This window comes from Peromyscus maniculatus, chromosome 21 (genome assembly GCF_049852395.1).
Source record: "Peromyscus maniculatus bairdii isolate BWxNUB_F1_BW_parent chromosome 21, HU_Pman_BW_mat_3.1, whole genome shotgun sequence".
NCBI classification, from domain to species: Eukaryota; Metazoa; Chordata; class Mammalia; order Rodentia; family Cricetidae; genus Peromyscus; species Peromyscus maniculatus.
In genome coordinates, this window is record NC_134872.1 from 11871152 (window position 1) to 12159509 (window position 288358).

The following is a 288358-nucleotide window of genomic DNA, read 5'->3' on the forward strand; positions in this document are numbered from 1 at the left end:
TTTGTCTCCCCTCACTTGTTTCCTACCACATGGCAATCTCTGTTCAATGTTGCCTGGTGTCCATTGTCTAAGAGGTTGTTCATATACTTTGTCCAGATTTCTGCTTGCTTAATGAGAGAGTAAATCTGGACCCAATTATTCCGTTATGGCTATTAGTGGAAGTCACAGTTTTAGTTTAACTACAGACATTTTTGTCTTGCCAGTTTTGAAAGATAATTTCGTGGAATAAAGAATTCTCAGTTGGAAGTTATTTTCTCCCAGACTTTTGAAAATACTATTTCATGATTTTCTGTGTTGCTGTTTAACTGGCACTTAATTGCTATTTAATTAAATCACCTTTGATTTTTCTCTCTAGCTGCTTTTAGACTCTCTTTGTCTTTGAAAAATTTCCAGTTTTGCTTAGATATATCCAGGTGTGGCTTGTTTGTTTCCTCTTCATGGATTCATTGAAGCTTTAGGATCTGACTGACACATGGGCCTTTTTTTTCTTCCTCCAGCTCTTCACCACATCCCATCTGCTTTCTCATTCCGATTCATCCCAGCCAACCTCACAGATCCTCGACCCACTGAGTCCTATCTCTGACACAAGGCGTTTCTCAGCTCCATCCCTCTTTGCTACGGACTGGTGGCTTCTTCAACTGTGCTGGTCATTGTTTGAGTATGAAATATTCCCCCACAAGTTCATGAGTTTGAATACTTGGTTCTCAGCGGCTGGCACTGTTCTGGGAGGCTGTGGGAACTTTAGGAGGTGGGTGGTGTGGGTCAAAGGGATGCAGGCTCTATGGGGTACCCCAACCTTGGTTCTGGCTGAGCAGTCCGGCCTCTGACTAACAACACTATGACGTAACCAGCTACTTTACTGTCCTACAGCCACAACCTGCTCTGGCTGCCCTCCTTCCCCTGCCAGGATGGACAGTAAGCTCTCCACTCTGAGATGAAATAAACCGCCTCTCCCGTAGATTGTTTCTGTCAGGTATTCTGTCGTAGAATGGAGACAGTGACTGATGCACATCAAGTTCAGATTTCATGTGCATCTGTGTAGCTGTGTAGAATTTGTTGCTAACCTATTCCATTGGTTTCAAGTCCATCCATTCTTTCCATAGTCCTGATTCTGAGCTTGTATCTGCCTCCTTGGTTTTGATGGGATGGTCTTATATCTATCTACTTTTAGTTCCCTTCTTTCCTTCTTTCTTTCTTTCTTTCTTTCTTTCTTTCTTTCTTTCTTTCTTTCTTTCTTTCTTTCTTTTTTTCTTTCTTCCTTTCTTTCTCTCTTTCTTTCTTCCTTCCTTCCTTCCTTCCTTCCTTTCTTTTTTCTTTTTCTTTTTCTTTTTCTTTTTTTTTTTCGAGACAGGGTTTCTCTGTGTAGCTTTGGAGCCTGTCCTGGATCTCGCTCTGTAGGCCAGGCTGGCCTTGAACTCACAGAGATCCACCTGGCTCTGCCTCTCGAGTGCTGGGATTAAAGGCGTGTGCCACCACCACCCGGCCCCTTATTTCTTTTAGACAGAGTCTCGTGCATCCTTTCTGGCCTTGTCCCTGTTGTGTAGCAGCTGGCATAAGCCATCATACTCCATTAATGTGGTACCGAGGGTCCAACCCAAGGATTTCTTCCATGTTAGGTGGGCACTCTACCAACTGAGCTACATCCCCAGCCCAATACCTTCTCTTGTTTATTAAGCATCTTTCCAGAGGGCACTGGCAGCTTAGGGCCACACTGTGCCACGTTCTGTCTTGGGTTTCTGCAAGGTAGTGACTCATGCCTCATGCTGGCTGTTAGAGCAGGCTCTTTCTGTTTTTAACTTTTCCTGACCACTCAGCTGCCTCCAAAGTAAAAGTTTCCTCTGAAGGTACAGTCCTTTCAGTCCAAGTGTCTCTACTCAAGGTCCCTGTGGGTTCCAGGCTCATTGCTGTCTTTTAAAATCAGGGGGCTTGTTCCCAAGAGTCTTTGTACCCCTGAACTCAGTTGCTGTAGGTGTTCTGGGACCCCACAGATTTCTTTCCTCACAGTTCCTCAGTCATGCATTAGACACTCGGAACAGCTTGTCTGCCATGATGATTCAGGAATTCTCTGTTGGAATGGCTTGTCTAAGAATCAACTTGCCAATGGAAAAACAGATTTTTTTTCTGAGAATGTCCTTGCCTCCAATGTCCCCTTGTGGGGAAGATGTAGAGAGATGTTCTGTCCTGGAGAAGGTAACTAGGGAGTTGCTAGGGGTGAGGCGGGTCCTGGACCTCTGTAACATTATTGCTCTTTGTCCCTTTCTCATGTTCGACAGTGGAACTCCAGAGGCAAGGTAGTATTGGGGTTGGAGTCCAGACCCATCAAGAGGCTATGTGCTCTGCCTGCTTTCTGATGAGGGGCAGAGCTGGAGGGGAGTGGATCCTGCCATGCCTTCTACTAGACCTTAGGTCAGACCTGGGCTCCAGATGCTACAATTTGCAGCTTGGCGCCATCTTTTGTGCACCTCACCCTATCCTGGGCCCCACAGGCTGCAGCCATACCCAGGATGTTGCATTCCGGGGTTCTGGGACAAAACCCATTTCCCTCTTCCCATTGGGGGAATCTTCCCCAGGTGTCCACTTGAGCCCAGGTGTCCAGTCCCCCTAACCTTTGTCGTTGTGACCTTCCTGTCTCTGCCTAATTATTCTTCCAGCTACATAAGCCCATAGCGGCGTCTGCTGCAAATACGCATGCTCAGAGTGTCTGCTGCAAATACGCATGCTCAGAGCCCTGCTCTGTTCTCATTCTCTAGAAAGCAGTGTTGGGAGCTGATCCATGTGCTTCTATGCAGGGATGTCACAGGCCTCACCAAAGGGAAGGCAAGCTCTGGTCAGAGTGGGCCTAGGGGCTGTCCCCACCACCATGAGGTTGTTGTACGTGGTGATCTTTGCCACCAGGATCTGATTCTTGTCCTGTCTGTCCTTGCTATGTTCAACTTCATGTTCTGCCAGTTACTAAGCAAGGTTTTTCGAGTTTTCTTTTCTTTTTTCTTTCTTTCTTTCTTCCTTCCTTCCTTCCTTCCTTCCTTCCTTCCTTCCTTCCTTCCTTCCTTCCTTCCTTCCTTCCTTCCTTCCTTCCTTCCTTCCTTCCTTCCTTCCTTCCTTCCTTCCTTTCTTTCTTTCTTTCTTTCTTTCTTTCTTTCTTTTTGTTTTGTTTTTGTTTTTTCGAGACAGGGTTTCTCTGCGTAGCTTTGAGCCTTTCCTGGAGCTCACTTGGTAGCCCAGGCTGGCCTCGAACTCACAGAGATCCGCCTGGCTTTGCCTCCCGAGTGCTGGGATTAAAGGCGTGCGCCACCACCGCCCGGCGGTTTTCTATGAAACTATAAATGCACCTCTCCCCTTCAGATTTTGTAACTTCATTTTCTGTATTTTGACACGACTACGGGCAAACTGGACTCAGCTGTGCTTTTCTGTAGAGCAGCCATCCTAGTGGACCAAGACCGCCCCCACCCCCCATCTCCCTGGCCCTGCTTCCCACCTGTGTGATGCACCCGTGTTCTGCCCTGCTCTCTGTTCACACCTCTTGCTCGCACCTTTTCATCAGGACATATGTCCTGTCCAACACGGTCTCACAATCCTCACCTTTTAGCTGAAACACGGTTCTTTAGCATTTTAATTAACTACATGGCTTAACCTCATAGCCCTGCTATCTGTTTTTCCCACATGTCCTCTCTTCTTTGTTTTTTTTTTTTTTTTAATTGATTACTCTTATTCCATGTTTATCCTCTTGGATCTGGCCAGTTATAACTCATGATTCTCCTGGTGGTTACCCTTGGGATTGGGTAGGAATGGCTTTAGTTTGGTGTAAATTACTCCTGTCATCTCAGGCCAGATCCCCAAGGACTGTGGACTCATCAGAGGCGCTTTCCAAACCTACCCTCGCGCGTGCGCTAGTGTTCTCACGTGTTTTAATTTTGCTGTCCCCTCTGGGGTTTGCTCTGGCTTGCCTCTCTACCATCCCTGCATCACCTCCCTTCCTCACCCCAAAGCCTACTTCTGGGACTCCCTTCCCCCTTCAGAGTGCGATCTCGCTGATGACACAGTGGTCTCTTCACAGCTGCTTCTCCCTCACCTCTTTTGTTAATTTTTGTCTTGTAGTCCTTGGCATTCCCTCCCTCCCTCCCTCTCCCCCTCCCTCCTTCCTTTCTTTTCTCCCCTCCCTCTCTCCCTTTTCCCCTTCCTCCTTCCCTTCCTGCCTCTCCTTCTCCTGCTTTCTCTCTCTCTTCTGTGATACTGGAGATTAAAAACAGGGTTTCACAAATGCTAGGCAACACCCTATGATTGTGCTATGTTCTCAGCCTTCTTTTTTTATTAAGAAAACAAAACAAAAACTTTTGAGCTATCAAGACCTGTGTTCGATCCCTGGTACTCACATAGTAGAAGGAGAGAACGGACCCCTGTAAGTTGTCCTTTGTCTTTTACAGGAATGGCATGGTGTGTGTGTGTGTGTGTGTGTGTGTGTGTGTGTGTGTGTGTGTGTGTACTTTAATGATTGGTGTGTGGGTGTAATGTGTTTGCACATGTGATCCACTGTGTTTCTAACGACTCCTGTTTTCTGTCCGGATACCTTGGCCAAGCACACAGGATACCACTGGGCATTGGCTTAGCCCCTAGATATGTTCTAGAGACTTCTGCACAGTGTGGATGGAAAGGAGTGGGCTGGGCAGATGCTGGCTGTGGTGGGTGACATTTCCATTGTCCTCTCCAGGGGACTGACTCTCACAGTGACAACACACTCTGTTGGCCTCTCCTCGAGCCAGATGTACCTAGAGAGAACCAATAAGCTCCCATTTGGGAGGTGCTGAAGCTGCCTGCTGAGCCTGGAATGTGCTGCAGACCCAGGGAGGAACCTGTCCTGCATCTTGACAATGTTGCAGCAGAACCCTGTGGCCAAGGGTCAGCTCTTCAGACAGACCCTCTGCATTGTCCTTCTCCACTGCACAAACATTTATTTAATTTAAAGTTTTTTAAGGCAATGCTTCAAAAAACGCAAAAGCCCAGAAGCAGGCTTCTGCTTGGCAAGACAGATCATACTAATTTGAGTGGAAGCTGTGCATCCTGCTCTCCAAAGGGGCAGCAGACAGCTGACAAGGACACGCTGTGCATTTCCATCCCGTTCTGAGAGTGCTCTCAGGTCTCTGGGGGAGAAGGACCCATGAAATATTCAGAACATAAGTGAATAAAATATATAGGACCTAGACATGGGTGAGGGCAAGCTCTGGGTCCCATGAAGCCTCTGAGGCAGAGAATGTGCTGGAAGGGATAACCAAGCTTTCTGTTCCTTCCTGGAACATTTATGAGGTAAACTAGGTGCGGAGTACAAGAGATGTATTTTGGTGGGCTGCTGTTTTGAGGATGCCAGGGGAGGGGTACTGGATGGAGACACCATGCTTACCAGCACCACACCACATAGCTCTGGACCCTTTTCACCATGTCCCCATGTCATGATGACAGATCCAAGTATCAGCCACCTTCAGCCCATGTGCAGTGCGAACAGCCAGGGAGGCTAAAACTTAGGCAGCTCAGAGTCTCCTGTAGAGTGTGTATATCTGCATTTTCCAGGACGACATCAAACTGTTGCTTGTCCTCACAGCTACTTCCACCATTTGTAGTATTCCATAGAGGGAAAAAATCCAACAAGGAGAAGACAAATATATTTTTGGAAAATAGTGCAGCATGTTTTTCTGTTCCTTTAATGAATGCTGTTTTTGCCAGTGAGCACACATTCCCACAAGAAAGTCTGACATACAATGTGAGATGCCCATCTTACTCATGGACAAGGGCAGCATTTTATAAAAAAAAAAAAAAAGCAAAGCCCAGGGAGCTGAATGGGGCTTCCAGGTAGAGCAAAAACCTATTGATGGTATTACCTGCTTGCTCCATGGGGCAACAGAGCTGATTCTATACCTAGAAACTCAAGGCATCTATATGAGTAGGATGCTGCCTCCTTCCAGGTTTGCCCTCACATTTCAAGAGGTCATGTCCTTTCTGGATTCAGACATCTTCTTCCATGGTGTCCCTTCTTTTCTTCAGGCCATCTAACAGCTATGTCACCAAGTCCCAGCCTGCCATACCAATATGGGGCATCTACCACATTCACCTGTGTCTGAAGAGCATCTCCTGGTCAACATCGGATACAGAAGAGCATCTCTTGGTCAACATCGGATGCAGAAGAGCATCTCCTGGTCAATATCAGATACAGAAGAGCATCTCTTGGTCAACATCAGATACAGAAGAGCATCTCTTGGTCAACATCGGATGCAGAAGAGCATCTCTTGGTCAATATCAGATGCAGGGTGAATCCTAGAGCTGTTCACTTGGTGGAAGGAGCTGGTAACTGGAGGATGTGGCTTTGCTTGAAATCCTGTCACCCTCCACTTCTAGGTCCCCATTCTTCATTGAGTTTGCCCCAGCCCCAGCTGAGTCCTTGTCCCCTCAAAGTGATCTCCATCACTTACAGCATTAAAAAAACATGGCGGGGAAGACAAGTGTATTTTGGAAAATAGTGCGGCACGATTTTTGTGGTGAGAGCTCTATGATAAACACTGTATGAGAGGAAGAGGATGACCACCTTTTATCTTCCTCAGACCTCACAAAGATTCAAAGATGCAAACATGGCCATCTTTATCCAGTCACATGTGTAACTGCCTTAGGAAATGACTCAAAAATCTTGACCAAGTCATTGCCAGGGCAAGACAGGCTGGGTTAATAGCCTTGAGGACCTTGATACTTTCCCAGAGACAGAAATAGCTGAAGAGGATGCAGGCTTTTTTTTTTTTTTTTTTTTTAACTCATGAGCCCTAGCTGTCCACCCCCCCACCCCCCCCCACCCCCCCACCCCCGCCACCTCTGTTTTTTTGAGACAGGGTTTCTCTGTGTAGTTTTGGTGCCTGTCCTGGATCTCGCTCTGTAGACCAAGCTGGCCTCGAACTCAGAGATCTGCCTGGCTCTGCCTCCTGAGTGCTGGGATTAAAGGCATGTACCACCACCGCCCGGCTGCTCTCACATCTCTTTTGGACTCCAAAGTTGATCTGACCTTCCCTCAGGAGCTATCAAGATTTGCAGGTTAGGGGCTGAAGAGATGGTTCAGTGGTTAAAAATCACGTGCTGCTCTTATAGAAGACCTGAGTTTGACTCCCAGTACTCAAATCTGTGTCTCATAAAGGCCTGTAATTCTAGCTCCATGGGCATCTAATACCTTTGGCCTCTATGGGCACCCATATGTACATGCACAAGCCCACACACAGACCCTCACATACACATACTAGAATAAGCTGGGCGTGGTAGCAAATACCTTTAATCCCAAGCATTTGGGAGGCAGGGACAGGTAGATCTTTGTGAGTTTGAGGCCAGCCTGATCTACAGAGTGGGTTCTATGACAGCCAGGAACATACAGTGAGACACTGCCTCAAAAATAAAAATAAATCTTAAAATGAAACATCTGCAGTTTTGTGAGGCAAGGACTCCGTGGTGAGGACCTGGCAGAGAGTGGGCCGAACCAGAAGTATGTCCTGGGTCTGCTACATCCATACCTGTCCTAACGTCCAACTATTTCGGGCACTGTAACTGCCTGAGAGAAATTACACCATGGTTCATAAAAAAGGACTTGTTCAAGAATGTTCTTAGCAACTTCATTCATAGTAGTCCAGAACTGAAAAAACACCCAAAGGTTCATTGAAAAGTGAGCAGGTAACAATGATTGAGAGGTATATGACAAGGTAAGATGAACAGTATTGATGTAGGCAATATACAATGAATTTCAGAATAATCACCTCTGGGTCCAAAAGAGGTCAGGTAGAATGTGATTCTGTGTACATAAACACTAAGTGCTCAAATGTCCACAGTGGCAGAAGCACATGGTGTCCATCTTTGGACACCAGAGGACAAAAAGGAGGGCCACCAGGGACCGGAGGAAACTTGGGATGATGGGCATCTTCCTTATCTGCATTGTGAACATAGTTTCATAGGTCAAAGGCTAACACATTGTAAAGTTCAGCTATGTGCAGTTCCTATGTGTCACTTCTGCCTTGGGAAAGCAGGGAGGAAAAACACCCCAAACAAGCCAGAGTAAACATAATCCATTTGAATGTACTTATTTAAACATTTATTTATTTTGAGACAGCCTCACTATGTGTCTTGTGCCTGGGTTTGGAAGACTGCCTGTTTGTTTTTAAATCATAGTGTAATTTACAAGCAGGAAAATGCATGTGTGCATGCGTGGATACATACATACAGCATGGGGATGTCAACACTCTGTACCATGCTCTACTGCTGCAAATGGCATCTGCCCTTCTTCCTTCATCAGGCAGTTGCCCCTCCCCATTGACGAGACCTCATTTCTACTTCCAGCTTCAAGCTTTCTTGACGTCACATGGAGAGTGTGTTCTCTTGGGTTTGACCCTCTTTCATCTACTCTGATCTCTGAGTATCGTGTGTGGCCGGCCTACTTATACCTGAGATGGTTAAGTCGTCTCTTGCACTGTGGATGCACTCGACTCAAGTGTCCATGCTCCTGTTGCCGAATGCTGGCACTGTCCAGGTTCCTAATATTTGAACGAGACTGCCGTGAATAATACTGCCAAGGCTTTTAGTGGGCAGAAGCACATGCCTCTTTGGGGGCAGGGTTACCTAGAAGTAGAATTGCCAAGCATGGGGGGTGGAAATAATGTCAAGCTTTGTTGAACACTCTCAAAATGTTTTATGTAGTGTCTGTGCCATTTACACTGCCGCTGGCAGGGTGTGAGTTCTCACTGCTGCACATCTCTGCCTGCACTTGTCGGTTTGTAGTTTTAGTTATCCAGGACGGTGAGCAGCATTTTCTCCTGTGGCTCGATTTGTGTTTATCAGGTAAGTAACAATGTTTGCGGTGTGACTTATATATGATCATTGACTGTCAGGTCCAATGTTGTGCCCCCGCCCCCCACAAACGGCAGTGCTGGTGATGTTGCCTAAGTGTTTACTTGGAAAACCGATCTCTTAAGGTGGTTTCTGTTCAGTCTGGACCATCTACATCAGCTCAGATCCACTGTTGTATAAAATTGCTTGCTTTTCTGCCATTTTGCTCTTCTCTCTGTGCCCCCCCCAGAGATAACCTTGACAGTTTGATCCCCAATAAATCTCTTTCTACCCATGGAGTGGTCTCTGTATGTCAGCACTTGTTTTGGCCATGTGGGTTTGCTCTGGTGAAGTTGGCCAGCTTTATTGGGTTGTCTTTTTCTTGTCTGGATGTAAGTTCTTTTTCTTACAAATATCCCATCAATGTCTTCACCAGGCCAGGGTTTGCGATTACATTTTCTCAATGGTGTCTTCTGATAAGCAGTTTTTCATCTTGATGCAATCCTATTTGTTCGTTTTGATTTTACTGTTAGTATCATTTTTATCCTGCCTGATGAATCCCACCAATGCCAAGGTCAAAAATCACTTTCGGAGCTTCCTCTGGAGGCTCTGTAACGTATTTGTCTCCTCTCTAGCTCTTCCCATTTACGGTTGACTCCACATCAGTCTTTGTGTGGCGAGCATTAAGGGCTGTGGTTCCTCCTCCCTCCCGACGGCAACTGTTGCAGCACCTTGGACAGAGACCACTTTCTCCATCCTGGCGTCTGTGACTGTCCCGGTCTCACAGATTAGCTATATTCTACAGAGCCGGGATCAAGCGCCGAGCACTTTTTTTTTTTTCCAGCGTTGATACAAAACCACAGTTCTCATCTCAAAGAGGATAAAGAGATAGCTTACTCTGAAGCCAAAGTTGAGTGACCATGGCACAAGGTTACCCCAACTTTCATGTTCCAATATGATAACAATCTGATGGAGTTTTTTTCAGTAACAACAAAGAAAGTCATAAATCAAAACAGATGTGGTGGTGCATGCCTTCAATTCCAGCACTTGGAAGGTAGAGGTCTTTGTGAGTTCTAGGCCAGTCAGGGATACATAGTGGGATCCTGTCTCAAGAAAAAGCAAGTCATAAATCAAGGCAGTTTTTAACAACAGTGGTGGGAATGCCAGCAGAGCTGGGAAGCCTCAGCCATTAGACCTCAGAGGTTGCCCAATGGCACTCTCCTCCCTTTGATTGGTGGAGAATAGGGCTTTGTTAATTGTTAAGTTAATACAGTCCAAAAGATTTGCCTGTTTGTTAGTCACAGGATGTTAGGTCGGACTGGAGAGATGGGCCAGTGGTTAAGAGCACTGACTACTTCTTGAGAAGACCCAGGTTCAATTCCCAGTACTCACGTGGCAACTTACAACTGTAACTCCAAGATCTGATGCCCTCACACAGACATACAAGCAGGCAAAGTACCAATGCACAGGATGTTAGGTCACACACAGAGGTGGACAAGGAATGGCTATTAAGGGGGCTACTGATAGCCCAAAATAAATTTTAATTAGATTCTGGACCAGCAACATTCCAACCTCTTCACAATCATTAAAGTTAAAACAGTTAAACAGCTTTGCAGAAAGTTCAGTGGAAAACGATGGGCCTTCTTTCTGGGAACTTCTGTTTACCCCAGTTCACTTTTTTTTTTTCTTTTTTTTTAAACCACAAACAGAATGGATATTTTTAAATGTTTTCTTTCCCTATCTATTGAGTAGGTCATGTGATTTTTTTTTTCTCCTTTATTTGTCATTTGGTGATGATACATCCACTGTTCTGTGTGCTCAGCACTCAGTGGGTTTCCATGCAGGTTCTGTGGGGAACTCTGACCTAGGGTGTCATCAGCATGCTTGTCCCCATCTGTTTTCTGGCTGAGCATACATAGAAGGCATTTGCTCTTCCTTAAAGGTGACAGTTATCAAGTCACCAACCAGGCTAGACATGAAGATCCCACATCTGAAATACACACTGGAACTTCCAAGGTTCTGGTATCTATCTGCCAGTTTTGGTGGTCTTGGTGAATGTGTCCATTTCATCTGGTACCAAACTTCCTGAATCTTCTTGTGGTCAACTAATGACCAAAGAACCTTTAGGGATGCTCGACCCTCAGGGCTGACAGCTGGAATAACTGTTTCCTTTCCTTGTTTCTTCCTCTGCCGATATTATGAATCATTTAGGAGAACCCAGCTTGGATTTGGTTGATTCTCCGACCCTTTCCACGTGTGTTGGACTCTATTGTTTCTTTCTGCTCCCTCTTAGCTGAATGTTCTGAGGCTATTGAGATACCCCCCCCCAATTCTCTTCCTCTTTCTGTCCTGCTTATGTTCCAGTTGAAGAAGCCAGAGCAGAAGGAAGCCTCCAGATGGACTTACAAGTATAGCGCTGCTTCTTGCCATGCACCCCATTGATGTCAGAAGCAGGTGTAGAGACATCACCAGGAAGGATGGGGTGGGGTCATTCACAGCGACTGCAGCTGCCGCTTTGGATCATGAGGAAAATCCGCTGTCTGTGTGGGCTAGGTGATACCGCACCTCTCCTCAGATAGTGACTAGCCATGGCTATATCCCACAGAGAGCACCAAGCTGTAAATATAGTGGCGACTCCCACTTACCTCAGCTTGACAGGTCCTGTTTCCTAAGACCTTCCAGGGTGAAGCAGGAGGCTTATATATCATGTGTCTTTAAAACACTAGTACTTCTTTTTCCTGTAGACAGAGTTTCTCTGTGTAGCCTTGGCTGTCCTGGAACTCACAGAGGTCCACCTGCCTCTGCCTCCTGAGTGCTGGGATTAAAGGGGAACTACCACCCCTGGCTAAAACTCCAGTACTTCTGGGGACTGGCTGCATGATAGCATGTCGAGGGCAGGCTGTGGGCTGCTCACATACCTGTGAGTTTCCCAAAGTATTTCGAAGAGGAGCAGAGAGAGTCTTCCTTCCTTCCTCTGGGTACCATTTGGTGGTAGTGTGAGATCACCTCTGAAGGCGTGGGAGACTAGAGGTCCACTCCTGAGTATATGGAATAGGGTAGGGCCTCCAGATAGAGACAGCAGATAAAGTCTTTTCCCATATCTACCCTTCTGCCTGAGGAAGTAGTCTGCCCGTGCAAGTTCCATATGCAGACAGGAGGGTAACAGGGTCACAACCACAGAGCATCCCGCCTGTAGAGGTAATTGAGATCCCACAGTACCAAGGTCTGGGGATATGCTCATTTCAACAGCAGTGGTCTATCTGGGGTCTTACCAGGGTGTTTATGGAGCACTTACTTTCTGTTTTTTATAGCATGTTATTCACCTCTTGAACAAGCACCTTCAGAAAGCTAAGAGAAGTCTAGCAGGTAGAAGATGGAATTAAAGAGAGGCACAAGAGGTAGGGAGCAAGCCAGACCCTTATCTTGCCAGGAGGAGCAGACTAGGGAGTCCTGTAGCTGGGCTCCTTCTCTACTTGGTCCTTTGGCGTGACCTGGGGAGGTTGTTTATGACCTTGGGATGTTTAATCGTCAACTCGACAGAATCGACAGTCGCCTATGAGACAGGCTTCTGGGCATGCCTGTGTAGATGATCTTAATTGAGTTAATTGAGGTGGGAAGACCCACCCAGCTGTGGGTGGGCCATTCCCTGGCTGGGAGCCCAGACTGTATGAGAGGAGAAAGGGAGCTGAACAGTAGCACGCCTTCATTAATTCACCGGCCGTAGCAGCTGCTTCAAACCCCTGCAGCCTCGTCTCCCCCCCGACTCCCCCCCCCCCCCCCCGTGATGGACTGTACACTTGGACTGTGAGGCAAACCTCCCCCCCCCACCCCAGTTGCCTTTGCCAGCGTGTTTTGCCACAGCAACAGAAAAGTAACTGAGGCAGACTTGAAGCAAAACAATGCAGCTCTGTCTGTAAGGTGTGCATTGTCTCTCAGAGAATCAGGCCTTGGCCTCAACCAGGTGGTGTCGGGGCCCTGGGGTCATCAGCTCCATGGTGCAGATGAGTTGCTTCCTTTTTTAACTTCCCACATATGCAGGTCACTTGGAGGGGTACTGATTTTCCACGACTTAGGAAAGAAATATCTTTGCTTTGTCAAATCACTCTTGGGGCAGAGTATGTGCCGGGCAGCTTAAAGGGGAAAAAAAAAAATAAGCTTAAGCCAACTAGTTGGGTTTCAAGTGACAGGCAGCAAGAAGAGCAATGTTTTATGTTTCCAGGATTGAGGGCTTTAATCCAAAGCCCTACTCTTGCTGAGACATAAACTCCCAGGAAGGATCAATCACGTCATCCTCATCAAACTCAGTCACAGATTTTCCCCCCTTGAACATTTTAATTCCAGTTTTGTCCTGAGATGAGTGTCACTTTGTTATCGCACATAACACACAGGGTGGCGGGGGGGGGGGGGGGGGGGGCTGGTTCTCAGGCTCTCATGACTGAGGCACTTGAAGGCCCATCCTGCAATGAGGTCATGGACATCACAGGATTCATGCTGTCGTGCTTTCTGAGCTGCTAATCCCAGGCTTATGGGGACCTGTCCCGGCTTTGGACTGCATAAGACTCTGCTTCTACCATGCATTAAAGGAACAGGGACGTAGTAGTGTCGCTTTCATTGCTGCTGCTTCTGCCTTTAAGTAAAATGTAGCTCGATACCTCCCTCACGGCCGTGTGCTGGACAACGCTCTTGGCAATGACCAGCTTACCTTGCAATGAACAAAGGTCTGAGGGAGGGGCATAATAGCCTGGCAGCCTCCACTTAGAAATTAAGGTTGCAGTTCTAGATTCATTCATTTGTTGCTGTGAGAAAACACTCTGACAAAAACCAACTTGGGGAAGAAAAGGGTTTATTTCAGCGTACTCCTTCAGTCCCCTTCCACCTTTGAGGGAAGTCAGGCAGGAAAACTCAAGGTAGGAACCATGGAGGAATGCTGCTTACTGGCTTGCTCTGCCTGCACAAGATCTTGCCAGCATGGCGGTATAGACGAGTGGTTTTACACAGTGGTTCAGACCCCAGAGAGCCCAGGAGAGACAGAGTGGCAAATACTGTCCTTTCTAGCCCAACTCAGGGTCTGGGGGGGGGGTCACCTATCACATGCTTTGAGAGGGGCCAGTCGTGAAAGTCCAGGGGAACGGCTTCAGTCTTGTGTCTTCAAGAGCAAGCAGCAAGTTCTGCAGGAACATATGGCAGAAACATTGCACGTGCACTTGTATAACACAAACTGTTACATCGGCTTCTCCATGCTTTCTTTTCTTCACCTCCACCATGGTTAGGGTGATGGGCTGACTGCGGGTGAATGTGGTTCACTGTGGGGCATTCAAGCAGTTCTGCCTGGTGAGAACAGAGTATACAGGTGGTGGCTACTGTATGCCGGGTATTAGTTGTTCAGGGCTGTTCATTTGACCCTCTTGTTAGCCCCCAACCCAGACTTTTCTCACTCCTGTTTTGTAGTTAGGGGTTCAAGGCAGGGGGTTTGCTTCACGGACACATCAAGAGAATAAGTGGATATTGTCATCTATAAATCCTTCCAGCTACACTTGTTTTATATGTCTCCAATTTTCCGTTTGTTTGTTTGTTTGTTTGTTTGTTTGTTTTTTAACTCTTAATACCTTTTCTTGGGCTGGAGAGATGGTCCAGCAGCTAAGAACACTGACTGCTGTTCCAGATGACCCAGCTTCAATTCCTGGTACCCACATGGCAGCTCACAATTGTCTGTAATTCCAGTTCCAGGAGGTCTGACACCCATGGCAAAACACCAATGCACATAAAATAAATAAATTAACAAAACCTTTTCAGTGCTGGGGGTTATAGGTGGGTGCTAGAGTTCATACCTAGCATACAAAAGACTATTAAATTCAATCTCCAGCAAAACGCATTCATGTTGCACACACATATTCTCTCTGTCTCTGTTTCTCTGTCTCTGTCTCTCTCTCTCTCTCACACACACACAAGCATATACAAACATGCATGGAAGTTAATTTTTTTTAGCCTGTGGTCTTTAAAAATTTTTTTGGTCAGCTAGCCTATCATGTAAATTGATTTCCTCAGATATATGTGATCTATTTAACTGGAAATACTAAGCACAATGTAAAACATACTCAAACTCAAAAGGGTTGAGATAAAATGAATAGTTCAAAAACTTCTACCTATTTTCCAAAAAAAAAAAAAAAGCATTGTGCATGCAATTTAACACAATTACTAATTTAAAGTTACTAATTTAAAATTAGTAATTATGGTACTATTTTAGGAGGCTAGTGTGAATGAATATGCTCTATTATTTTAAACACCTCGGTTTAGAGTCTTGTGAAACTGTGATTCCAAGGGTCTCATCTAAGACTCTTGTTTCAATAGCTGGCTGTCAGAGCTAAAAAGAACATCTTGGAAAAATATGCAAATTGAAATTTAAAAAGTGTGTTGCTGGCTGTACTTACAAAAATCATGGTATTCTTTGCTCAGACCATCCATCAATTATGCAAAGGCTTTTGGTGAAATTGGGCTGGTAAATTTCCATTTTCCCCGACATCACTGTCCTAGCATGCTAACTGGAAAGCAAACGTTGGTATATTTTTTTAAAAACTATCACAAAACTCACGGAAACCTTTTATTTGGAAGAGGTTTATTTGTTTATTTATTTCTGCACATTGGAAAACTGTTTCCACATCTTAAAATGAACGGGTATGGCCGTTGTTTGTTATAGGACACAGGTTTAACAGATTTTTAGAAACAAGGTCACTGTGCTGACATTCAACACAGTTCCGGATGTCTGTTTTCACAGTGCTGTTGTGGACAGATTGCGTATAAGATCTCTGAAGTTCTGGTGGCATTGCTCACTCAGGAAGACAGGAATGCTGGAGCATGTTCCTGCTCCACCTTTGGATGTAGCATTCGAGTAAATGGTGAGGAGGAATGATAGCCTCGGTGTGTGCTACAGTCCAGGGGCTCTGTGCACCCATGCTCAAGTGCCTGTGTTGTGTGTGTCTTCTAAAGTAGCCTGTCCACTTTGTGAGAGACAGTTAACCCTCATCATCTAACATCCATACCCAGAACACCTGTCCCTGGGCCCATGAGAGTCCTCTCAGGGCTCCTCAGTCCCAACCCTGTCTCTCTTTTACATCTCAAGTCATTGGGGCCAAACCAGTATCTCCACCTAGATTTCATATGTTGCCTTGGAGATCCTAGCCTGAGTCCCTGGACAAAGACCTGGAGTTCCCTGCCAACTTTGCTAGCATACTGTCCAAAAGACTGGGTGGCCCTTTCCCAGGCCTGTGGCTGGCTGGAGGTGGGCTGTTTCTGGGGAATGGTGGAGAGACCTGGCCGGGCAGGTCATCCCCTTAGGAGAGGACAGGGCTGGCATGTGAAGTGGGGGGAGATCTGGATCATCTTCAGGGAGGGATAGTCTGTACCCCTAAGGGAGTGGACACAGGCCCGCTTCTCCACAGTAAGGACGTCTAGTTAGCTACAACCATTGGGCTCTCAGGCAGAGGCTGAGGATAACTGCAGCGAGAGGTCCTGGGAAGTCGGCCTGCAGCCCAGCCTCTACAATCATATTTCTGCTTCTCCCTTGGATTCTCGATACCAGTCACATCCTTCATAGGAAAGTGCCCATGGCTGTTCACACCATACAGTCTGAATCGATTTATACAGGGGATTCATCACACCGCCCTTTGTGTGTTGTGGCAGTTTTGCATTGCTTGGACAAAACACCTGATGCAATCAACGTGAAAGGAGGAATGTTGGGGCTAGGGTGATGGCGAACTCAGCGGAGTGCTTGCCTGCTGCAAGGACGAGGACTTGAGTTCAGATCCCCAGTGCCTATGTGAAAACCTTGGTGTGACAGTGTATGTCGGTGATCCCCTTGGTTGGGAAATGGGCACGGGAGGATCCCTGGACCTCAGTGGCCAGCCAGTCTGTCTGCATTGGTGACTTCCCAGGTTCAGTGAGAGATCTGTCTCAAACATAAGGTGGAGGGTGGCTGGAGAGATGTCTCAGTGGTTAAGAGCATAGCTGCTCTTCCAGAAGAGTCCCAGGTTCCAGTTCCAGCACCCACATGGAGGCTCACAACTGTTTTTAACTCCAGCTCCAGGGAATCTGACTCCCTCTTCTGGCCTCTGTGGGTAGTGGGCATGCTTGTGATGTAGGCAAAACACCCATTACACATAAAATAAAATAAAATAAAATAAAATAAAATAAAATAAAATAAAATAAAATAAAATAAAATAAAATAAAATAAAATAAAATAAAAATTAGGAAACAAATAAGGAGGGGTGGTTCAAAGGGGAAAGGCATTGGCTTTGCAAGTCTGGCAATCTGAATTTGATCCTCAGAACCAACACAAAGGTGGAAGGAGAGACCTGGTTCCACAAACTTGTCCTTGGACCTCCACAGGCACACTGTGGCACATGTGCCCCATAAATTATGCATATACACACAGTACATTCATTAAATTAAAAAATAATAAGATTGAGAGGGATTGATGAAGTCGCCTGGCGTCAACTTCTGTTGTCTACGCGCGTATACACATGAAACTGCACATGGTCACAGACCCTTGGACACGTACGTACGTACACTATGTCATAGTAAGCTCACTCGCTGCTGCTTCCGGCACCACATCTTTCTCTGGGCCTCAGCTTTTTCTCCGTGGGTTGTGTACCTTTCAGGAGTCACTTCAAAGATGGTCTATAACCCTCTTTCAGCCTTCGTCTTCTAATGGTCGTTTAACTGGGCCTGTGGCAGGGGCTGCTACCTTTCCAGCTGTCCAACTATTGGGTACCTTGCTCCTCTCGTGGCTTTGCTTGTCGACTTGTTCAGCACAGCCTCTGCCGTTCTTCGGTTCTCCCTGTTCTCTTCTGCTTCTGTATGCTTCCAGCTCAGGCCACATTTCTAAAAGTAGATAGGCAGAAGAAAAGGATAAAGCTTTTTATTGGGCCTAATGCAACAGTGTCAAGTGAGGCAGCATAGGAAATATTTCCCAGTGCATTCAGTCAGTGAGCTTGAGTAGCCTGCTTCTATAGACTGGGATATCTGGACCTATCACAATTGTTGGCTCTGAGCTGAGTGCAACCTTGTCTCTTAGTGCTCATCATAGGCTTGTGTTTGAACCAATCATCATCTTGCTTTTTGGCACCAATCACAGTCATGGATGCTTTTGTTTTTGGCCAGTCACAGCCTGGCCTTTAACAGTTGTAGCGGTCTCTCTGCCAGACCACCGGGGCGAAGTTCTCCCATTTGTTAAGGTAGAAACGCTTGCAGAATTATGTAAGGCTGTGGTAGCAAAAGGTTTAGTATAAATTGTTTCCGACAGCCCTGGGGGAGGCCATGCCTTTAGTTGCTGGGGCAATCAGCTGTGGTTGTTGTATAGTCGTGTCAGGGAATCTGTGAAGTGTTCAAGGTGGCTGGTGCTGGGATCTGGGGCGGTCTGACTGGCTGTGAGACTGCTCATGGTTGTTGCTCATGAGAAAAAGGGAGAGGCCAATAGCTGCTAATTATGGAATCAAATTGCCCATCTCCATTGTCTTTGCTTATTTACGGGAAAATGAATATCCGAAGGAATGTTTATGCCATCAACATTGAAAGTGATTTTTTTCTTTCTTTCTGAGACATGGTCTCACTGTGTAGCCTTGGCTGGCCAGGAGCTTGCTATGTAGATCAAGCTGGTCTTGAACTCACAGAGATCCACCTGGCTTTGCCTGGCTTGGATTAAAAGTGTGTGCCGCCATGGCTACTAATCTCGGTAGATTTTCACAGCGTTTTCACAATGCTTTGCACCTTCTCAGGGCACTGGGGAGTGGCAGGTCTCCCTTCTCTATCTGAACAGCAGAGCAGCTAGTGCCGCGGCAGCTTTTTCTGGGACCTGTCAGCTGAGGCAGAGGGGTTGGAGTTTCAGAGGAGTAGAAGTTGCTGAGGATACAGACTGGCCTGGGCCGTGTGTGTGTGTATGTGTGTGTGTGTGTGTGTGTGTGTGTGTGTGTGTGTGTGTGGTCAGTGCCAGCACCTGATGGGGCTTGCCTCCAGGAACTCATCCTCAGTGAGGAAAGCCTCTGCGTCCCAGGTTCTTAACAGTTGTTGGTACTGAGACCTGGGAATGTGAAGCTGGAGAAGATGCCTCTTCCTTTGCTACTTGTCCCTTTAGGAGCTGATCAGGGGCCAGCGGCAGAGTGGACAAGAGAGGCTGTAAGACAGGTTCCTTATGGTCTAGTGCTGCCCAGGTCTTTGTTGGCGTAGTACAAGTGTAATGAGCAGGGACACTCTCTGTGTGAGGGACCGGGGTTGGGCAAGGGTGGGTGGGGTGGTGGTGTCACATGGCTTCCATTTCGGATATGGAGGAGGGAGCTTACCCTTGTCACATGTGTGCTCTTCAAAGTCTGACCTGGAGAGGCAGTGAGGGAACCTAGGGGTGTCTATCCAGGAAGGGAACCAGGGCGAGATTCTGTAGACCTCGGGATGATCTGCTTTGTTGCCTAGCCTTGTTGATGGGTTTCAAACAAGTTCCTATTGGCTAGGCCAGGATCATAAAGGCATGGACTTGATAGATCCAGGATCACTGTGGAGGGAGTTGTGATGGGAAGAGAAAGGACTCAAAGAGTCTTTTGTGAGAAAGGGAAGGCCCCTAGGCTCCCAGTGTGTGTTCCTTCCCAAGTGGAGCATTCTTCCTGCTTTTAGCTTTTACCCTTTAATAGTATATTTTCCATCATTCATATTGTTGAATTTTCACCTTAAAACATTTCCCAGAGATCTTTGATTACAGGGAAGTAGAATGCACATACATTTATTTACTCTACTGAGAAAACTGGTGAAGTCTTGGTGAGGTTGGACCCCTTCCCTCCCAGCTTCTATTACAGGAATTGTCTAAATAGTACCACCGCTTAAAATCCTCTGTGGATATTAGAGATGATCACGTCGATGGAAGCTTAAGGTGGCCCTAATTTTAAAAAGCGGCAAAATGAAAGTGAAAGTCCATTTTCGACCTTAATGGTATGCAGGTAAACCAAGGGCTGGGTGCTTGCCCTCATCGGTCTGCTCGGCCTCTGCTCAGGATCTGGTGTCTGAAAGCCTTGCCTCTCCCTTCTAGTATCTTTCTAATTACCTAGTGGAGGTTTGGCGGGAGGATGGTGGGTGCCACGGGGCTCATGACTAAAACGAAGAGTGGTTCTAATTTTAGTCTTAATGGCGCCAGTAGAGGCACAGAGAAGGGGAGGGGTGTTTGGCCGCCATTGCGCTGAAAGTCTTCCCGAAATAAAGCCCCGCTGACCCTGGTGCTCTGTTGCCATGTGACGTGAGCGAAGACGCAGCTTTTCTTTTGTTTACACAAACACATTAGAAACCTTGCTTATAAAAATGGTGAAGCTGGAGCTGCTTGACTTCAAGTAAGGAGGGGTCTAAGGCTCCTAGGACATGGAAGTGGCTAGTCTCTCTCTCTCTCTCTCTCCCTCTCCCTCTCCCTCTCCCCCCCTCTCTCCTTCCCCTCTTTTCCCCTCTCTCTCCAGCAGTGATGCAGACTCCAGGGTCTAAGAAGTCTCGGTTTCAGAGGTACCAACCACTCCAAGGCAGGCTGCTGACTCACTTGCCTTTTGATATGAGTGCCGAGAGCCGGAAGACAGCAAGCGCTCTGGTCTCCTGGGGACAGTGGGACTCAGGTCCTTTTCCGCAATCAGATATTGGAAGCCCTACAACAGCCACCAATGGGCTGGTACATATGGTCCTCCTGCACGTGTCCACTTTCCCCCCCTCCTTTTAGGGTTTCCTGCTTGGCTGAACCCAAGTTACTGACCCTGAGATTCTTTCCTTGTCTGTAGAAGAAACATCCATCAATGCTGACATTTCCCACTGCACAGCTATCGGCAGTCGGCAGATCAGTCCTGGTCTCTGGTCCTTGTGCTCACCCAGGTCTTTTAGGACCAGGGCCGGAGTTCTAGAGGAAGGTGTGCCTAGGTGAAAGGTGAACCATAGCCTTCTCAGGATGCACAAACCACGAACTCCCACAGAACATGATTCTGGGAAATGTCTAGGGGCCAGGGAGGCTGGAGACGCAAGTTACACCAGCTGCAAAGGAAGACTGTGGATGTGACAGCTGGAGACCCTCTGTCTTTTCCCCGGAGGCCTTCTGGGTGAATGTGGTTCCAATTCACGCTGCCCTCCACAGCTCTGCCGCCCCAGCTGGGGGTTCCTCGGTGAGGCTGCCCATAGCTCTGCGGGTCTCTGCAGCATTCCAACCCCAGTCACAAAGGACAGGATTCTGTCAAGTGGGGCAGCATATGGTTGCTGCATGTGGCTGTTGCCTCTTACACGGGGCAGTGAGGCAAGTTAGCAACCCTTTAATTGCCCCATCCACTAACAATCAGATTCAAGACCAACCAGGTAAGTTAGGTGAAGTGTATTCATTACGTTAGGATCCTGCTGTCTGCCAGTCATGATGGTGATGAAGATGATGGTGAGGACGATGTTGATGATTGCAGTTCCCTAACAGGGTATCCAATGATTTTCCCCTACACCACCCTGGCTCCCAGAGTTCCCTAGAGCAGCCTGCTTAGCTCAGGCAGCATTTTCTGAGAGAGCACAGCAGCTGTCCTGGTGCAGGGAAGGAGTTAGCAGCAGAAACAGCTAGCGATGTGGCCCGCAGCAAGAGGGGCTTTAGATGCAGAGCTTCTCTGGTTTTCCACTAGGTAGAGTGTATACTCCCGTTCTCCACCTCGTGCCAAGGGCCGTTCTGATGGGCAGGTGGGTCCTAGCTCCAGGAAGGCTCAGCAAGGAAGTGGAGTCCGGCTGACGGTCAACAGAGGCCACTCGGGGTCCTGCCCCATGCTCTCTGTCCCTCTGCTCTCTGCCTACCCGAAGGGGAGGGGCTGCAGCTGTAGAGTTGGTGTGGGCTTGGGCTGCGTTCCACCAGGGCGGAGGGCGGGGGGAGGGGGAGGCCTGCGCCTCGCAGAGCATTTGACATTAATTACCATCGTGACTGCTTTCTGTGTGTAACTATTTTCCCGGCACTTTGAGCCATCTAATGTGGAGCTAAAGGGGGCCTCCACCCCCACCCCTCCAGATGTCCCAGCCTCTGGAAACTGTGGCCTCCCAGCTCTCTGGTGGCAGGGATGTGTGCAACAATCTGGAGGGCCAAGTGCTCAGAGACTTCCTAGGGCTTGGTCTGACATCACAGCAAGCAGAGGATAATTACAAGGTTCCTTCGCTCCCCACTCTCCACACCCCAACAAGACACCATGGAGTTATTTATAAATGCAAGCCCCTGGGTGCACTTCTCCCGGGAAGGACCACGCTGACAGCGCACTGGTGGTGCTAATGGAAGACAGGAAGCATGCGTTTGGAGGGATGCAAGGATGTGTGGAGGGAGGGGCGATGATGGGTCAGCAGCTGCCGCAGCCCGGGGCGGGGCTGCCTGCCCCGGGCTCTCAAAGATCTGCTGGGATATGGGACGGAGAAGCCTGTTCGATTGTCTTTTGTGTCAAGGGTGGGGCCCTGAGATGAACTGCTTTTTCTCTTCCCAGGGTTGGCAGGAACTGGAAATAATTGAAAGTTGTTAGGGTCCAACAAGCTGCCTTGAAAACACTATCATTACTCTCCTAATGACTAAGTGTGTCTTCCAGGAGGAGATGTAGGCAGCTGAACCCCCCCCCCCCCCCCCCCCCCCCGGCTCCTGGAGAGCGGAGTAGGAGGCTGGCAACCTGTAATCTGGAGAAGGGGGGGGGGTACTTTGGCAGAGTCATTTCAGTTCCAGCCTCCGGAGCCTCTACGCAGAGCCTAGGAGGCTAATGGCCGGAGCACGCTGGTCCTGTGGACACTTTGGACCTTGGTCTAAGTCCCTGATCAGGTCTGGCTTCTTGTGGGAGGGCTGGTCTCACTCCGCTGTGTTCATCCTCCAGGGAGATCCTCATCTCGGTGATTCCCAGCATGCTGCCCGAGGTACTCTCCTCCAAACCTCTGACCTCTTCTCCACCACAGAGCACGCTTCCCTCTCCCAAGCCCAGGGTTAATGTACAGTAATGCACAATATTGCTGTCCACATGCCCGCTCGCTTCCCCCAGGTAGGAGCCCATCCATAGTCCTTCCCAGAATCCCTTCTTTGTATAGATTCATGGTTTGCTGCAGCTGGACTTAGCCTCTGGGTAGGACTCTGCACAGCCTCCTCTTGCCCACACCCAGGCCCTTTCTTTTGAATCTCACAGGTGATATTTGAAGACAAATAAGCATGCACCCCTTTGTGTCCCACCTACCCCCCAATGGACCACTGTGTATGTCTGATGTGGGGTTCAGAACTTTTTCCTCAGAGTGGATTCCAGGACATCATCCCTGTATGACTCTGGACATTCCCAAGGGCCACATGGTTACTGTGACAGGCTCCAGACCTACAAGGTCTTCCCGACTCTACAAAAGAGGTCATAATTGTAACAGGTGGAGGGTTGACAGCTCTGTGTAGACTCTTTTGCATGTATAATATATCATTATTGCCACCAAAGTGAATCGTTGGTGGGTTTGAGGCCTCAGGGCTTAAATGAGAGTTTTTGTCATTTCAGTGAGAATCTCACCCTCACCCACTTCTCTTCTCACCCACCTGTTCATCGGATAACAAAGAAGTAACCCTGTTTCCCAGGGATGCTTCCTGCATGTCTGGTGGGAAATCTGAGGATCCCTCTCCCCATCTGTGAAAGGCAAAGCTTGGTCCCTGAGTCAGAAGAGGCCTTTCTCTGGCTGGTCCAGGTTGCTGGAGAAAGGCCTTAGGAAGCCTGGGCATCTAGGCACTGGTGCAAGGCAGGGTCCCAGTACTCCCAGCTTGTACCAGTGCTGGGATGACACTATGGCTTGGTGCCTTCGCGTCATGTTGTGCAGAAAGGAATTTCAAGTGTAAGCTGATGAGAGTACAATCAGATGAAAGATAGTTTAGTCTGATGAAAACGATAGTTAGTAGAAACGAAACAGAGCAAGACATCTCCCGAGAGAGGTGCACAAAAGATGATGAGGATGATAATAATAATATAATAAACAAAGTGATATGTTTTCCAACAGCCGCCACCGCCAGTTCTTCCGTCTGCCTTCAGCCTGGAGTCATTTGTGCATAGATGTGCAGGCCCAGCACATGAGAGAACCTGGACGCAAGTTCTGCAGTCTGGGTTGCGTAGGCTAGCCAAGACTCCCGTGAAGAGGGGCAACCCACGAAGGGCTGCTGGTCAACAGATCAGGCCCGCATGGTCGCTAAAGGACCGCGGGTCCAACCGACCGCCCCAGGATACCAGAGCGCGAGACTGGGTGTCCGCAGTCCCCCGCGCGGGCACCTGCAGGCGAGCGCAGGCGAGGGGCAGGCCGCGCGCAGCCATCTCACGTCTGCGTCTCCACTCCCTTCCCTCTAGCCTTCCGGAGGCCCCGCCCCAGGCCCCGCCCCCGCCCTGCCCCCGCCCCCAACCAGTTGACTAGCCTTCCCAGAGGCCCCGCCCCTTTCCAGCCCCCGAGTGGGGCCCCGCCCCACCCTAACCGCCCTTCGACGCTAAACGGCTTCCAGCCGGAGAGCTTCCCGCGCTCGGATTGGCCGTGCTGGTCACCGTCCCGCAGTTCGATAGGATCCCGGCGCCCGCTTTCTCAGGCCCTGCCCTCGGGCGGGGGCGGGGCCAGAGCCGGCGGGCTGCGCGGGAGTGGTTGGCTGCGCGGAGGGGGCGGGTCCTCGCCGCGCGCAGTGCTCGGGCCAGAGCTCGAGGCGCTGCTTACCGTCGCCTGAGCCAGGAGACGCCGCGGCCGCCGCTCGGTCGCCTCGGGCTTCGCGTCGCGCCGACTCTGCCTCCTCTGCCCCACCCGATCGGCAGCACCGGCTCCGCCTGGCCCGCGGCCTCGCTGTCCGTGGCAGGGCAGGTGAGTGAGTGGCGGCCGGTTGAAGTCGCGGCGGCGGCGGCGGCGGCGGCGGCGGTGGTGGTGGTGGTGGTGGGGGTGTCCAGCGCGGGGGGTTAGCCCGCACGCCGCGTCCCAGGCCAGCCTCGGAGACCCCGCGAAAGGCCGGAGGACTGGAAGTTCGCCGTCAGAAAACTTCATCCGAGCTGGCGTGTTGGGGGTCCTCGGGGGTGGGTTGAAGTTGGCGATCTCAGGACTAGGGCCGGGACCCCAGGTTGAGGCGAGGTTTCCCAGGCTGAGGGCAGAGGTCCCAGGGTAGGGGTACCAGGCTGAGGGCGAGGGTCCCAGGATGGAAGTCCGAGGCTAAGGGTGGGGATCTCAGGACTGAGGGCAAGGGGTTCCAGGACTGAGGGCAGGGATCTCCGGGCTGAAGGTTGAGGCTCCAGGGCTGAGTGCGAGGTTCCAGGCTTAAGGCAGGAGATCCCAGGCTTGAGGCGGGGGTACCAGGCTGAGCAAGGGGATGGGGTTCCCAGACTGAGAGAGAGAGGGGGACGGTGTTGAGGGTCAGGCTTCCCAGTAGAGTGGTTCTTAGTGGCCCTTGGGCGTGGAGCCGGGGCCAGAGCAGGGTCCTAGTTAGAAGTTTCCAGCAAGGGGCTCCATTTCCGGCCCTGCGTGGTCGTGCCTGAGGGTTCAGGCAAGGCCCAGGGTCCTTGTGAAAGTCTGATGGTAACTGGCCCTTGCCCATGTTGGGGAGCCACTCAGGAGAACCCAGGCCTCTCCACTCCCTCCCCAAATTCAGAAGTTGTCAGTGGGCACATAAGTCAGCAGGCTTTTGGGTCAGCGTGCAATGGCTGTGATCTCACTGAGACTTGCAAAGCTTGGACGGATGTCTTGTGATTGAGATGAACAGGGGTAAAAAAAAAAAAAAAAGGAAACTCAGAGGATGGATGTGGGGCGAGGCCGGGGCGCGGCCTCTTCTCTCCCCTCCACTGCGGTCTCCTGTCTCTATTTTTTTTTTCTCTCGGCTCTCCTTCTGCGCCATCCATTAGAGCCAGGACAGGTAGAACTGACTGATGCTGGTTCCTCTTTGTGATCACTGCATTTTCTTTTTTTTGGGAAAGAGGTGCTCTTAGACCTGTTTCTTATTGCTCCCCTAAGAGTTTTGTTTAATGAAAGGGTTTAGTTGTGTAGTTTCCCTCCTTACTCTGCATTATGTTGTTTGTGTGGGAAATTTGTCAGTTAATGGAAGTTGGGTCCCAGGATTGGTTATTTTCCTTATACTTTTCTTTACGGCACCATGGACTTTCAAGTCTTGTTAGCTTTATGTGAGCCAATGGCACTATTGAGGAGGATTTTTAGTGGGTGCTGCACCAAAAGGAATCCTGGGTGCCAGGGCCTTGGAGAAAGACCTTTGGAGGCCAGATTGAATAGCTAGCATACACACTTTTCTGTGACACAGCCCTCCCGAAACTTATGAGGCAAACTTGTGCCCCATTTCTCTTCTTTGGACTTAATTGTGATTTAGGTGCCAGACTCTAGACACTGCAGGGTGTGTCTATACCGAGAACTGACTCTCAGGCCTCACACCAAGGACAGTTCATTATCTAACATCCGATATGCCCATTTTCTTCCCGAGCGGAGCGTGGACAGATGAGTGCTCCCTGGAAATGGCTGGAGCATCAGAGGGCCTAGAGGAGCTTGGCATGGTGTCTTGAGACATGAGGTCCTCCAGCGAGCTGGGTCTTCTAGCTACGAGTTCAGATGTTGTTCAGCTGAGGGCTTCCTTTTCCAACCATGATGCTTTCACTTGTGCTGTGGTTAATACAGCGCACACTCGGTGCACATGAGTTTATATAACTTCATGCACACAGTTAGAGCTTAATATCATAGAGCTTTGAAAAAATGTTTCCAGGATGGTGGGATGGCTTAGCATGTGCCTTGCAAGCCGGATGGTCTGAGTTCAGTCCCTGTAACCTATGGTGGAAGGAGCAAACCGATTCCTGAAAGTTGTCCTCTGACCACTGCAGGAGCACTGTGGCATGTATGTGTGCACATGCGTGGGCATGTGTGCACAGAAAACAGTAAAATAAGTTTGTTAGAAATAGGGTCTTTATAAGTGAAAAGATTGGACATTCTGAAATTCTGAATGGAATTCAGAGCTGGTGTTGCCTACAAATGCTCATTTGTAGGTAAAAGAACGTTCACACAGGATTATGATACATTTTCACAACTTTTTATAAGAAAAAAGCATGCAACATAAAACATATGACGCATGATTACATTTTGTAATTTTTGAGTCAAAATCTTGTTCTGTATCCCAAGTTCCAAGCATGTCATTGTGAGACAGTGTTATCATCTGCAAAGTTTACACACTCAATAACCTCACAACTGAGTTACAAAGTAATTGCTGACAATATTATAATATTTTTAAACTTACAATATTATTTTGAGCCTCATTTATGGCTATTCTTGGCCTCATGTGGCCACTGGGATACAGGTTAGACATGCCTGGAACTTGAGGTCTTCCTACCTCAGCCTTCCAAATGATGAGATTAGGCATGTATCACCTAGTGTTAGCTGTTTTGACGAGGCTGTCCTTTCAGCCTTGTTGGATACCAGACAGCATGCTGCATGTGTAAATAGTAAAAGTCCCATCAGGCCCTTGAAATAGTTCATACAGTTGAGGTTGGATTCTGTATAAGTTTCATTGAGTTCTGGAACTTTCTAATGTGTTGGGGCAAAGTCATTTCTGTTTGAACAGAAACCTCCAGAGCTTTATTGTAAAGGAGATAACTGGAGCAGATTTAGTATAGACGTATATTGTGTACCTACTTGGTGAAGGAGTATGGTGCTTTGGAATATAATAAAAATACCTGCTCACACATTGAATTTGCCTCCTCCTAAGCATTTGCTGAAATGTTGTAGGTTTTGGGGCGTCTCTAAGCCTTTACAGCAAGGACTCCCACTGGCAAGTTGTGGATTCACTGTCCATGGTACTGAATCAGTATTCTCCCTCACCTCCCCAGTTTTCCTTCAAACTTTCATTTCAATGAGAGTGTGTTTTTGGAATTATATTAAAAATCATTTCAGAATTCATATTATTAAAAATGGACAGGCTATCTTTGTTGAACTTTAATGAGAGATGCTTTTAAAACAAATCATATCTCCCCTTTGAAAAGATAGTTATTTTTCTTTTTCTCCCCCGGTGGGTAGTTTTCTGGATATGGACATCAAGTAATGAACACGGAAATTAAACAAGTGTCTGTTTTCTTAAAAACTACCATCAAACAAAAAGAGCCCTTGATTGCAGTATGTGCAGGTATCTGTTTACAGGGCAGCTTGTCCCTACACAGTGCCTCTTGTAACACCCTCACACTTCTCAGCCTTCCCTGGAGAGAGGCTGAGAATGTGAGTTTTGGTGATTGTCAGGCATTCATTTCGTGTTGGAGCAATGTCTACTTTTATGTGTATAATTCTGAGGAATGTAAATCATTTCAGATAAAGTCTTTATTTCTCTTGTGGGTAATTTTGTTGGTTACTTTAGAATTGTTTCATAGCTTAGCAATACAAAATGATATGTGTTACTTGTATAAATTCTTTCACATGGCAGTGTGTTGTACATCAAGCTGAGTGGATAGCTTTGTTTTTTGGAATAATTACTTGAACTAGTTGTCTGGCCTAAGTTTCTCATGGCATTTCTTTTGTGGAGGGAACTTCAAGGGATGCTTCCTCTTTTTTCATCCAGGTTTCAGGAGTATTCTGAGATACTTAAAACAAGGACTCTTTCTTGCTGAATCTTGTGTTGTGATCTGGGAGCTCGTGTGTGTGTGTGTGTGTGTGTGTGTGTGTGTGTGTGTGTGTGTGTGTAACAGAGTTCTTGTCCTAGAAAGGCTCACCATTTGTACTGAGGAAGAGCATGTAAACAGATGGTTGCAAGTGGCTACCCTGTGATGCGGCTGGGATGCACAACCTGCTGAGTGTGCTGAGGGATGATAAACTGAGAGTATCAGAAAGCTTCATAGAGGAAGTAGCCTTTGGGCTAAGCCCTAAAGGATACGTTGTAAATGTCTGGGCACAGATGAAATAAGTTGATTAGAAATAGATGAGAAAGTTAGTGTAACTGGAAAATAGGATGTTGATATGGAAGCGGTAGGTTTCATGTATGGGTATTACCAAGTAGTTGGGACTCTGTTGGGATATGGGGGGTGAATTGGAGAGGGGTTGTGTGGTGAGTAGAATGATGGCTTCCTGACAATATGCCCTCATCCCCAGAGCCTGTGATATGTTATGTTGCTTGGCAGGGGAATTAGGTAGCAGATAGAAAAAGGTTGCTCATCAATTGGTGTTCAAATAGGGAGGTGATCCTGGGTTGTCTGGGCAGGCTCACAATGATCACAAGCATCCTTAAAGTTGGGAGAGGGAGACAGAAGAGTCAGTGTTAGAGTGATGTGAGGTGAGGGTTTTAGATGCCATCTCTAGCTTTGAAGACAAAAACAGGACATGCCAAGGGATGTAGCAGCCTCTGAAGAAGGCAAGGGAAGGGTCTCAGAAAGGAGCTCAGTCCTTGATTTTAGTTCAGTGGGACTCATATCTGTCTGATGTCCTCGAACTGTTGGGTAGCAAAGGGCAGTGTTTTAAGCTCATATGTTTGTGGGAATCCTTGGTAGCCAAATTAGGAAATTGATGCAGCTTGGGACTTGGCTTTATGTCTTCTTAGCTAGGAAGTTTCAGGTGGTAGTTACCTAGTCAGATTGGCCTTAGAAGATGAGGTGATCCCTACTGTTTGTGAGTTTGCCCCAGGTAAATACAGGAAAAATACAGGATTTTGATGTATTTCCAGACAAGATGGGTATCTGATACAGTCTGATCTGATCCCTATTCCACTTCCTGTCTCCCTCTAGCAGCTTGCTCAGCCTCTGCTTCTGCTGGTGGCCATGTTCCACTGGCTTACGTTTGCACTGTGCTAGGCACCCAAGGGAGTGTGTACCCCGTGAATACTGCTGAGATTGTGAACCACAGTCTCCTTGTTTTTGTCAATTACTTTCCAAAAACATCATGAATTCTTTACCCTTTAGATATTTTGTTGTCAATAAGGTAGGTAGGACTCTTTCACTGTTCTAATGTGCATTTTCTTGATTACTGGTGAGGCTGAGGATTTTTGCTACCCCATCTCCCACTTTTGACTACTTGGATTTTCTTTCGTATAAGTTGTAATCTTATGTTGTTCATCTATTTATGTCTGGTTTGTATCCTGGATGTACCTTTTTCGAAGTTCTTTATAACATTTCTGATTCTTCTTTTGTCCTATTCCTCCTTCTTAAAAAAATATTGCTTTGATGAATAGATATTTAATTCTAATGTGGTCAAGTTCATCAGTCTTTCTTTATTATTGGGTTATTGGGTCTTATTTGAGAAATTTGTGTAACTTTAAGGCCATAAGACAGTCTTTTAAAAAAAAGTTCAAATATTTGGCCCTTATATTTTACTTGGAATTCATTTATGTATGGATTCTGAGGTAGAGATTTGCTTTTAGAATTTTTTCAAGTGCCTAACTAATTGTTCCATTACCATTTATTAGCACCCATTCCCAGTGATCTACAGTGCTACTTTTGAAACACTGGATTTCTCACATGGTGTGGGTGAATTTTCTGTTTCATTTTTCTTTTGTTTTTGTTTTTTGAGATAGGGTTTCTCTGTGTAGCCCTGGCTGTCCTGGAACTTGCTCTGTAGACCAGGCTGGCCTTAATTCAGAGATTCACCTGCCTCTCCCTCTGGAGCGCTGGGATTAAAGGCATGAACCACTATGCCTGGCCTTTTTTTGTGGTATGTTTCTACATAATGATAAATTCTATCTTTATAATCCTTAAATATTTTATTTTTTGTTTTATTTACTTCATATGAAATACTAGGTGAAGTTCCTAGAAATTGGATAAGATTATCCTTATATTGCTTTTCACTTTAGGAATAATTCTGTTAGAGCTTTAATTGTGAACTTTGCTTTTGTATTTTAGTAGATTCCTTTTATTAGGTTGTAGATTGTCTTATTTACTAGTAGGTTAATGAAAGCTTTTTAAAAAAAGTCAACTGGGCATGATGATAGATACCTGTAATCCTAGCACCCAGGAGACTGAGACAGGAGGATTTTGAGTTTGAGGCCAGCCTGGACTACATAGTGAGACCCTGTGTCAGAAAGACTAGAAATACATTTTGATTTTTATTAAATGTTTCAAATATACTTATTTAGAAAATTTTGTGGTTTTTCTTCTTTGCACTTACATTGAAATAAAAGTTTACATCTTTAAATTTTAAGCTATCATCAATTTCCTGGGATATACTTTCTTTGTCCTGATATATTACATTAAACTATATTATTGGAATTATACTAATATTTCATTTAGGATCATCGTACATATTCATAAGGGAATACTGGTCAGTGATGAGCTTCTTCTGCATTGCCTGTTTTCAGATTTAGTTCAGGCTGGTGCTTCACCCTCCCTGGAACAGTTTTTGAAAGGGAATATACTTTGTTCTCTGGAAGTTGGTAGAATTACCTTTTTTGCATGTCTTGCTATGTAGTCGAGATTGGACTTAAACTCAAAATCTCTCTGCCTCAGCATCCCAAATGCTGGATAAGTTTTCAGCAGCACACCTGTGTCAAAATTTCTCAGAGGTTCTGGGTCTATTCCATGTAGAACCTGGAGGTTTTGGATGGTCAATGGGAAGGGCTACTAGTATATCTGCTCACATCTAATGGGCCAGTGAGTGGAATTTTTCATGTCTCACAAGTATAGGAAACCTGAACCCTGGTAAACATTAGTAATGTTCACTGTACTGAAAAGACTCAAGGATGTTGGTATTGTAGAGGGCATCCAAACCCTTAATGTGTTGCCCTCCAGGTCTTGCCCATAGGCATCTCAGGTTTGTTGGTTATAAGAGACCAATTAGAATGTGAAGTTAGACCTCCTCTGTGGTTTGTGGTTTTTGTGAAGAACCATGTGGATTAGTCAGCTTTGCATCAAGAGGTATGCCCAGCGTGATGAACTCCTTATGCAGTAAAGAGAGGTTTATTTTGGTTCACAGTTTTGGATGTTTAATCCCAAGAAGAGGTGGTCTCTTGGATTTGGACCTGTGGTAAGTATATCATGGTGTTAGCACTTGCCACATCAAGCTAGTGCTCATGTCTTCCAGCTGAGAATCAGAGACCCTGTTCGCAATGCACTATTTGGGCTTAACCACCACAGCACCTCCTGGTACCATCACCCTGGGGACTAAAATTTTACATTTGGATCTTCAGGGAATACTGTTCTTTCCCTTTGTAAAACTTGTCCTGGGCATACTGCATTTCTTTAGAGAAAAGTGTCCCTTTCTCTTTCCCTGTATCTGTATCTTAACCTTCCTTCAAGGTGAGTACACCTTTTGCGCTCCTGTTACAGTTCTGTGTTTGCTCTGACCCTTAGTGAGCTCTTGCTTTTCCTCTTACAGTACTGCCCTGCCTTTGCTGTGCACATAGCTTTGGGACTCTTTTCTTCGTGGTCAGTTGATCAGAGAGCTTCAGATCCCAGCACATACTTCCCTCTTTTGCCTGGGCTTTTTGCAAGAAGCTGGATGTAGTTAAGGAGGGCCACTCACCTCCAAAAGAAAAAACAAACTCCTTTTAGGTGAATGTGGTTCCTGTCCCTTTTTCTAGACCACAGAATATGGCCAAGGTGACAGGGTATCCCTTCCGTGTTGTCATGGAAGACCATTTGTTGGGGATTTGATTTATCAGTTCCCTTTTTGACTTGATGAAGGAGGTAGGAATGCTAGAAATGCGTTAGAGCCTCCTGGAGGCGAGGGTGGTCTCAGAACAAATAGAAGCAGGGAAAACTTAGTCTTAGTTCAGGGAAACAAATCTGTTAATTGCTTAAACAGACTCCCCACCCCAGCACAAATACCAGTTACATGCTCAGCTGAGAGAGCAGCCTGACCAGCACCTTGACTGTGGCCTTGTGAGTCCCTAAGCATGAGGGTTGGTCAGGTAAGCCTGCTTAGGTTCTTGACGCACAAAGATTGTGAGATTATAGGGTATAATGTTTGAGCGTCTAAATTTGTCATAGCCTGTACAGCCATAGAGAACTAACTTGCAGAAGTCTGCTGACCCCACCAGTTAGCCTCACTATAAATACATTTGGATTGCTAAAGAGTCAATCTATTGGAGGTAGTTTATATTAAATTTAAAAAACAGTTTCCTACCTATAAACTAATACAAATGCTTTGCACAGAAAAATTGAAGCAAGAAGAAAACTAGAGATAATTGTCAAAAGATATCCAACACCTTTGCCCCCCCCTCTGTGTGTGTGTGTGTGTGTGTGTGTGTGTGTGTGTGTGTGTGTGTGTGTGTGTATGTGTGGTGTATGATATGCCAGGCATATCTTAAAGTTGTGATTCGTTCCATAACATAGTCCATAAATAATTTTTTTTCCTTTAGGACTAGAATTGTATCTTAGTGGTAGAATGTATGTTTAGCATTCATGAGATCATGTGTTCATGTTCCCACGCCAAACAAACAAATGAGTAAATAAATTTGCTTCTAAATCATGAGAACTTCCACCCTTTTTATGGATAATCTTCTGAAATATGGTTATAGATTGCTACATGCTATTCTAGTAGATACCCCAGTTTATTGAACTACTTTCTTATGACTGAAAATTTGTTTTACTTTATGTAGTATTTAAGCTTTGGTAAATATTCTATACAAAATTGTCATGTATTGATGAATACTTTTGAAGGATAAGTTTCAGAAGGTCAAACCTTGTAAATGTTTTTAAACCTTTTGATACCTTACTATCTAGCTTACAACATTTCCAAAAAATGTTTGTTTCTACAACTCACCAGGTTGGAATAGGACAGAAGTATTGATTTTTTGAGCATTTAGGTTCCTGTTTTCTTAACCCTGTTTGCAAAGTGCTTTTAAATTATTCATGAAAGTACAATATAGATTCTATTTATAGATGTGTGTATATGAGACACTCCCTTAATATTTTGAGGGAAAGCATACCATTTTCATCACTTCCTTGTCTTTGTAAATCTTTTTATATTCCTAGCTGCCAGTTGTTTTCAGCCATTTGAATAGAGACACTGAAGTCACAGAAGGTGTTGTGGGCTTGCATTACTCAGACAAAATGGCTGTTCTGAGCTACCTTTGTTCTTCTTCCGGTTTATTGACTAGTTGACCTCATGAAGAGGGAGATCAGCAGAATATTAACTACTAAAAATAGTTTCATAATCTTAAAGTATGTTTGTTTAGAAAATGTTCAAAATAAAGAACAGCATCAAAAGCAAAATAAAAAAATCTGAATAATCTTACCACTGTAGAAGCATAACTGTTATGCCATCTTGTTCTTAGGATGTATGGTTAGATTCTGATGACTCAAATTTTCTTTGTGAGATTTGTGCATCCAAGCTGTGAGTGAAACTAGATTCCAGTTTTTCTTTCTTGTAGCTGTTCCTTTTCTAATCTGAGATGTACGCTTAATTAATCCATAGTTTTTTTTCTAGTTATGTGATTAAGGTGATATATTTCCTAGTAGATAATACTTCCACTGTATCTTACAGAGTTTGATTTGTTTTCATATATTTTATAATCTTCACTATGATTTTTCCTTTGACTAATAGGTAATTCAAAAAACTATTGAGACATTTTAGACACGTGTATATTTTCTTATTGTTTTCCACCATAGTTACATTGTTCAAAGGTCTTACTTTTAGCCAGGCAGTGGTGGTGCATGCCCTTAGTCCCAGCACTTAGGAGGCAGAGGCAGGTGGATCTCTGAGTTCGAGGCCAGCCTGGTCTACATAGTGAGTTCCAGGACAACAAGGACTACACAGAGAAACTCTGTCTTGAAAAACCAAAACCAAACAAATGAACAAAAACAAAAACCTCAAAAAACAAAAAACAAAAACCCCTTACTTTCTATGAGTTTAATCCTTTGAAATTTTCTGATATGCTTTTTGAAAGACATTCTGTGTATTTGAAAAAATTAAGTTCAAAGTGCTACACATTCTGTTTAGCTAAGTTGTAAACATATTCATCATAGCTGTTTTCTTATTAGTTTAAGTCTGGTTGTTGTATCTGTTACCAAGATGATTTCATTATCATTATGGATGGCCTTATTTCTCTATGTAGAGTTGTTACTTATATATATTTGAGGCCATATTATTAGGAGCATGCAAATTTAAAATTGGTTTGTCCGTTTATGTTTGAGATGGAGTCTTATGAAGTCCAGGCTGGCCTTAACCCATCCTGACCCTTCTGCTCTACCTCCCAGGTGCTGAAATTGTCAGCACACTTAGCACACTTGGTCTTCTTGATGATCTGCTTTTACTGTCTTGCTCATCTTTGGTCCAGTGTTTGCCTTTATGGAGGGTGTGCTTTATGTTCATGTAGCCAGACTTGGTCATTTTGGTCTCATCTCATATCTACAAAACATCTTTGTTGATGCTCTGAGACTTTAAATATCTCTCTTGGAAGGAAGGAGTTTGCTAGATTTTTTTTCATCTAATTTGACAATTTTTATCTTTTTCTTGGAACATTCAGTTTATGTACCTTAAATGTAATTATTGAAATATTTGAATTTGAATCCACAGTCCTGTGTATTTATCTTGTCTAACATTTCGGTGTTGATTTTCCTCCCATTTAGAATTGATATTGTGATTTTGAAAAACATCATTTAGTTTCCCCCACCCTCTCCCATATACTGGAAAGTCTGTTCTATTTTTCTTTCTTTTAGCAGTTATCATGATTAAATAGTGTGTTATAGACTATCCGGATAATGTAATACCCTTTACCTCTTTTTAAACCTTTTATTCATCTTTGCTTATTCTCTGCTCCTCATTGTTCTTTGGCATGTCTCACCTCCTTCTGGGACTGTTTCCTTTGTGCTGAAAGAGACCGCTACATATGTTCTCAGTTCAGGTCAGCTGCTGTTAGAGACTTGAGATTTGTTTTCTCCTAAACATATTTTTATTTCACCTTTTTCCAAATGATCAAACATTTTAGGTATAACAGAATTCTTCCCTTTAACTTTTACAATTCTGTAGTTTTGGCATATTTACAGTGTATTCAGCCACCACCATCCCACAATTCTGGAATCTTTTCATCATCTTTAAGAAAACCGGGTGTGGTGGCACACTCCTTTAATTCTAGCACTCAGGAAGCAGAGGCTAGTGGATCTCTGAGTTTGAGGTCAGCTTGGTGTACAGGACAGCCAGGGCTACACAGAGAAAGCCTGTCTCCAACAACAACAACAACAACAGCCCCTCATGTGCATTAATAGTATCTTTTTGTTCTTTTCTCTCCTGTCGTTGGCGCCTTTTAGTTTATGTCTCTAAGGATGTGACTCTTGGAGACATTTTGTCCGAATGGAATCGTATGACATGTGGCCTTCTGTGCCTGTTTTATTTACTGTAGGATTTTTAAGCTTCTTCCGTGTCGTAGTGTTTCATTCCTTTTTTATAGTTTAGGCATTTTATGTGTCCAGTTTCCACTTGGTGGACATTTGAATTTTTCTTTTGTTTTTTCTGTTCTGAGCCATGTATTATGACTATTTATGTAAAAGTTTTTTTCTTAGTTTTTTGGGTTTATACCTGGGAGTAGAGTTGCTGAGTCAGCTCGTTGTTTAGTTTTTTGATGAGTTGTAAAGTGTTTTTTTTTTTTTAAATGCTACACCATTTTACATTCCCCTCAGCAGTATATGAGGTTCTCCATATCCACTTTAACCTTTTTTATTTTCCAGATGCAGTGAAAACAATTCACCCTAATGTCTACCCCAGATACAGTGAAAACTGTTTACTCTAATGTCTACCCCAGGTGCAGTGAAAACTAGTCATTCTAATGTCTACTCCAGATACAGTGAAAACTAGTCATTCTAATGTCTACCCCAGATGCAGTGAAAACTAGTCATTCTAATGTCTACCCCAGATACAGTGAAAACTAGTCATTCTAATGTCTACCCCAGATGCAGTGAAAACTAGTCATTCTAATGTCTACCCCAGATACAGTGAAAATTAGTCATTCTAATGTCTACTCCAGATACAGCGACCCTGCTAAATTCCTACATTTACCCGTTTTAAAATGTATTTTTCTTCTTATTGTTGCATTATAGTTCTCTCTACTAGTACCTTATCAGATGTATGTCCTGCAGGTACATAATTACATCATTTCCTTCACTTTCCTCCCTCTATCCCTACCCATGTTCTTCCTTGTCTCTCTGTCAAATTACTAGCTTCTTTTTCTTATTGTGTGTATATATATAGACACACACACACACACACACACACACACACACACACGTGTGTATGCATATGTACAAATACATAACCTGATGAGCCTATTTTTATTGTTTGTGTATATATGATTTCAAGGCTTACCACTTAGTATTGAATAACCAATTATAGGGCATGTCTCCAGGAGAGGCTATTTCTCTCTCTCTCAGCAGTCATTAACTGACTGTAGTTCTTTGTCCAAGGGTGGGACTCCATGAGATTGTCCTCCTTCTGAGTTAGTGTTATCTATTGACATTGCCATTGTTTAGGTCCCATTTAGGCAGCCATTTCTAGGAGACATAGTTCACAGCAGACTTCTTGGTCCTCTGGCTCCTACAATCTTTTCACCCCCTATTATTCTGCAATGTTCCCTGAACTTGGGTACTGAAGTTGTGTTGAAGATGTAACCGTTGGGGCTGGGTTCCCCACATCTGATGATCTCTGCATTGTGTCCAGTTGGGGTTTTCTGTAATGATCTCTATTTTCTGTAAAGAGATCTCTTTGCTGTAAAGAGAAGCTTGTTTGTTTGTTTGTTTGTTTGTTTCTGAGACAGGGTTTCTCTGTGTTGCCCTGGCTGTCCTGGAACTCATTCTGTAGACCAGGCTGGCCTCAAACTTAGAGATTTGCCTGTCTCTGCCTTCCCAGTGTTGTGACTAAGGGCATGCACCACTACCTCCCAGCTGAGATGCTTCTTTGATGAGGAATGAGAACTGTAGATGAGAGAGAACATGCAGTGTTTGTCTTTCTGGGTCTGATTACCTCCCTCAGTAGAATCTTTTCAAGTTCCACCAACTTAACCTGCAAATTCCATGATTTTCTTTTCCTTTACAGCTGAATAGTATTCTGTTGTCTATATGTAGTGCATTTTCATTATTATTGTGACTAGGGCAGCAAGAATGTTGCTGAGTTAGTATTTGTGGAGTAGGTGTGGAGTCCTTTAGGCATATACCAAAGAGTGGTATAGCTCGGTCTTATAGCACATTTATTTCTTGAGGATTCTCCATACTGATTTCCAAAATGGCCACATGAGTTTGTGGTCCTACCAACAGAGAATGAAGGGTCTCTTTTTCCCACATCTTTACCAGAATTTGTCATTTGTTTTGTTAATCTTAGCCATTATAAGTGGATGGGATAAAATCTCAAAGTTGTTTTAATTTACATTTCTTTAATTGCTAAGGATGATAAACACCTTTTCAGGTATTTCTTAGTCATTTTTATTTCTTCTATTGAGAGCACTCTGTTCAGATCCTAGCCCATTTAAAAAAAAAAGTTATATAGTATATTCAGATTACATTTCCCCCTCCTCTAACTTTTCCTAGCCCATTTAGATTTTATTTTATTTTTATTTATTTTTAAATTTTTCTTTTTATTTATTCTTTGTGTCTTTTGCACCATGCATCTCCATTCCATTCATTTCCTTGTCCCTTTGTATCCGCCCTCTGCCCTTGCAACCTCCCTGCTGTGGGATGTCTTTCTGTATGCTGTGAATATGTGTGGCCCCCATTGGCTAATAAATAAAGCTGCATTGGCCTATGGCAGGGTGGGATGGAGCCAGGTGGGAAAATCCAAGAGAGATAGTGAGGGGAGAAAGGAGAGTGGTGGGGAGACACCAAACTGCCGTCCAAGGAGCAACATGTAATGGGACGCAGGTAAGCCACAGGACATGTGGTGATACATGGATTAATAGTTATGGGTTGAGTTAAGTTATAAGAGCTAGCTAGCAAAAAGCCTCTGAGTGATTATTTTATAAGTGGCTGCAAGACTGCAGGGCTGAGTGGGACTGGAGAAACTTACAGCTACACCTTCCCACAAAATAAAATAAATAAAATTTAAGAGAAAAAAAAGGAAGAAAAGAAACAAAAACAAACAAAAAATGTAAAGGAAAAGTCAATCTTGTCATGGAAGCTGCAGTGTGACACAGTGAGTCACACAGTAAACTCCTTTATCCATGTATCTTTACTTGCAAGAGTTCATTGCAAAGAGTCATTGGTTAGGTTGGAGACCTCTGGTTTCTGCTACACATCGATGCTGGGCCCTCTCTGGAACTCCTCTCGGTTATCCTGTTGTTAACCTGTGTCATGGAGATCCTGTAGCTTTGGGTCTGCCCGACAGGTCCCTTCACATGCTCCAACAGATCACAGATGGGGTGGATGTTGGGGTGGGCCAACACATAACCCTGGTTCTGGGCCTGGGTAGCTGCAGGGTTGATTAGCCTGCCATCTCTCCCCTGTCCTCACCACCAGCATGAGCTCTGCATTGCCCTGGCTCATTCACCCCTTGCAGCGATGAGCAAGTGGTGGGGCCGGTTTTCCTGCTTTCACATCCTTAGGGTCTGTTCTCCCACACCTACACCTTCAGGGCCAGCTCTACTGTGTTGCCCAGGTGTGGTGTAGGGGTCACTCACCTGAGTGCTGCACCTGGTGAGGGGCAGGGCCAGCTTTCCAGCTCTTAGGACCTCAGGGCCAGTTCTCCCACCTGCCTCAGGCATTGATGGGTGGGGTTGGGGGTTGGGGAGGGCATCCCCCGCCCCCATGCGGTCACATGACAGATGAGTAGTAGGGACAGCTCTCCCTTGCTCACAACTTCAGGGCAGGCTCATTCACACCTCCACCAACAGGACTGGTTCTGTTGTGCTGCCCAGGCAAGGTACAGGGCCTGTTCTCCCGAGTGTTGCAGCTGGTGGGGGGCAGGGGCAGCTCGCACTCTTCTGTGCTTCTGACCTCAGGGTCATCCCTCCTGCCTGCCTCAGTTGTTGAAGTGGGGAGGGCATAGGGCGTCTCTACCCTGCCCATGCCACCATATGGCAGATGAGGGGTGGGACCAGGTCTTTTTCCGTGTTCACATACTCAGGGTGGTGTCCCCCCTGCCCCATCAATGGGTCAGCTCTACTGTGCTGCCCAGGCGAGGTGCAGGATCAATTTTCCTGAGTGTTGCTGCGGGTCCGGGGGAGGGTCAGCTCCCTTACCCACCACAGGTGGCAGAGGTAAGGGATGTCATTCCCTTGCCCTCACCACCACAAAGCAGATGAGGGGGGCTTGGCCAGCTATCCCATTCTCACACCCTCAGCCTAGCCCATTTTTTAAACTGGGTCATTTTTTTTTCTTGGCTTTTTGTTGTTTGGGTTTTTGTATATTCTGAATACGAACCCTCTGTCACGTGGATAGCTGGCAAGGATTCTGTCCCACACTGTGGGCTTCCTTTTTACTTAGTTGACTGTTCCTTAGCAGGATAGAAAGTTTTTAGTTGTATGAAGTTTCGCCTGTAAGTTGTTGGCCTTAGTTGCTAAGCAAATAGAGGCATATTTGGAAAGTCCTTTCCTATACCTGTATCTTCTAGGATACAGCCTATGTTGTCTTATAGCAGTTTTAGCATTTCAGGTTTCAAATTGAAGTCTTTGATCCACTTGGATCAAATTTTTGTGCAGGGTGATAGAGATGGATCTAATTTCATTCTTTTGCATGTGTACATCCAGTTTTCCCATCCACATTTTCCTCCAGCTGAAATGGTATTTTCCTGATAGTGTCTTTTGATCCACAAAGTGTTTTAACTTTGGTGAAATTCAGTTTGCCTGTTTGTTTCTTTTGTTACATATGCTTTGCAACTTTCTTAGCATTCCTCAGGACCTGCATTCGCTTTCTAGAACTCTAAGAGAACAAACAAAAATACATAATGTTTAGTCCCAGGCCATAATGATTAAACGACTGACCAGCCAATCTAGAAGACAACGTTTAATCCCAGGTATTAATGACTATATCTCTGTTTTATTCTGAGACTCCTCCAGCCTCTCCCCCATTCACTGTGTGCCCAAGTTAGTCTCAAAACTCATGACACTTCGGTCTCAGCCTCTGGAGTAACTGAAGTTACATGTATGTACGATATCCTGCCTATTTTCAGTTACTTTTTATAGGTGATGTGGAGAGGAGTTTAAGTTCCTTGTTCTACAGATGGCTATCTAATTGAATATAGTGTCTGGTATCATTTGTTGAAAAGACTATTGGATAATAAATAAAACTGTTTTGGCTTATGGCAAGAAAGCTTACAGCCAGGCAAGAAAGCAGAGATACAGAGAGAAGGACAGAGTCGGAGGAGACTTGAGCCTGGCGCCGCCCAAGGAGCAACAAGATGTCAGCAGACTGGTAACGCCACGGCCACGTGGCAACATATAGATTTATAGAAATGGGTTAATTGAAGATGAAAGAGATAGCTAGCAAGAAGCTGAAGCCATAGGCCATACAGTTTGTAATTAATATAAGCCTCTGAGTGATTATTTTATAAGCGGCTGTGGGACCGAAGGTGGGAGAGATTCATCTGGACTGCTAGGCAAGGCAGGGCTGGAGAAATTTCCGTCTACATTTGGCATACAATAGTCTTAGCCCTTTTGTAAAAAAAAAAAAAAAGTCAGTTGACTCTAAAATTGAGTTTATTTCTGGACTTTTAATTCTACTCCATTGATCTATATGCCCATATATTTTATATTTATGATAGTTCACAGGTGGATCAAACACCCCAGTTTAAAACCTGAAGTGCTAAAATGGTTAGAAGGAAACATAGGCAGTATTCTATAAGATTAGTTATAGGAAAGGACTTCCCTTTACATTTCTTTTTTTTGCATGCTTAAGCATGCAAAATAAGCAAGTTTTCTACTATTGAGCTATATTCCTCATCCTCTTTTTAGTTTTTTTTTTTTTATTTTTTATTTTGAGACAAGTTTGTCCACTAAGTTGTCCAGTTTGGCCTTGAACTCACCCTGTCGATCAGGCAGGTCTTGAACTTGTAAACCTCCTGCTTCAGGTTCTCAAGTAGCTGGAATTAGAAATCCGTACTACCAAGCCTGGCTCACACAGCCTTGGTTACTGTAGTTTTAACATGGGAACGTGAGTTCTCTGTGTGTTCCTAAGATTGTTTGGAGTCTGGGGACTCAGTGCAGTTGGTAGACTGCTTGCCTGTATTGCATGAAGCTTTGGGTTCAGTCCCCCTTGTGTAAAAAGATGGTAGTGTCCACCTGTAATTCCAGTACTTGGGAAGTAGAGGCAGGAGGGTCAGGAGTTCAAGGTTATCTTCAGATGTATAGCAAGTCAGAAGCCAGCCTGGGCTACAGGAGACCTTGTTTCAAAAAACAAAGACAAAAACAAACAAAACCAATGAAAGATTGTTTCTGTTCTGTTTCCTTTACATTTCCCATGATTTTTAGGATTAGTTTATGAAGTTCTAAAAAAAAAAAAAAAGGGGGGGGGCGGAATGGGCTGGAATTTTATGAAGATTGTACTGAGTCTGAAGAGGGTTTGGAGGGGGCCACAGTTTTGAGCTGGTTATATGCTGTAAGCCTGATTCCCTAGTGTGTTGGTGACGCTGCGGGATGGTGGGCTCTCTAAGAGTTAGGGACTAGCAGCAGGTAATTAGGTCTGTCAGTGGGGTTAATACTTTTTATTCTAGCTAGGATCACTTTTTCAGAGGAAGTGCTGAAAAGGCAAGTCATTATGAGAGCCGCTGACACCTCTGAGTCGCCTTCCTCCTCTCACATGTGCCCTTTCTACACGCGACAGCTGCCTTTGTTCTTCTCTTCCATACCTGGGATGGGGGATGGGGGTGGGAGGGAGACGTGGGGGTGTGGGGGCGGGGCATAGCCAGCATGCGGGCTTCATGCTGGTTGGAGTTTGTAGATACCAGAATCATGAGTCAAAGAAGCTCTTTATAAGTTACTCAACATCAGGTATTTTTTTTAATAGCAGCACAAAATACGCTAAGAGCTGGGTATGGTGGCTCAGGCCTTTAATCCCAGCACTCAGGAGGCAGAAACAGGCAGATATCTATGAGTTTGGGACTGGCCTGGTCTACAGAGTGAGTTCCGGGCCAGCCAAGTATATAAAAATGAGACCCCGTCTCAAAAAAATAAAAAAGACTAAAACATGGATTATTGCCGTCTTAACAATATTATATTTTCTATTACATGTGCAAGGGATTTATCAGTTGCAATAACTTTTGGTGGTTTTCTGATGACTTTCTGTCCTTAATATGATTTCTTTTGTCATTTAAACATATTTAAAATAAATTATTTAAGACTTTTTTATCTTATAGGTCCAATATTGAGTCCCCCTTGGAAGCAATCCTTGTTGTGTGATTCCCCCCATATATATGAGCTGTGTTTTCTTGTCAGTGTCATAATTTGTTGAAAATTCTCTTTCTCTCGCTTGGGAAGGACTTCATGTAGCCTAGACTGGCCTCAAACTTGATTTTTACCCAAGGATGATCTTGAATTCCTAATCTCCGTTTCCACTTGTCAAATGGGATTATAGACATGTACCGTCATGCCTGGCCGAAAACTCTACTTTTAAAGTAATATAATATAGCAACTCCAAAAATTGGATTCTTTTTCCTTCCCAAATGTGTTGCTGTTGTAGCTACTTGATTATAGTTGTTTCGATTTGCTTAGTGACTTTTCTGCTGTAAAGTCTATGTTTTTTGACATATGTCTCAACTTTCACCTGCCAGTGTATAACCTGGCTTTAGCCCTCGCTTCCCGATTGTGTATCATCTCCAAGTCAGCTCTGTATGAGTGCTTAGACCTGACCAGGCAAGCCTCAGTTCTTTTCTGGGCATCCATAGAACCTTGAACTCTGATGGATATGACCCTATAGCTTCCTAGGAATACATCAGGGTTCTTCAAAACCATTCCTCTGCTTTCCTTGTAAGCTTTGGGGGTTATTTTTAGGTTATTATTTGTTCAAACTGCTGTCCAGTGTCTTAGGTAGTCACAGAAGCAAACAGTGGAGGCTGGTGGTTTTGATAGAAGCATGTGGAGACAGTGCTTGGTGCCCTGGGTGAGTTCTGAGTTAGTGAAATGAAGGCAGCCTTGTAAGCGCATTCTATGAGCTGTGTCAGCTGATGCTCTTCTGGGAAAAGGGCGTCGCAGCTGTCCTCTCAGTAGTGGTTTTGAGGCTGTTGGGTTTTTGAGACTGCTGTCTCAAAATATAGGAGTGGAGATAATAGGAAAAAGGCAAGTTATAACACTAGATATTCGGCCGGGCGGTGGTGGCGCACGCCTTTAATCCCAGCACTCGGGAGGCAGAGGCAGGCGGATCTCTGTGAGTTCGAGGCCAGCCTGGTCTCCAAAGCGAGTTCCAGGAAAGGCGCAAAGCTACACAGAGAAACCCTGTCTCGAAAAAACCAAAAAAAAAAAAAAAAAAAACAAAACACTAGATATTCATGGACACTCAACTCTTTTTCTTTACCAGACTCTTCTCAGTTTATGACAAGCTTTTGGTCAATTTTTGAGACTCCTGAAAAACGTGCTCCAGTTTTTTGCCAGTTTTCACTGCTTTCGTGAAGGAGGAATTTGGGGTGTGCTTTTTTGCTCTTTTCACAAATATCACCCTCACACATTTGGTCTTAATGTCCCCCCTATATATTGAATTTAATGTTGATGTTGTTTTCTTCCATCACGTTGGAGATAACTGTTCAAAGTATCTGATTTTTCTTGTTCCTGGTCAGCAGTCAGTGGTCAGTGTAATTTCTCTACTTGTAATCTGTGTGTCTTCAGTGCCATTAAAGGGTTTTCTCCCTGCCCTTATGTTTCTGTAGTTTCATGTAGTTCGACACACAGCTGCCTGAGATGTACTGTTCTGGTATACGAGGCATGGTATCCCTCATAAATCTGGAAGTTTTGCTGCCACAATTGTCAGATGTTACTTCTTGGCTGTCTTTTCTTTCCTTTCCTTCCGGGACTACAGTTAAGTGTGTAGTAGATGTCATGTCATGTATTTTCATGATTTTGACTTCAGACACTTTGGTTTCAATATTTTCTTTTGGCCTAATTTTCAGTCCTTCTGCTAGTGTTTTAAAACTCACCTATGATTTTGTAATGTTTCAGTTTTAGATTAAAAAAATTAAACCTATGCTACTTGCTAATAGTTTCTAATGACAAGTTTTTTGCTTTTAATAATAGCACATATAGTTATTTCTTTAAAACTTTTTTATATTTATTTATGCATGTATATGTGTCTTTATGAGTGTATGTGCACATGTATATGTGGGTACATGCCCTTGTGCATGTATGGAGGCCAGAAGAGAATGGGGGAACCCTCGGATCTAGAGTCACAGGTATTTACAGAACATCAGACTTGTTACAGGTGCTGGGATCTGAACTTTGGTCCCCAGTACTCTTAGTTGCTGAGCTAGCTCTCTAGTCCAAATACATTTTGTTTCTGTCGTTGTCAAGCATCTATAACACACGATGACCATTCACAGCATATTAGAACTTTATTTTATTTTACATTTTCATTATTTTAAAACTATTTATTTATTTAATGTGTATGTGTGTGCCTAAGGTTATGTATGTGCACCATGTGCATGTAAGAGCCTGCAGAGATCAGAGAGGGTATCAGATCCTCTGGAACTAGAGTTACAGGTGGTTATGAGCCACCATGTGACTGCTAGGAATCAAACTCAGGTCCTCTGTGAGGACACTAACCATTCCTAGTCACTACGCCATCTCTCCAGCCTTTTTGTTTTATTTTTAGTTACATGTATGTGATGTGTATGGGTTAGTGCAAATGAGTGCAGATGCCTGCAGAAGCCAGAGGTGTCAGCTACCCTGGAGCTGGGGTTACAGGCAGTTTTGAGCTGCCCAAGGTGGGTACTGGGACTTGAACTCAGATCCTCTGCAGGAGTTTTGAGCACTCAGGTTCTGGGCCATCTCCCCAGCTCCTTGAACATACACTTTAATGTACAGTTATGTGACATTAATCGCATTCCTCCTGTTGTACAGGCATCTGTCTCCAGAAGCACCTTCATTGTCCAACACCGGAACTCTGAACCAGTTAACCATAACTTCCTTATTTCAACTCCTAAGGTCACCATTCTACTTTATAGCTCTGTGAATGTGACTGTTCTAGGTATCTCCTATAGGTGAAATCATATAGTATTGTCCTTTTGTGACCGTCTTACTCATCTATTCATAGTTGATCCATGTTGTAGTGTGTGTCCACATTTCACTTCTGTTAAAGGCTGGATAATATCCTACTCTCTAATGTCTTAGGGCTTCTATTGCTGTGATACAACGCCATGATCGTAAACAACTTGGAAAGGAGAAGGTTTATTTCTACTTACAATTCTCAGGTCATACTCCATTGCTGAGGAAGTCAGGACAGGAACTCAAACAGGAAGGAACCTGGAGGCAGGAGCTGATGCAGAGGCCATGGAGGACTGCTGCTTATTGGCTTGCTCAGCCTGCTGCCTTCATAGCACCTGGGATCACCAGCCTCTGGGTGGTACCACCCACCATAGGCTATGCCCTCCCCCATCAATCACTAAGAAAATGCACTACAGTCTTGTCCATGGGCCAAGCTGGTGGGAGCATTTTCTCAATTGAGGTTCCCTCTTCCAAAACTATAGCTTGTATTAAGTTGACATAAAACTAGCCATCATATAATTGTGTATATTACATTTTATTTGTCCATTTGCCCCTTGACACACTTAAGTTGTGTCTACCTTTTGACTATAGTGAATAATGCCATCCACATAGATCTATGAAAATCTGAATTTTGCTTTTACAAATGTCATTTGAGTACATACTCCAAAGCATAAGTTCTTATTTGTCCATAAGTTTACCAACATCTGTTATTTTCTGTTTCCCCCCCTCGTATTAGCCATTATTATGAGTGAAGGGGGTTTCTTTTTGAGATTTTGATTTGCATTACTATAATTTGTAATGCTGACTAACTTTTCATGTGCTTGTTACCCATTAGTATATCTTCTGAAATGTTTATTCAGATCTTTTCGTATTGTTTAATTGGGTTATTTGCATTTTTATTATTGAGGACATATTGGATAATTCTAACTTCTGTATCTTTATGGCTCTGCTTGAGTATGTGTATTGGCTATTGTTTTTCCTTCATGGTGTCTCATTTCCTTATGTATGCTAGACACTGTATTTGTAGAATTACTTGGAGGAATAATTGCGATCCATGATAACTGTTGTACTTGTTTTCATTGAGTACCTCCATAGTTCTTTAGTCTTTTTTAAAATGTATTTTTTATTTCATATGCATTGATGTTTTGCCTGTCTGTCTGTCTGTCTGTCTGTCTGTGTGACTGTGTCGGGTCCCTTGGAACTGGAGTTACAGACAGTTGTGAGCTGCCATGAGGGTGCTGGGAATTGAATCTGGGTCTATCTGGAAGAGCAATCAGTACTCTTAAGTACTGAGCCATCTCTCCAGACCCCAGTTCTTTAGTCTTAATGAAGACACCTCCATTCACTCCTGTGGCCAAGCAGATAAGCAGAATAAAGCTGTGGTGCCTGGGAGGGCTAGCTTGCTTCTCAGGACTTCTTTGGGATTCAAACCAAAACGGGAGGTGATTTTTCAGTGTATGATCCATGGCAGGCAGGGGTTGGGGGGAGAGCCTCTTGTGAGCTTGTCTGTGTGGCCCGCTGAGCTGTCTCTTTAGCCGAGTGTTTGTCATGGGCCTTGCTGTTCAGAACAATTGCAGTCTTGCATCTCACTTTTAGGGCCGGGGTGACTTTTCCCACTTGGTGAGGCCTGTGTTTCAGAACTGTATCTGAATGCTTTTCTGCCTTTCTCAAATTGGCCAGTTTTTGCCTAAGCTTGACTCTGTGTGATGGCTCAATTGAACAATGTGGCTGACAGCCTTGTAGATAGGATGTCATTCCCCTTTCTTCTGTCCCTGCTCTGGGGGCTGGATTTGTACATGGTCTGCCTCCGGGTGACTGGGGTGACACTGTCATCAATACTTTGTGGTATCTAAAGCAGTTCTTCCTCATTCTTGCTGCCTGACAATGGGCTTTGTTCTGGTACCTCTTCTCTTCAAAGAATCTGTTTCTGTCTTAATTTGTGTCTCTTGTAATATGTACTTAATGATAGAAAAGTTTTAAAAGGGAGGGATTTCTCATTTAAGCTCTTTCTTTGGAAATTATTTGACCCATTTTCTATTTTGTTGTGTCTCTCTACTGCCTGGAAATGAAGCTGTACATTTTTGGCAGTTTTCTGGGCAGATATTACAAAGGCATGGTAGTCTGTCTTTTTTATTTTTAACCATATCCACATGGGAAAAAAACCAAGCCTTTTCTGATATTACAAGAAAAAGAACCAGATATGCTGCACTTTTTTTTTTTTGAATAAGGCAAAGGTAAATAAGGTAAATGAACTTAATGAAGAAAGCAGTTTTGAATCCAGCTTGTAGTAATGTAGACACTTTGGAGTAGATATTCCTTTTTGTTCAAGGGAGCTGGTCCCTGGGCCGCCTTCCCTGAGTATGTTTCTGTTCTGAAGAAAGGCAGATGGAATTGCCTGGCCTGTGCTTCTCCTGGGGCCATTATGGAAGCAACGTGAGATGACTGATGTGCAAACATGTTCAATAGTAAAAGCTTTCTGGGTAGAGAAGCCATTATTATTTTTATCCTGAAGTACTTTTAGGGGATTAATAATTTATTTAGCTCACTAAGTTCGTCCTATGAGGCTGACTATTCCTATTGTCTGGTGCCTGAGCCAGTCCTGGGGATTGGCAGTGTTGCAGAGGGAGGGAGTCTTACAAGCCAGCCCCCCTGGATTTTACTGAATTGTGCTGTATTAGTCAGCTTTGCGTTGGTAATATTCCTGTGACCTTTCAGTTATAAGCTGAAAATGGAGGTTTTTTTTTTTTGTTTTTTTTTTTTTGATGATAGTTTTGGAGATGACGCAAATCTGGTTGCATCATAGCTTTAGGCTTGTGATGAAGCTGCACAGCGTGGTAGGAGGTCGTGGTACAGCAAACCACTTAAGCTGGGTGGTGGTGGCACATGCCTTTAATCCTAGTATTTGGGAGGCAGAGGCATGCAGATCTCTGTGAGTTCGAGGTCAGCCAGGGCTACACAGAGAAACCCTGTCTTGAAAAACCAAAAAGAAAGCAAAGTGCTTAAATTGGGGTCATGAAGGAGAGAGGAACTGAGAGATCCAGGTGAGGGCATGCCCTAATGACCTAAAGATGTTCCACCTCTTTCAGTTCTGTTGTCCTGGGGACCAAGTTTTCAATGGTATGGACACACAGACCATATTTACACCATAGGAGTCATTTCATTTTTCTCTTTCTTCCCTCCTCTCTTTTTTTTAACCCCCCCCCCTTTAAGAGACATGGTCTCATTCTGTAGCTGAGGCTGGTTTAGAACTCATAGTAAGCCTTCTACCTCAGTGCTGGGTTTACAGGTATGAGTCATCATGTCCAGTGCAACCATATTTCTTAATCTTATTAATGTCTTCCATAATCTCTTTTTATTAAAGGGTTGCTAAATTGTCTGATTTTTTTTAAAACAAGGTCTCCCTTTATAGGACAGGTTGGCCTTGGATTCATCAGCCTCTGCCTCAGTCTCCTGAGTGCTGGAATTTTAGGTACCAACCCCAGTTTCACTGAACTATCTTGTTAAGCATCTCATTAATCAAACCGATAATAATGAAGTAAATTACTTTACCTACTGAGAAACTATTCGTCATAAAGTTCATATTTTTGTAGGTCTCTCTTTAGGAAGCTTAAAGTTTTGGATTAATGGGATTTTCAAAAATAGACCATGTAGCACTCTCATCACCAGTATGGAGGCTTACATTGAGGAAGATGTAATAGACTGCCTAATATATGGGTGTTACAATGGGATCTGTCCCTTGATTCTCCCAGTAGCCTATATAGCCTATCTTGCACTGGCTTTTCCCCCTACTTCTATATCATAGCTAAGGTATACATGCCCTATAAACAGTTGAGTGTCATCAAGGGGACTCTTCTGTGCAGTACCCACTATATAAGATCTGGACTGGAATACTGAGCTGAAAGGGAGCTTACTAGTCACTACTGAACAGAGGACTAAATGCAGCTCAGAGAGGACAGTGATTTCAGATGTATCAATAGGATGAGACTCTGGTTTATGAATGCTTGCTAAAGACTGGGCTTTGAGCTGGGCATGCTAGAAATGTTGAGGAAGCCTGTAATGCTAGCGCTAGGATTTACCCATCTTATAGCTGTTATATATACAGTCATCTGGCTTATGATATGTTGCCCTCAGGATACTTGGAAACTTTTCAGGGGACTTGTAGGGTTTAAACCTTATTTAGTAGGACCCTTTCCTTGTTGGATTTGTGTTTATGGTTTAAAATTGGTGGTAGGGGCTTCAACACAGACCAAGACCATAGGAACAGACTCTATTGGCAGTCAAAGTGTTCTTTACCTACTGTGTACACTTCAAAAGATTGTACTATTAAGAATGCCCTTGGTAAATTTAAAATTAAGAATTTATTTAAATTTAAACCCAAGAACACTCCTATGGTTTAAGTGTATTTTTTTCTTCCAGAGGTTCATATGTTGGAGACTTGATCTTTAGTTTGGCATTGTAGAAGTGCTGGGACTTTTAAGAGGTAGAGCCTAGTGACAGGTCCTTACGTTGTTGAGGACATGCCCTTGAAAGTAAATCATAAGGTAACCCCTGTGAGACTCTGAACCTGTTCTTGTTAGAGTGAGTTATTATGAAAGTCTGAGGCTGGCCCATGAGCTGCCCTCTGGCTCTGCATCTGGTGTGGTGATTTCTCTTACATATGCTCCTGCTGACACGATATCATTCCTGTTAGGCTGTGACCATAGTCCAAACTTGTCCAAATGGGCCATCTGATTTTGAACTTCCAGCTCCCAAAGATTGGAATCAAGCAAACCTTTTTCATTATGAAGCTGTCCAACTTTGGGTATTGTATTGTAATAATGAAAATATATACTTAAATTATTATTAATTCTTTAGACTCTCATACAATGGTTTTGATCATATTTACCCTTGTGGTGGTTTAAAAGAAAATGGCCCCCAAAGGGATTGGCACTATTAGGAAGTGTGGCCTTTTTGGGTTAAATGTGGTCTTGTTGGAGGAAGTGTGTCACTGTGGGGTGGGCTTTAAGGTCTCTTTTCTCAAGCTTCATCAGTGTGACAGTCAGTTGACTTCCTGTTGCTTACGCGTTATAACTCTTGGATACTCCAGCACCATATCTGCCTGCATGCTGCCATGCTCCCCATCTTGATGATAATAGATGCTCTTCATAGCAATAGGAAATCTAACTAAGACAGTTCTCCCCCACATCTACTCCCACCATCCATCTTTCCCAACTTCCTTAAAAATTTTGAAATAACCTGTTGAATCCAGTTTGTGTTGTCAATATACTCCTGGTCATGGGGCCATCCACTGGAGTATAGTCAGCCCACCAGGGGCCATACCCTTAAGGAAAATTGACTCTCCCTCTCCCAGAAGTCACCAACTGTTAATAGGCCCTTAGTTAGGGGATGGGGACTTGTGAAACTTCCCTTTCCATGTTACAAAGTTGGCTGGATTGATCTTGTGCAGATGACCCTAGCTGCTCTGAATTCATAAATGCATCAGTCCTGACATATCTAGATGACCTTGTTTTGGTCCTTGCTGTGGTCCTCCTAGGTCCCTGGCTCTTATAATCCTTCTGCCCTCCTTCCCACCATAGTCCCTGATTTTGTGTGTGTGTGTGTGTGTGTGTGTGTGTGTGTGTGTGTGTGTGAGAGAGAGAGAGAGAGAGAGAGAGAGAGAGAGAGAGAGAGAGAGAGAGAGATTCTCTTTTGTGGTTGATCACTTCACAGATACTTCTTTGTACTTGGGCCATTTGTGAGATTTTCATTAACTATTGTCTACTGTACAAGGAAACTTCTTTGATAAGATCTGAGGGCTTCACTGATCGGTGGGTAGAGATACAAATTTAGAGGGGAGTCTGGTAGTGTGTCCATTTAGCAGAATGATAGTAGGTTCACCTCTGTGAACTCCCCAACCATGAGTTCTTGGCCAGTTTTATAGCACCAAGCATGTGTTTTCTTCTAGGAGTAGGCCTTAAATACAAACAGGAAGTGGCTGGTTACACCCATAACATTGGTGCCACCATTGCACCCATGGGAATACTATCTTGCCATGTCTGTCATGATTGTAATTCACATGATTCACAAATGTAAGCATTTGTGACTGTTGATGACTTTTTCTTCCTAGAAACCTACATAGCACCTTCAGTACTATGAAAGCTAGCCAGCAGGGAGGAAGCTTCTGGTTAATACCAACTTGATTTCTCTATATCCTGTGACTAATCTGTGTGGTGTCTTCAACAACAGGGTCTTACCATCAAGTGCTGGTGGGTAGAGCAATGACAGTAGCCTGTAGTTTTTTTTTTTTTTTTTTTGGAGGGGGTGGTCTCCAAGACACCTCTGACTAACAATTTTTTTTTTTTTTTTTTTTTTTTTGGTTTTTCGAGACAGGGTTTCTCTGTGTAGCTTTGCGCCTTTCCTGGGACTCACTTGGTAGCCCAGGCTGGCCTCGAACTCACAGAGATCCGCCTGCCTCTGCCTCCCGAGTGCTGGGATTAAAGGCGTGCGCCACCACCGCCCGGCTTCTGACTAACAACTTGAAGGGAGGTGAGGTATCCAATACCTCTCTGGTACAGGACTTTTTATTTGTCTATCTATGGCTTCTGTGTAGGGTAACTTCAAGTAGACTTGTTTAAAATGTGTGTGTGTGTGTGTGTGTGTGTGTGTGTGTGTGTGTGTGTGTGTATACACTATATGTATCTTTTAAAATAGTATGCTCTGTGTTTGGTTAGTTTTATGTCAACTTAACCTGGCTAGAATCATTTGGGAAGAGGGATTGAGAAACTGCCTCCATAAGATTGGCCTGTAAGCAAGCCTGAGGGGCATTTTCTTAATTAGTGGTTGATATGGCAGTGCTCAGCCCATTGTGAATGTGCCTTCTCTGGGTTGGTGGTCCTGAGTTATATAGTAAAGCAGGCTGAGCAAACCAGTAAGGAGTAGTCCTCCATAGCCTCTGCATCAGCTTCTGTCTCCAGATTTCTCCCCTGAGTTCCTGCCCTGGCTTCCTTTGATGATGGACTGTGATGTAGAACTGTAAGGTGAAATAGACCCTTTCCTCCCTGAGTTGCATTTGGTCATGGTGTTTTAACACAGCACTAGAAACCCTAACTAAGACAGCTTTCCATATGGCTCTTTCAAACATCCTTAGTGTTATATATATATTTTTAATATTGTTGGCATATTATGGAATTGGAATTTGCATAATGTGCTTCTGTAGGTGGAAGCACAAAGGCTCTTTTGAGGGAAAATGTTTGTGCCTTTGTTGGATAGGAAATTAAGCAACGTTCTCCCATGCAGAGCTATTTTTCTTTGAGAAAAAAACAAAACAAAACATAAAACAACTGGCAAACTGTGGTTACTCCAACTTGTGATTTTGGCAGACAGTCTGGAAATTAAATAAGTGAACCTGCTACTTCAAAGGAAAAACTGCCTGTTTTTGTTGCAAATGATAAAATTTGTGGCTTCAGGTAAGTTAGAATTTTAGTGAACTTGTATCTACTATGGTTGGTTTGAACCATATGGTTGTGACTCACAAATGTGAATTTGGGATGCTGTGTAATGAAATATGTTGTTAACTTAGGAGATATGTGCCATTCAGTGAAATCATATTTGTCATTAAAAGACTACATAGAGGCAAAATGGTTGTTCGTAGAGCAAGGTTAGTAGATAGTACTACACAGTAGTCTTCAAAATTGATTGGTAGAGTTTCAGATTCCACAGTGCAGCTAACTTGTAAGAAGACTACTGGTCCAGTTTTAATGTTCTATCAAACAAGAATGATTTGTTATGCTGCTTGAATTCTCTGTGTGTTCCACCACGAGTCTGGTGTTCTGCCACGAGGCTGGATTTCCTTCACATACTTTACCCCAAACAGGAGAGCCTTTCAGACTGAACCCAGAGGCACAGGTGCCCAGGAGGCTGCTGTCTGCTGAGCTTGGTTTTAACATTTCTCCTAAAAAATTTACCTTTGCTGTTAATTTTTATTATTATGTAATGAGTTCATGATTGATTATAAGTGAATTAGTGCATAAATAATTTGAAAACCTCTGCGTTAATTTCTAGTAATGTAAGTATCAGTGGATAGACCCTTCCTCAGGAAGTTAGAGGTCTGGCAATGCCGTGTAGTGGGTGAAGGTGCTGGATGAGCCTGGTGATCTGTCCGAGTTCAGTCCCCAGGACATCCGTGGTGGGAGGAGAGAACTGAGTCCCACAAGCTGTCCTTTGGCTTTCACATGCTCACTGTGGGATTGGCCTCACTGTGCTGCCTGGGTTGTTTTTCTCTCTTTCTTTTTTCTTTTAAAACTTGACACAGGCTAGAATCATCTGTGAGAAAGGAAACTCAGCTGAGAAAATGCCTCCCATTTTCTGTAGGCAGGCTGTAGGCAGACCTGTTGGGCATTTTCTTAATTAGTGGTTGATGTGGGAGGGCCCAGTCAGTTGTGGGTGGTGCTGTCCCTGGGCTGGTTGTCCTGGGTTCTATAAGAAAGCAGGCCAAGGAGGCCCTGAGGAGCAAGCTAGTAAGCATCAAAAGAGAACTCACTAGTAGTCTAGGGCCTAGATATTCTGGAACCTGAGGAGAGAGTACTGTCCCCACACTGTCACCTCACCTGATTCTGGGTGCAAGTGAAGACTGAGTTGTTTGTGGTTTTAGGTGAGTGACTATTGTGAATGGCAATTGTCTGAGGGATTCATTTAAGTATAATTACTGTAAATAATTGTAGAAGATGATGTCAGAAGTTTGTCTGTCTGTCTATCTATTTGGTTTTTTTGACACAGTGTTTCTTTGTGTAACAGCCCTGGCAGTCCTGGAACTCGCTTTGTGACCTCAAATTCACAAAGATCCACCTGCCTCTGCCTCCTAGTGCTGGGATTAAAGGCGTGCACCACCACTGCCCGGCTCAGAATTTATTTTTGAGGCAGTGGGCCCTACAAATGATTCCACTCTGGCAGAGGTCTAATCCCAATGACTTTGTTATCCAGCCACATTTATTAGCGTGTGGGCTGTAGATGTTTCTGCCTGGAGGAGAGGCGCATAGATACCGTGGATGGCCTTTCTGCTCCAAAGAGAATTTTGTTGAGTTCTTTAGGAAACAAAGTTGCTAGCACAAGCTTCAGTAAACCGAAAAGCTGCAGAAGAAGAGTGAAGACGAGGAAGGGATAGGGGTGTTGGGGCTGGCCTCTGCTGGCCTCCGCGGCCTCTGAAGCTGCTCTGGACTCCGCAGCTGCTCTGCGCGAGGGCTCTGAGTAGGAGAGAATGGCCAGGTGTCCTTAATGACTGCTGCAACCTGGCGGGCTAGACACCCCCCCCCCCCCGACAGGAGTTAGTTACCGTTGTCTGCCTGTTGTTAGGAAGCATGGCCAAATGCCTTGCACTTACTGGTGCGTGTAGGCACCGGGCAGTGGAGAAACAACAGGAAAGGGACCATGTCTTGGTACCAAGGAGCTCATCACTGGGTGTGATGGTTAATCTCAACTGTCAACTTGATCTGGAATCATTTGGGAGATGCCCCCACCCACCCCGGGCATGCCTGCCGGGGATTATCTTGATTAGGTGAGTTGAGGTGGGAAGACGTGCCTACTGCAGGTGGCACCATTCCCCTGGTGGGAATCCTAGACTGAGTGAAATGGAAAGGGGACTAAGCACAAACACTCAGCACTTGTTTCTTGATTATGGATGCTAGATGGTTAGCTGCCTTAAGCTTTTGGTGCTGTGACTTCCCCGTAGTGGTTAACTATATAACCTTGAGCTGTGAGCTTGCCCAGTAGTTGATCTCAATAGGAAACGGAATGAAGATACTAGGTGAACTACTTGTGAAAGGAGTTGTCCCATGAGGAGTGTTGGGAAATGGGAGCAAGGCTGGTGCTGGTGTTCTGTGTGTTCATCCTTTCCATCAGGACAGCCCCAGTGTCCCCTATGGAGCTACAGTGAGTCTCTTCTTGTGGGGATCTGGGAATAAGGAATTCTGACCAATTGCATTTCCTTTTTGGCTTCCAGACCGTCATTAGACTATTTCTAATCTGTAAGGTTAAGTTTCTAACTTACTTGACTCACATTAAACCTGAATGGCTCTTTCTAAAAGACGGGATTTGGGAGAACAGCGTATGTGGAGAGCTTTTCCTGCTATGACTGTACTCCTGCCAGACTGCAGTGAACTGTAGCTGACACCCAGTGGGGCCTCTCTCTGAGCTTCTTGAAGGGAGAAATGGAGTCAGAAAGCCTGAGTAAGGACGAGAGCCCCATGACAAGTGCCACATGATTTCGGCCTCCCGTGACTACTATCGGTAATTCTTGTCACCCTGGGGAGGAGAAGTGTGCGGCCGAGGTCTCTGCGGAGTAGAGTGAAAGGAGGGCAAACTGAACGGGAAATATTTTTGAAGTTCCATCACCTCTTGTTTAAGGGGAGCCTAAGCTTTCCATACAGGATCTTCAGCATGGAAGAGTACCAGGAATGCCGACGGCGTGGGACTGTTACTCCTTCACTTCCCCTTGGAAGCCTTGGCTTGCTTCTGATCCCTTCAGTGATACAGAATAAGTGGTTCATGCCTGTTTGATTTTTTCTTTTAAATTTTCTTCTTTATTAGTGAATGAAGATTTTCTCTATTTGTGGACCATGTTTGAGTTACTGCTTGAGGCACAGGGCTATGGTGGGTGATGTTAGAGGTCTGGCTGGTCCTTAAACATCATAGCTCCTATAGACAGAACCACTGCTTCAGAGCCTGATTGTGAGGAAGCGTGTTCACAGAGGATCCTAAATGGCTGGCATACCATTTGAAAGTCACTAAGCTGCTCCTGCTGCTTCCATGAGAAGGATGGCTGGGAATGGCGCCCCACAGTAGAGAACCTTCCTTTAGTGTAGACCGGAATCATTAGTCATGATGCATTAAACTTAGGTTGAATCAAAATGAAGAATGGCCATGGCAAAATCTTGATTATCGGAAAGTTAGTCATTTGTTCTCTGAGTCAGCTTAATGGTGTATAATGTTCACATCACTTTCTCTTGGGGCCGGGCCAAGAAGCTGGCATGGTTGCCAGTGTTTTAGCAATGAGCTAATCAGCCCTTGGCTTCCACAGTCCTGGCCAAGAGTTTCTCTGGAATTAGTGATGTCATTGCATTAGACTCAAGCCCTCATGGAGATCTTCTCTTTTCTTTTTAAAAGTTCTTGGTTTGAAAAAACACTTATTTAATGGTTATGGTGTTCTGCCATCATGCATATATGTGTACCACATGCATGCCTGGTGTGGGAGGAGACCAGAAGACCGTATTAGATCCTGTGGGACTGGGATTAGATGGTTGTGAGCCAGCATTTGGGCGCTGGGAATCCAACCCAGGTCTTCTGTAAGAGTAGCAAAGGCTCTTAACTGCTGAGCCATCTCTCCAGCCCTCCCTCCCCCCCTTCTCAAAGTAGTATTTTAGTATTTGGCACTTTCAGACATGTATATATTTTGATCACATTCACCCTCATTTATTCCCTCACCCCACCCACTGCCTCTGGAATTCTTATTTTCCCCAATTGCCCTCCTCCTTTGATAATTTAAAACAACAATAAAAACCTCATTGAATTTAGTTAGGGTTGGTTGCATGTACATGGGTGTGGAACTATTTACTGTATTATGGGGAGCTTACAAGTGGCTACACCCCTGAAAAAAAGGATCACTAATTCCCCAGCAGCCACCCCTTTCTTCCCCATCTCTCCATCCTTTCTTAAAGCTTTCTACTGCCAGTATCCCCCACACTCCCATTACTTGTCTTCTGCTGTCTCCTTCCCACTCAAGCCTCTTCCGCTCCCTGCTCTCATGGACCCTTTCTAGCTTCCTGCTCTCCACAGATACTCCAAATTAAACACCTGTCAAAGGTATGTCCTCATATCAGGCATATCATTGTGATTAAATGGTGATACCTCCCAGTTGGATTTTTCCTTCACCTTTAGGATTGTTTTGTCTATCCTGGGTCTCTTATGTTTCCAAATGAATTTTATGACTGTTATATATATATATATTTGTGAAGAATGGTACTGGAATTTTGATTGAGATTACTTGAATCTGTAGATTGCTTTTGGTAGGATGACCATTTTGACAGTATTAATTTTCCTGATCCATGTGAATGGGAAGTCTTTCCATCTAGTGTTTTCCTCAATTTCTTTCTTCATTGTTTTAAAAGTTTTCATTATAGAGGTTTTTCCACTTCTCTGGTTAGGTTTATCCAAAACCTTTTCATTTTTTTGAGGCTGTTGTAAATGAGATTTTCCCCCTGGTTTCTTTCTCAGTATATTTATTTGTCTTTGGCATGTAGGAAGGCTCCTGATTTTATCCTGACACTTTGATGAAGTTGTTTATCAATTATAAGAGCCTTTTCTGTGTCTAGTGAGATGACCATGATTTTTGTTATTGAATCCATTTATGTAGCTTATTACACTTATTGATTTACATATATTAAATGGTCCTTGCATCTCTGGAATAAACTCAATTTGATCATGGTGAATTATCTTTTTGATGTGTTATTGAATTGTAATATTGTAAATATTTTGTTGAGAAAATTTTCATCTACTTTCTTCAGGGAAATTAGTCTCTCTCTCTTTCCCTCTCCCTCCCTGTCTCCCTCTCTCCCTCCCCCCACCCCAATATTTATCAGCGTTTGGTATCAACTTCATAAAAAGAGAGTATGATCTTAAATTACTGCTTCATTATCAGTGTTATCCATCTGTCTATCTTGTTTATCCCATCTTGGCTTAATTTTGGTAGGTCATATGCATCTAGAAATTTACCTGTTTAGACTTTCCAATTTAGTAGACACAATGATTTTCAGAATATTATTGGTCTCTATTGTGATGGCTCCCTTTTCATCTCTATATAATTTTATTAAATTGAGTGTTCACTCTCTTTCTTTTGGTTGATCTGGCTAAAGTTTTGTCAATTTGTTTATCTTCAGAGAGTCAACTCTTTGTTTCATTGATTCTCGCCCCACCCCCATTCCATTGTTTTTAATGTATCTTCCTGATTTCTTTCTGTTTACTGATTTGAGATTTGGCTTGTTCTTTTCCCAGGTTCCTAAGGTATATCAGTAGGTTATTTATTTGGAATCTCTCTGATTTCTTAATGCAGTCATTCAGCCATAAATAACTCTTGTGACTTTTAATTATGTCCCATAGGTTTTAATATGTCATGTTTCCATTTTTGTTTGATGCTCTTAATTCAGTAGTTTGTTTAATCTCTGAGTTTGTGTTGTAGGGTTTCTCTTGCTGTTGGTTTGTAGTTTTATTTCATTGTACTCAGAAAGGCTACAAGGGATTATTTTTGTATTTGTGGAGACTTACTTTGTGTCCTATATGTGATCTCTTTTAGAGAAAATTCCATAGGCTGTTTAGAACATGTGTTCTGTCGTGTTTGGATGGGATGTTCTGTAGATGTCTGTGGTGTCCATTTGCTCTAGGGTGTCATTTAATTGAAATATTTCTCTTTTCTGTCAGAATGACTTGCCAGTTGGTGAGACTGGAGTATTGAAGTCACCTACTCCTATTGTGCAGGGTTAGTCAGTGACTTTACATCTAGTAGAATTTGTTTTATGAAAGGGAATGGACCTGTGTTTGGGGCATGCATGTTCAGAACTATAGTATCCTCTTGATGGACTGCTCCCTTAATCAGTAGGAAGTGACCTTCTCAGTAGGTTTGGCTTGAAGTCTGTCTGTCAGATACTAGAACAGTGTCACTTGCTTGGTTCCCAGGTTCATTTGCTTGGAGCACCTCTTTCTGTTCTTTCACCCTAAGAAAGTGTGCTCTTGAGGGTTTTTTCTTTCAGCTTGACAGAAGCTAGAGTTATTGGGGAAGAGGAATCTTAATTGAGAAAATGCCTCCATAAGATTAGCCTGTAGGCAAGCTTGAGGAGCATTTTCTTAGTTAGTAATTGATGTGGGAGGGCCCAGCACATTGTGGGTGGTGCCATCCCTGGACTGGTGGTCCTGAGTTGTATTAAAGCAGCCTGGGCAAGCCATGGGGAGCAAGTCAGTGAGCAGCACTCCTCTGTGGTCTTCTCTTTGATTCTGAGTTCCTGTGCTGATGTCCCATCACGATGGACTTGAAGCTACAAGGAGAAATAAGCCCGAGTTGGTTTTGGTCAGTATTTTTATTACAGTATTAGAAAGCAAACTAAGACAGTGTCTGTCTTTTGATGTGAGGTATGGTTCTTGGTGTCAACAAATAGATGGTTTCCACTGTTTGATCCTGTTTTCTAGTCTGTGTCTTTTGACTGGGGAATCAAGACCATTAGTATTCAGAGTTGTTATTCAAAGGTGTGTAGTGATTCCTTTTCAGGGCATAAAATAACATCACTGTGTCCTCACTTCCCATGCATGTTGTGATTCAAATGTACTTGTTTATATTTCCCCTTATACTTCTGTAAGTCTTACTGACCTTATGTCTTCTACCTTTGTTGTATGTAACGTTAGGTCCTTAGTGACAATTTCCTAAGGAGCAAAAGTCATCAGCGTTCTCAATATAGGTGAGTTTAAAGTCTAAGTTTCCTATCTGTAGTAGCTGTTCCTAACCATTTTCTGTTCATTATTGAACCCACTGCAGGTGCACTTTGTTCATTATCCACCATAGAGTCTTTTCAGGATTGCCAAAGACAGGCCTGACTTGTGAATCCAGCTGCGTCTTTATAGCGTCTGGACACAGCCATAGCTTCTCAACTGAAAAACAAAAACAAACTTTAAACAAGATTTACTTGTTTTATATTTAGGAGTGTTTTGGCTTCATGTACATATGTGCACGTGGAGGTCAGAAGAGGGCACCTGATCCCCGGTTGTGGGTAAAGTGTTTGCATGGATCCCAGAACCCATATACAGCTCAGCAAAGTAGCAAGCACATGCCTGTTGTCTGTTATTGTAAGAGCCAATGTTTCTTGATTACTTAAGGTATCCTATGGTACATTCAGCCAAGATGAAATTGTTAAGCAATATCCATGTTTTACTAATAGAAAAGGAAATGCACAATGTCATGTGACTCCTACTAGATTCCCATTTCCTTCCTGTTAAGATTTAAGAAGAATAATATCTGGTTATGCCTACCGGGCTTCTAAAATTATGATTTCTAATGAGTCTAGTCTTTTGTTTCTATCACTATTATTAACAATATTTGGGCCGGGCGGTGGTGGCGCACACCTTTAATCCCAGCACTCGGGGGGCAGAGGCAGGCGAATCTCTGTGAGTTCGAGGCCAGCCTGGGCTACCAAGTGAGTTCCAGGAAAGGTGCAAAGCTACACAAAGAAACCCTGTCTTGAAAAACCAAAAAAAAAAAAAAAAAAAGATAATAGAAGATACCAAGTTATCGTCCACAACTAAGAACTGTAATGGTTAAGATATTAATGACTAATCTCTAAGAATTAAGGCCAGCCATTCCATATGAATTTACAGCTATAAAATCAACCTGTCTAAAATATTGCTAAAATGAAAATATAATGAATTATGTCAAATACCCAAATATAAAGTATTTCATAGAGTTCAAATAAATGGATGGGAAAACAGTCAATCTAGTCTTAAAATTATATATAATTTTATTTGGTTAAATTACCCGTCTCTCTCGTTTCTTTCATTTTCTGGCTTCACTATATTAGGTGAACAGTGTTTTTGATTATTTTAATTTTCAACATAATAATCCTATCATATGTTACATATAAATGTCTTATTTATGTCAGATATAAATGTTATATGTTATATAAACAGAAAAAAAAAAAAAACAAGACCCAGATTGTAGTGGGTAGCCATTCCAGCTTTGGTCTGGAAGTTCCAACCCCCATTGAGGTTTTAGTAACTATCATGCCCACAAGGCGGGGCCAAGGGAGGGCCTGAAGACCCGAGATTGGGACGTGCAGCGTGTGCAGTGCTCTCTTGCTGCTGGGAGCCAGGATGCTAGAGGTGGACAGAGGAGAGTTCTCCAGAGAACATCACTGAACTACTGCTGCGTCTTTCCCAGAATCCTCAACCTACCTATTCCTTCATTTGTAAGTTACGCCATTAAATAAATCTCCTTTTAACTACGTGGAGTGGCCTTAATAATTTCACCAATACCAGATGATAATGGCTAGTGGATTTTGATGCTCTGGCCCAGGAGTTTATTCCTTGATTGACTTACATACAGATCGTTCTCTCTTGTGTAAAGGCTTTCCTATCTATTCGGCATCATCTGTCTCAGATCCTAGGAATGAGTCTTCAAACAGGGCAGGAACCTGGAGGGCAGGAGCTGATGCAGAGGCCATGGAGGAGTGCTGCTTACTGCCTTGCTTCTCATGTCTTGCTAAGCCTGCTTTCTTAGAGAACTCAGGACCACCAGCCCAGGGATGGCACCACTCACAATGGGCTGTGTCCTCCCCCATGTCACTAACTAAGAAATGACCAATAGGTTTTTCTACAGTCATATCTTATGGATGTGTTTTCTCAATTGAGGTACACTCCTTTCCTATGACTCTAGCTAGTGTCAAATTGATATAAAAACCAGTCAGCACTCATGCATATATTCCTAAATATTACCTTCTCAGTCTGTATAATGTTATTTGTATGTATCTTTTCAGGGATGACCATTTGGTATTGAATTTGGTGTGTTATTCCTTGGGGAAGACTATTTTTCCTGTTCTCGGCATACCTTAATTGCCTGATTTTTTTTTTTGTGTATGGTTAAGTTCTCATGGTCTTCGTTTCTACTTTGGCATGTCTATTGTTGTCTTTGAATAGCTCATGTTTAGTCAGTCATGTTGGTGAGACTTTATGGGTGTAGCTTCTGACATTACTAGGAGATAGACGTTACTACAGTCTCACAGTAAATTCTTGGTACTCTGGCTCTTAAATCCTTCTATCTGCTCTTCTGCAATGTTTCCTGAGCCTTAGGTGTGTAGTTGTTTTGTAGATGTATTGGTTGGCACTGGGCTCCACACCTCTGTGTTTTGATTGGTTGTGTTTCTTTTGTAATCGTTTCCACCTGTTGTAAAGAGAAGTTTCCTTGGTGAGAGGTGAGGACTACACTTATCTATGGGTATGAAGACAAATATTTAGAAGGTGGTTAGAGATTATGCTGTTTTTATAAAGTGGTGGTTGTAGGTTCTCTTCCAAGATCCATGATCCATGGCTTCAATAGCCCTAGGTAGTGGTTAGATTTCCAATACCAGGCATGGTTTCCTGCTTGTTGAGTTGGTCTTCAAGTCCAATTAGAGAGCTGTTGGTTACTGGCAGGCTATGTGTGCCACTATTGCACTCTTAGGGTTATCATGCCATGCTTCTTGTTGTTGTGGTTCACAGGTGTCATAGCTGGGTGTGACTGTTGATTGCTGTCCTTCTGTTGGAAGCTTGCATGGTGCCTTTTTGTACCATGAAAAAGCTATTCCTCAGAGAGGAAATTTTTCAGGTCATTTCCTCTCAGGGTTCTCTGGGTTCTGTGTCTGAAGTGCATGGTGTCTTCAGCAATATGAACTTATCTTCCACCTCTGGTTTGGGGGGGCAACCAAGGGCAGTAGCAATAGTCTGTATTGCTTTGGGAGTCTTTGAACAACCCTGACCAACAGCTCATAAGAGAACTTGTCATGCTGGGTGTTGGGGTTTTATTGGGTGGTCTTTGGCTCTTGGAGGATCATTGTTAACCAAGACAAGAAACTTCATTTAAACTATATATGTATATTTTATACAGATGTCTGTGTATTATAGTTTTTAAGGTAGATTCTTTTTTTTTTTTTTTTTGGTTTTTCGAGACAGGGTTTCTCTGTGTAGCTTTGCGCCTTTCCTGGAGCTCACTTGGTAGCCCAGGCTGGCCTCGAACTCACAGAGATCCGCCTGGCTCTGCCTCCCAAGTGCTGGGATTAAAGGCGTGCGCCACCAACGCCCGGCTATTAAGGTAGATTCTTAATTGATATGATTCTTGACTTTTTCAGATACTCTTGTGTTAGTTTACTCACTTCCCTCCATCTTCTGTGTTTATTTCCCGCCCCCTCTTTAATTAGAGCCCCTTCCCCTTTTCCCATTTACTTGATGAGATCATTTGTACCACTCTTCCCCTCTCAATTGCTCCCCAACCCCACCTGCCCCAGCAATAGTTCCTTTTTACCTTCCTGCTTTCTGCAGTTACTCTAGGATATGTATTCACATCTGAAGACTTGATCTATGAGCCTCTGATGAGAGAGAATATGCAACATTTCTCCTTCTTCTGGGTCGGGATCAATATGATCTTTTCTACTTTCATCCATTTACAAAGTCCATGATTTCATTTTTCTTTACAGCTGAATAGTATTCTATAGTGCAAATGTTGCACATTTTCATTATCCGTTCCTCAGTTGAAAGACATCTAGGTTGTTTCCATTTCCCAGCTATTGTGAAGAGAACAACAGTGAACATGGCTGAGCAAGTATCTGTGAAGTAGGATGTTGAGTCCTGTGGACGTATGCCAAGGAGTGGTCTAGCTGGGTCATATGGTAGATTGATTTTTGGCTTTTGGAAACCTCTCCACACTGATTTCCATAGTGGCTGCTCCAGTCTGCAACCTCACCAACAGTGAATGAGGGCTCCCTTTTCCCTGCCCGTGCCTCCCCCAGGATTTGTTGTTGGGTGTTTGTTGATCTTTGCCATTCTGATTGGGGTAAGATGAAATCTCAAATTGTTTTCATTTGGATTTCCCTAGGGACTATCAACATTTTTTGAGATTTCTTAGCCATTTTTTTTTCTTCCTTTGAGAACTTTGTTTAGTTTCCAGGCTCATTTTTTTGAATGGGTCATTTGTTTTTCTTCTTTTTTTTTTTGGGGGGGGGGGAGGTTTCCTTAATATATTCTAGATATTAAACTTCTGTCAGATGTATGGCTGGCAAAGATCCCCTCCCATTCTGTGGGCTTCCTCTCCACTCTGTTGATTGTTTCTTTAGTTATGCAGAAGCTTTTTAGTTTTATGAAGTCCCACTTGTCAATTCTTGGGCAGGTGGAGTCCTGTTCAGAAGTCCTTTGCTACCCCTGTGTCATGTAGGGTCCGGCCTATATTTTTTCTAGCAGTTTCAGTGTTTCAGGTTCACATTAGGTCTTTGATTTATTTGAAGTTACCCTTTGTACAAAGTGATTGATACAAGTCTAATTTCATTCTTCTGCATGTGGACATCCACTTTCTCAGCACCACTTTTTGAATATGCTTTCTTGCATCCAATGTATGATTTTACAATTTTCTTTAATATTAAAGGGGTGGAGTTATGTGTACTCATGATTGCATCTTTGACTTTGGTCCATTGGTCTACATGTCTGTCTTTATCACTTTGGCTCTGTAATAGACCTTAAGATCTGGGATGCTTCCAGCATTGTTCTTTTTGCTCAGCATTGTTTGGTTATCCAGGCTCTTTTGTGATTTCATATGAATTTTAGGATAGTTTTATTTTTTTCCTGTTGCTGTGAGGAATGAGATGGTTATTGTCATTGTAGTTGCATCAAACCTGTAATCTGCTTTTGGTAAAATGGTCATTTTCACACCATTAATTCTATCAATCCATGTACAAAGGATGTCGTTACAATGTCTAGTGTATTTATCTATTTAGAGGTTTACAGTTTTCATTATAAAGGTCCTTCACTTCCTTGGTTAGGTTATTCCTAGAATATCATTCTTTGAGGCTGTTGTGAATGGGAGTGTGTCCATGATCTCTCTCAATGTGTGTTTGATGTTGCATAGAAAAGCTGTTGGTTTCTGCTATTTTCTTCTGTGTCCTGCACATTGTTTATCATTTCTCGATGTTTTCTGGTAGAATTTTTGGGATCTCTGATGAATCATCTCATGGCAAATAGGGATAGTTTGACTTCTTTCCCTATTTTATCTGTGTCCCTTAATCTCTTGCTCTATTGCTACAGCTTGTACTTCAAGCACATTATTGAAAAGGAGTGTGAATGATGAACATTGTCTTGTTACTAACTACAGTGCATTGCTTTCAAGCTTTTCTCAATTTAGGATGATGTTGGCTGGAGCCTTTTCATATATAGCTTTTATTATGTTGAGGTATGTTTCTTCTAGTTACATTCTCTAGGAACTTCATCATTACATCATGTTGGATTTTGTCAAAGGCCTTTTCTGTGTCTATTGAGATGATCATGCGATTTCTTTCCTTAAGGCTATTTGTATTTTAGTACATTTATTGACTTAGATATCTTGAATCATCTCTGCATTTTAGGGACAAAGCCGTCTTGGTCTTGGTAGATACTCCTTTTGATGTATGTTTGTGTTTTGTTTGCAAGTATTTTATGGAGCATTTCTGAGTGAGTCTCATGTATATCAGGGATATTGGCCTGCAGGGTTTGTTTGTTTGTTTTTGTTCTTGTTGTTTTGTTTTTACTTGCTTTGGTATTAGAGTGATACTGGCTTCGCAGAAGGTGTTTGGGAGTGCTTCCTCTGTTTCCTTCTTTCTTTTGAATAGCTTCAGAAGGATTGGCTGTAGAGCTTTGGAAGTCTGGTAGAATTCAGTGAATCCATCTGACCTTGGACTGTTTTTTTAAAACTGGAAGGTTTTTTAATGTTGCAATCTCCTCATTTGTTGTGGGTCTGTTTGGGTTGTTGACTTCTTCTTGGTGTAATTTTGGTGGTTTGGCTGAATCTAGAAATTCATCCATTTCTTTTCTAGCCTAATGAAGTACAGGTTTTAAAGTATTCCTGTATAATATTCTGAATTTCCTTGGTGTCTGTTATAATGTTTCTCTGTTTGTTTCTGGTTCATTTGGGTCCTCTCTTTATTTTGGTTGATTGGGCTGGAGGGTCTGTTAATCTTGATCCTCTCAAAGAGCCAGCTCTTAGATCCATTGAGTTCTTTTCTTTCTTTTTTCCCCATTTCATTGATTTCTGTTCTGATTTTCATTATTTCATGCTGTCAACTGGGTCTGAGTTTGGTTTGTCAGTTTTAAGGTGTATTTCATTGTGGTGAGATGGGATATAAGGAGTTATTTCAATCTTTTTGAATATGTAGAGATTTGTTTTGTGCCCCAAGATGTGATCTGTTATAGAAAAGCTCTTGTGTGCTGCTGAGGAGAATGTATGTTCTTTGGTGTTTGGATGGAATATTCTATAGATATATATTAGGTTTATTTGATGTATGATGTCAATTAATTATGTCAATTAATTATTTTTTGTTCAGCAACCTGTCTATTGGAGAAAGTGGGGTATTGGAATCACCTACTATTAATGGATTAATGTCTTCAAATCCAGGAGTACTTTTTTTTTTTTTTTTTTATAAAATTGGATGTACCAGAATTTGGTGCATATATGTTTAGGATAGTAATGCTTTCTTGGTTAACTATTCCTTTGATTAGGATGAAGTGTACTTCCTCATGTCTTCTGATTAATTTTAGATTGGAGTCTATTTTCTCAGATTTTAGCATAGTAATCCCTGCTTTCTTTCTGGTGCCATTTGATTGAAGTACTTTTATCCATCATTTTAGTCGAAGGTGGAGCCTATCTTTAAAGGTAAAATGTGTTTTCTTATAGACAACAGATGGATTTTGTTTTTTGATCCATTCAGTGAGCCCATGTCTTTTGATTGGAGCATTGAGGCCATTGATATTTAAAGTTACTGAACCGTGTGTGTTAATTTCAGTCACCGTGTTGTTGATTTTGTTGTTTGTTCTCAGTGCACTTTGTGTTTTAGTAATTATGGCTTTGTCTTCCTTCCCAGAGCGGCTCTGCTGAGCTCACTCCTCTCTTCAACCTGCAATAGTGCTTCTGGTATTTTCTTTAGGTTTGATTTGGTGGATATAAACTTTTAGGCTGTTTATATTGTAAAAAAGTTTTCCTTTTTTTTTTCTCCTTTAATTATGAATAATTTTGCTGAGTTATTAGTCTAGGCCGACAACATAGTCTTTTAGGATTTGGCATGCATTGCTCCAGGCTCTTCTGGCTTTCAAATTTTTCATTGAGAAATCAGCTGTTATTCTGATGGGTTTTCCTTTATATATGACTTGTGTTTTTCCTCTTGCAGCTTTCAATACACTTTCTTTGTTATGTATCCTTAGTGTTCTAATTATGATATGCTGTGGGGATTTTCTTTGCTGGTCTTGTCTATTTGGTTTCTGTGTGTTTCTTGTATCTGTATGGATGTGTCTTTCCCTCATTTGGGGAAAATCGGTTGAAGGTGTGGTCTATGCCATTGATGTGAGATTCTTTTCCCTCATATACCTATAATTCAAAGGTTTGCTTTTTTTTCATGATGCACATTTCCTGTATGCTCCTTTCTCCTAGATTTGTTATTGTTAGATTGTAATATTCTTCACTTCAGCTTGAATCCTCTTCAACATTTCTATCTCCTTATTAAATTCTGTTCCAGCCCTGGCTTGTGTTCATCAGTTCCATCAGCCTTATGTTTGTGTTTTCCTGAGCATCACTCAGATGTTTATTCTCCTTAAGTTATTTCTTTTTAAGTTTTGCAGTACAGAAACTGGTTTTAAGTACCTAACAGAGTTCTCCCCTTCAGCTAAAGGTAGTCTTGGTTGCTATATTTCTTCACAATTGATGAAACCATCAAGGTGTTTTTTGTTTCCCAGGGGCTCACTGTGCAATCAGTTCTGAATTTTTAGTCTTCACGTTTAAAAGTCCCTTATAATAGTGTTTGACTTCCTTTAATAGAGATAGATCATATAGTTTTTACTTTTTAAAATAAGATTCCCAGTGTGTATTTTATAAGGAGATAGTAGATTTTTCCAGATGGGGAAGATTTTATATGAAAGCCAAAGCTTTAATAGATTTTACAATTTATTAGTATCATTTGTGTATTTAATAGAACAAATTTTATAAATAGATTCAAATACTTATGAGTATGGGCTTCCCAAGGGAAGGTGACCTATACAAATGGAGATTTCAAATATAGCATGGAATCTCTTTTTTTGTAGGTTTAAAAATTTAAATTTGATCTAAATTTTTATTTTATGTGTATGGGCATTTTGCCTGTCTGTCTGTATGTATGTACACCACATATGTGGCTGATGCCTGCCGAGACCAGAATAGGTTGTCAGTTCCCTGGAACTGGAGGTTACAGATGGTTGTGAGCCACCATATGGTGCTGGGAATCAAACCCAGGTCCTCTGGGGAAGCAGCTATTGATCTTAACTGCAGATACATCTCTCCAGCTCCCTTTTATAGCTTTTATCTTAAAATAGACCACGTACTATATGAGACTTTTACTGGGGAGATACCAGATAAGAAACCAAGACAGCCCAAAGTAACAATTTTACTGTTGTCTGATTTATCAAGCCAGTGAATTTATTGAAGTTATTTATAGGCTTAAGGGTTACTAACAGAAGAATGGAGAACTCAGCCAGCATCACCAAAAAGCCCACTCACGCATGAGTGATAACAAAAGCTGCCACTGTGGAGTTCTCTGTAGGACATTCAGGCAGCTCAGTAGGTTGTTGGCATGTCCTCCAAACAGCTCACTTGGTTGGAGAGTCTCCTCTTCAGCAGTTGTTTACTGCTTCCATGTGAAAGGAGTCTTGTAAATCCTATTAGTTTTAGGAACTTCTTGATACTTGTGAGTTGTTTACTTCTTGAGTCTCATGAGCCTCTCCTCTCTTTTCTGGAGGGAATGTTTCAGTTTAGAACTTTCTGGGCCTTAGGGAATTGCCCTCCAAGATAGATCCACCAATATGGAAGAAATTGCTATATAACACTTCACCCTCTCTCTTGCTCACTATTTATTTATTTTTGTGACAGGGTCTCACTATATACCTCTGCTGGCCTGGAACTTTTTATGTAGACCAGGCTGGCGTCAAACTCACAAAGATCCACCTGTCTCTGCCTTCTGAGTGCTGAGGTTACAGGAGTGAACCACCATGCTCAGCTTCGCTCTTATTTCCTTCTGTCCTCTTCCCTGACGTTTCTTGAGCTTTGTAAGGGTTGCTATGGACACCTAAGGATAAATGTTGGGCCACCGTGCCACAGTACCAGTCAGTCACTTGTTTTGCCAGGGGTTATGTGTCTCTGTGGTACACTATCTATTGCAAAAGGTAGTTTTATCCCATAACCAGTTGTTAAGGACAATCATAGTAATCTCTCTGCTCCCTGCCCCCTTGGAGCTGAGGACCGAACCCAGGGCCTTGTGATTACTAGGCAAGCGCTCTACCACTGAGCTAAATCCCCAACCCCCACAGTAATCTCTGGGCATAAGCACATGTGAATAGAAGGCAAGTTAACAGGCACATCAAATCCATTTAACAATACAATAGCAGTGGCCTTTACTCTGGGACCTGGGATCTCCTAGTCATATGTTTTGTCCTAGCTAATGCCTGACATAATTTGCCTCCTGTGAAGTGGGTCTTAAAGCCAATTAGAAACTGCTTGTTAGATCATGATAGTTCTGCCACAGTTGCACCAGCTGGCATGTGTTGCCTGGTATTTTGGTACCATGGCCTTTAGCATTCATGGCTGAATAAGCATGTTGATGACAGTGTCCCCTAGCAGCCTGCACGGCGCCTTCTGGCACTGTGGAGCCAGCTAGGAAGGAGGGTTTCCAGGTCAGTTGCCACAGAGCACTGGAACACACTTTACCTTTTCTATAGAATCTCGCTCCGCTAAGAGGCAAAGATGGAGGAGGCAAAGGCACAGAAGGCAGCTGAGAATAGAGAATTGGGGATGGAAAATAAAGAACTGGGAATAAAGTTTTCCAGCCAGAGCCACACAGAGAAACTCTGTCTGGAAAAACCAAAAACCAAAAACCAAAAAACCAAAAAACAAACCAAAACAAACAAACAAACAAACAAACAAAAAAACAAAAAAAAAAAAAAGAAGAAAGAAAGAGAAAGAAAGAAAGAAGGAAAAGAATAGAGTTTTTAAAATATGTCTTTAGTTCTGACATAATCTCTAAATATTAAAAATTAATTTCCTATCTATTTCTAACATCTTTTAACTTAGATGTACTCTCTAGAATTTTTAAAAAATTTGTAAGTTGCCAAATTTATTGTTGTCTTTAGATGTCTTAAAATTTCAGTTAAATAGGGTGCTCATCATGTTTTTTTTTTTTAAATCCATTGCCTAGGATGTTTAGCTGAGCATACAAAAACAACAACACTTGAGATATTAAATAATGTTCCCTGTTGAGTTCACCAAACCGTAAAGCCCAGTTCTCTTGAGTTAGATCCTGTATTAGTTACTTTTCTGTCACTATGATGAACACCATGACCAAAAGCAGCTTAGAGAAGGAGGGGTTTTTTTGGGCTTCCGTCCATCACACTGGGGAAGCCAGGCAGCTAGTGGCAGGCGTGGTGGCCATAGCAGGAAATTGAGAGCTCACATCTCAGCCTTGAGCATGAAACAGAGAGGAAACTGGAAGTGGTGTGGGTCTTTAATCTCTCAGTGCTGACACTCAGTGAGGTTCTTCTTCCATCACGGCTGCACCTCCTAAATCTCACCAAACAGTGGTACCAATTAGAGACCAAGTGAGCCAATGGAAGACATTCTCATTCAAACCATTATAGATCTGACTCCCCCACCCTCAACTGCAGCCACCTTTCAAAAAATACTTGGACGTTGAATTGACGCAGTTATCAAACATAAAATCAAGACTATTGTATACCTGTTTTTCTCCACACATCCCTTCTCTCCCATTAAGATACTGGAGGAGGGGCAGAGAAAAGGACAGAATGTTACCAAATTAACAAAGTAAAAGGTCAGACATCAAAACAATTTCAAAGCAAACAGAAAACACTGATACTTCAAACCAAATGCTTTGAAAGCAAACCAAAAAAGGTACCTAGCAAATAGAATGCAAAAAAAAAAAAAAAAAAATCAGCATGGAGTAAACAAATAGACCATCATCCAAGCCAAGAGAGGTCCAGGACCCCTGAAAGAACTCAACAACATCCACCCAAGGAAGCAACCCTGGGTGGTTGGGCACACAGAACCCATGTTGGTACCTGGCTTTGATTCAAGTGACTTCTTTAGTGAAAAGTTGATTTTGGGGTTCTATATTGAGGCTACTGCTAAAGAAAACAAACACACATGGCTCTAACCTCAAAGGAGACCAAGGGTAGTATATTCCCAAACCAAATATGAGCCATCATGGCTTGTTAACACAGATTTAGTTTACTCCGCATTCCATGTTCCAGTGTGGTTAACAATTCATAAATTCTGTATAGTAACAGAACAAATACAGTTGTAAAGACACCTTTAAAATATGGTGGAATATCAAATGGGGGGGGGGTACAGCAAGGTAGGGGAACCTCTGTTAGTAGGCCTTGGATGTTGTTGGGATGATGGTCTCACTTTTGAGTCAGCGGGAGTGAGGGGTCTTTTTATAAACTTTAAAAGATTTCCCTAATTAATCATAAGGATGTCAGGTCATGCAGAAGTGGGTAGTGAATAGTTACCTGCAGATACATGATTATGTGGAAAATTCATGGGATCTACAACAAAACCTACTGTAATTAGTGATTCATAAACTTTTATAATAAAAGATAAACTCAAAAATTAATTTTATTCTTGTGAATTATCAACATCTGGACACCAGAATTTAAAATAGTGTACAATCACTGAAAAATGAGTACATATTTAGCACAGATTTAACATAAAAGTGTGAGACTGTGATGATGGAAACTTTAAAATGCTGATAAATCTAAATAAATGGAGAGACATACAATGTTCATGGAGTGGAAAATCTAACAGTAAAATATTCCTTCTAAATTACTATATAAAAAAAGCTGAGAATCAAGAATAGTTTAAATAAAATTGAAAAGAAGAATAGATAAATCTGTCCGCCTTAAAGATTTACTTTTTTTTCCTATGTATTTCTGTGTCTCACTGTGTATTCCCAGATGTTCTGGGACTTACAAGAGCTCCACCTGCCTCTGCTTCTCAAGGTCTGGGATTAAAGGCATTTGCCACCATGCCCATCCAAGACTTATGTTATAGCTATGTGGTGAAGATTATGTGCTGCTGTTCAAAAGATCAACACACTGTGGTGCAGAATAGAAGACTCAGTGTACACTGCAGGAGTCCTGAGTGACTTATCTGTTTCTCAAGTCCAAAAGCAAGCAAGTGGAGTCAGGGTGACCTTACCAGCAAATGGTGTTAGAGCAATCCTTCACAGGTTGAAACCTTGTCCCACAGTTTCTTACCTCATTATAGAGTTAACTCAAAATGGATGCCAGACTCAAAACTAAAATTACGAAACTCATCTCACCTTTAAGAACTGTACAAAAGGTATAGCTGATCAGAAGAAAGACGAAAGATTTGTAAATGATATGCTGTGATCTGAATTTCACAAAAAGTTCATGGAGAAATAAGTAGTACAATTTTATGTGCTTAATTAAAGTCTAAAATGTTAAGGATAAAAAAATTTACGAAACTCAAGGAAAAGAATAAGGGAATTCCATAGTTGACATCAAACTTTATCTGTAAGAGAAAAAGAAATTGAAACTTATCAGAATTAAAAAGGTTATGTTAAAAGGATGAAAAGATAATTTTAGACAGGGGAAATACTTTAAAATCATATACTTGAGAAAAAAGTGGTCCTATAATATATGAAGAGCTCTCAAAACTCATCAGTAGCAAAATAAAGGGTTAAATTGAAACAGAGTACAAGACAAGACATTTTATCAAAAGAGAGATACACATGGCACACAGCATATGAGAACATCTTTCATATTATTGGCTATTCAGGAAATGCAAAGACATACCCCCATACACTTAACAGAATGGGTAAGATAAAAAAAAATTGCAACAACAGCAAATGATAGCAAATGGTAGAAGTGGATCCCTCATGCATTGCTGTTAGGTATGTAACATGTTATAGCTCTCTGGAAAGCAATTTGGTGGGTGCTTAAGACCCTAATGAGTGGTTACCATGCAAACTAACTGTATAAAGTCTTGGACATTGATCTCAAAGAAATGAAAATTACATTTATTGAAAAACCTATTAACACATTATCTACAGTAGTATCTAAGTCCATTGAAGTAACCAGGGACTGAGAAAGGCCTGGGTAGACGTTCTTCCATGGATAGACAAATAAGAAAACAGATAAACATATTTGTGTCAGGAGCATACCTAGCAATGAAAAGGACTGAACTCAAAATAGAGTGCCATAGTGAATCAATCCCCAGAACAGTAAACTGAGGAAAAATTGATCCCCAAGGACTTTATACTGGGCAGTCCTATTTCATTGTCACTATTGAAATGGACATTACAGACACGGAGAGCAAATGAGCGGTCGGTTGTAAAGGATTAAGGAGTGGTTTGGACGGATGTGGTTCTAGCTAGGAGAGAATCGTAATGTTGTCTTAGGAGGAAACTGGGTAAAGGGTGTGTGAAGTATCCCTGCTGTTCCTGCAATTGCATGTGGATTTATGCTTACTTCAGAATCAAAAGCACAGTTTGAAAACGGAAACCACACCAGACTGATGCTTTTTCCAAAGAATGGTATGTCCCTCCTCGGAAATGGGAAATGGGAAGCAGAGGAAGTCAAGTGCTTGAGAGGTCATGGCATCTGAGGACAGGGCACAGATTGTAAAGGCCCTTGAAGGCCAATGAGAGAATTCAGCTTTTCTTTGGATGGACTAGGAAACTATTGCAGGATTGTTAACAGATTATGAATGGACTGGGCCCTCATAGGGTGACTTTGCCTGCTATTCCAGGGGACCTGTTAGGCGTCCCTTCCATTAACTTGGGGGGAAGGCGTGGTGGTGCTTTTTTCCAGGGGAACAGCAGTAGAGACGTGAGGGGAGTGAGTTCTAGGTATGGTTTGAAGCGGGGTTTTCAGTGCTTGCTTACACTTGGCTGTGCAGAGCCAGAGGATGAAGTGGCAGGAGGTCCAAGGCTGCGGTTTGAACACCTCAGATTGGAGACAGCAGTGTGTGCTACGTGAGTACGATTTTATGAGAGGGTTAAGTGAAAGGATGATCGGCGCTGCTTGGTGGGCGGAAAAGTCACGGGCCATGGCTACCAGAGTTAGAATGGACTTTATTAGAAAGAAGGGGGGTAGGAGGGAAGAGGCCAAGCCTGACGGGGGAGGGAAGCGGGGCAGAGCAGACAGCAAAGAGGAAACAGAGGGTGGGGGTCTGTGTCCGGCTTTTTAAGGAGGGGATGCAGTCGCCCACACCCCCTGATGATGTAAGATGTTAGACCTGGAAGAGGGAGAGCAGGATCCTAACGTTAAGATGTGGTTTTGGAAATTTAGGACTGATTTACGTTTGGTGGATGGACAGGGGACACAGGAACCAGTACCAGGACAAGGCTATATCAAACTTTAGAGGTGGCTCCAGGAGGCAGTGGCCTTGGAAGTGTGGAGTTTCTGGAGGCCTGGCAAAGGGCAGGCGTGGTCCAGGATGAAGCAGGTCTGACTAGGAGGGCAGCTGATGACAGTAGTGATTGTTTTGTTGTTGTTTGTTTCCAGATGGTTTCTCTGTGTAGCTCTGGTTGTCCTGGAACTCACTCTGTAGACCAGGCTGGCCTCAAACTCAGAGATCCGCCTGCCTGTGCCTCCTGAGTGCAGGGATTAAAGGCGTGTGCTGTCAGAAGTAATTGTTAATGTAGCTCATAGTTGGATTCCTGTAGAGAAGAGTCAGGAGGGCCTGGGAAATGGCTCACTGGATAAAGTTGATTGTTAAGCAAGTATGAGACCTGAGTTCCATTCTCCAGCGCTCACATGAAAGCCAGGAGTGACAATATGCCCATATAATCCTACCACTGTGGGGAGGAGGCAGGAGGATCCCTGAGGCTTTCTGGCCAAGAAGTCTATTCCATATAGTAAGCTTCAGGTTAGGTGAGAAACCCTATTTCAAGAAATAAGGTGGAGAAGCATCGGAGGAAGACATCCCACCATTAATCTCTGGCCTCCGCATGTTCGCATTGATAAGGTACCTGACAACATGAATGCACTACACACAGTAAGGAACTGGGTGGTGCTTACTGAGGAAAGTAGGACCAAGCAGGAATATTTTCCCCAATAAGGTCATTTTGTATTAGCTTTTAGAGCCAGCATACATAATAATGGGTGTCTTAATGATTTTTAATATATGTTGATTATTGTACTTTGCCCATATTTAACCTGCCATTGCCATTTCTGGTCTCCATTACTCCTCATGCTGGTCTCATTCTTTTACCCACATAGTTTTTCTCTTTTGTTCGTCTGTCTGTCTATCTGTTCTGCATCTATCTCTCTGTGTGAGTCTCCAAAGGGGGAATTTTACTTAAATTAAAAAAATCCTTTTTAAACATTTATGATGTGTGTATGTGTGTTTGTATGCCTGAACTCAATGTGTGTTCATATCATGGCATATGTGATATTTAAACTGAGTACTAAAAGGCCTCCTCATGCCACTCAGCATCTGTGCCCCCGGGCCAGTCTTCACTGTGTGATCAGAGGACAAAAATGTGGAAATAATCTCTCTCCATCCGTCTTGTGGGCTTAAAGGGATTGAACTGAGATTGCCAAGCTTAGTGGCAAGTGCTTTTCATTGCTGAGTCATCTTGCTGGTCCCCTTGAAGCAGACATTTTTAAAAGTGAAGATATACAAGCTTTTGTTTAGTGTGACCGAGGAGATGGCTGCAGATGAGCGGCTGCCGGAAGTGCCCCTCCTACTGCTGTCGCTGCCAGGCGCCTCCAGGAGATCTGAGAGAGTGCTGGGTGCCATGGAGGAGGTAATGGGATAGGGAAAAGATGCAGGCAGACATGGAGACATAAAACACTGTCTAAGTGAAGGGCAATCGTATTTGAAGTAATTTGAAGATTGACAGGAAATTTATAAAAGGAATATGGAGTTCCATTTACAACGGTAAGGGATCGCCTCCTCGTCCGTGGCTTCCTGACCTCTGGAAGAACCACAGTTGCTGCTGGCATGGTTCCAAAACATGAAATGTAAAATGGAATTGAATAATCTCTCCTAAATCAATTTTGTGAGCCAAATGACCTACAAAGCGGTGTGATATAGTGCAGGTGTACAGCATGGAGAGATGTCTGCTGAATAGAATACAGCAATTGGGTTTGAAGATAGCCAAATGCTAACTTCTTTGGTTTCTGGAACCTGGTCTTTAGGTACCCTCCCCCGACCTGTCGGTGCCTGTGTCTTTTTGCTTTGGAGCACTGATTTGAGTCCTGAGGTCACCTCACTGGGTGTGAGGAGCTCTCTGGCAAGTCCTCCTTATGAACACTCATCCCCTGCTTTATGTAGTGTGGGCATGTGGTGTGGATGATCTCAGACTGCTTCCTGAGGGCGTGGCTCCTTCCTGGGCTTCCTATAATGTTGCTGTCTATACTTACCCTGGGACCACCTTTGAGCTCAGGGCTTTGTCCTTATGAGTAGAGGCCTCCTTATGAGGTCACTTCAGGACCCAGGTTGGATTTGTGGGTACAGTGGTTGACTTTGCAGGTGAAATAGTCAACACTCTTTACCAGCTGCCATACTGGATTACCTAGAGATTCCTTTGTTTTTTTGGAGCCTCGCTTGGCTGGACCATCTTGTGGGCATGGAGACAAGGGCCTTTAACTGGTGGTTGGGTTTCTTTTCCTTGAGATTTTTGGGATAAATAAATGATAGCCCACTTCCACCTAACTTCACTTTTTAAGACATTTCAGGGTTCTCTAGTATTGCTTTATAAGGGAAATGGCTGCCAAAGTGGACCTATACTGGAGACATCCATTATGTGGGGCCTCCAAGAACCAGGGATTTACATATGCTATTGTGTGGTCACATGTAGGTTCATCTATCCTCCCTGCCCTTTCACCTTTTTTAAAAACCTAGAAACCATTCTTAATTGTAGGCTAACAAAAGTAGCTTGTAATCCATACTTTACTGATCTTTGCCATAATCCAGGAAGCAGAAATAAGATACTGAGCTGGCCATAGTGTCATTAACCAAATTCACCCAGGGTGAGAACTCAAAGCATGCCCAGGGAACATTGTGTCATTGTGAAATTTGGTCTTGGAAAGGACCCTTACTTGTATGTATTATAGACTTCCACCAGGCAGGTGCTGAGTTGCCCACACAGTCTTGTATTTAGAGATCCACCTTCCCTGTGGCTGCAGGAACACCAGGCACTATGGGCCTAAGCAAACCTTTTTTCCTGGAGCAGAAAAGCTATGGGGAGTGGGGAGTTCTGCCATGCCCGCTAGCCTGGAAAGGCAGACTCTCTGGGGGCTTAGAATTAGTTTTTGTTTTTTTTTTCAGTCACTGATATGACCCCATATCCTTAGCACCTGGGAGCATTGGTGACCTGTCTGCCCTGCCACAGAGATGTGTCTTTAGGCCGCTGATCTCTCAGGTGGTGTCATGAACATGGTTTTTCTACTCATGGTACAGGCTTCCTTTCCCTGCCCTCTGTGCTCTGTTCTTCACCAACACCTTTTGTTCCTCTCTCGTCCCAGTTACCCACCCCTCTTTACATTTCCTTCTGTCCCTCCTCTGAATCCTGTAAATGCTGTAGAAGGAGGACGATTTTGGCTTCATCAGCAAATACTGGTCCACAGGGCACAAATTCTGAGTGGCATGAGGAAGCCTGAAGGGGTAGGTACTGTGGCTGGGAAGAGATTCTACTGAGTTTTATTTTATATGTTTTTGGTCTGCATGGATGTCTGTTCACCACATGCATGCCTTGTCTGTGGAGGTCAGATGAGGTCAGATGAGGATGGATCCCCTGGAACTGGAGTTACAGATGGTTGACAGTTACTATATGGGGGCCAGGAACCAAACTCAAGTCCTCTGGTAGAGCAATCAGTGCTTTTCCTATCTGAGCCATTGCTCCAGCCCCTCTCCTGCATTTTAAAAATCCAGATCTAGATCCAGTAGATGTGAGGGTTGGGAGTCTGCATGTTTTTTTTCCTGTCCAGACACATGAGTCTCCGCCGACATAATCAGATTTGCTCTGATGGTGGCTGCCAAGTATAGGTTGTGTTATGAGGACCATGCCATCCAGTGCAGTGGAGGTTCTGGAGGAGGGGACCGTCCTGCCTTCCTGTGTGCCGCTTGTTTATTGTCAGGTTCCTGTGAGATGGGAAGGATATAGGCGGCGGCAGCGGGGGGTGGGGGTGTGGGGGGGTGTCAGGAGGCTCTGTGCTGAACCATCTGCTTAGGTCCAGAGCCCCATCCTCACCCCAGTGTCACCCCGACGGTGCTTCTGTGTCCTTGGGCCGCTGGCTGCTCACAGGTGAGGTTTAGAATGACTGAGGTGGCCTTGGGGACAACTCACTGCGTCATGATTTAGCTCAGGCTTCTCTGACCTCCAAGCCCCTGCTTACTGGAAGTGACAGTACGGAGGCGAGTCTGGCTCAGGGAAGCCTGACTCTGCTCATTCTCCACGCTTCCTCCTATTCCTCCACGAGCAGCGCTGTTTTAAAGACTGATGTTTGGAAAGAGCTTTAGACTGGTCCTGCGGGAAAGGAGCATATTTAGGGTCACAGTGTGGGTGCTGTGTGTGTGGCAGGGTGGATGGCAGCAGCCTGCCTCACCATGGAGATGAGTCATGTTCTGGTCACCCTGAAAGTGTCCTGATGTTTGTGGGGCCACCTGGTATGGCTGGTGGTATGGGGAGGTATGGCTGGTGGTATGGGGAGGTATGGCTGGTGGTATGGGGAGGTATGGCTGGTGGTGTGGGGAGGTATGGCTGGTGGTGTGGGGAGGTATGGCTGGTGGTGTGGGGAGGTATGGCTGGTGGTGTGGGGAGGTATGGCTGGTGGTGTGGGGAGGTATGGCTGGTGGTGTGGGGAGGTATGGCTGGTGGTGTGGGGAGGTATGGCTGGTGGTGTGGGGAGGTATGGCTGGTGGTGTGGGGAGGTATGGCTGGTGGTGTGGGGAGGTATGGCTGGTGGTGTGGGGAGGTATGGCTGGTGGTGTGGGGAGGTATGGCTGGTGGTGTGGGGAGGTATGGCTGGTGGTGTGGGGAGGTATGGCTGGTGGTATGGGGAGGTATGGCTGAAGGGGCACAGAGGGAATCTGATGGCTTTTAAGAGTCTTGTCCAGATTAGATTTCTCGTGGGATGGATTTGGGATGTAGTGTTAACCAAAAGTCAGGAAGGACAGCATGTGGGTTTTGGACATTATAGGACTTTTGGACTCTGTTTTAGAACCTCCCATGTTCAGGAAATAAAGTGAAGGGTTGTATGGAAAACATATGGAAAACATAGCTTAACGTAATATACATAGTGAAAGGAGTCAGTGTCTCATTTAAATAGAGCAAGAAAAGCCAGCCAGTGTAGCATGCGGAAGGGAGAGTTTGATACAGAAAGGGTTAATCCCTTCCTGGCTCAGAAACTCCCCAGAGGAGCACCGGCCAGGAGCTAATGCATATTGATGGGTGTGACTCATGTGGCTCTGGAAGCTTTTAGGCCCTGGCCCTGTTTCAAGACAGACTCAAGACGCCTCCTGATCTTTCTCTGGTAGGAAGAACCCTCTGTCCCTGTGGGGGCCTTTGCACTACTCAGGGAAATGTTCATTGTTTAGAGAGCTCTGCTTGCGGATGGGTGTGGCTGTGTTGCAGGTCCGGTGGGCACATCTGCAGCAGCGTAGCTATGGGCAGAGGGATCCTGAGGATGATCTGTGGAGCCTCCACCTGGGAAGCACGATTTTAAAGACCGGCTCCCTTGCTGGCTAGCTATGAAACTTTTGGGCGAAATGTTTAGTCTTTTAGATCTTAGTTTCCAGATCTGTGAAAAGGAAAGAGTGGTCCCACATGTGCCGAGCTGCTGTGAGGAGCACAACATTATACAGGAAGACACCACACATGGCAGGTGCTCACCAAGAGGGGCTTCATGAGGTAGTGACCCACCGACATGAAGAGTTTTCATGTGTCCAAAGTTGATAGCCCCCCCTTTTATATAGAACATTCAGTGTCCTAAGTTGAATATTCAAAATTGGAATTAAGGAATACTTTTGAGTTAGTAATAGTATGTTGCTTTGCATCCCTTAGGACCAGGTACGCCCTATACTTATGGCAGGGGAAATACTGCTTTTTAAATATACTACAAGTAACACAGTGCCCTAGATAGCAGCTCTGGATTGTTCCACCACTTGGCCGCCCAAGTTCTAAACACACCTTTGCCCTGTCATCTGTGACAAGTTTTCAGGATTTGACACTGCTGTGAAAAAAATTGCATTTTCCCTCTAGGAGTAGACATTGACCTGAGTCGTTTTCTTTAATGCTGGTTTTTAAAAAAATGTTCTATTTTAGAGTTTTAGGTTTCTAGAACTATTGTACAGATCATACAGAGAATATCTACACATCCCACATCCAGTTTGTTGTTTGACATTGGCAAGACACTCTTGTCCCGGTCACCACCATCATCACAGAGGCACTGCTACTAAGATCTGTTTCAGGCTTCCTCAGTTTCCCTCTCTTGTCCTTTTCTCTTCCAAGATCCCATTCAGAGGACACATTAGAGGTAATCCTCATCTCAGGCCTTCCTGGAGTTGATGGCTTCTTACACTCTCCTTTTTTATTATTCTTGAAACACACACACACACACACACACACACACACACACACACACACACACACACACACACACACTTCTGCGTATGGGTATTTTGCCTGAATATATGTCTGCACCATGTAATGCAGTACCTGCAGAGGCCATAAGTTGGGTTCTCTGGGACTATTGTGAACCACCATATTCTGGGAATCGAACCCAGGTCCTCTGGAAGAGCATTGGTGCTGCTCTTAGCTGCTGAACCCTCTCTCCAACTCTCATTTCCCTATTTTTGATGACCTTGACCTTTTTTCAGAATGTTCTTTACTGACACCTGCTGAGGTGAGTTGTAAGTGGTCCAGGGTCCTGAATGTTGGGGAAGAGGACCACACAGGAACACTGTTTTGTCACTCTGAAGGAAGCACACAGTCAGCCAAACTCAGCACTGAGATGGGGACCTGGACCCATACTGGGGATGTTTCCAGGTTCTTCAGCACAGTGACACACACTCACTCACTCTCTCTCTCTCTCTCTCTCTCTCTCTCTCTCTCTCTCTTTCTCTCTCTCTCTCTCTCTCTTATGCCATACTATTTGGAAAAAAGTCTCTGTGTACAGGGAACACTTAGAGAATGTGCTCTACTTCATTGACTAGAGAGGATCTTTATGCATGCTTTGGAATTACCCTTGGAGATTAGTTCTCTCCTATTTGTTGGTATGAAGTTTATTTTATTCTTTGGCTTATAGCTTTCTTATACTACTTTATTTTTCAAATTATTCCAACTTTGGACTTTGTGAATTTTTTCAGTTGACTTCTGTATCTTGTTACTATGCCCTCATCAGTATGTGTGTCGGGTGTGTGTGTGTGTGTTAAGAACTTTTTCCTTTGATTTTATATTCTGGGTTTACTTTGTTTATTTTCCGCCCCTGTCCTGGGATCATCCATGTCTCTAAGGAATCCTTGTTTCTTTTTATCAGCAAATAGTAGAAGAAGCCAGTATCAGGATGCTGGATCTCCTTGCTTTACTGGCTTTTGTTGCTTTTGGACCCTCTTTCTTGACAGATCCATAGAGGTCTATCTGCCAGCCTCTAACTCATGCCCTTTGTTGTGGACCAGTGTAGCCTCCTTCTCTTCCTTGTGAGTAAGACCTGCTGCATCTGACAGTGAAGCACCTGGTTCCCATTGTCCATCCTTCTGCATCGTTCAGCCCAGTGGACATGTAGAACAGTGTAGGGACTGTTCACTCATGTTCCCTGAGAGACAGCCTTACCAGCCAGAACACAATGCCAGTGAGGACATTATTTCACCTTTTGCCTAACAGAATGAGATAGATGAACACCTTTTACCCACCCTGTTAGTGAGAAGCTTTACTATTTTTATGGTCGTTAAGGCTGTGTTGTCAAATTCCACATCCTGTCCTGGGATTCCCCAATGTTCTGGATTACATTCATGTAATCAGGTTTATATTTAGTGCTATAAAATGCTATGGCATTTTGATAATTGCTTTGTCTCTTTATAGCTGTCATTACAGAATCACACAGGACAGCTTTACTGCCCTAAAAATTTCTTATGCTCCAGTTGTCCATCTTGTCCTCTCAGCCACTGATAACTACTGATCTGTTTCCCAGCTTCTTTTGCCTTTTCCAGAATGTTGTGTTGCTGGAATCAAATGAAATGTAGCCTTTCCAAACTGGCTTCTTTCACCGTGATACATATTTATTTATGAATCATCTGTGTCTTCATAGCTTGTCAGCTCATTTCTTTTTATTGCAGAATAAGATTCTATGAATGAATCGCTTGCTTACCCATTCACCTATTGAAAGATGTCTTGTTTGCTTTTGGTTGCTTCAGCTTTTGACAGTCTAAATCAAGCCAGTCTTAGCATTTGTGTGTAGGTCTTTGTGAATGTAGGTTTTCATCTCATTTGGAGATATTCTCGCTAACACAGTGGCGGAGTGCTATGGTCAGAGCGTTTTTAGTTTGTAGAGAGCTGTCCAGCTGTCTTGGATGAGTGGTTCCACCATTCTGTCTCACTTCCTCCTGCACCCACATACTGACGGGAGTCCCTACATCTTTGCCAGTGTTCGGTGTTGTCAGTTCTTTGCATTTTAGTTCTAGTATGTATGAAGTTATAGCTCATTGTTTTAGTGTGCAGCTCCCTGACTTTGCTGGGTTTTTATCTGGTGAACCAGTTTTGAAAACTGATTCTCTTGAGCCTTTCTCTTCCCCCAGACAACTTGCCTCTGAGTCTCCTACTGGCAATGTAAACAGTGATCTGTGGTCAGTTAGCTTGATCTGCATCTGAGGTCTATGTTTTCATAATAGCTATGATTATACATTTCTAGTGTACCGGGACTAAGAGGGTCCAGCCCCTCGATAGTTCCCTCCCAGGGTCTGGGAAGAATCTACAACCAGCTGCTAATTAACCTTTGATGAAAAGAAATGAATCTATGTATACTAAACTCCTTAGTCCATATACTTTATTATTCTGTGTCAGTTACAAGCTTATATTCTGGTCTCATATTTATCTCCTTTCTTGCCTGATTTCTCTCTACATTTATCTGTGGTCCCCTCTAGGTTCTATCTTAATTCCTTCATCTTAGTTCTGCCCCTTCTAGGTTCTGATCCATCTTGTTCTTTCCCATATCATCTCCTCTCCCATCTCCTTCTCTCTATTCATTTGTTTGTTCCTCTCAAGTTCTTACCCATCTAGTTCTTCCATTCTCTTTTCTCTTTTCCGTCCCCTAGTGCCCTGGAAATCCTGGTACATATACACTTACAAGCAGTATTCCCTTAGCAGTGCAAAGCCAGGCTTCTAAGGTCAAATGGAGGGGTGATAAGAATCACATAGAGAGGCAATAACCGTTAATTATCATTTGCAACCCCAAAGGGAAGTGACCAATGGGAAAATGAATTAACTAAAGGCTAAATTCAGGTAATATCTAAGAAGAGGGGTCTTATGTGCTCAACTATAGTCTTAAATGTGATTATTAGGAAATGTTAAGAATTTATAAGTTGCTAGGTCAATGAGAGAAAATAAAACTGCCTTCTTTTTTCCTGTGGCTCCTATCTGTCCAAGCTATCTGCCGTTTTTCTGCAGGGTGGGGGAAAGTGTGCTCAGTCGCTAGGCTACTTGTGTATAGCTAGATGCCTCTGGTGATAGTTAAAGGGAGGTCTGGAACTGGAGGTAAGATTTGGGAAAGGAGGAAGTTAAGCTTAATTGGCACATCCGCCAGGCCTTCTCAAACAGGTAGCCTGGATGCTTAAGTCTGTTCTTAGAGAATACAGAGGTATCTCTGATAAGGTACTTTCCTCCATCTGGGGATGGACCTGGCCGAATGCTGCCAATGATGATAATTACAGGGAGGCTTGAACTGGGGTTCTGGCTGTGCATAGCTGTCAGAGCAGAAAGTTATCTAAATATTCCTAGAAGTGGTTAGGTAGGGAGTTAGAGGTCTATAAAGTTAGTAAGGATGTAAGAAAGGAGGGTCCAAGATAAATTGTGTAAAGCTATTACTTAACATCCACCTGAACTAGGTGGTGTCTCCTTGTGGAATTTATCTTAAATCAGGAGACTTGCATGTGGACTGTTATTACTGCTAGTCTTTGAAAGTGGCCAAGGGAGATATCTAATATCCAGCTAAAGCCTTTCCTGAGGCTGTTCTCCAAATACCTGGGATGTGTATGTCCAGAGAGTGATCAATCCACACTGTTAGCCCTTCTTAGGGAAAAGTCAATTGGGAAAACTATGAAGGCACACATGATTTTCATAACAGAAGACAGCTGATATATGACAAGCCAAGTAACACCAAAAGCTCCTTGGAATTTGGCTTCCTCTGGAGGAAATCCTTGATCCCTCCAGGTAGTGACTTTGCCATAACCAGCTGAGTTCTTATGATATATTCCTGTGGTCCGCAGCACTGGTGAGGTTGCTATTACTGCATAATTTATAGCATGCTATTGAGCCTTTACAGTGAAGTATACATATAGGTCAGGAGAATTTGAGGAGTGACTGTGTTATCTAGACTATCAATAGTTCTGTAGTCCCAGATTTCAGCATGCTGCTATTGTACTGACATTGTATTTGGCCTTCTTTAATTTTCACAGCAAAGCCCAATTGGCTAGTACCTTGGCCTTACTTTCCGTATCTCTGGCACTGGCTCGCAGCCTGCCTCTACAGCTTGCTGACCATGTGTCCCTATAGTTTGGTCTGTTCTCCATCCAAGCCAGGCTGAGCCTCTGACCTTGCTCTTGGTTTCTGCCCTTCAGAAGACTGCATGTCTAGTTCTGCCCACATGTCAACAGCACCCTGTCTTCTGCACAGTTCTGCTTTATCTAGGAGGAGGCCGTGTTTGCTTTTGTACCTTATGAGGGTGGAGGTTTCCACCTAACCTTATATCAAAGCTGTCTATGAACCCGTCTCCTCTCCTTACGCTGTGTGACTTCTTGAAAATGTGCCAGCTGGCTCTACTGCCTGTCAGGAGGGTCCAGCCTGCATGGCTTGAGCTGGGAGTGTGTGGTGGGTAGAACTCTTCTTAGTGCCCGCCCCCCTGCTGTCTCAGATAGTCCCCGTGAAAAGGATGATAGTGAGGATGTACAGCTCTGTGACATGTTACTGCCAGCTTCACTGGGGTTCTCTGTGGACATATGCATGATCCCTTTTGTCACAAGCAAGCTCATGTGCTGGGGATCCTGTTTGTAATCTGCTTCAGCAGCTCCTCTCCAGATTGTCTCTCATGAGGAATCTGTTGTGTTTTATAATGCTGTCATGGTTACTTTTCTTGGTGCTGTGATAAAATATTCTGACCATAGGGCTGGGGAGAGAGCTCAGTGGTTAAGAGCATTGGCTGCACTTCTAGAGAACTAGGGCTGGAGTCCCAGCACCCACGTGGCCCCTCACAACCACCTGTAACTCCTGTCCTAAGGAATCTGTTACCCGCTTCTGGCTTCCATGAGCACAAGGCACGTATGTTGTATACAGACATACACATGGATAAAGCATCCATACACTTAAGAAAATACATGGCAAAAGCAATAAGGAAGAAAGCATTTGTTTTGGTTCACTGTTCAAGAGTACAGTCTGTCATGGCGGGGAGCTTGGTGGTCATGGTGGCAGGAGCTTGAGGCATTGTGTCTGCAGCCAGGAAGCAGAGGATGAGAAACGCTATGCTCAGCCAGTGCGCTCCTTGTCTCTGCTGTAGGACCAAAGCCTAAAGAATGGTGCTGCCCATTTTTAGGGTGAGTCTTCCCCACCTCAATTAGCATAATCAAGATAATCTGAAACCGACATGGTCAGAGGCTGACCCACTCAGGATAATCCCAAATGGGCATGGTCAGAGGCTGACCCTCTCAGGATATAATCCCAAACAGACGTGGTCAGAGTCTGACCCACTCAGGACAGTCTCTCCTAGATGTGCCTGGAGGTTTGTCTCCTAGGTGATTATAGATTCTGTTTCAAAGTAACTTACTGGTAGAAAGAGTTATTTTGGTTCATAGTCCATAATTTGTGATGGCTAATCTTATTTATCAATTTCACACACCTGGGAAGAGGGATCCTCAGTTGAAGAATTTCTTCCATCAGATTAGCCCTGTGGACATACCTGTGGAATATTTGCTCCATTGCTAATTAATGTAGGAGGACCCAGTCAAATGTGGGTGGTACCAATCCCTTGGCAGGCAGGCCTGGGCTGTGTAAGAAGGTATCTAAAACGTGAGTCTGGGAGCAAACCAGTCATTTCTCTGTGGTTTCCACTTCAGTTCCTGCTTGAGCTCCCACCTTAATGTCCCTAATGATGGACTGTGACCTGGAAGTGTAAGCCAAAGAAATCCTTTCCTTCCCCAAGTTGCTTTTGTTCAGTGTTTTATTCCAATAATAGAAAGCAAAGTAGAGCATAGTCCATCATAGGGGAAGGCCTGGCATGGGCAGCTGCATGGTGGCAGGAACATGCTGCTGGGACTCCTAATATCTAAGCAGACCAAGAACTAGAAGAGGGCAGGAAGTGGTGCCGGTTGTGATTATTAAGGCCTACCCCTTCCTTAGGTTCCACTTGCCATAGGTAGGCACTACCTTCTGAAAGTTCTACTTATCCTGTAGTTGAAAGTTTTCCTCTGTCCCACCTGGACCTGCAGCTGCTCAGACCCAAGTAAACACACAGAGACTTATATTACTTATAAATTGTATGGCTCAGTGGCCCAATGGCTCAGGCTTCTTGCTAGCTAGCTAGCTCTTTTATCTTGAATTAACCCATTTCTATTAATCTTTGTTTTGCCACATGGTCCATGGCTTTACTGGTCTGCTGGCATCTTGCTCCTTGGGCAGCTGTCTGGTGTCTTCCCACATTCCGTTTTTCTCTTTCTCTTTCCTTAGATTTCCTGCCTTCCTCTAAGCTGCCTTGCCATAGGCCCAAACAGCTTTATTTATTAGCCAGTGGGAGCAACACATATTCACAGCATACAGAAACACATCCCAGAGCACTATCCTCCAAATACTATCAGCTGGGGACCACATGTTCAAACATGTAAGCCTGTAGATGTAAAGCCTATAGTTTTACATCCTAACTCTAACTAGAACCAACTAGACCTCCCTTGCTTAGCATCAGATTTCATATTTTCCTCATCAGCTTCAGAAGGGAGCCTGCTGCTTGATGGCAGGAATGTCACACGCACAGAGACACTTGGTCAGAAACTGCTTGCCTTTGCTTTGGTGACTAGGGAGATGCGAGTGTTTCTTGTCCTCGTGAAGGTGGTGGTCTGTGCACATGCTCCCCAATGTACTGCCTTTTCAAAGGTTTTCCTTCCTCAGCAGTATTGCACTTTAATTCCCCACTCAGAAAGCTCTTGGCTCTTGAAGTTGTTAAAACAAACCATAGGAGCAGACATGCACATTAGCCTAGGCCTGCAACAGTCATGGTCATCATTCTTACTGTCGTCTACTTCTACATCTTGTTCCATGGAAGGTCTTAAAGGCAAATGCCATGCATGGAGATGCCATCCTCTATGGTGACATTTTCTTCTGGAATACTCCCTGAAAGGCCAATTTGAAGCTGCTTTACAGTAAACTTATTTTTTCCAAGTAGAAACAGTATACATTAAAAAGATGGTAAAGGTATGGTACAGTAAGCATCGTCTATTGTCATTGTGAACTATTATATACTGTACACAGTATCTGTGCTGTAGTTTTATGTGACTGGGCAGTATAGTCAGTTTGTTTATTCCAGCATTGTGACACATGAGTAAGGCAGTGTGCTGTGGCATTGCAGTGGCAGCTGGGACACAGGAATTTTTCAGTTCTTTTATAATTTATTTTTTACTGTGTTTCCCAGGCTGACCTTGAAATCCTAGGCTCAAGCAATTCTCTTCTGGCTCAGCTCCATTATAATTTGATGGGACTTCTGTGGTCTGTTACTGACTGAAACATTGTTAGTGGTATCTGTATCTCATAACTAAACCTCAGAATATATAGAATGTTTACATATATATGTAATAAACTAAACTTCACAGAGAAGAATCAGTGGACTTAGAAGGAAAAATTGATAAATATGCAATCATATGAGCTGCTGTAGTATTCCTTTTTTTAAATAATTTGTAGATCACATTCACACACAGAAAAGTACCCAGGGTTTTAATGACACATGTCAGGTTCAGTCACATGGTCACTATAGAAAAACTGTAGCCAATAGACAATATATATTCCATTAGCCTGTGCTAAGGATTAAGCTCAGGGCTTTTCCCTTGGTAAACAAGTGCTCTATCACTGAACTCTCCCTTGGTTATGGAGATGAATTTTTGTTTCTGTACCCCACGATGCCCTGGAAGTTGAAATCCTCTTGTATCTACCTCTGCCTCCCAAGTACTGGGGTTATTAGGTATGTACTACCATTCTTGTGACACTGGTTACATTTTGATTGTTAAACCTTGCATTTTGGATAAAAGTCACTTGGTCTTGCTGTAGTTATGTATTTCTGGATTTAATTTGCTGGTGTTTTATTGTGATTTGTGTTTATGAGGTATTTTTCTCAGGCTTCTGTGAGGTTTTTATATGGCTTTGGTGTCAGACTATTACTGGCCTCATTAAATGTTGTAGAATGGAAGGGACACCACATACCCTTTTCTCATATGATCTTTGGAAGAGTTGGTGAAGGACTGGTGTCTTAGTTAGGGTTTCTATTGCTGTGATGAAACACCATAACCAAAAAGCAAGTTGGGGAGGAAAGAGTTTATTAGGTTATGACTTCCAGATCATAGTCCATCTCTGGAGGAAGTCAGAACAGGAACTCAAGCAGGCTGGAACTGGAGGCAGGAGCTGATGAAGAGACCGTGGAGGGTGCTGCTTAGTAGCTTGCTTCCCCTGGCTTGCTCAGCCTGCTTTCATACAGAACCCAGGACCACAAGACCATGGATGGCACCAGCCACCACGGGCTGAGCCCTAATTGATCACTAATTCAGAAAATGCCTTACAGCTGGATCTCATGGAGGCGTTTCCTCAATGAGGCTCCTCCCTCTGATGACTCTGGCTTGTGTCAATTTGACACAGAAAACCAGCCAGTAAAACTGGTGTTCATTCTTTTTAAAACATTTGTCAGAATTTACCAGAAAGCCACCTGGGGAAGTTTTTTTCCTGTTTCAAGTTTATTTATATTTTCTAGAGGATTTTTTTTCTTTTGATTTATGTTTATAGGAATTTGCTAATTTCATCTATCTTGTTGGTACAAAATATTCATTGTGTTTCCTTGTTCTTTTTATCTTTTTTTATTTTATTTTATTTTATTTTTCGAGACAGGGTTTCTCTGTGTAGCTTTGCGCCTTTCCTGGGACTCACTTGGTAGCCCAGGCTGGCCTCGAACTCACAGAGATCCACCTGGCTCTGCCTCCCGCGTGCTGGGATTAAAGGCGTGTGCCACCACCGCCCGGCATGTCCTTCATATCTTGATTTTAGTCCTCTCTTGTTTTATTAGTTTAGGGATAGGGTTGTCAGTGATCTTTCCAAGGAAGAACCAACTTTTGGCCTTGTGTTCCTGTCCTTTCTTTACTTCTTATTCTAATATTTACAGTTCCTTACGGCTGTATTTGGTTTGATTCTCTCTCCCCCTTTTTTTTTTTGTTTCTGGAGGTAGACACTTCATTCACTGAGTTGCCATTCTTCTTTGTCAAATGCAGGTGTTTTCGCTGCGGGGAACCCCTGCTCTACCCTCTGGTAGCTGGCTGCTGGCTCCTGACCCTGAGCTCCTGCTGAAGCTGGGAAGGGGATGAGAATAGGGTAAGTTAAACATACCACAGAACATCCCGGACTTACCACAATCCAGTTGTTTTTCTTGAATAAATGACGCTTGGATTTCTCCATGCTTTTATCTCCAGAGTTCTTAAACAGTTAATTGGGAAGACTTTTGCTTTGTCTATGTGGAAGAGGGAATGCTGAAGTGGTTATTGCTCTTTCATTCCCACCACTGTCAGCTACCTGTGTAGCTTATACTTAAGAGTTAGTAAACAAGAATGGGATTCCTGTAAGGTGTTTTATGGAAATGGATTATACTGGCTTACAAATGTCACAATGAAATGAATTATATAGTTTGCTAGTCAATGTTAGGAAAGAACAGCAGTGTAGGCCTGCTGATGACAATGTCACACATTCTCAGGAGCCGAGGACATTAAAACTGGGTGGCTCTAGGGTAGAGCCCACTACTTTCAGAGCTGCTAGAGAGTCTGGAGCCAAATTCCTCAAAAGGAGGCTCAGCTATGAGAGAAAGTGCACTGGTGTCCATGTCCAGGCAGGGTGTGGAGGCCAGGAGCATCTGCAGTGGGGCTGCCTGAACACTCAAGTCTTCGCTGTGAGCAAGGTCAGTTGTTCCTTGTGTCCGGGCCTGTATTTAATGCTGACGAAAGGGATTGTGTCTGCAGGGGAAAGCTCCTGGGTAGCTATACCTGAGGCAGGCAGGGAGCAGCTAGATTTGCTATTGCTTAGGAAGATAGCCCTAGAGCTGCGTGGCAAGAGAATCTGTACTCTTGAAGCAGAGTACGAATAAATATTTTCGTTGTGAGTTCCTCAGTCATGACACCATGTCTGGGAGCCAAAAGAGGGCCAGATTCTAAGGTAAAATTTATCACATGTCAAAGTTCAAAGGCCAGTAAAAGGAAATGGTAACTTGTAGTCAAATGATCAGCAGGCACAACATTTACTGTTTGGCAAATGAGTTAGGAGAAATGGCAAATGTTTTTAATATCTGAGAGGCTTTTGTACTAGAACACTCACTACTGTTTGTACTTTAAGATTCAATAGGTTATATACTAATCTGAAGTTTGTGTCCCTGTTAGTGAAGTCTTCTCTTCCATACATTGGCTATGAAAACATACTAATCTAAAGTGTGTCACTATTAGTGAATTCTTCTCTTCTATACATTGGCTGTGAAAACATACTAATCTAAAGTGTGTCACTATTAGTGAATTCTTCTCTTCTATACATTGGCTGTGAAAGCATGCAAAAATGTGGTGACCACAGACTTTATGGCTGAATTTAGATCTTTGAAGATGCTGACATACATCACCTTGTAACTACTCTTGTAGGGCCATGGTAGCCTCACTTGCTGCCTCTGGTACTTTTGATACATGGATAACCTTGGTGACCCAGAAATTCTATCTTCAATCACTAGAGAGCAGGCTGCTCATGTTAGACCAGCTAGCTGGTGAGCTAGGCCACTTATTGCATATTCTGAGATGGTTTAGACCTTGAGTTCTATCTGATCTATGTTTCAGAGTTGAAATGGATGATTCTTACTATCTTGCATGCTTAGTTAATTACAGCTTGGCCAGAGGTCCCAGTCAATGGAAGCTTTGTGGTAGCTTCAAGCATTTGAGTGTGTCTTGTTTACTGGTGACCCACCCCCTTCAACCTGGCAGAGAGTAGTATTAGAGTCTAAACTCTTGGGCTCAGGCATGTCCATGAGTATTTCTGGTGAGAATTGGAGGCAGACCTTTATATACTGAGTTCACAGTGGTTTTCATCCCTGCTCCCATGTTACTACGATTAGATTCATTTAAAAATAATTCTGGGTTGAAAAAAATCCCTGAATTTCTTCTCTGTAGTGTGCTCAGCTACATTTGTTGGATCTTCAGTGTGACTTTCTTTTTTGTGCTCCTCACATTCTCAGTTCCTTACATATTCTTGTCAGATCTTGAGCAAGTATTTCAAAATAGGAGCCCAGCTACCAGCAAGCTCAGAGTGAGGCCAGGCCTGCCATCCTAGACAGAGCCAGTACCCAGGCATCACTTTTTAACCATCTCCCCGACTTAGAACTTGAGAAGATTTGTAGTACTTGTGTTTGGGCCATGAAGCGCCGAGCCGGAGAGTGCCCCAGGATGGCTGTAAAAATCAGGTTTCCAGAGGGCTCATTGTTCATCTGTATATGAAACTTTAAAAACATTTATGAACTTTTGAAAATTTCCACCCTTCTGAATTTACCTCTAGGTAAATTCAGAGAAACACCAATTTTATGTACAGAAAATACTCATTATAATATTAACTTAAATAATTAACAGTTGGAAGTAAGTCAAATGCCCCCAAATAATAGAGTATTAAGTAAATGAGTTATTGTATTTCTATAACACTATGGATTATTAGATTGCAGTTAGTGTTTATAGAACTGATTCATGACATGAAAAAAATCCACCTAGTACACTGGTACATGTGAATAGCATGTGTAAACAATAGTGAATGTAATATAAAGTGGCTGTGTGTATGTATGTATGGTATATGTGCATGAAGGTATGAATTTTGAAAGCCTCAGAAGTACAGCCAAGGCTTCAGGTGTCCTGCTGAGAGGTGGGGTCAGTGTTGCTCAGTTTCATACATTTCTGAATTTTCTCAATGGGCTCATGTTACTTTTATATTCATGGGAGAAAGAACATATGTTTTTATTATTAGAGAATAATTATGTAACTATTAACCTGGTCTTTGAGTCCTTATAAGGATATTTTTTCTAAGCATAAAGCAGTCTCAAGTAACAGATGTTTGATTTTCATAGACAGGTTTCTTTGAGCCACAACAAATATTAAAAGGCTAAAAAGGTATATGCTAAAATTACATATATACACAACCCATTCTGAGGGGATATACAGTTGATGTCATTTTGTTTGAAAACATGTTAATTATGAGAAAATACTTAGGGAAAACCATGTGCTGTCAGCCCTTCTGTGTGGGAATTGGGGGTACTTTGAAGTGTATTTCTTGTGCTTTCCAGTGGTTTGCCAGGCCTCCACACACAGAACAGGCATGCATTCCACAATGGCCCATGCTAATGGAGAGCAGGCCGTGAGGGTATGGCCTGCTGTCTGTGCAGGGTCTGCTTGTATGGGGGGCCAGATGGCCTTTAAGGGTCTGGGGCAGACCTGGGCACAGCTGATTTCTCTGTCACTGATTGCCAGGTGGTAGGCTTTTTGGAAAATCTGGCAGATATTTTTAGGCAGTACTGGTGAGTAGGAAGATAGACTGAGTCTGATGATGAGGAATGACCCACTCTGAAAGCTAGAAAACTACAAGTGAGGAGGTTTACAATTTTAACCTAAGTCTACACACTGACACCAAATCAAAAACTTCTTTCTAAATCATTGGAGGCTTATCATGCATCTATATCTACACTACCTGAAGTATGATCTAGTGTAAGTAGGAAAATAAAACAACCACAACAAAAAATTATGTCCTCTCTAGATGTGGCCAGGTGTGTGGAGAAGGCCCTGAATTTCTCCATGGAGAGATTGCTCAGGCCTGAAAATCTGCATGGTGGGAAGGGCCACACAGGATGATGCCAGGCCTGCACCAGCTAGTCCTCTAAGGTCTGCATCCTCCCACCTCCACAGATGCGTCATGGCCACACATTGTCCTCACAGTGCTATTTTTTGAGCTGGAGGAGTAAACAAGCTCATCCCCAACTATTTCCTTCTCTGTTCCTCTGAGGCTTAGAGTGCTAATTATTTAGAAATGGTAATTGTACCAGTGAATCTGTGATGGGAATTGAGTTGGAACATCATTGCCTGTCCTCCCCCAATAGAAACCCTTTTAAGCCCCGGCTTGTCCTCCTCCTGAATCTTGTCAGCACCCCAGTACTCTCATCCTAGGCTGCTGTTGGAGGCATGGTAATGAGATACTCCGCAGAAGGAGTCAAGGTCGCCCCCTTCCTGAAGTCAGATCTTTACTGTGTCTGCTTATTTTGGGGGTTTCATTATAGAGACCTCAGTGCCTGCAGACACGTTTAGCAAAAATGCCACCCATGAGTGCCTAAGGACCACATTTCCAGATGTGTCCATTCATAGTATACCTCGTTCAGTCCCAAGGCATCAATGCGCCCTTTGGAGTGGTAGGCTAAAACTGCCCACAGGGCAGTCCACAGGGCAGTCCACAGGGCAGTTCACAGGGCAGTCCACAGGGCAGTCCACAGGGCTGCCCTCACTGTGCTGGTCTCTCCCCGTGTGACACTTGTTCATCCCCTCCTCAGGGGAAAGCTCCAGAAGCCTGTATTGTATCAGAAGGAGCCTCAATCTTACCCTGGCATGACATGAACACAAAAGCCCATGAAAGATGTTAGCTGTGCCACTGAAAATGTGCAAATAACAAAGGCATATTAGATGTATGATTGTGTGGTGTAGTAGAGTGTGGTGCCAGAGATCACAGCAGGGGAAATCTGGTGTTAGGTTGGAACTTCAAAGGGCTTAGAAGAAATCCCCTTCCTTAACAGGTTGCTGTATGTTTTGGCTGGTAGGACATAGAGGACATAGCCATATGTAGAAGGAAATCTGCTCTTGGTACACGTGCTGGTTAGAATATTGCACTATGCCACAAAACTGTATGCCCAAAGTAGGAAATTACAGATAAGAACTCAAGGAAGGTAGCATGATTATCAGTGCTGTTCTCAAGTTCCCTAATGGTATAGCACTTTCTGTTTACCTTTGCCTTACCATTAGTCTCTGCTTTAGAAATATTATCCTGATGAAAGCATTCTGTATGGATGAGTGCTGAGGTGTATATATAAACCCGTGCCAGTACAAGAGCCTGGTTCAGTTTGTGCCACCTGGATGCCCTTAGCACCAAGTGCATGCAGGAGCTTGCAGAGACCAGAAAAGGCATCAGATCCCCTGGAACTGGAGTTACAGATGGTCGTTAGTTGTCATATGGGTCCTGGGGACTGAACTGGGGTCCTCTGCAAGGTCAGTCAGTACTTTTAACCACTGGACCACCTCTCCACTCTCCGTTCTTACATTCTCTTAAAGGTCTTACTTGCATGTCATGCTAGGGTCTTGCTTGCTGGCTCCTCATGTATGACTTCACATCAAAGTACATAAAGAACCTTTGACTGGTCCATATCCAATGGCACCTTTTCGTCTATCTGCAGAGACATGATTTAACATAGGCATGTCCTCCTTTTCTGTTACAATTTCCAAAGCCAGCTGACCTGATGGATGGTCCAGCAGGGGCCTTATGGTACCGCATATACCTGTAGAAGAATAGCCAGTGAACAACAGGAGCAGAGAGGACCCGGCCCACAGCAGCATACATTCATCCTGGGTTCTGAATTGTGGCCCTGACTCCAGTGTGCAAACTACCTTGAGATGATTCAAAAATTTTAGTTTTTTTATTTTTGAAATTAAAATATGATTACATTGTTTCTCCTTTCCCTTTTCACCCTCCAACTCTTCTTGTGTTACCTTCCTTTCTTGTTCTCTGATTCATGATCCTCTGACCTTTTATTCTTCAGTTGTCACACACACACACACACACACACACACACACACACACACACACACACACACCCTGCTTAGTCCATATAATGTTACTTGTATGTCTGTGACCTCAGGGCTGACCACCTGATATTGGATAACCAAACGGAGGGCGTTTTCCTGGGGAGGACTAGTTCTCTTGCTCTCAGCATTTCTTAGTTGCTTTATTTAGATACCCCCCTTTTTTCCCTCTAAAGCTTATAAAGGTTGTTTTCAAAGTTTTTAGCAGGAGACTTGTTTTTAAGCAGTCTTTCAGAGAAAACCCATACAACCGTAATAGCCGCTAATATTAACGAAGCACCTGATTTGCGCTGGCTGTCTCTACTTGAATATCTCCATTAGCGCTTGGCTCAGTCTCCATAGTGCTCCTTGAGATGGCCATTGCTGTTTCCCTCCCCTCCTGAGGCTTAGAGAGTGAAAGAACTCTCATGTTATCTTGGTCGCAAGTGCTAGGCCAAATCTGACTCCATGGTGGCGGGATGGGAGCTCCCAGAGCTGACCTCCCACTGCGCCTGACAGCAGACCTGTGAGGCTGTGGAGAGCTCAGCAGTCACAAACCACTGACCTCCCCACGCTGTCACAACAGAAGAGTGGTCACTTATTCAGAAGCTTCCCACAAGAGCTGACATGAAAGTCTGGGGACTTGTGACACAGGTAGTACTGGAGTCCTGACTTTTATGCACAGAGATTTTATTGGCAAATTGCAGGAGCAATGACTCCTTTGTTCTTTCATTCACGTGTGTGCCTGATGTTCCTGGGAAAGGCTGGGCACTCCTCCAGCATGTTGACATCCTTGTGGAGGACAGGAAACATAACTGTAATCAGCTAATGCATTATATTGCATGTCAGATGGTAAAAGACATCAAGGACTCTCCCAAGAAGGGAGAATGTAATGTTGGTTGCTGCCTAGGCTGTTAGGACAGCCTCTGGGATGGTGGGTATTCGAGGAAGGCCTTGCAGGAGGTCCTGGAGTGAGTCTGACGGAGCTGGTAGATGAAGGGTTCTGTGCCCATGGGAACTGGCACAAAGGCTGTTGGGGACATGCCTGGTGTATTCACTGGGCTTCAAGGTGATATTATGGCAGGAGCAGTATGTGCAGGGGCATGAAGTAAAAGTAAGGTCAAGGTGGTATCAGGGTACTTTGTCAGGTGCTTTGCAGGGTCTCCTAAGACTAGCTCTTAGTCTGCATGGAGCAGGGGCTGAGAATAGAACATGTGGGGCGAATGTGGAACACGGTGCTGTGGGCCTGCTTCTCTCTGTGCTAGGTCATCTGCTTTGTAAATGGGTGCTGTTAATGAAACTTGTTTCTTAGAGGATACACAAACAAGTCCCCATTGCTGGAAGACCACCTTTATAACAGTGCCAATTGCATCTAATTTTCACAGAAATCTCCAGGGAAGACCTCTGGATCTCCGGCATATAAACATCTTCTATTTGCTAGGCCTTTCCCCTCCCATTTTTATGCCAGTTCATTCTCCTGGCAGATGGAAGCCTCGAGTTTTGATCTGGCCTCCCATGTTGGAAATAAAGCAGGGTGCTGGGCTGGAATCCATCATAGTTACCTCAGCCGTCTGCTCTACACAGTGGGCTCAAAGCTAGCGACAAAGCAGCCAGGCTGAGAGGCTGGGTAAGCTGCACAGTGTGAGCCATCAAGGCTGTGAGCAAATGGATTCTGGTGGGCTGCTGCAGGCAGATTCTGGAAGCTCCCAAAGGCCTTAGTCAAGTAGAGGCAGGAGCTTTTTAGTGGGCACCTGTGGCCTCTACTGTGAGTCAGGAGGGAGCTGTTCAGGGTACTGAGCTGCTAGGAACAGAATGGCTTTTCTGCCTTGGGTGATGTTGATTGGGCACTATAGTTGCTTCCGGTGGGATTCCTGGCTGGTGTGCCAAACCAGAACAGAGCCCATCTGCAGTGATGCTTCCTAGGAAGAAGCGGTAGCTTTGGAAACACTTGGCTTCCATTTCAATACCCCTCAGACTTCCCTACTTCCCCAGAGCCAGATGGATGCTGTCCTCCGTGGAGAAGCCCAGGCGGGTCCTTCCTGGGTTATGCGCCTGCAGTCCCATGTAGTTCATAGACAAAGACTGATCCCACTGCTCCTTAGCCACCCCCTGTCCCATCTCAGATCCCACTGCTCCTTGGCCACCCCCTGTCCCATCTCAGATCCCACTGCTCCTTGGCCACCCCCTGTCCCATCTCAGATCCCCACTGCTCCTCAGCCACCCCCTGTCCCATCTCAGATCCCACTGCCCCTCAGCCACCCCCTGTCACATCTCAGATCCCCACTGCCCCTCGGCCACCCCTGTCCCATTTCAGAGCTCTTTTTTCTTCACCTATACTGAAGTCAGAGAACTGAGAAAAATAACAAATCCTTTGTTAAAGTTATATTTGTCCTTTGTTCTTTTAATATTAAGTTGCTTATTTGCTTTTTTGTATTTATTCAGGTTATTTTGAGAATTGACAGAATTGGAAACATTTGAAATTATGAAAACAGTTTCAACTCGTCTCTTTACTACAGATGGAGTTTTTGGCCCTTCTTGTCATGATCCGGGTGGTGACTGGCCCCAGCTTCTCAGCTTACAGTCATCACCCAGGCTCTTCACTTTGCTGTGTGCTGAGGGTCATTTAGACAGAGGGACACAGGGCCGTGGGGAGGCTGCATGGCGGTGCACACCGCCTTCGGAGTCTTGGGCCAGGGTTTGGCTGTGCCCTGGACCCGGCCAGTCCCTGCAGCCCTCCTGCAGATTGACCTGCCTCTGCCACTCCTGTTTCTCCCTCACATTCCCATGGAGTCAAATGTCAGGCTCCGCTAAGGGCTACACAGCAGCACTTCTCTGTCCTTTCCCGGGCCCCAGGGCTCAAATCACTTCTAGCCCTTCTTGTTCCTGTACTGTAGAGCTATGTGCTCTAGCCTTGGGTAAGGTCACCTCCTATTTTCTTAGGGATATGTTCATGCGACCCCAACACTATCTGTCTGTTTCCTGTGCCCTGTCTACTAGCTGACCACTTCCACTGGCACCCGAGATGGCGCAGACTCCATGTGCCCCCTTTTCGGAGACTCTGTCTTGCTATGTCACATTGGTTGGCCTCGGACTCATTATTCCCCTCCTCAGTCTAAGTGCTGGGGTGACAGGTGTGCACCAGCACCCCAGGCTTGAAGCCCACCCTTGACTTAGAAAAGAACAAACTCCAATGGCAGACAAAATTTATAATGAGCCCTGTCACTGTCACTTCCTGCTCCTTCTCTTCTTTGTTTTTAAAAACCAGCCAGCTAAAAGGGGGCTAATGATGTAGCTCAGTGGTAGAGCTCTTGCCTAGTGTATGTGATGCCCTAAATGTGGTCTTTTTGTTTGTTTGTTTTGTTTTTCTCCTTCTTTTTTGTTTTTTTTTCAGAGTTTCTCTAACAGCCCTAGCTGTCCTGGAACTCACTTTGTAGCCCAGGCTGGCCTCAAACTCACAGAGATCTGCCTGCCTCTGCCTCCCTAGTGCTGGGATTAAAGGCGTGCACTGCCACTACCTAGCATGTGATGCCCTAAATGTAATTCCAAGCATTCACAAACAAACAAAAATGACCAACCAACCAACTAACCAACCACTAACTTAGGGCTGGAGAGAATGCTCGGCAGTTAAGAGCACTTGCTGCTCTTACGGGAGTTCCCAGCACCTATATCCGGCAACTCACAGCACCTGTATCTCCAACTCCAGGAGATCGGGCACTCTCTTCTGTCCTCCATGGCATCACACACATGTGCACATACAGACACAGACATGTAAATGAATAATAAAAATAAATCTTTAAAAAAATCACCAATATGCTAGACATGTGTAGTGCCTTTGTGAATGTGTATACATGTATGCATGGGTGTAGTATACATATTTAGGTGTATAAGCATACATGTGTATTGTGTATGCATTATACACACACACACACACACACACACACACACACACACACACACACACGGTTCATGTGTGTTCCTGTTATGTGTATGTGCTGAGGGGAACTAAGTGTCTTCTTCTGAGTCTCAGGATTCAATGGTGTTATTTGGAATAGGCAGTAAGAATGGAGTTGAAGCAGGAAATGGATGGAAAGCATATTTGAGAAAGAGTCTCCTGCTTAACTTAACTCCCTTCCAGCCTGGTGGAAGAGTGAGAACCCTGTCCTAGAAGTGACCTAGGAGCTTGTGGGCATGGTAGGGGAGCATCCCAGGCTGAAAGGAGGGGTTTTGGATTTGGAAACCCAGGATTGCTATAGGAGAGAAAGGGCTTCTAGAGTGAACAAGTCCAGATGGAGGGTGTCCTGTAGATCTGAAGGCACTTGGACCCATGACTGACTTTGGAGAGGAATTATATAGAGTGTGTAGAAAGACAAGCAAGTCAAACTCGGAGATATGGGAAGGACTTAGTACTAGGTGAAGAGAGTAATGGTCACCGTTGAGGATGGGGACATTGGGGTGGGGGCTCAGGAGAGTTAAGCTCAACCTCACAGAAGGAATTACAGTGTAGGGTGTTATCTGTTCAAGTCCAGGATAGCAATACGGACCCAGTAACTAGAAATGCAGAGCTAGATAGATATCAACAAAACAAAACAAAACAAAAACAAACAACAAGAAAGAGGTTATGTGGGGCACAGAAGTAAGGCAGGTACTGGGGCCACTATTGCTCATGAGAAGCTTTGTACAGTTATTTAATTTTTAAATTTATGTTTAACTAGGCGGAGCCAGGGGAACTCTGTCAAAGAGGGGGAGGAGGGATTGGTTGTAGGAACCAGAGGGGTCAAGGACACCACAAGAACACAGCCCAGAGAATCAACTAAGCAGGACTCCTAGGGCTCACAGAGACTGAAGGGACAATCACAAACCCTGGGTGGGTCTGACCTAGGTCCTCTGCATCAATGCTATGGTTTTATAGCTGGGTGTTCTTGTGGGACTCCTAACAGTTGGAGCGGGGGATGACTGACTCTTTTACCTGCTTTTAGGACCGTTTTTCTTCCTGCTGGGTTGCCTAGTCCAGCCTTGATATGAAAGTCTGTGTCTAGTCTTGTTGTAACTTGTTATGCCATGTTCAGTTGCCATCCCTAGGAGGCCAGCCCTTTTATTGAAGAGAAACAGAGGAGGAGTGGATCTGGGGGAGAGGGGAGGTGGGGGTGGGTGGGAGTAGTGGAAGGAGGGGAAACTGTGGCTGGGATGTAATGTATGAGAGAATAAAAAAATAAAATAAAGTTTAAACTTACTATGCTTGAGAGATCCCAAAAATTATATGTTTATAGCTTTATGAAAAATGAACATTAAAGGGCCATAGCAAATGTTTTAGAAAAAAATCAGGAAATTAAAGCCTCCTAAGTTTTCTTTCCTTGCGTCTCCTACCAGGGCAGAACTCAGTCACAGTCGCCACAGTTGTGGGGAGGGCTCCTCACTCCCACCCCACACGGCCTGACTTCCATCATGCAGAATATGAGGACACGGAGTTCTGCAGGTCTGGCCCCCACACCCTCCATCAGGATTCTCTTTCTGAGGCTCCTAGACTTGACTCTCCTGGTTTCCTCCATGTTTATGGAGTCACCTCCTCCTCACTGTCCTTATTGTGCTCATGAGTCCACATGTTGGGCACAGTTCTTACCCAGCACTCAGGGAGACTTCTGAGGTCTTACGCCTGATAGGGGATAAAATGGATCTACAGTTTTGTGTTGTACTTTTTCTACTGCCTAGCGTTCTGTGAAATGTTCTACCTCGTCTGCACTGAAGGCCTTTTTGGAGGCATGTGTTGTTCCTTCTGTATGGATGTAGGCACGGTTGTTGGATCATTACCCCTTTGCACACTGTTCCTCCCCAGCAGTGTTGAGATAAGCATCCTGGCACTCAGCTTCTCTCTGCTGTGGGCCCTGTGCCTGCATGTTGAATTCCTAAGATGGAGAGGGTGGCCACAACATAGAACTGCCAGAGTGGTCTAGGTTGCTAGTTCTTTCCAGCCTTAGGCCAGTCAAACTTGAGCTTGATCTCCCCTGGAAATGGGCCCCGTGAACGCCTGCACCTTGGCATAGGGAAGCAGTCTCCCAGTAGGGCAGTTTTAACACCCAGCAGCCTTGTGGTCTTCTCTGATGTACAAATGCTCTCCCTTTGTTGAAAGCATTGTGTGTGTGTCCTGAGAGAGAGGCTTTTTTCCAGTGGTGCTGTTTGCATTGCTCTGTGGCTTGTTGGGTGACTCACTTCCTAGTCCAATCATACTGCCATCTTCTATCTTTACATTTAGAAAACTTGTCATTCTGAAGCAAAGGGCATCCACCTATATGTCCTGGTTTACTTTCTTACATTTACTGTGTAATTTACTTGAGATTTAGTTAAAAATGTAAGGTAAATACCTAAGTAATTTTTTCCTTGTAAATATTAAAACCCCCACACATTGGAAAATAGTTTCCAATGATTGTGCTACTGTTAATGCGTAGTACACCATATTTCTTCATTGGTCTGCCTGTCCTTGTGCCATAACATTTCTCTCATTTGTTGGAATTATTGTAATCTTATAGGATGCTTACACATCTGATAGAGAATCCCACTCTTATAAATACTTGTCTGGCTTTCCTGGCCTCTGGCTGTCTAGATGGACTTTAGAATGATTTAAGTTATGGAGTTAATCTCCCTGAAGAAGGCACAGTATTGTAATTGCATGCTTGTAACCTTAGGACTCTATAGAGGACCATGAGTTCTAGGTCAGCTTTGCACACAAGGAGATCCTGTAAACACCAAACAACATTGTCACCTTGAGATGTGGGTCTAAATGGATCAAACATTGATTGATTGAGACAGCGACTTGCTGTATATTCCTGGCTGGCCTGCTATTTATTCTGTAGCCCAGGCTGGCTTTGAACTAATAGAAATCCTTCTGCCTCAGTGTTTTTTGAGTTCTTGGATTACAGTTGGGTACTGCCTTTCCCAGCTTCAAACCATACTATAGTTTAAATCGTGAGTAGTTGAAGGATCTTCAGTTTCTGATGTAGTTGAAGGATCTTCAGTTTCTGATGTAGTTGAAGGATCTTTAGTTTCTGATGTAGGGAGCCATGCTGTCTAACCACCATTGGTCCTCTTTGCTGTAAGTTTCTCTTTTCACCTCCTTTTCCAACAGTTATGTCATCTGGTTACTGGAATTGGGATTCTGATATTGCATTTATCTAATATATGATAGTATAGAGGAAAATAGTATATTTGGTTGTGGCTGTGTGATGAGATGTTTTTAGTTGTAAGGTGATTTCTGGTTGAATTTTGATCTATCTTTTATTTACTTGGCCCAAATGCTGCTTGTTTTACTGGCTGCTAAATATTCTTCACTAAGTTACAGTTTCTTTCTATTGCTACTTATTGTTTGTTTTTGAAAACTGAAAATTGCAGTTTACTAAACATGTTAGTTATAGCTGATTTACTCAGCTGGGGCTGGAGAGATGGCTCAGTGGTAGAGTGATTACTGGGCAAGCATCAGGACCTGTGCTTGGGTCAGAAGCACCCACCAGGCATGGTGGCACACACCTGTAAGCTCTATGCTGGGAGGTAGACAGAAGGATCCTGTGGCTTGCTGGCTAGCCAGTCTAGCGGAAATGGTATAGTCCAGATTTAGGAAAGACTTGTTTAAAACATTAGGTGAAGATTGAGAGAAGACACCTGACATTCATTTCTCCTCTATATTCATTTGCATGTACACTCCCACACATGTGCACAAACACATTACAAATCCAGTCTATAGATACACAGTTGATGACTTTACCTCTTAATGTAGTGAGTTCCACTGGTGAAATTTCAGATGCTGATTTTAGAAAAAAAAAAACAAAACATTAGATTTTACTGATTCTTTTCACTATCTCCAATTGTAATATGCTCCCAGTATTTTATGGGCTTTAGCATAAGGATTAGAGCTACAGTTAGGCCAGTGCTAAGGCTGGAGTTGGCATAGCATTAGAGCTGTTGAAAAACTCAGGATCAAGTTCAGTGCAGAGTTCCTCTGAGGTTAGAATTAAAGGCTAGTGTGGTTGCACATTTTAAGTTTCTTTTCCTCTAACTTCTCTGTGCATATGAATGTGGATGTATGTCTATTTTTATGTGCATAGGTACATGTATATATGTATGGGCGTGGAGACCAGAGTTATGTTATTCCTCTGATATATTCATTCTCTCTCTCTCTCTCTCTCTCTCTCTCTCTCTCTCTCTCTCTCTCTCTCTCACACACACACACACACACACACACACACACACACACACACACACACCTCTCCCTCTCTCCCTTTCTCTCACCCCCTTTTTGAGTCAGAATCCTTCACTAGCTTGGAGCTCAAGTAGGATAGGCTGGCCGGCCAAGGATCCCTAGAGATCCACCTGTCTTCACCTCTTCAGAACTGGGATTACAAGCCTGAACCATTATACCCATTAAAAAACCAAAAACCGCCGGGCGGTGGTGGCGCACGCCTTTAATCCCAGCACTCGGGAGGCAGAGGCAGGCGGATCTCTGTGAGTTCGAGGCCAGCCTGGGCTACCAAGTGAGTTCCAGGAAAGGCGCAAAGCTACACAGAGAAACCCTGTCTCGAAAAACCAAAAAAAAAAAAAAAAAAAAAAACCAAAAACCATGGATTCTTGGGGTTAATTTAGGCTTGCATGGCAAGCATTTTCTCAAATGAACTATCTCTAGCCTTGTCTTCTTTATTTCTAATGATTATTGTTTATGGCAGGTTTTTAGTTAGGTTTATTAAATGTCTTTATAGCATTTTTTTCATTGTAAAAACTTTCATATATATAACCCCATAATTTTGTTCACTATTCCAGAATTTATTTATTATTTTTATTTTTCATTTTTTTGAGACAGGAGCTCTCTGTGTAGCCTTGTAGGTTGTCCTGGAACTCACAATTCCAGAATTTCTTAGTTTAACCTATATGATTTTATTTTTCTCCCTTTATGTTAGTAGTGTGTTTTCAGTTCCTTGGACACATTGCAGCTGTCTTTAGCCTTTAATAAAAAATTAAATATGGGATGATTTTTTCTATAGGAATGATCTTCTTTTTGTGTGTTCTAAAGTGTAGTTCAGAGAAGATGGCCTGTGTGAGTCAAGAGAGTACCAGAGATAGGAGTCCTTTAGGGCTGTGCTTGTCCTGTAGGGAGCAGTGGTCAAAGTACAGTCTGGGAAGGTGACCGTGGGGTTTGGGGACCAATAGAGGCCACTCACTGGGAGTGAGTCACAGGTCCTCAAGAGTAGTGAGGACATGACCCCTCGGAGAGGTGGAAAGATCACCCGCAGAGGTGGGGTCCAGAGTTCGTGGGGAGCAGGATAACTTTCCTGCTGACCAGGTATCCCAGGGAAGCTGCAGGAAAGGGTGTGTGTGACTTGGAACCCCTCTGGTGACTGCAGTAGGAAGGTTAAGCTGCGGAGAGCTTCCCAAACCAACTAGCATCAACAAAGCGAAGTTTTTTCCTTTTTCTCATAAAAATCTCCTTTATTTATTTATTGTGTAGGTGTGAGTGTGTATAAGTGTGCATGCCACAGTGCGGGTGTGGAGGTCAGAAGACAATTGTGAGGGCTGCTGCTTTTCTCTCCTATATGTGTTCTGGGGGCCAAACTCATGACTTCAGGCCTGGTAGCAAGCAGGGCCATCCAGACCATCCTACTGAGCCATCCTACCAGCCTATGAGGGTTTTCTTCTTTGATGTAGTAGTTCTTGGGAGTGGAAGTCCTGCTATTTCCCCCTCCTGGCCCAGCTCTGGTGGCCTGCCATTCTCTGTTGTTTCTATCTCTTGCTGCGTCATCGTAACCTCAGAGCTGAGTGGAATCTAGGTGGATTGCCTGTGGTAAGGAAGAAGGTATGGCTGAGGACAAATTCATTCTAGGATCTTGGGGTCCAAGGTATGTCCACATGTATCAGTATTCAAGACCAGCTGTATACTGTTGATACCAAACATTAGCTCTATGCCAAAGTGAATAAGAGCTCGTTTATTCTGAGCCAAATATGAGCGGCCATGGCACAGGAACATGGTTTCAAATAGTTCTTAATGACATGTTCCACAGTAGTAGTTACCCAAACTTTTATCATCGCAGAACAAAGACAGCCGTAAATCCATGTACTTAACAATTACATTGGTGGGGACAACAGACAGGCAAGCTGTATACAGTGCAGCAGAGTGAGGGAGAACTCTGCTGTAGGTTTCACATTTTACCTGAACACATTCTTAGCTTTAGTGCTGGTGGAGGCTAGTGATCTGCTAGGAACTAGCTCAAAGGTTTTCTGTGATAGTCAAGATGGGATGTGAGGTCAGATAGAACTGAGCAACCAATGGCTATTAAGGAGAGTAAAAATAGCCCAAAATAATGTTGGCTCTTGATCTGTGATCTGTAATGTTCTTATTCCCCACAGTCATGGAAATTCCAATCACCACAGTCATGGAAATTCTAATCATTTGGTCTGCAGAACCTCAAAAGAGGTGTAATCCAGATTGGTCAGTGTGTCCCTGACTCTCTGTGGTTGGGTGATCAGCCAAGTGTGTTCGGCTGGGCTGCTCTGGGCTCTGCCCAATCTGTGTCACCAAGTAGGAGAGCAGAAGGTTTTGGGGGGAAGACTGTCTACCATAGGCGAGGCCTCAGGTGTATGAGAGTGTTGAGTTGGAAGGGGGATATGGAAGCATGTACCTGGGCAGGGAGAACCAACCTGAATTTACCGTGGGAAAGACAGATCTATAGCTGGGTATAAGGTGCATGCCTTATAATCACAGCATTGGAGCAGGAGTGGGAGTACTGAAGCAGGAGGATTATGAATTTTGAGGCCAATATGGACTATACAGTGAGACCTGTCTTAGAAAAAGGAAAGGCTGTGCTGACATTTGACCTAGCAAATAGACTTATCCAGGGGAACCACTAGCTGTACACAGGGCAGCAGTCGTGCCTCCCCCCCCCCCACCCCCCCCCCCGCCCCGTGTGTGTGTGTGTGTGTGTGTGTGTGTGTGTGTGTGTGTGTGTGTGTGTGTGTGTAGTGCTGGCTCTTCCATGTAGAAAGGGCCTCAGACCAGCAAGAGCAGTGAAATTATAAAGATGCATAGTTCTAACACGCCAAGGAGGGTCATGCATGCTTTTCACAGCAGGGGAAGGCATGCATGGCTGTGGAGGCATTGGGTCTCACTAGCCAGCCATGACTGCAGCAGTCCTATCCTACACCAATGCCTCCATAGCCAGCAGGTGTCCTGCAGTTTCCTGGAGCCCCAAGGAGGCTGAGCTAACCAGCTGGTGAGATGTCAGGCGGCAATTTATTTCCTCTTTTTCTACTGGTCCTTTGGGCCTTCTCCACTCTGCCTCTCCTGTCCTAGGATTCTTGAGTGCCCTTTCTTACGAGATTCAGATTGGAATGCAGCCTGCCATTGAGGAGCAGATTTTCTTTTTTTCCCCTTCAAGATGAGATGACTCATGTGCCCCGCTACTGCCTGCTGCCAGACTGTCTGGCGAGCTTACAAGCTGGAGACAATGACTGGAGCCAGAGAATTGCTGTGGCCCATTATAGCTAGAGAGAGCATGTGGGGTAGAGAACTGTTACCTCTAAGACACATTGAGACAAATGCTCGGTATAGATGCTCCACAGCATTTCTGCCGTGCTCCTGGGGGCAGGGTGAGAGGTTGGGGGATGGGAGGGAGGGACATCGTGGGATAGTCGTATCATAATCTAAGCTCCAGCTCAGGGCAGCTATGGCTCCTGACTCTTAGGAATGTCACCCAGCGTTGTGGGCCCAGGATGCTGTTGTTTCCTGGTTAATGTTTTCTCATTTTATTCGCCCTCTTATCTTGGGTCTCCTTTCCCTTCCCCACAAGGCAATAGTATGTATCAGGTTGCTCTCTCCTGTTCTGGGGTTTGGTCACCATCCACACTGTCTCATTTCTTAATCGTGTCTTAGATGCTGCCTTGGCTTTGCATGTGAGGGGCAACCGGCAACCGGCCCCAGAAACTCTCGGCTGTAGTAAAGGAGGCTGAGAGAGAGAGAGAGAGAGAGAGAGAGAGAGAGAGAGAGAGAGAGAGAGAGAGAGAGAGAGAGAGGTGTGTGTGTGTGTGTGTGTGTGTGTGTGTATGTGTATGTGTATGGCACGTGTGTGTGGTGAGAGCTTTATTCTCAGTGGCCTAGTTAATTTCTCTTCTACCGTGCAAGATTGTTACCTACAGGTCTGCCAACTCTGTTGAGAAAATGTGTTTGATTTTTTCCCCCCGACTTGTGTCCTGGCTTCTTCACAAGCCGGTGAGGGGACTGCCTCTTAAGCCTACCCACCCTGTGAAGGGGCTGGGTCTTAGGCCAGACCTGGTTGTAGCTGTAGAGAGCTGTTTTGAGGCGGGCAAGAGCAAGCTTGGCTCCCCATTCCCTTGTGTTCATCCCGAGTATGGGTGGAAATCATGGGACTGGAGCTCTCTGATCAGAGCCCAGCTGGCCTGGGGAGTCAGGTTATAGCTTGGGAATACTTTTTGCACACTGCTTTTCTTGGAATCACTCTGTGACCTTGGCTAGGTCCTTTCCCCTGCTTTCCCACCACCAGTAGGATGTGCCTGCTCAGTACCATGGGGAGGAGGTATGGGCAGGACTTGTAGGCTATTTCAGCTGCTATAAGAGGGTGAGGGGACAGGGGTCAACTTCTTTCTAGGAATAAATATATGACCAGATGGTTTCTGTAATGAGTGTAATGTTCCAGGCAGAAGTTCCTCACTGAATCTTCAAGGTCTCGATTCTCCTAGTTTATCACTGAAGTAGCAGAAACCTGAGGTGAGTCAGCATTGGATGGGCCCAAGTCCAGACTCTAGCTTCACCCCTTCCCTTCATCATTGTTAACTATGAGAGGTCTGGAATGTATTCACTGTGGCCCGTGCCAGTGTCAGGATTAGTGTCCATGTCCGGGGCCCTTCAATCACAGATATTTCCTCTTTTCTCCAACAAGAGGCTCAGAAACTCAGTGACATCAGGCCAGAGCGACGTCCTTGGGTTGCCATCACCATCGTGAGACAGCTTTGAGTCACTTCTGTTGAAAAAGCTGAAGACTGATGGAGGCGACGGATAGGTGGCTGTGAAAATGTATGACTCTGAAAACTTGAGATATGGAAGTGTGCTAATAGAAAATTTAAAAAAATTAAAAATAATTAAAGTATGATTGTGTGTGTGTGAAAGAGAGAGTGAGAGAGAGACAGAGACAGAGAGAGACAAAGAGACAGAGAGAGAAACACAGACAGACAGACATATGTGGGCACATGCCATGCCGCCATTTATTACATATTGAGAACAGAGGACAACTTTGTGGAGTCTTCTCTTTCCATGGAACCTACATGGTCAGGCTTGTGTAGCCAGTGCTTTCCCTGCTGAGCGACCCTGCCAGCCCTGCCCTTGAGCATGTCCATTGCCAAATGTCCTTAGAGAGTCAGGACCTAGATGGGCTGGGGACGGTGCTCTATTGGATGTGGCTGTGTTCTCTTAACTTGGAGTGTTTCCCACGGCCTTCTGTCATTTTTGTGATGTTGACATTTTGAAGAACACAACCTCTTTCATGAAATAAAAGGTCTTTAACCAGCCTGGCATGTTGGCTTACACTTGTAATGCCAGCACAGGGAGTTGAGGTGGGAAGGCGGCCATTAGTTCAAGGCTAGCCTGGATTACATAGCCAGTTTTAGGACTACAGAGTGAGGCACTGTCTCAAAACCAAAACCAAACCAAACCAATGCAAAACCACTCAAAAATCCTATCTGTTTGGGTTTATCCTTATGATCTAGTTCATGAATTCTTGGTTAGACATTACCTTTGTGGATGATGCCCTTGCTATTAATCCACTTTGGGATACAGAATGTCTACCTGCCCTATTCGGGGACCTATTTGGTGACATGGAGTTGCTTTACTAGTCAGGAACCTTGGCTGTTTAGACTCTCACACTCTCTGGAGGGAAGACCCAGTAAGCTTCTGCCTACCCTGCTCTAGATCAGAGCCCCAGGTTCGCATCTACTGGTATGCCCTACCTGGATCAGCCTACTACAGTGCTTGTATGTGCTTTTGGTTCAGTTCTGGTACAATTTCCACTCACACTTTTAGACGTGGCCATCTTCCTTATTTGCTTATCTAGTATTATCAGTTTTGCCCTGTGAAATTCCTGATTTCTAATTTGTTAGTAGCTGGATGTATCATTCACGGGTCTCTGTGATTTGGGAGTTCAAATGTCTAGGTCTGGCCAGAAGGAATCTTGAGGCTAACTGTGGATGGAAGGACCATTACCTCACTCCTCTCTCTTCTTCCTAATCCTTTTCCTTTCACACTTTAAAAAACAAATCAAATTATTTCCTTATTTTCTTATTTAATGTTTTAAGCGTTAGTTGTACTTACTCTTCCCAGCCCCCATCCAGATTTCCTTTAAGGCTCTGGGTTTTTGTAGTATGGAAATATTCAAAGACTGAATTCTGGGTGTAGGTGTACTTTTTACTGTTTATTGGGGCATTGCTGCTTCTAGTTCCATAGAGGTCAGTACTAGGAAGTCACTATGCACACCCCCCACCCCACCCCTGCACACATCCCATATACACGGAAGTCACTGTGTACACAAGTGCACACACCACACGTAGAGGTTGCTCTGCACAAGTGCACATGTGCACACACACACAAGTCACTATTTGTACACACACACATACACACACATACATACACATGGAAGTCACCATGTGTATACGCACAGACATCATGAACACACACACACACACACACAATGTTCTCGCATGTTAAACATCCAAATGTGTCTATACATACACATCATGCATATACATATAATACAGAAATAAAAAACAGCTCAATGCTACATGTCCTTTCTCTTCCTACAAGCCCCACCCCTCAGGTGGTAGTGTATTCTAAGACCAAAAGAAACTCCTCTGGCTAGTGCTAAATGCAGACCTCCCTGCTTCCCCCAGGGCTGTTTGTTAAGCACTCACATAGTCATTAGTATAGCACTGTGGGTTAATTTTTAAAATTTGTTAATTATCTTTTCTGTATTGTATTTTATAAAAATCAGATATATCCATGTTTCCAAACGTTCTCACATAGAATATATATAACATATGTTGCTACATATGCTCCTTTTTTCACTATTTTATTATGAAATATATAGAACAAAATTTACTATTTTGACTTTTTCAGGCATGGAATTGAATGAGATTTGCCCAGAGTGCCATGCGGCTTTCCATGCCTGTGTTTCTGTACTTTGGGATTTCCTATGGCTCTGTCTTCTTCAAGTCATCCAGTGCCAGCCCACCCTTTTCCTCTTTGCTCTCTAGGCTGCTTTCCTGTCTATTGGGGTGCTAGGAAGGCTAAATAGTTCACAGTATTGTAAAGCTGCAACAGTGATGTGATGGATGATGACCTTGAGCAGTTGTATTCTCATGGTATTGAGTCTTCCTGGAAAGTCTTGCAAGGATAGCCCTTGGTCTAATGGCAGCACAATTTACTCTTCCAGAACAGTGGCCATGTCCCAAGCCACCAGGACAATGTTCAGTGGCTTTACAACCAGGGCTGGGCCTACAGTCTGTCCTGAAATTCTTGAGTTTTTTCCCAAAGTGACAAGTGATCATGATAGCTCTGGGTGGTATAAGTTGCATTTCTCTTCCAGTAAAGTGGGGCATTTGTTTCATTTCAACATCTTTTTTCATATTTTCTGTAAAGTTCTTGATCTTTTTGCCCTTTCAGTTTAGGAGAATTTTATTGATGGATTGTTGGTAGATACATTAAAGATATTATTTCTTGTGATGTATGCTACAAATATTATTTTGTGTGTGTGCATGCGCCTGTGTGTGTGTAGAAGTTAGAGGTCAACCTCAGGTGTCATTTCTCAGGAGCGAACACCTTGTTTTTGGAGACAGGGTCTTCTCCCCGGGACAAAGGTTTGCTCTTTAGGAGTGCTGGCTGCCCCGTGAGTCCCAGGGCCCCTGGGCTTGTGTGGCAGCTGCTCACTAACTCAGCTATCTTTCCAAACTGTTAAAAATACTCTCTGCAATTTGTTGTTTGTGCTTTCGTATCTTGACATTTTTGGTATGCCAGACACTTTGAAATGTGTATGTATCCATTCTTTCATCTGGATTTTGAATTTCTGAGCTAGTCCCACTGTGTGTCCCTGGCTGGCCTAGAACTTGCTTTTAGATCAGGAGGACCTTAAACTCATAGAAGTTCCCCTGCCTGCCCCCTCTTGTGCTGGGACTAGAGGCATGTGCCACCAAACTTGGCTCGTGCCTTTTTCTATACTTTCATTAAAAGAAATCATCCATGTTTTATTCTGGTATTTGTGTTGTGGCTTATTTTTTAATGATGTTTTTATTATTTAAAACAATTTTTCAATTTAAATATATTTTGATCATGTTTTCCCCTCCTCCAAATCCTTCCAGATCTTCTCCCCATCCCTACTCACCTAACTTTAACTTCTCAAAATACAGAAACTCAGTACAAAAGCAAAGTCTCCCCAAACCAAGAAAACAAAACTACCCCCCGCAAAACAACAGCTCCCCCTGAAACTGTCACCAAATAAAAGTGCACAAAACAAAACAAAAAACTGTGGCGTCCAGTTATATGTTGGTCAACTACTCCTGAACATGAGGCCTGTCCTGGGGTGGTTGACGTGCCTGGTGTCACTCTAGTGGAGAAAACTGATTTTCTCTCTCCCAGCACTTCAGTTGTCAGTCTTTACCCTAGTGGCTAGGTTTTCATTCATTCATTCATTCATTCATTCATTCATTCATTCATTCATTTATATATATATTATAAAACAAAAGTCGTTTTTGTGTTTTGGTTTAGATATACAGGCTCCTCCCCTAAAGCTCCTATATTTAAAGCCTTGGTCCTCAGCTGCTGGGTCTCGTCATTGAGAGGTGACTGGATTTTGAGAGCTGTGCTTATTGGATTTGCTTCACTGATGGACTCATCATTTGATAGCTTCCCTGGGAGGTGGGATTTAGTTAGAGGAAGTAGGTTACTGCTCTGGTTTGCTTTCTGTTGCTGTGATAAACACGATGATCCAAAGTAGCTTAGGGAGGAAGGGCTTATTTCTTCTTCTGAGCATCTAGGAAGCCAAGACAAGAAGGAACTTGAGGCAACAGAAACCATGAAGGAATGCTGCTCACTGCTCTCTCTCTCTCTCTCTCTCTCTCTCTCTCTCTCTCTCTCTCTCTCTCGCTCTCTCTCGCTCTCTCTCGCTCTTTCGCTCTCTCTCTCTCTCTCGCTCTCTCTCTCTCTGGCTTCTGTTTAGTTAGTGTTTTTACACAGCCCAGGCCCACCTGCCTGGGGATGGTGATGATACTGACCCCAGTGGGCTGGGTCCTGCAATATTAAGTAGTAATCAAGAAAATGCCCTCTTCCTGGGTAGGTGGTCCTAGGTTGTATAAAAATAAAACATGCTAAGCAAGCTGTGGAGAGCAATCCAGTAAGCAGCATTCCTCCATGGTCTCTGCTTCAGTTCCTTCCTCCATGTATCTGCTTTGAGTTCCTGACATGGCTTCTCTTTCAGTGATGGACTATGGCCTGTAACCCAATAAAACTTTCCTTTCCCCAAGTTAATTTTGGTTAGTGCTTTATCACAGTAACACAAAGAAAGCTAATACATGCCATGTTTGTCTTCGTGGCCCAGGCTAGCCTGGAACTTGAAACACTTCTGCCTGAGCCTCTCTAGAACTGGGATTACAGGCCTGTGCCACCATGTCCAGTGGTATTCAGCTTTTTAAAAAAGTCAATAAACATTTAAAGTTAGGCCTTTCCCTCTAGACAGTACTTGTTGCATTGTACAGATTTAGATAATCCTCAACTTATAAGTTATTCTTTTGTTTCTTTTTTTAGCGTATGAGTTATTTCAAAGTATTTCTTTTATTTATTTATTTTACATCCCAGCTGCAGTTGCCCCTCCCTCCTCTCCTCCAAGCCCCTTCCCCACCCCTTCTGTTTTCTCCCTCAATCCATTCCTCCTCTGTTTCTGTGTAGGAAAGGGTAGGCTTACCATGGATATCAACAAAACATGGCATATCTAGTTGCAGTAAAACTAAGCACCTCCCCATGTATTAAAGTTGGCCAAGGTGACACAGTATGAGGAGTAGGGTCCCAAAAGCCAATAAGAGTCAGAGATAGCCCCTGCTCCCCTGTTAGGAATCTTACAAGAGGACCAAGCTACACAACTGTAACATATATGCAGAGGGCCTAAGTCAATCCCATGCAGGCTCTGTGGTTGTCGGTTCAGTCTCTGTGAGCCTCGTGAGCCCAGGTTTGTTGAATCTGTGGATTTTCTTGTGGTGTCCTTGACCCCTCTGTCTCCTACAATCCTTGAGCTCTGCCTAATGTTTGGCAGTGGGTCTCTGCATCTTTTTCCACTACTCAGTGCTTGGTGAAGCCTCTCTGATGACAGTTGGGCTAGGCACCAATCTGTGAGTATAGCAGAATATCATTAGGCATCTCTGTCAATGTAATCCACCATATAAACAACTGAAAGAACAACAACAAAAAAAAACCCACATGATTATCTCATTAGATGCTGAAAAAGCTTTTGACAAAATCCAACTCACCTTCATGATAAAAACCTTATAATAAAAGCAATATATAGCAAGCCAACAACCAACATCAAATTAAATGAAGAGAAACTCAAAGCAATTCCACTAAAATTATGAGCAAGACAAGTTTGTCCTCTCTATATATACCTATTCAGTATAGTACTTGAAGTTCTAGCTAGAGCAATAAGACAACTAAAGGAAATCAAGGGGATACAAATAGGAAAGGAAGAAATCAAAGTATCATTAATCATAGTTGATATGATATTATACATAAGTGACCCCCCAAATTCTATCAGGGAACTCATACAGCTGATAAACACCTTTAGTCAAGTTGCTGGATACAAGATTAACTAAAAAAAAAAGAAAAGTAGCCTTCATATATACAAATGATAAATGGGCTGAGAAAGAAATCTGCCTAAAATAATATAAAATATCTTGGGGTAACTCTAACCAAGCAAGTGAAAGACCTGTATGACAAGAACTTCAAGTCTTTGAAAAAGAAATTGGAAAAGTGCTGCAGGCCGCAGGAATATATCATAAGAACTCAGCTGGTTATGGCAAAGTCACTACCTGGAGGGATCAAGGATTTCCTCCAGAGGAAGCCAAATTCCAAGGAGCTTTTGGTGTTACTTGGCTTGTCATATATCAGCTGTCTTCTATTATGAAAATCATGTGTACCTTCATAGTTTTCCCAATTGACTTTTCCCTAAGAAGGGCTAACAGTGTGGACTGATCACTCTCTGGACATACACATCCCAGGTATTTGGAGAACAGCCTCAGGAAAGGCTTTAGCTGGATATTAGATATCTCCCTTGGCCACTTTCAAGGACTAGCAGTAATAACAGTCCACATGCAAGTCTCCTGATTTAAGATAAATTCCACAAGGATACACTGCCTAGGTCAGGTGGATGTTAAGTAATAGCTTTATACAATTTAGCTTTGACCCTCCTTTCTTACAGCCTTACTAACTTTATAGACCTCTAACTCCCTACCTAACCACTTCTAGGAATATTTAGATAACCTTCTGTGCTGACAGCTATGCTCAGCCAGAACCCCAGTTCAAGCCTCCCTGTAATTATCATCATTGGCAGCATCCGGCCAGGTTCATCCCCAGATGGAGGAAAGTACCTTATCAGAGATACCTCTGTATTTTCTAAGAACAGACTTAAGCATCCAGGCTACCTGTTTGAGAAGGCCTTGCGGATGTGCCAATTAAGCTTTACTTCCTCCTTTCCCAAACCTTACCTCCAGTTCCAGACCTCCCTTTAACTATCACCAGAGGCATCTAGCTGTACACAGGTTGCCTAGCGACTGAGCACACTTTCCCCCACCCTGTAGAAAAAACGGCAGATAGCTTGGACAGATAGGAGCCACAGGAAAAAAGAAGGCAGTTTTATTTTCTCCCATTGACCTAGCAACTTACAGATTCTTAACACTTTCTACCAATCACATTTAAGACTATAGTTGAGCACATAAGATCCCTCTTCTTAGATATTACCCGAATTTAACCTTTAGTTAATTCATTTTCCCATTGGTCACTTCCCTTTGGGGTTGCAAATGATAATTAATGGTTATTGCCTCTCAGTGTGATTCTTATCACCCCTCTATTTGACCCTGGAAGCCTGGCTATATATACCAGGACTTCCAGGGCACAAGGGATGGAGAAGAGAAAGGAGAATGGAAGAACTAGACAGGTAAGAACTTGAGAGGAACAAACTGAGATGGGGAAGAACTAGATTGAAGGGCTAGAAGAGAGTACTAGAGGAAGGAGATGGAAGATGGGGAAGTACTAGCTGGGTAAGAACAAGATGAAAAGGACCTAGATGAGGCAGAGTTAAGACGAGAGAATTAAGATAGAACTTAGAGGGAGCAATAGATAAGTATAGAGAGAAATCAGGCAAGAAAGGAGCTAGACATGAGAACAGAACTGAAGCTGTGTATAAAGGATGTTATGCCAGAGGAATTAAAGCAACTGGACTATAGAGCTCGGTGTGCTCTGAAAATAGTCCCTGCCATTAGTAGTTCTCTCTCCTGAGCCCCTGGGATGTATAAAAATAAGGCTGGTCCCTCTAATATTATACAAGACCTGGTACCCAATGTGGGGCTCGAACCTATGACTTTGAGATTAAGAGTCTCATGCTTTACCAACTGAGCTAGCCGGGCTCTTCTAGAAGGTGGAAAGATCTCTCATGCTTATGGATCAGTAGGTTTAACACAGTGAAAATGACCATCTTACCAAAAGTAATCTACATATTCAATGCAATCCCCATTAAAATTCCAACACAATTCTTTATAGACCTTGAAAGAATAATACTCAACCTCATGTGGAAAAACAAAAATCCCAGGATAGCTAAAACAATCCTGTACAATAAAAGAACTTCCAGAGGTATTACTATCCCTGATTTCAAGCTCTACTACAGAGCCTTAGTAATCAAAATATTTTTAATGCTAAAGTTATATATGAGTATATAATGTAAAATACATGAAAACATTTTATTTTGTTGAGATATGGCCCCGCTATATAATTCTGGCTGGCCTGGAACTTGCTGTGTAGACTAGGCTACTCAGAGGGACCCACCTGTCTTTACCTCCAGAGTGCTGGGATTAAACGAGTGTGCCCATTATGCCCCACACATTAAAATATTTTAAGTGCTTTAATTTCTGAGGGCATGGCTGTAGACATGGTGGTTTCCATACTACTTTTACACATGTTTAGAATGGCATATGTGTGGTCCTGTCTCATAAATGTTTTTGTGTTTCAAAGTGCTGTTACCCTGCAGTTTGAGGTCTGAGCATTTTGTACATAGCCAGTAAGTGAAACTTGATGACCTGCATCTCTCCTGTACTTAAAGTTTTCTTTGATTGGTTATTCAGTATTATATTGGCTTTTCTTTCCTTTTAAAAGGTTAGTTCAACTTTCTACTTATTTCTTTTCTTTAACTATTAAAATATGTGTGTTTGTGATGTGTGGGTACATGTGGAGGTCAAAGGACAACTTTGTGGATTTCATTTTCCTCCCTTCACCTTTGTGTGGTCCAGGGATTGAATAAAAGTCATCAGGCTCACACAGCACGCACCTTTGCCCAGAGTCATCTTACCATTCCCAACATTTTCTCCTGTCTTTGGATTAGTCAGTGACTATTTTTCCTCTTTGAGTTTTCACATCCCTGGATCATTTTGGGGTCTCTTGTCATGTTTGCCTTGCATGTATATACTCAGTCTCACAGTGACAAGTACTCAGTACCTTTATGCACACACATCTCAGGACTGCAGGAGCCCTTCAGTTCTCAGGGTCTAACTTTCTCTGTTTATTCAAGTGCCGGCTCTCCTCTGCCGGACTTCCGTGCAGCGCTGCTGGCCTCGTGCTCTTGGTTTTCAGGTGTGCTGCAGCCGAGGTGTGCACTGCTGAGGATGCTGGTTGGCAGGAATCATGGTGTACCTTATTAGTATATCATATTAGTATGTGATTATTAGTTTATTAGTACAATTCTACATAGTTAGTATGATTGCTGTAGCATACACAGTACTACCCCAGTGGAAAGAGAGGTCATGTACCCAGGAAACAATGCTGAAAGACAAGGGACCTTTAGACTGTGCTCTAGAAATATGTGATGTTGACTCATTTGCTGTCTCTTCACCAGTGGAAGGGGTCTTTTTGGTTTGGGGGACTCATTTCTCAGTGATTTCATTTTCTGTTATCACCTAAGTTTAGCTTGCTGTTAGGATTTGCCAGTGGTTTTATTCATGACCACCAGAACTTATTGGTTATTTTGTTTTTCCTTGCAGCACTTAAAATACCTTCTCTTCTCTGGATAGAGCTTGAAATCTTCGAGAGGTCCAAATGTAGCAAGTCTCCTTAAATATCCACAGCAACCAACCTAAGGCTTTGATGGCATTATACTACATTCTACTTTAGATGTGGTCTAGACTCAAAAGATAGCAACTGAGAAGCTAAAAGCACCATGATAAAAATGTTTTGAAATACCTTTCAAAGGATCCTTCACTTGAGTGTTAAGAGGCATTCCTGTGGGCTACTTTCTGGGAGTGTGACAGAGATTATATTCTACTGTCTTTGGCTCTGTTGCTATTATGAAGCTAGCTTTCTAAGTGAAGCTTACAGCAGAGATTTTAAAAGGAATGCTCTAGTACTTTTGAGACCTTCTGTGTCTTTTGTGCTTCACACTTTGACCATGGAATGTCTAGGTGTAGATTTCCTTATGTTTATCCTTTTGGGAACTATTGTATTTTTTAACATCATTTACTGAGGTATAATTTATATAAGATTTACTCTTCTTAAGCACATGGCTTTATGAATTTTGATGAAATGAGGTTTCAGTTGTCAATGCAGTCATGATATAGAATATTTTCACCACTCCCATTTTCTTCTTGGCCTGTCCCTTTGAGCCCCTGACAACCACTCTCTGTTGATTATAGTGGCAATCTTCCATTTCAGAGTGTGATATAAGTGAAGTTAGGTGCTGTGTGGCTTCTAGTGCCTGTTCATCTCATATTTCTATCATGCTCTTGAGGTGAGTGAGTGTGCGTGTGCGTGTGTGCGTGTGTGTGTGTGTGTGTGTGTGTGTAGTGATATGTGTGTGTGTGTGATATTTAATGTAAGTGCCGCAGCCCGTCATTCCCTGGGTGGTAGAAGGTTAGATGCTCTGCAGCAACACGATGTAACCTTTTTTGAACAGGTCCCTATGTGTATGTGTATTTCTATGAGGTTCTAGTCCTGTGGTGGGTGGTGGGTGGTCCTGTTAGATGCTACCAACTTAGTTTGCATTTGCTGCTCTTATTAGCTCACGTGATGTCAAAATGCCCAGCTCTCCACCTGTCAATTTAAAAATTTGCATCCTTTCTGATGAATATGTAGTGGTATTTCTCTGCATCCCCTGGTGACATGTAACATTGGGTTTTCCCCCATGCTCACTTACATTCCATCTATCTTCTTTGGTGAAGTGTTAGTTTGAGTATTTTGCTCATACATTTTTGTACTGTTTATTTTCTTTTAAGTCGTGTTGTTACATTCTCTAATATGAGTAATTTGTCAGATATGGTTTCCAGATATTTTCTGTCAAAATGTACTTCAACCTTAATTTTCTTAATAACTTAAAAAAAACACCTCAAACAACAAAACAAAATGCTTATTTTGTGTGTGTGTGTGTGTGTGTGTGTGTGTGTGTGTGTGTGTGTGTGTGTATGTGTGTGTGTCTGTGCATGTGTGCTTGCCTGTGCAAGCATGTGTAGAGGCCAGAGGCTGATGGGGGGTGTCTTCCTCCACTGCATCTCCACCTTGTTTTTTAAATTGCACTTCATTTACGTTTGTGTGCTTGCGTATTCAACATAGGGTGCATGTGGCTGGCAAAGGACAACCTTGCAGGGGTCACTTCTCTCTTTCTGCTGGGCGGGCTCCAGAATTGGATTCAGTTGTCAGGTTTGGTGGCAGCTTTCTTAACCTGCTGAGTCAATCTTGTTAGCCCTTGACTTTATTTTTTTTCGGACGGGGTCTCTCACTGAACCTGAAGCTTGTTGTTTTGGCTAGGCTGGATGCCCAGTGAGTCCCATCAGGTACTGCCTGTCAGCACCCCAGGCCTCCAGCAGCTGTGGCTCCATTGCCTTGACTTGGGTACCAGGCAGACACACTCAGGTCTTCCTGCTGGGCAGCCATCTTCCACTTCCCTCGGAAGCGCTTCGTTTTGATGAAGTAAAGCTGCCCTTTTAAAAAAATGCTCTGTGCTTCCTGTGGCCCAAAGTCACAAAGATGATCACTTGTGTTTTCTCCTAGAAATGACATGGTTTTATGTTTAGATCTCTGATCTATTTTGAGCCGCTTTCTTTAAAAATCCGGAATGGACATAGGCTGCAGTCCCTTTCCCCTTGGCTGTCTGATTCCTCGTCCATCATCAAGAGGATATTATTCTTCCACAGGCTGCCCTTTCTCCTTTGTTGTAGTATACTCGCTGGTTTGTGTAGCTATTACCACTCTCTGATTCTAGAACATTTTCATCATCTTTCAGGGAACTCCATATTTGTTAGCACTCTTGCCCTGTTTTTCTCTTTTCCTAGGCCCTGGCAACCACCAAGCCACTTCCTGTCTCTGTAGTTTGCCTGCTCTAGATGCTTCCAGTCAGTGGAGTTACATAATATGTAGTACTTCGTGCCTGTCCCCTTCACTCAGCGTAACATTTTCAAAGTTCAGCCATATTGTGGTGTCAATATTCCCTCCTTTTTTATGGATAAATAATACTCCATTGCATGAATACATTTATTATAGATGATAAATATTTGACTATTGTGATCAATACTTTTATAAACATTTCTGTGCAAGATTTTTCTTAGATTTTTTTCTTAGCACATATTAATTACACATAATAATGGGCTTTGTTGCGCTATGTCATACATGTATAATGTGTTTTGATCATATCATTCCCTTTATTAATTGTTCCCTGACTGATCTTCTTCCTCTTGTGAACTAGGTTCCCTTCTACTTCCATGGTGTGTGTGTGTGTGTGTGTGTGTGTGTGTGTGTGTGTGTGTGTGTGTGTGAATGAGTTTAATTAGGGTTACTTACAGGAGCCTAAGTTAGGGGTTATTTGTGGGTGCAAGGGCATCTTACCAGTGGCTACACCTCTGAAGGAAATCTCTTCCCTCTCAGCAACCCTTCACTGCCTTATAGACCCTTACGGTGGGAAGAGGGCCTGTGAACCCCTTCCCCGTCCATGATGGAATGTTGATGGGTCCCGTCTTGATGCAGGTCTTACACATGATAAGAATGCAGTAGCTGCCGTGCATGGAAAGCAGCATTCAGCATCCTCTGCTCCTCCCTCTGCTCTTACTCTCCTCCCCCCCTCCTCTTCTCTGGTATTCTTTGAGTCTTGGAGAGGTTGGGACAGCTATCCCATTAGAGTTGAGCATCCAGCAGTCTGATTCCCAGCACGTTAGCTAGTTCTGAGTCTCATCAGTAACTGTCACCCACTGCGCAGAGAAGCTTCTCTGACCAAAGTTGACAGTAGCACTAATCTATGAGCACAAACATAAATACAGGCATATCTCGTCTACATAGAAAAACATCAGTAGCCACCCCCCAGGGGCTGTGGCCAGAAGGGCCAGCTTTACAGTATCAGATATGAATTTCCTCCTGTGGCGTGGGGCTCAAACCCAATAAGAAACTGGTTGGTTACTCCCGTGTCTCATGCCATTGTTATATCACGAGCACATCTTGCTCGGCACCTTTGTAACGTGGAATGCAGGATCTACATCTGACTAAGATTGTTGCCAAGTTTTCCCTCAGCAGCCTGCATAACACATGTGTCTAACCTTGAGGAAATGCTCGGCTGTCTCCCAAAGGTGCTCTACACTTTAACAAAATAGGTATGTGTTCTGCTTTTCCCACATCCTTGTCAACACTCCTTATCTCTACTTTTGCGTCCTTGCTACTCTAGTAGGTAGGAAAGTATCTTGTTGTGGTATTGTTTAGCATTTCCCTAATGCCTAGCTGTGTGAGTGTTGCTTATTAGTTATTTGTGTATCTTCTTTGAAGAAACAGCATTCAAACTCCTTGCCTATTTTTAATTGAGCTGTTTGTCTTTTTATTGTTGAGTTGTAAGGGCTCTTTGTGTATTCTGGATATCAAATATAAGGTCGTTATAAAATTTCTTCCATTCTGTGGATGGCCTATTTACTTTAGGGAGTGTCATTTGACACAGAAATGCTTTTAATTTTGATCAAGTCCATTTTATCCATTTTTCTCCCCTTTGGCTGCTTATGCTAAAGGTCATGTTCAAGAAATTGTTGCCTAATCCCAGGCCATCAATAAGTATGTATAAATCAGATCTACACCTATGTGTCTTCTAAGAGTTTTCTAGTCTTCACTGTTTCACCTGTTTTTAGTTAGCTTTGGTATATGGTATGAATTAGGGGTCCAAAATCACTCTTTTGCATTAGGATATCCATTTGTCAACACTATTTGTTGAAAAGACTGTTCTTTCCCTGTTGAAACATCTTAGCATCCTAGTGAAAAAAATGATGTAGTTATAGATAAGAGGTTTATTTCTGGATTCCCAGTTCCAACCCATGACTTACATGTGTATTCTTGTGCCAGGCCATACTCTACACCAGGAAGCTTCGACCACACTTTGAAACAGGCCAGGGTGAGCACTCTGCCTTTGTTGGCGTCCAAGGGTGCTCAGGCTATTGTGGTTTGTTTGTAATTCAGTGTGAGTTTTGGGGTCAGCTTGCCCACTCCTGTAAATAAGGGTGGATTTGCCAAGGATTGCATGAGTCTGTAGGTAATCTAGGGAGCATTTCCATGCTAACAACAGGAAGTCTTTGAATCTGAGGAGATAGAACAGCTTATGTTTATTTAGCTCTTTTATAAATCCTCCAGTGATGTTTTATAGTTTTTACACGGCAAAGTTTGCATTTGTGTTAAATTTAGTTCTAATTGTTTTTTTCTTTGCCATATTATTGCAAATGTGATTGATTTCATCTTGATTTTTTTCTTGCTAGCGCATATAAACACAACTAACTTTAGAACATCAAACTTGCAGCTCACAGCCGTACTTTATTTGCTCTTGTTTGTTTTTTCTTACAAGATCCCAATCCGTATGCTCTTTCATTTCTTGATCTTTTTTATTGCTTCTCCTTTACAGCATGCACCAGCGTACTGGTGTGGTTGATGATTAGACATGAGGAGACTGGCCAGCCTGGCAGCATTCTTGCTCTTGGGGGCGATTTACTCAGTGTTTCTTACGGAGCATTATTTTAGCTGAGTACCATGATAGCTGTGGGTAAGGAGTTGACAGAGAACTATGAATGTTTGTTGAATCTTATTCAATTATTTATGGTTTTGTTAGTTTTTTTTCTTTTCTTTTCCTTTTTCTTTTTTTTTTTTTTTATTATTTTGTTTTATGAGACAGGGTTTCTTTGTGTAGTTTTGGTGCCTGTCCTGGATCTCGCTCTGTAGACCAGGCTGGCCTGGAACTCCACCTGTCTCTACCTCTTGAGTGCTAGGATTAAAGGCGTGCGCCACCGCCGCCCGGCCTTGTTAGTTTTTTCAAAAGCTTTATTTTGTCAAATGCTTACTAAAATGTATGTCTTTATTTTTAATTTACAAAATGATAATCATATTGATTTATAAATTTATGTTGCTTGCTGAATTAACATTAATGAGTCAAATCCTACTTGGTTATAATATGTTACCTAAGAGGATTTTTTTTTTCAACCATAACCACAAGGGATTCTGACCTGTGGTTTTCCTTCTCGAAATAGACATTTGAAAATTTTCCATGAAGGTGGTCTTGCGCTCATGAAGTCTCCTTGTCTGTGTTCATGGGGCGTTAGAGCTGTGTCCTCCATGTCTATTAGGCTTTGCATCATAAGCAATTGGGCTTATAGTTTTCTTTGTGGAGAATTTTCAACTATAAATGAAATTTCTAAATGGTTATCAGAAATATCTTTGTATGTATTTACAATTCTGTTGCTATCCTTTCAGAATAGCTTCTGTTAACAATTAAATCAATCAACTTGTCTTTGTTTCCGTCAGGCAGACTGTCTTTCTTTCTTGACACTGTTTCCCTGTGCATCCTATGTACTCTGGCTTAGAACTTGCCATGTAGCCCAGGCTGGCCTTGAACTTATTACCTTCTTACCTCAACCTCCCATGTGCTGGAACCATAAGCTTAGGATGCCATGTACTGTCCAATATTTTATCTCTTGTCCAGCATTAGTTTGCTCCTCATTAGCAACCTCGGCTACTTAATGATTTGTGCTTCATGGCTTCCTTTTGTATGCACCTTCCTCCTGTAGCTTTTGGCTGTGTCCAGGATACAGCACAGAGACAGAGATGTGAAAGGGCGGATCTCAGATTAGAATGAGGACCCTAATACCTCACACAGGATTAACTGGATTTTCCAGAAAGAGGAGATGGTAAAGTAGAAGTAATATTTGAAGAAACAATAGCCAGTTGTTTTCCAGGATCAAAAGCCACCAATATACAATTTGAAAACCCCTGACAAGTACCAACTAGGTGAGATGGGAATAAATCTGCTTTTTGCCTTGTGGTGGTAAAGCCCTGAGTGCTGAGGACAGGCAGAGCCACCTTGCAAGAAATGAGTGGCATTATTAGCCTTGCATATCCCAGGAAGGGACCTGGATAGATAGATAGCACCTTATCAAGTGGGGAGAAGGTATCTGCTTGGCATTCCATTCTTAATGAATACATCTTTCAGGAATGACCAAGCCAAACACATCCTAATACAGATAACACCAGAGATAATTTGATAGCTACAGGCCTTTAGCAAAAGCATTTCTGCATGTTCCATTGTAGGAGGAAGTCACATTGTCCCATATGCACAGTTTGAAGTTAAGGAGTTGGAAGCAGAATCATGTGCCTGTAATTCCGACCATGGGGCAAGTGTCCTCTGGAACAGCCACAAGTGATACATCAGGAAATGCCCACTGGTCAAGAGTGGAGCAATGAGGGTCCAAGGCCCTGAGTTGTTTAAGTGACGTGTGAGGCTTTAATTAGACTGTGACCATCTAAGGTCTTGAGTTAACTCTAGGATAGAAAGTAAGAATTAAAAAGTATGTAAAATAGTGGAGGAAAATGCAAAACAAGGCAAGTTAAAAGACCCCTAGAAAGAAAATACAATATAAAATATTAAGTAAATCCAGATACATCAGCAACCTCTACAGATATCAAGGGGTAGGTGCTTTGGAAAGTTTCATGAGTGAATTGTTTCCTTGAATAGTGAGCGTCACTGTGCTGAATTGGGGATATTCGTTTTCATCCTTGGGTTACCTGACTGCCATCAGGACTGTGCAGGGACTTGCTTGTCATGCCTCTTTCTGGGTCCCATGGATGTCAGGTCTCCTCTCAGTGTTCCCTGCTGCCGCTCGCTCCCCTTTGCCTCCACACTCCTGAGCCCACAGCCCCATTATGTAGCTTTCCACTTTGTTCTAGAGCAGTATTGTTCTCTCTACAGGTTGTATGTTAGGTCTAGATCTGGACAACATTTTCCACCTTTAGAAGTCTGTGTCCTCTTGTGAACAGTCTGAAGTCCAGGCCTGGGACATTTAACCTGGCGATTACTGTTTCCTTTCTGTTCCCTCTAGTGGCATATTTCACTTTGTTTGTTACCAGCATACTGATTTTCCAGAGAGTATTTCTTTTTTTCCTGGTAAAGTTTGCATTTTGAGAGTGCTAGGTGCTCACTTTGGCCTGTCGCTGGGTAATAGTGTAGTGTCTCTGTTGTCCCATGAATGCTGAGTGCTCACTGTGGCCTCTTTCTGGGCCATGACAGACTTGCCAGTGGGTATTGGGTGCTATGGGATGGGTGGTGTCCCGTGTCTACAGGATGCACTATGACTTTCTTCCTTTTCTGTGTGGAACTGACACTGCTGCCCAACTAGGAAGGTTCCAGAAGGTCTAGCTACTTTCCATGCACTAGATTTTCCTGCACCTGCCCATGGTTACACCTGGCTTCTCTCTACTTGACTTTTTCATGGAACCTGCTGTTATTCCTGACATGGGCTTTTCTTGACAATTATCTGTAGATTCTGTTCCTCATGCTTCCTTCCTAGATGTCATGTCATTGAATGATCGGAATGCATTTTGAGAAATGTCTCATCAGGTATTTTCTTTTTTTCTTTGTTCAAACCTCATCCAGTACATTCACACATCCTGGATGGCATGTGTCATATCATCTGAGATGGCCCCTTGGTCATCATGGTGTACAAAGCTGGTGCTGGTGTCACACAGTTGACTGCTTACAGGAAGCTGTTTTTCTACATAGGACTATACTCTAACATAACAATATATGCATGGTGAATATATAAACCAGTAACATTGTTGTACATCATCATTGAATATGTATTCTACATATAATTGCTGTATTGTATATTCTTCTGGGACCACACTCATGCATGTGGTCCATGCTCAGCTTAAATGCCATTATGTTTATTTTTCTTGCCACGTAACAGTCCAAAACTGTTCCTTAAAACAATACTTATATATTATTTCACATTGTTTTTGGGCCAGGAACTGGAGACTAGGGATTGGTAGTTCCCACTTGGGCCCACTGTAAATCTATGTATGCTGACTGAATCTTCATGGAGGCCTGCCTCTAAGGGGGCTTCCTCACAGGCTGTGGGATGGAGGTCTTGGTTCCTTCAGGCTCCACCGTAGGTCTTGGTGACTGCCTTTCCGTTCTTCATGGCTATTGCATGCTCTTAAAGGGAGGGACCTGAGATGGAGTGCAAGGAGGTATCATGGCGCTCCATGTGTTTATCACAGTGTTCCTTCTGTAAGTTTGCCCTGAAGTGAGGCCTGTTGTCTACCCTTTTAAGGGTGAAATGCTATAGAACATCTGTGGAAATGTTACATTTTACAGCCACTTCATTCTCATAAAGGAATTCCTCAGATTTTCTGTGGTCTGGTAAGAATGAGGTGCCATGAGAATCGATATCCACAGACTTTTCAGGGGCCTTCAATTGTCTGTCTCATAACTTCTATGGTTATTGCCATAGACTGTAGCAGGAATCTTAAAAGTTCTTATTAATAAAATCAAACCTGAAGCCAGGTATTGTGGTGAAAGCTGGAAGATCAGAGAAACAGAACAAGCCACCGCCACATCACCTTGCCAATTCTTCAGCTGATCCTGTTTCCTCAGCCTGGAAGCCTCTCAGTCCTCATCCAGAATGAATCTCAGCTGAACTGTTGCTCAAAAGCCTAAAAGCTTAACCAGCTCTAGTTCCTGGTTTTCATGCCTTATATGCCTTTCTGCTTCCTGCCATCACTTCCTGGGATTAAAGGCTCACTTCCTGGGATTAAAGACGTGGGTCACTATGCCTGGCTGTTTCTAGTGTGGCTTAGAACTCAGAGATCCAGGAGGATCTCTGCCTCTGGAATGCTAGGATTAAAGGCATGAGTGCCACCATTTTCTGGCCTCTATATCTAGTGGCTCTTCTGTTCTCTGACCCCAGATAAATTTATTAGGGTACACAATATTTTGGTGAACATAATATCACCACAATAATATTTTATTTTTCTGGAAGCTCCTTTGCTGCCCCCCATGGTATAAAAAGACACTTTAGTGTGGTGTGCTCAGTATTGCTCTGACATGCACCTCTTTGAGTTCCCACATCGGGTGTCCTGGGCGTGATGACTGCACCAGGGTCTCAGGCTGCCCTCTGCTGGACACATAAGTGTCCCACCACAGGTGTAGTGGCTTGTCCTTGGCTGGGTGGTCCTGTAGAACTGGGCATTTGCTATTCTATCTGTTGCAGTGATATGCTCCTGTTTGTCGTTTAAGTGATACATAGAATGATACCTTGGGAGGCCTGCCCAGTCACTGGCGTAACACTCCTCTGAGGGCTGTGAGGTCTGGTAGAAAGAGCAACCATTTCAGCTGCTGGGTACTGAGAACTCTGTGCTGCAGTGCGGTTACAGGTGGACACATTGTGTGAGAGAGTCTGGGTGTAGACAGTTATTTATCCTTTTTATTTTATTTCCTTTAAGTGTAGAGAAATACTTAAAATACAAATGTGCAGAAGCCAAAGTTACCTGAATAGAAGAGGAAGAGAGGAGGGGCATTAAAGAGGAGCCCTGATGGGGAGGTGGAGGCTTAGGGTTACTATTCTACTGCCTTGTGCCCCATTGTTAGCACTGTCGATGTGACCTGGCCAGGGCTCTTGACTGGATGTGGGTTTTGAGTTAGGCAGCACCATATGCCCAGGGCAGCCCCAGGCCGACCCAGCCCTGCCTCCTCTGCCAGGCATCTTAGGATGTTGTATTCACTGGTGCTGTGGTCTTGGGGAGGTGGCCGACCCAGCCCTGCCTCCTCTGCCTAGCATCTTAGGATGCTGTATTCACTGGTGCTGTGGTCTTGGGGAGGTGGCCGACCCAGCCCTGCCTCCTCTGCCTAGCATCTTAGGATGCTGTATTCACTGGTGCTGTGGTCTTGGGGAGGTGGCCGACCCAGCCCTGCCTCCTCTCTGCCAGGCATCTTAGAATACTCTATTTGCTGGTGCTGTGGCCTCCAGGAGGCTTAGACTGGTCACCAGTCTTGCTCAAGATATGTTTACTAGAGGATAGACTTGATTTTGTCTGCATGGGACAATTACTTTAGCTCCTGTTAAAATGGGATGTTTAATACAGCATGGCTTTTATTTCTGAAATAAATGAGGAACAAGTGAAGTAGCTTTATGTGGAAGTGTGAAGCTGGCCACTAGGCACCCTTTTCTCCTCCATTAAGGTCATTGCTTTTGTGATACAGTGTCAGGAACGCTGGTCCTGGCAGCCCAGACATGCCAGGTGTATGCTTCCCACCTCTCTCCACTGACCCTCTCGTCCACCCAGCTGGGGCAGACCTCCTGCAGAAGGGAGGGGCACGCAGCTGTGGTTAAGAGTACATGGCGGGAACAGCGTCAACTACCTCAGGCTGTTTTCGTGCTTTTAATTTAAATAGAATCATGGAATGTCAAAAATAACTTTACAATGTTTTCTGTTTGTCACATTTTGGCAAGGGAAAGAGTGGTGTCATCATTCTGTGTGCTTGCTAAGTGATAATTACAAGCGTGGAGACAGATGTGGCTTCCCGGGAGCCAGCAGGGCCGTGCCAGAGCGTCTTTGCTCCTGGAAAGAGGAAGTGTGTGGAGCACACACAGCCTTGTTGACTGTGACAGTGGCCCCAGAGGCTTGGAGCTGGGGAGGTAGGGCAGCTGTTTCTGGTCCAGGGTAGATAATGGGGACTGAGTCAAAGAATGGATTAAAAAAGAGGCCATGCACGACGAGGGTCCACATGCAGTGGGGACCAGCATGCCTGATGACGTGAGGCCAAGTTAAAGCCCCGAGTGAAGCCACTGATGGACCATGCTGCCCCTGAAGAGGAGGCAAAGAGCACGGTGTGCATTCCAGGTTCATAGAGTGGGCAAACTGGAAACTGAACCCTTGCCTGCTCCAGGTCATATGGGTACACTGATCACATGCGCCAGCCCCCATGGAGCGTCAGGAAGAAAGGCTTTGCTGTTTAAGCTACTTAAGAATTTTGTCATGGCAGCTGAACAGATGAAAATGCCCCTTACATGAGTTATGCACATTCGGGAAAGCAGCCTGCATTTGCCTAATGGGCGTAGTCCCTGCAGAGATAAATGATGCTGTCCAGTCACTTGGAGGCCAATTTCTTGTGGTTGCTAGGGCTTTGCTTAGCCTGAAAATGGCTCCTACTCACTTTAGGTCCCATAGTTAATTAACTTGTGGATTATTTAGAAGTGGTTTAAAAAATTTTAAACCAAGTGAGAAGAACAACACACAATTAACAGCAAAACCAAAAACCAGATGATCAAACGCGGGCTAATAGCACTCTCTGTCTCGCTCTCTGTCTTTCTCTCCTTCCCACTTCCCCAAATACAACTTTGTAACCTCACACAGCTCTGTGCGGTGATTACTTCTCTATACCACACATCGAGATATATATAATTCACACTACATACAATCCACCTCTTTAGGGTGATCTGTTGTCATTGGCATCAAGTATGTCTGTGATTTGTACAGCTTCCACATCTGTAAAGCCCCAATCTCTGATGGGCTTTATTCACTAAGTGTTCACTTTCTAAGTTCATCCACGTTGTAGCATGTTTCAGAACTTCATTTCTTTATATTATTTATTTTTGTAGCTCTAGAGATTGAACCCAGGGCCTTGTGCATGTTATGCAAATAACTACATCTTAACTACATTCCTCCTACCTCTATTACTTTTTATGGCTGAATAATAATTGTTGAGATACATCATATTTACCTTACTCCATTTTTCTGTTTATGGATGTTGATTTTTTTTTACCTCTTTTTTGGCTGTTGTAAATAGTGCTGCCATAAAGATTCCTATATGGTTTTTTTTGGGGGGGGGCTGAGGGAGGGGGGACACTTTCAGTTACCTGAAAATTAAATTAAATGTGGATGTGGCATTTCCAAATTTAACTTACTAAGGAACCACCTGACCTCCATAGCAGCTACACTCTTTTATCTTTGTAAGGTGAAATTGTTACCCCAGTTTAATAGATGAAAGTCCAAGAATGGGGAATAGAAATAGAATAGTGGGGAGCCATCATTTGTAAAGTGAGCTCCGTATGGCTCAGTGAACCGTTGAGGGCCCTGGTCCCGCTTTGTACCAGTTAACACTGCAGGCTGGAGCTAGAGGTCACTGGCCAAGGACAGGGAGAGGAGTGCCATGCCAGCTCTTTCAGGGGTCAGGAAGAGGGCAAGGAAGCCATGGAAGTGGGCAGCATGAAGTGAAACAAGGTTGGCTGGTTGGTTTTTGCCTGGGTGTAGATATGGCCTGTGGTCTTGGGACTGGTACTATGGCCAAGTGTTGGCCAAAAGGCAGGGCACCAATGTTCTTCCTCCCAAGTGTGGCGGTTTTTGTTCCTTATGGTTTGTACCCTCCACTGCACTCTGATACCCAATATGGACTTGCCTTTCCACCATTTGTTGAGACAGCATCCATTGATATGGGCTGTTCTGGCACCCACAAAGGCCAGCCATGCTGCTAGCCACGTGTAGCCAACTGTCACCAAAGCTCTGCATTGTGACAAGGAGCCTCCCTGACGTTCTGAGCTCAAACACTTGATGAGATGGAGACTTCTGCCCCTGGCAGACTGACTTCTGAAAACGTGTCGGACTTGATACTGTCTTTGCACCTAGTGTGCCGCTGCAGGCATTTCACTACACAGTGGAATCATTAGCAGAGCCTTTGCAGCTAGCGCTGCATCTGCAATGCAATCCTGTTTCCTCATGGGTGGCTAAACAGACGCTGCTTAGGAAATTTATTCACAGTTTCGATGTATCATGATCGCATCCATGGGTGATGGTCTCCAGGAGGTCTGTGAGGATTTAGTGTAAATCAACAGTATCACTTTTATAAGTTGTGGAGACCAACTTGTTTAGTAAAGGAAATATGGAAGATGGCTCCCAGCACTCCTGTTCAGCATGGGCATCATATGGGATGCTGGCAGATCAGCATTTGGTTACTTGTTCTAGCCCACTGCCATGTCAGCCCCGCCTAACTGGGGGCGGGACTCAGGGCTTTTAAAGAATAGGGCATGTCAGTGGAGGAGCTGGATGAGGAGCATGCGGTCATGCTGTCAGTCTGTGGGCAGGGAGCTGGGCATCTCATCAGCTGCTCCATGGACTCAAAGGGGCTATTAGTGTTTGAGTACCCAGCACAAGAGGCAAGCTGGTGTAGAGTGCTCCAGAGAGGTAATGCTCCTGTTTCTCTGCCAGAATATGCTTGGAATTGGGGTCTGACTCCAGCACTGGCCATGTGTGCTGGCCACCACGATCAGCCCCCAGCTGTGCTTAGCTGACACAGTATCATCTGAAGCCCAAGTTCCAGGATCCCAGGAATGCTGCTGGGGCACTGGACGCCTCTTGTTAGTTCTCACAATGTCTTCTGCCTTTGTTCTGTGACTACAGTTGAATAGAAGTGTCTCTGCAGTGGTTAAGGTTAGGAGGCCAATTCTTGGAGTGAAAGCAGTCACTTTAAGACTGTCCCTAGAATTCAAGCAGCCATGTGCTCATGCTAGATTTGCAGGTTCCCACAGGTCTGCCTGTATCTCATAGTGTGGACAAACGCTGGGCATTGACTCTGTGAAGTGATGGGAATGATGGTTACTTTCCTCACATGGACTCCTGCTGGCAGTGCATTGTTTAGTTCAATTCCTAGAACCGTGGCTTTAGGTTGGTATGGCATTTCCCCTAACAGAGGTGGGCACTCTCATGCAGATGCTGTAGGCACCTTCTTTCATTACTCTGGGCTCGAATGCAGGTCACTTGCTTTTACTTCATATGGTACCAGTCTCTTGAGTTCTCAAGTCCTGTGTTTCTTCTTTCTACTCCGTTATCTGGCTGGTGGTTTCTATATGAAGGGCTTTATGGTGTGTGTGTGTGTGTGTGTGTGTGTGTGTGTGTGTGTGTGTGTGTGAGAGAGAGAGAGAGAGAGAGAGAGAGAGAGAGAGAGAGAGAGAGAGAGAAGCCGAGAGAATGGCACTTGTTATACAAGTGCTATAAGAGAGGTGTTACATCTCTCAGAGAAAGCTTATCACAGCCTAGTGGTTCAATCAAAAGCTCAACCAACTAAAACCTGCACCTTTCTTGTTAGAGAAACACAGTTGTAGTTAATTCAGTGAGAAGAACAGAAAGAAAAAAGAACTTGTTCTGGCCACAGTTGTCCTTATGACTTTCTGGAGGTGCACTCTGAGCTCTGCTGGAGGGCACGTATTCCTCCGTATCCTTTGAGCACAAAAGAGGCTGCAGGAGGCCCTTCAGGGGGCATGTCACCAAAGGGAGAGGACCACATACCTCCTCTTGGACATCCTCCATTGGATGAAACCATGCAGTGGAGTCTCTGCTCTCTAGCTGACAGATCGGTGAGCGAACACTAAGCGACAGAAGAAAAATAAGCAAGCAACATTGGTGATTGTTTTGTTTATAAATACAAATAGGGTTTTTTTCCCTAATTTTTGTGTGTGTGATTTTTTTGAGACAGGGTTTCTCTGCATAGCCCTGGCTGTCTTGGAACTCACTTTGTAGACTGGGCTAGCCTTGAACTCACAGAGATTCACCTGCCTCTGCCTCCCAAGTTCTGGGATTAAAGGCTGGCACTACCTCTCCTGGCTAGGAAGAGTGAAACTTCCTAATTTTTTAAATGCAATATAGTTCGATCATATTTTCTCACTTCTCCCAGCTCCTCCCCTCCTTTCTATCTCATCCACTTGTAAGTCTATTTCTCTCTCTCTCCCTCTTAAAAAAAAGCCCATTAAATGAAAATAAAAACAGTAAGTCAACACGTGCCAAAACAAACAAAATGAAATAAAAAGTACCCCCTCAGACACACACACACACACACACACACACACACACACACACACACACACACACACACAGAAAAACCACTTAGTCTGTTTTGTGTTGGCCAACTGCTCTTGGGCATGGGGCCTACCCCGGAATGTGTTTGATAATACCCAGTGAGACTCTTTGGGAGAAAACTGATTTTCCTTTTGCTGGAAGCTATCATTTACAAATAACTTCTTGGATAAGGCTGGGACTCTGTGTCCACTTCTCCCTCCCAGCACTGGGTCCCCATCTGGCTTGAACCTGTGCAAGTCTTGTGGGCTGCCATAGTGTTTGTGAGTTTCTATGCACATCAGTCCTGCTGTGTCTAGAAGTTTCCTTTGAGTCATCCATCACCTCTGGCACTTATGATCTTTCCACCTCCTCTCTGCATAGGTCACTGAGTTGAGGTTGTGATGGTGGTTGATGAACTCATTCCATTTATGACTGAGTGCTTCAGAGTCTCTTGCCATGTATATTGTCCAACTATGGGTATGAGTTAGTTCCCATCTACTGCAAGAAGAAGCTTCTTGGATGAGGGATGAATGAGGCACTGATCTGGGGGTGTAGCAGAATGTCATTAGAAATCATTTTATTGCTATGTTCCTTTATCAGAATAATAGTAATGGGTTTTCCCCTCAGCCCATGATCTATTTAGACTCAGGTTTTTGGCCACTTTCAGTGTCAGGTATGGGTTCTATCTCATGGAATGGGCCATAAATCTAATTTAAAAAGTGTTTGGTTACTCCCATAACTAGTGCACCAGTGTATCTTTTAGGCAGGTTACTGTTTGTTGTAGGTTGCAGGGTTTGTAGCTGGGTGATACTGATTGCCTTTATCCTCTGGTGGCATGCGGAGTACTCACCAGCACTATGAATGCTAGTCAGTAGGGGTGAAACTTCTAGTTAGGCACTAGTTAGACTTTTCCATTTTTATTTATTTATTTATTTATTTATCTATTTATTTATTTATTTATTTATTTTTTGGTTTTTCGAGACAGGGTTTCTCTGTGTAGCTTTGCGCCTTTCCTGGGACTCACTTGGTAGCCCAGGCTGGCCTCGAACTCACAGAGATCCGCCTGGCTCTGCCTCCCGAGTGCTGGGATTAAAGATGTGCGCCACCACCACCTGGCTGACTTTTCCATTTTTAATGAATTAGTGTTGTCTTCATCAACAAGGCCTTACCATAAGGTAATGGAGAACAATCAACTTATTGGCAATAGTCTGTGATTTTGAGGTGGGGGAAGTCTATGGGACCCCTCTTACCAATGACTCAACACTGGCACTGGAGGTTTTGCATGGTGGTATAAGATGTCTAGTTGGGGCATTGTATCTCCTCTTATACGGTGACTCTGTTTAGATTCCTTTCATCTATGTATGGAACTTTAGGGTTAGTTGTCCCACTCCATAGTCCCTCCTTCATTCTCCTTTCCCTCTCCTCATTTAATGCTCCTATTCTTGTTTCCCTGTTATTTTATTTCCCCTGCCCCATCCCTGGTCCCTTACTAGGTACCTAGCCTCATTGGCTATTCAGATTGTAGCGTACATATCAAAAGCCTAAAAGTTAACACTGTGGTTTGTTTATTTATTTATTTTTGCACTTCATTGAGACTTGACATTATTGAAAATATTTTGTTGTGTTTTGTTTTTAACCTGTTACAATTGTTCTTTGGCATTCCTACCCCTTCCCTTTAGATTGCCATCTTGAGGGCTTTAGTCCATTTGTTGAGGCTTTGTTTTCTGAAGCACACGAAGATTGTTGATTAAAATCAGTTCATTTTATTTTGTACATATTTCTGAGCATATGTTCTCTCTCTCTCTCTCTCTCTGCTTCTCTCTCTCTCTCTCTCTCTCTCTCTCTCTCTCTCTCTCTCTCTCTCTCTCGCTTTTTTTCCCCTCTTTGTGGCAGGCTGTGCTCACGGCTTCTGTTGTTTCTCCCTAAAGGATGTGTCTATTTGGATCTTATTTTTGTCTCAGTGTGTGTGTGAACATTTTAGATAGGTGCTCTCAAGTTTTGTCTAGGTCTTTTTTACAGGACTTCGGACATACAGGCTGTTTAGTTGGGTTGTGCCCCATACCTGCTGCTCCTCAGCAGCAGCAGCTACAAAAAGGTGTTGTGAAGAGGCTGTGTGACCTCTGGCTCCTGTGAACACTCGTTCTGTTGGGACCATTATCCTCTGTTTTCCCTGTGCCACCCAGCATCTCCTGTGTCTGCTATTTCATGGCGTATGCCTTTCAAGGATGCTAGAGATGGCCCTTGAGACTCACCACCCACATCTCATGGTTAGAGCTTGAGGGGCCAATGCTTTGTTTGCCTGATTTCTTTGTTTCAACTCAGTAGAAATTTGACTTTCTCCCTAAAGTCATGACTAAGGGCAGAAAACCTGCTCTTACCTTTTCTGTTTATTACTGTTCTGGAGGTGCTAGCAAGTTAAATACAACAAACATAGAAATAAGAGGCTTTGGAATTGGAAAGGAAGAAGCAACACCACTTTTATGTTCAGCTAGCATGCTGTCTATATAACATCCAAAACAAACTACAACTCAGAGTAAGTTTAGCAGGGCTAGAGGATGCAGGAACAACCTTTAACAGTCAGTTGTCTGTCTCTTTCCTAGCCACAAACTCAGTGTCACATAGATGGCCCTACTTAAACCCTGTGGAACACTAAATGAAACAAAAACTAGAAAATATGTGAAAGTTTTTTTTTTGTTTTAACTGAAAATATTTTTCATATAATATCTTCTGATCACAGTTTCCCCTTCCTCGTTTCCTCCCAGACCCTCCCCTTTTCCCACCCATCCAACTCCACATCTTCTTTCTCTTTAGAGGAAAAGACAAATAAAACAAACAAACTAGAATTTAAAAAAATGCACAAGAACCCCACCCCCTCTTCATAAAAACACAAAGTCAGAAACCATAATATACAAGCAAAAGATGCAGGATACCATGCAGTGGTAGCAGGATTCATGTCTTGCAAAGCCTCACAAGGCAACAGTGCCATAGAGAAAGATCCACTGAGCAGGGTATAGGTGTGGAGGGGTGATCACACACACACACACACACACACACACACACACACAGAAGGCACAAAATATACAGACTGTATTGAAAGCTGCAAGAGAAATACCAAGTCGCATACAAAGACAGAACTATCTGAAAGAAAACATCTGTCTTGAAGGCAAAGTAGAAGAGTTAGTATACTCAACCAAGGACAACAATAAAAGTTTTTGAAGTACAAATGAGGGGCTGGAGAGATGGATCAGCGGTTAAGAGCACTGACTATTCTTCCAGAGTTCCTGAGTTCAATTCTCAGCAACCACATGGTGGCTTACAACCACCTGTAATGAGATCTGGTGCCATCTTCTGGCCTGCAAGGACACATGCAGACAGAATACTGTATACATAATAAATAAATAAACCTAAAAAAAAAAAGGAAGTACAATTGAACATGCAAGAAGATTATTTGGGATACAATGAAAACACCAAATTCATAAATTATGGGCATAAAAGAACTCCATGCTCAGGTAATGAAAGAATTTTCAATACAACCATAGCAGAACATTTATTAAATTTCCAGGGGAAAGAAAGGCTCATCCAAATACACAAGAAACAACATACCAAACAGATAAGACCAGAAAAGGAGCTCCCAGGTTATAGGGTTCATACACTAAATAGGGCCAGCAGATGGCTTATCATGGAAAAGCATGATGATAAGCCTTGATAAACCTTGAGTTTGATCCCTGGGACCTATGCAGTAGGAGGGAACCTACTCTGTAAATTGTTCACTGACCTCCACAAAACACCTTGACATGTACTTGTATATGTGCTTATACACTCACAAACACAGATACATACAACTTAATTTAAAAACCACTCAATATACAGGCAAAAGAGTATTGGGAGCTGCAAGAGAGAAACACAAGTCACATATAAAGATGACTCATCAGAACAACATCTGATTTGTCATTGGAAACTTTAAAAGCCAGAAGGACATTGAAAGGTGTATTTCAAGTTCTGAAAGATCAAAGCTACTGACCCAGATTACTATATCCAGCAAAACAATTATAAATTTTGTAGAAAAAAATATTACATGATAAAAGCAGAATAAAGGAATTTATAACTACTAAGCCAGCTCTGCAAGATCATACTGGAAGAAATTCTTCACTTGAAGAGAATGGTACTCACATTGAAGAGACTCTGGGGGCAGGGGAGTATTCTAGAACAGTAATTAAACAAATGAAGATTATGGAAACATGAAATACTACAAAATCAACCAAAATGATCAGAATCAATGCATATTTTTCTGTAATGATTCTGAATATTAATAGTCCTAATTTCTCAGTTCAAAGATATAGACTAGCAGATTGGCTTAAGAAATCATATATATCTATTTGATGTCTTCAAGAAACACACGCATCACTATTGAAGGTAGCTACTAGCCTAGGGAGAATGATAGGAAAAGGTGCTACAAACAAATGGAAATAGGAAACAAGCAAATATCACTCTTCTAACATCTGATAAAATACATTCAATCAAGAGATAAGGAAGCTCACTGGTCAAAAGGACAGTCCACTAATATACCCACTGAACACAGGTGCACACAATGCCACAAAGCAAGTACTAGATATAAAATTATTACAGATTAATCCCAACATATTAGTACTATGTGGCTTCAGTACCTCACTGTTAGTAATATACAGGCCATCTGGATATAAACAGAGAAACATTGGAGTTAAATGATACCATAGAGCAAATGAACTTAACAAACACCTACAGAATTTCCATCCACGCACTACAGAACACACATCATTCTCACCAGTCTATGGAACACCCTCTGAAATAGGTCATATATTTGGACACAATGTCTCAATAAACACAGGAAAAGTGACATGACTTCCTGTATTCAATCTGACCACAGTGGAACAAGTTAAAAACCAACAGAAGTAGAAGCTACAGAAAATTCACAAACTCATGTTGATTCAACTGTACAGTATTGAATAGTGATTGAGTTACTGGAGAAATCAAGAGAGAAATTTAAAAATTCCTAGAATTGAATGAAAATGAAGATACTACACACCAAGACCCATGGGATACAATGAAGCCTTAAGAGGGAAGTTGATAACTCTAATTGCCTACATTAGGAAATCAGAGACATTGCAAATAAATAACTTAATGGTGCAACTTCTGCCTTGAGAAAAAACAGAACAAGACAAACCACAATGCACTAGATAGAAATAGTTAAGATTAGGGAGGAAGTTGATAAAGTAGAAATAAAAAATAAAAAGAAACATACAAAGAATAAATGCAACAAAGAGCTGGTTCTTTGAAAAGATGAAAAGATCAACAAACCCTTAGCCAAACTAACCAAAAGAATGAGAGACGAGTCCCAAAACAATGATGTTAGAGATGAAAAGGGAGACATTATAACATATACCAAAGAAATTCAAAATAGAATATAAGAGAAATGGATTTCTAGACACATATTACCTAATAAAATCAAAATGAGATAAATAATTTGAACAGATCTATAGTAAACAACAAGGTTGAAGCAGTAATTAAAAAACTGCTCTATTAAAAAAATCTTAATCCTAGAGGAGTTTACTGCAAAATTCTACTAAGCCTTTAAAGAAGAACTAATGCCAATCCTTTTCAAATTATTTCATAAAATAAAAAGGAAGGAATGTTTCCAAACTCATTTATGAAGCTAATATGGAGCACATTTCAATACAATAAAGGCCATATATGACAAACCTACAGCCAACATCATGCTAAATGGAGAAAAACGTGGAGCATCTCCACTAAAACAAGGGTTTCCACTCTCCCTACCCTTAATTCAATATGGCACTCTAAGTCTTACCTACAGCAATAAGACAGGAGAAGCAAATAAAATGGATACAATAGGTAATGAAATAAAAATAATTCTTGTTTCCAGATAATATGATCCCATACATGAGACCCTAAAGATTCTACTAGAAAACTCTTAAAACTGAAAATTCCTTCAGTAAAATAGTAGGATGTAAAATTAACACAGAAATCACCTTTACTATATATGAAAGGCAAACATACTGAGAAAGACATCAAGGAAACAGCCCCATTTACAATAACATAAAAAACAACCACCCTATAATAAGCCTAACCTAGGAAGTGAAAGATCTCTACAAGGAAAACCTTTATACTCTGAAGAAAGAAATTGAAAAAGACATAGAACATGGAATTACCATGTTTATGGATTGAAAGAATTAATATTAAAAGAATAATTGTATACTAAAACAACCTACAGATTCAATGCAATCCTCATCAATATTACATACATAAATCAGGGGAAAAACTTTAAAAATTCATCTGGAAACAAAAGACCTTGTGTTTTATATTTGTTTCTGTTGTTATGATATAAACATCATGACCAAAAGCAACTTGAGGAAGAAAGAGTTTATTTTTTTCTTATGCTTTACACCCCTTCATCAAGGGAAGCCAACACAGGAGCTTGAAGCAGAAACCACAGAGGAATGATGTGTACTGAATAGTTCCCAGGCTCATGGTCAGCTTATAGAGCTCAGGCCCTGCCTAGGGATGGTACAATCCACAGAAGGCTGGGCCCTCCTATATTAATTAGCAAATAAGAAAACACTCCATAGACATTGCATGGGCCAATCTGATGAGGGAATATTTGAATTGTGATTCCCTTTTTCAGGTTTGTGTCAGGTTGACAGCTGAAGTTAACTATGACATCTTGGATTATAAAGAAATCCTGAGCTGAAAGAATATGAGGTATCCATATTTCAATTTATACTACAGAGCCATAGTAATAAAAACAGCATATTATTGGCACAGAAGACAGGCATAGAGGTCATTATAAAAGAATAGAGGACCTGGATATAAGCCCACACAACTCCAGCCTCTTGAGTTTTAACAAAGATGCCAAAAAATACACATTGAAGAAACGATAGCATCCTTAACAAATGATTCTAGAAAAGCTGGATATCTACCTGTATGAAAATGAAGCTAGAATCCTTATCTCTCACTCTTCACAAAAATCAACTTCGAATGGATTAGACTTTAATGTAAGACGTGGAACTTTGAAATCATTAGAGAGTTTCTGAATAGGACTCCAGTTCCTCAGAAATGAGGTCAATAGTCAACAAACAGAAACCCATGATAAAAGCTTAGCTTCCTTTGCATAGCAAAGGAAGCCATCATTGAGGAAGAGCCAGCCCACAGGATGGGTAGCTGTACATCTGATAGAGGATTAATACACAGAACTCCAAAAACTAAACAAGGAAACAACCCAATTAAAAACAGACTAAGGAACTCAACAGAGTTCTCAGAAGAAATACACATAGCCAATGAATATTTTTACAAGTGTTCATCGCCATTAGCCATAAGAAAAATACAAATTAAAAGCATCTGAGATTTCTCTTATGGCAAGAGTCCATCCCATCCCAGTTAGATTGGCTCTCTTCAAGAATATAAATAAATGGGGGTTGAAAAGATGGGTCTGTGCTTAAGAGCACCTACTGCTCTTGAGAGGTTCAGGGTTCGGTTCCCAGCACCCACATAGTGACTCACAACTGTCTAGTTCCAGAGGACCTGGCACATTCATCTGGACTCTACAGACATCAGGAATGCATGCAATACCTGCATATGTTCAAGCAGACAAACACTCATGTACATAAAAATAATATTTTTAAAAGAAAAAAATAGATGCTGGCAAAGGTATGGAGAAGGGGAATACCTATGCACTGTCAGTGAGAGTATAAACTAGTGCAGGCATTGTGGAAATCAGTGTGGAAGTTTCTCACAAAACTAAAAATTGAACTTGCATACGACCCAGGTATACCACTTCTGGCCATTTCCCAAAAGAACTACATATCCTACCACAGAGGTACTTGTACATCCAAGTTTTTACTACTGTCTTCATAATAGTAAGGAAATGGAATCAGCCTAGATGTCCACCAACTGGTGGGTGGGAATGGAAATGTGGTACATAAACACAATAGAATTTCATTCAGTCAAAAAGAAAGGTGAGATTATGAATTTTGTAGGCGAAATTGATAGAACTGGAAAATACATTAAGTGAGGTAACTCAGGCTTAGGAAGACAGACACTGAATTTTCTCTTTCACATGATGGCCCTAGCTTTTAACTTTATAAGTCTGTTTTTATATGGAAGTGAGTATTTGTAGAGCCTAGGAAACTAGAAAAAAGGGGCTTATGAAACAGGTAAAAAGAATCTTTAAGTTGTGTGAGTGGTGGAGGATTGTGTAGAAAACATGTATAAAACTGGAAGAGGGGATTCTGGGAGTGGAAAATTCTAAGTGGGCACAGAAGTGGGGAGATAGGGGAAGTGCAGGGGATTGTGTTAGGAGGGGCATCCAAAATGAATGATGTAGGAAAAGGTCACAAATCTGATACTTGATAAGCTAATCGAAAAGTTAGAAAGGACTTGGAATGAATGTACTTTAAGTGTGTGGGCAAAGCTGCTCCTAGAAGCCATGTGTTAATAAACAAAAATCCTAATGTCATGGGTGGGCTATTCTCCTATGAGTTATGGTCAGGGAGCACCTGAAGCCCCCCAAATATAGGCCAATGCTGTTGGTTGCTCACTAAAAGTAGATTGTAAGACCCTGAGGACACAACATGCCTTGGTCAGAGGACATAGAAAAATCAGGCTACAACTGGGCTGGAAGCTTCCTCCCTGCTTGCTAGCTCTCATAGTGGTGACGTTGCTTTTCAGGCTGCTGAGGAAGAATTAGCATCAACAGTCTTACTCAGCTTGGACTCTGTATGCAACAATACTGACTGGCCGAGCCCACTGGCACAATAGTGGCAGGTCTGTTATATGGTAACCAACTGCTTTTTATTTATTTATTAATTAACGTTGATGCCTGCTCCACAGGAGCGTATTCATGGCTGATATTCTGAACCTGGTCAAAAGCCTAAGGCTGGGGAGGTAACATGCCTTCTAAGCAACCGTGTTTATGACCGTAGATTGGTGTTGATGTCAGCCTTGATCAGCGAAGCTTCCTTTTACACAGCCAATAGTGACTGTAGAGACCCTTAACTGGTCCGTGGACTGAAAATAAATGGCTATTGAATTCCCAGAAGTGGAAAATATGTTCACCCCACTAGGGTTCAGAGAACACAGCAGAAGAAGGGATGGAAAGAATCTAACATCTAGGAAATTGGGGTGGGGTAGCAATATGGAACATTGACATCTGGGCATGACATGGCTGCTACACTCTTGAATTCCTGGCACAAATCTGAACAGGATTGAATCTGCCAGTATCTTGCCTCATAGGAGCTACTTCTGCTTGAGGGTTTATATTCAGTTAATGGTTGATGGGAGGAAAGACAGACAGTTTCTCTAGTAGTGTAGCCATTGATTAGGTGCCCATGCTCCTGCAAAGAACCCTAAGGAAACTCACGGGGGTGGGGGTGGGGTGGGATGAAAACAAAAGAGGGGACTAACTGGGAAGATGTTTATTGGCAGAGGAGGAATGGGGGTGAATATGATTGAAATACATTATATATGTGTATGGAAAGTTATAATGAAACCCATTATTATGTATAACTATTATATGCTAATAAAACATTTAAAAAAGACGTTATGGCTGTTATGCCTAGCAGACAGCATTCTATAACGGCAAAGAATAAGATCCTCTCCATCCATTGACTGCTGGGTACAGAGCAGGGGAGGTGTCCTAGACAGGACTTAATGGCTTCGTTTTTCTCTTCTGTCATTATGTTCCACAAACAGTAGACTTGGCTAACATACATCAAATCGGGGTACTTACAGCCCTTCAAAGATGTGTGGTTAGATTTCAAAGATGCATTTCTGGGCTCACTGAGGTTGCAGACTGTTCTGAAGGTCAAGTTAAGGAGTGGCCAAAGTGGACTTTGGGATGCAGCTCTGGTAGTGATGTGCTGCAGGCAAAGGGCTGGGGAAAAGTGAGGCTGTCCAATAAATGTTCAGTACCAGGAATGGACAGGCGGCCACACCAGAGTCCACAGTGTCTTTTTCTTGGGGTGTACTGTGAGCCATAGGACAGTGTCTGACAATTGCTGGTGGACGCCATACCTAATTTCTTTGAGCTCTCCAAACTGAGAAGGGACTGAACGGGGTCAGGTGGGTTATGGCCTGCGTGCCTTCATATTATTGGCCTTGTCAGGTTCCTCAGGTAATGTGACGCTTCTCCCTTGCTTTTTGGTAGATGGACAGTCTCTCCTCGGGGAGCAGGTGGGCTGGCAGGACAGGCGTCCCCAGGCCGGGAGAAGGAGGCGCTCCCAGGTACTCTCGTCCACCCCTGCTGGTGACTTGCCCACCCAGCCCCCATCCTGTTCCAGACAATGGCCACCTGTGACCCTGCCTGCCTTGACCTGCTTTGCCCACCTGTGCCTGCCTGTGCCTGACCTCAGCCCAGAACTCCCATCCTTCCCACCCCAACTTAGGACTGGTCCTGACTTCTGGTTCCTGCCTTGCTTTTCCACTCTGACCCAATTCCCAATAACCCCCTTCTGCCCTGTCACATCACAGGGACATCAAGAAGGAGCTGTTCAGAGCCTGTCAGTACTGCCTGCTTCTCGTCTATTTATTTTTCTTCAGGGGTAATTTGTAGCGGAGCGAAAACAAATGCTTCTTTCTAAATAATATGGCCTGGGTTGATGTGACTGTTACTTCTCGTCTACACAGAATGCTGGTAATTCTTCACTTGCTTTGTGGTCATTTTCATCAGTTAGGAACAGTGGAGGTAGCGGGAGCTTGCAGAGTAGCACTGACCTGAGGAGTGATTATAGGTGAGGCTGGAGGAATTGAGCAGCTCCAGGGTCAGCAGATCAATAGTAACCAAAGTGGGCTCTATGCCAGGCTCTGAGCAGACTTGGGACATATCTACAAGTGAGCAGCCCGGGCATGTGTTCCTAGGGATGGCTGTCCAGGGTGGACTTTACATCTGAGAAAACCAGTGATAGATTCAGAAGATGAAGGGAAAGGGTGTAAAGGAAAGGAAAACCAAAGGAAATGGGTATGTACATACATGTGTGTTAGTGTAAGTGTGCATGTAATGTACAGGCACACAAGTATATATGTTTATACACATATTAGTGCCTGTGCATGTAAATGTGAGTTCACATGGGTATGAATGAGCACATACACACATGGTTGTGGATGTAGGAATGCATCTAGACATGTTTGTGTTTGTGCATGCATGTATAGGAAGGTGCATATGTGTGTTTTTGTGCATGTGTGATAATGTTTGTCTGTTTATATGCACATGGTTGTGCAAGTTTGTGCTCACTTGTGTATGTGTGTATGTATGAGTGTGTGTGTACATATAGCTGTGCACACGCGCACTTGCCCCCCTTGAGGTGACATTTCAGCAAAGGTGAGAGAGCGGGAGCTGCAGAGGAAGAGCAGCCATGCAGAAGAAATGGCCAGCAGTGCCAGGGGCCAGCGGGGGCCGAGGAGAGTGAGTGTGGGGCAGCTTCGCTCTGAGAGGCAAGGGTGGGTCCCTGCCACGTCATCCAGCCTGAGCGAGAGTCATTGATGGTGCAAACAGAAGAGAGCTGACGGTTTGTTACCAAGTCACTGTGGCTTCTGGGGAGGACAGACTCTCAAGCGCCCCAGGGTGTGAGGACAGACCAGTTAGGAGACTCGGCCTGGGCACAGGTGAGAAGCAGTGGTAGGTAGAACCATGTGACTAGAACAAGGGCTTGTGCCCCTTTCCATTATCTGCTGAGTGTATGTGGTTGTTCTTTGTCCGCAAGTGTGAAGTCCACTCTGGATGGCCATCTCTGGGACAGACACCCCCCCACCCCCAGGGTCACTGGTGCATGTACCCCAAGCCTCCCCAGAACCTGGCACAAAGCCCACGTTCGGCTACTGTTGACTTCCTGACTTGGGGTAACAGCATAAGGCTTCTCATGACTGTCTCAGTGTGAGGCGGGATCTCTAAACAATGAGAAGCAATGTCTGTAACAAAGGACTTGAAGAACCTCCAGGCTCTAGGTGAATAACAGGGAGACTATCAGCACTGATGCAGAGCTGAGGTGTGACTTTCAGGCTGAGAGGCGCCTGGCAGAGAAGACAAAGGAAATGTAGACTTATGCTTGGTCAGCAAATCTGTGTATTGGTGCCGACAGTATGGACCATTGGTAGACAGAGGAGAGGCTCAGGCCCTGGCCTGGGAGGTTCCAGCCTCTGTAGTGTAGCGGGCCAGAGGAGCAGGCAGGGGTTGAGCTGGAGTGAGACTAGGGAGAGGAGGAGCCGTGAGGCACATCAAGCAAGCAGCCTTACCTGCCAGGGTGAGAGTGTGGACTCAGCACAAAAGTCTGGGGAGTCATAAGCAGTTTGAGCTTTCTAGATTCAGGGAACAAGAGTGAAGTGTGTAAGGGGTGGTGGTGATGGGCTGGAGCTGTGACTCCATGGATAAGAGTTCCTACTGCTATTACAAAATACCAGGGTTCAGTATCCAGCATCCACATGGTAGCTCACAGCCACCTGTACCTTTAGTTCCAGGGACGCTGATGTCCTCTTCCAGCATCCTTGGGCATTGCATCCATGTGGTGCATAGATATACATGCAGGCAAACACTCACAAACATAGAAAATAAAAATAAAATATTTTATTTAAAAAATGGATGAAGGTGGAGTGCATGAAAATTAGGATGGCAGGTATGGCGGAAGCTGCTTTAGAGAGTTTTACTATACAGGGGAAAAGATGGAGGGGAGAAGGAAGCTAGGTTTCTTGTGGAAATGGGAGAAGCAGCAACATATATCTGAGGTGCCACACACAAGCAGGAGGGAGAGGAGACAGCCCACTGAGGCCAGTGCTGGGTATTGTGGGTACCAGTGGAGTCCAGCAAGGAAGTCTTTCCCTAAGGGTGCTGTTGGCCATCAGCCCAAAGTGAGCATGGAGAGGCGTGAAGACAAAGGACTCCATCTGAAATTCTTCAGTGTGCACATTCAAAGACAGTCTCAGTTGTAAAGGATGAGTTTGAAAGTCTGGAACTGTGACCAGACCAGAAAGGAGAGTTTCTACCTCTGGGCTGTGTGGCCCGTGTGTGACTATACCACGTGCTTGGTAGCTTTTGTTTTCCAATGGCGCTGGCCCAGTTGCCTGGTTAGGGTGGAACTGGCAGAGTGGTGTTTTAGTAGGGACTAACTTCTGATCAGTAAGAACCAGTGAGAAGTTGGGGCAAAGAGAGCGAACTGATGTGAGCAGAGACAGGAGAGACCGAGAAGAGGACAGCAGAAGGCAGAATGTCATACCTGGCTTCTGTTCCAGTTGTTGGTGATTGTAACTTAACTGCTCTCAAAGTGGAAAACAACCAAGAAATTAAAAAACTCCCCCCTCTACACACACATACACACTTTTCCAAGTTAGAGAACAGTACTTGGTTTCCATGGTTATTGCCTTTTAACTAACAGCAAGTGTTATGTAGTGGCACAGGGTAATTATAGGCAACAGAGAAATTGCAGGATAAGTCTTGAATAAATACAGAGTAGCTACATGGGTTAGCCTCTGCTCTCGAGAGTGATGTGCAGTTTACTTCTGGGCCTGAGCTACATGTGGGAGCAGGGCTCTTGGACCTGTCACCAGTCCAAAGCCATGCTTCTGGCCCTCAGCTTTTCCTTGCTTTATCATATGGTTGGACTCCTGCTTCCCTTCTGTGCCTAGACCTCAAGGCAAGCAGTCCCCGGCCCCACCTGGCCTTTGTGGCGCCTTTCTTAAGTAGGTGCTGGCCTTCTGTGGCTCTCCTGGCTGGAAATGTCACCAGTACTTAAGGAAAGATGTTTAGAGCCTAAAGATAGTGCACACCAGTCTCCTGGTGATGTATATAACAGGAAGATTGCAGAGAACTGTCATCTGCTGTCATTTTAATCCAAAGACCTTCAGAAAAGACATAATTTAAGCAGCAGCTACAGTAGGAACGGGAGTGCCTTCAATTAGAGGGCCAGGCATATAGATTAATCGACTGAAACAAATAATGCTTGTGAACATTGTAGGGAACGTGGAAAGGCCACAAAGACTAAGAACTCCGATGCACGGAGGGGCAGGAGAGAAAAAAGGGCAAACGCTTCACTCTGAAATGCTCTTCAGCAAGCTCCAGATGTGTATACCCAACTCACATTGAGAAAGTAGACTGTGACTGGGCTATGGCATCAAAAAGTGTGCCCTGCCATCTGTAACTCCAGAGAGAGCCTGGGAACCACTCTCTGAAGACAGGATGGAGGTGTATGGGCTCCAGGACAGGACAAGCAGATTGAGGCTTTAGCAGAACTGTGAACACAGCCAAGCTCCATCACACACTTGAAGAAAATGAAAAGCAGGAGAAAGAAGCGCCACACACAATAGGAAGAGCGGTCAAGGGACGGGTTTATAAGTATACCACATGAGAAAAAGACTCAGATGGAAGCATTGCTTCCTCCAGAGAAACAGCCAAGGACTTCAGAAAGAAGCAAACATTTAGGGTAGCAAAATGCAGGAGACAGGATGGCTGAATCCCACGATGAAGAAAACAAAGAATCACTGATGTCTTAGATGGGCTTTTCTTACAGCTCTCAGTCACATTCCGACACTGAGGGAAGTCAGGGTAGGAGCGTAGAAACCCGGAGGCAGAAGCCACGCTCTGCTTACTGGCTTGGTCCTCATGACTTGTTCAGCCTGCCATCTAACAGTCCAGGAACGCCATAGCAATGGTAGTTTCTGCATTGCTGCTGTGTTATTCCACAGGGGTGTGTTGACTCCTCCTGGGTCCCCAGTCTTGGGCTGTGGAAATACGATGTGCACCAAACAGTAGAATTTCCTGGGAGATTAAAGATGTTCAGAGCCTAGTAGGCCAGGCAGGAGACTGACCCCAGACAGGTCTCAAGGTAGCATGTGGGAGCAGAAACAAGGCTGGAGTCTGTGGGCACTGGCTTAATGAACGTGACTGGAGTTTCTACACACTGAATCTGTCTGACTAGGCTAAAATCAGGGACCAGAATTCCTGTTGACCATGATGCCCAGCGAGAGTAGAAGGGTAACATTGAGCTCATGAAGTGTTCACAAAAACTTTTCCCTAGTGAAGGAAAGGCTGGATTCTATTAAAAATTAGGCTGGTGAGGAGGCTCAGTAGATGTGCTGGCTAGTTTTTTTTTGTCAGTTTGGTACAAGCTCGAGTTGTCTGGGAAAAGGAGATGTCAGTTGAGGAATTGCCTCCATCAGATGGGCCTGTGGGGAAGTCTCACCCCTGCTGCACAGGAAAGGTGCATTAGTCACTTTTTTTCATTGCTAGGACAAAATTCCTAACTAATGCAACTGAAGGAAGGAAGGAAGGAAGGAAGGAAGGAAGGAAGGAAGGAAGGAAGGAAGGAAGGAAGGAAGGAAGGAAGGAAGGAAGGAAGGACTTATGTGACTCATTGTTGGAAGGTTACAGATCATATGGCCAGAAAAGCATGCCCATGGTAACATGAGGTAGCCAATCACACTGCACCCACAGTAAGGAAGTGGAGAAATGACTGCTGGCACTCAGCTTCTTGTCTCGTTTTTCCATTTTTATTCAGTCCAGGACCTTAGCCTGTGGATGGTACCACCCACTTTCAGGGTAGGTTCCCTCCTTCTCAGTTAAACCTGCCTAAAAATGCCCTGAGAGACGTGCCCAGACATATATCTCCTAAGTGATTCTAATTCCATCAAATTGACAGTGAAGGTTTAACCATCACAAAGGATGGCAGGTACTGCCAGCAGAGATTCTCCATTGCTTGACTCCGTGGTGATACACAGCCCTGCTGTGGGGGAGTACTTTGCATCCCCCAACTGTATCTGTGCTAAGGCCTCAGGCTTCCCTGGACTGCCTTGGGCATCCTTACCCTGGCACCACGGTGGCCACATGGGTTACCATCACACTGGAAACTTGGCACAGCTGCCTCAGTTTTGGCCTGTGCCCTTCCCTCACTAGGGGCTTGACTCCTGTAGAAAAAGGCATATGGTTACATGCATGAGGAGCTGGATGCTCCCCCTACCAGGGTAGATCAAGAGAAGTGGGTAATTTAAGCATTCTGGATGGGTGGTGGTAGTAGGAAGGAGGAGTTTGAAGCTGGACTATGAGAAAATGCCAGTGAGGTCAGAATCTTTCCTTCTGAATCTCTAGACCCCTTAACCCTTCAGGCAGCCCAGCCAGTAGTGGACCCCTGGAGTTGGTGCCATTGTGTTAGGGTTCTCTAGAGTAACAGAGCTTATAGAAAGAATCTCATTCTCTCTCTCCATGTATTTCTATCTAGATCTATCTATCTATCATCTATCTATCTATCTATCTATCTATCTATCTATCTATCTATCTATCTATCTATCTATCCATCCATCCATCCATCCATCCATCCATCCATCCATCCATCCATCCATCCATCCATCTAGCTAAAGGAGATTTATTAGAATAGCTTGGAGGCTGTGGTCCAGCTAGTCTTATGATAGCTATCTACCAATGGAAGGTCCAAGAATCCCGTAGTTGTTCAGTCCATGAGGCTGGATGTCTCAGCTGGTCTTCGGTGTACACAGAGAAGAAGACTCAAATGCTGGTGAAGGAACGGACTTGTTAGCAACGCTAGAGCAAGCAGGTAAAGAGCAAAAGCTTCCTTCTTCCATGTCCTTATATCGGCTTCTAGCAGAAGGTGTGGCCAAGATTAGAGGTGGGTTTTCTGAGCTCAAAAGATCTAGATTAAAGGCTATCTTCCTACCTCAGAGATCTAGATTAGAAGTGGATCTTCCTACTTCGAATTAATCAAAAGTCCCTCACAGGTGTGCCCTCCATTTTTGGGTTTTAGTTAATTCCAGATGTGGTCAAGTCGACAACCAAGAATAGTCACAACAGCCATACAGAGTGGTTGGGTCTCTTGGAGCAGTGTGGCAGAATGGTGCATTCAGGCCAGGGTAGAGCTAGCAGTGCTGGAAGAGAATGCTACTTGCTTCCCTTTTTGTTACCAGTTAGACAATTATCAACATGCTTATGATAGGTGAGATATAGCCCCTCTCTTATCCTGGCTGTATGTAGAGTGGGCATCTCCCTCTGCCTTGGAGACCGAGAGAACTGGCAGGATGGCATGAAGAGACATCAAGAAAGCCTCCCTCATGCCTTCAGGGACAATAGCTTGAGATAGGTGTCACCTCTGTCTAGAGAAAGCGTGACCCATCTGATAGGCGGTAGAAGAAGGAAGGCCTGCCAAAGATATGGTCACAGTGCCACTGTGACAGAGTCCCATGGTTCAGTGACTCATCACTGGTGTCTGGGCTTCTTGAAGTGATTGGAAACTGCAACAAGGGAGAGAGCTTGGGCTGCTGTGGGCTGCCCCTCAATACAGAATGGGAAACAGAGGCTAGGTGCTGAGATGTGGTACCAGAGAGCACTGCACACACCTTCCTGCCTTCTCTCTATACCAGCAGACAGTGGCATCCTGGCATCAGTTGGAACTAAGATAGCAAATGCATGCCCCATGCCTTTCTCTTGTCTCCTGTTTTTTACTTTAGGATTATATGAAGAAAACAAAAACCTAAAATTCCCTCATTTGTGTAACATTTTGCAAATTACAGAGTACTTTACACAGCCCTGAAAGGTGGGTATTTCATGATCCCCATTTAGAACAAAGAGCAAAAAATGAGAGGAATTGAGTCACAGGATTAGCAGTGGGAGGGTGAGTGGAAAGGTCTCTGCAAAGCAGGCCTCCCATGGCCATGGTCCCAGGTGTGGGTCACTACCTCCCAGAATGCATCTGTGACAGGTTCTACTTCTGTTTGTTGACCCAGAGTTGTGGGCAGGCTTTGTCCTCCAAGGATCTGCTTTGGCATCGCCTTCTACTCAGATGCCACTGTAACCAGCACCCATTTTCTATAGATGGTGCTGCATGCTCTAGGACCCCCCCCCCCAAATTCCTTGCTGGTTATTCTTTGAGAGTTTTATATTTTGTATGCACAGCCAATTTTCCTTTTGGGAAAGTCACACTTTAAATGTTAATTTCTAGGTGTTTTTTCCTTTTTTAAGTTCTTACTTTTGATTAAGACATATAGTTTTATTCATTGCAGAGCTATCTAAATATTGAATGTTGTGATAGTTAATAAGACTTAGCAACCTAACGAGATCTGGAATCTCATAGGAGACAAGACTTTGGACAGATCTGTGAGAAATGGTCCAGATTAGGTTAGCCTCTGGCCATGCTTGTGAGAGATTATCTTGGTTAATTGAGGCAGGAAGACCCAACCTAAAAGTGGGCAGTGCCATTTCCTAAGCTTGGGCCTAGACTGCATAGAAAAGAGGAAAGCTGGCTGGCACTGGCAGCCGTCACTCTTTGCTTCCTGACTGAGGATTCAGTGTGGTCAGCCACCTGGACTTCCTGCCATGATGGACTGTACCTTGAATTCTCAGCCAAAATAAGTGTCAATCTCCCTTAAGTTCTCTTGTTTTTCAGGGAAATTTATCACAGCAACAGGAAAAGTTACTGATGCAAATGGTTTCTTGTAGTATGTATCATTTTATGCTTTTATCTCTGTCTAGAATTTATTTTAATGATCCTACAGTTCCGTATTTGGACTAGAAAGCAGTTCCTGCTCCAAGCATTTCCAGTAGAGCTCACTGAGGCCGTGGAATTGGTTGGCAAAGCCATAGAGGGCCAGAAGGTCAGAAGCAATAAGGAGAGGACTTGGGGACAGAAGAGGACTCACTGGGGTCAGAGTGACTCTTGTTCCAGACCAGACACCTGTGCCGGATTACCTACCTGCCTGTAAGAGATGTTAGACGTTCTTCAGAGAGAAGAAAAATGATAAGGCCAGATTCAAAACTGTTTGGGACTAGATGAAAATGAAATCACAGTGATAAGAATCAATGAAGTAGAAGAAAAGATTGAAAACCATGTGACTTACTAGAAAAGATGATTAGACAGAGAGAGGAGAGGAGAGAGGTAGGGATGGGGGGGTGACAGACAGACACAAGGTCTCAATTATCTTTGAGGGCACACCTCCAGTGAACTGACTTCTCCCCAGTAGGCATCACTTCCTAAAGCTGCCAACACCTCCCAGTAGAGCCCTAGGCTGGTAACCTATCTAGCCTTTAACATCTGGGCTATAGGAAGACATTTAAGACAATTAAAAAGAAGTAGGCAAAAACTACATAAAATTCACAAAGTTATTACAGCAAAGTTTCAAGATATAAGATCATATACAAAAATAAGTCAGGGTCCTATATACAAGTACTGAACAAGCAGAATTAAAATTAGCATGCAATGCCACATTAGCACCCCTCCCCCCAATACTTAGGCAAAACAACACATATACATACCACATACAAAATATATGAGGCAAACTATTAGAAAAAACTGATAAATGAGTCAAAGGAGAATGATAATACATGGAGAGATGTTCCATATTTGAGGATTAGATTCAATGTTATGAAGATGTCACTTTATCATAACTTGATGTGGAGTCACCACAATACAAATAAACATGCTTATCAGTTATATTTTGGACATTGATAAAGTGATTCTGAAGTTTATTTGACAAAACAATGGACCCAGAATATCCCGATGGAGGGAGAAGAAAACAGCAAAATGATGTTACTGACTTCAAGACTTACTATAAACCTACAGTGATAGAGCTGATGAGATAGCTCGGCAGAGACTTGCCACCAAGCCCGAGGACCAGAGATCCGTCTTCAGGACCCACATGGTGGAATGACAGAGCTAATTCCCACAAGTTGTCTGACCTCTACACGTGTGCCTTGGTATGAATGTACACACATTTGCACACACCCAAATAAATAAAAATGTAATTAAAAACTTTAAACTACAGTAATCATGATAGTGTTGTATTGGTAAAAGAAGAGACAAGTTAATAACTGAGATCTCAGCTGTAGGCCACATGAGTATAGTCAGCTGGTCTTTGGTGAAGAAGCTTAGGCAAACATAACAGCTGGAACAACTGGAGTCCACATGCCAAAACCACAAAAACAAAAATAAAAACAAAAACAAAAACAAAAAACAAAACAAGCATTAGCTCAAAATGGACCACAGACCTAAATGTAAAACACAAAACTAAACTAGAAAATATAGGAGAAAATCAAGATGGCTTTTGGGTTTTTTTTCTGATAGGATGTTACGGAGGGAAAGAAGTGGTGAATTTTGTTAAGTTTTCTGCTTTATAGAATATGATGTTGTCAAGAGAGTCAAGAAACAAGCCTCAGACTGGGAAACATTTACAGAAGATATATGTTACAGGACCATTGTATAAAGTAGAGAACTTCTTAAATTCAGGTACTTCACTAGAAAGGATGCAAATGTAACAAATAGATGAGAGTTCCCACATCATGTGTCATTAGAGAAACACGATTTCAAACAAGCAATCATGACGTAACTACCAGAATGGCCAGAGTACAGAGCATTGACAATGCCACATGCTAGCACAAATGGGGAGCAATGAGAAGTCATACCCTCCCTCTCCTCCCTCCTTCCCTCCCTCCCTCCCTCCCTCCCTCCCTCCCTCCCTCCCTCCCTCCACCCTTCCCTCCTCCTTCCTCCTTTCTCCCTCCCTCCTCCCACCCCTCCCTCCCCCCTCCTCCTAGTGGGGGAAAAATGTTAGTCATTTGTGAAGATATTTAATCAGTTTCTTATAAATGATACATTCTCATATTTTATGATCCCACAACTTTGCTCCTTGGTGTCTACCCAAATTTGTTGAAAAGTTATGCCCACACAGAAATCTGTACACAGGTGTTTACAGCAGCTTCATTCATAACTGCCGAAAATTTGGATACAACGAGATCTGCTTCAATGGGTGAAAGCATAGGTAAACTGTGGTACATTCAGACTGTACAGTATTCAGTACTAAAGAGAAATGAACTACCGTGAAAAGACATGGAGAAATCATCAATAGTTATTATTGAGTGAAAGCTGATTAGAATAGGACATAGACCCTATGATTCCAACCGCATGATGCTTTAGAAAAAGTGTAACTACAGAGACAGAACAAAGATGGGTGATTGCCGAGGGGTTGAGGGTTGGAAAGCTGGGTGGGCAGATTACAGAGGGGTTTCTTAGTGCAGTGAAGAATGTTTGTGTGATACTGTAATAGTGGGTACACATCATTATTATACCTTTGCCTGAAGTTAACATACAACAAGCATGAACCGTGATGGGAATTCTGTATTTTTAATGAGAGTGATGTCTCGTGCTTGCTCTAGTGGGAGATGCTGATAATGGAGGGGACGGTGAGAGTATGAGAGGATACATGGGCAATCGGTTGCTTGTGAGCTTAAAACTAATCTTTAAACGTCTATTAAAACAACAGATGGTGATGGTGCACAACTTGAATCTCAGTACTCGGGAGGGAGGCAGACGCAGGTGGATCTCTGAGTTCGAAGTCAGCCTGGTCTACAGTTTCAGGATGGCTAGGGCTACACAGAGAAACCCTATCTCAAAAAAACAAAACTAAACAAACAAACAAACAAACAAAAAACTAGAAAAAACAAAACAAAACAAAAAGAAAGAAAAGGGAAAGGTCTATTAAAATAACAAAAGCAACCAGAGTTCCTGGAAATTGTCTTGTGGTAGAGTAAAAAGATAGAGCTCCCTTGACCCCGAGGGAGGCAGCCATGTGTTGCAGCTTTCCCATGAAAAGAAACTCTTCTGGGTGTTGCTCATTGACGGGCCCAGAAGGCTGCTCCGTGCGGTACATCTCTCATGCTGGCACAATACAGAGACCACATCTGTGATCCACATCTCGGCACTACCAACGGGGCTAGCACGTGTTTGGCGGAGGTGGGTGGGTATGTCATTGGCCTGTCCATCCATGTAAGTAGAGACGGAGTGGGTTCTCAAGGGGTTAAACTGCTTTGTGACTTTAGGTCCTTGACAGCAGACTGACTCCACCATCTTCCCAGATGCTCTTTGTCTGGGTGGGGGTGGTTCTCAGAGATCCTACCTGACCTTTTGCCTTTCCGAGACCAGGGAGGAAGCCAGAGTGATGGTTCTGGCGCCTGCCAAGTGTCTCCACCCCAGTTTTGTGATTAGGAACGGGTGAAAATGTCCAGCTTGTCACTTGACAGCACAATGGCCCTTGTGAAGCTGACAGAGGCAAGGGTTCCATTTGTCACTTTAATTGGGGTCCCCTGAAATGGGCAGAGCTGGGCCCAGTATCTAGTAGTCTCTGAAGGCCTGCATTTACTGATTTCGGCACGCTGCTTTTGGCCCCTCGGGGAAGGATTGGGAGAAAGCATCTTACACATTGTAAGGCTGGAGGTCTTCCACAGAACCCAGCCTCCCTTTTGATCGTGGGCTCTGCTCAGTGCCTGGACAAGAACCCCTGATTCTTCTTGACTGAGTTGATAACACCCATTGCCAGCACTCATTGTCATGTGTATCTTATCCTTGAGAGCACCATGGCCACAGGGCTGTGGGCCAGCACACCCTGCTGACCCAGGCAGGGCTGACTCTCAGAACATTGCACCCTCTCACTCCACGTTCCATTTTGCCACTTGACCTTTGATGCCTTGGAACCCCTGACCCCAAACTGGCATTCAGGAGTTCAACCTTGTTTGTAACAAGAGTGGGTCTTGATGCCGCACACAGTGAGGAAACCTCTGAAAGTGGACTGTGCCGCAGAACGGTGTTGCTGATCCAGGAAAGTAGTAACAGGCAATGGACACTGACTGAAGTCACTGTCCCGATGAATAAGGATCAGGCCAACACACACTTTCTACACTAGCCTGGAAGAAAGTAGTTTCAGTTTTGTAGGATAGTTACTTCTGCCTTGGGAGCTAGAAATAGCTGTGGACAATAATGTGAGCAAGTGTGGGTGATTCCTGTTAGTATTAGAATTATAGAAGCAGGTTCTGGGAGGGCTCGGAGCTGGGCTACAGCCAAAGCCCAGGACCCGTTTTTGTCTTTGAGGAAAGGTACAGACACACTGTGCTTGATCAGGCCATGGTGTTCTGCTGCCACCTAGTGGCACTGATTTTACATAGTCAATGGTGCCACTATTTTCATAGTTAGGGCTTTATCAAGGGGGAGCATCAGATTATGAGTGTGTCTTTCTGAGGTTGCTCTGTATGGAAGTTCTGTTGACCACAGCACCCAGACTACAGCAGCCAGCCGCCTTTGGAGAGGCTGGGGCTGCATCTGCGGCTAGCACCCCCATGCACAGGGCACGGGTCTGAGCTACAGCTCTGCAGTTCCCTGTGGAGAGTCCCCGTGTGTTCTGTCCATCAGCTCATGGTCAGAGCTAACATGCCTGAAGCCACATCTCAGTTGACTTGAGTTTTCCACATTTCTGAAGCAGAATCCTTTCTTCAGAAAGGCCCAGTGTGTTTTGTTAGTTGTGTTCCTGCCCTGGCCTCCTCTCTTTCCTGAGCTCTAAACTGGGCCTTGTCCCTGAAGAAAGCAGGAGGAAAGTTCACTCCGTGAAAGTACATTCCTTAGACGGCATTCTTATGGGGCTTCTTCCAGAAATCATGTTCTGTTACAAGAGGCCAGTCCCTATTCACAGCTCACAGGGAGCAGCTCTTGAGACCCAGGCCAGCTCCCTAAGATTCTCATGGCCATGTGGCCCAGGCTCATCACTCGTCTCCGATCGCACACGTGCTTGGGTGTGCAGCCTTGTGCTTGCTGACCTCTCCTGAGGCCCCCAGGACTCCTCACTGCCACCGGGTACCCGCACACCCCACAAGCACGTTCACTTCCTGTGCTTCTGGTCCTAATGAGATTCCCACCCAGGCATAGCTAGGAAAACATCCCTGATAATGGAGGAAGCCCTCTGCAAGCTGGAATGGGAACAGCTTTATTGTCAGACTGTGTGGCCAGCTTCTCTTGATTCCAAATGTGCCATGGTTGCCAGAGCCAAGAAATGGGTCTGCCTGTGTTCATCCAGCCCCCAACTTCTTTTCTACAAGCCTGTGGCTAGACTCTGGGATGAGGGGGCCTGGGATGAGGTTATGGGTCTTCACATTCTGAGATTAAAAACATTTTGGGGGTGCCTAGGGAGAAAGAAGAAGGTACATACCTTGGCTCAGAGCTTGTGAGTTGTACCTAAGTGACCGTCTCTGCTCCTGGCTCAGCAATGACCTTCCTACTGCTGCTCTTCCCCATAATTCCCATTCTCACCAGCCTGTCACATGGCTCCCATGTCTTAGATTATCTCTGGGCTTTTCGCATATACTTTCAATCCTTATGTGCTAAAAGCCTTAGCTAGTTCTGTGTAGTGAGCAGCCAGGGCCCTTGAAGCTATGTGTGCATCTTACGTCACTGGCTTCCTCACTGAAAACCCAGGTGTGGAAAGAATCAAATTCCAGAAAGTTCATGTTGGTTTGGTACCTCCTGCTGATGCTCTGGTCAGCTCAGGTGCCCTGGGCCTCTGCTGTGTGGATTCCCCCCTCCTGCCTGTCCCAGAAGTCACTATATTTGCCACACTTAACAAAAGGGGAAGCCTGTCTTCCCTAACATTCTGCAGTGGAAGGTGGTGCCCCAGAGCACTTCAAACCCTGTCTCACCAGGTTGTGGCAGTTGGCAATAGCTTAGTGCTTGCCTGCCAAATTTACAGCTATAGCCCATCCACTCCCCATCTCTGCACCTGTGTTCATGTCTCCCTAGTGTTCCAAGAGGTCGTTTGTCTCAGAGACTGTGAGGCTGTAGTCCCAGGCATTGTCTTGAGTCCTGGGCAATGGGAGGCCACCTTCACCTGATCTTTCCAGGGCCCACATGGAGGCCCTGTGACCTGTATCTTGTTGTGCCTCTTCCCTGATTTAGATAAGGTCTGTGCTGAGACAGTGACCACTTATCACACCCATAGCCATACTACAACATCTGTGCAGATGTATACCAAGGTGACACATCTGGATTCTGCAGGCCTGAGTCCCGTGTGTACTGACTCCCTGGAGGTGTTCTGGCTCCCTCGTGTGTATGTAAGAGCTAAGGAAAGTTCTTGAACACACAGCTTTACAGAAGCCTCTAGTGGCACTATACTATGTATTGATGTCACTGTATATAAAGACAGAACCTCAACCTATGAACAGCAAATTCATTTAGAGCAATGGTTCTCTCTCTCTCTCTCTCTCTCTCTCTCTCTCTCTCTCTCTCTCTCTCTCTCTCTTTTGATTTTTTGAGACAGGGTTTCTCTGTGTAGCTTTGCGCCTTTCTTGGGACTCACTTGGTAGCCCAGGCTGGCCTCAAACTCACAGAGATCCACCTGGCTCTGCCTCCCAAGTGCTGGGATTAAAGGCATGCGCCACCACTGCCTGGCGGTTCTCAACTTGTGGGTCGTGACCCATTTGGGGGACATCAAATGAATTTTTCATAGGGGTTGTCTAAGACCATCAGAAAACACAGATATTTACATTACAGTTCATAATGGTAGCAAATTACATTTATGAAATAGCAATGAAAATAATTTTCTGGTTGGGGGTTACTACAACATGAGGAACTGTATTAAAGAGTCGCAGCGTTAGGAAGGTTGAGAACCACTGCTTTAGAGGGAGCAGAGTGAGGACGGGAGTCTTAAGTGAGTCTTACAGAATATGATGCCAGGCAGGCTGCACCATCAGGAAATTGTGTGTGTCCATGTGTTTTCCACCCAGCCTTGGAATGGACTTCTGGGGAGACTGAGGGGCTATGCTCTGAACAGTTCCCTGGGGTAGAGGGAGTAAAGAGCAACCCTGGACAGCCAAGGGCTTGCTCAGTTTGTCCTGGCCCAAGCCGTGGAATGGGGGCAACTCTCCTCTGATGAACTACTTGTCCTTTGTTATTTTGAAAGACATATTCTTAATGAGAGAGGATAGTTATCAGTAGTTGAGGATTTGACAAAATAATGACATACGCTAACACGGTGCTGAACATATTTCACAATTAGGCTCTCCCCCAATGGGAGAGGAATCAAAAGAGTGGAGTCACCATCTGCTTGGTCCCTATTGTGTACAAATAAGCTGCTCATGCCTTTTTCTTCTTCCTCCTGGCCCAGGCAGCCACCCAGCTCAGCCCCTCTATGCTGCCCCAGTGTGGGCATCCCTACCCAGCTCAGCAGCAGCCCCTCTACACTGCCCCAGTGTGGGCATCCCCGCCCAGCTCAGCAGCAGCCCCTCTACACTCCCCAGTGTGGGCATCCCCGCCCAGCTCAGCAGCAGCCCCTCTACACTCCCCAGTGCGTGCATCCCCACCCAGCTCAGCAGCAGCCCCTCTACACTGCCCCAGTGTGGGCATCCCCGCCCAGCTCAGCAGCAGCCCCTCTACACTGCCCCAGTGTGGGCATCCCCGCCCAGCTCAGCAGCAGCCCCTCTACACTGCCCCAGAGTGGGCATCCCTGCCCAGCTCAGCAGCAGCCCCTCTACACTGCCCCAGAGTGGGCATCCCTGCCCAGCTCAGCCCCTCTACACTGCCCCAGAGTGGGCATCCCCACCCAGCTCAGCAGCAGCCCTCTACACTGCCCCAGAGTGGGCATCCCTGCCCAGCTCAGCCCCTCTACACTGCCCCAGTGCGGGCATCCCCACCCAGCTCAGCAGCAGCAGCCCCTCTACACTGCCCCAGTGCGGGCATCCCCACCCAGCTCAGCAGCAGCAGCAGCCTTTTCCTCAGCCTGCATCTCTGGAGTCCGTTCTTCCCTACTGGCTTGTTCCTCTTTCCTGGCCCCATTTAAAGGTCTTTCGGGGGCTTCTTTGCAGCTAGGCTGCTCTGAGGACCTGACTCTGCCTCACTGAAGCTGTGGCCGTGTCCCAAGGCTTGCCAGGTTGTGGTAGATCTTCCATGGTCCTCCGGAAGTCCTCACACTCCTGTAATCCCAGTGTGCCCAGGGCCCTTCCTGGGCGTTATGATCTTGAGGAATGGTGGTACCAAGAGTGTGTTTACTGCAGCCTTTTGGTCTCATCCCACTGGCTAATGGTATCTGTGTCACCGTGCCTGTGGAGTCTGATGTTTGTTTGTTTGGCCCTGCAAACCCTACCATGGACCATAGCACACAGCTGGAAGAACTATGGTGAGACATAAGTTCCACTTTTCTGGTGAGGAAAGAAATGGCCCATCCACTCCTGTCTCAGTTTGCCTTGTCCTCAGATCGGTGACCTATGGAAAATGGTAAAGTTGGAACACTTTGAGAGGTTCTGTTTTCTATTTCCATAAATTTACCTTCACAGCTGAGGTATGTGTGTGTGTGTGTGTGTGTGTGTGTGTGTGTGTGTGTGTGTGTGTGTGTCTGTGTGTGTGCGCGTGCACGTGCGCACTCGTGTGCACGCTTATATGTATTAAACACATGATGGGATTGGTCATCAAAAGTCTTCCTCAAAGTGATGTAGAAGTAGCAGAACTTTCTAGACTATCAGTTTTCACCCCGAGTGCTTTATTACACAGGCTTCAAAGTGCCATGTTGAAAGGAAGCTAGCTTTGAAAAGTCCACTTTGTGTTTTATGGCCATACCATGTTCCAAGGTGAGCCGTGGTTCTGGGATTCTCTTCAGTGACAGGCCATTGACAGGAGCAAGCGAAACAATGTGGCCAAATTGAGCTTCACAAAAACAGCCACTTTAGTGCTCATGTGGGCAATCTTGCGGGCCACCTCAAAATGCTAGCCTCTCAGCGTGCGGTGGACCAGGGACAATCTCTATCCAGCAAGTGGAGACAGAGGGCCAAGCCATGGCCAGCCAGGCTTCCACTCCTGTCACACTGTGATCCTTGAGGAAGGAAACCAGACAACTAGGAATCGTATGCAACATTTTTCTTTAATGTCGGCAACAGTTGTGGACTTTTCTGTGAAAGATACAAATGTTAATTTTAAAGCTGAAAACAGTGGGGCTTTTCACAGTGAAGGCAGCAGAGGCCAAGCTGATGGCCATTGTGATGGCCACTGAACCCTAGAGTGCTGGAGTTGCTAGTAGCCTCTTGCCCATGTGCCTCCTTCCTACGTAGACTCCTCTCTACCAGTTTCTCAGTGTGTTCAGGAGAGCTGCCTAGCTCTGGCCTTTTACTGATTGGCTGGACGGGCTGTAGGGAGCAAGGGCTGACCAACAGGAGGTACTCCTATTTCTTCAGGATCTCATGCTTGGCTTGCCCCTGAGCCTGGCCCGACACTTCCAGAGCCCAGGCATATGGCCATGTGCTAGAATAGCCAGCACGTAGGCTGAGGGCAGAACAGGGGCCAGGAGCCCTGGCAGTTCTGCTTCTCTGAGTGGGACATAGGCAATCTACCCACACACAGCAGAGCTACAAGGACAGGCCAGCGTCCTCCCCTCACACTCAAGGGACCGCAGCTATTCTGGATGTTAGACCAGGAAAGACCATGTGAGACAGACCATGGCTGTGTCCTCCCTCTGCACAGATCTGTAGCAAGAGGATTGCACTTGAGTTTATACATTTGTTACTCAGAGGCATACTTCAATTAGTTCTTACTGTCTTTTCACTCGGGTCTCTAGAGCTGTGTGGCACCAGCCTGGACCTTCTTTATGAAGAAAACCACACCTTAGTTTCTAGGAAGCCCTGTGTGTGGGAGAGCCCACATTTCAGCTTTCTGGCGCCTTTGTTCTCCTTAACCAGTTTTAGATAACCTGGAGTCACTGCCAGATGACCCCTCATCAAGACATAGTGGCTGCCCTGGCACCTGAGAGTCAGGGAAGTGGAGGAAGCCCTTGCCAAGAGCAGCTGGACGCACCGTGTCCTGATTGGTTCAGGCACATTCCTCATGGCACAGCCCATGTACTCACAAAGAGCCTGGGTGACACGATATGCTACTTTTGTGCCCACACACATGGGAACATGAGCATTGCCTGTGTGCATGAGTGTGTTAGTTACAGTTGCCCTGTCCCCAAGGGAAATGTGACGTGCTTGGGGTCCTCATCCTTTGAGACTGATATTGCCTATGGTGGCCTGATCAGCCAGACATCAGAATGGCTGCTGCTGTTCCTAGTGGGTCCCAAAGCAGCAGATGGGGGGGGGGGAGATCGAGGGAGCTACATTTATCATTTGACTTCTGCTCCTCCCCAATGGCATTCCCTTTGTGAAGAGAAAGGAGGGACAGCAGAGCTGGCTTTCTAGACTTTCATTGTCTATCTAGCTCTACAGGGGCTGGGTCTCTAGGCTTCTTTGAGTGTTGGTCACACTGCTTTCCCTTGGGGACCAATTTAATGATTCTTTTCCTAATTGTGCCTAATATGGTGTAAGTTGTCCTTTGGTAAAGTTATTTCTGACCTTAGCATATTATGACCAGATACCACTGCCCTCTGTCCCTTTTCTGTTCTCATAAAACGTTCTGGGATTGTTCTCCGTGACCTACAGTAAGCTGGGTTTTAGGTGGACATTAAGAAGATGGGTTTGCTGTTCCCACAGTCTGATGTGCTGTCCTTGGTGTCTGCTCTGTGCTGCCGGTGCCCTCATCTGCTCACCAGGCCCACTCTTGCCAGGGCTGATGGCGGATACCATGGCATTTGCTTTGACCCTGTGTTTATACGTCTTCCCTTGCCTCTGAAGTTTGTGCTTCATATAGCTGGCGCTGAGTTACCTCGTTCTTGTGTATTCATCATACACAGCTTCACTGGGAGTTGAGTCCTTTGGTGAGGAAGTACCTGCTGGTCTCACTCAGGCTTGGAGTCCACATTCCAGCCCTGCCCCTTCCCTGTGCCCCTGCCTGATAGGCTTCTGAATGCTCCTGTGGTTAGCTTTTATCTTTGTAGTCTTTGTGTCTCTGATACAGAGCACAGCTATGCCGACCCGACCTGGAACTTTGCCTAGGCAGGGAGGCCCATACATGCGTCTTCTGATGTAATTGAAGGATTATCCCAGCCCCCAGAGCTACAGTGTCCTCTTTACTGTGTATCTTTTAAAAATGTGGTGTGTTATCTATATTTTTCTCTTTTTATAATCCTTTTAAGAAGGGTTATGTTTTAGTTCTCTAGATTCCCTTTCTATCTGCCCCTCAACATTTCTAGGAAGTTGGTTCTGCTGGGGTTTGGGGGTCACTGCCCCGTGCTGCCCTGCACTTGACCGTCTGTTGCTGTCTGGCTTCCTCCCTATGCAGAGGAATTGGTCTTTTCACCTGGAGTTCCAGGGACTCTTCTGTGTCATTACCACCCCTGGATCAGTGTGCTGGGGTGTATGAAGAGCATTATCAACCCAGTCTCTACCTGATAACGTTCATAGGTGGTTTTTATTTTTATTTTTTTTTTAGAGATTGATTTTGCTTTTATTTCTGTGTATATGTGTGAGTGTCTGTCACATGTGTGCAGATGCTGTGGAGCCCAGAAGAGGGCCTGGGATCCCCTGGAGTTGGAGTTACAGGTAGTTGTGAGATGCCCTATGGGGGTCCTGGGAACTGAACTTGGATCCTCTGGAAGAGCCTTGAGTACTCTGTCGCCACTGAGCCATCCCCAGCCTCACGGGCATAGTTTTGCTTTTCTTTTTGGGAACTCCACTTTATATTTCTGGGATAACTTTTGACCTATGCTCTGACTTAACTTTTGACCTTGCTCAGTCGCCTCCTCTTTGAACGCTTGGCAGTCTTCTTGATGTTCAGTTTGGCTGGTTCTCCTTTGCCTTTGCTACGCCTGTTTCCAGGCTAATGCTCTCTTTTGTGTCTTTTAGAGGTCATCCTTGTTTCACAGTGTCCTGTTTAGGTCTGTCTCTATGGTCTGTTTGGATCCCCACCCCCACCCTCGTATTTTAGATTTCAAAAACTTTATGTGTGCTAGTACTTTGTCTGCATAGATGCCTGTGCACCACGTCCATGCCTGGGGCCTGAGGAGCTCAGAAGACAGCATGCAAATGCCCCTGGACCCAGATTTACAGACGGTTGTAAGCTACCATGGGGTGCTTGGAACGAAACCCTGGGTCCTCTGCATGAGCAACAAGTGCTCTTTAACTGCTGGGCCACAGCTCCAGCCCCGGCGTTCCTGAGACTCGTCCTTCATTTTCGGAGTCTTCCCTTCCGCAGTGTGCCCTGCCGCGCTGTGCTTGGGTGGGATTTTGCCATCAGTAAAAAAAACTTTGTTTCTTCTCCCAAGTTTAATGAGCTCCCTTTGAGTAGGTCATTCACCCCGAGGGATACTCTGTGCCAGTTTCCTCTCTTACCCTAAATGATCATGACGTGTGCACTCGCAGTGCCGGATGTCTGATGGAGACACGTGCTGTAGAACACAGGGCTCGCCAAACATTTCCGTCCGGAAGCGTCCTGCTGGACAGCAAAATGTAGCTTAAGAAACAACACATGGGGCTGGAGAGGTGACTTGGCGGTTAAGAGCACTTGTTGCTCATGTAGAAGACCCCTGGTCAATTTCCAGCACCTAGTCTGTGACTCACAACCATGTGTAATTTCAGTTCTAGGGGATCTAACGCCCTCTTCTGGCCTCTGCAGATACTGCATGCATGTGATGCACATGTTACATGCAGGGAAAACTCTCATACACATAAAATAAATCTTTAAAAGACAGACAAAATGAAGACCCAGAGAGGAGACCAGCAGGTGTCTTCCACTGTTGAGTTCCTTTGTTTCTGACATAAACTCAGTTCTGCGGTTCTGTCCTTCATTTACTTCCCTAAGGGCTCCCAGTGCCTCCTCCTCCTTAGCTCCTCTGAAGCATCTTTGTTCTGTGACTGGCGGTTCTATTCTCATGCACCCCGGTTCTATTCTCACGCACCCCGCACCCTGGCTGGAGGCCCGGGAGTTGGTGCTTTGGTCCTGAAGCCCATCTGTCTCCACTTGTGGCCTCTCTTCTGGGTTTGTGTGCTGCGGCCAGAAGCCCACAGCGCTTCCCTCCTTCCTACTGCAGGTTCTCTTGTTCTTCAGCACACAGTGACATCAGGACAGCATCTTCATGGCCATTTCTTGCTTCACTGATTGACAGCATTCTCAATTCTGATTTGAGAACATGGCCCTTGCTTCTAGAATTCTGAGGGCCTTGGACGTGGAGCTGGGGGGGGGGGTCCCGTTGTTTACTTGCTTTCTCCTTGACATTCTTATTTTAATTTTGGCACGTCACTATCTTCAGGATGCATGTCACTAAGCCCAGAACCTTAATGAGTCACTTTTAGAGAGAGGCTCGAGGCCTCCTCCTGGGGGTGGCAGCTAGTGACAAGAGGACCAAGGGCAGACCGGGCTGTATTCTCTCCCAGAGGCTTCACTGTGCCCCCTGGGACGTTACTGTTGTAGTTCCTGCAGCACACCCGAGCATGCCGCCTGAGCAGGGCTGTGTGGCCACCACTCACGGCTTCAGCTCCACTTTCCTTCCCTGCACTGCCTCATTCACCCACTTGCAGGTTCCGGTCCTGGTTCCACAGCTCCAGCTGCCTCTCTGCGTGGGTACATACAGAGTTGTGCCCTTTTAATCACCAGTGTCATATCCGTGTGGCTCTGAGGGTGGGAGAGGCTAAAGATGAATACAGGCTAATGTTGCAATAGTTGATAGGAGATCTCTTTGGTTCCTACCCCCCAGCCCCGTGTACGGTATTGGAGATCAAACCCAGGGTTTTGTGAATGCTAGGCAAATACTCGACCATTGCTCTATGTCCCTAGCCCTTGGATTTTTGAATGAATGTCTTAGCTATGTATTGTAAGCTAGCCTTGAATTGGTGATGCTCCTGCTGCAGCTTCCCAAGTGCTGGGATTACAGGTGGAAAATACCATACTCAACTCTTATTTTGTTTAGTGTGTGTGTGTGTATTCGTAGTGTGTACAAGTACGTATGTATGTGCATGAAGTGGTCAGAGATTGATATTAGGTATGTTCCTCAATTGCCCTCCATCCTATTTTTTGAGACACTCTTTCACTATAATTTACCAGTCTGGCTAGACTAGCCGGCCAACAATCCCCAGGAATTCTCCTGCCTCTGCTTTCCCAGCTCTGGGATTTTAAGTGTGTGCCACTGCATTTTGCTTTATACACAGGTGCTTGGGACTGAACTCATGTCTTTGCGATTGTAAAGCAGGCACTTTACCAGCGGAGGCATCTCTCTACTCCCTTGTTTAACTTTTTTTAAGCATCGCCTTAGTTCATATACTACGTATAAATTAAGTGACCTTGGTATCCCGCACACTGACTTAAGGGCCCAGCTCCACACCATGCCCTCAAAGCTAATGCCATATTTGTGCAGAGCTGTCCCAGGTGTAGCACCTGTGAAGAAGGGCGGGGGGGGGGGGGCGTGGGGGGGTAGGCTTCTTGCAACCTTGGCTGCCATAGAATCCCATTGCACCGGTATTTTCTTTTTATTTGGCTTGGAACTTTATGCTATGGGTGAGTAACACACACCTGCTGGAGACAGCCTCCCGAAACTGATTATCTGGACAGCTCTGGGAAAGGCAGGCACAGCCTGGGCAGTGATCACTGTTGGTGCATTGATCTCACATGGCCAAGCATAGGATGCTGTTGTAAGTAAGTAAGCCTTTTAGATGTCCCTACCAATCACCTGGGCATGCCATGGATATGTACCCAGAGCATATATAACAAATAGCAGGGAGGGCAACGGTGAGATGAGTGCTTCCAGCAAGAAATCGATGTCTAGTGCTGGCACCAGACCTGAATTCAGAAAGTGACAAGTCAACAGCACAGGCTGAGGCTACCATGAGGCTGGAGAAGACTAGACAGTGCAGAAGATGGTTCCAGTAGCCTTGCTGCAAGGGGAAGGTGAAGAGATGGGTAAGATTACATTTGTGGACTGTGAACACAGCAAACCAGCAGTGCACTTAGTGTGTAATCTAATAACTGCCATTTTAAACTTGGTGCCTATGCAGATATATATGCTGGATATTGTATGTAGATGATGCATATACTAAATATGATAAATAGAAGATATATATGCTAAATGTTATAAGCAGATCAATCATGCAGATTCCTCATAGGACCTCCTCTGGGATGCCTGTTGGGAAATGGACACCTTCTTCATGTTCCTTTGCCTCTATTGGGCTGTTCAGGGACATCATCCCTAAGGTCATCTCTGCTGGTACACATCCTTCTCACGTAGGCCTTAGACATGACCATTTTAGAGCCATTTGTTGCTCTGCTGAATGGGAAGAAGAAAGGCTGCTAAGGGCCCAGTCTGAGGTCAAGGCCTTGGAGCCCAGAGCTCACACTGCCCTGTGTTTCTCTTTCAGGTAGGTGAGCTCCAGAGAAGCCAGCCCTGCCAGAGACCTCCATTTTTGGTGGATGGTGCTCTGAGCGACAGTGCGCGTCAGCATTTGGATCTATGGACCTGCTTTGAACCATAGAGCCTGCCTATGGGGGAAGGTGAGTAGCCCTAACGCCCCCTCTGTCTGTCTGTTTCTTCATCAGCATGGTGGAAGCAAAGCCAGGGTCCCTGTTAGGGAACACACGTGTTGGCAGTGCGACTGTTCTTTGTTCTGTCCTGCTCCATTCTGTTGGGCCCTGAGGCGCTATATATACTTTGGAGAGTTGTACACCCTCAGGTCACCCCAAAGGCTGGAACCTCTCTCCTGGAGTTGGCCTGAGCAACCAGGAATCATGAGGCAAGCCCAGGCCTAGGGAATGGAGAACAGCAGCTGTTCTGGGATACTGATGGCTGCCATGGGGTTTTAGTCCCCTTTCTGTTTTCTGATACCATGGCAGGAATAATTATTTATTTTGTTCATTATCATCCATAATGCTTTCTGGTGATATGGATAGTAGAAAGGGCGGGTGCTTTCTGATACTATGGTAAAAAGAATAATATTTATTTTGGATTGTTCATTAGCAGCCCTGCTGCTTTCTGACGACATGACTGGTGCTTTCTGGTTGGGTACATGGCCGTAAAGAGAGGCTTCTGCCCCTCGTTGCAGCTTTGGATGGGCAGTGAGAGAGGTAAGGGTTCAGGGTCACCTTCTGTCTTCCTTTAGTGCCTCCTCCCCAGGCTCACTGCAGCCCAGACCTGCATGTTCGGCTGCAGCCCGATGAGAGCTCCCTGAAGAGGGTTAGAAAGGGCCCTGCAGCAGTAAAGGGGCTCAGTGCACAGACAGTGGGGACAAGGAAGCACCTAGGCCTCGTCCGCAGCTGGTAGTGGAGCCACAGGGCAACTGACTGGAGGCTTAGTACTTGAGGATCACTCTGCTCCCCACAACATTTCTCCCACTCAACCAGTCTCCAAGCCACCCTTTCTGTTCCTCAGTCCTGGCCTACACCCCCGCTTTGGGACCCTACCAGTCTCCCAGGGAACTTCTTGGATTGGCCTTTGCTGGGCCAGGCAGAGCTGGGCAGCAGAGTTATGGGTTGGTGGTCAAGGTGAGAGAGAGGTTTGCAGAGAACGAATTATACTAGTCAGGGCACCGGCTATGGCTGTACAGCAAGAAGGAACAAAACCATCTCACCTTGTGTCATGGGACCTTCTCTGAAGAGTTTATTTCAGTTTATCCCAGATCCCAGGGCAATGACAGACCAAAGGAATGATTTGATCCAGTTGTACCTTGGTGAACTAATGAGTTTATTGGAATTACTTACAACAGCACAGAGAAGAGGTTACTTACAGGAGCAAGGGGAAATTACAGGCAGGCAGCTGTATACCACTGAAGACTTTCTCCATATACCTCCCACCCCACCACAGCAATTACTGGGATAGAATACTTATATACCCTTGGGGAGGAAAGGGACCCAGTGAGCTTTCCACTTCTGCTAGGAGGGGGTGTTAAAGGGCCTGATTTTGTGGATCTTGTAAAGGTCACATAGAGATAACCATAGACACTCTGATTTCAAGATGTTAAGGACCATGCTGTGCCTGGAAGTCAGTGTTCTACAACATGCCCTCTGCTGGGCCAGTGTCCTGTGTTGGCTAGGCTTCCCACTGCCATGTGCTTTAATTCCCAGGTGAGATGAAGAGCTCCCTCTTCTGCCTCTACCCAGAGGAGACTGATCCTAATAGGCTCACCCACCAGAGAGGCCTCAGATCTGGGACAGTTGGTGTGACCAACAAGCTCCTGAAGTCCCTGCTTCCTACAGCCACACCCCTGCACTGCCCAGAGCATACCTCTAGGACTTGCTGTGCCCTATGTGAAGGTCCATGGTCTTTCCCAGGCACACGTTCCCTGAACGTATGACCATGCAGACTCCTGTACCAGCAAGTCTGAGTGCTGGGATTGCAGGTGTGCATACCTGATGTAATTTATGTATTTTTGACCCAGAAATTATATGCTGTAAATATATATGGTGGGGAGGTCACAAGACAAAGACTAGATAAATAAGACCCACATAAATCTGCTACAGTTATAGAGGCTGGAAGCTCAATTTCAAGATGCCAGAAAGTCTGCTGATGTCTGGTAGGGATGCAGCTGCTTCCAGTCTGGAGCCTTCTTGGACACTGCATCCTTTGGAGACACAAATACTGTGTTTCTGTGTTACAGGAGGACCACCTGGCAAGAGAACCAAACTGGTCTCCCTGAGCCTCTTGTGAGACACTAGGTGGAGGCCGCAGCCTCGTCACCTTCACAGGCCCCAGTACTGTCATGGTAGAGATTGATCTAGCTAGCTTTCTTGGTTTTGTTTTCTTAAAGGTGGGGTCTCACTATATAGTCCTGGCTGGCCTGGAACTTGCTGTAGACCAGGCTAGTCTTGAACTCTCAGAGATCTGGCTGCCTCTACCTCCTGAGTGCTAGATTTAAGATGTGCACCATCACATCTAGCCTGGAGATTGATTTTCACTTGATCTTAGCCAAAAGGCCGAGAAGCAATGGGGATTGATTTTCAACATACGTATTTGAGGGTAAACATATGCCCCAAACTTTAGCAATATTACTAAAACATTGCTCAATATACCAACTCAAAATGTCTGACACACTCAACTATTGTAGACTCATTATAGTTCTACACACTAAAACATAAAACGGAGTACCTGAAATCTTATTCATAAAGTGAAATATCAGGAATTTGGTACTATTGGCTAAACCTAAGTGCATTAACTGAAAGTATTTACTATGTAATACTAAATGCAAAAAAGAGGACAAATGTGGGCAGTTTGGTTCTATTTTGTTTAAAAGACACCGTGATGGAACCTAGATAGTACGCCTACCAGATTGCAGATCCAGGTTGAATGTTCTGGGGAGCATTTCATTATGTTATTTCTCTATACTGGATGTTTATTACTTATATTATTTACTTGGTGAGGTTTTGGGACTCCCCTTTTTTTTCTGTGCTGTGGTGGACATTGCAGAGTTACTAGCAATTTCTATGCTTAAAGTGACCAGCTCCTTCCACTGTGCAGTCTGCCTTCTGGTACAGCCCATAGTTCCTTAGTTCCTCCTGGCCTTCTTCTCATATATGCTTGCTTGTGTTTTTGTCATTAACCTCCTTTGATACTGTATAAATAGCTAGATAAAGTTAACACATCAGTAATCAAGTATCATGGGATAGCCGCTCTCTCCTGCTTGGTAGCAGAAATGCTCAGTTTGATGATGGCCAGTATGCATGTTACCCCTCCATTTAGGTATCAAGTACTTGAGCCTGGGGGTCCTGAGTTGGTCCCTTTATCCTGCCTGTACATATCACAGCCCACATCCAGACCACCTTAAATGACTTAGCATGCTCATCTACTTCTGAATGTATAAATAGGCTTGCTTCTCAGGACTGACTACAATTAATTAAAAATAGGGAAGGCAAGAATTTCCAGTCTGTCATTTTGTGTACCTAACCCAGGTGAGTTGGGTACTGTTCACCTGGTCCCTTGAGAATTTGGGTATCTCCATAGTCAGTGTCTAGGGATCTGCCTCTGCCCACACTGCACATGGATGGTCAGCGCGATGGTAATGTCTAATGCGAAAAGCTGTGTCTGGATTAATACTAGCCAACCCCCCTCCCCATTTCAGGCTGAGCTGCTATGTATATGTCCTGCAGGCACACTGGCTTGTTCAGTCCTGTTGGGGGCAGGAGCCATTGAAATGACAGCCATGAGTGCTGGGTGCCCCTCCAAGGGCACAAGGGGAGCTGGGTGAAAAGTAGGTCACATGTGCCTGGGCGATGTCACGTGGTTCCCACCCCAGGCCAATGGGATGGGTGGCCTCTTTCGGTTGAGAACAAAACATCACTCTAATTTTTCTCTGTTAGCATTTCATCTTCTCTAAACGGGGAGAGTAACCATCTGTCTGGCTCCCACACCCAACTCGATCCTCTTGACCCTACAGGGCTGCTTTGTTCGGAGGTAAGGGGATTCTACGGGCCTGGGTGAGTGGTCAGCAGAGCAGGACAGGTGGCCAAGGCTGACAAGAGTCCTAGCTCAGATCTCCAGGTGGTGTGGCAGAGTGTGCCAAGGTCACATATTTGACACATTGGGAGAAGGTGCCGAAGGAACTGCCATGATGGCGCTCAGAGCTCTTCTGGGCAGTGGGGAGAGCGGAGTTGGGTTCTATATACGAGCGGCTCTAGATATTTAGACATTGGGTCCTCTGCTTTCATCAGGCAGTTCTTTTGGGGAGGACCAACGGCATTTTAATGTTCTTTACTATTGAGGTGACATTATTTGAAAAAAAACAGTAAGAGCATACAATTTTACGTATGTTTTGTTGGTCAGAAATACCAGATATGGAAGGAATATAATCCCTACCCTGGACTATGTGAGCCATCCTTAGAAACAGGGTCCAGTGTGCTCTGGATCAATTTTTTCCTTAAGTCCGTCTTTGTTAGAGGCTTAAACCTCTGAAGTTACTCAGAAAGTTATATGTTTCCATGGGTAAGAGCATTATGAAGCCCAAATATCAAAAGATCTATGAACACATATTATTAATAAATGGAAAAGTATATTTTAGAGTTTAATATTTATATTGAACAATTTACTAGTTAGCTTTTTACCAGGCAAGTCATTGAACATGATCCCCAATGGTAAAGCCTATGTGAGTATATAATAGTTTTAAAATATTTATTAAAAACTGATATACATTTTTATAGCTTATAAATAACAAAATTTCACATTTTTGCCTGTCCTGTAAATAAGCTCAGGTGTGCATTGCCTCAGGATGTACCAATGTGCGTGTTTGACAAGCATGTATGTGTTTGCAAGATCTGGTTATATCTGCCCCATTCAGACACGGGGAAATGCTTCCAGAAATAGTGTACCAGAACAAGAATTGTAGCAATTTAATCTGAGTGTGTTCCACCAGGAACTGTTCTTCCTTTCAGATGAAATCTGAGCTTATTCCTGTTCTCCGGGAAGCGTGGTGTGTGGCCAGCATTGTAAGGATAAGCACCAGCACTTTGCTCATGCATGCTGTCCATCTCTGTTGTGTGGCACAGTAGCTAGACCCTTGGTGACAAAGCAGGGCTCACAAGGACTCCTTGTCTGATAAACTTACAGCCTTAGTGAATCCTGGATGTTTTCTAAAGAGCATTTCTTGAACTGTTTTGCAATCTTGAGGAAACAGAGTTTTGTTTGTTTGTTTGGGTTTTTTGTTTGACTAAGACAGGGTAGGAATGTGCAACATTTTCCTTATTTGTAGCTGTTAATCTGATGCCTGGAAAAAGCCCCATACACTGATGCAGTTTGAACGTTGTCCCTTTGTGCCTCCTGTGACATGTATCGGGGAACTAGGCTTGATGGGAGCACTCATCCACAGCAAGTGAAGACAGAGGTGTACAGCTGTGGCAGTCATACATGTTCATGTGACATTTGAAATCGTAATGTTCCCCTTTGTTTCTCAGGTGAGGGATGAGGGCTGCCTCTGGAAATGAGCCCATTCATGGGATATGGGTATGCTTTGTGATCCTTGATTCTCCGAACCCCTGGGAAAGATTACAGCCATGGCCTGTGGTGATGTGCAGAGGAGAGAGTCCTAACACAGGCTGGAATGCTGACTGTGTGCCTGTCCTCTGCCCCCATTCATACTGGAATGGCCCTTCTTGTCCCCACCACCTTCATCCTATTCATTGTTGAGCTGGGGTCTCTGTGGGACTTGAAGGGCCACCTGTGAAGCTGGGTTTGGGAGTGTCCTGAGACAAGTTGTCATCCCATTATTCTGTGTTTGAGAGGTAAGTGATGTTCCAGGAGACAGCTGGGCCCTGCTCAGAGGCCAGAAGCCTCAGTAAAGCATTCTTCAAGCGATTAGAGGGGCCTGGGGAAGATCTGACATGAGGAGCACCCCACAGGTGGAGCCATCTGAAGAGATGTCCTGATTCCAATGGAGTAGGCTTCAGAGGACCAACGTCTCAATATTGGGAGCTGGGTATCAGGAGGTCCCCAAAAGTGCACGGGGCCATCTATTGCAGAACTGTTGCATACAACCTATCTGGTTCTCCAATTTAGCCACAAAGCATCTGGCTTCTGCATCTTGGCTGCCCTGCTTATGAAACAGAACAGGTCTCTGGTTGTCCAGGTGTGATCTCTGCACCCCCACTATCCCCTAAGGACCCCGTGGAGATGCAGATTCTGTGCTGCCTGCCTCAGATCAGTGGAGTCGGAACCTCTGGGCTGGGCCACGTAGGACAGGCCTCTCTGGTGGTACGTGTCACGTCCACTCTGAGTCTGAGAACCCCTGGTGTGGCTATGAAGTGAAAATTTAAAAGCAGGGCTCCTGATGCAGCTGGAGTTGGGTGCAGAGGGTATGGACCTGAGTACCAGGTCTGGGAGAGCAGAGGACGCTGCCAGTGCATACCTGGTCGGATGCACGCAGACCGCCTAGTGGGGTGTTTGAGGCCGAGTCACTTTGCTTTAGTCGTGTGCAGCCAGAGCTTTCTGGAGGAAAGGGCACAGGCTGCCCCATCGGCACCTGATGGGACTGAGGCTTGTGGAGACGAGGAACACACCTGCTAGAACTCAAGGTGAGCTAGAGCATAAGCCCGAGGCCACTGCTGGAGCAGGAAGGATGCTGCAGTGGCTGTGACTCGTGCTGACTTAGGACCGACCGCCACTGGGAAGGGTGTCCAGAGGCCACTCGGTGGAGTGGTCTAGAGAGGCGAGGAGACCGCAGTAGCCGCAGCTGGGCTCTAGACAGATGGTCTCAGTGAAGAAAGGGCCTGTCTGTGGCTGGGGGACAAGCCCTGGCAAAGCCGAGGACTGAATGGGACAGCCATATGCAAACTCTGTCTTCCTGCTGCATGGCGATGGGCTTTGAACGCCGCCGCTTGCCTCCCTCTCTTCCTTTGCACAGGCATGCTGGTGTGGGGCACCGTCGTTAAAAACAAGGTAAGGACAAAAGGGACAAGAAACCTGTGTAAGAATTTGCTGGCCGGGTGGTGGTGGCACACGCTTTCAATCCCAGCACTTGGGAGGCAGAGGCAGGCAATTCTCTGAGTTCAAGACTAGCCTGGTCTACAGAGTGAGTTCCAGGATAGCTGGGGCTACACAGAGAAACCCTGTCTCAGGGGGAAAGAGAAAGAATGTGCTGTCAGGGCTGGTGGGAATGGCTCAGTTAGTAAGGTACTAATGGGACCCGAGTTCAATCCCCAGAATCCATATGAAAAGCCAGGCACAGTGGCATAAACATTCCAGCCCCGGAGGAGCAGAGACAGGCAGATAGATCCCTGGGAGCTCTGTGGCCGGCCAGCCTAGCCTGCTTAGTAAGGTCTGGGCCAGTGAGAGACCGATCTCAAGAAACAAAGTGGGTTACACCTTAGGAACAACATCTGAGGTTGTCCTCTGGCTTCCACATGGGTGCATGAATGCATATGTATGTCCGCATGCTTATACATACATGCTATCGTAAGACTAATCAAAATGTTACATATGAATGGGGGCAGAGACAGGTGAGAATGCCTAGTTCTGTTCTGCTATAATCAAAGTGACATTGAGATCACTAAGAATGAATAAGCTAGTCAATAAATGCTACTGGGTAATTAGAAGTCTGGTTTTGTTTTATTTTTTAAGGGCTAAATTTAAAATGTCACACAAATTTTGGGATGGACTAAAGAGATACAGGCATAAAAATGACATGTTGGCCTTTTTGTATGTCTTTTTGTGATAAAGCATTGTAGGCTGCACACACCCCAGAAGACCTGAGCGCACAGTGGACAGGCAGCACCTTTTCAAAAAGAGTAGTGTTGCACCCAAAGCACAGGGTCATAAGTGGCCAGACAGATAAGTGTGCACAATGGGAAGGAACTGACGGACAGCCTCGTGCAGGTTGGCAGGAGTCAGGATGGCATCCTGCCCACCTACCCTGCAGGCTTGGTTGGGTGTGAACCACACTACTTTGTGGAACATGGCTGGTCATCTCTGCCATCATTTTAGTGCAAATACCTTTTAGCCCTGCCGTTTTTGCTGCAAGCTGATTAAACCTTATTGCACAGAGATCCATGTCTGGAATGTTCATCACATTATGGTTTATTAAAAATAATTAAATAAGGAAGACCTTTAATTCCCACGGTCAGGACATGGGAAACTTGGCTGAAGTAAGTCCTAACATGGCTCCATGGAGACTCAGCCTCCAGGCCACAGTGACTCCTTTCCCTGGCTCAAAGAACTGCTGATAACCATCAACAGGAGACGTGGCAACCGTTTGTAACGTGTGGAGTTCTGTTTTACAATAAGATCTGTGATACTGACTGAGAGCCACACCTGTCACACAGCAGCATGGGTGACTCGGTGTCAAAGAGGCCAGGCCCAGAGAACATAGAGGGGTACTGCAGTGCTGGGTGAAGTCCTTAGTGGCTGCCTGGCAATGCCTTACTTTGGATGTGAGTACATGATTGGTATTGCATGGTAAGTGCTGTGTGACATCTGAGCTGTCCCCTTCATATTTGTGTCAGGATTGTGTCTGTGCTTAAAGTGTAAGTCCCAGACATATATAGTGTGGTACTTGTGCAAGGCAGGGCTAAGCAAAGCCCAGCAACTGAGACATGTGGTATGTGACTCGCTGGAGTCCCTTCCAGAGTAGTTCTGCTGGCATTCCTGATAGAGAAGCCCCTGCTCTGACAACTAGAAAAGTGTGTTTGGTTTCTGACACTATTGTTGAGCCTGGAGATAATATCAGCGCAACAATGGACCCACAACTGTATAGCCACAACACTCTCGAGGTCCCAATATCTCTACTCTGATCGGGCATTTTTTTTCTGACCGGTCCCTGGGACTGTACCCAGTGAACAACTAGTCTCCAGAGACCTGGGGCCCACAGCACCAGGAAGAAAGGAGGAAGGGGCTGTGGCTGAACTAGAGTCAACGCCATAGCTTCCTGCCTCGTTGCTTCTCGTAGGGACCAGATGGGGTCTCCTTTAGATCTTGCTCAGTAATATTTTTGTTTAGCGGCCTCCGCAACCTACCTAGCTCTAGCTTGGGGCTTTTAAACTTATTTTGCCTAGGCAGTATTTAAGTTCATAAATCTACATTTGTGTTTTTGCAAGTGAATACCGAGTTTATTTTTCATCTACACATCTATTTCTTTGTCTATCACACAGACTGAAATCAAAACGAGCCAAATGCATCCAAAATAAATTAAACAAGCAGCAGCGAGGCTTTTGGGATTAGACAAGAGCGGATTGAAAGCCAGAGCGCTTCTTTGGGGCACTGCTGTCCTGGGGATTAAGTCTAATCCTGAGCTGCACCAGGAAGCAGGGCAGCAGCTCAGTGCCATCACGTGGCATGGAGGCTGTATCCTTGAGCTGCCTTTGCACAGTCCCCTACCGAGTCAGTCTAGCCAGGACATTGCCAGAGCTGCAGATGCCCCGAGGTCATCATCTGGTATTAGTGTGTGGCATGAGGGTGATGCTGTCACCCTTTTTTCCTAAACACATGTGTAGGTGGCACCTCCAGGATACTGATGTATGTGCACATGCAGGTCCTTGGCAACCAAGAGACTCGGGTGCCCAGACTTTGTGAGTGGGAGGGTTAGGGGCAGGGGTCCTGGGGAGTTTCTTGGCCGTAGCTTCTGTGGTCACTGAACCACAAGCCTGTGGATCTTTGGGGCCCCACCGGGCTCAGATCTCATGCTGCTTTTCCCTGGGTTCGGCAAAACGGTTTCCAGAGCAGAGCTGCTGAGCCCAGCTGTTGGCTCGTCGAGGCTCATCGCCTTAATTTGATCCTTCATAGCTTCTGGTCACACTGGAAGCTTCAGTTTTCTTTTTAGTTTGTTACCTGTTACGTTTTTTGAACCTGTTACGTTGCTTCAGATTTGTCTAAATTTACGTTATATTTTATTTCTTCAGTGTGTTTATCTTGCATTTTTCTTCATCATCTTTACTTTTCAAATAGTTTCTTTTCTGTGCAGCACTTATTTTTATTCTCTTTACATTTTTACTCATATTTGTCATTTCTGTTTGTAATCTTGTTTTCACTTCAGCCTTTCATCTTTTTTCCTTTTTTAAAAAAATTAATTTGTAAAGATTTTTAATGCTTTCAAATTATATATCAAAAATATTCTGATTTTTTTTATTGGAAATAATATGCTTTTTTCAGGGCAACAGTGAGATATTATTGCCCAAACCTTGCAACACAAAGAAATGACCTATCAATCTAATTTAGCTTGTTTTTTCTATCAGGGTTAATCACAATCAATGATTTTGTCTGTGTTAATAAATGTTGTTAAAATCATTAATGGGTGCATCCCTGGGGACTTGCCATGAACACCCTCCCAGGAAAGCTGGGAGCTGTGTTCCTCTCTTGCTCCACCTTGACCTCCATGGAGATATTCATGATCTTGGCACCTGCTGTCCATGCAGCCTGCAGCCTCACGAGGACACGCCTACTAGAAGTCCTAACCAACAGTATTAATCCCCTTCCCACTCGGGGTTGATGGCCTGTGTCCAGCCACTGTCAGGAGTGTCACCACACTATGGACAAGCTATCTTAGTGGAGCCATCAGCAGGCCACCACTGGGCAGAATGGCTGTTGTCCAGTTTTTGCTGGGCCACCTGGGCACAGAGTGTGCCAGGGACTTGAGTTGCTATGAGACAAAGCCTCAAAGAGACGCCACCTGACTTCCTTCTAGGAGCCTGTTCCTAGTAATAGAGGAAGCAGCACTCCAGGTTAGGCTTCAGTGCTCAGTCTAGGATTTAGCAAAGAGTCCTTGCATGTGTTCCTCTGCAGCTGTTTGCTTCTGGAAGGACAGCCATGCTTCCGGCCACAGGGACACCATTGCACTGGAAACGGCTGGGAGCCAGAGGCCATCTTGGAACAGAACCCTTGTGACACTCTGGGAGCAGGACCTGAGGTTGCTGTCGTGTGACACCGTATTATTAAGGCGGCAAGCACACACAATAGGCAGGAAGAATGTTTGTTCCATTAGGCAGCAGACTGCCTGGCAGCTTCGTGTCCCCTCTGGTCTGCTTCTTGTATCACTTGGCTCATGTCTCAAAGGAGCCAGTGAGAGGCAGTGACATGGGATGGGGTCTCTCATCAGGAACAAGTTCTATGGCCTCATTCAGAGACCCCACAAGCTACCGTGGACACTTCCCATAGTTCCTTCTTCCACGGCTGCCTAGGGTTCTTTTTCTTTCTTTCTTTGTCCTTCATAAAAATCTCATTTCCTGCTCAGCCTTCTTGCTTTTCACACAGGTGGCATCTTCTCCTTCATTAAATATATTTAAAAATCTTCCTTGATTCCTACAACTCCCCAGGATCCTCACACGTCCCAGAATTTCCCAGAGGCTCAGGTCAGATGGTGTAGTATTTGATAGAACTTTCACACATCTTTCCACATTCTTGAAATCACATCTAGGTAAATTAGAATACCTAATGCAATATAAATGCTCTGTACTCAGCTGTCATACCGTGTAGGGAAATAATAAAAAGGAAAAAAGTTCTGTCCACTATTCAGTACAGATAGTTTCTTTTTTTTTTTTCCCAAATATTTTTTATCTGTTGGTTGATTGACTCTGAAGTCACAGAGGGCCAATTGTCCTAGTCATGCAGACAGTCCCTTCAGGACGTACCTGTTCAACTCTCTTGCCCCTTTTCCATGTGCAGCACAGAGCTGTTCCTTGCTTTGGAGGCCTTAGCAGCAAAGCAACGTGCAGTGAACGTCTGCCGGTGGACTGCTTTTTCCTCGGTTGACAGTGGCCGGGAACACAGAGAATCTTAAGTCTAATGTGGCTCGTGACCTCTTTTTGTCTTAGCAGCTAATAGCTTTTTAGGTATAAGGAGTCTCCTCTCTCTCTACCTGTACAAACATCTTGTGCTCTCCAGAACTTCCTGTTGATGTTTCCTGTTAGCTTCACTGGGGTTGACTTGAGGGAGACTGTCAGGGAGTGCTCAGGCCTCAGGTTCCTACTTGCTTGTCAGTTGGCTGAGGACTACGAAGGTCTGTCTCCTGTTTTGCCATGGTTTTGAGCACTGGTTTCTGACTCTTAGATCCTCCGTCCATTTGTCTCTTCTCACACTGCACACAGACTCACTTGCTGTGGCTGTATTTGCAGAATACTAAAAAGTGAGTCTTCTCAGCTTCTTTTTCTCCACACCACAGCATCACAGTGCTGCTCTGTATAGTTCACTGCAGATTATTAGGTCAGAAAGCTTTGGGTCCGAGTTGCATGGTGAACATTCTCCATGAGCTCCTGTTACTGTCTTCCTGCTCCTGACCCCAGGAGTTTTCAAATTGGAAATGAATTTGTCCAAAGAACTGGCTCTATAGATCAGTGTGAAAGAATCAATGTCCTGAGCTCTGTTATTTGAGTCTCTCAGGGCCTCTTAGGTTTTTAGCACCTCTCCATAATAAGATCTTGTTTTCTCTATAGAAATTTTGCATATCACTTTTTTAGGGTTATCCCCCAACTTTGAATTTTGTTATATTCTTCCAAATGGTATCTTCTTAAAAATTTAATTTTTAACCCCAGCCAGTATAAATACGTTAGCTTAGTTACTCTGACCAAATCCCTTATGACTGTCACCTGTGGGTCATTTTGGGCTTCATATGCCCACCTTATCCTCTGCACCATTGCTCTTCCTTCCCGGTTTCTCACCATGGCCATAGTGGAAAGGAGCATTCACTATATATCCCAAAGTAACCCATCACACGCAAGTTGCCCACTCAGTACTTTCCAAGAGGAAGACATTTAGTCCCTTAGCTAAAACTTCTAATCTAGTTTGGAGATGTCTTAGGATTCCTTGCTCAGAACTACATGTAACCCTAACTGGCCCCAGGCTCTGATTGGCTGGCCTCTCTGCTCTGCAGGCCCTGGTCCATTGCAGTGCTCTCAGAAATCAACTATGTGCTTAGGTCGTTGTTCCAGATTGCAGGACTGCCCTGCATGGTGACCTGCAGGCAAGATCAGAAGACATGGGGTTTTTTGCTGTTGCATGTTGGGTGGTCTCCATGGGCTTCTGCTACTTCTGTCCTGCAGTGCTTGGCCCAGAATGCCCCCTCCTGCTCTCACCTTCATTGTTTCCAGACGTCCTCTAGCGGTGGCCAAACTGGTCCTTTTCCTTTCAAGGGAGTTGTCCTGGATGATCTTCCAGGACCATTCCTGGCTAGGGATATCTCATCCTCTTCTTCATTCTCTCTGGGATCCTGGAGTCACAGGAAATTCTAAGTGTTGGACTTTGACCTTTCTCTTCTAGAGCTTTGGTCTACATGAAGCATATGGGACATAGAGTTGTGAGGCATGACAGGGTCCAGTGTTGACTTTGAACCATGATTAGTCCTAGCCCCAAGTCTGATTTCCCCACCACACCATGCCCTACTTGTAATGATGGTTGTAGCCACTCACCCTTCATGCCTGGTACCTGGTGAGAACTGCAGAAAGATAGGCGACATGGGATGTTCCAGAATCTTTTTGTTGTAGGCCTATGGAAGGTCTTCTGTGGTTGGGTTCCTGCTTTAATAGAGAGTCTATGGGAGGTAGAGCTTGTTGGGAAGCTGCTGCATGAGGTGCAGGGCTTGGCCATGAATGGGAGATACAGTTCTATGTCTGTAATGTCAGAAGATTCAACTTGGCTCTTAGGCCTACCCTGTCTCTACATGAAAAATATTATAGCTATTGAAATTGGTATTTTAAAAATGAGGACATTTGAGAGATAGGTGTGTGTGCTGACATGGGTACACATCAAGGCCCTTTTTACTTCAGTCAGACTCAGAACTGTCAGAAGCACTCAGTGAAACCTGGCCCATTGTTAGAAAGAGAAGAGTGCCACAGCTTCCAGACCAGGCCCGTGTGTAACGTCCAGAGCAAGACAGAAGGGCTGAGCTCACTGGTCCTAGCCTTGTCACTTTGTCCTGACACTTGAGTGACAGCTGAGCAGGCTGTTTAGAAAGCTTTCTGAAATCGGGCTTGTGTACATCCCAGTCCTCTTTCTAACGCTAACTATGACTGGCAAGAGCATTCCACTGCGGAAATCTCCCTTAGCCTGCATGGCCTCGAGGACCTCTGTACATGGTGAGTCTCTCAGGAGAAGGAAGCAGCTAATCGGCTCTGTCGGTTTTTGCCGCCATTGCCTCATGCAGCCTGATGTGGGCAGTGAGCTGTTAAACACAATAAATCAAGTCTGGTTGCTTTTCCTCATCCCACATCCGTTCGAGACAGCTGAGGCCCTGGGTGCAGCCCTGGACAGAGCACAGCTAATGAGAGCAGGCCAGAGCCACTGGCCTTGACAGGCACTCACTGTGGTTGCATGGTCACTCATGTGTTGCTGGAAGTGCTCTGGCATCGTTCTCTCAGTGAGAGCTGTTAAAATGAGAGACTCAGGCAAGTTGCACCCACGGTGGAAGTGATTGCTGGTGCAAGATCCAAGATGCCTGTTATCTATTTTTGCTTTTCCCCTGAAGTCTACTTCCTGAGGAAATCTTTCCATCGGGACATTTAAAACATAAGGCCTCTCTCTTCCAATCCGAACCCCAGGTTTCTAGCTTTCATTTTTGAGCTACATGGAAATAGTGCACGATGGGCCCCCTGGTGGTCAAGAGCCTGGCCTGGAATCTGCCTGCTGCCTCTCGTCCTAGCACCTCCTTACTAATGTAAAGCAGATGCATGCTGTGAGCTAGGACAGGAAGTGTAGACACACAGACTCACGTGCGCCAGGCACACTTGGCTGCAGCTACTGAACGGCACAGCAGCTCTGACTACAGTAATATTTACTTTACTAGCATTTGCTGGTTTGAATGCTGTTTAAAAGAATGATTAGCCAATTTGGTTTTTCAGAATTTCACTGTAGTGTTGCTGGTTATAAACCTATTTTTTGTCATTTTAATCAGTATGAAATTGAAAAGAAGGTTTGGCTCTAGTCAAAATGTAGCACATGCTACTTTTTCCTACCTACTGACCCTACTGTGCCTTCTGGGCAGAATGTGTGGAGCAGCTGCTAAAGATGTCCCTGTGATGTCAGGGACAGCTGACAGACCAGGACTAAAACTAGCACCCAGTCATTGGTTTCCAGCCAGGAGACCGAGGCAGCCCTGCCCAAAGGTACACACTACAAGTTCTGAGATCAGCACTGTACTTGGGGATGTGGAGCATTGAGGGAACCCCTGTAGGGTGCAGTGCAAAGACCCCACTATTTGCTCCTTTCTCTCTTTTTTTTCCCCTTTTCTTCAATTCTCCGTGGGTTGCCCAAGGCAGTGATAGCCAGTAGGTCTAAACACAGAGGAAAGGGAATCCTCTGGAGAGGAAGGACAAGGCCCCGCATGTAAGGACTGCAAGCATCCCTTCTCTGTGTCTCTGCCATCTCATCCTGGCCCTGGAGGCACATGCAGTGGCAGGCAAGATAAGGCTGGCTTTTTCCCAGAAGGTATTGGAATCTCACAGAGCATGAGCATGAGAAATGATCCCTTACTTAATGTTGTATGCAACTCCCAGAGTGAGGCTCAGTGTGTGCAGATCTGACGGCATGCAGCACAGCAAAGCCTTTGACAAAAATAACTATGGGAAATCACCACCCCACAAGGGCTTTGCTGTTGTGCCCATGTGTGCCCAACTTGACAGTACATGTTGGCACAACAGAATGTCACTGCAAAACCTCTTGAAGTTGCACTGACATTGAAACTGTAGTACATAGGAGGCCCTGGGTCTGAACTTCTACCTAAGATTTATGCAACATTTACAGTCCTCTGATAGTGTTCAGAACGTTCACACCTGACATAAAAACCCAAGAATCTCAAACTATAGTGGAAGAAATGATTGGCCAGTACCAGCCAAGGATGGCCCTGTGACGTCACCAAAACCCACCTTTTTGAAACAAGTAGAAAGGGAATACAAGGTGTAAAAAGTGAAGATTTTAGAACTCAAAAATCTAATAAAGTAATGTATTTTGTGGACTCAGTAACAGAACAGAGGGTAACAGGCCAGTCTATGACATGAAGACAAATCTTTGCCAGTAAACCAGACTGATGGCTATAAAACAGATGGGTGAAACTGAGTGGAGTGAGACTCTGGGACAAAGGATAATGCTGTGCATGTGGGTCATTCCCTTAGTACAGTACAAAAGATGCTGCTGTGCATGGGGTCAATCCCTTAGTAGCCTGTCGTCTGTGTAATATACTAATATTGAAAGGCCTGCAACTTTAAATAATTGAAATCATGAAATTTACTTTCTGAGCAGAGTGGAATGGAATTACAATGTATGTCAGCATCCAAATACTTGAAATATCAAAGCATGTGCCTCTCAATAATGTAATGGGTGAAGAAGTATCAATGGAAATTGGTTGGTTGGACAATAAAAAAATAATGTATTAAAGTTTTTCAGAGTAAATACTAGTAGATTCAGCCTCTAGAAAGACCGAGAAATGCTTCATTGGAAAAAAGGGTCAAACAGTCTTGAGTTTCCACCCATGGAAATTTAAAGAAGAAGAAACCAGAGCAACCACGCAGAAGGAAGGAATTGATGAGACAGAGCCAGAAACGAATGATGTCAGAACAAACCCCAGGCTTTCACGTTGAAGAAAAAGCAGGCATTACATTCAAGAGCTTGAAAGTTTCCCATAGGGTTTTATTTTATGGGTTGGGTTCACGACAGTTTTCCTGGTCCTGTTCACTGGCCTTGGGAAGACCCCTTCCCTTCCTCAGTAAGCTTCCTCTCCTTTCTGAAAATGGATGGATTCACACTTCAGGTTAAGCCTTGAGTTGAGAGAATGGTCACTTGGAGGTGTGGGGCCAGATTCCCAGATGTTCTGCCAAGACTTGCCTGGGCCTCTGGTAGAAGCTGGTCTGGTGTTTCAGGATTCTGATACTACATGCTTTATCCTGCTGTGGTTGAGACTGTCCCAACTCCCACAGTTGGAAGTCTGTGCCTCCTCCATTGTACCCTGACCACAGCAAATCCTCAGTGAGTAGATGAAGCAATGAACAGGTAAATGTCCTGGGGAGCCATGGAGACAGATCTGTGATGATGGGCTCACTCACTACCCCATAGACACCAAAATCCAGTGCCAATTCTCTTTTATACGATGGTACAGTATTACATATAACATATGCATATCCTTTTTTAGATCTTCAGATGACTCACAATGCAGGGAGACAATACAAATGTTATGTAGTTTTATGCCATATCATTTGGAAATAATCTGTATGTGTTCAAGACAGGCAAAACTAACATGGGAGAATGGTGCTCCAACTGTGCCCTAGAGGGACTGAGACTCTGAGCAGCAAAGCCTGACAGGATCTGGACTCAGTATGCTGCTAGGCATGTGGCTAATTGAAGGCTGACCTTGGGGAGTCTTTTGGGAATTTCTAGAATGAGAAGTTTCAAATAGCAGTTGGTTAAATCCAAGAATGTAGCTGGAACCTGTCTGTATATTTATATAGTATGGGGGACTATAGAATCTTGGGTGTGTACGGGTATCGGGGCAGACATCCCTAAGTTCTGATTTCAGAGTGTTCTATAAAGCCACAGAAATTGAGTTGGGTGCAGTATTCATTGTATGGACTGTCTGTTCCTTATGTTCTGAGCTCCTTTGTGCCAGGAGTACGATTTAGTGTCACTGAAGACGACTGCTGTGGTCTGGATGTGGTTTGAGGAATTCTCCTATAGGCCCATATGTTGGAAATGTGGTCCTCAGTGTCTGGGCCAGGCCACAACAGGTCAAGTTTGGCCTTTGGTAGTTGTTCTTAGACTTTGTCATTTAAAAACTTTGTATGGGTACGCCGGGCGGTGGTGGCGCACGCCTTTAATCCCAGCACTCGGGAGGCAGAGCCAGGCGGATCGCTGTGAGTTCGAGGCCAGCCTGGGCTACCAAGTGAGCTCCAGGAAAGGCGCAAAACTACACAGAGAAACCCTGTCTCGAAAAACCAAAAAAAAAAAAAAAACTTTGTATGGGCACTGAAACTGGAATGTGTCAAATGCCTTTCTTCTTACATTGATGTAACTATGTATTTCTTCTGTTAATTTGGTGGATTGCACTGGTAGATTTCCAAATCCTAGTGTTACTATGCATAATTATTTTCATATGTTGCAAAGTTCTATTAATCAGTGTCCTCTGGTATAAAATGACTCAGTCAAGCAAGTTAATATAGCCACTGCCTCATATACTTACCAATTTTGTGATGAGATTGTTCACTACAAGTCAATGGTTTTTAAGAATATGAAATTGTGAATTCTAATGATGCTATAAGACACATTATTAGCAGGCATTCCTCCTGTCTAGCGAAATTTTATACCCCTTTAACCAGAATCCCCACCCCCGCACACACACACAAACTTCACCCTTCCATTCTCTGCCTCTTTGTGTTCAACTTTTTAAGATCTCACATTTGAGTGAGTTTGTGCAGTATTTATCCTTCGGTGCCTGCTTTGTTTCACTTTACACAGTGTCTTGCAGGGTCATCCCTATTGGACCGAATGACATGGGTTTTTTTTTTTATGGCAGATTAGTATTCCATTGTGCATACATACAATACTTTTCTAATTAATCCCTGGGTTACTGGACACTTGATTTCACGGCCTGTGAATGGCGCTGCAGTGAATATGGGGGTGCAGATGTCATTTTCTTTAGATCTATGCCCAAGAGTTGAATTGCCAGGTCCTATAGTGGTTCTGTTTTTGATTTTTGCAAGAATTTCCATACTGTTTTTCAGAATAGTAGAATATTTACAGTTTTGCCAGTTGTGTCCAGAATTCATGTTTTTTGATATTAGCCCACATCAAAGGTTTGGTTTATAGATATTTTCTCCTGTCTGCTAATTATTTCCTTTGTTGAGTAGACTCTTTTTAGTTTGATTTAGTCCTGTTATATTTGCTTTTATTTCCTGGGCTTTGGGGATCATTAAAAAAAAAAAATGCCCAAACCAATGCCACAAAGTTTTTCCTCTAGTGATTTTAGTTTCAGATCTTATATTTAAATCTTCCATCCATTATTTTGTGTGTATATATATACACACACACACACACACACACAATGGTATAAAATAAGAACCCAGCGTTACTCTTCAGCACGCAGATGCTTAGTTTTCCAGACACCTGCTCACCGAGGGAACCATCTTTTCGATGTGGTCAGTTTCCTGTCGCCAGTATAGGACCAGTTCTTTTTAGTCTGCTGTCATTTTTAAGTGATACTGTTTACATTTCATGTAAATACACGCCTTTATGGAGATGTCAGGGCTCAAGTTTGTCATTCCACCTTTAGTTTCTGTTTCTTTTATCTGACTTTTAGGGTTTCCCCTTGCCTTCCTGAGAGTTATTAAGCTTTTTTAAAAATTCCATTTTGATTTGTTAATAATTCATGACATCATTTTATCAGTTTCAAGGGGAGGTAGAAAACTTGCCTTCCTTTACCCTGCACCAATATACTATTCATACCAGACAGTGCAATAATTTTTACTTTAATCATCAGAAATAATTTTAGAAACAAGAGAACAGGAGCCTATAGTATTTACCCTCATTTAGACGTGCTCTTTTCCAAAACCATGATTATCAGCACATATCATAGAGTCCAGTGGCATTCCCTATGGTGAGTCCATAGGGAATGTGTATATGTATGTTCATCGTGTCCATCAGCCCTTCTTTCCACTTAGCACATTTACCTGCTGTGTTGGGTACCCTCTCCCACCACTGTGGCAGCTGCTCCCCAGCTGTGCTCCTGGAGTGGAGCCCCTGGCAGCAGTTTCTTGGTTTTCCCTCATCCTGGGGTTCCATCTTCTCCTTTACTCCTGAATGCCCGCTTTCCTGGCCCCGCGGTTCTTCTCTGGCAGCATTTTCCTCCTCGGCCCTGCCTGGCTCCAGGCCCTGCCTGCCCGGCTGTAGCCCCTGATGGTTGGACCATTGTCTGCTCATCTCTGAGGTCCCATCGTCTTAGACCACTGGCTTTGCTGCATACCCTGCTCCATCATTGGCATTTGACTTCCACTGTGCCCCTTCTTTATATCGTTCATTAATTTAGTAAGAATTGTGTTTCTCTGCTCAGCCAATGTCTTCTCATTGGGCTAAAGAGATGGCTCAGTAGGTAAGAGTGCTGTGCAGACGTGAGGACCTGAGTTTGGATTTCAGCGCCGACATAAGCTGGGTGCGGCCCCATGCTTCCTGCAAACCTAGCCCTGAGGGAGGTGGATCTCGGGGGCTTGCTGGCCACCTGACCAGCTAAAGAACACAAGTTCCAGAGACCCTGCCTCAAAGGAACAAGGCAGAGAGAGAGAACGACACCAGATGGCCTCCATATGCACGCACACACATACACACATACACCACCACCACCACACAAAGAATATTCCTAGTTGTTCTAAGGAGCACTGTGACGATGGCTGACTCATAAATGTCAGCTAATATTAATGTCTCTGTCATCTTGGGATTGGCATCGGCTGATTACCCTTCATCCACTTTGAAATCTCCACAGGTCTTGGCACGACAGGTGATTTCTGTTGAAACCTGAACATTTGGTGTTAAGGGCTAAGGCTCTGGCCCTTGGCCTGCCTTTTCAGCTAGTTTCTCCTGACTGTGCCCTGGTGGGAAGCAAAAGGGTGGAGGTGCAGGTTTTTCCCGGGCTTCTGCAGTCATCCAGGCATGGAGAAACTCCTTACTGTCCTTTGATTATCCCCCTGGCTTTGCAGAACAGCATGGCTCCTTCCTGCTCCCCACAGCCTGCCCCTAACACCATGAGCCAGGCCTTGTTGTCCCAGGGGTTTGAATGCTTCTGTTTAGCCTGATGAGGGCAGGAGGTGCTCACAGCTGGGCCCTGCTTTGAGGAGAGTTTGGCTGGACTAGGAGATGCCGCTTCAGGGTGTAGCCACATTTCCTGCCTCCTGCTGACCCTTTGACCGTGAGAGCAGACCTCTACAGTGCTCTAGCTTGATGCTTGTCCGTCTCCAAGTCTGAGAGACCCTGACAGTCTCACTTGCTCTACAGACAGCTCTTCACTCCCAGAGAGCTTTTGTGCCACCCCCACCCCTGTGTGTGTGTGTGTGTGTGTGTGTGTGTGTGTGTGTGTGTGTGTGTCTATGTCTGTGTCTGTCCTATCCTCTGATGCAGAAAGGCACTGGCCCAAGTGACTGATCACTCCTGACAGCCTGGAGCCGAAAGCACCAGGGGCAGGCACTGACCTACTTTCTCCTTCCTGAGCTGGAAACATTTATGTAACAGACAGCCACAGGGCCCTGCTGTCCCCATGATGAGTAGGAGATGCCCCAGACTAGCCACAGTGTGATCCAGTTTATGGCCCTTGCAAATCAACCTTAGCAGAAACAACACTTTCTGTAAGTGGACTTGGCTCCGCTTATCACAGGGTGTCTGCATAGACATGTGTTATTTAGTGTCACATCTGTCTCCTGAGCCAGATGCTTGTTTCCTTCTGAGGTCTTCTTTGTGAGCTCTAGCTGGGGTCCAGCATTCCTTGGGGCCTATGCACACGTCCTGGTCAGCAGTACTTTTCATCTGCCTGTGCTTTTTGCCCAGAGCAGCAAGCAGCCACACGCAAGACATCTACTTCTAGAGAGCCTAACCTACTGTAGAGCTGAGGCCCTACATTCCTGACCAGCCTTCTCTTCACATGCTCGCCAGCCCCCAGAGCATCTCCTGAGAATGGGCAGCTTGTGCCTCTTGCTTCTAGAAACCTTAGTGGAGCCACTCCTTCCCATCCACTCCCCGGCCTCTGCTGTCATTGTGGATGGCCCTGGTGTATGTGCCAGCCTCACTAGCATTGTGGTATTTCCAGCATGGGGGTGAGCCAGCTTCTTGCTTGCTTGCTCTCTCATAAAGTGCTGGCCCAGAACCTGTGGAGAACTCCGTGGCAAGAGCTACTCACCAGGAAGGCCTGATCCCAGGGCACCCATGTTGGCACACACTCATCTTGTCACTTTCCCACAAACACTCTTGCACCTGTAATCTCTCTTTGCCTGCAGATAATAAGCTAAAGCCTTCATTTATCCCGTGAAGCTAGCTGCTAGAGGTTATCCTCAGGAAGCCTGTGAGCGGCACAGAGCAGCACTGTGCAGAGGGCGCAGGTTGGCTTCAGTGGGAGAACGGCAGCTCGTCAGCAGCCAGACACTGAGGTCACCTTGGGGAAGGGTGCTGATAACTGGGCCTGCAGGGACATGAGTACAGGAGCCTTTCTAGATAGCCGTAGAAAAGAGGGGCTCTCGAGGGGGCGGGGTGGGTCATGGTACCCTAGAGGAGTTGGGACTCACCAGGCTGGGTAGCCCAGCACTGGCTTTCCCTAGAGCGCCTCTGGCTGTCTGGATTCCAAGAGAGGCATCCTTTATGACTGAGGAAACTGAGTCTGGAGGGCTTAAGTGACCTGTACAGGGCCACATGGTTAGGACCCAACTCTGGGCTTCTCCTGTGGTGGTGACAGTGGCACACCCACTCCCCTGGGGGCCAGAACATGGTTCTAGGTCCAAAGAAGAGTAAGTACCCTTGGTCACAGCTGTGCCTTCTTGTTGCAGGTGACGCCATCTGGGCCCCATCCATCCTTCCTCACAGCACCCTCAGCACCTTAAGCCACCACCCTGAGCTACATTTTGGAGGAAAGATGGAATCTAAGGTCTCAGAAGGTGGCCTGAACGTAACCCTGACCATCCGCCTACTGATGCATGGAAAGGTAACGTGCGGCAGAGGACGGCACTGTCCGCCAGGGCTTTGCTCTGTACTCCTTATTCTACACAATCTCGAACCGACAAAGGGGTTGCACGTGCACTCCAAATCATACTTTCCTTAGAGCTGCTCGAGACCGGCTGACCTCACTCACACCTGTGACTCAGTGCCCCAGTGCCTGTGGCCTGTAGGCGGTGCTGGCCGGTATAACCAGTGGTCATGCCTTCCCGCCCAGCCCAGCAAGACAAGGCTGGTGCTGTGCTCTCTACTTCTCCCCCGAGAAATCTAGCTCCCAGCTTCTGTCTAAGATTTTCTGCCCGGGCTGGCCACTAGAACAACAGTTGTAGGACATCCAGCTTCCCAGGAAGCATGTCCTCTTGCACCCAGACATCCCTTTTCTGTGGTGGCGAGTGTTCTTTCCTTCTCGTAGCACATTCCCACATGAGAGTCTCTACTGATTGGCCTCTAGTTCCTATGACAAGGGCTGGAGCTGACCACGCCCTCCACTTGTTTCCTGAACCCACACCACACCTTCCACATGGATTTCGGAGGGCTTGGTTACAGTGAGAAAAGCAGGGCACACTTTGGAAGAGGTTATTTCCCTTGGTGGGAAGGCAGGCTGGCCCGGCCCCAAGTGACCCAGTATGGTAGAGCCTTGCTGGGGTGTCCTGCGGGCTGGGACAGGTGATCATACACCCCGCAGGCATTGAAGCACAGCCGCAGGATGGTGGGGCTGTGCCGGGGGCTTCTCCAATGTCCTAGGTTGTAAAGCAAGCCACAGCAGCTGAGGCCTTATTTCCTTCCTGTCCGTCTGCGGCAGGGTTTCCTTAAGTGCATGGGTGAGTCCCTCATCCCAGGAAGTTTGTTGATGAAGCTCAGCTCTGTCCCTCATCAGCCCTGGTCAGCTAGGCACAGAGGAGCTGGACAGCACAACCTAGACACATCGTCTTGACCAGAGTTTCAGCTCTCCTTTGGGACAGGTGTGCAGCTCAGTGGAGAGTACCTGTCTGGTATACACAAGGTCCTGGTTCCACCCCAACACTGTGAAAACCTTAATTCCCCCTCGTGTCAGATAGACTGTTTCTTGAAGCCTCAGCCCCAGAATGTTCTGTGACATCATCTTTCTTTCTTGATTTCTCCTACAGGAAGTTGGAAGCATCATTGGGAAGGTAATTATTGAGTGAACTCTGCCTTTCTCTATAAGGTGACATAGACAAAGGTAGCAGTAGCCCCTGGAGCTGACTGGCCTCAGCAGGCACACAGCCCCTAGCAGGCACACTATGCTAGAGGAAGTCAGGGTCCCAAGGAGCTCTGCCCTGGCAGCCCTGTCCGCACCCTTCCCTGTTTGAACAACAGTACCGTGACTCTCGTTCTTGGCTCTGGGTGAACCATGCAGGGAACATTCTTCCTGGGTGCTGGCAGGGCCCCAGCTGGTCACTGTGAAGCTTATTCTTAACATCTCTGTGACTGGTACATCTGGGCTTCAGACCCCAGGAAGTGTCACGTGCTTGCACTCGTCAGGACTCCTGTAATCAGAACAACCTTCGGGAGATTAGTAACACCTCTTTATACACTGAAAGCAAAAGGTGTTTCCATGGAGAAAGGACCAATGAGAAGCCTGTGTGAGAGAGCGCGGCTGGGGGGCCAGGCACTGCCCTCCCAGCATGCTGTATTTTGGTCATCTCTGGTAACCCTGCACCTGTATAGTATAGGGGAACTTCTGATTGCTCAGTGTCCCAACTCTTTCTTAATATTTCTTTGGAAAGGGCTTCTCAGGATATCACCACTCATGAAAAGGTGTTTGAACCAGGCTTAACCCCTGCTGGGCATCCCCTGGCCATAGACTCACCCTGATACCATATTTGTGGTGCTGTCATGAAAATATGTCTGAGTCTGATCAAAGCCTGCCCAAAATGGCCAGCTTTACCACTGGGTGACTATACCTCCCTTCCCATACCTTCATTTCTTCATCTGAGTTACCCCAGGATTGTGTGGCCCAGTGGGTAAAGAGACCAGTTAACTCACAGGGGCAGGCAAGGACCGGGAGTAGACTAGAGGCAGGTAGCAGCTCACATGCACCTGGCAGTGACAGACTTCCTTCTCTGTGTCTCCATTCCAGAAAGGAGAAACAGTGAAGAAGATGCGTGAAGAGGTGAGTATACTTTACTCTAGAGTCACCCTAACCCCAGGTTAGGTTGGCCAGGCGGGTGTGGCACTGCCTGTGGCTCTTTTGGACCTGCCCATGTGTCAGGGATGCAAGGCAAAGAGGGGCAATCCTGTCTGACATGCTACATATGCATGCAGTGTTCAGCTGCAGAGGGCGTATGTTCTAGGAATCACTGGGACTCGGTGACTAACTCAAATCCTACTCTGGTAGGGCATGATGGCACCAAGGAGACAGAGACAAAAGGACAGAAGTTTAGTGCCATTCTCCACTGCACAGGGAGTTCAAGGCCAGTGTGGTTACACAAGACCCTGTTTTAAAAAACAACAATAAAACCTTACAAATTCCACTTGGATGGGGATTTCTGGCAAGGACCTCCCTGTGTAGAATGAGATTTTTCAAGCACATCTCAGCACTAGTGTCTGCCTGAGGTCGTCGGCAAGCCTAGAGAAGCCAGGCCTGCCCAGGACCGCTTTTCCCTCCTGCCAGCTGCGTTTCCTCTTCTCCCACCGTAGAGTGGTGCCAGGATCAACATCTCGGAGGGAAACTGCCCGGAGAGAATTGTCACCATCACAGGCCCGACTGATGCCATCTTCAAGGCCTTTGCTATGATAGCATACAAGTTTGAGGAGGTAAGGCACAGGCTGGCACCTGCATGAGGCCGGTTCCAGCTGGCTCCTGCGCCCATCCATCTGTTTGTCTCAGTCGGCTGAGGAATTGGCTTGCTTTGTGACCAGGCTACCTTAGGAATTTTCTACACCTTCAGTACTCCAGGTATTCATCCCTGCTTCTGTCCAGCTGGAGGGTCAGCACCCTTTCTTATTCGTAAGGTTGACCACTTCTACATGTGCCTAGTGGAGAAGGCCACCTCCTTTATGTTTCCCAGGCTTCCCATCAGACACATGGCTGCTCTTATGTCTCAGGCTGTACTTGTACCTTCAGAGTCCCCCTGCTCTGTGTGCCACATGGCCCCGGACAAAGCCCCAACTGGCCGACTCTGGTCTCGGCTACACCCTGCAGCAGCCCTCCTCCCTAGCGAGTTGATAGTGTCTTAGCTGGAGGTAGAAGTATATTTTCATGTTGGGAGATGTACACATATACATGGATATGTGATACTTCTGTGTGCTCTCAGTGAGCTACTCTTCATGTCGTTAATGTCTCCGTTTAATGTTTATGCACATATGATGATCAAACTCACTTTTTTTCTGTCATAAATGAGGGGTAATGGTCAGATTTTGAGGTGGGCTTTGTGGATTTAAGAAAAGACCCCTCTAAATGAGAACAAGCAGACTGCATATACAGAGTTCATTTGTCACTGGGGCAGAGGGAAGATTTTAGGTATGCCCTATGGATGGCTGTGGGTAGGAGAACTAGAGATGACTGACTCCCTGGCAGCCAGGTTTCTTGCAAGAGTCGTGAGAGCAAGAATTTGCTTTCTCTGGTGGTCCCTGACTTAGAATTGGGAGCAAGTCTTAGGGAAACTATGGGTACCCAAGCTTTACCCATCCTGAGTTGAAGCCACAGAAGCTGCTATATAGAGGTATGGGCCATTCTCATGGCACCCATGGCCTGGCCATCACTGGTTTGCATGCTGCATTTCTCTTGTGCCCTTGTAAGAAGCTAGCCAACGAGGGAAGGCTTAAGAGCAGATGTTCATTATGCAGGGCTCAGCTGTCTTGGTGGCCACCAGTGTTGCAAGATCACCTTGATCTTTTTGTTCTGTGTCATGTACTGAGTGCGTGATTGCATAGGACATGTAGAGTACTATTAGAAAGCACATGGCTACCGTGACAGAAGCAGAAGCTGTTTACAGTTCCTGAGAGGTGCTTTGAATCCAAGAGCTCTGGTGCCCAACCCAGGCCAAGAGAACCACCCAGGGACTGAGCTGATAGGTCCCTCCTTGAGATGTCGCATAGTTGCTCTTCGGTCCCAGCATAGCAGGACATAGTCACAACAGCACAGATGCTCCCATTACCAGCCTGCAAGAAGTCTCGAGTAAGCTGCCATGCTTATGCCAGTGGGTGGGGACAGTCCACCAAACATCTAGGGTTCAGATGCCATTAGTCACCTCTGCCAGAAGCAGTGAGGATTCACGCAATCTTTTCTCCTATACAGCCTGTCATGGGGCGGGGTGGGGGCTCTGCATGGTGGTTCTCTGGGCAGGGGGTTAGTGATTAGCACAAGAAGGCTGAGTGATACGCTGGCCTTGCCCTGAAGTAGCTGGCATGAGGATTGAAGAGTTAAGGGTCCATCGCCAGACAAGTCTCAGGGTCCTTTCCCAAAGTGCCTGAGAATCAGTCTGAGACAAATGGGACCAATGACGTCTGGCAGAGGCACCTGGAAGCCAGAGAAGAGTGGCTGCTTGGGACAGGTCTGGATGCAGCTCCGGGGGCAGCATCATGACTTGGATTTGCAGTCTCTTCTGTTGCTGCATGAAAGGTTTAGAATGACCTGATTGATGAACTGTCATGATTGCTTTCTTAGAAGGAAGGTCAACAAGTCGAGGCATTGATGTCCATGTCACTGTGTGCAAACACCATTGCTGTAGTTCCCTATGTCTCACTGCATGAAACCAAATTCACCAGTTTTATTCCATGCTCTTGGAATCGTGGTAGTCTGGGAGGTCAAGGGTTATGGCTACTGTTTAGGATCATCTAAGAATGGTATTGGGTAAGTATTTTCTATCCTGTTTTCATAAAATAAGAGAAGAGATGAGGGAGGAAGGCATATTATGAGTGGATGACAACGGGGCCCGTTTGAAAATGAGAGGAGGCATGATACACTGGTCAGCTTTCTGTCAGTGTGATAGACCCGAGTTATCCATTAGAAAGCAAAATGGCTTATTTCAGCTCACAGTTCCAGGGTTTGTAGCCTATGGTGAGGCAGGTCCGCTGCTTTTAGGCTTCTGTTGGAAGTGGGCCATATATTATAGTAGGAGCACACTACATAGAAAAACCATCCACCTCGTGGCCAGGATCCCACAGTGCCCTGTGATAGCATACTTCTGATGAGCTAAAATCTTCACAAGGCCCATCTTAGGTTTGTACCGCCTCTCAGTAGTGTCAACTGAGGACTAGGCCCTTAACACATGGCCATTTGGAGGAGATCAATGAAGGCTGAGATCCGTCTTACAATACAAAATGCATTCAGTCTAACTCCCAAAGCATAACTATTACAACATTCATCAGAAGCCTGAATCTCAGAGGACAAAGGCAAAGTGCTGTGAACCCTTACAGAAATCACAAAACAAGTTGCATACTCAAGATACAATGGTACCGTGTAGACATTCCCATTCTAAACATTCCTGAAGGCAGGAACTGGGAGGAAATCAAAAACAAAACAAAACACCTCATACACATTAAAAACAAAAACCCCCAAAACCTAGCAGGGAAAGCATTAAATCCTGTAGTTATATGTCTGGCATCCAAAGCTTACTCTGTAGTAGGGCATGAGTAACAAAATACTGGAAGTAACAAAATACTAGGACTGGATTTGTTGGTTTTGGTTTTTGCCAAAGTCATTTGGAAAGTGGGAACCTCAACTAAGAAAATGCCTCTCTCAGATTGGTCTGTAGTCAAGTCTGTGGGAGCATTTTCTTGATTTGGTTGATGTGGGAGGGCCAAGCTCATTGTGGGCGGTGCCATCCCCAGGCAGGTGGCCCTGAGTTGTTTAAGAAAGCAGACTTTGGCCTCTGCATCAGCACCTGCCTGGAATTCCTGCCTTGACTTCCCTCGGTGATGGAGTGTGACTTGAGAGTTAGAAGCTGGAGGAAACCCTTTCCTCCCCAAGTTGCTTGGGGTCATGGTGTTTATCACAGCAATAGGAAAGTAACTAAGGCAGACCGTGCCTACTCCATACTGCCTGGGCTTCCAGACTTGCCTTTGAAAGTCTGATGGAAACCCCCATGGCCTAGAGTTCTTTCATGTTTCCTGCCTCCACCACCAGTGACTGCTGCCAGCATGAGCCCCCTTATGTGTAGGCCCCTTATGTTGCCATCCAGTGTACTCAGGGGTCTTTTGCTGTAGCTGGGAAGAGATCACAGGGAGGCGAGATGCTTCAGATGCTCGCCTCCAACAGCTTCAGTGACCTTCATCACTTGGTAGCAGTGACCGGAGGCAGTAGTCAGGTAGAAGCGGAAACAAGCGGCTAACTCTAGTATCACAGTCCTGCTTTGGAACACTTAACCCTACAATTGTTACAGTCCCCATGTCAGCTTCAGGTGTCAGGACCTTTAGCTATTGGCAGCAGTCAGTGTTACAGTTCTCAGCCTGGGGACTGAGGTTCCATGGTCCTGAAGACTTAACAGTTCTCTGGAAGTCTTTTAATAACCGAGACCCGCAGGTTCTCTGCTCTAGCGCCGCCTCTGTCTTCAGCTGCCCCCTCCAGTCTGCTCATTTATGCTTCCTTTCTTCTTCCTTCCATGGTCATTCTCCAACTTCATCTGCTGCTTCAGTCATCAGTAGCTCCTGACAAGCCTTGGGGTACACTGGGTCAGCATTCAGGAGCCAGGATGCAGCTGCAGCCCCTGCCGCTGCTCTGGAACCAGAGTGTTTGGAGGGCTGTTCAGGAACTGGACTCTGGGTGCCTCTGGGATCACTTAATCATGGGCATCCCTCCCTCATAGGGGCGGGATCCTTGGGTAGCAAGGTGCTAGCTACACTGATGCCACCAGACAGATTCAACCCAGTGGGTGCTGCCAAGGAATGAGTCCCAGGCCTCCAAAAGTAGCTGCTGCTTCAACTACCAAGCGGTAGTTTCAGGCATTTAGCACCGAGAAACCAGCACCTAGGGCTCAGGAACCAGGCGCCTGTCACAAATAGGGCTGTTTAGGAGCTTAGCATCAAAGACTGTTGTGTCTATGTGTGGTGTTGGGCAGGGTGTCTGTGGCAGCGCTACGCTCTCAGATTCACATGTCACTCACAGACCTAAAGTTACTGAGTTGCTGAGTGGTACACAGGGTACCGGTGAGATTGGGTTCGTGTGGAGCCCAGGGGATCAAGCCAGTGCTTTTCTAAGCTGCAGGCCAGCGTTTGCTCAGTTGTCAAGCTGTGCCCATTGCCGTCCTCACCACTGTCCCCATGCTCTGCTCTCCGCTGTCGTCTTCTTCGTGTTGGTAGCTTAGCCTGCACTAGTAAAAGTAGGCAAGGGATGACTACTCACGGCAAGTCTTTGCTGGACCTGATGTTCCAACACCAGGGGAGGCAACCCAGGAGACTCTCAGCTGAGTCCCTGAGTAAGCTGGAGCTACCTGTTTAAGAACCTGAAAGGGGGGCTTGGACCAATCACAATCATTTGTTTGGCTAATCACAGCAGTTTGGGACCAATCACAGTTTTTAAGGTTTGTATTTGGAACTAATCACGGCCTTGCCACTAATGATAATAGAAGATTACCTCCCCAGGGAGAGTGCACTCCCTCTGGCCAAGTTACAAGTAGTTTCTCCGGGCTTGTGATTACAAAAGGTCAGCTACAGCTATTCAAACAGCCCTGGCTAGGGCTACTCCTTCAAGAGCCAGGGCAATCGGCTGCAGTTCCTCTCGTTAGCTGTATCAGTGTCCATGTGTGTTCAGATGGCTGATGCAGATACAAGGGTAGCTAGATAGCTGTTTGACCGATAGTCCTTTTTGCTTAAGGCAGCTCAGATAGCAAGAGAAAAAGTTCAATAGCTTCTAATTATGGAACTAAAATTTCATATCCCTACTGATAGACTTTAAAAAGAATGCTTACAATAGACTTGTAGAACTCATTGCTAATACTAGCAGTAATTTAAAAAACAGTTTAGCCGGGCGGTAGTGGTGCACACCTTTAATCCCAGCACTCAGGAGGCAGAGCCAGGTGGATCTCTGTGAGTTCGAGGCCAGCCTGGTCTACAGAATGAGATCCAGGAAAAACAAAAACAAAACAAACCAGTTTAGAAGGTGCTTTAAACCTGTCCAGTGTCCAGGGATGTGGACTCACCTTTTCTTTGTCACTTGGACACAACTTCAGGACTTCTAAGTACTCTCCTGGCTTAGGTAGTCCTGGATGAGCAAGGTACCTCTGGGCCTCTCTTCTTAAAGACTCTGCCCTGGAAAGTGTTTGAGATAAATTGGCACTTCTGCACCTCGGAGCCTGTGATGAAAGTGGCCATGCTAATGATTCTATTTCTTCCAGGCATCTTTGCTGTTGCCCTGACTCGAAGAACTTGGCTTCGATTTAGTGGCGGTTAAATCTCTCTGGCCACTGTGTCACCCTCTGCTGGGCCTGTGAACACGCTCCTTCTCTGGAACGTTGCCACTTTTCACAGTCTCTTGTTGCTTGTTGTTTGGTTTTCCTCTCTTCAGCACTAGGAAGTTGAGCCAGGGTCCTGAGGACGCCTGGCAAGCGCTCTACCGCTGAGTTGCACCTCACCCTGCTCTTCATTTTTACTCCCGATTCTCACTATGAATCTGGCTAAGAGCAGCCAGTGTTACCCATGCTGTCCTGTGACTGCTCTGTCCCCTTAAGTCCATAGCCTTTACTTTAATTCCCAGTAGAGTCTGTTAGTGTGCCCGTCCCGGCCACATTGATGCCACCGGAATCGCGTTCAAGCTCCACCTCCGTCATCCCATGCCATTTCTAGACTGGTTCTCCAGACTCCTGTCCTAAAACAGTTCTGAAGCCTCCATTGCATTATGAAGGCAGTCCGCAATAGCCCCACTCCTCAAAACCAACGTTCACTGGACAGTTTTCCGTTACAGTGATGACTGCCGAAGACAGATCAACTTAAAAAGAAAAGGCTTACAAGGCTCCTAGTTCTAGAGGGTTCATGCACCATTTAGTGTGACCATTGCTTTAGAAGTCAGCTTGTTGGGGTTTCATCATAACATGGCGGGGAACATGTGCTAGAACAAAACCATTTACCCCATAGCCAAGATGCAAATAAAAAGAGAAGGAAGAGACTCAAATCCCACACTTCCCTTCAGGGACACGCCCCCAATAATACTAAGCCACCCACTAAGGCCCGCCTCCTAAAGTTCCATCGCCTCCCATATTAGTTACTTTTCTTGTTGCTGTGGCAAAATACCTGATGAAAGTCAACTAAAGGGAGCAAGGGTGTATTCTGACTTATAGTTCAAGGGCACCGTCCATCATGGCAGGGGAGGCATGGCAGCAGAAGCTTGGGCACCTGGTCACAGTACATCTACAGTCAAAGAAGAGATGGATGCTGCTGTTAGAGTCACCCTGGTGATGCTCACCTTTAGAGGGACCCCGGTGATGCTCACCTTTAGACGGACCCTGGTGATGTTCACATTTAGACGGACCCTGGTGATGCTCACATTTAGAGTGAGTCTTCTCACTTCAGTTAAGCTAACCTAGACACCTCCTCACAGATACACTCAGAGTTCTGTCTCCAAAGTGATTCTAGATCCTGTCGAGTTGACAGTCAAAATTAACCATCACATCTCCCAGCACGGGCTGGAAGCCAAGCCTTTAACATGTAGACCTTGGGGGGGTGGGGACATTCCAGATGGAAACCACAGCAGATGAATTAGATAAGGAAGTTGGAATGCTATCTCCAGAGGAGACAGTCCACCATTCCCAGTTCCTGGCTTCCTGTGGTTGTCTGTTTAGCTCTCTCTTGCTGATCCTAGAGGATCTCTGAGATCTTCTGGAACTACTTTTCTACTATATGGAATACCAGATTGTGGTTTGAGCTGTGAAACATGTAGAAGGCTTAAGCATCAGCTCTCTGGGGGTTCATTGCTGCGTTTTTTTAAATGTCCTATTTGGTCCCTTCCATGAGGCTCCAGAGCCACTTTCATGAGGAGACAGCGCCTCCTGGTGGTAGGTTATAAAGAGGTGCTTGGGAAACTGCCTCAGCCTGGTGGTGGTAGACAGGGCAGCCTGAGCCATCTCATAGTATGTTGTCACCTTTGCCTGTAGCAGGACAGAGTGTGGTGTCAGCATGAAATCCCTAAACTCAGGCTGACCAGTCACAAGAAAAAAGTATCTACAAGTAGTGGGCAGTGTGGCCATAGAATTGGTGATTTGTCTTTGGCCTAAGGATCTCAAGGCATCCTGGAAACTTGGTTTATGCTTTGTGCCAGGTATCAAGCTGAGAACTTGCACATTCTAAGTACATGCCATCACTGAACTATACCCCAAGCCCTGAAGGTGTTGGTAATTTTAATTACCAGTGATCCTGTCAGCTCCCCAGACCACTGCAGTAATGAGGCTGTGTTGATAACAGGTCACTCCCTCCAGAGTTCTTAAGAACTGACTCCTCTAAAGCATGGTCCCTGACATTTGGTATAAAAGTTGGTATGCTCCCAAACTAAATAAAACCAAGCCATTTTTAGCAACTTTAAGGGCTATAGCTTTCTGCAAGGAAATGCTTCTGTTACCTCCTGAAACACACATATAATAGCTAAAACACCCTCACTCCAGGAGACAGGAAACCATGTATAAAACCCATTGGGAGTGGTTCAGAGGGCTTGAGCCAAGTCTTCCTTTCTCATTTGCTAAAAAGGTGATGCATGGCCTGAAAGTGCCCTCATCTGTCTCTAATGTTTTCAAATGCTAGCCAGTCTTTTCTAGTCGATGACAACCTAGCACATAGCAGTCACACCAAAGCCACCATAGGGATGAGGTCATGCCCCAAGTCTACCCATAGACGGCATCCAAAATCAGCCCCCAGGCTGGGGACGACCAGAAGAGCTCAATCCCAAGGGGGTGGGTCTAGATGCAGAGCTGAGCAGCAGGCACAGAGGCCTCTGGGTACTCGACCTGGGTAGAGGCTGGGTCCAGGACAAGGGGAAATGCAGAGAGATGAGCACACTGTCCAAATGGAGCCCCTGAAGCAGTGTGTGCAAAGCTGGGTGGGCAAGGGGTCAGCCCCTTTCCCTGGTGCAGCAGATGAAGTGTCTGGGCCGGAGCAGTGACTAACCAGAAGCCAGGCTCCCTGGTGATCACCCAGGAAAAGGGAGGGGTTGTTTTGTTTTTGTTCTTTCTGCATAGTTGGGAATTAGAAAGTGGAGATAGACATGAGGAAGATAGGTCAAGTTCTGGCCACACTCCAGAGGTTTGGATGTGGCTCCCCAGGATAGTGGTGTATATTGGTCTCAGCTTCTTTACACCAAATCGGGCTGCCTCCTCTGTAATCGGGCCCCCTGATGCAGAGGCTCCTCTGAGTTTTCTTGTAAACAGGCCTTGGACTCTCCCAATTCCATCTGACCAGCTATTAACGCGCCTTGGGGGTACCCCCCTTCCACCTGCTCTTCACTGACCCCAGGCAAATCTACCTCACACATCTGTCTGTCGAAGTCCTCATATCCAGTAGATTTTCATGCTGAGGTCAGACCTGATCATGTGTCTTCTTAACCTATACCCTGTCCTGAGTCCCCTATGACTCACTGACCATTCAGCCTTCTGAATCCATGTGTGTAATTGGCACATATAGCCATATGGCCCATATCTCCTGTTCCTTTAAGCCTGGCCTGGCTCTGAAGTTCCCATGGTTGTCAGGTCCACATTCTGAGTCCCTTCTCTGTGTGGGGGAGGCTCCTGGCATTCTTCCCAGTGTACATTGAAGCAGGTAGAGGCAGATGCTGCATACATGCCCTCACAGTGTTCCTAAGCCACACCGCTGCACCTCACTAATATGAGTCCAACATGCCTGTTTTCTTCTCCCTAGGACATCATTAATTCCATGAGCAACAGCCCTGCCACCAGCAAGCCCCCAGTGACATTGCGACTAGTGGTGCCTGCCAGCCAGTGCGGGTCCTTGATCGGGAAAGGTGGCTCTAAGATCAAGGAAATCCGGGAGGTACTGCCCATCCTTATTGCATGTTTCCCACACCGTCTGTAAGTGTGCGCACTGACCCTGCAGAGCCCGAAGGCTCAAAGCTGGTGTGCAAACATGACAGACAGTCCAGTTCACCAGTGAAAAATGGGACGTGGGGAACCTTGCCACATGCACACGTGCACACCGTGACCTATGCCAAGAGTAGCCCTGCTTTGCCAAGGACAAGAACAAAGATGGGCTGGAGGTCCTTGGACAGGCAGGTTTTAGCATCCAAGTTGTGTGGCTCCAGGCACACTCTGCCTGAGAGATGCCCTTTTGTCCATCAGGTCCCGCCTCCTGGGATGACACTAAAAGAGCCTGAACCTGATGTGGGTTTGACATTGAGAACATTTACCTTAAGGAAGGCTAAGTCTTTCTCCCTCCGTCTCTCGCTCTTTCGGTTTTTTGAGACAATGTTTCTCTGTGTAGCTCTGGCTGTCCTCGAACTCCCTTTGTAGATCAGGCTGTCCTCGAACTCGCAGAGATCCATCCATCTCTGCCTCCCGAGTGCTGGGATTAAAGGTGTGCACCACCACTGCCTGGCCCAAGTCCTTCTCTTAAGCAGGAGGGCAGCTACCCTTTCTTGATTTCTTCCTGTCCTCTTCTGTGACTTAGAAAATGCCAGGTTCGTTGTGCATGTGACTCCCTGACATTGTCACTAAGGTTTGTGTGCCTCACTTGTCCTGAGGACCCAAGTAGTCATTTAATGTATGTGGTAGCCAGACATCAAGATCAGGCATGTCCCAGACTCAGGCTTCCTGACCTCCATGTGACCTACTTCCACAGAGGAAGAATTCTCGGTGCTAGAAAGAGCACTCCTGTTTCCCAGTAGACATTCCTCTACAGATTCAGGGCCTCCTGTCCAACACACTGGATGAGATGGAAGTCAGAGCTCACTAAGTCAGAGGTGTGCAGAGGCAGATTGAAGGGAGAGGAGACAGGAAAGTGACATCTGGGTGGTAAGATGGGGGAGGGCACTGTGACCAGCTGAGGCCCTGTTTCTAATGAAGGGTTTTCATGGTGTAGACCACCCTGAATGCATCCTCGAGCTGGAAGTGCTGTTCCTTCTGTACGTGTCCCTGCTCACAATCTACTGTTCTCCTTCCAACGGCCCTTCTCTGCAGTCCACAGGTGCTCAGGTCCAGGTGGCGGGTGACATGCTGCCCAACTCCACAGAGCGGGCAGTGACTATCTCAGGGACCCCAGATGCCATCATCCAGTGTGTGAAGCAGATCTGTGTGGTCATGCTGGAGGTACAGTATGAACGTCGTGGGCCAACACATGTCGCCTGCCTGCCTTGCTCATTGCCGAGCTCACTCTGTGTGACTCTAGCTTTGTCACTAAGGGCTCGTGTGCTTCGGTTGACCTGAGGAGTCATGTAGTCACTTGGGGTGCAGGCATGAGCTGAAGGGACACCCTGAAAAGTGTCACCTGATGGTAGCCTGTGGGCATTGTCTGGATGTGAGTGGGAGAGCATGGGGGGGGGGGCAGATCATGAGGTTTCAGCCTTGGAAGTGGTGACCACTCTGACCAGACAGAGGCAGGCGTGGTGAAGTGGAAGAGGAAGTCTCCTGCCTGTCAGGCCATCCAGCACGACAGGCCTATAGGTCTGCAGACTTGAAGAGAACAACTGTCCTGTACTGACGGTAGGACTTGGACAGACCCAGGAAAATACAATGTGAAAAGAAAGATGTGGGAACCGAGGGGTAAGACGGAAGAAAGGAGGAGCCGGTGGGCAGACACAGCCTCCTTGAGTTCCAGGCAAGGGTGAAGCAGACTTCACAGCAGCTTCTGCGCTGTGGTCTTCCCTCAAGCTCCTTCTGTGACCCTTCCCCAAAGAGGACCTCTCACCGTTTGGAGCACTGCTGACCTCTGTCCTCCCGTAGCCCAAGCCGAGGCCACTACCACGTCTCCACAGAACTAACTCCACTAATCAGCTGCTGGGTCATCTGCTCTGTGTAACTGACATTATGGTCAAACCTCACATTTAACTCTTTTTTTTTTTTTAAACGTTTGCATAGTTTTGTTTCCCTAAAGAATTTTTTGTGAAGGTAAAGATATTTTTCAAAGTGTTATTGTCATTCAGTTTTCCCCATACACTGGTCGGGAGATAGGATGGTCCCATCACAGGAGCCCAGAGGCTGGGGATCATAACTCTTTGTACTAACACCTGCACCAAGCAGTGAGAAGCACGTGCCGAGCTCAGTGGCAGTGAGTGATGGTACCGGTCGGTTCTACAGTGGACCTCGGGGCCCAACTGCCCACTGCTCAGGACAGAATATGTGTCCTTGTCAGAAGTTCCTGGCAGACTTCCAGGCTCAAGAGTGGGACCAACGTCTGGGGCGGTGTGTCAGAACTCACGTCTCTAGACAGTGTAAGAGAAACCATGGCCACGCACACTGTGGATGTCAGCAGTGGAGACTGACCTGACAGAGACACCCTATTCTCCTTTTCGTGATGCGGTTTCCAGAAGCTGAAGGGAGTGACCCGCTCACCAGGAAAGAAGACCTCACAGTGAAAACAGCCTCATTTCTACCCAAAGAACAGCTAGGAAAAGGCAAAAGATGGATCCTAGACTCTACTTGTCAATCAAAGGCCTTTCAAGCTTGCTTAAGGAGTGTACCCTGGCAAATGTACTTGGGTGAAGTCTACAACGAAAGCAAGCGTTGCCTTTATGGACCTCCTACCTCCAACTCTGGTGCCTCCTGCACCCTCGAGAACAGCCTGCGTGCCTTGCCTACCTGCGGATGTTGACGGTCTAAGCCCAGAAGGTCACTCTTCTGTGGGTGGGTGAAAATGAAACTGGGCCTTCTGACTGGGCACAGGGGCTCCCGTGTCGGGAGGGAAGCAGCCTGGAGCACAGGTAATGATGCTGCTAGTATCTGGAGTACTTGGCAGAAGCAATGTACAGCTATGGTACGTGCTGGACACATGGGAGCTCTTGGCATAATCCTGTACCACAGACCTGCCGTCTGTCCGGGAAGCCTCAGCAAGCTTTCTCAGCAAGCCAGGTTTGCACAGAGCCTCTAGGAGGCATTTTTTAGGACCCCAGCGATGGGGAATATGGGCATTCCCAAGGGCCAGCTCAGACTGCGTCCTTCACCAACTACTGTCAGCTTCAGGCTAAGAAATACTCCAAGGTCACACTCTCAGAGGCTCTGGTACGCTGTGGTCATTGTCCTTGCAGGGTTGGCCTGTGAGATAGTTGTTGCTGTAACAAAGCACCTGCTAAAAACAATGGCCCCATTGCTAAGAGAAAGCCTATATCTGGACCCAAGGGTAGTCAAAGAAAATTATAGCAGACTTCGTCATTGTGGGATCTCATTTGACCTCTGGGAGCTCCCTAATTTTTTCACTGGTGAAACAGAAGGATTCTAAGCCGCTCTAATGACCACTGCTATAGGATAAGCAGAGAACTTGGCTTGCTCGACATCAGTTCCCGATGTCAGTTGTGCTCAAGGTTGGCATTTTCCAGGGACTCGAGTATTTTCTATCAGAGGATGCAAGCTGCTCCTCCGTGAAGTCACTGCCATGTCTACCTTCGGACCCCCGTGGGACCATGCAAGGAGGAGAGGGTGGCAGCAGAGAGGGTGGCATGCACAGCCTGTGGGGACAGCTGCTGGCAGTCCCTTCCCAGCAAGCAGGTGGCCCACCTCCCTTGGCACACCGGTGGTGCCCGGCTCCTGCCTGGCTAGCCACGGGGTCTATTGAGGATGGGAGCAGTTGGTGCAGGCCTGGGGAAAGAAATGTCCGTCCCAAGGAAGAAGGCAGTGAAGATGGAGAATCGGCCTGCCTCAGTGTGCTGAGGGCAGCAGGGTCATCTCCTTTTGATGTCCCTGGGTGTCCCCTCCCCTCACTGTTGTGGCCTCTGGAGCCTTTGCTGGCCACACCTAAAGGGCTGGGGGTCCCACAGAGGGGGTGGGGGTGGGAAGGCAGCCCCAGGCTACCCGCAAAGCTGTTCTAACCGCTCTCTCCCTCTCCTGTCCCTTTTCCTAGTCCCCACCGAAAGGTGCCACCATTCCCTACCGCCCAAAGCCCGCCTCCACCCCTGTCATTTTTGCAGGTGGTCAGGTAAGAGCCGACCCGCTCGCGGCCTCCACTGCCAACCTCAGCCTTTTACTGCAGCACCCGCCGCTGCCCGTTAGTGCACTCAGGTTTTCTCGCCTTCTCACGTGCACGTCTCCCACCCCGCGATGGACACAGAGCTCTCCGGCTCACACCAGGCAGTGGGGGGGGGGCTGGGGGGGCACAACTGTAGCTCACAGCTGCATCCCTTGAACACATTCCCCAGTGAGATCCCTGACTGAGACAGGAGAGACCTGCAGGCCCAGGCAAATTTAGGTGTTGCCCAATAATGCCTGCCAAACCTCCTCTGTGGATGTCGCTGGGCCGCTTCGGTAGTTAGTGGGCAGAAACATTCTGGGTGACCATGGCTTGTGTTTGAATCCTCTAGAGCTATGGGAACCAGGGTTCCATTTTCCTAAAGCACATCCAAGACCTTACCATATACTCAGGGAGTGGCAGGTACCTCCCTGTGAGGAGATGAATGACCTCAGGCTCGCCCATGTCCCACTGTGGCTGGGCTCATCCCTGCTATCCCTTGTCTGCCTGAGTAGACATCCTTCCAGGCAGAGACCACATTTACAAACCCATCCTTGAGGATTTAGTGGCTGACATCTGTGGCCTAGAGAAAGGGGATGGAAGGTAGAATGGGGAACGGCTTATTCTGTGGGCAGCGCTGGCCAGGAAGGGGAGAGAGACTGGAGAAGGCCCCTTTCTGACATCCTTACATGCTCACCAAAGCTCGGGTGCCCACCTTATTATGTCCATGAGACCCATCCACACAGATGACTTGAACACGGACAGCCAGGGGTGTGCCCAGAAGAGCTCTGTGTCCCGTCGGCCGCAATGTGTGTCTTTGTTCAAGGGAGAGTTAAGTCAGAGACCCATAGGTGACCCAGCTGGCAGAATAGACACAGGGTTTTACTTTAGTGCTCAAAAAGAGAAAGAAAGGCATAGAGAACCATTTTCTTGTCTTTCTCACATTATAAAGGAGTCTTACTGTATCTTTCTGCAGAACAGCAGGAGCATGTGGAGCATGTGTAGGTCAGACCTGTTGCCCCATCTCCGTCCCAGCTCCCTTATTTTACATATGTACGTATGTGTGCATGTGCATGCGTGCATGCACACACACAGTCTCCTGACTCAGATCTGCCCCGCTGTTGACAGAGTCCTGTGCTCTGATACAGACCCAGCATGTGACACATTCCACTGTACAGCAGGTCTTGCCAGCCTCATAGCCACTGAGGCTCAGGGCAGTACTTCAGACCATGCTGACATCAGAGATATGTTCACATAGCCCATTGCCAAGCCCAGCAAAGCTGCGTCTCCATTGTTCTCCCCAGACTCATGGCTAGCTGACAGATCAGTAACCAGTGTGAACTATATCTCTCTGTCAAATCCACAATAGCTCCATAGAATGAAATGTGGAATTTTATTCAGAAGGCCCCTATCCGAATGAAAACTATGTGGCATGGAGTCACAGCCCCAATTCCAAGGGCAGAACCACTACAGGACAGATCATGACCAGGATCACTGGGCCCCATTTAGCTATAAAACAGTCACTAGTACCCACTACTCCAGTCACAGCAGTGAAGGTCACTGTGCTATTATATTTATCCCTGATAGTGTTAGCCTTTTAAAACACATCACCATTCCCTTGGAACTGTCTGGTCTGGCCTTGATTGCCTTAGCTATACGTAGGGGACAGACTCATATGAGAGTCATCCTGCGAGGAAGCAATCTAATAGGAAAGCCAAAATACAAACTCAGAAGTAAATATGTAAATTAGCTCTGGGTAGGTCTCCCTCCAGGATTCCACCCCACGTGTCCAAGACTTGGGGTAGATCCCAGAAGAGGCTGCCTAGGTCTCTGACACTTAAGGTAGGAGAGATGGCGAGACCTAGACTCCTCAGCAGCTGACTCTGCAGCCGCTGTTACTTACTGGCCAAACTGAACTCCCCAGGCAGACCGTACTGAGACACATGACAACCATGTCAAGGAGGGCAAGCTGCTAGACACTAACCCAGAACCAACTGTCACCTAGGCTGAGCTCCTGGGTTCCGCTCAGACATGCAGGACTGGGAGAGCAACAGGCCCGGCCAGGATGATAGCATGTCCCTTCCCCGAGTGATGCTCCCTCAGTAACACCTGGGAGATCATTCCTGGCAACAGTTTTCCAAAAGCCAAGACTGCATCCCAGTCCCACTCCACAGAGCAGTTACTTGTCTCTTTCTCCCTGAAACTGCTGTATCTTCTCAGGTTCTTTTTCTTCCTCTGCTAGCACAGCCAGGATGGCCCAGAACAGACTTTGTTTTTGCTGGAATTGTGTCTATTTCAAAGCTGCCCCATGGCTGGGTCCCTGTTAGGTGGTCACATGGCTTGGAGCTCCTGAGTTTGGTTGTGACAAGAACTCTTAGCACATTTAAAAAAGAATTGTGGGAGGGGTCTGGGTCCATAGAAGTGACACATGATCCCCAGAAGTAACCCTCTCAGATGCCCAGAGCCCTCAAGGGTGGTCACAGGTCTAGACCAGCCAGGGGATGGAAGCCATGCCCTTACATCTGTGCCTCCGCCAGGATGGCATAGCCCTGTCCGAAGCCAGACAGTTGTCTGTCGTCTTACCCTCCCTTGACTGTGTTGTCTGTCTGATGTCTGGGTTGCCGAAGGGCATCATAGCTGAAGGGACTGTTGAGGGCTCTGTTCTCCCTGGGGTCTCAGGGTGAGGCTGGGGAGCTCCTGTGCTTGGCACAGCCACAGATGTGAAGCAAGGGAAATGACGAAGCTAAGGAGCCTTGGGGAGACCACGCTGGCCCTCAGAGAGGGGTGCTCCCTATGTGAAGAGACGGTGTAAAATTCGGTAATGCAAACAAACTAGGTCAGTCCTATGACTGAGTCTGTACAGCTCTGGCAAAACTTGTTCTGGTCACTTTGAAAACTTCTGTTGTCATTTGAATATCTCAGAGGCTAAATCTTGCCCCATAAGTATCTGCTCTGATGGCTGATAACCAGTGGCCCTCTTACTGGGGGGTTAAATGGGTTATCTGTAGGTTTACAATTTTAAGAAAGTTTGAGGAAATCGGGGTTAGAAACAGTAGCTGGCCACAGCTCAGGGAGAGGGCAGCTTCCCAGGACTCCCAGTTGTAATTGAGACTCCCCGATTCCATCTTAAGCAAACAGGGGCAGGTGGAGATGTACACTGATGGAGAACACTGTCCCCAGAAGGTTCTTATCATACTGGGGCGGGTCACCAGTGGCTGACAAGCCGAGGTCCTGCCACATCCCAAGCTGACTGTCTCTCTCTTTCTCCCTCTCTTCTCCAGGCCTACACAATCCAGGGACAGTACGCCATCCCCCACCCAGATGTGAGTTTTCACTCTGTCTTTCTCCTAGCCTTCTCTTCATTATTGTGTACCTTCCTGCATGTTGCTGTCAATTGCTACTAATATTAATATTACACAATAATATTAATCAGTTTTCTCCGTGTCTCTGACGTCTGTTGTTGGATAACTTTTTAACCTCTTAGCACTAATTCTTGCTTGTGTTGAGGACTTGGCCTGATGTCAAATTGCTACAGTCCAGGGCTTCCCTCCCACACACGGGCCTAGCCTTTTATGGTCCTACCCACCCCCACAATGTGGGTGCTACATGTTGTAGCTTACCACCTGTGGCCTGGGTGGGCAAGGCACTTCCTATGCACTTAAGTCGGGTGACATCATCAGACTATTCTGCAAAGGTGTCCTAAAAAGGCCTAAAATGTACCTGGGCAAGCCAAACTTGCCCTTCGAAGAGCCCAAATTGAAGCATGGATTTTATCCATGTATAAGGCCTAAGTGCTGAGAGAGAGAAAAAAGGGCTTTTGCTTCCTCCATAGTTAGTAAGATGCCGAATGTGGAAGTGGACTCCTGGGCTTGAACCTAAGCCTCTCTAGCCGGACCTCTCACCTGTTCCTTGGCCTAGGTCAGATATCTCCTGGTGGTGTGACAGTATGAGTGTGTGGTCTGTCTTTGGAAGATTAAAAACCTCCCGATGGAGCCTGTGGGGACAGAGGGAGTCTGAGTCTGCCTCTTGACTCACCTCCAGTGGAGAGCTGAGTACAAAAGGAAGACCAGGGGCCACTTGAGTGACGGTGACACTGACCATGAGCGAAGGTCATTCTTCAGGGACCTTAGAGATGCTGGAGGGTAGGGCTATTCTGGGAGCTGCTGGGGAAGATGAGAGAGAGGGAAGAAAGCGGGAGGGTGGAAAGATGGCCAGCCTCATAGCATTGGGACCTCAAGCATGCCAGTCAAGTACTCTACCACATAACTGTATTTCCAGCCAGAGCTACCTCTTCTGAACCTGGTTTGAACAGCTGCTGGGTTTAGCAGCTCCCTCTAGGACACTCCATGTGTGCACTGCTCAGCGCCCTGAGATACTCCTGCACTGGCAGGGGAACTAGCCATGCTCCCATTCTTAGGTAGACCTTGGCTTTTGAGTGGGGCCGGAGATAGATGTGTGTCAGGGAAACATTTGCAGGCAGGGCACAAGGGGGTCTCAAAAATTAACTGAGTATCTGAAATATGGATTCACTGTTGTTGCATGGAAATTCCTGTAGTGAAAAATAATACATGCTAGTTTTTTTTTTCCTTTTGATAAAGCAACACACAAACAATAGAGAAACACGGGTTGAAAAATCCCTGCCCAGGCATGACCGTACCCACAAGGCCACGTTTTGTGGTTCCTGGTTATAGACTGGCCAGTACTGCTATGTCTGAATTCATAGTGTCTCACTCTCTGATCATCATAGCAGACACATGTGCCCTTGACTACTTATATGGCAAGGCTGTGGGTCTTTAGGCACCCACCAGCATGTTCACCCCGAGCAGACTATACCACTGCGGCTCTGCTCCTTCTGTCTTCAGTTGGCAATGCTAAGTAGAAGTAGACCCTATGACCTCATTACAGACAAGGGGGACCATTGTGGGTGGGTTATAGAAATGAATGAAGGGATCAGGCAGGGCCAGGAAATAACTTCCAGTATGGCCTAGTCTTCCTGTGATGCTGAGCAGGCATTTCCACCCATGTAGAAAGACATGTTCTGATGGAGACTTGAATGGCAGGCTTTTGGGATTCACTGAAGCCCTAGACTGAAAGGGAAGCATTAGTACCCCTCTCGAAGGCTGTTGGAGAACTAGATTCAGGCTTATCAGTGCTTACCCAGCAAAGCCAGATGTTCAAGGACGACCTGAGGGTGTCTTGTGGGTTTTCTGTAGGAAACCAAGGCTCTCCGTTCCTTGGGCAGTGTAGACACTGGAGGTGGTGGAGCATATTTCAGACCCGTGAGGCATGTGTGCAAGAGACAGAACATGGTTGGTTTTTCCAGTTGATTCCGTGTCAGTCTTAGAGATTTCTCAGGATATCTTATAGATATTTTAGATTTATAGATTATTGCAGCTTAATTTAAACTAGTATACAGCCATTACTATTACCTCCTGTGTGCTGTGAGATCTGAAGTACTTGATGATGTGATTTGGATGTATATGTCTTTTTGACATTCATATATTCAAACCTAATCCCAAAGGTGTTAGTATTAGGAGGCAAGGTCTCCATGAACTAGTTGTGTCTTTGAGGTGCTGCCTCATGAGTTATTGATGCACTTATAAAGCATCCAAGGAACTGACTTCCCCTTTTATCTCTTTTAGCATGTAAGGACATAGCATTTGAGGTGCCATTCTGGAAAATGAGCTGGTCCCTTACTACACACAACTTTCTGGCACCTTGATCTTAGACATCCGGCTTCCATGTCTGGGAGCAGCAAATTTATGTTGTTGACAAATTGCCCATTCTAAGGTATCTCCTTAGAACAGCAAGAAGGATCTAGTATCTTGGCTATTCATCACAAAACGGCTTTTCCTATGGGTGTTAGTTTATTTCCTATGGCAAGATTATGTAATTCGTGAGCAAAAAATGCAACTTCTAAAAGTGCCTTTCTATCACATACAAAATTGAAGACTTCAGGTAATCCACATAAAAGAAAAATAAAATGACCATTCAGTGACATGGGTAATGAAGGCCAGGATGATTTTTATCTGGGCCAAGTACTAGGGAAGATTTTTGTAAAGCTTAAATTTCTTAGAATGCAAATATGGCTATTAGAAAATGTGAATTGCTTTGTAGTGTAACTGAATACAAAGTTTATCTCAACTGCAGTGGTATTTATCATTTAGCTACTTAATTACTTACCTGAATATGCAGACCCACAAATCAGACATGGAAACTATCCTTAGGTCTGAATGTGCCTTGTCGGATGAGAACATGCACCTTTTCCAGGCCCCATTTTTAAGCAATGCTTCAAATTGACTCTTATGTAGCAATCCACTCACCTGCCAACCCTGTCTCCTTCAGTTCCTGCATGCCACTTAGGCTAGGTTTACTTAGGATTCTGGATGTTTTCTGTGCTCTTAAGACTCCAAGACACAGTCCAGAACTGCAGAAACTCTGTGGCACCATGCCCATCATAGTCCAGTACAACTCTCTGTACGCCGAAGCCTTGTGAAGTGCCCATCTACCTTTACATCCACTTCTCTCAGATGGCCACTGTGCAGCCTTAGAAAGTGCCTGCAGTCTATTTCTCTAGAGTGGCCTTCATGTCCATTTCTCTAGAATAGCCACTCAGCAGCTTTGTGTCCATCATGGATCTTTGGCATCCAGTTTTCTGCTCCATAGCCTTGTCTAGGCACCTTTGCATCCTGTAAGCATCAGTCAGGTGTGGTTTCAGAAATAAAAAAGGGAGACAGCACCATGTCCTGGCACACACAGTGATGCAGAAGGCACACAGAGCCTGGACAGACAAGTGAGCAATGGGGTGGACCGCTTGGTCCCTCATGTCTATGTTTCTGTCACTTCCCTTGCATCAGTACAATCACACCTAGAGGGAATTAGTTTCCTCTGGAGAAAATCACAGGTGATCTCAGTTTACATGGAGTCATGTCCCCCGATAAAGCCATTATAAGTTGAAAGCATCCGAAGTTGAAAACTATATGAATACCCCTAACCTAGGGAACATTCCATGTGGTCATGCTGCACTAATGTCAGCTCCTTCCCCTAAGGACTGAAGGACTGTTGGGGAGCTGCGGCTCATTGCTGCTACCCAGCATAAGAGAATATGGATCGTCTGTCACTAGTTCATAAAAGGATCAAAATTCCCAGTAGTCTGTCTTGGTGCACAAGAGCATCCTAAGTCAGGACTGTCCATAGTGAACTTCGAAGCTACCCTCCTGAGTGTGAATCTCCTACCTCATCTTCAGCTTCCAAGGCATCCCTTACTCAGCATCCCCATTATTTAAAGGAGTGCTGAGAACGAGCAAACAAGAGAACGAACGGCAGCATGAGGGTATTGACAGAGTACGTCTCTGTACTCCATCCTGACTCGACGCTCTCACCGGCCCTGTGCTCTAACCTGCACCTTGAACCAGCCTGTGAAGTGGACCTCAGGGCCATCAGCCTCACATCACGGAAGAGGATAGTCTGAGAGGTCCTCTTGACAAGGATCACTGAGAGTGAGTGGGAGAAGTGGAATTCCGATGTGTCTGCCGCAACCATTAAGGACCGTGGTAAGGTGTTTGTTCTTTAGTTAGTACATCTTGAAACTGTAGAGGCCTGTAGCTGCATTGGAAATGCCCTTCGTGCTGGCATTTGAGGTGATGGTAACTTCTGGGACAGAATGCCTGCCGTCATGATGGACAGAGTGGGGATTCTAGGCACTGCAGAGTGGTGCCCAGCTGTCTAGCATGCTTTCCCTCCCCTCCTCATTCAGTATCTCCCTCTATAGCCCGGTGGAGTGGGTGACAATACCCTTCCTTCTGATAGTGAGAAAGGAAAGAGCTAACAGCGCTCCATGGCCATCAGCTGCCACCACGCCTTCTGACTCTGTTCCCATCTTGGAACACGGATCTCAGTGGGCGGGGCAACTACAGTGGACGTCACAAAACTGAAGGCTCAGGTAGCCTTTTCTGCCCCTCCCTCATCACCTTTGTGGACCCTTCACTGCTGAGCCAACCAGTGCCTCATCCTCCCAAGCCCATGTGTGACTTATTCTATAATAAAAGCCTAAGAAGCACCATTTAAGGAAGGTGGATCTGATCCTGTGCGGCCATTAGAGCCCAGAAGACACCAGGATGAAGAGGGATGCCGAGATGCCCCCAAGAAGTCTCTAACATCAGTACAAGAAGCCAATCCTCACAGTTAGCTATCCCAATAAGCTCCAAAAGGATAGACAAAAACAATCCCCTTGTAGAAATAAATTAAAACCACGTTTAACATCAAAGGCCAAAGTCAAACTCCAGAGACGACTGCAAGAATAAGAACATAGCAAAGGAAGAGCAGCGAGGAACGCAGTCGCCTTCTCACCAGACTCTGGCAGCCAGAGACGGTGGCCTAATGACAGAAAGTGCCACCGTCCTAGATTCTGACCGGAGGAGAACTTCAGTACAGCCATTTGTAGAAAAAGAGAAGCCACTGGCCACGGAAACAGCCTCCTGATGCATGGCTTTCAGGAAGAAATTGTAAGGAATGGCGAGCAAAGAAAATAGTAGGCATTTGAGTGCTATTGGTGCTTTATAATTGATAGGATTAGCACAACAGAATTAAATGTATAGAAGTATAATAGCACATATGCTGAGGATGTAGGGTAGTGGCAGAGTATTGCTTAGCACGTACAAGGTCCAGGCATAATCCTCAGTACCAGGATACAAGGAGACAGGTGTATACAAGATTAGGATGTGGGTGAGAGGAGTTAAAATAATGGTCGGGTCCCTCGCTGTACCATCCCACTGGACTCCAGCAACTAGAGGGTTAAGATAGAGGATTTAAAATTTAAATGCCTATGTTGAGTTAAAAATCTAAAGTGACCACTAACAGAAAAGGAGTAAGTTGCATAACACTGGTGATAGAGAAGAAAATGGATGAAGGGACAGTAATCCAAAAGTTGAAAAGTGAGAAAAAAGGAAGTCCCTAGAAAAGCAGGACAATTAAGGAATATCAAATAAAATGGCAGAAAATAAAAACTAAAAATTCCAGTTTAAAATAAAGAAAAGACCCCAAGGCTGTCAGACTATGTATTTTTAAGCTAAACAGATAAATGAAATTTCTCCAGTTTTATAATTTGCTTATGTTCTTTCAAGAGACACACCTGAACATGGGAAGTCCCATTTTTTAGATGCCCATCAAAAGAAACCTGGAGAGTTTGACCAACACCACAGAGGAGTCGCAGCATATTCCTCACTCAGTGAGGGACAGGTGAAGTGTATGATCCTGATATGATTGCCATGCTGAATACTATGCCCAGCACAGCTGTAGAATTCCAAAAAATGTTTGCAAAATTTGTTCATATACCTGACCATGAAGCAGATTTCAGCATTTGGAATCATATAGGCCATACTCTTAGCATAAAGTACTTAAGGTGAAATGATAAGGAAAGGCAGTTTTGAAGAAAAATCTGTCCTTAACATTGGGGCCAGGGGAGGATGGGGAGTAGGGGGCAGAGGCAGGCAGGTCTCTGTGACTTCACGGTGAGGCTGGTCTACACAGTGAATTCCAGGCCAGCTATAGCTACAAAGTGAGACCATGTCTAAAATCAAACAGACAAAAAACTGCCTTTTTGCCCAGCACTCTGGAGGCAGAGACACACAGACCCCTGAGTTCAAGGCCAGCCTGGTTTACAAAGCGAGTTCCAGGACAGCCAGGGCTACACAGAGAAACCCTGTCTCAGAAAACCAAACCAACAAAACTCCTGCTTTTGTTGAAAGTTCCAACAAAGAGATCCCACTAGGTGAAGAGATCCATTGTATTTGAGGAGAGAAACAATTACAAAGGAGCCAGTTCTTCCGGATTGATGAACACGTGCAGTGAAAATCCGGACCCCCAAAAGGCCTTCCGAGGAAATCCATTGTTTTAAATGTTGAATGAATGAACACAGGCCTGAAATCATGAAGGACTCATCAAGGAACATGATAAGGGGATTTGCCCTTGTAAATACAAAGATTTACTGTAGGGTTACAATAATGGACACAGTGCAGTTTGGGTCCAAGGACAAGCTGAGAGCCGGACTGGACTGTTGATCTCCAGACAGTCCAGGTCTGAAGGTGCTAGGGTGAGGACACCTGTCCTGGCCGGCTTTCACTACACTCTCAAAAGAGAAGGGCCATCTACAAATAATTCCCAATGGTGAGTCATCCAACAATGGTTCTTCATAATAACCTCATGCATCAAGAACTCCACAAGAGGAAAAGGGTGGCAGGTTAGGAAAAACTACACAGGAAAATGTCTGTCTGTCGTTCCCTGGTCAGGGAAGGGTTTCAGAGAGAACATACAAACACGGACCACAGACCAGAGTTGGGGGTGCTGATAGAATGTCACCTTCTCTCAAGAGGAACATTGGAGAGATCTGTGAAGCAGCGAATCAGCAACTAACCCTGTTTGAAAATTGGGCAAAAGACAACTCTTTCTCCCAAGTGCAGATTAGTAGGTGCATCCGCCCGAGTGGTGGGTTCACAGCCTTCCTTTCCTCGTGGATCACTGAGCTGCAAACTTATGAGCACTTGTCTATGTTCTGCATCCTCCAGCACCCTTAACTCGGAAAGAGTCAGGAGTTCCTACACTGTGACAGCTTGCCTCTTCCCTGTCCGCTGGATGCCTGCCTTTCTTCTCTTGCTCCTTCCTGTGTGTCCCTCCTCGATAATTTGGAGGAAAGGGTTCATTTGGCTGATATTTCCAGTTCACAGTCCATCAGAGAGGAAAATCAGGGCAGGGACTGAAATAGAAACCATGGAAGAATGCTGCTTCCTGGCTCATGTTCAGCTAACTTTCTTGTATAACCCAGTCCCATCTGCCTAGAGATGGTGCCCATGGGCTGGGCCCTCCCACGTTGGTCATCAGTCAAGACAATCTCTTCCAGATCTGGCCACAGGCCAGTCTAATCTGGACACTTCCTCAATGGAGATTGCCTCCTCACAGATAATTCTAGGTTGTGTCAAGCTGACAATAAAACCTAACCAACACAAACTACTCCTTGTCAGCTTGACACACAAAAATATCACTGTTGAGTCGTAACCTTCCCTTTCTTTGTCCCCAAGATCTCATGTTAATATCAAAATATAGAATGCATCACAACTTCTAAGGGTCCACAGTCTTTAAAGTTTTCAACAATTTAAAAGTTCAGTGTTTTTTAAAGTACAAAGTCTCTGTTGACCCCTACTAAAAACAAAAACAAAAAACCAAGTTACACTACTTCTTAATCCAAAAGGGGGGAACTGGGCTAGGAAAACCATCAGATCAGAGCAAAACCAGATCAGCAGTGAAAATCAAAGCCTCTTAAGTCAGTGTCTGGCATTTGGGACTCATCAGTGATCTTTTGGGCCCCTAAGGGCTTGGGCAGCCCCACCTCTGCAGCTCTGCTGTTCACTGCCTTGCTCCCCAAAACTGATTTTCACATGGCAGAACTATCAAAAATCAAAAGTGGAAGAACTCTCAGCACTTAGTCCTTTAACAGTCGTGGACATTGAGTGTTAGGTAGCCTGATGAGACCAGAACCATACCAAGAAGAGGATATTGGCTAAGCTCCATTTCCCAAATGTACTACCTCAGCATATGCCCATCGAGCACCATCACACACCGGCCTAGTCCTGTGCCTATGACATCACTGCATTTATTTGCTAGTGTCGCGCTATATATATGAAAATCTATTGCAGTAGGGGAGAGGTTAGAGTTACATCAGAGTCTGGATATGAGTGGAGCCAACTGTATAGGTTCCCTGCTAGTCGGTGGATTCTGAAGCCCACCCTGAGTAAATGAGTATCGCCTGTCAGACCAGCAGGAGACAAAAACATAGAGCACATGGGCAACTGGAAATCCTTAAAAACTCACAGTGACTGCTAGCCCTTGCTGATACATGGGCAGCAGCCCACAAACTGCTGTCATTTACAGATGAAAGAGCTGAGGCCTGGAGTCTCTCCGCATAGCTGGTCCACATTAGACCCACCAGGCTGGCTCCCTTGGCACCTGTTCCAATGCCCTGTTCCACATTCCATTCTCCCTGCCATCTTGAACCATCCATTGCTCCATGGTCTCTGGGGATTCAGGCAGATGAAGATGGCTCTGTCCTCAGGGTGTAACTTCACAGCCAATGGACACAGGAGCCTAGAAACTGGATGTGAACGGAGTACAGCTGCTAAAACTCTCTAGGCCTGGAGGCATCCACACAAGCCACATCCAACACCTCCTCTGAGGGCCCCTTACAGATCCAAACAGGGCTGCACCTTCTAAGATACCTTTCTGTTGTGTGTCTGTCAGAAATGCTGCCTTCTCCAAGGTGGAGCAGGCAGGGACTTTGGCCTCTCAGGCCCTTCCCTGTGGTGCCTTGCATCCCACCTGGAGACACAGTGTTATCCTTGAGATATGGCCTGGTGACAGTCTTCTGGACATGCTCTTCTGCCTTTTGCCAAACATCTCCACTCTAGTGACTTAGTATGCCCATTGATGCTGAGTTAGAACAGACACGGATGTAGGCCATATGGAAACCAAGCTTTGTCTGGCCAGGCATCGTCGCTGATCCTGTACAACACAGCAGAGATTAGAGGTGGTATTATCAGTCCCTGTTATGGCCTGTCATATACCACCTCTTCAAGGGACTTTGGAGCTGAGTCTGACCCCAAGTCACATGCCCCCTAATTTGACCTGCTCTGGTCAAGTTCAGGATGCAGCCAGGTCTCCTGTGTGCAGGCCGAGAAGCCAGGCACCTCTAAGATGAGTGGAGTACAGTTAGGATGTGCCCATCCTTCTGCTATCTTTCTGGGGAGGGGTCAGACATGGGAAAGGAGGCGTATCCCAGGGCCAAGCCAAGGAAGTTGGCTTTTTGCAGCAGCTAATACCTTAAAGCCTTGGGTTTGTGTGCCAAAGTTCTGTCTCAGAGATGTCACTCAGAAGCCACGGGCACCCAGTTTACAGGATCAGGAAAGGGACGACCAGCCAAGCAAGTACCCCGGAAGCCATTCTGTAGGCCAGCATCAGCTCCACTGGCCATCAGGAAGGGCCAGGTGGAGGCAATCCCCAGTCTCCACAGGGCACTAGTCTGAACTTTGAGGGTTCCTTGCGCCTAGGAAGCTAAGTGCAGGAAAGCGCCACTGAAAGGCGTCTAGACAGGCCCCTTGATCCTGATGACAGCAATACAGGACCCTCATTCTGTCTGGGGGACACTCCCCAGCCCAAAATAGAGGCAGCAGCACTGTTCCCAGAATGCCCCACCCACCCGTCCAAGTGTCCTCTGCACGGTGTCCCAGCTCTGCTATAGCTCTGCCGTCTAACTGTGAAGGCAGCCGGAATCCAGGACAGACTCCAGAGCCCAAGCTGATGACATGCAGCCTTGCTAGGATTCACTGGAGAAGAAGGGTCAGCCTTCCCTGTGGGTATGATGTGCTGATTATGGGCTCCTGTCCCTCCGGAAGCCCACAACCCTTGTACCAGTGCCCTAGATTCTCAAAAGGGTACTGCGGTTCAGAGCATCCATCCATCCTGCCCTGTTCCTTGGCTCAAAGTATGGCTAGACCTAGTCTCTCTATTTTCTGATGTTCTTTATGTTGATTTGAGAGTGAGGCTCAGATAAAATGAACAGAAGAACCACATAGTCAGGCTCTACCTTGTGAAGCGCCATGGCTGGTGGGAGCTGAGATGTGGCCTGTGGGATAAGAATGAACAGGAGCAACGCTGCCTCCATGGAGAGCCTTGTCCTTAGCGGCCTCTGCATCTTTCACTGATGCCCCTGTCACCCTACATAAGTCAAGAGGGTGGTTTCGGGGCAGGCTCGTAGCTCTACCAGCCGCTCCCCAGCCCTCCTCCCCAACCCCACACGTGGACTGCCCTGTGTTAAAATGAGGCCTGCAGGCCAGGAGTTGAGTGAAGCCTAGCATGAAGCTGGGCCACAGCCAGGTTTGATGATCTGCTTGACTGAATCTGCTAGTGTCTTAGGAGCCCAGCTGGCCCTGCTCTGTGTCCCTCAGACCCTCCTCTCAGAGCCCCAAGGACCACTGCGCCCTCCCCTCCTCACTGCTAAGAGAAAGGCACCACACATTCAGGTTCTCGGCTGCTGGCAGCCAGGCCCATTGGCTCCACCCAGGCCAAGTCCTTGCGTCCCGCTGCAGTGTCTGCCATGTGTCCGCATGGCCCCTTTGAACCTCTCTGTGCAAAGTTCTGTTACTGCCATTTTTAACTTGGTGTGACTTGTACTCGATGACAATAACCTTCTTAGCTCTCGTGTCCCTCCTACCCCCAGCAGTTGACCAAGCTCCACCAGTTGGCCATGCAGCAAACCCCCTTTCCTCCCCTCGGACAGACCAACCCCGCTTTCCCCGGTACGTACCCAGCTGCCCTTTTGCTGACCTTCTCTTCTCACCCGGGGACTCGCTTTCTCTCTCCGAGCTCGAGGCAGTGCAGGTGCGCAGGTGCTGTCGAAGCTCTGAACGCGGACTCTCGCTAACACAGTGGGCTGCACACAGCTGAGGCCGGGCGGGTCGGTCTGCCCCCCATTGTGGGCGACTTGACTGTCCCCTGGCTTCCGTGCTCTTGCCTTTTGAGGGTCTTACGTGCGTACCAGTGCTCTGCGTCACAGTCCATCCCCAGGTGGCATTTTCTACCTGGCCATGCTTGGAGCACATCTTTTCCCGGATCCACATGCCGACCGCAGGAGTGTCCCCAGCCTTAGTTGGTGCAGCCCTGCCCAGGATAGCACTGACGGAAGCTAGCCTGCACTCGGGCCTGTGGTGAAGTAGTCAGAGGGGCTGGCCACAGCCTGCCCGGGCATCTGCAGCAGGGTGTCCCTCTCACAGAAGCAGAGCCGCCCGGTGGCTATGGCCAGTGAAAACACACTGGCCGTGCACGTCGGCTGTGCATGCACCAATCATATTTTGAGCTTTCCTAGTTGAAGGGACCTTGCTTCTCTCCTTGAGGGCAAAACATTAAACCTCTCTCTTCTTTGCTCTCCAGGAGAAAAGCTGCCTTTACACTCCTCCGAAGAAGCTCAAAATCTGATGGGCCAGTCGTCAGGTAAAACAGACCACAGTACTGGGGGAGCAGGCCAGGGGACATGTACAGAGGACGAGGGTACCCACACCTGTGACATTGAGTGCCTAGCACTCACCCAAGTCGGCTGGCAATAGACAGTTTCCAGGGGCACATGCTGTGGACTGAGGCATGGGGCCACCTAGGAGCCAGGTGGTGATGGAACTGTTCCACTGTTGGTGAATGGCAGGTCTGAGCATGCACAGCGTACAACCACCCTATGAAGATTTGGGTGGCCCAAGGCAGTGTGCACCTACATGAGGAGGAACTATCTGAACTGCCACTCATTCTCCAGCTGTGCAGTGTAGGGGTGCATAGTGAGAACTTGACTGTGGGGACCATGGGATGGTATGTGCTTTTTAAAGATGGATTTCCTGAAGATAGGCGCAGACTTAGAAGATAGATCCGGGCTGGATGTGTCTTCACCTTCTTCTGGTTTTCATTTAAACACCTGCTCCCAGGACCTGCAGGGGTGTGTGTGTGGAGACTGAGGTAGTGACTGAGGAACAGCCTTGGGAAAAGTGATAGGCTGGGGCTATCTTCTCTGGGTCCTGTGAGGGACATACACTTTATACCTGTGGGTCACTATGAGTACACACGACCAACACTGCAGCCTCCTGGCTGCCAGCATGCTTTTATGTGACGACTTGACCAAAGCCCTCGAGACCTACAACACGAGTCCATGTGCATGTGAGTGCACTCGCATGGTAGCAGTGGGAAGGGTGTGTGCTGAGACCGCCATTAGCTGCATGGTGACAAGCAGCTGGCTTTGAAGCCTTGTCCTGGGTATGGGCTTTAAGTGGGCACACCCTTATCTACCCACTTGACTTTGGTGTCCCTGAAAAAGGATTCTTGCTCTTCACTCAGTCACGTGTCAAATCCAACAGATACACCCTGCTGCCCCAGGAACTCCTGTCCAGCACTCCAGTAGTACCTTTCAAGTGACATGTTACATGTCTCTGCTTCTGGAATGTGTATAGATTCCTAAATAGCCAATGACTGTGTTAAAAACCATGATTAGAAGATAAGGGATAGAAACTCCAGACTTCAGTGTGTAAACGAAACAGCAGAGTTGGGAAGAGTGGGTTTTTTCCCTTCCGCCTGGGCCTGACTTCTGGACACCTGCCATTGGGGTCATACTCTGGCAGGAGCCACAGACCATGTGAGACAAGATTGTGAGGAGGCCATCCACCCAGGGAGTGGAGCAAGGCCAGACGGGAGCTGGGAGAATGAGGGCACCATGAGAAATAGGGGCTCACTGAGGTTGTTGATGGGGCCGCAAATCCTGGGTTTTGTGACTCTATAGATATGGTACTGAAGGAGGGTCAGGGCAGAGGCAGGACCAGTAAGAGCACAGAGTGAGGAGAGGACCTGGGTTCTGGGGCACTCTCCAGGGGTGTGGGTAGAGCTGGCCAGTCCCATGCAGGGACCGTTGCTGAGTCTGGAGGCAAGAGCGTGCCAACCTGAGCTGTCTGTTGCTGAAATGGGGTGGCTGTGTACAGAGCATGCGCTGTCCGGGAGGTACAGCCATTGCACCCTCCACCCTGGCAGTCCCTTGAGTGTGTTGTCAGCACTTCTGAGGCAGGAGAGGATTAGCACGTGGACTCTGAGAGGCTGCCTGTATCTGGAGACAGTGAGGCTTGCAAAGATGGAAACCTAGGCTTAGCCATGCACGGTGGCCTTTGGAAAGAACTGTGTCAAGCAAAACTAACAATGAGTGTTCTGCCACTTCCGGCTACCTGCAGCAGAACCACATGAGGTCTCAGGGTAGAGATGAGTGGGACACAGCACCCACAAATCTCCCTGAACAGAGGGAGAACAGCATTAAATGTCCACGTGACCCATTTGCCTGTGCCTCAGCTGCCGTGTGAAGGCCTGAAGTATGATGGCTGCCCTCTTTTTAATTCAGTGCCTGCCAGGCTGTGTATACAAGGTGTGAGGGTTTCTTTTTCTTTTGAGTGAAGGTGGAACTCTGGGGCTTGGGTTCCACCTGGGCCTGGGTCTCTGGGTGGTGCTGACCTTCACCTCAGCCAGCCCAGGGAAAATATGGACCAGGTCTGGGTATGACAATGAACTGTTTCCCTCCAGCTTAACCTTGTTCCCTTGGTGTACCCAGGTCTGGATGCCAGCCCCCCGGCCAGCACTCATGAGCTCACCATTCCCAATGATGTGAGTATGCCCCTTGCACCCTCCTGTTCTCACAAAAATGTGTGTGTGTGGGGGGGGGGGTGACACCCTCAAGCCCTGGCCCCCACAGTTGATTCTTTTCCCTCCTTCCTCTTCCACCTTAAATTGATAGAGTGCTCATGAAAGACACAAACAAGAAAGGAGCACTGGGGACATCAGGAGGAATCAGAAGTCGGTGCCAGGGCTGGGCTGGGAGTCTGTGGCAACATCCTGGCTTGGGGACCTTGAGAACAGGGTGGTCCAGGAAGGTTCTGGAGTGATATCCACACTAGAGGTTCGAGTTCTCTGGGACATGAAGTTGGTTGGATGTCACGGGTTGTCTGGATTCTTTCCTCTGGCATCCCTCAATCTGTCCAGGCCTCAGAGAACACCACAGGCTGTGGTCTCGAGGGCTACTGTCAGCACACTTTGTCCTCCAGGCTGGAGAAGACCTGGAGGAATGAGGGCAGTCTCCGAATCAACGGGCCACCCTCAAACAGTGAGACCAGGGAAGGAGAGTCCTTGTCTTGGAGAGTAACTACCGGGGTAGCAGAAGGGACAGTGTGTGGGCCATGCAGGGGCAGCCCCCTTTCCAACTTACACTTTGTTTAGGCTTTCTCTGCCCTAAGCTAGCAAGACTCATTCTGCTCCCCACCCCCACCCCCGTGTGTGTGTGCGCGCGCACGTGAGCATGTGCGTGCACGCATGCGTGTGCCTGTGCGTCTCTGTTTACATATAAAGGTCAGAAGTCAGCCTCAGGTGTCATTCCTCAGGAGCTATCTACTCTAGTTTTTTGAGACAGTCTCTCACCAAGACCTGGGGCTCACCACTTAGGTTGGGCTGGCTGACCACCTCTCTCTACTTCTTCAGTGCTGAGATTACAAGCATGTGCCACCACACCCGGACGCTAGGGATCAAACTAAGGTCCTCACGTTGTGTGGCCAGCACTTTACTTATTTCTCTCTCCAGATCAGTAGAACTGGACTGTGAAGACCTTTCCCTGTCTTCTCCTTGTACTGTCCAGGCAGCAAACCCAAGACCTACCCCTCCCCATGTGAGCCAACTGCAGGAAACCCAGAGTTTGGAGTTTGAGGGGATCCCTAAGCTTGAGCTACACTTGGCCAACAGTTGGGCAGCAGAGAAAGCTGGCCAGAAGGGAGACCATGAGCCCATCTGGCTGGTGCCTCTGACCTTCCTGGAATCACTGTCCTCACCACCACTCCCAAACCAGTCTGGCTGCAGACGGCCCTGAAGAGGTTTGCCACCAGCCCCAGGCATCTTTCCTGCTGCCTGACAAGCTCTGGCTCCCCCCAGTCTGTAGAAGCCAGCCTAGGAGTCAACCCAGGTGCCATGGGGGCACCAGTGTGCAGCCTTTGAGCTCCTAGAACACAGGAGGCTGGACCAACTTGACAGGCTGCCTTATGGGTGAGAGTGTCATGTCACCTGACTCCTGCTGTGTAGATGGAGAAGGTTTCTGCTCTGTACATTCCCCTTCTCAATCTTGTGCAATGGTCCCTCTAGCACGTGGGCTCACCCGTACGTGCTCCATTAGATAGGATCCACATTAGCAGCCTTTAAGAAACCCTACTTCACCAGCATTATGGCGCAAGCTTCTATTTAAACTGAAGTGGACACCAGGGCTGCTGTACGCTCTGCTGCCGTGTGGTGGATGAGCACTGGCTGACCTAGCCTGTCCTGTCACCCCAGAAGTCTTTGAAGGGAGGGGAGCTGCTCCTTCCCCAGCACACTCAGAGCCTCCCTTTTGCCCTGCACAGGAAGCCCAGGTGTAAAGAGTACGAGTCCTGACGGGGAGGGAAAGGATGAGAGTTTGGGGCATGGACGGTCAGCTTCCTCCAGTGCCTGTAGTGGGGTCTGTGCTGTGAGGCCGGCAAGTGCCATCCACACCCGAGTGTGACACCAGGGAGGAGAGCTGATCGTGGAGCAGCCAGTGACAGGGGATGTGAAGAGAGGAGGCGGCCACGTCCTCCATGGCGCACCCTCCTGGATAATGGCATCTTTAGAGACACGCGGCCACACATTCTCCCTCAGCACGGGATCCATGCTCCCCCTACCTGTGGGCTACCTTGTCTGTCCTAGCCTTGGTCACAGAAGAGCCCATAGCTTTTCTGCCAGCTGGGAGAGAGCACAGGCAGGCAGGTTAGGAAGCCCTCCTCCCTGCCACGGGAGCAGGGACCCTTGGAACAACCGCATAGCCAGGCGGAGCAGGAGCAGGCCAGAGCCCAGAGCTATAGGGAGATGAACAGCTCAGGCTTCTCAGGAGCAGCAGTTTTACTCTGTGTTCGTTTGTAAAGACTCATTGTCACAGCTCAGTAAGCGATACAGACCACCAACAGACTGCCTTACCAGTGAGCAGAACGCATGCCCTTCAGGCCTCCCCGGGCTAAGAGCTAGCCCCACACAGGTGCACTCTTGCCCACTGTGCAGGTCTGGAAGCAGATTCTCCTCCTGTACTGCTCAGGTCCAGCCCCAGCCTGACATCTCGCTGCACAAGAACAGCTTGGTTCCAGTCCTCAGGCCAGTGCCCAGACACTCAGATACAAGAGAACCACTGACCTGTGGTGACGGCCGGCTACAGCCCGGGCTCTCAGTTCCTGTCTGACCAGTATTCCATTCCTTACTCCAGAGCACACAGGGCTGGCCTGTGGATATGGGAATTCTGTTTACTCAGTCATGGAAGCTGAGGGATATCGGCTCCTCTGCAGTCTTTTCTGGGGTCCAGGCTGCCCCTACCATAGCACAGGGTGGACTGAGAGGCACATACCTAATGGGGTCCTTTGAGGTCCAGCCTCAAGGTTCTCTTCAGGGTCCAGAAAAGATGCTGCACCAAGTGAGGGAAAACTTGGGATCTGAGGGTGAAGGAATGAATCGGCTCACACCGTTCTTCTCTGCATGTCCCTTTATTGTTTTTTTATTCATCTAATTTTCTTGTCCTAATTCTAAATCCATCTAGCTTCTCCTCCTCTAGCCTAGAAATTCTTTTTTAGGAGACTTGAAGCAATAGAAAAAAATTACAAGAGTTACCTCTCATTGGTCAAAAGCACATTCCTAGGGTAGGCAATAAGGGCAGAGCCATTTACCATGGCAGCACAGGGTTTCAAAGTCTCAGGATCAGAGGGAGGGGATGCAGTGCCCAGTGCCACAAACTCTGAGACATAGCTCTTGATCAGCAGACTTGGCAAGTGAGGAACTGGTGTGCTTTTCTTAAGGTGCTTTGTGTAGTAATCTTGGTTGGACACCTGCAACTCTGACCTTGTGCACAATTGTCAAGTTTTAAACTTCTGATCTATTTACAAAGGCCTTTAGTCTAGTTTGAACTTGCTCTGAGGTAAAGCATGAGCTAAATGTGTGCAGTTAGTCTGAGCAAAAGGAACAAAGCAGGCTTTTAAGGTCTACAGTCCACATAAGACAATAGATCTGGCTATGAAACATATCCTAGAATATTTTCTATATATCAAAATTGTACAGCTAATGAAAAGTTATCTTCCTGACCATCCACGGATATGTGTGTGTCCAAAGATTAAGGTGCAGTCATGAGATTACATATACACATTTCATGAAAATACATGGTAGGTAGAGATATCGTAGCTGTTATTGCACAAGAAATTACAGGTGGAAGCAACAGTATTCAGAGTCAGTGGCCTGCAAGCCTTGCCTGACAGAGTATCTCATCTGAGAATCATTCCTCTGGTGGGTGGACATCTGAATTATCAATTGCTACAAGCTGTATTTGTGTCCTGGCCCACAATAGCTCATGACAGAGGCTCCTGACACATACCCAACTGCAGTTGTTGCCAGAGAAAGATCTTGACCACTAGGATGGAGAGCACTCTTGTCCCTGAGCTGCCTCAGAGATGACCCTCACTCCTGATGACTCTGCATCCATTAAACAGAGTTCACCAAGCAAGCGTCACATTTGTCCTCCACTTCATCTGAGATCATCAAAAGATAGGTTTCAGCAACAATGAACTTGAGGTGCTCCTGAGTGTCTGTGGTGCTCACTTTCCCTGGAGACCCGTTCTCCCTGTGAGGGTATCACAGAAGGTCCTGACCCAGTCCTGGCCAGCTGGTGTGGGATTCCCCACTCACTCTGCATCATTCTTCTCTGGGTCACTTCTGACCAAGTAGCAGAAGCCAGTGAAGTAAATGGCCATGTCTTATATGGACTTTTTCCAGAGGGACCCTAAGTAAAGGCAATCAAACTGTCAACAGGCAGAGCCTAGCCCTCTCTCCCGTTGCCCCGGGGACCAGGCTCAGGACTTTGCAGGGACCTTTTCTTCAACAGCACCGAGTTCCTAGGCAGAGTTGGGACCTATCTCATTGGCTGTCCCCACAGGGATCTTACAGATGCCTTGAAAGGGATGCCCTAGGCTTTTCTCTAAGAGATCCCTCCATCATTTCTTCTAGCTTATAGGCTGCATAATTGGACGCCAGGGCACCAAAATCAATGAAATCCGACAGATGTCTGGAGCTCAGATCAAAATCGCCAATGCCACCGAAGGGTCGTCAGAGCGTCAAATTACCATCACAGGGACCCCAGCCAACATCAGCCTTGCCCAATATCTCATCAACGCTAGGTGAGTGATTCTTATGCGTCTGAGTCCTCCACATCTCCTCGCTCGCTATGGCCTGCAGCCCCACATCCTTGCTGATACAGTAAGAGTCCAGGCATGTGGGGAGAGGCATGATGGAGTCGGCCTCCACAGAGACATGGGCCACTCCATTCGCCACCAAAGAGCTAGAAAGCTATGGTGAGAGGCACCCCCATTTTCCTATTTCCCTCCTCCCAGCCAATAATCAGGCTGTGCCCATCTGCCTCAGGCATGGGGTGTTGGCAGACTGGTAATAAGTCTGGGGTAGAACTCAGGGAAATGCCTACCTACTAGCTCACTTGCCCCAAATCCACTATAAGCAACCCTCAGAACTCCTGTGACAGCCATGAAGCCCCTGCTTAAAAGTCTGGAGTTCCCCCACCCCCGAGACAGGCTGGGTGCTTAGTCCCTGGCCCAAACTCAGCAAGATTGAGTACCAGGCACGGGACAGGTAAAGCTCCACAGATGTGGCCTCCACCTGCTGTGCAGTGGGTCCTCCAGCTCGTGGCCACTGAATGATGACCTGGAAATGGGGAGGTGCCCTCCCCCTACTGTCCCGTCTCCAACCCATCTCATAAGTCTGTGATGTGTTCCTTGTGCCTTTGTGTGTTCCAGGCTGACGTCTGAGGTCACCGGGATGGGTGCACTCTAACCTACCCAAGATCCTCCATTCCACACATCGGATGGCTCCAGCCTGCAGCCTCACCAGCTGGCACACTGTACAGACTGCCTGTCCTTCCTTGCAGATATGAATAGAGCGTTTTCTGTACAGATGATAGTGCGTGTCTGCCCACTCAGGCCCTGTGCGCTCCGTATTAGTGTAGCCTCCACGCATTGGCATGCAGCTCTTTACTTTATGCCCAGCGTCTTCCCAGATGTGATGTTTCAGAGATTTATTCCTCAGTATCCATGTGACTATCTGTTTAAAAGTTGGTTTGATGCTTTCACAGCACTTCCTGTGTCCTGCTGTCCCTTGTTCTCAGAGACCCTCCTCTCTCACTTGTCTGGTGACTCATTCCCACCCTAGGCTGTACGCAGGGATCAGAGGTACTTTTCTTGCAACCTTCAGGGAGCATTTGGAAGAGGAGGGACTTGGGGGGTATCTAAGGAGCAAGGTGAAGTGCCAGAGGGTGGGGTGGGACCCTTGCTTCACTGGGATATCTCGGGGAGGGGGCACTTGTGGCCCCCATGTGTCTTCCAAGATGGCTAAGAACAAGGACTTACCAGAAAGTTCATCTGCACCCATCAGAGTTCAATAAATGTCGTGTTCCTCCCACATGGCTCTGGCTTCTCTCTGCTCCCCTATCCCAGTGCCCATACCCACCCACAAGACCGTCAGTATCCAGCCTGAGAGGCAGAAGATCATGGGATGGAGACTGCCTATGCCTGACCTGCCAGGGCACCATCCCCACAGCCTTCCACCGTACAAGGGACCTTGCTCCTTCACTGCTGCTGTTAGAACCGAGGCTCCTTTCCTCCCTTCTCTCAGGTGATTCACTCAGAGGGCCAGGGTAGATGTGGAGATTGCCCAGGGCATGCAGCCCCTGGCCTGGCTCCAAGGCCCTGGTACCTATCTCCACCTCTGATCTTGGAGTTTCTGGCAAGAAGGCCCTGGCAGAGACCAGCTCAGGCCCAGAGAAGTGGTGGCCGTCTGTTACTCCGCAATTTCTTCTTGAGACTCAACTGCCCAGCACATGCCAACTGCCCTGGAACCTGGCCTCATTAGTGGGTACAGTGACCTGCTCCAGGACGCTGGGGTATGCAGCGACCATGCTGGCAGGAAGAGCTCCCTCCTGTCTGCCAGGCTGACAGAGCCAGGTGTGCCTCCGGTCCCTGTATTTTAGCCAGGCGTCCCTGACTCAGTTGTCTGGAACATTCATTGCCCTCTGCTGAGCCTAGCACCCCTGGCCACTCTTCACACCCAGCAAGTTAGGGCTAAGAGTCAATCCACTCCCACACACAGAACCCAGACACAGGGTCTGAGAGAGGACAAGGACCCGGAGGACACAAGCCTTCCCCTAGAGGCGGCAGATGGCCTGTCAACCATGAGCACCATAAAAAAATAATAACTTTTGTGTGAGTAAGGTTTAAAAAAAAAAAAAACCAAACAGCACAGCAACATCAAAAGTGCAGGGTAAATGGGGCCCCAGGGAGGCCCCAAAGGTGATGGGCATTGGGCCAGTGATGAGTGAGCTGTGCACATACCTACAGAAAAAGGGTCGGGTAGGAGAGTACCCGGGTAGGCCACAGTAAGGGAGCTCCACTCAGCCCAAGGCTGAAATTGCTTGACTCCTTGTTCATTATATGGGGACAATGGCAATGCTCTTCAGGAAAGTGTGGGTGTTGGTCCTCTCCCCATCTCCCACACATACTGGCTCCACCTCTGAGAACTCTAACTTTAGGAGTCTGGTACCTGCCAGGCTGGAGATGTGCTTGGTGTAGTAGACTCGGGCCTGCTCTACAAACAGAAATCCAAGTCACGCCTCTCTGGCCAGGGGAGGCAAGGATGGTGAAGCCTCAGAGGCAGGAGCTTGATTCTACATCCCTTCCTGTGGAGGCATCCCAGCATCTGGGTCACAGTCCTACAGAATTCACTGGACCAGGTTTGTTCTGCATCTGATGTATGCTGAAGGTGAGAGGTAACCATGGAGATGGGATCTCAGCCCCACCTAACATCCTTGAGGATAAGCAAGTAGGAGACCTGCTCCCTGCCTGAACACAGAGTCTGTTCTATGGCACATGTGAGGATGGATGGAGAGCTGGAGCCAGGAGGTCCCAGAGGAGTGCAGTGCTCTGGCAGCTATGGCGTCTGCTGGATGTGTACATCTGTTTCTCAGTGTTTCTACTAAAGGGCCTGGGGTAGTTGAGGAATTGCCCATGTCACCCGGACACTAGGCAACTCCCCAAGACTAGTGGTCAGTTTGTTCCTCATCCTCAGTCTGGCCCCAGAACTAGAGATACACATGACAGCCAGGCAGCCTGCCAGGAGCCCTCAAGCAATCCTCTGCCAGCACTGACTGACTTCAAGCATGAGTTACCTTCCCAGGGGAAGGAGACTGGGGGACCATGCTGCTGGCCTAGTCCTTGGTACCTGGTCCATAGTTGGCTTGGTCAAGAGTCAGGTCAAATGATGACCACAGTTGACCCTGTAGACAGGTTTGCCAATACACAAACTGACTATTTGTATCACTGTCATGAAGACAGGCAATCCACACCCGATCCTAGAATGCATGATGTTATAAAAATAAATAAATAAATAAACTGCAAGCAAAGCTATTTTGACAGCAACAAATTTCATAAGCAAAAGCATTAAGAACATGATCCGTTGGGTTGCTCAAAGGCTGTGTTGCTGTGTCATAAATAAATAGATAAATAAATAGATCCCATCTCATGAGCACATGCTCTTTGTCACATCATGAAGAAGCTTCCTGCACTTAAGGTTCCCAGAGGTGTCAATTTTAGCAATTTCTCTCTCTCTCTCTCTCTCTCTCTCTCTCTCTCTCTCTCTCTCTCTCTCTCTCTCTCTCTCTCTCTCCTGTCTCTTTAGCTAAACCTTCCCTTTCCCCCCCCTTCTGTATTGTCAAAATGAACATATCCTGTGGACCTTTTCCAAGCGTCACCTTCTGGTTTTGCTCTTAACAGTACTTATTCTCTGCTACTTTTCCCGTAGTTTCTCTCATTTCTATGTGCTCTGCTTCACTGCCCTTACTTCCGTCACTTGACTTCTGGGATGCTGTCCTCACCTGACTTGTTAGACTATGGATTTCTAGGCACTACTTCAGCTGTGTCCCGTAAATTTGGACATGACAGTATCATTCAGTTTGGACTCTCCCTCAAAATTCCCACTTACCCAGAGGCCCTTGGTAAAACGTTAACTGCTCATAGACGAGATCCCCTTACTGATCTGAGCACACTGCCTTCTATATCTGTCATCGCCTGACCCTGACACTTTGAGATTGTGACAGTTCTGTGGTGGGCTTCTGTACCACCCGTCTGCCGGAACAAACATGCTGCCCACTTGCTGAGAAAGTCAACCTTGTTTGGTCATGTCTTGAACATCTCTGTGATTGGAGATGGCACCTCTGCTCTACATCTGTAAGAACCTCTTGAGTATGATTCAGCTGTCTACAAAAATCCAGTTCTGAGAACTCTGGGCCTAATGGCACTCTATAGTCCGATGCCCACTCCAACAACTCCCATAAAAAGTCCCTTGGTTATCCTAGTTTGTTTTTCAACAATCTTTAATAACCTTGCTTACTTCAAAGTCTAATGGTATTTTCCACAGAGTTATACTAAACATTCTGCATTATTCGGGGCTCTCTAGAACCCAGAGAAGGCATGTATATTACAAAGGGGATCTACTAGATTGGCTTATATAATAGACTGAAAAGTCTAACAGTGGCTGTTGGCACTGCAGAGGCTGAGAACCCAGCAGCTACTCAATCCCTGAAGATGGTCTAGAGGATCCCTGGAGACCTGGAGGTCTTTGGTGGACACTGGAAGGCTAAAGAAGCCAGGTTCCGTGTCCACAAAGGATGACATAAGCAGCAGCATCGACAACAGAGTGGATGTGATCACAAGCTGGGAGTGAAGGCAGGGAGGCAAAATCAGCTCTGCTTTCCCCCCAAGACCTCTTTAGATCCAGGCCACTCCTGGAAAGTAGTACCCACTCTGGGGGAAGAGTCTTTCCCCCTTCAGGTAATCTTTCCAGGAACTGCTCTCACAGACCCACCCAAAGGTGTGTCTCTTAGTTGATCCCAGATGCAATCAAGTTGAAAACCAAAACTGTGCACCACACATTAGCTTTGTGAAATGGAGTCTGTGTTTGCAAAATCATAACATTTGTTGTCTATTCTTTTTTTGCTTTTCTAGTCTTGTTTTTCCCTTTCTTTATCCATAGTCATACTTGTTGCTAATTGCACTCCTAGCTGTGTTTTCTCACTTTCAAGAACATTCCTTCCACTGTACCTCCCTGGCTGTGGTTGATCTGTGTGAAATCCTGCACATCCACGTTCTGTCCCAGCACCTAGCTTAGTTCATGCACAACTGTTGGTCCTATGGTTCTCAGTGGGGGTCCTATAGCCTGGGGCTCAGAACAGAATCTGAATGGTTTTTTGAGGAGCTTCACCTTTATGCCTCAGTTCCTCATCTGTGGTTAGTTATTTTATAGTATGCACCTCATGAGATTTTCATGAGGCTAATAAGAGTCCATGAACATCACTGAGAACCAAGGCCAGTGTAGCAAACATGTATGTGGTGGTATAGAAGATGATACACAGCTAAAATAACCTGCAAACAACCTGAGTTGCCTAGTGTGTGGTTTGGGCTTCATAGCTCCAAATTACTTCCATTTGTAGATTCCATTGACTAAACCCAGTCATTCTGTGACAGATGCAGTGATCCACAGCCAAGCGCTGGACTAAGCTCCTGGAGATCAGTTGAAGAGAGGGAGGAAGGATCATATGAGCAAGGTGGTGGTGGTGGTGGGGTATCAAGATCATGATGGGGAAAACCACAGAGACAGCTGACCCAAGCTAGTGGGAGCTCATGGACTCTGGATTGACAGCTGGGGAACCTGCATGGGACCGAACTAGGCCCTCTGAATGTGGGTGACAGTTGTGTGGCTTATCTGTTTGCGAGGCCCCTGGCAGTGGAACCAAGGCTTATCCCAGGGGCACGAACTGGGTTTTTGGAGCCCATTCCCTATGGTGAGATACCTTGCTCAGCCTTGATGTAGGGGGGAGGGGCTAGGCCCTGCCTCAACTTGATATGCAAGACTTTGTTGACTACCCAAGGGAGGCCTTACTCCCCTGAGGAGTCGGGGAGGTAGGGGGCAGGAGAAGAAGAGGGAACTGGAGTTGGTGTGTAAAATGAAAAAAAAATGTTTTTAATTTTAAAAGGGGGGAGAAAATTAGTAGTAAAATGACTCCTAATGATATTCTGCTATACTCATAGATCAGCACCTTGCTCAGCCATCATCAGAGAAGCTTCCTCCTCTAGCAGATGAGGACAAATATGGAGACCCACAGCCAGACATTACACATTTTGTAATTACAGACTTTGGAACACTCAGTACTAAATGGGATCTCTCCATCAAATCCCTCCCCTCAGAGCTCAGGGGCCCCTGCAGAAGAGAAGCTGGAAAGAGTGTAAGAGTCCCTGGGGATGTAGAACACCAAGGAAACAAGGCCATCTAGAGCAGCGGTTCTCAGCCTTCCTATCGCTGCGATCCTTTAATACAATTCCTCATTCTGTGGTGACCCCCAACCATAACATTATTTTCATTGCTACTTCATAACTGTAATTTTCTACTATTGTAAATTGTAATGTAAATATTAGGTATGTAGAATATCTGATGTGTGACCCCCTAGAAAGGTTGTGACCCACAGGTTGAGAACCTCTTCTCTAAATCAATATGATGAAAACTCATGAATTTTCAGAGACTGAAGTAGCAAGCACAGGGCCTGCACAAGTCTGCACCGGGCCCTCTGTGTGTATATATGATAGCTTCCAGTTTAGTGTTTGTATGGGATTCCTGATTGAATGAGTGGGTCTCTGATTCTTGTGCCTTCTCTTTGGCTCTTTTCCTTCTGTTGGTTTGTCTCGTCCAACTCTGAAGTGATATTTTGTTTTATAATAATATTTTGTTTTATTATATTCTGTTTTGCTATATTTAAAAAAAATGAATAAATGGAAACGTAGTCACTAGGGCAAAGGTTGACAATTGAACTGTCATTTATTCCTGCTGGGAGAGGGAAAGTCAGTTTTCTCCAGTGGAGTGACACTAGGTACGTCAACAACTCCAGGGCAAGCCATGATCATGTACAAGAGTAGTTAACCAACATATATTGGAATCCAGAGTTTTTGTTTGTTTGTTTGCTTTTATTTGGTTATAGTTTGGTGGGTTTTTTGTTTCTTTTTCTTTTATGGAATGTTTTCTTTTCTTGGTTTTGGGGATTTTGTTGTATTGGGTTTTTGTTTTTGAGAAAAGAACTTAAAGTTGGGTGGCTAGGGAGGGGGAGGACCTAGGTCTCAGGGGAGGGAAAGAATATAATAAAAAACATTTATAAAATATTTAAAAATATGTAATAAAAAGATTTTTAAATTAAAATTGCTTTAAATAATAAAACATTTAAATAATAAAATTGAGAAATTATACTAAATTCATTAGAGCAAATGAAAATGAATCCACTGTTAGTGTCCCAGAGAAGTCCCACGCAAGATCACCTCTCATGTCTGCCATCAGCAAGAGTGTTTATTATGCCAGCATGCTGGGGCCTGCCATCCCACACAAAGGCAAGATGGCAAAGCCCCGGAGAGAGATGTGTGGGCTCCTTTAAAGCATCGCTGAGGGGAGGTCCTAGAGCATTTAGGTCATTATAGATATGATTGGCTCAAGCAAGTGGCAATCATATTAGTATGTTCTAATTGGCCAGGGCTGGTCAGGAATACTGTGGGGGTTTTTGGGGGGGAGCACAGGGCGGGGGCAGGCCTAGACAAATCCAAGGCTTTGTCCATATTTGGTTATCACCTTGAGCTGTTTATGGCTCAGGCCTGGGCTGCACATACCAGGCCTCCTCCTCCTCCGTGCTATTGTGGTGTTGGAGTTTGGTTGTCCTTTGTTTATGGCTCCTCCTCAGAAATTGCCTGTCCAGTCTCAGAAAATTGAAATTGAGGCTTGATCTCTGAGAGAAGACTGAGCAGCTTGTTATGATGTCTGCTCGGTCCTCTCATCCACAAGGTAGCCCCTAGGGATTGAGGCAATCCCTGGGCAGTGGTCAATCCAAGGGCATGGCCAGCGGCTCCCAGTTTTCCTCACATCAAGAAGGTATCTGCCCGAAATGTAGGGATCACTGGCCCTGGGCTGTGCTCTGAGCAACCTCAAGGTCTGTCTCTTGCACTTCTGCCCTACACCCTACACACACACACGGGGGCGGGGGGGGGGGGGGGGGTTGCGCGGGAGAAGAACTGGGGAAAGACATGCTACCTCTACAGGGAGCTGGGGAAAGATGTCCATACCTCATGCTGCTGCAGAAAGTTTCCAGCTCAGCAATGTGCATGAGATGCTGAAGACAGAGGCAGAAATATAAGCAAAAGGCTCCTCACTAGTTTGGTTTCCAGAACTTTCCAAACAGATGCTGAGTCCATTAATGGGGAGCATACCTACCCTACCAGTAAGCCAGGACTGGGACTACTGCCTCAGGATGTTGGCCTATGAAACCAGAATTTAAGTGCAGTCCCAGATGTTCTCAGTCATGTCTGGAGTTATTTTTCCCGTGACATTTGAAAAATTCACTTTCTATTATAACTTTTTAATATATGGAACATTTGAAAAATGATACATTGTCAAGAAGGTGGAAGGTTCTTTTTCTTTCCCATTTCCCCTTCCCCTTTTTATATCCTATCTTTTCCAGTTGCTGAAATCACTCATTTCAACTCTTATTCATTTAGCTTTTCCTCGTGGGGTTGTGTGGTGGAGACAGAGCCCCACATCCCCCCAGGGCTCATTGTGGAAGGACTCCAGAACCAATTTTGAGTTCGTAGTTCCTATTTTTTGTAAGTTCTTTACAATCATGTACATTATCTCCCTTTAGCAGAGGCTCATCCGGCCCTTGTCTATTCTCATGGATGCTCTGTGGTCATTTCCTATGAAGATAATTGATGTTTTCAAGAGAAGTGAATTTTAGATTTAGGAGAATTAATGAGAGTGCCCTTGGCTAAGGAAGCAGGAAACTTCAGCTAATTTGCCAACTGATTTTTTTTTTTTTTTACATTCATCCAATCCGGAGGCCTGCAGGTTGTAGGCACAATGAAAATTCTGTGCAACAGGCCAAGTTTTATAGATGGATTTAAAACCTTGTCTAGTAAAATGAATTTCACAATACTTCAGCAGTTCAGCCGGAATTTCTTAAACAGGAACAGTTCTAATAGACCGTTTCCTCCCCTGCCTGAGTCAGTAGCTTCCTGATAAGGGAGAATTTCAGCCTTGTGAGTAAATATAAACCTAGCAAGAGACCCGTCCGCACTCCCTGTGGGAAGTCTGGTGAGATCCGTCAGGTCAGGATTCACAAGGGAGTTTTAACAACCTTTAACCTTAGGGAACTTAACCACACACATATCATCTTTAGATTGTATCATTTATGGAATTTCTATTATTATAACGTTTGTCCTCATTTCTCTTCTTCGTTCTAGAACAACACCCTGTTGGCCAATATTTTCTTTCACCATGTGGAGCCCCCTGTCAGCTAAAGCATGTTTTATTTAACCTTCTTTACCCAAGCTATATTGTACACCTACAGCTTTGTATGTCTCTTTCTCATGTTTTAGTTCTCCTTGATACTAGAAAAAAAATTCCTAATAAAATATTTTAATGAAAGCCCAGGAAACTAGCAAATGTGGGCATTATATTTTGAATATCTGGAAACACCACAAGCAGAACACGTTCCCAGTCCTGAAAACAGGGAATCCTGTCCTAACCAGCAAATGAGTGATTTCTTAGTGTTAAGTACTAACGCATGTTCCCAGTCCTGAAAACAGGGAATCCTGTCCTAACCAGCAAATGAGTGATTTCTTAGCACTAAGCACTGTGAACTGGAAGGAATTTCAGCGAAGTTTGCGTGAGGACGAAGTGAGGACCCAGCTCATCGTTCATCGCACACTATTTCTAAAGTTAGAACACGCACAGGAGAGGGGGGGAAGGGGGGAGGGGTATGGAGATGGCCTGTGCGCTAGCCAGGATCTGCCTGTTAGAGAGGCTGCGTGTCAAACTCTAGACACACGCGACATCCACAGGACAACGGCACAGCAGTCACAAGGGACAGTAGCCATGAGTGCGTCAGTGCAGACCCAGCAACAGACTTCGACTCCCTTCCGCACCCCACACACAGCTGTGCCTCCCCTTTCAGGACCCAGGAAGAAGCCACCCCACCCTCCTCTCCTTCACTTTTTAAAGTGTTTTGTTTGTTTTCCCTTTGTCTCGTTGCTCATGCACGGTTTTCCGTGTTGTGGGAGTGGTAATCTTTCCCTCTCTGTCCTTCTCTGTTCCCATCTATGCCTGTGTCCTCACCTCTGTGTGTGTGTGTGTCCACCTCTGTGTGTGTGTGTCCACCTCTGTGTGTGTGTCCACCTGTGTGTGTGTGTCCACCTGTGTGTGTGTCCGCCTCTATGTGTGTGTGTGTCCACCTCTATGTGTGTGTGTGTCCACCTCTATGTGTGTCCGCGTCCACCTCTGTGTGTGTGTGCGTCCACCTCTGTGTGTGTGTGTGTCCACCTCTGTGTGTGTGTGTCCACCTCTGTGTGTGTGTGTCCACCTCTGTGTGTGTGTGTGTCCACCTCTGTGTGTGTGTGTGTGTCCACCTCTGTGTGTGTGTGTGTCCACCTCTGTGTGTGTGTGTGTCCACCTCTGTGTGTGTGTGTGTGTCCACCTCTGTGTGTGTCCCCATAATTTCCGTCTCTGTCTCTCTCTTTCTGCATGCCCCCTTCTCTCTCTCTGTCTCTGCCCTCCATCTCTCTCTGTCTCTGCCCTCCATCTCTCTCTGTCTCTGCCCTCCATCTCTCTCTGTCTCTGCCCTCCATCTCTCTCTGTCTCTGCCCTCCATCTCTCTCTGTCTCTGCTCTCCATCTCTCTCTGTCTCTGCCCTCCATCTCTCTCTGTCTCTGCCCTCCATCTCTCTCTGTCTCTGCCCTCCATCTCTCTCTGTCTCTGCCCTCCATCTCTCTCTGTCTCTGCCCTCCATCTCTCTCTGTCTCTGCCCTCCATCTCTCTCTGTCTCTGCCCTCCATCTCTCTCTGTCTCTGCCCTCCATCTCTCTCTGTCTCTGCCCTCCATCTCTCTGTCTCTGCCCTCCATCTCTCTGTCTCTGCCCCCTGTATCTTTCTCTGTCCCCCATCTCTCTCTCCCTCTCCTCACCACAGTGGAAAATGTCATCAACAGACTAGACTAAGCAGTAATAATAATAATTAATAATAATAATGATAATAATAATAATAATATCAAGGATGAAGGACAAAGCTGGTGATGTGCTGCATTCAAATGGTGAGAAGAAAAAATTAGTGTGACCACTTCTTCAAGAACTCTGGGACATGATGTATGGTGGCACACACCTTAATTCCAGCACTTGGGAATTAAGTGCTGGTGGCTTTTTGTGAGTTCAAGGTTAGCCTGGTCTACAGAGCGAGTTCCAGGCCAGCCTGGTCTATGTAGGAAGACTTGTCTCAATAATGATAACTATAATAACCTCTGAAATCCTATCAAGAGACCAAACCTATGAACCCACAGGTAGATTAAGGAGCTGAGATGATCACCGAAGGCATATTCCAAAGCTAGCCAATGAAATCATGACAGAAAACACCCTAAACCCAGAGGAGTTTAAAACCCAAATTGGACAAGAAGAGAGAAGAACCTCCCATGGAATGCTAGAGTCAAGAGGTCAAAAGTTCAAAGCAAAGGAGCAACATTAGAAGATGTAAGAGAAACCACCAGCTCACCTCCAAAGGCAGAGAGACATGTCAACAACATCTGATCCCCCAGCAGCACTAATCCTCGAGGCCTGAAAATAAATAGTGGCCAATGAAGAGGAGTATTTCCAGAAAAGCTAGCTTCTAAAATTGAGAAATAAGGGTTTTTCAAGATAAGCAAACTCGGGCAACTCCTCACAACCAAGCCAGTACTACAGAACGAGAGGAGGAAGAAGAGATCACCGGAAAGAAGAAAATCCATGAGAGGAATGGATGCCCGCAGGAGAGCTGGGGAGGGATTCATCGTGTCCAATACAGTAAGCCAGCAAACCCCTGACCATAGAGGAGATAGTAAAGAAAACAGTAATCCAACCAACCAGGAAGAAAGCCAGACAAATTACAGGAATTAGTAAGCATTTCTCAATAAAGAAAAATCTTCAGTGTAAATAGTGTCAGCTCACCCCTGAAGACACACAGGAAGGCTGAATGGATTAAAAATCGAAGCCCAACTTCCCATTGTGCCCAGTGTGCTGCTAGTTTTATGTCCTGGGAGGAGGGAACCTGAGAAAATGCCTCCGGAGATGTGGGCAAACCTGTAGGAAATTTTCTTAGTGATTGATGGGGAGGGCCCCACCTCCCGTGGGTGGTTGGTTCTACCTGTGGGCTGGGGGTCCTGGGTACCATGGAAAAGCGGGCTGAGCAAGCCAGAGAGAGTGAGCCCATAAGCAGGGCTCCTCCACGGCCTCTGCATCAGCTCCTGCCTCCAGGTTCCCACCTTGAGTTCCTGCCCTGACTTCCAACCCTTTTCCCAAGCTGCTTTTAGCCATGGTCTTTCATTACAGCAGAAGAAACACTAAGACACCTTAGTAAATACACATTGCTGGTAAAGACATCCGCAGAAGGAGACGCAAAGGATGAAAAACAACCCAGGAAAAGGAACGAAGCTGGAAACAGGCTGGTCAAGCTGCTCCATCTCTGATAAAGTCGATTTCAAAGCACAAACTAGTCAGAAAAAAAAAAGAAGGCCACAACATATTAATAGGCAATCTATCAAGATGTAACGACTTTAAATATATACACAAGCACCAGGGCTCCCAATTTCACAAAACACTAACTGACTTAAAGGGCCACGTTGGTCCTGATGCAATGATGGTGGCTGGTTTCTGTACCCCACTGTCATCCCTAGATGTCACCCAATCTGAAAATCAACCAAGAAACCAAAGTTAAACTACACGGCAGAGCAAATGAATCTAACAGATATCCAAGACATGTATGGCCTACTAATAAGTGCAATTTGGCAAATAAATAGACATGATCATCCAAGTCGATGCAGAAATCAGAACAAAATCCAATATTCCTTTATGAGGAAACCTCTGAGAACATCAGTCATGTAAGGAACACATTTCAACATAATAAAAGGCTACATACAACAAACCTGTGGCCAGCGGTAAACTAAGTGGGGTGTCTTAGGGTGACTACTGCTGTGATAAGACACCATGACAAAAGCAACTGGGGAGGAAAGGGTTAATTTGCCTTACACTTCCACAGCACTGTTCATTATTGACAGGAACTCACACTGGACAGGAACCTGGAGGCAGGAGCTAGCTCAGCGGCCATGGAGGGGCACGGCTTACTGGCTTGCTCTCCATGGCTTCCCCAGCCTGCTTTTTTTATAGAACCCAGGACCACCAGGCCAAGGATGGCACCACCCACCATGGGCTGCACCCTTCTGCATCAATCACCAATTAAGAAAACCCTCCACACAGGTTTGCCTACAGCTCAATCCTATGGATGGGAGGCAAAATGGAGGTGTTTTCTCAGTTGGAGTTTCTTCCTTTCAGATGACTCCAGGTTGTGGCAAGTTGACGTAAAATTAGCCAGCACAATTGACCTCTTATCAACCTGACTCAATATTTTTTTTTTTTTTTTTTTTTTTTTTTTTTTTTGGTTTTTTCGAGACAGGGTTTCTCTGTGTAGCTTTGCGCCTTTCCTGGAGCTCACTTGGTAGCCCAGGCTGGCCTCGAACTCACAAAGATCCGCCTGCCTCTGCCTCCCGAGTGCTGGGATTAAAGGCGTGCGCCACCACGCCCGGCAAGAGATTTTTTTTTTTTTTTTTTTTTTTTTCGAGACAGGGTTTCTCTGTGTAGCTTTGCGCCTTTCCTGGAACTCACTTGGTAGCCCAGGCTGGCCTCGAACTCACAGAGATCCGCCTGGCTCTGCCTCCCGAGTGCTGGGATTAAAGGCGCGCGCCACCACCGCCCGGCTCAATATTTTTTAAGACAAACTCTGCCCCCCATTTTTTTTGTTCATCCCCAGGATCTCACCAAAATTTAGTCTCTGTAAACATCCAAACTCTTTAAAACCCCCAATCTCTTTTTAAAAATTCAAAGTCTATCAATTAAAAAAAAAAAGCTAAGTACTTTCTTACTTCAAGAGGGAAGAACCAGGGCACAGTCACAATCTGCACAAAGCAAAACCTCACTCCAACAGCATAAACAACTCAATTGCAGAAATCTAGGATTCACTCACCACCCTTTGGGTTCCTCGAAGGGACTTCTCCAGCTCCATCCACTGCAGCACACACAGTCTGTCCCCTAATCTTGGCAGACTCCACTCCACGGCTGCTACTGTCCTTGGTGGTCACCCCAAGGTGGCACTGGCATCTCCAAAATCCTGGGGGCTCTGCTGCAACTGGGCTGCACTTTCACCAACAGCCTCTCCTGGGCTCTCTTTATGGCGCCATGCCTCAACTTCTCTGAATGGCCCCTTCAATCCTAGGTCTTCAACTGCTACTGAGGCCTTACCGTCTCCAATGGTCTCTTCTGGACTCTCACAGTGCCAAGCCTCAGCTGCTCTCCATGCCCCGTTCATGACTTCAAAACCAGCACCACCTGGGTGACTCTTACATCACCAGGTTCAGCTGCCAAGAAAAGGTGCAGCCCTGGACGATTCTGGAAAACAGGTTCTGTGCGCTGACTCTCAGGAAACACTTCCCAGAAGATTTCACCTCAGTGATGCTGGTCCTTAATCACTGCTATTTCTCAGCTCCAGCTGACCAGCGTCAATTGTCCCAGTAAAACAAAGGTTTCACTTTAGTGGTTCTACTCTCTTATTAATCACAGCTGATTCTTCACACAAAAGGCCTGGTGGAGTCTCTGCTTCCCTCTGACACTTCACAAGCCAGGCCTCCATCATCCGCACTGCTCTAACATTCTTATCTTCCAAGATCCGACAGAACAGCTCACTGAGTTCTCAACACTCAGTGGCTCTTCTAGCCCAAAGTTCCAAAGTCCTTCCACAATCCTCCCCAAAACAACATGGGCAGGCCTGTCATGGCAATGCCGCACTATCCTGGTCCCAACTTGTCTTAGTTGGGGCTATTATTGTGACGAAACACCATGACCAAAGCAACTCAGGGAGGAAGAGGTTTATCTGGCTTACACTTCCACATCACGGTTCATCAGTGATGAGTAATGAAGTGAAAGTCCCAGCCCCAGGTCTCCCAGAGCTCCAGGATGCTCTGAGCACTGGATTCATTGCCTTGTCTTAGTTAGGATTACGATTGCTATGACAAAACACCAAGACCAGAAGGAAAAAAAGTTGGGGAGGAAAGGGCTTATTTGGCTTACACTTCCACATTGCTGTTCATCATCAAAGGAAGTCAGGACAGGAACTCAAGCAGGGCAGGAACCTGGCGGCAGGAGCTGATGCAGAGGCCATGGAGGGGTGCTGCTTACTGGCTTGCTTTCCCTGACTTGTTCATCCCGCTTTCTTGTAGAACTCAGGACCACCAACCCAGGGGTGGCCGCACCTACAATGGGCTGGACCCTCCCCATCAATCACTAAGAAAATGCTCCACCGCTTGCCTACAGCCTGACCTTATGGAGGCATTTTCTCAGTTGGTGTTCTGTCCTCTCAGATGGCTCTAGGCTTTGTCAAGTCTACATAAAATTAGCCAGCACATGGGCAAAAGTTGACAGATTTCCTTTAAAATCTAGAACAAGGCAGGAGTATGCATTCTCTTCACTCTTTTTCAACATAGTGTTTGAAGTCTCAGCTAGAGCAATGGACAAGAAAAAGAATTAAAATGGATACACGTAGGAAAAAAATATCATCCCTATTTGCAAATTACATGAACCAATACTTAAAAGACCATAAAGACTCCTCCAGAAAATTCTTAGACCTGAAAAACACTTTCAGAAAAGCAGCAGAATACGAAATCAATATATAATAGTCAGTGGTTGTCCTGTACCTAGCATGAAATCACTGAATGCTGGGAAATCTGGAATCAACATACAGAAGCCTGAAACTCAGTCCCTATCTCTCATCTTGTATCAAGACCTCAACTCCACATGGATCAACAACCTCAACCTAAGACCCGATTCTCTACAACTGCTAGAGGGGGGGTGGGTGGGGGTACACGTCAGTGCAAGTGTGGGTAGCGGGTTTCTGAATAGGACCCCAGAAGCTCAGGAGACAAGGAAACAACCAACAACAAATGTGAGCTCATGGAATTGAAAGCTTCTGTACAAGAAAGGGAAGTACCAACTGAATGCAGACAGCGCCAAGACAATGGGCACGCACGCTAGCGGTCACTCCACCTCTGACGGGGCATCGCCGAGGAGGCGGTGCAAAGAACTCACAATGTCTAACCACCAAGAAAACAACCCGGTGTTTTTTAAACGGGCTGCAGAAGAAGCAGAAACTTCCTTTTAAAAGATGTGCAATGTCTAGGAAACGCTTTTAAAAGTGTGTTCAGCATCCTTAGCCTTTAGAGAGATGCAGATTAAAGCCACTTTAAGAATCCCGCTCCCCCCGCCAGAGTGGCTTTTCATCAGGTGTAGCAGTTACAACAAATGCTGGTGCTGATGTGGGGAAAGGACTCTTTATACACTGCTGGGGAGGGTGTAAACCAGTGTGCCACGTGGAGAGGAATCAGTCTGGGGGCGGGTCTCAAGAAACTAGAAACAAACATGCTGGATAACCCAGCTGCAGCACTCAGGGGACTCAATGGCCTACGACAAGGACACCTGCACATCCATGCTCACTGCTGCCCTCCCTGTTCACAACAGTCAGGGATGAAGAAACCTAGCGCCCATCAACCGGTTGGGTAATAAAGAGGCGGCGTGTATGCACAAGGCACAAGGGGATATTACTCTGCTTGAAGGACAAACTAATTCATGAACTCTGCAGGGAAAGGGATGGAGTTGGAAAAAAATGTATGAGTGAGGTGACCCAAGTCCCAAAGGATAAGTATCATATGTTCTCTCTTATGAGGATTCTAGCTTCGACTCTTTAGTTCAGTTTGCCTAATGTAGAGTATCTTGTGGAAACCAGGAAGCAAGGAATGGGGTGGAGAAGAAGATAGGTGTGTGTGTGTGTGTGTGTGTGTGTGTGTGTGTGTGTGTGTGTGAGAGAGAGAGAGAGAGAGAGAGAGAGAGAGAGAGAGAGAGAGAGAGAGAGAGAGAGAGAGAGAGAGAGAGAACACACAGGTCCTAACCTGTGGCCCTGAGGCATTGGTAGCCATCTTGAGGCCCTAGACCTTCATCTTCAATCCGAAGATTGAATGAGTTGCCCTCACCTCTTAGAGGCAGCTCCAGAGAGTAATGGTTGCATTCTCATTGACTTGGCCTCTGGGCCTGATCCTGGGATTACACATGGTGGTGGGTTCTGTCATGTGGGGTCTCCGATAGGACCAAGGTGCTCACTGGAGCTAACTCTAATCTCAACACTAACCCTGACTCCCGCTGCCTCCTTGGTTATGATCCTAGTTCTGGGGCTAAGAATTCCCATAGGAAGTTCTGATAATGTCTAGATACCCATGTAGCTCCTAGAAAACATTGTCATGGCACAGGACTATGGGCCCAGGATCTGGGATGCCCAGGGCTCAGGTAAGGCATGAAATTGGCCAACTCCTCTGTACACAGAGCTCTCAGCCTCAGGCAGATTAGAAACTTCTGGAACAGGCAAGCAGAGGCTGGGAGCAGCTGGGCTAGTCACAGAGTTGAGGCTGCACACTTGTTCTGCATCTGGAACTGGACCTACCAGACGACAGGGGCCAGCCAACCTCTGGTAGGAAAGTTCCCTCCACCCATGTCAAGATAGGACAGCCATGATGTGCCTTAGCAGGACTGAGGACTGGAGAACACGTCATGAATCTCTCTGGAGGCCTCATTGGCTTCAGTGTTTCCTAGGCTGAATCAATCCAGGTGCCTGGGGCAAGCCAGAGAGAGGCCTGAGGAAGGCAATAGTCGCTACCATTCCGGGGCTGCTCAGCCTTTATCCACTCCGAGCATCCAGCAAAAGTGCCCATCTGGACAGCAGAGGGCGCCCAAGCCCAGCATATTGGCCCCCAAGAGCCTCTGGGCCTCACTTCCTCAGGCCTTTGCATCTCCCAGGTTATCCCTCGTTCTGGAGCAGGGAGAGGAGGCTGGAGATCAGGTCCCAGACTTTCGGGGTGCTTTGCAGTCCCCACTGCTCCCCGTGTATTGTCTGTGCTAGGCTGTGGTGCTGGTTTGCTGGCCTGGGCTCCCAGAAGGCTGCACACTGCTGTATGTCGAGAACCACTGGAGTCCCAAAGCCTGGCAGGACGCTCATTCTGATGCCCTTGAACTCCAAGCTGAGACGCTGATGAGGCTGCTGGCCCCGGTGATGAAGGTTTTCCTAGACTTGATCCCTTCTCAGAGAGGTTCCAGCTACAAATGCTGGTCCCCTTAGTGGCCTCAGTTGCATGGCACCCATGCCAGCCCAGTTGCTCTCCTGGCCTGCCCACATGGGGGCCTTGCATGCCCATCTCTCTCCCTCCAGACACTAAACACCAGAACATGAGGGTTCCAGGCTGTGCTGGGGAGGAAGCTGGTACAACCCAGGACCCATGAGCACCTCAAGTGCTAGTGCTGAATTTGGGGGACTCTGCTTCCCAGGGCAGAAGATATCTGAGCCAGGCCCCTGAATCCAACATCCCAGGGACCCCAGACAGGCCCTGAACAGGGACAATTGCACCTCACTCCCTGTGGCTTTTAATTCTGTTGGCATATGCATATCAACAATATTTTACTTTTTAAAAGATAATCCTACTTGGGAGTGCTTGAATGGACCCTCCGTCCCTGGAGACCTTGGAGCAAGAACAAAGTCCCTTTTCCATAGAACAGCAAGATACATCACTTGCTCCAGGTTTTGATAGGTCAGAGAAGTCCTGTAGGCTCAGAGATGTTCCTAGGAACTCCAGATGTGACCCAGAGTGCACATCTGCCTGGCAAGAGGCCTCCTTGGGTTGGGGCAATGAAAATCAGATGCCAGGTAGAAGGTCCTAGGATACCTCCTAGCATGATGGTTCTTAACCTGTGGGTCACAATCCCTTTGGAAGTCAAATGATCCTCTCACAGGGGTCACATATCAGATATCCTGTATATCAGATATTTACATTACTATTCATAACAGTAGCAGAGTTGTAAAGGGTCACAGCATCAGGAAGGTTGAGAACCACTGTCGTAACACATCTGTCCAGTGTCTGCCTGGACAGGGTCTGCACAGGGGCCTGTGGATTGTGGCCTCCTGGTAAGGAATCGAGATGGTCCTGCCCTGATGCTGCCATTATGACCCCATCACAAACTCCCACTAACCAAGAGGGGCATCTCCTGGCCATTTGCAGAACAATTTTTTGCTCGTTTCCCTGGCCCTGGGTCACAGAGCTAGTCGATGGCAGAGCTGGAACCAACCCAGATCTGAGTGTCCCTGGTTCCATATGTCCCCAGGCAAGAGCACAGAGGGCAGAAGTGACCCTGACCACCTCCCGTAGCCTGCCCTGCTGCCCTGGCCAATCCTGGGTCCCTTGGTCTCCTCTACATCTCCAGAGAGGACCAGGGAGAAGGGTCTCCCATGGTTCGGTGGTGAGCCTGGTGGAATGAGGGGACAAGGTGGCCAGCCAGGCCACCCTAAAGCACCAGGCTGAAGATTCTCCAAGCCCCAGTGTGACTGAGCAGAGACCAAGGGTCTTAGCAGTCCCTTGCATATCTCGAGGTTCCCTGTGGAAATCCTCTGGTTGCCTGAGGTGAATAGTGAACTGGGCCCGGAGTATCCTATGCTTGGCTGCCCGTGTCCTGTTCTTTCCTGCATGAAGCAGAGTGGGACGAGGAAGATTTCTCCTCTGAATGGGCTTGTCCTCAGTAGGACTCAGGTTATAGCAGCTTTCCAGGCAAGAGTCTTGGGGCAGTTGGGAGGACATCGATCCAGTGCGGACAGTGTGAGGTTTATATAGTGGGACCTGCTGTCCAAGTACCAGGGTCTCTGCAGAGACACGGAGCCCAGACAGGGTGTACGCCCAGGGCTGCTCTGAAGCCCACCCTGTTTGGCTGAAGAAAGCAGCGATCTTGAATGTGGGCCAGCAGTCTGGATGTGCTGAAGGGTCGGGTTGGGGCTCTAGTCCCTGGGGCATCACTTATAGACTCCGGATGGGGGCCCACTTTTGTGGCTGCTGGGGAATAGAGACAAGGAGGGCAGATCCCAGACCTGGTGGTCCCAAGCGTGGTCCGGAGCCTTCGATAGATCTCATGTCGAAGCTCTGTCCCTACCAGGCCCTCAGAACTCCTAGGGCACTGCTGAGCCCATCCCCCATGCCACAACTCCAGCAGCTTCCCAGGGTTAGCGGGACAGGAAGTGACTCCGGTTCGCAGGAATGCTTGGCTATCATTTCCAGACCCTTGAGGGTGGGCTTTGGGGACCCAGGTGGTGAGGCACCACTATGGCTGTCCTTTTCCGGGAAGCCCCCTCCCTAGAGTCCTGCCTAAGCCTGCAGCTGGCCTTTGGTGTGGAGCCAGGCTGCTCCTCCAGAGGCCCAGGCCTCTGCTGGAGAAATCTCTCTGCCAGATGTTGCTCTCTCTGCAGGCGGGAGGCCAGTATGAGGTAATGGGAAAGATTAACCCATCCAGAACCACAGCCCCTAGCCACCATGTTTATAGCCAGCCACGCTAATTAGCAAGTAGGCAGAGAGGGTCCCTTGAGGAGCGGTGAGGGCCCCAGGATCCTTTGTACAAGGATGTCCCCGAGTGGTCTTGGGACACTGGAGCTCACAGCAGCCCCCGTGGATGACTCTGCTCAGTGTGGGTCTGCCACCCACGGCACCCAGCCCCTGCCTTGCATATGGGTGTTTCTGAAATATCTCTGCATCAAGGGTCCCTGCTTTTCAGAGCCCTTGCCCCCACCTCCAAGGTCAGCCCCACTGCCCAATCTGCTCCCGGAGAGGAGGGAGTCATTGTCCTCTGGGTGGATGTTGGAAACTTTGAGGAAACCAAAGGGTTGCAAGAGGCCTTGGGGTACAGAACGAGATGCGGCCAGTTCTGCCCCCTGACTTCTGGCCTAGATGGCCACCACCAGCAAGCACAGAGTGACTATGGCACTCTCCTATGGCTTGTACAGCTGCCCTGGCTGGCTGTATCCTCAGGGCTCTGCTATCTCCACAGAGAGCAAGCAGGGGCTCTGTGTGGATTGGGTGGTGAGGCTGGGGATGGTGTGAGTACGTGTGTGTGTGTGTGTGTGTGTGTGTGTGTGTGTGTGTGTGTGTGTGTGTACCAGATAAGAGCAGAAAGCTCTGCCTGCAGCTCTCAAGATGCCTGCCCTCTGAATGCTTTTCTGGGTCTTCAAGCACTAGCTCCAGCTGGTGTGGAGGGTCTTAGCAAAGTGTCTGTTTCCTGCCTCTCTGCCCAGGGGAAGCGTCTGCATGTCCTCAGAGTCAGGGGTCATGCTCCCATGGATGGCGCTTCGGCAGTGGGGACTCCGAGTCTAGAGACAAGATTTCCACAGGGATCTGTGGCGACACCCGTGTGCTGTGGGTCACCCCGTGGCGTGGGTCAGCTGCTTTTCTGGGAGAAGTCTCTTCCTCCTCAGGGGAAGAGGAATGTAAGCGCGACATGAATTCTCAGGCGTCGTTGCCAGCCGGGGTTCCCAGAATATCCACCCTCAGATTTGTGGGTTTGGGGATAGTCCCAAACAGCCTCGGCGCCCCTCAGGCCAAGTGGCCAGCATCAACGCCACCCCCATGTGTCCTTGAGCTCCTAGCCAAGCGTCTCTGGAAAGGGAGACCTGGGATTCCCCACTTGCCCTCGGCTGCCTGGCTCTGTCGCCAGTCACTTGGGGCATCGTGCACACAACTCATTTCAGTTCTGTAGCGTCTCTTTCAAGTGACTGCACACAGCCCGGGCTCCCTTGTCTGCTTCTCACCAGAAAAGAAACTCATCAGTTTTCAGACAAGAGAACGAAAATAAATTAGGTCCATGTACAGCCTCGGGGCCAAATAAGTTGGAGTCACTGAGCCCAGCGGGGGGTTGTGGGGGACCAAAGGAGGGGTCTGCCTTCATGGAGCAATCACTTGGGTGCCATGGGCATTGTCTGTAACAGCGAGCTGCCTATCTGTCTCATGATGAGAGACCACCCCTGTGCAAATCAGGCCCCATCTAGCTGACTCTGTAGGAGGACCCCAGACCTTTCATGTCCCCTGTAGGACCCTGGTGACACCCCATACTCCAGTGCCCACCCAGGTCAGTCTCATGGCCTTAGGGCTATTGTACAACTTTTGGCTTATCCAACAGCCCAGCCCCTCTTGCTGTACCTTCAAGTGTTACTGATTTTTTGTTGTTGTTGTTGTTATAACATTGTGGAGCCCATACAGATTCACATGCTGATATGATTTTACAGCCCATCTCTAGGGGACATTCCTGGCTATGAATGTGCGTGTCACTTGGGTAGATGCTACCAAGTTACCCTGTCCACTTAGCATACCCTGAGAAGGACAATATTGTCCCCACATTGGTGCCAGTGATGGGGACCAACAGCTGGGTGTAGTATCTCCAACCTGATATTAGAGTGCTGGTCTTTATTTCCTCCCCATGAGCAGATCAATGTCTCCCCAGCGTTATGATGCTCCTCCCCAGAGCACTGCCTTCCCAGTCTGGTCATCAGTGAGAGGTTCTTTGTCAGCTAGTAAGTAGCAAGTGGGTGCCGAGGGCCCACAGCTCAAATGATGGTCATCCCTGGTAGTGGCTCCAGGAAAGATTACAATTCTGACTGATGGCTCTGGAAACCCAGACAGCTAGCATTGCCCGGCCCCAGGGGTAAATTTCACCAGGAGTGCTCCCTGCCCAGGTGACTCACTTGGCATTTGGTAAACTGGAACGGAGAGGCAGGAGCCACCCTGTCCACGGTGTACCTCAGGCACGCAGCCCAGTCTGGGCCCAGCTAGATCATAGGGCCCTGTGTACCAGCCCTGCAGGGATGCGGGCTCCCCAGAATGGAGGCGAATAGTTGTCCACGCTGAGGTGCAGGACAGGGGAACAGGGGAGTCCCCTGTGTGGGGCCTGTGGGTGGGGCCACATGCTTGCCAGGCATCCCTGCCGGTTCCAACATCCACAGTGAGGCGCCATGGAAACAGAGTGTAGCTCATGGAAAACATTATTTTCTTTGATGAATCATGTTCTAAGTTGGGAGGAAAGTTCACTAGACAGTGGAGGCAGCAAAGAGAACAACGCTGTCTTTGTTCAGCCGATGTGAAAAAGGGTTTGGGTCTTTGGTGTTGGCCATTAAGCCATCTCTCCAGAGTCCACACCCTGGGGAAGGCTGGAGACATTCCGGAAATCCCAAAGATCCCAAAGTGGGCTCTTCAAACACTGGGCAACCCCATCCTTTGGCTTCCATGCCTGTCCTTCTGGACTCCTTGTCGCTGTACTCTCTGAAGGCGAGTGGCCTTTTTCTGAGGCTGGAAAATCCCAGATCTCTCTTCTTCCGGCCTTGCCTGGTGGTACAGGATGGACAGACTCCCATCCGGTTAAGAGACACCTGGAAATGCCTAGGCCATCTGTGAAGACGCTGGGAATTAGCACCCTTTGAGGAATGGGGTCAAGCAGTTGGAGTCGGTGCAGCAGGCAGCCAGTGGTCCTTGACCGTGACATAAACCCTCGGGTCAGGGGACACTCTTCCACGCTTGTCCTCTGCCCCAAAGCTTGCAGCCTTTGTGACCCCTTTTCTAACCAGTTCTGGCAGGTGGAGTCCATGGAGGGCACTAGTTCATGTCTGGGCTGTCCGGGGAGGGCAAGGAGGTGACCACAAAGCTGCCCATAGGGCCGGGGATCAGCAGAATCCCAAGCTTGGACCTATCTCTTTGGGCCATACATCAACCACATGCCTCAGTTGGACAAATAGGATGAGCCCTCCCCAATTCTGTCAGAATGGGAAACTACAAGGCATGGGCTAAAACCTTGGCACTGGTGTTTGAGGTTTTGAATATGCCATTAAAGCCAGAAACTTGGTGTAGGACCAGAGAGCCCAGCCCTCCACTCGAGGGGACTCTGTACCTGAGCTACAATACCCACCCAATCACAGGGCACTGGGGATGTGTGGTACAGCCTTCAGGTCTCACAGCAAAAGCCCCTTATCCTTGGTCCTATATAGCTGGCCAAGTGGCCACCAGCCTACACAGAGTATGGCTAAGAGGTCCCTGAGCCACCAGAGTTCCAGAAGGTCCTGGTCAGTGGGTCACATGCTCTGGACTCTGAACTAACAGAGGCCAGTGCTGCCACTGCTGGGTGACATGGGCGATAGTCTGATTTGTACAACCGGGTGTGTTGTGGGGGTTCCTTGCTGTCTGCAACGGTGGGCAGGTACTGAGAGACTGCAAGAGATACAAGGAACTCAGACTGGCGTGGCAGTCACCAACTGAGACCACAGATTATAGGGCTCTCCTCCACAGGTAGCCCTCTCTGGAGGCTATGTGGCTCAGGAACAGTGGGGCCTAGTCAGTGGGTCACTGCCAGGACACGCTGGCTCAAGATCAGGGCAGGGGCTTCCCAGGCCTCTCTTATCTATAGTCCTTCTCCCTGAAGACCCCACTACCCCATCATGAAGCCCTTGGGTCACAGCCTGTCCCTTCTTGGTAGAAGATGCCATGTATGTATGTATGTATGTATGTATGTATGTATGTATGTATGTATGTCTGCCCGGGCAGGCAGGTACCACAGAGGCAGGGATCTGCCACCCATCGTGGGTCACATGAAACCACTGCAGTTCTTAGAGCAAAAGCACATAGGGGTTTTCATCTTTTAGTTTTCTAAAATGGTTTGTTGTTTGTTTGTTTGTTTGTTTTTGCAACTACAAATAGACCATATATTTAAAAACAAATCTCGTGCTTTGGAGTATGTTATAGTGAGTATAGTTTTAAGGACATTTGTTTTAAGTCAGACATGAGATCATTCCCATCGTGGTGCCCTTGTGACATTTGGGGCTGCACACACTGAGCAGGATTTGAGTGATGTTAAATACCCCTATCTTCCCCCGAAGCAAGCTTTAAAAAAAAGTTTTGTTTTTGTCTTTCTCAAAGAGCTGGTAGAAAAGACCCTTTGAAAAGAGGCCACGTGCTGCTGGGGCTGGTCCCCTGCAGGCAGAGGGGGCGCTGCTGCTCCATGGAGAAAAGTGGCTCCCCAATCCTTCCTGGCCACGCCCAAGACTTCAGAGCCTCGCTCCAGAGCCACCTAAGGGTTGACAAAGGCGATGCCAGTGGGTTTTCCTTCTTTACAGTTTCTACTCACTTCTTAGGTGTGTAAAAAGCCCGACACCCCCACCCCACCCCATCCCCATCGCAAGGGAGCCGGGATTAGGAAAGAGCCTCTCGGGCATCCTGTCTGTGACCCCCTCCCCTTTCAGGCCTGACCCCTCTGCTTAGCAGCCTTGTGCCCACAGGTCTCCTTGCTGCCCACTTGACTCACTGACCCCCAACCAGGATGCCTGGGTGCTTGAGACCTGACAAAGCCTCTGGAACTTGGTTTGGAACTTCAGATCCAGGGCTCACCTGGCCCTGAGTGCCCCCCAGGGACTGTACGCCAGTCTGCAAGGGAAGAGAGGACCTCAGGTCACAGGGAGGGTCGTGGGCTTGCTGCTGCTCTGCCCTTTTTGGACACACACACACACACACACACACACACACACACACACACACATTTAGGCATCTACTTACACAGGACTGAGTCTCAGGGCCCTTGGTACCCCACGCTTTCCCAGCCCCAATCTTCCCATGACTGCTCCATAGGGCAGTTTTCTCCCAGCACTAAAGGCCCGGCTGGCTCAGGAGCACACTGCCAAGGAGAGATACCCCCAAAGGTGACCTGCGGCCTGGCAAAGATTTGAGTCGGGGAGGTCAGTAGCAAGGAGCTTGGCCAGAGATGATCTGAGAAGACTCGGCAGGGGCCTAAAGGGATCCTGGGGTGGGGGGAGACAGCGGAACACAGAGGTAAGGAGGTAGAGAGAGGATGGAGGGAGAGACTGTAGGGATGAAGGAACAGTGTCACGGTTGGGGGCGGAGTGCCGTGGAGCTGCAACAGTAGCAGTAGTGGGGGTGGGGGACCAGGTAGCTGGATCCTCCAGGACTTGGTGTGTATTCTTTCCATCACAGCTCTCCTGTCTGTCCACAGAGACAACCTGAGGAGAGGAAAAGAAGGTATCCTGGGGCTGCTGGGAGCCTGGGGGGTGGGGGGACAGGGTGAGCGTGTATGCCTGGGCTGAGGACTGCAGAGCACTAGCTCCCCCCTTCCCCCTCCCCCGGTTCTCCCCACCCCACCCCACCCCCCCGCCGCCCCCACCGTATGAAGCCAATGTCTCAGCACCAGCCTAGCTATAAAAGGCCGTTTGAAGGGTCTGCTCTGAATTCCTTGGTTAGAACATCCCCCAGCCACCGCTGGCGGCACCGCTGGGCTGCACTTCCCGTCTCCAGGCTTCTTCTGCAGTATCATCCACCCATCCTGGGAAACACCGGCTAAGTGAAGCAGGGGTGGCGGTCCAGTACCCGCCACTGGCATGTCGCTTGCTGGGGGGGTCAGCACTAGTACCCTATGTTTCCCTGGCCACCCTTTATTTATTGTCCCAAGACCCTCCAGGCCTGCTTGGCAGTGTATGGCTTTAAACCCCACCAGGAGACCTCTGTGACTGTCCCCATGTGATGCTGTGCGTCTGCCATCACTGCTGCACACGACAGACCTCTGCTCTCTCTGGCTCAGGAGAGCACATTCCTGAGAGCCCAGCGTGGGAATCAGCGCGACTGTCCGTGTATCTGTCCATGTGTCCACCAGGGTATCCATCGACACAGCCACACCAGGCCCTGGCTGGAAGGGTTTGAGCTGTCTTTACTGCTCCGTATCCCTGTTCTGTTCCCCAAATGTCAGCACACGAGGGTCACCACCCTATGGAGGAAACAGCCCAGCTTGTGGGCCTCCAAAGCCCAAATAAGAAAGCCGTGTGTAGAGTATGAGGCCACAGCCTGAAGCTACAGGGTGGGGATACATGAGTTTAATGTCAGTAAGACCATGTGTCCACCACGGTGACACATTCTGTAGGTCAGACATGGAAACTAAGGAGGCAATCTCATGGAGTCCTGGGATCAAGTGTCACTGTTGTTTTCTTCAAAGAACTTTTACTATTAGTGGTGTTACTATTTGTAATCAAGCTTTGTGTTATAACAACTACAGCACTCTTCTGGAATCTTCTCTGGGCAAGGATGGCCCTGGCTTTATCTGGAGCCCTCTCCTCCAGGGACTTTATCAGTGTACACACACACACACACACACACACACACACAGAGAGAGAGAGAGAGAGAGAGAGAGAGAGAGAGAGAGAGAGAGAGAGAGAGAGAGAGAGAGAGAGACTCTTACACAAACACATCCATCCATATGGTTGTTGCTGACAACTTCGTTTTCCCATTAGTAAAGATCAAAATACCTTCGGCAAACAAGTCTTTAAACTGGAGAGGCAGCTATAGGAACATCTCCAACGCCCGAGAAAACAGCGTTTGTGGGAGTCAGCTCTCACACCAGTAAACTGGGCTGGTCAGTCCCACAGGCGGTGTTTGGAATGAAACTGCCAGAAATATTTCCTGAAACTTCTTTTGGGATCACATATTTCGTCCACACCACATTTCAATCTTTATTACACAGGGCAGTTGACTACGAGCAAGCAAACGTCCCACAAGCTGTGGCAATTGGAATCCCACAGCCCAGGAGTATCTCAGATCACAGTCTGCCAGAGGAGAGGGGCTTTTTCTCCTCAGGGTTCCGGAGCCCCAATGCTGTGACTCACTCAGCTCTGAGGCCCTCCCTCTCCTCTCCCCCTCCTCTCCCGGCACCTCCCTCCCTCCCTCCCTCCATCCCTCCCTCCACCCTCCCGCCAGCCAGCCCTGGGCTCTAACTGCAGCAAGCAGAGACAACTTCTTCCTCTCTCATCACCAGCGCCCACCCTGACCCTGGCCCACACTTGATGGTGACCTGCAGGCCAGCCAGAAACATGAGGCTGGCCCACACTCTGCTGCCCCTGCTGCTACAGGCCTGCTGGGTGGCCGCACAGGACATCCAGGACTCCAAAGCTATTGCCTTCCAAGGTAAGTGAACTGGTGGTGCCGAGTAGCTGTATTTGGCTGCCCGAAGGCCTGGAAGGAGATAGACTCAATGCCCACCCCCCTTCCCCCACCCGGGTACTGTCCCTGGTCCTCTTTCATCTTCGTCCCATGGAGAGCCACCAAGAAGGGGCCTTGTCCCTTATCCAAGCTTGCATTCCACCCAGTTACCATCTTGAAGTAGCGGAACACTCAGCTCCCAGCTGCAAGGCCCTGGAGTCCTGTCACCCCTCGCTAGGGAGGTGACCAGGCTGGGAAACTCCAGGGGGACCTACCAAGGGGAGCCTGTGGCCACCACTCCCGGTCCGTTTTCTGTCCTGAGTGAATGACCATCGGGGAGACTCAGAACTGCTATTCTCTCTTTGATAGCCAGTATAGGTGACCTGTCCCTTCACACCTCAGCATGAGGTCGTGGCTTTGAGTCGAACCTGAGAACATAATGAGAAATAATCCAGTTCTCCCAGGCAGCCCCTGCCCTTCACAACTGGCCAAGGCCACTCTAACTGAGTGAGGCTCTGTTCAAGGGACAGGACACCCTGCGTGTCACTCAGACCCTGCTGGGTGTTGTCTGCCAGGCAGGTGATGGGGTGGGCCGCCATCACCTGCCCAGAGCTCTGTTGCTGAGACTGGATGGTACCTCAGGGAGCCCCTGGCCCAAATGGGGATATGTGAAGGGGCCTGGTGCTCCCAGCGGGGCTCAGGGCATGGCTAAGTGACCTTATGGGACCTTCCCTGGCTCAGACTGTCCTGTGGATCTATTCTTCGTGCTGGATACCTCGGAAAGCGTGGCCTTGAGGCTGAAACCCTATGGGGCCCTGGTGGACAAGGTGAAATCCTTCACCAAGCGCTTTATCGACAACCTGAGAGACAGGTAGTGTGAGCTTGCCTTGGCCGGTCTTGGACCTCGGGAGGGGGTGGACCTGCATGCAGAGCTGAGCCTTAACTTCCCACTTCAGAAGCCACAGCCCAGAGCTCCGTCCTGTGTGAATGCAGCTGGGGGGTGGAGGGGGGTGGGGGGGCAGGTGTGCAGGAGATGCAGGAGTAAGTGTGGGACGGAACAATGGGGAGGGGCCATCTTGCCAGCAGGACTGAGGAGACAATACTGAGTGTAGAGATGTGGAGTCTCCGTACTCCAAACACAGACAGGAGTTTGGGGAGTCAGCCAGATATGTCGCTATGCCTGATGCCTAGAGCCCTGCATGCAGCTGGACCCCACCTGGTCCACGTGGCCATCAGAGTTTCTGCCTAGGTCCTGGGCCAAAACATCCCAGTGTCCTCCATACAGGCGGGGAGGAGGGGAGGAGGGGACATAGCACACTTCATTCGCTGCCTCCTCCATGGGGCACTGAGATCGGAGGGTGTGGCTGGGGGCAGGTCCCGAGGAAGGGTGTAGGTGGTGAGCCTCCTCCCCCATCAAGGTTCCTGCACAGTGGTCAGTCAGTGTGAAGACAGGAACTCAGCCAATCCAAGCCTCCACCCTACTAACTACCCATCCAGGGCCCAGGTCCTGCCCACAGAAACGTGGTCCCCGGAAGACTGGAGTGAACCATCCACCCCCAGGGCTGCCCACATCAGGGTTTTGGAGATCAAAAACCTGAACTTGAGAGAATGTCTCTGGGGCCGTAGGGAAGGAAAAGGGAGGTCCAAATGCAGAAGGCAGAGAGGTGTCCTCAGTCCCTTGACTCGGTTTCTGTGTCTCAGGATCCCACGCATGATATGGGTGGAATTACCTTTTACTACAGAGGCCGTGGTCACCCTGTCTCCTGAAAAAACCATGTGGGCCACCATAGCAGACCTCTGAGAGCTGTGTACCGAGCAGGGTAGAGGCAACTTGGACCCACTTCAGAGCTCCCCATGTCCTATTTAGAACTGGCCCGTGCCTGCCTCTACCCTCACCTAGCCCTCTGCAGTACATGGGGGTCCGGGACCCCAGCTGGGGTCATGTTTACAGCTCAGTTGAGACTCAGGTTAGTTTGTCCAGCTAGGCCTACTGTGTGGCTCCAGGACAGGGACCGCCCCTTTCTGTCATAGGCCCCTGGGCCACCTGCCCATCTGTGAGATGGGGACGCAGCACCCTCGCGTGGGACAGCAAGTCCCTTCCTGAAGGTCAGGGTGATGCTCCCCTCAACCTCATCCCACCTACGACTCACAGGTACTACCGCTGTGACCGCAACTTGGTCTGGAATGCGGGTGCGCTGCACTACAGTGACGAGGTGGAGATCATCCGAGGGCTCACGCGCATGCCCAGTGGCCGCGACGAGCTCAAGGCGAGCGTGGATGCGATCAAGTACTTCGGCAAAGGCACCTACACGGACTGCGCCATTAAGAAGGGGCTGGAGGAGCTGCTCATAGGGTGAGTGGTGCGGGGCCATTCTCAAAGTCTGACCCTATCAGCCGGGACCAGTCTCAGGCGACTCCAGACACAGGCCGTCTCAACCCGTGGGCTACGGGGCCTCCCTTACCTGTTTTTCACGGCCAGGTGAACTTCCGCCAGGCTGCCTGTCACCCACCGAGCACTGAAGTGACTGGGGTCTAGAGACTCTACCTCAGGGGGCAGTGTGCCTATCGCCACCAACCTTTTCACCTTGCCAGAGAGCGCGGGGCCATACCCCAGTCTCCACCCACCCACGCATCTATCCACTGTCTCAGCTGGTGAACTAAATGGCCCTGGTCACCCCCCAGAGCATGCGGCAACAGAGACAGAGAAGGAGAGAGAGAGAGAGAGAGAGAGAGAGAGAGAGAGAGAGAGAGAGAGAGAGAGAGAGAGAGAGAGAGAGAGAGAGAGAGAGAGAGAGAGAGAGAAGCCAGTTACCCCAGTCCAGCTATGGCAACACAGCCCTGGAACCTCCCAACCAAAATCCTTCAGCAGTGGACAGAATGGCTTCCGCTTCACTTCCTATCATGTGTGGGTCTGAGGCTCTTTCCTCATGTGGCTAGATGCCTTCCCACAAAGACCCAGGCATTGAGCTGATGGGTGACAGGTGGCTATGACCCTGCTCCTTCCCAGGACGCCCCATGACCAGTAGGGTAGGCACAAGCTACACATCCACCCAGCCTCCCACGGCATCAGCTGCCCAGTGCAGCCAGCTCAGGGGAGAGATCCCTGTGCCCCTCACCACTCCTCCTTTCTGTGGCTTCATTGAGATACCCCAGCACTGTGAGGCTGCAGGGCTGAGCCCCATTCCAAGGCCCATTTAGGCTTTCCACGTTAACACCAATGCATGATGACGTTGCACGGGATGGGCGAGACCCCATCTCCCCTCTGTAGTTGTAAGAGTGTCTGGACTGGGGGTGTGGCTTAGAGAATGGCCGCCATGTGCAATCCACAGAATAAACTTGAAGGTGGATGTTCTAGAATGCACGTGGTGTGGCTTCCAGCATGTGGAAAAGCCCTGATGTCTGTGTGGCCCCCGACCCGACTCTGACCCCTTCCTCAGAGACACCCATTGCACTGTTTCGGGTGAAACAATTCCAGGCTATCTGTGAGTCCCTCTACCTCCTACATCAATTGCCTTCCACAGGAGCCCTCCCCGAAGTAGCCCAGGGTCACCCCTGGCTCTCTTGTTCTCAGAGGTTTGGGGTCCAAGGCATCTTGAGATGATGCCCACTTAGAGTGCAAACTGAGGACCCGTGTCTTTCCTGGAAGTGTGCATCTCAAAGATGTGGACATGCAACAAGACCTGATACTTTATAATTACAATCAATGGTGATCCTGGTCCCTGGGTGACAAGGGGACAGCATGTCCAGAGCTGCCTCGGGTCCTTCTCCTAGACCTCTGGCCACCAGCTCTGAGGGTCTCAGCTTTGGTTCCCAGGGTCCTTCTCCTGGACCTCTGGCCACCAGCTCTGAGGGTCTCAGCTCTGGTTCCCAGGCTCCGAGCCCTAGAGCGGGGCCTCATGCTACCCTCCTCTCCAGGGGCTCCCACCTGAAGGAGAACAAGTACCTGATCGTGGTGACGGATGGGCACCCTCTAGAGGGCTACAAGGAACCGTGTGGGGGCCTGGAAGACGCAGTGAATGAGGCCAAACACCTGGGCATCAAAGTCTTCTCTGTGGCCATTACACCTGACCACCTAGTAAGACCCCACCTCCTTTTACGCCCTCAACGCACAAGATGGAGGGCCTCTGGGCTCCTGCCATCTGGGTCCCTGAGCCACTGGCACCCTCTTTTCTGCTATTGTTTGGGTACACACAGACCTAATGTTTCAAAGCCTCCCCCTCTCTGGGCCCCTGGGTCGAGACATCCCAGTAGATAGTCCTAGCCTTTCAAAGGGCTGACCCCAACCCACTGAGGAGCTTGGGCATTTCCGTACTGGCTCTGCAACCACTACCCAGTTCACAGTGGCGCACAGACTTTTTTGGAGGTAGTTGATTCTCTCCTCCTCCATGTGCCCAGGAGCCACGCCTAAGCATCATCGCCACAGACCACACATACCGGCGCAATTTCACAGCCGCTGACTGGGGCCATAGCCGCGATGCAGAAGAGACCATCAGCCAGACTATTGACACCATTGTGGACATGATTGTGAGCACTGACTTCTTCAGGGTGGGGGAAGGCGGGCTGTGCCCAGAAGAGAGAGTAACTCGCGCTTTGGTTTCCATTTCAGAAAAATAATGTGGAGCAAGTGGTAAGTGCCTGCCCTTGAGCTACGAGTCAGGGCCTGAGTCTTGAACAGGGTCCTAGCTCTGACAGTGGGTCCCCCTGTTGGAGTGAGTGTCCCGAAGCCCTTCCTTGTCCTTGTTGGGGCACCCACCCGCTGCTTTTGGATTCTGACTGATCTCCTACCCCTTTCTTCCACAGTGCTGTACCTTTGAGTGCCAGGTAAGTGTGGCCCACCTTCCCTGCTGGCCCCTTGACCCTTGTCTAGGGTCTGGGGATGAATAGGGTCTCTCATGTTTCTTTCAGGCTGCCAGAGGACCTCCTGGGCCCCGAGGTGACCCTGGCTATGAGGTGAGTGGCTGAAATTGCTTTGCTTCTATTAAGATGGAGCCACTGGTGCATGCCTTTAATCCCTGCACTTGGGAGGCAGAGCCAGGCGGATCTTTGTGAGTTCGAGTCACTGGTCTACAGAGCGAGATCCAGGACAGACACCAAAACTACACAGAGAAACCCTGTCTTGAAAAAACAAAACAAAACAAAGATGGAACCACTGGAAGCCATAGCTCTGTGCCCACCTCCTTGGGAACCTTGTACACTCAACACTGGCTGGGCAGGTGCCTTTGTCTGGGGAGAAAGTCCAGGAATGTACTTAATGTGGTTTTGGGGTGTGGGAATTGGGGTTGCAGAGCCTTCCGCTTGTGATCCAGAAGGCTGCCTTTGGGCTCAAGGGTCAGTTCGACACCCGCTTGATTCTTGAGATCAAAGGGCCTTCTGGTGGAGTTGGGAATGAAACGGGGGTCCAGGTCCTACTGTGACTCACGTGGGACAAATCTGAACACCATGGGAGACGCTGAGGTCAGGTCTAGGGTGGCTCTCCTGCCACATGGCCATCATTCACAGGGCTGAGCTATGGCCCCCTCAGGGAGCATCCATGCTGGGTCCTCCTGTTCCTCTGGGCCTGGAGCAGCACACCAGCTCAGCCTCGAGAACTTGGGGGCAGAGGCACAGCTCTAGGCCCAAGTCCAGCCAGGGTGGCACAGCATGAGGAACCGGGGAGGACTCCCAGAACCCAGGCACGGCCAGAAGAACTCTGGAGGCTGGATGGAATCGTTCTGAAGACCCTTTTCATGCCCAAGGGGTCTTGCCCAGCTTTCCTGAACAGATGGGCATGGCTTCTGACCTGGTCTTCCTGAGCTCATCTCCTCTGCCTTCCAGGGGGAACGAGGAAAGCCTGGCCTTCCCGGAGAGAAGGGAGAAGCTGGAGACCCCGTGAGTATGGGTTACTGTCTGCATGAGGATGGGGACAAATGCTGAGAAGCCTGAGGCTGGGGATCTGAGCCTTAGAAACTTCCAGAACAGCAGCTCTGAACACAGAGATCACACTGTGATCTTTGTGTTCTTTGATGGGAGAAGAGAGGCTGCCCCAGGGGTCAAGCCAACAAGCCCAGGACCTCTGCTTTGGGCCATGATCAGTCTCCTGGCAATTCCCCTTCTTATCTAGCCCTCTTCAGGGTGACCTGGCTCCCCTCCCTCTCCTCTGGGGTACTGTGTCCCCCATCTCCTCCCTCTGGATGTCCTGGGTTTCCTCCTGGAGCTTGCCATGAGATCTTGGAGACCCTCTAGGGAGCCTCACAGCAGATCACTCGAGGATCCTATGTGGGTCTTTCTGCAGTGAGAGGTGAGGTGGGCTGAGTGGGACCTTCCCCTGCTACCCAGGGATGTCTGACTATCTCCTGTTCTGTTCCAGGGAAGACCCGGGGATCTTGGACCAGTCGGGTACCAGGGTATGAAGGTACGTGTCCCGAATGCCCAGTGACCTCTCTTGGGTGGAATGGATCAGGGTTTGGTGGCCAGGTGCAAACTGGTCTGTACAATAACGTACCCCTTCTTCTTCTGTTTGGTTCATAGGGAGAAAAAGGGAGCCGTGGAGAGAAGGTGAGTGAGAACCAGCTTCAGGGGTGTCCCTCTGGGTACGGAGAGTTATCTTGACTGATGACCATCACAGGGCGATAGCTAGTGTTTCTGTCAGGGGGAGCATGGGGGAGTGCCTGGGGGGGGGGGATGCAGCTGGTCGCCTGAGCTCTGCTGCCACCTCAGGCCACCTGGATCAGAGAGGACAGGGAATGGAAAATGTCACTTTGTCTCAGTGGGCAGTTCCCGGAGAGCCTCCAAATGCAGGCCCTGTCCTCTTCCCAGCCCATTCTGTCCTGTGTCCCCGATCGCCACAATTCTTGCTCTCTTGGGTCGAAGGGATGGTGTTGCATTCACAGTGGGTCCACCATACTGCACATGCCTCACTCCCACCTAATGGGAGAATGGAGGTGTAGTGGAGGCTGCCCTCTGCTCCAGGGAGGGGACTACCTCTCACCCTCTTCTTCCTGTTTCCACAGGGCTCCAGAGGACCCAAAGGCTACAAGGTGAGTATGGCTGGGTCAAGGAAATAAATGTTGTTCATGGGCCAGTGCAAGAGACATCTGCCCTTTGTCTAACCTGCCTTTGTCTCCACGTCTCGCAGGGTGAGAAAGGCAAGCGTGGCATTGACGGGGTGGACGGCATGAAGGTAATCACGAGGCAGGGGCTCTAAGAGGGTGGGTATGCTGTCTAAGAAGGAAGGTAGACAGAGCCAAGGTGTGCCCCAAGTGCACAGGTGCAGCTCCTGTGGTGGGCCTTCCTGGGAAACTTGGAAGGGAGAGTCAGGTGATGTTTCTTGCCCAGACCCAGGTCGTAGTAAACCTCAAGTGACTCACTTAAGTTCAGAGGGCTCCTGACTTTCCTGGGAGGGGCTTGGATGGACAGAGCTCAAGTCTCTGCTCAACCATTCCAATCTTGATGTTTCCTTCTCCCAGGGGGAAACGGGGTTCCCGGGACTACCAGGCTGCAAGGGCTCGCCAGGATTCGATGTAAGTCACTTCTTCTCCCCCCCCTATATTTTGGAATCATGGTGCTTGGGGATTTGGTTCAACCCTTGCTATACCGACTCCGCCCAATGGCTGTATGTGAATTCATTTGATTTGCTTGTTCAGTCTGCGGGGTGGCGCTTATCTGGGGCCCATGGGGGTCTTGGCTAGCTGTGACCTGCATTTCCATCTTCCCACCAGGGCATTCAAGGACCCCCAGGTCCTAAGGGGGATGCTGGTGCCTTTGGCCTGAAAGGAGAAAAGGTAGGTGACAGGCAGCCCCAGAGAGTGGGGGTTTCAACATCCACTAAGGTTCAGGTCCCATTCCTCCTGGCTCCCACAGTGTGAGGGACAAGCCTGGCTCTGAGAAGGGCAGCCATGAAGCCTCAACAGGCAGGCTCAAGTTTGCCATTAACCATCGAGCATCTCAGTCTGGACCTGAGGAGTTTTAAGGCTGAGGTGGTCCAGGGTGCGCTATGCAGATGTGGGTGAATTGTGAGGACCTTGGGAGGTCAGAACTCTTCCAGAGTTGGCTGGGGTGACCTGAGGTTTGGGTAAGAGAGTGTAGTCACTGGACCCAGGTCCTGATGTGGCTTCCAGTGCCTGGGACCATGGATCAAGCGTCCATGACCTCTCTGATCTTCCCCAGGGTGAAGCTGGAGCAGACGGTGAGCCTGGGAGACCAGGGAGCTCAGGGCCACCTGGAGATGAGGTGAGATGACGTGACATATGAGGAGATGGGATGAGCCTCATGGACACTGGGGCTTGTGGTCATTCTCAACTTGTCCTCCCCCAGGGTGATCCGGGAGAGCCTGGTCCCCCCGGAGAGAAAGGAGAGGCCGGTGACGAGGTAAACACCCCATCCTTGTCCATCCCCACTTGTGGGCTGAGTACAGGCTTGTGCACAGACTAACATATGCTATTTCTCCTTGCCCTAGGGGAACGCTGGCCCAGATGGTGCCCCTGGAGAGAGGGTGAGTCAGCTGAATGGTACAGCACTACTGTCCTCACCATCAACAGGAAAGGCTTGTGCAGCCCGACCTGGGCCTGACCACTATAGGTCCTTAGTACTCCTGTCTGTAGGCCTTGGCTAGACAGGAAGCCAGACCCTAGCCATTCTAGATTTCACCTTGTGTGCTGGGCCTTGGGTCATTTGGCAGTCTATGGAGGCAGGTGGCCTGAAGAGCACAGAGGCCTACCTCTGGAACCATCTGGCAACAGAGACAACTGGGGAAATGATTGGGCCTGGCCTTCAAGCTCCCACCCTTCCCAGTTTTGGATCTCGGGTAGCCTCATGTCTGCTCTTCTCCACACAGGGTGGTCCTGGTGAAAGAGGACCTCGGGGGACCCCTGGTGTGAGGGGCCCAAGGGGAGACCCGGTGAGTCATGCCTTGGGGCAATCTAGGGGACACACTGAGGCTGGAGTTGAACACAGATTTACAGAGCCAGCCATGCAGCCAAATCGGTGTCTAGACCTCAGCCCTCCAGCCTTCCTATTATGGAGGGCTGGAACTGTCCAGGGCTCTGCACATCCAAGGTAGGGCATCAGTCGATATCCCATCAGAGGCTTGCTCATTGGTGGGCCCAACCGGAGGAGGAGAATCTAGAGCCAGCTGTGGTCTACAGTTTTGAGTTCAGCGGGCTCTTTCAACCCTCACCAGAGTGCCTCAAGTGCTGGCCACCGAGATAGCCTGCGACTCCTAGAGCACATTGCTGGTGGCCATGTGGCCTCTACCTTTGCACTCATGGGCTCATTTCTCCCCAGGGTGAAGCTGGACCACAAGGTGACCAAGGAAGAGAAGGCCCTGTTGGCATCCCTGGAGATTCGGTAGGAAGCCTAACGTATTGCAGGGAACCGTGAGGCCTCGCAGCTTGTAGGCTCACACATTGCTCAGTACTAAGCTAAGTGCTTCATTCGGGTCTTCTGAAAGAAGTGCTTCCTGTGGGTCAGCATGGGGGACCTCCTAGGAACATGTGTTCCTGCCGACCCCTAATGTCCACGCTCAGAGCTAGCCTGGGTTCGGCTGGGTATGGATGTGCGTTAGTACTCAACACGAGGCCAAGGGATGTCCTGGAGGCTGTGGGACACGGTCACTTGTAGACTCCATGCCACCCTAGATCTCTGGCCTTGAGCTGTTATGTTTATAGGGCCTGGTAGTGTGGGAGTGAGGGGTAATAGGGACCGGGCCACCCACACAGGGAGAGAGACTTTGGCCGTGAGACCAGAAGTGAGTCCCTAGTCTGTGGGGTGGATGGAGATGAGCTCTTTGAGTCCTTGGGAGACATGAGTATGAGACTGGATAGAGGTGAGTTTGGGAGAATTAACACACAAGAGCTTCCATAACCTAAGGGTGTGGGTAAGATCTTTCAGAGCTCATGTTCAGGGAGCCAGGGCCGGTACAGCCAGGCTCAACCCAGAGACACTGGGGCTTCAGCTCCCCAGACCAGGTACAGTCTCCAGAGCCATCAGGAGGGAACTAGGTAGATAGGTCAGACATCATGCCTAAGTCTGTCATTGTCCTTGTTTGTGTCCATGTGGTCAGAAGTCTGGTAAGGAAGGGGCTGAAGACTTGGTAAGAGAGACTACTTATGGAGGTACTGCCAGGGGTAGACGTCCCTCGCAGGCCAGTACAGCCATTGAGGGCTCATGAACAAAAGGAAGACAGCCACATAGCCTGGGACCTAAAGAGAAGGCGCCAGCTTGGATAGCAGAGAGGAGGGACCAGCAGGGAGCCCACCCTGACCACACCCCATGCCGGCCACTGACCCCACCTGTCATGAGGCCCCAAGGGTCCTCCACCCCTGTGTCCAGGGGTCCTAGATGGCAGTAGTGGAGCCCACTTTCTCCATAGGAGATAGAACCCCATGGTCTGGGGCTCTCAGTTCTCAGGGAAGGAAGACAAGTGTGGCCTGGGGACAGTGAGCTGAGCTCCCATGGTTCTTAATTCCCCAGGGTGATGCTGGCCCCATTGGACCTAAAGGATACCGAGGTGATGAGGGTCCTCCAGGCCCTGAGGTGAGTACATGCCCACTGTGTTGCTATTCACCTAGGAGGCCAGCCCTGAGTGTCACGCTGAGGATGACCCTGGTCCTGTAGCATCTCCCATACCCCCATCCCACCTTTCTGAACCTGGTCTTCCCTCTCTTGCCCTGGGAGAGACTGGGTCCCAGGGGGCATAGTGTGCCACAAACTCAGATTGTCTATGGCCTGGCTGTTACCTGTTCCTCTTCTTTAGGGTCTCAGAGGAGCTCCAGGACCCGCTGGACCCCCTGGAGACCCAGGACTGATGGGTGAAAGGGTGAGCATTTGGGAGGACAGCCCAACTGAGCCTACTGCGGGGTCACCAGAGACTCAGCAGCTGGGCTTTGCCTTACTGGGCCCCTTGGGGAGGTGCTGGGAGGGGGCGGATCCACAGTCAGCTCTCAGGGATGAGGATGCCTCAGGCAAGACCCTCTTGCTTAAAGTTCAATCCAGGGCAGACCTGGGGAGGGTTTTTTTTCCCTGGCTGGGGACACAGCTGTCCTGGACTTCCCCCAGGCATCTAGCCGCCATCTCACATAATGACAGCAGCTCTATCCATTCTCAGGGTGAAGATGGTCCACCAGGAAACGGCACAGAAGGTTTCCCCGGCTTCCCTGTGAGTGCTATAGGCCTCCCTACGTATCTACCAAGACCCACTTGGTATCCCTCTGGCCACCCAGGCACCTGGCTGGATGAGATAGATCAGAGCCATCAGCTCATCTAGGCATTTGGGTCTGGGCCCATCCACCTGTGGTTCTCACTTGGCTGTCATCAGCCCCTGCCTCACTGGACCCTGGTATAACCATCCTATCTTCCTTCACAGGGATATCCAGGCAACAGAGGCCCCCCTGGCTTAAACGTGAGTATCCCCACAATGCCTCTGTCAGGCCATAGATGTGTGTTCACACTGCACACATGCACCTGCATGGGCTTGCACAATTAACACACCGTGAGCACTTTTCCACATGACATCAGGCAGCATGCATATGCACTTAGAAGTGACTCTGGGGTTAACATCACTGACTACTTCAAGGACACTCCATCCATGTCTCACATTCATCTCCTCTGCCTTCTCTACATCCTAGATCCCACTAACCTATGTGTTTTGTCTCCCGCAGGGCACAAAAGGATACCCTGGCCTCAAGGGGGATGAGGGTGAAGTTGGAGACCCTGGAGACGATGTAAGTGGGGTGAGGGGCCGTCTTTCAAGAGTGTGAACCCTGCAGGCTTTGCTCACTGGAACGGAGGAGCAGGGGAGGCTGGAGATGTACTCTGAGGAGCCGGAGCAGCTGGGCCAGAGTGAGGGCAACTGGTACACACAGCTACTCCTGCTGACCCCACACCGTTTCCTTCTAGAACAATGACGTTTCACCCCGTGGGGCCAAAGGGGCAAAGGGGTACCGAGGCCCAGAAGGACCCCAGGTAGGTGATGTGGCTGCAGGGGTTATGGGTGGATCTGAAACAGGGCCATATGCAGCAATTAGAGGTGAAAGCCAAAAGACTCACGGGACCAGACTTGCCCCAAGGGCAACTGGAGACGCTGAGGTCCCTAGAAGACAAATAGTTTAGGAATCCTTGGGCACAAACTCCCCATTTACAGTTGTTGTCTGCTCTTGCTCTGACAGGGACCTCCAGGACATGTGGGACCACCTGGGCCAGATGTAAGTAGGGTGTCTGCAAATGAGATCTGGGGGCTGCCCACTGTGGCCATGAATCTTGATGGGGCATTAGTGAAACCTGGATCTCCCAGACCCTGTTCACAGATGGGGGCATCTGGGACAGGAGGCCTGAAGCCTTGCACTCAGACCACAGGGATGTGTGATTACCATGGGACATGGGATGACTATAGGGGACATGAGATAGCCGTGGGAGACATACAGCCATGGGGGACACATGACAGCTATGTGTTGGTAACGGCATCATATCTTACATTCTTGGGGGGCATTAATCCAGGAACACTCTAGTCTATAAGAAGTCCCTGCACAGATCCAACCCCCAGGGTGTTCTCAGGGACCACCAGGGATGCCTCAGCCTAAGCCACATTAATATTCTCACCTCTCTCCCCAGGAGTGCGAGATTTTGGATATCATCATGAAAATGTGCTGTGAGTATCTGGACCTTAGGGGGACTTTCTTAATGAGCCAGCAAGTCCCTGGCAGCCACAGGGCCCAGCATCCTGCTCCAGAAGGGTCTCCGAGAGTGGGAGGCACAGCCAGGCAGGGCCTAGGTGCTACTGAGATTGGCAGGTCCCCCACATGGGAGAACCATGGCTGGGCTCCACATGCTCTGAGGTTTCAGGGACCCTGAGATGCTGAGGGTCTGGCTAGAGCTAGGTGAAGCTAGGCAGAGCAGGGCAGGGCACACTTTGTAGTGTGGAGCTGTTCTATTTAGCGCTCTTTCTCCTCTCTCCTCAGCCTGCTGTGGTGAGTGCTACCTCTCCACTCCTGGGAATTCCTGTGCAGTGTTAAGTGGACCCGTACTGGCTCTGCAGTGGGCTACCAAAGAAGCAGCCATGCATTCATCCACCTTGCTCTCTTACCCATCTGCCTTCCCAGTGAGCAGTACCCTGGGGTCACACAGGCCCAGGACACTGCTATTCCCTGTGCTTTCTCCCTAACATTTTGAGGAACCATCAACAGGCTGGAGCGGGAACCCGACCTCCAGGCCTGTCCTATTCACTCTTCCACAGGATGAGAGTCAGGATGAAGGGCCAGGGTGGCAACTGTTGGGTCTGGTCAATAAAGGCCAACCTGGCAAGCCTAGCTCCCAAGGAGACATGGGAGAAGACTCATAATCCACAATGTGGGGTGGGACCATGGGGGTACCGAGAGAAGCCTGTAGAAGGGCATTAAGGGCTGGCCCATCCCACCTCCTAGAGTGCACATGTGGCCCCATTGACATCCTCTTCGTGCTGGACAGCTCTGAGAGCATTGGCCTACAGAACTTTGAGATTGCCAAGGACTTCATCATCAAGGTCATTGACCGGCTGAGCAAGGATGAGCTGGTCAAGGTGAGTACAGGTCACCTAGGTTCACAGCCAACAGAGAGCTGAACCCCGCCACCTCGGCTTCCTGGCTCATCACTGGATACATTGGTTTGTATATTCATTGAGCTGGTTGGAGCCTGCAGAAAGGCCAAACACACCTTTAATGTCCACGGAAGCTATATGTATGCATTTTCACCATGCGGCACAGAGAATCTTGGCAGTGGGTCCAGAGCTCACCCTTTAATGACGGAACCTGGGAGGGCTATTATGTGCAGAGCCTTGGGGACCTGTGGGAGTAGTTATAGAAGGCCCTGTGTGAAGGAGCATCCGGGGCCTCAGGCCTCAGGGCAGAGGCCCTTGGCAGGCTGGGGTTCTAGGCCGCAGGGGTGTTGGACTCCAGATCTGATGGTATCTTTCCTGCAGTTTGAGCCAGGGCAGTCACATGCAGGCGTGGTGCAGTACAGCCACAACCAGATGCAAGAGCACGTGGACATGCGAAGCCCCAACATCCGCAACGCCCAGGACTTCAAAGAGTGAGAGGATTCCCCAGATCACGGCCCCATCCCTGGTCCTAGAGTGGGCCTGGCCCAACCAGGAGCCTGACTCTGGCTTTGACCCCGGCCTAATCTGTCTTCTTGTGCAGAGCCGTGAAGAAGCTGCAGTGGATGGCTGGCGGCACATTCACGGGAGAAGCGCTGCAGTACACCCGAGACCGGCTGCTTCCACCCACCCAGAACAACCGAATCGCTCTGGTCATCACCGATGGGCGCTCTGACACCCAACGGGACACAACACCCCTCAGTGTGCTCTGTGGCCCAGACATTCAGGTGGGCGGCTGCACAACCCCACAGGGCCTCCTGAAAACATGGGGACTGTTCTCCAGGGAAGAAGTACAGAGTCAGGCTGACCCCTGCGACCCGTCCTCTGCAGGTAGTTTCCGTGGGCATCAAGGATGTGTTCGGCTTTGTCGCGGGCTCCGACCAACTCAACGTCATTTCCTGCCAAGGCCTATTGTCACAAGGCCGGCCAGGTATCTCCCTGGTGAAGGAGAACTATGCAGAGCTTCTAGACGACGGCTTTCTGAAGAACATCACGGCCCAGATCTGCATAGGTGCGTGCTTGAGATCAAAGGGCTGGGTGGGCAGTGCCAGGGCCTGTCTTAGACGTGTCCCCTCAGCTTTCTGGGACTGTTTGGGCTAGGAACAGCCCTCCTCAGAATGCACCTGACCCTGTCACCTCAAAAAAGACTGTGACTAGGCTGTGTGGCACTGTCCAGGGTGACCTCTGGCCCAGCAGAGCAACTTGAGGGCAGGTGTTCTTGTACCCACATGCATGGGCCAAGGTCTCCACCCCAACACCACGGGTACATTGTATGTCAACCTCGTGTCGGTCTGACTCCACAATGTGGACAACCTGGTCAAGGGATTCAGTTTGTGCCAGATGCATGATGGGTAGTTGGTCAGTCGCATGGTAGAGGGCCTGACCTTTAAACACCTCTCCTCCTCTGAGGCTCAGAGTGGGCATGGCGCATAGGGTCACGGAGGCATGGCATTCACTTCTTCCGATTTCTCTTTCCAGATAAAAAGTGTCCAGATTATACCTGCCCAAGTGAGTACAAGGCGGGGAAGGACAGGGTGGGAAAGACCCCACAGTGCTCTGGGTTCTCTCCTTTGGGGCTTGGCAGCTCTGAGAATCTGGGTGCTCTCTGGCCAGTCCCTTTCAGTTCATCCAATCTCAGGCCACTGTCTCTACCCCACAGTCACATTCTCCTCCCCGGCTGACATCACCATCCTGCTAGATGGCTCAGCCAGTGTCGGCAGCCACAACTTCGAAACCACCAAGGTCTTCGCCAAGCGCCTAGCTGAGCGCTTCCTGTCAGCAGGCAGGACGGACCCCTCCCAGGATGTGCGGGTAGCTGTGGTACAGTACAGTGGCGCAGGCCAGCAACAGCCAGGGCGGGCAGCTCTTCAGTTCTTGCAGAACTACACCGTGCTGGCCAGCTCTGTGGACAGCATGGATTTCATCAATGACGCCACTGACGTCAATGACGCCCTGAGCTATGTAACTCGTTTCTACCGGGAAGCCTCATCGGGTGCCACCAAGAAGAGAATCCTGTTGTTTTCAGATGGCAACTCACAGGGGGCCACGGCGGAGGCCATTGAGAAGGCTGTGCAGGAGGCCCAGCGTGCAGGCATTGAGATCTTTGTGGTGGTGGTGGGCCCCCAGGTGAATGAGCCCCACATCCGTGTGCTCGTCACCGGCAAGACCGCGGAGTATGACGTGGCCTTCGGTGAGCGCCACCTATTCCGTGTACCAAACTACCAGGCCCTGCTTCGGGGCGTATTCTACCAGACAGTCTCCAGGAAGGTGGCACTGGGCTAGAGGGCCACGCACGTGGCTGTGCGCGTGGGGACACACTCTGACCGGCCTTCCTGCCCTTCCCACCACTGACCAAACAGGAGTAGGAAATGTGACCCAAATGTTCCTGACCAACGGGTCAGTTCCACTGTCTTAGAGGGAAAGCTGAGATGCACACTGTTGGCTTTGTATAATGTCCTCCGTGGCTCACCCGAGCTCCTGTCTATATTCCTCCCTCGATTTGTCCTTGCTGACCTCCCTCCGCATCTGGGCTTCCCCCAGCCATCTCGTCTTCCTCCTCGCTGCCCCTAACCATTTCCACACCATCCCCCACCATCCCTGCAGCTTCTGTCTGTGTCGAGTCTTCCACACTCAGAGTGAAGCAGACCCTCGCATGAGCCCAGCTTGCCGGGTTACGGCTTTTCGGAAAACTGAGATCAAGAGCATTTTCAAACACACAGTCGTGGAGGAGACGGCTCCTCTTCACCAGGTGCTTGCCAGTGACCGACGTGGACCTTGGTCCTGGCCTCTAAGAGCGGCTCAGCATGAGCTGCCGGAAGTGCTGGCTCCTGCCTCTTGTCCTTGCGCTCTGTGAGCAAAGGTGCTACCCGCGCAGAGGCTCAGCCTGGACAGTTCACGCGAGAGTGTTCTGTCAGAACCAGTCCAGAGCTCCTGTTCCTCAAACTGGTGACTTGTCCTCCCCTTTGAAGACTTCCTTTAGTTCGTTTTGCCATGGTCCCCCCCATGCTCCCCTCATCTGGCCCAAGCCGGCTATCTCTGCCAATAAAGGTTTCCATTTTTCTCGGTGCCTCTTCCCTTTATCCACTCACACACTACCCAACACTCCTGGAAAGAGAAGCCAATGCCAGACAGACCACGGGGCCGAGGAGACGCTGCCCTGGCCCATGGACACGGCCCATTTGTTTCTGAGAGGAAGAACCCAGGGGCACAAAGGCCTTCCCACACCAGGGAGCTGGGGTGCTGAGGTACACACCACCCTGCAGTGCACACTCAGAAGACACAAGGGCCTGATGGGCTTGTCCAAACAGTAACTCCAGACCACCAGAGTCCTAGCCAGATCACCCCAGTTCCAACAAAACTCAACCAAATGACATCATATCCAACCAGAATAAATAAGACCAAATGATATCCAATGAGATTACACCTAGACCTAAACAAATCTAACCTGATTAGACCATGTCTAATGAGATCCAACATGATACACGGACCCAAACACATATAAACCTGATATAAATCAGCTCCAACTAGATACACTAGGACAAACTGCACTTAGCCAGATTAAATCAGACTAAACCACGTCCAACCAGATTAAATCAGATCTAACTAGATTAAACTGGAACCAATCAGATCTAACCAGATTAAACTGAAACAAATCAGACCTAACCAGATTAAACTGGACCAAACCAGACCCAACCAGAATATACCAGCTCCAGATTACACAAATCTAAACCAATCCAACTAGACCAAACCAGATCCAACCAGATTAAACAAGACCAAACCAGATTATAACAGATCAACTCAGATCCTAGCAGATTATACCAGAATCAGCTAGATCCAACCCTATCACACTAGACCAAATCATGTCCAAACAGCTTAAACCAGCTCCAACCAGATTAAACCAGATCTAACCTGATGGAGATCCAATAGACAAGTAACTACTAATTCTGCTTCTAAAATCACTCTCCAGAAGTCCGTAAGGGAAGCTGAAGAAAATGCCTGGATCGGTTGATAGTTCCTCAGAATGAGGTGGGAGCCTGCCATGGCGCTGGCTGTGGCTATGGCCAGGAGATGGCCTGTGGCTTCTGAAATGGCACCCGGCAGGGTGGGGGCTGCAAATGCAAATCTGGCCAAGTGGTGAAGGATGAGTGCAGCCATTAGAGCCCCCAAGGCCGTGTTCTCCATTCTTGGGGAATTGGGAGGACAGGAAGTGGAATGGCTGACCTGGGAGGCAGTGGTGTCTGGGTAGGGTGTGGGGACATCCACACTGGAGTGCTCCACACACGACCATAAAACCCACAACAGAAAAAAAAAAACAAAAAACAAAACAAACAAACAAAAAACACTAGACCAGTGGTCCTCAACCTGTGACCCCTTTGAGAGGGTTGACGTCACTTTCACAGGGGTTGCCCAAGACCATCAGAAGACACAGATATTTGTATTACAATTCATAATAGTAGTAAAATTATAGTTATGAAGTAGCAACAAAAATCATTTTACAGTTGGAGGTCACAATGTGAAGAACTGTATTAAAGGGTCGCAGCACAGGAAAGTTGAGAACCATTGTACTAGACCTTCTCTGCTGATGGAGGGTAAGTATCCAAGCAGAACTGCAAAGAGAAAAGACTGGGTAAAGTCAAGGACAGGGACACAGTGAGGAACCCAGAGGGGCTGCTAGCCTTGGCCACCCTATCTCCATTCAGGCATCAAGCTCTTTCCTCAGTTTCCCCACCACAAACTAGCTTTGAAACACATGACACTTGGCTGCCTGGAAGAGCCAATCACATCCTTCATCCCTATGTTCAGGAGCTAGGAGGAGGACCAAAGGCTGGATTGGAGCAGGGCAAGGAGCCTGAGTGGGAGGGAGCAGGGAAGGTATTTACTGTGTGCTCCCTTCCCTACTGCCCAGACCACCTGGTCACTCCAGGTCTGCAGCCCAGATCCAGGTAGGCCTTGACAGTCACCCCAAGGTCCCCCACCCCAGATGCTTACTGTGGTCACCAGTGACTCCAGGCGGGAGGGACTACTGGGCCTAGTCGTCACAGATGCTTGTTGGAGCCCAGTGGAAACCACTACTCTCAGAATCAACTCCAGGCTGAGAAATTGAGATACAGCGGGGGACCTCGCCATTGTCACAAGAAGCCAGCGGTTGCTGCCACATCATCTACTAACTATTCCTAAGCAGGACCCTTGGCCATTTCGGCCCAAACCTGAGCCCCTTGAATCTTTATCTCTTCTCCTTTATCCCTTTGAACCTCCTACCTCTTTCCTGGATTTTTCTCAGCCATGAATAACAACAGGAGGCCGGACAGCGACAAGTAGCTTCTCAGAGTCTGGCTATGCCCTGTCTCCCACAGAGTGAGTCTTTAGTCAGTCACCCCTTCTGCACACATAGGCCAGCACAAGGTGCCCACAAGGCCAGTAGAGAATGCCCCATTCTGCTGAGATTGCATCAGCTGTCCTTCCAAGGGAGCTCCAACAGCTGGAGGCTCTGGCCGTCTCCACATCCTCCTCTCCTATCCCTTGCCTCTCTCAATGCATAGTTCCCTGGACAAAGGTCTCTGATGCTGTCAGGTGTCACTTGAGCCAGCTCAAAATTCTCCCGGACAGTGGGAACCAGACACGTGGGTTTCCCCCTAAGATGATAATGAATCTTTAACTCCTGGAAGGCTGGCAGGGAATCCACGGGGCTGTGTACAGGCCACACTGCCCACCTAAGTCCATGATCTGGGGATTCCAGCAGGTCTCCTATCATTGTCTCTTCCTTTTTCTTCCTTTTTCTGAAAAGCCAGGGTTGGTGAGAAATCTGGAGTGTCACTTGTCAGAAGCCTCTACCACGATCACCAGAGTTGAGGAGGCAACATCTGGACCCAGTTCTCCTTATAGGAGTATGGGGCTACTGTTCCCTCCTAATCACAGGAGGTGGCCCATGAGGGTGTCTGAGGGACTGTGTGTCCTAGCAGACTGTCATGGCTCAGATCACTGGGATCTGCCAGTTCTGGGGACATAGGGTGTGGGTAGTCTACCTCTGTTACCTGATCCCATAATTTGACTCTCCCATATCCAACAAGAATGGGGAATTAAAGTCTCTGGCCTCCCCTTCAGCTCCTCTCAAGCAGAAACTGCTGTTTTGAGGGCTGTCTGGTTCCTGAGATGGTTCTGGAGTTTGCAGACCATGGGTAGTTTGCAGCCTCAGGCTGGGAAGAGCTCTCCAGAGCAAGAGGGAGGCAACAGAGAAAACTGCAGGCGGATCACAGCAGAGACAGCGTGAGGACAGCAAGTGTCAGTCCCCCCGGACATCAAGGAAAGGAAAACCAAAGCATAAACCTGACCATGGGTTGTGATGAGCAAGCCTGGCGTCAAGAAGCCGTGGGGAGAAGCTGGCCGTAACTACTGTGCATTCCCGAGGGTGATGTAAATAGTGACACAGTTTCAAAAGTGCACGAGGACCTTTCTTGACTCAGTTTTGTTTGACGGAGAGACTTGAGATGCTGGACCCTCGATGGCCATTAGACATCAGCTTTCAAGGCCACATGTGGTGTATGCCTTTAACCCTAGCACTTGAGAGGCAGGGGGATCTTGGGAGTTCAAGGTCAGCCTGGTCTACATACAGAGACCCAGGCCAGCCAGAGTTATATAGTGTGATAGTTTGAATGAGATGGCCCCCATAGGCTCGTATGTTTGAATCCTTAGTCCTTGGTTGGTGGACTTGTTTGGGAAGAATTAGGGGATGTGGCCTTGTTGGAGGAAGCGTGTCACCAGAGGCAGGCTTCGAGGCTTCAAATGTCTCTTGCTGTCTTCAGTGCCCTCTCTGCCTCCTGCTTGTGGTTTTGAGATGTGAGCACTCCGCTGGTCTGGAGCCACACGGTCCCTCCACCATCATGGACTCTACCCCTATGAAACTCTAAGCTCAGAGAAACACTTTCTTTTATAAGTTGCCTTGGTCATGATGTTTTATCACAGCCATAGAAAAGCAACTAATACACATAGCGAGACCCTGTGTCCAAAGTCAAAACAAAAGATAGGCATTGTCTCGAGCCAGTGGAGATGAAAGATGTGGACACTTGTGGGCAGAGTGAAGAAGGAAGAAAATTTCATTGGTAGAAATGAAGGGAAAATGAAAGAAACTATGGACTTCTAACTCTCCCTCACATCTATTCCACAAAAAGAGACCCTTAGATTGGAAAAAGTAGGAGGAAAAAAGATGATGTTTTTTTTTTTTTTTGTCTAGATGTTTTTATAGGACTTGTAGCAAAAACTGGACATGAGTTGGTCAATCAGCAGACCCTCCATTTTATGCATGCTTTTCTGGTCCAGCCAGGGAAATGATTGCATGCTCTTCACACACTGTCCACCCACATCCAGGGTGGTCATGGTCTGAAGCCCCATCTTTGACCTGCTTTGCTGTTGACCATCCCTCATCTGCTCATCATTAACCTCGGCCAATGGCAAGCTTGTGGGTGTCTTCCCGACTGTGAATCACACTACACTGTTTGTTCTCACAGCTTGTAGATTCTCTACTGCGGCTACAAAGATAGAGTCGGAATTTTCCTCCTCGGTTACCTCCTATTCAATTCCTCCGCGGGACAATCTCAGGGTCTCTTTGTGGAACAGATCTGAGGGAGAGTTAGAAGTTAGACTGGGCAAGTGAGAGCGGCCTCCCTAAAATGGCAGCTTCTCGGTTCCAGAAAACCTTCAAAGAAGGGATGATGGGAAATCATGGGGCTAGTATCTAAATGGGACTGATAGGGTAAAGGGGAGGACCTAGGGACCTTATATAACACCCACCCCAGAGTCTGTTCAGTGGACTTCCAGCTCTGGAACCCCACCCATCCCAAAGGGAGATGCTTGCATGCTTCAGTAAGGTGTTACTTCTCTACATCTTGGTCTCTTGTCTTTCTCAGACACTCAGTTCTTGTCTGTCCCATGGAACAAGCTTGGTGATCCCTCAGACAGCCTTCCAGCCCTCACATTACAGGGGGAGGTTTTTTAGAAACACTCCTGACTTACATGTAGTCTGCTATGATTAGCTGCACTAGCAGCAAGAATATGTGAAAATGTTACTGAATTAATATGCTTTCCCAGTGAGAAATCACTCCATGCATTTAGAGGCTAATGAAGGGGGAAACCCTTTTAATTACAGCACGTCACAGGTTCTGGCTAACACACAAAAGGAACCAGCCTCGAACAGAAAATGTTACTAGTTTATATAGGCCTTAGGCTTATATATTTCACATATGTTGTCATCCTTAAATCTCTTTGAGGTCCGGCCCCAGGTCACACTTTGGACAATTTAAACAGACGGGAGACTGCAAGTCTGGCCGCTGGGGCAGATGGGAGGTTTATACAGCAAAGGCATTGCCAGAAATTCTTCCTTAAGTACACCAGTGTGGTTATTTTGGAATAGTTGTCACCCGGATCATCTTGCCCACCTGGCAGAATGATGCTTTTCCTGAGAAGTGATGACAGTCTCGCCTTGTGCTCCTCCCTGGAGCTGCTCATTAGAGACATGTCCTCTGATACGGGGACGGGCCCCATGGCTGGCTGTAAGTCAGGGGTGTCTCCTTTTGTTATGGGCATGGAGCCTAATTGGAGGTCAATCTTGGTGAATAAACACGGGCAGAAATGTGTTCTCAGCAACCCTAGTCTTCAATTACTGTACGGTCTTCTCAGTTTCCAGCCGGCCTGATTAGTATACTCCTATGTCCTGTGATAGCAGAGGCAGACCTCCTTTAGCTAAACTCTACTTTGTGTGTCTTAAGATTGCTTGAGCAACTTTATTAGTAAATCCCTTCAACTTTATTCCTTCAAGTTTCTCCTGCATCAGAAAGACTACAGTGGTCTCTGTATATTCCCCCAGGAAGTCCCTGTGGAAGCCAGCCGCCTGGCCTGTCCATAATGGCCTTGCCTCTTAGAGACCCCGACTGCCTCCTAGAAAGTCAGTTTGGCTTGTTCCCCCAACCCCCCAGTTTGGCTTGTTAACACCCAGCTACAAGCTCTTGTTTTTCATCCTGACCTGGCTTCACTGTTTTAGCCCTAATATTTCTTTAACCAGAATGTGTTTTCACTGGACTATTTTGGAGCAATTTGGAGGTTTTTTTTTTTTTTTTTTTTTTTTTTTTTATATCATAGACCCTTCTTCTTTACTATGAGCTAGCTCTTACCTCAGTGGGACACGCATTTTGGAAAATGGCTTCTGAAAGTGTTCAGCAGAAGCTTGCTTCCCTCAGGTATTTTTTTCTTCCAAGAAAATAAAAATATTGGTCTAAGCCAAGTCCTGCTTGGAGAAGCTTACAGCAGCTTCACCCGTGAAACCCGAGACCTGGAGGCAGGTCCACGTGCCTTCTGTGTGTTAAGACAAGCCACCATGCCAGGGACATGCCACTTAGCAACAAGAGGGGCAGGGCCTGCCACCTGTGATGGCAGAGAGCTGGAAATCTGAATGTCAAGTGGCAGGCGCCAGGCAGCAGAGCACGCACACTGTCCCCCTAAGATGCAGCTCCCAGAGCTGGTCTAACAGCATCAGAAGTCCTCACTGCCGGGCATGTTGGAGGGTCCCTGGGAAGAGGGCAGTTTCTTCCGGGGTGACACAAACATCCCGGGCTTGTCGAGATTAATCTGACTATACACATTAAATCATGACTTCATTACATGTAGGTTTTGTCTCGATAAGGTTGAGGCAGGTGGTACACCCCAGGGACATGGCAGCAGCCACTGAGCGAGCCACCTGAGGTCAGGAAACAGCACATGCTGACAGCCAACAGCAGCTCCTCCGTGAGCTTGGGCAGGAGTGGAGCCACCTGCAGGGGCCCTGGTTCTCCCCAGGCCTAGCTCTGGAGACAGACAGGAGGGTTTTTCTCTTGCAGGACACACAGAGTGGACATGACAGCTAGCCATAAGCCTGACCACAACAAAATATCACAAGTAATTTAGTCCAGACCACCCCCTCTCCCACCCCTCCCCACAAAGCAAAACCAGGACACATAATACAAGTAAAATTATTACATGTGATACACACAAATCCTAAAAAGGGATCCGGGTGAGGAGAAGCAGAGGTGGGTGGTAAGGGCCTGCAGCATCTCAGGACGAAATATGGGCAAACACAGCTGAAGAGGCCGGGACCCATAACTTACAGGAAGTCTAAGCAGTGTAGTAGAATATTTTAAGGTGTGTTACTTTTGTTTATGTTGCATTTGTTTAACTCTGTGAAACTGTGTTACTGTGCCTGTCTAAAACACCTGATGGTCTAATAAAGAACTAAACGGCCAATAGCAAGGCAGGAGAAAGGATAGGCAGGGCTGACAGGTAGGGAGAATATATAGAAGAAGAAAACTGGGAACGGATCTAATATCTAAGAGCCAGAGAAGGAGGAGGACTCCAAGCCATGGAGTAAGAGTAAGATTTACAGAAGTAAGAGAATGGAAAAAGCCCAGAGGCAAAAGGTAGATGGGGATAATTTAAGATAAGGAAAGCTGGCTAGAAACTAAGCCAAGCTAAAGCCAGGTATTTATAATTAAGAATAAGCCTCCGTGTGATTTATTTGGGAGCTGGGTGGCACCCCCCCCCAAAAAAAAAAGACCCAAAACAACCAACAGTAAGGCAGACTCGCTCAGTAGAAACCTAACTGCTTCTCACGCCCCAGGCTCCATGTTACCACCCTTCAGGGGCTTCCAGACAAGGAGATCTCATTACCATCCCACACAGAGGAAATTCATCCACAGACAAATAGCCAGGCTGGCATCCCCAGTGTGGTATTCCCACCAAAGCCAGAGATTAGAGCAGGTGCCCACTCAACATCCTTCGAGAGGCATGCTGGAGTGCTTAAGCATGTGGAGACCAGAGAGGAAGAAGCAGGCTGTCTCCACTATAAACCATGGCTCTTATAAACACAAGGCAAAGGAAGAAGAAGAATTATGAGGGCCCAAAACATCAAACTGATGGGAATTCATAGTCCTCAGACAACAGACAAACAGCAGTGAAGGCTACAGAAGTCTCCAGACATGTTTACTCTAAAACCCATATGAAAAAATAAGCAGGAAGAGTCTGGAGAACCCTGGAAACAATTAGGCAATGGCAGGGGTGTGGGGCTGTCTCCAGCAGATGTTAAAAATACTCCCAAGTGTCCACAGTGAACAGTGCAGCACTGGCGTATAAAGAAGCCAGAGGCAGAGAGGGCCAGATCAACCACATACTCACGGCAGGGAGAGGGTTTATGTAGGAGCAGACAGTGCTTTTAATCAGAGCCACATGAGCTTCTCCGTGGTCCTCGCGTGTCACATGAGACACTGTAGGGCAAGTTCCAAGTGGATCAAAGACCAGAAATAAACTATAAGTCATACAAATATGAGAATAGCTTGGGAATTGCTTCCTAACCTGGGTACAGAAAACCCTTCCCAATACTGTGTAAGATTCTCTACGACTAGAGGAAATGTGAGGGTAGTGAGTTAGGAACCCTTGCCAGCTGTCACACAGACTCGTCCATTTCATATGAAGAGTCTTCAGAACCATGAAGAAAAAAAGAGTACAGTAAGTCATGAATGGACCTGTCAGGACAATGGCTGCCAGGACCCTTGACGCACAAGCAAATGCCAATGCCATTGCTTGGACTTGGATAGATGCAAATTCATTCTCATCCATTGGGTTGATGGCAGCCCCAACAGTTCATATTGCTATGCGGATTTGGGGAGCCTGGCTGGGTACCTCTAGCCACCAAAAATTGAAAGGCCTGGCAAGGGGCACTACTTGCCCCGACAAACTGTTTCCCTTGTAGGAAATGTAAACAGAATGTAATGCCTTTTCTATGAAAAAGGTTAAATAAGACAAAATGCCACCTAAAAAATTCTCAAGAAGTTGAAATCAGGATATAGGCTTAACATTGCAACTAGGTGCTCAAAGTTGTATTCTGATCATCAAGTGTGGTGCTCTGAATCAGCCAACAGTGTAAGACCATCAGGCAGAATGAGGCACAGGACCCCTTTGTGGGAGCAAAGTCACAGCAGGGCCCCTGGTGGCTCTTCTTGCTTACTTGTCTGTCTAATGAAGCCACATAGCCTTTAGCAGAAGGCAAACTGTTTGCCTTGCCCAAAAAGTTTGAATTGTATGGTAATTTTCTTATGACCTCAGACCCATCTCTTTTTTTCCATTGAAAATACTTTTTCCATATAATATATTCTGATGACAGTTTTCCCTCTCCTGTCCAACTCCATGCCTTCTTTCTTTCCTTCTCTAGAAAAAAATAAAGCAGAATAAGACAAAGAAAATAGACAGAGAAAAATAAACAAACAAAAAAGCACATGAAACAAACACACACTCATACAAAACCCATAAAAAAACAAAATTGGAAGACACAATAGTTAAGCAAAAGATAAGCAAGGTTAAAAAATTGCCAAACAATGCATTATAATACAAAACATCTCCAAAAATACAACTAAGTTCACTTTGTGTCAAAAGTTGTCTGTCTTTGTTAGGGTTTCAATTACTGGCAATAAAACGCCCTGAACACAACAAGCAACTTGGTGAGGGAAGGATTAATTTTGCTTACTCTTCCACACCACAGTCCATCATTGATGGAACTCAAGCAGGGTAGGAACCTGGATACAGGAGCTGATGCAGAGACCACGGAGGAGTACTGCTTACTGAATTGCTCCTCATAGCTTGCTCAGCCTGTCTTTTTATAGCATCCAGGACCACCGCCCCAGGGATGGCACTGCCCACAGTGAGCTTGGCCCTCCCACATCAATAATTAACCAAGAAAATGTACAACAGGTTTACCTACAGGCAAATCTGGTGTGGATATTTTCTCCATTGAGGTTCCCACTTCCAAAATGATTCTAACTTGTGTCAAGTTAACACAAAACTAACCAGAACAACTGACCTCTTGTCAACTTGACATATACATACATCATATTCAACCACAACCTTTCCTTTTTTGTTTATCCCCAAGATCCCATGTTAATACTGATATCACAATATAAAACATTTCAACTTTTAAAAACTCCTACAGTCTTTATAAATTCAAATACTTTAAGAGTTCAATCTCTTTACAATATCCAAAGTCTTTTAAAAATATCTAAAGTCTTTGTAAAACTCCAAAATTTGTCAATTGTGGGCTCCTAAAAAGAAAATAAAAGTTGTATACTTTCTCACTTAAAAAAAGTCAGGGCACAATCACAACCTAAACAAAGCAAACCCAAACTCCAACAGTATTGAAAAACTCAGTGTCCAATGGCTAAGATTCGTGCACGACCTTCTGGGCTCCCAAGGACTTGCACAGTTGCATTTTTCTGGCTCTACTGTTCACATCACATACAGCTTGTTCCATAGACTCAGGCAGACTCCACGCCTCACCTGCTGCTGTCCTTGGCATCTCCAAAATGCTTGGATCTTCTGCTGTTTCATTCTCAACTTCTCTCTTCAAACAGGAACCTTCTAGCACAGCTTAAGGCTGCACCATCACCAATGGCCTCTTCTGGCCTCTCTTCAGGGACTCCAGCCCTACCACACTGGCCAAGCCTCAGCTACTATCTATAATTCCTTCATGCCCTCAAAACCAGCATCATGTGGGTGACCCTTACACTACCAAGTTCAGTTGCTGACTGAGGGAATAGTCGCAGATTTACTCTCCCCAGGGCCGCTGATCTCTTCGTTATTGTTGCTAATTTTTCAGCTCCAGCTAACTACCATCGACTGTCCCAGTAAAGAACAGGTTTCACTTCCATAGATTTTTAATCCAAAATATCGCCTGAATGGCTCTGATATAATCTTTGTTTCCCTCTGCAAATTCTCAGGCCAGGCCTCCATCATCTGCACTGCTCTCAGCCTTATCTCCCAGGTTCCCACAACAGTTCATCAAACTCTCAACACTCAATGGCTTTTCCAGTCCAAAGTTCCAAAGTCCTTCCACAATCCTTCCAAAAACAACACAGTCAGGTCTGTCCCAGCAACACTTGACTCCTGGTACCAATATTTGTCTTAGTTAGGGTTTCTGTTGTTGGTGTTAAAACACCACGACCATAAGCATCATGGGGAGGAAAGGACTGAGTCCAGCTTTTATTTCCACATCACAGTCCATCACTGAAGGAAGCCAGAACAGGACCTCAGGCAGTGCAGGAACCTAGAGGTAGAAACTGAAGCAGGAGCCACGGAGCAGGGCTGCTTACTGGCTGCTCCTCATGGCTTGCTCAGCCTTTTTATAGCACCCAGGACTACCAACCCCAGGGCAGCACTACCCTCAGTGAGCTGGGCCCTCCCACATTAATCCTAAGAAAATGTACCACAGGCTTGCCCACAGACCAATCTAGTGGGGGGGCATTTTCTTAACTGAGATTTCCTCTTCCAAAAATGACTCTAGATCGTGTTAAGTTGACATAAAAGTAGCCATCAACATACCACAAAGAACCTCCAAGGAAGGGCTCGTGAACTCTTACCTCTAGGTAAGGAGCCTTTGATAGTGGGTGGTCCTTCTGAGGACCAGAGAGTCAGTTTTCTTTAAGAACATGGCCCCAGTAGGTCAACTATTCTCCAATGGATAGCTCCTCACCTGTGAGTATATGGGCAGCACAAACTGGATTTAGTTTTTTGTTTGTTTTTTAAAGATGGGCAAAGTTAGAAGAGGATGTGAATAGATCAAGAAGGAGTCAGGTGGAGGTGTCAGGGGTATATGATCAAAATATATTATAAACATGAAGCAATGGGGAGGGAAGGGGTGGGAGAGCCATGAAAGAGATATCTTGACAGAGGGAGACATTATGGGGTTAGGGGTGCTAGGGAAAATCCCAGGAATCCACAAGGACAACCCCAGATTAGACTCCTAGCAATAGTAGAGAGGGTGCCTGAACTGGCCTACCCTGATAATCAGCTTAGTAAATACCCTAACTGTCATCATAGAGTCTTCATCCACTAACCGATGGAAGCAGATGCAGAGATCCACAGCCAAGCACCAGGCCAAGCTGGAGGAGTCCAGTTGAAGAGAGGGAAGAGGGATTACATGAGTGGGGGGGGGCGGGGGGGGGTTTCGGGTCAAGATCATGATGGGGAAATCTACAGAGAACTGAACCAAGCTCATAGAAACTCATGTACTTTAGACTGACAGATGTGGAACCTACATGGGACTGAACTAGACCCTCTTCATACGGGAGACAGTTGTGTAGTTTGGTCTGTTTGAGGGGCCCCTGGCAGTGGGATCAGGATCTATCCCTGGTACATGAGCTGGCTTCTTGGAGCCCATTACCTATAGTGGGATGCCTTGCTCAGCCTTGATGCAGGCGGGGGAGAGGCTTGGTCCTTCCTCAACTGAATGTATCAGGCTTTGCTGACTTCTCATGGGAGCCCCTACCCTTATGCAGGAGGGGATGGGAGGTGGGCCGTGGGGGGTGCTGGGGGGAGCGGGAGGAGGGATAAGAGGGGGATCTGTGGTTGGTATGTAAAATAAATAAAATGTTTTAAATAAATAAAAAAAAGAAATTTTCAAAGAATTAATAAAAAATATTATATTTTTAAAAAGAACTTCCCAGAAACTTTCAAGTTCCTTCTGAGACAAAGAATGGTCAGTGGACCCTTTAATCTTGGTCTTTTGGGCCAGGTCAAGTTTTATGTATTTGAAACGTTTAAATAAAATTTACGAGAAGAAATGTCCTGGTGTAAGAACAAGTTGAAATGAATAAATCTAACTCTATCTGTGGTTCACATAAATCACACAAGTCCCACGTCTTGGGATCGTCACCACCTCCACCCAAGGGCCATGGAATCAGAGATGCCTGGAGGAAACTCAAGGCTTCGTAAAACTTGGAAGAAGAAAAAAAAATGACTATAAAAAAACAGATGTGAAGAGCAGGGAGATGAGATATGGCCTGGATGCTAGAGAAAGTTCTGGAGCTAGTTTAAGGTGGGTTGAGTATTTGGGGGGTGACATTGGTCCAGAGAGACCCTGCTGTTGTGGAGATGAATACCAGGCTCTGACTGTGATGTGCTGGATGTCTCTGATTCACCCTGATGCCACAAAATCACAAAGATGTGGCAAATTGAACAGCAGGTGGCCTGGGAGAGGGGTGCCAGTGGCCCAGGGTCATTCTCTTTCCTCTGTAGTCTCAAAGATTCATGAATGAAAACAAAGTTGATAATTATGAGAAGGAGGAGAAGAAAGGAAGTTGATTCAGACAAAACATGGGGTAGGTGCTGACCTGTGAAGACAAGAAAGGGGGTGACTATTCTGAGCTCAGGGGCAGGGGAATGGACACCATACCCCAAACCCTTTTCACAGAGTGTTCCTTCTTCATTTGGAAAAGGCACACTTTCAGAAAACAAATGCTAGCCGAAAGCTGTGCTCTGAAGAAACCAGTTTAGCCAAGTTTGAGCTGTGCCTCTTACATAAAGCAGATGTCTCTGTCTACAGCCAGCAGCTTCTTTGGAAACTGTGATCGGCCCTGGAGACAAACCAGCTGTGACTCTCTGCCAAAGACAAGGGACTATTTCCTCCTCCCGGCCCCAGAGGAATGTTAGCTCCTTCCTGCCCTGGGCACCTCTAGGAGTTCCACCAGGGGCTAGTTCTGTGAAATCCCAGGTGGGACTGTGGGGCACTAGAGGGGATATGGCAGGCCAGCATAGTGGCCTTAGCCCTGAGCCCGAGAACAGCAGGATAGGCCACCCTAACTAAACTCATGCTGTTCTTCCAGGGAGCCCAGACATGGATTTGAAGGTCTCTAAAACCAACCAATCTTGTCCACATATAACTTGCAACTTCCTCTTTTCTAGAACATGAACTAAGGGTACCCCAGAGCCAAATCTCTCAGGCCCTATGAAACACATGTCAGTTACGGTGTTCTTTCCTAAGAAGGGAGCATTATGTCACAGCTGAGGTAAGATATAAATTCCACTGGCCTGTGGGAGCTGGAGCCTGGCTAAGACAGGTCTCTCCAGTCTTCCTGGCTGAGGGTTTGCTGAAGAATCCATGTTTAGAAGCCAATGTTATCTAATTCATACCCGGGATCAGTGGCACAGAAACAAACTTCATTTTTAAAACATCCATTTCATAAATTCATTGACCCCAGCTCCAACCCCCAGATGATGTGTGTGTTTTGAAGCCTTGGGTGGATTTTTCACAGGCTTAACCAGAAAAGAACATTCCAAGGGCATCCAAGTCAACTGATAACTGTGAAGCGCGGTGAGGCCATCTGTTCTGGGAGAGCAGGGGGGCGCTAAGCAGGAACGAAGGTGTCCAGGCTTGCTGAAGAGGCGCCTGACTCCCTCAGCTCCTCAGGTAGAGCGGTGAGCCACCCCTCACATGCTAGCCAGTCTTGTTATCATACCATCCCTGTAGGACAGGGACGGAACTGAGACCCAGGGGCTGCTTTCCAGGTACAGAATGGAGACTCTCGGGGCGCAGGGATAAAGCTCCATGAACTACTCCGGGCAGGCACTGAGACAGACAGCATGGATTCATCTGCTCCCTTCTCCATGGCCCGTAAGGCCACAGGGCTTCAGGGAAAGGAAGCCACAGGAGGAGAGAGACAAGTCTGGAGTTGGTGGGTAGGGTGAGTCTGGGAGACACCGGGTTCTTCCTGTTCCCTTCTCTGGGTAGTTCCACAAACACTTTGGAGGAGTCCTGTGGCATTCGGATCCCTTCATGGATGCGGGGCAGGGCTGGCTTGAGTCCTGTGAATGAAGAGATAGCCCTCCATGTTTGAATCACTGACAGACAAGTTGTCTTTCGGGCTCAGCCTGCCACCATGTGAAGAGTATGGCACCTGTCTGAGTCCACCTCTTCAGCCCAGGTCTGAGGCTTGTAGGTTTCTGATGTGGAGCGTGTCCACAGAGATGCCGGACGGGCCTTTGCAAAGCGTGAGGGTGGCACCCCTCAGAAAATACCACAGGAAGTAAGCCAGCCCAGAGTCAGTCTACCTATAACCGTGAGATGAAGTGAGCAATGTCAGCTCCTGAAGTACCCGTCTTGCCTGTCTGCTTGGCCTTGGGCAGGTGCCCATCACAATGCCATGATGACTTTGTGCTTCTCCGTGGGCTTTGCCCCCTCCTCCACAGATCTTCTCTTTGCCAGCTGGGGATAATGAGGTCTGCCCACAGCCTTGCCTTTGATCTCTTCAAGATGGTCCCCAAATGTGGCAGAGGCCATGACAGCATTAAAAATGGTCCTTTGTGGTGGGAATGGCAAGGACAGGGCAGTTGAGGTGACGAGCCCCAGGGGACAATCAACAGGAAGCTCCAGACACATGGGCTGACCACGTGTTCAGCGGTCCCCTGCCGCTATAGAGATGGCTGCTCAGACCAGGCACACACAAGGGATGGCTCCGTCAGCCCAGTCAGGTCCTTTGCATCGTCACCTGAGGACAGTGCCTGGGTGGGGAGGAGCTCACAAGGATTCTGACACCAGGCCCAATTCAGTCCCGGTGCCTTGACCCTTGGAGATCTCAGGACCAGCCATCTCTATCCCAGGCATGGTCTTAGAGACAAGTCCAGGGCCTCAGGTCTGGGTTGCTGCATTCCTCATATGTTCATGAGACCTAGAAACCACTAGATAAGGCTGTGTGTCTAGGCACCCCTGATAGCCACACCCACCACACAGAGAGAACATCCTCAACAAAATAGTGAGTCTCTTGACTGGCTGTTGGAGGACTATTGGAGGAAATATGGGCCGCAGAAGCAATGTCACACACCAGCGTCTCAGACAGTGAGGTCACCGGCATTCACCCTATGGTAGGGGGCCTTCAACAGTGAACCAAAGAAATGAGAGGCCAAGATGAAGGTGAGGCCACCCCCAGTGTCAATACAGCTTGGTCCCTCTTCCAGCCATGTTGCCCAAGGTCCCGATGACATGACTGATTGGGGACACCATACAAGGACAGTGTTCTCACCACT

The 288358-nt window shown here is 46.6% G+C and overlaps 2 protein-coding genes across 27 annotated transcripts; both read left to right on the plus strand.

The window, feature by feature from the left end:
• The first annotated feature begins 24532 nt into the window (after nucleotides 1-24532).
• Nucleotides 24533-229290, plus strand: Pcbp3 (poly(rC) binding protein 3). Of its 26 annotated transcripts, none has more exons than XM_076558567.1 (17): nucleotides 24533-24672; nucleotides 90357-90456; nucleotides 143588-143664; nucleotides 167438-167570; nucleotides 189975-190129; nucleotides 191268-191291; nucleotides 192242-192274; nucleotides 192802-192918; nucleotides 201940-202071; nucleotides 203214-203342; nucleotides 206086-206229; nucleotides 209472-209513; nucleotides 220454-220532; nucleotides 221164-221223; nucleotides 223355-223407; nucleotides 227830-227999; nucleotides 228630-229290. In XM_076558567.1, exons 4-17 carry the CDS (start codon nucleotides 167561-167563, stop codon nucleotides 228664-228666), a joined length of 1185 nt encoding a protein of 394 aa, XP_076414682.1. In that variant the 5' UTR covers nucleotides 24533-24672; nucleotides 90357-90456; nucleotides 143588-143664; nucleotides 167438-167560; the 3' UTR covers nucleotides 228667-229290. The 26 variants fall into 26 exon arrangements, 24 of the variants coding, with proteins under 24 accessions (XP_076414682.1, XP_076414685.1, XP_076414692.1 ...); XM_076558570.1 differs by having other exon boundaries at nucleotides 220457-220532; XM_076558577.1 differs by having other exon boundaries at nucleotides 206086-206160; nucleotides 220457-220532.
• Nucleotides 229291-255497: 26207 nt separating this feature from the next.
• Nucleotides 255498-272554, plus strand: Col6a1 (collagen type VI alpha 1 chain). Its single transcript, XM_006992542.4, has 35 exons — nucleotides 255498-255876; nucleotides 256633-256762; nucleotides 258044-258244; nucleotides 259807-259966; nucleotides 260287-260415; nucleotides 260498-260518; nucleotides 260692-260712; nucleotides 260797-260841; nucleotides 261706-261759; nucleotides 262238-262282; nucleotides 262399-262425; nucleotides 262881-262907; nucleotides 263006-263050; nucleotides 263337-263390; nucleotides 263589-263651; nucleotides 264037-264099; nucleotides 264184-264237; nucleotides 264326-264361; nucleotides 264704-264766; nucleotides 265153-265215; nucleotides 266341-266403; nucleotides 266624-266686; nucleotides 266975-267025; nucleotides 267233-267268; nucleotides 267528-267590; nucleotides 267766-267831; nucleotides 268035-268070; nucleotides 268477-268513; nucleotides 268824-268832; nucleotides 269286-269419; nucleotides 269819-269928; nucleotides 270039-270222; nucleotides 270326-270506; nucleotides 270974-271003; nucleotides 271155-272554. The coding sequence occupies exons 1-35, from the start codon at nucleotides 255756-255758 to the stop codon at nucleotides 271775-271777; spliced, it is 3108 nt and encodes a 1035-aa protein (XP_006992604.1). The 5' UTR covers nucleotides 255498-255755; the 3' UTR covers nucleotides 271778-272554.
• Nucleotides 272555-288358: the final 15804 nt, after the last annotated feature.

What these genes read in the sequence shown, in the direction of transcription:
- Pcbp3 (XM_076558567.1), top strand. An exon ending in GACCAACCCCGCTTTCCCCG is followed by an intron (nt 220,533 to 221,163) that starts GTACGTACCCAG and finishes TTTGCTCTCCAG; the next exon opens with GAGAAAAGCTGCCTTTACAC. An exon ending in AGCTCACCATTCCCAATGAT is followed by an intron (nt 223,408 to 227,829) that starts GTGAGTATGCCC and finishes CATTTCTTCTAG; the next exon opens with CTTATAGGCTGCATAATTGG.
- Col6a1 (XM_006992542.4), top strand. Translation starts at nt 255,756, where the DNA reads ATGGTGACCTGCAGGCCAGCCAGAAACATGAGGCTGGCCCACACTCTG. An exon ending in GGGGCCCAAGGGGAGACCCG is followed by an intron (nt 264,767 to 265,152) that starts GTGAGTCATGCC and finishes ATTTCTCCCCAG; the next exon opens with GGTGAAGCTGGACCACAAGG. An exon ending in TTGGCATCCCTGGAGATTCG is followed by an intron (nt 265,216 to 266,340) that starts GTAGGAAGCCTA and finishes TTAATTCCCCAG; the next exon opens with GGTGATGCTGGCCCCATTGG.